Consider the following 201974-nt stretch of genomic DNA (forward strand, 5'->3'; position numbering starts at 1 on the left):
TTTAATTATTCATCAAGTAGGCTTGAAGCTGCAATGGAAACCACCTCAAAACCCTTTGGGGGAATAGGCAGGACATATGCATCAATTATATGAACAGACACAATTTCTGACCGGCTGAGCCAACTGGACAACAGTCAGTGCTAGATGGTTATGTTTTGAGCATCTTCTGTGTGACCAACACCGTGCTCCATGGTGTATAGAACAATGAACCCAAGTTAGTCCCAGTGTTAAATTATGTTAACTGCTGTAATAGAGAAATCCTGAAATTTCAGTGCTTAAATACAATGGAGGTTAGTTCACTGTGTGCTCCATTCAGTCAAGTGAGACCAGGCTGAGTGAGACCCAGGCTGACAACATTTGGTATGTGTGTCTTCCAAGGTCACTCTAGTATTGGCATCCAGATGATATCTGGATATCTCTATCCAGATGATAGAGGAAAAGTAGAGTTCTGAGAAAGCATACATATTTCTTGACTCGGATTTGGCCTGGGTATGGCCCGCATCGTCTCTGCCCACAACCCGTTGGTGAAAACTAGTTGCATACTTAATTATGTAAGGGGTGCTGGAAAATGTAGTCTGGGCTGCTTTTTTCTGAAACAACTCTATTCACGGAGAGTGAACATCTTTGGTGAACGGCTGACATTGTGCTAGTTCACAAGCAACTGAACATTTTTGAACCATCAATCCTTATAAAATGGCTAAGAATACCATGCCACATAGATTGTGGCCACGAGAAAGGAAACGGTCTTCCTTTATTTATAGGGAGAGCCAGGAGCAAAATGCAGTGTTTATATTTTGGACCAAACATATTTGTCCAACAGGAGAATGGGCTACTATGGGAGAGAGAGAATTCACCATGATAGAAGTATTCAAGCAGAGGCTGAATTTTCACTTGGTTGAAGGTTCGTTCTTCTTAGGAGTCAAGGTAGGTGCCTCCTCCCAGTCCTTCTGACTTTGAGCTTCTGTGCTGGGCTCCATAGTCATGTCTGAGCATCTACCTTGCGCCAGGTCTAGGTGGGGTTTTGGGGGGACCTAAAACAAATAAGGTTCTAGCCCTCAGGTTACTAGGCTGTAATGCATTAAAGCAGGACATCTGGGAAGCAGGACAGTGGAATGACCATTCTGAGCTCCAGAAACAGGAGACTGGAGTTTAATTTCTAACTCGGTAGCATTTGGCTGTGTGACATTGGAGAAGCCACTTGACCTCTCTGATTCTCAGTTTTCTCATTTCTAGAATAGGGCCCATGTTATCTTCCTAACTCCTGAGGACCTAATGGCACAATTACACTTAGAGCATTTGCAGGAGAGTGAAATGTAGAACGCGCTCTCATTCCTAGTAATGTGTTAACGATGACCTTGGGTAGGTCATTTCGATCTTGCAAGCCTCAGCTTTCTCGTCCGTGGGATGGAGCCAGCGCACTTGCACCGCGGGGTCCGCGCCTGCCATTTCGGCTCTGGGCTTCTTCCGCCCCCGGGTAAGTGGGTCACATCACACGCCGCGGGTCAGGGCTGGACGACCGTGGATGGCAGTCGGCACCTTCCGGCCAGAGGAGGAACCCGAGTTCACAAGGACGCGATTTCCTGGCTGCGCTCCCCGGGAAGGAGGTCTGAGCCGGGTCCCATCCCCCGGGCTCCCGCTCAGGAAACGTGGAGAGAAAGCCAGGAACCCGGCCTGCCAGGCCCGGGCCCCTCAGCGCCTTCCCTCCTCCCGGCCCGACCGCAGGAAGCCGGCTGGCGGGCACGCCCTGGCGGGGTGGGGACGGCCGCGAGCGCCCCGCGCTGCCCCCCGCAGGCTTCCCGGCCCGCGGCAGCCCCGAGCTGTCCCTGCGGCGGGCGCGCCGCCTCCCCGCTCCCGCTCCCGCTCCCGACCTCGCAGCCCGCCCCGCAGCCCGCAGCCCGCAGCCCGCCCCGCAGTCCTCCCGCAGCCCGCAGCCTGCACGCCTCGCAGCCCGCCCCGCACCCCGCACGCCCTGCCCCGCTCCCCGCCCCGCACCCCGCCCCGCACCCCGCACGCCCCGCCCCGCAGCCCACCCAGTAGCCCGCAGCCCGCCCCGCACGCCCCGCAGCCCACACGCCCCGCCGCCCCGCAGCCCCGCAGCCCCGCACGCCCTGCAGCCCGCCCCGCAGCCCGCCCCGCCCCGTAGCCCCACAGCCTCACTCCGCGGCCCCGCAGCCCCGCAGCCCGCCCCGCAGCCCCACAGCCTCGCTCCGCGGCCCCGCAGCCCCGCAGCCCCGCAGCCCGCACGCCCCGCAGCCCCACAGCCTCGCCCCGCAGCCCCGCAGCCCCGCAGCCCGCCCCGCAGCCCCACAGCCTCGCTCTGCAGCCCCGCAGCCCCACAGCCCCACAGCCTCGCCCCGCAGCCCCGCAGCCCCGCAGCCCCGCAGCCCCACAGCCTCGCCCCGCAGCCCCGCAGCCCCGCAGCCCGCCCCGCAGCCCCACAGCCTCGCTCTGCAGCCCCGCAGCCCCACAGCCCCACAGCCTCGCCCCGCAGCCCCGCAGCCCCGCAGCCCGCCCCGCAGCCCCACAGCCTCGCTCTGCAGCCCCGCAGCCCCACAGCCCCACAGCCTCGCCCCGCAGCCCCGCAGCCCCGCAGCCCCACAGCCTCGCCCCGCAGCCCCGCAGCCCCGCAGCCCGCCCCGCAGCCCCACAGCCTCGCTCTGCAGCCCCGCAGCCCCACAGCCCCACAGCCTCGCCCCGCAGCCCCGCAGCCCCGCAGCCCCACAGCCTCGCCCCGCAGCCCCGCAGCCCCGCAGCCCGCCCCGCAGCCCGCAGACTCCCCTTCCCCCCTGGGCGCCGCTGCACTGACGCTGAGTCCCGCCGCCCCGCCCCGCTCGCTCGGAGCCCCCGCCGCTGGGGCTGGGCTGGGGAGGAAAGGTCGCTGGGGCCGGAGGGTGTCGCAGGTGAGTGCGGGGTTCGGATTCGACCCCGCGGGGTCCGTTTGCCTCCGCAGCGCGCACCTTGAGTCTGCGGACCTGGTCCGGGTCCTTGAGGGGTTCAGGAGGTTCAGCTCAAGAACAGGAGGTCTGAATCCGGGGGCCCCCAGAAGTCTGTGCACCTCTTGATTCTACGTGTACCATGTATTGCATTTTTGCTCAGAGGTTTAAAGGTGTCAGTGACCCCAAAAGGGTTGAGAACCGTAGCTTTCCAAGGCTGATGGGTTCCTCAGTGCAGACTCCGGCCTTATGAGGATTTGACATTCCTTAACAGCCTGTAGGACCTTGAGAATATCTCTGCAGGATCTTTTCTCCTGGATCTTGGGAATCTTTCCATAGAGTTTCTGGGATCTGTCTGGGGTTTGAGGTCCCTGTGAAATCTTGGAGTCTCTTTTCAGAGGTTCTGAGATTCACTCTATGGTCCTACTGTGGCGTGAGTTCAAAACCTGGGCTTCCGGATGCCTTGAAATTGTAGGCAAGGTATCGTGGGCGTGTCATATCCATGTAATTCCTGGGAGAGGTTTCATAGATATCACCAGATTCTCAAAGGAGTGTCACATCCCCAAAGCTGGGACGGACATTGCTTTAGAGCATCCAGTGCTAACCAGACCTTACTCCCTTCTCACCAATAAGAACCAGAGAAGAATAAGATGAAGGAATTGAAAGGCAGTGTTCTCTAGAAGGCCACAGCTTGAGCTTTGGAGTCAGGTGTTCCTAGGTTAAAATTCCAGCTGTTGTGCTTAGCAGCTTTGTGGTCTTGAGCAAATTTCTTAGCCTCTCTGAGCCTCAAGGCCACCTCCTCTAGGAAGCCTTCCCTGTGTCCTGGATTCAGTTGGTTCCCACTCCACATTCCCCAAGCCTGATGCTCCGTGGTGCTTAATGTGATTGTTTTTAAGGAACTAATTGTGTTTAATGTTATTTCGTCTCTCTACCCCATCAGCCATGCTCCAAGAAGGCAGAGCCCTTTGCTGTCTTACAGTCTGTGCCGTGTCTGGTACATGTTAGGCTCTTGGCCATTTGTTGTGAAATAAATAAAAGAGGGAGAGAATGGAGGGCTGCAATGCCAGATGCTGCACTGGGGGCAGAAAGGGATCTTAAATGACTAAGTGTCATTTCTGTCCTGGAGGAGGTCCCAGGCTAGTGGGGGTAATGATGGAGTTCCTGCAAGGATCACTGTCCTAAATGCACTAATGGGGGATAAACGTTAATGGGGAGAGCACCAAGAGATCTAAAGATGAGTGAGCAGTCCCTCAAGAGTTGATGGAACCACTTCCCTTTGTAGTATGTGTTATAACTTACAAAGCACGTAACTTAGATAAATATCTGGGTAAACCCTTATCTTTCAGCCATGGCGATATTGCTGCTGAGAAGAGTTCAGTGACTCGGCCAAGGCCACCCATGCAATAATGGCTGCCCAAGGACATAAGTCATTTGCTTTGGAATTCAGCCCACATCCTTTAGGAAACAGGCTTTGAAGTTGTGAAGGTCTTGGTTTAGATCCCACTAGATGTGAGACTTTGGGCAAGTCATTCACCTCCCTTGAGCCTTGTTTTCCTCATCTGCAAGGTGGGAATAATGACCTCTCTAATCCACGTGCGATAGTATCTGTAAAGTGACTAGTATGATGCTTGGTTTACAGTAAAGGATCCATAAATGTTTGTTGAATGAATGCATGAAATACACGGATTGGTGGGTGGCCTGTGATGGGAAGGGACTAGAAATCATGCCATTGGGGGGAACGGCAGGAGAAACTGAGGATGATTTTATCCCTTCCTACTCTCACTTTCTATGATTCCTATGAAACTTAGCACCGGCCTCAACCACATTCGTCTGCTTTATTGTTTGTGACCAACAAAAGTGGACCAACCTCAGCTTGGTTAGCTTTCCTTTTATGCCTATCTTTATTGCATTTTTTGTGATGACCATGTAATGTATGCTCCTTGTAAAAAATTTAAATTGCAGAAAGATATGAGGAAAAACAAAAGTGCAAGTTTAGGCACAGTAGACAAAAGATGCTGACATATTGTTATTCTTTGGGAGGGGCACAGAACCGGCAGAAAAAAAAAAAAATTCTTCCTACTTTAAAGTCTTTCCTCCTGTCCTTGCCTTGGCTTCTGGAAGTTTTGTTAGGAGTCTTGCCTTTGGCCGTAGCATTGAAGTCTGAGTGTAGCTAAGGGCTGGAGAATGGGGAGAGGATGAGACTTGTCTGGGCAGGGGCTTTTCCCGGAATGAGATGGAAACTGTGGAACTTTCTATGGCAGTATACACAGCTGGTTCAGATGCCCACTGCTGATTACCATGACCTGTGTTTTCATCCTCTCTTTTCTCTATTAGAATCTAGTAGAGTCTTTTTGGAAGTTCCTGCTATATGCACACGCCCACAGAGAAAAGCAAATCAGAAAGAAAAAAGGGGAAAGCATCCTATTTCATTCTCTATATTCTCCACTTTAATGCTTGTACTGAGCATATAAGTTATAACCACGAGGTCCCACTATACCTGTAGTTCCATACCTTACTCTTTTTCATTTTTTAAAGTTTATTTATGTAAGTAATCTCTACCCCCAATGTGGGGCTTAAACTCAAGAGTCACATGCTCCTCCTACTGAGCCAGCCAGGTACCCCAGACTTTTTCTTTTTTCACTAAAATTTCTTCTTTCCTTAAAAGGGATGTCAGTCTCCAAACACTAGGATACATGTTTGTAACTGAGCTTTCTATTGCTCTGTGGAAGCCTTCTACTCTGTTGTCTGGTTTTGTCACATGTCCCTTGATAGCTGTTCCAATGTTCTCTGGGATATGTGGGTTCAAAACTCTGTGCCACTGTATAGACCATTATGAGGACTATGATCTGTATAATACAAAAAGAGGAGTACTAAGTGGAGAAATGGAGAAGTGGAGAAATGAAACCAAACCAGTTGGATGAAACCAAACTATCAAACTATCAAACTGTCAACTAGTTATTTTGATCTTTAATGGCAAAGTTGCCTGAGGGCCAATGGGTTATGTGGCAAAAATATTTGCAACAGAAATGCTTTGCAGTGAAAGTACCAAGAACCAAAAATCTACCCCATTCCTTTTACTGATGAGATTCTTGATGTGAGGACTCCCTGTTTGCCCTACTTCTGGCCCAGAGGCCAGCATAGGATAGGCCTTACTGGGAGGATGTGTTGAAGTAGTAGCAGCAGCCACTGTATCAGGGCGTGAAAAAGGTGTTAGGCTCTGAACAAAGCTATTCCATATGTTATTTCATTCAATCCTCACAGCCACTGTGTGAGATAGGTACTATTATTATTTTCTCTTTTTCAGATGAGAGGCTAAGGGGCAGAGACTTGAAAGCCCAAGGTTACATAAGTGGCAAGTGATGGAGCTGAGATTTGCATTCTGAGCTTTTCTGTGCCAAACCTTTTGCTGTGAATGAACGAAGATGTGATGGATGGGCTCATGGATCTTGGAGAGAATGCTCTGCCTTCAGAACCTCCGCTGTGCATCCTGGGTTCTCTCTGCCAATGGTTTGCAATGCTTGGAATTGGCGTCCCCACATAGGAGGAACTCAGTACAGGCCCATTCTTTGCCTGGAGCAATCCTGTGGCCATGCCTACTTTTCATGGGAAGTGGCATTTTTGAATCTCCTCTTCTAAAAATAAGCTGCAATTTGTTAGGGGCCCTTGAGAACCAGCCCAGGCATTTCAGGACAACCATTTGCCTGTCTGCAGCTCAGGAAATTAATCAGAACCCCAAAGCCCTTTCCCTCTTCCCACAGGCCAGCACTCTGGAAACGCCCAGTGCCTTGCTGCAGCTCTCCTCAGGGACTGCAGAGATGCCAAGGGCAGTTTAACACAGATCTATCTCTTTGTAAGGGAAGTGAGAGCAGAAAGGCATGAGGGAGAAATGGGTCAGCTCTGCCGCAAATAACTTGCCGAGAGAACTCAAAGCTGTCCCCCACTTGGACAGGTGCTGAGTGACAGAGACACCCTGGGGCGTCACATGTGACTCCGCAGAATCTCCCTGGGGTCTAGAAACTGTAGTGTTGGTTCACTCCCAAGGGCAGTGTTCTGCGGGGCCACTTTTAGTGGGCCTCTTCCTCTCTCGGGACCTCAGAGTCGAACTCTATGAAATGATTGGGTGAATTATCACGAGGGGTGGTGTGTGGTGTTAGGAGCTGGAAATAATATTGATGGTGATGATGAAAATAAGAATGACAACAACATCATTTCTGGAGCACTGTGCCTGGTGCTTTCCGCACAGTGTTCTATGTAATTTCAGAACAAACACTGCAAGGACTATATGAATATCCCCATTTTACACATGAGAAGAATGAGAGCTAGCATGGGCCAGAACATGGGTGTATAATCCCTGGGTTTTCTGGCACTACTAAACATTCGTGGTTTCTGACCTCAAGGAAGTGAGGAAGTGCTAAGAAACAGGAGGTCAATGCGATACTAGTTAAAATGTGTTCATGCGCACATGAGAGTTAAATACAGCACACAGGTATTGGATTATTGAGAACAGGGAGAGTCGGCTCCAGGTTGGGGGAATCTAGGAGGAGTTGTAAGTTGAGATGAGACAGCAGAGGAAGAGCATGAGCCATGGGGCAGATGTGGGAAAGCAGTGGGTGTGCAGGTGGAAGTCTGGATAAACTTTACAGTGTGTGTATGTCTGTGTGTGTGTATAAAGGTAGGGAGAGACCGGACCAGGCCAGGGTTTTGGCCCTTATTCCATAGGCAATAAGGAGTTTACACAAGAGATGTCTCAAGAGACCAGCTATGCTGCTATAGTCTGAGGGGTAGCCACTCTCAGCGCATCTGTGTCCTGGCTTGTGAATGCAGCTCTGTGCCAGGATGTGGGAGGGCATCCGTGGGGAGTGTGTCTGTGGCTGTGTCCTGTACCATACTGGCTGTGGGTTTTGGGGTCCCTTCAAAGGCCCCCCTCCCCACTTCTCTGGGCCGTTGGTACCTCGGGAACTGTGTCACAGAATTATTGGAGGGACTTTTGAGATCATCTGGTCATCCCTCCTTCCCATCTTAAAGAAGGTAAAAGCGAGAAACATAAAGGGGAAAAGACTTGTCTAAGGTCACACCATGAATTAATAGCAGAGCTGGGGACTGGAACCCAAGCCTCCACATTGAAGGCCTTTTCCACAATTGCTGAGTATTATAAATAGTATTCGTTGAGTGATTACTCAATACCAGGCTCTGGGCTAAACACCTTTACGTGGATTATCTCATTTAATCCTCCCCCCCCCACCCCTTTCCCCACCCCCCGCCAGGAGTGCCCCTTTTGAAAGCAGGACATCTTTCTTATCTGTCATTTCGATTTCACACCGCGCCTAGCACAGGACCCGGGCACTTAGGCAAGCAGTAGAAACTTGGCAAAATCCAAGTCCTGGGAAGGAGGAAAAGAACGGAGGGGGCGGGGCGGATCGGCAGCCCCGCCCCCACGACAGGCCCCGCCCCCAGGGCGCTGACGTCACCATCTGGCCCCGCCCCTCATTGTCAGTCCCGGGGAGCCCGAGGAGGCGCCGGCCGCCGGGAGCGGAGCGCTGGACCCCTCCGCGGGCGGGAGCGCGGGCCGGAGCCGCCGAGGTGAGGGGTCGGCGCGGAGGCGGCGGGCGCGCGGCGCGGGGGCTGGGGGGGCTGGGGCGGCCGGAGGGGGCGGCCGGAGGGGCGGCCCGCCCGGGCAAGGGGTCGGCGCACCCAGGGGCGCCAGGGCAGGACCGGCGGGCGCACCCCGGGGAGGGCTGGGGGGGGCGGGTATGGAGTTGAGGCGGGGGAGGGGGCGGCCTTGGAGAGGAATTTTGGAGAAAGGGCTCGGAAGGGGAGACCTTCTGGGGCGAGACCTTGAGAAATTTTTTGGAGTTGGAAATTCTTCTTTTGGAGGGGGAGGGAAGGATCTGCGAGAGTTCTGGTGGGAGTGAGGCTCCGGGAGGAGAAACGTTCGGGGCAGAGAGCCGAGGGGACGTTTTCGGGAGGGGGAGGGCGGAGGGGAGTTTCGGGTCGAGTTTGGGGTCCGGCGTGGGGGGGGCGGGGAGGGGGCTGCGCGGGGCCCGCGGGCACCCGGGGAGGAAGGAAGTGATCTTACAGGAAGAGCCCGGGAGCTCCCGAGGAGGAGGAGGAGGAGGAGGAGGAGGAGGAGGAGGAGGAGGGGGGGGGGTCGGCCGGGCTGCGGGAGCGGGCTGCGGGGGCGCGGGCCGGGGGAGGGGTCCCGCCGCCGCCGCAGCTGTCGGCCCGCCGCGCCGGCCCGCGTCCCGGCCGATGCTGGCCTCGCAGCCAGACCGCTGGGCCGGGAAGGAATTCGAGGCATTCGCTTTGTTTAAGTTGCCAGTAGACAGTCCTTAGGACTAATTAATGGTGGAATCTGCAGGGGGACGCGGGCGAGCCGGGCCGGGCCGCCCCTCGCCGCCCGCCCCCCGCCGCCGCGGTGAACTTTCCGCAGCGCGCGCCGCCCGCCGCCCGCCTCCCCGCGCACCCCCGCCCCTGCGCGCCGGGAAGGAGCCATGGCTGCCCCGAGCGCAGGAACGAAGTGCGGCCTCGGGGGCCGTGGCCTCTGGCTGCGGAGGCTGCCTGCTGCGGGGGAGCCGGCCTCCCGGGGCGGCCGGGCTGCGGGTTCGGAGCCCGCGTGGGAGCCCGCAGACGTGCCTGCGGTTTCTCTTGATGACCTTGGAGAGGAGGCTCTGCGAGCCGAGAAAGACCGTCTTGCTTTGGAGCATCTGTTTCTCCGTCGCGTCAGCCCCTTTCCTAACCCTGCAAGCTTGTTGTGGCTTGTTTCGGAAATGCCGAGACCAGTGCTCACACTTGAGGGTGGGAGAAGGGAAGAAGGGAAGAGACCGGGCGCCCCCCCCCGCTCCTCTTCCAACCCCCCCCCAGTCCCCCCATCCACAACCCAACAGAAAACCAACCCTGCAGTGTGATCTCCAGAAAGCCAGGGATTGCTTGCAGATTCTCCGTCGCACCTTCCTTCACTGACTCGAATGACCTTGGGAAAAGAATTGTGTGCTTCGGAGCTCCTGGTTGCCTTATCTGTTGATTGGGGAGAAAATATTCTCTGGACCTCCCTGCCTTTTGGGGACGTTTGCAGAGGTTTTTTTTTTTTGTTTTTTTTTTGTTTTTTTTTTTGTTCAGAGCATTTTAAGGACTGCTGCAGTTCTGGCCTGTAAGGAGCTGGACTCGTGTTGGGGGAACTCAGATCACCTAGTAAGATTTTATTAGATTAGGAAGGGAGGGAGAGGTTTGGATTTTAGGAGGATATTTCCCTTTGGAGAATCTGTACGGTATGTTCCAGATTGTTTTGTCACTTTGTGTGCAGCTTTGGTAGCATTCGTGTGGTTGAATTAAGTAACTCCCATAGAAAAATTCTTCTGTCAGAAATAATTATTTTTGCTCAGGATTCCCCTTGGGGCAGATTAAGGTTTTGCTCAATTTACTCAGAAGAATTTTCCAGGTTTCTAAAATTAAATCACTTTTCTAAACATAGTAACTAAAGTTTGAAAAACTGGAAATAGTGGGCTGGGGAAGGGAGTTGATTAGAGTATGAACAAGGCAGCAAGTACAGGTTCATTGTTGTACTGTCATTACTAACAGGGATTATGAATTAGCCTCGATTAATAGGCATTTTCTTACTCCTGAATAATTTAAGACCAAGAAGGGGAGCTTAATTTTGGTGAGTTGCCTACTCTGTGCCCAGTAATTGTGCTTGGTGGTATATATCTCATAGAGTTTTCACAACAATGCTGTAGGTCATAATTGGCATCCCCTGTTTCACATATGGGCAAACTGAAGGTCAGAAGGTAAAGTGACTGCCCCAGGTTTACACATACAGATGGTAAGAGGTGGAGCTGGAATTCAAACCCAGTCTGTGAGGTCCTTGGTTATCTCCCATTATGCACACTGCATTAATTTCTAGGCCTTTAACTCAGCCACTGGCTCACCTTGGACTGTAGAATAAGCCAATTAGGTCCTTTCCCCAGTAGTATTGCCTTCTTTTTCTTCCAGCAATGTTGTCAGTATGCTATTGAGATGTTTTTGTGCTAGTGGTGTGTCCTATATACTGTAGGTGTGTATATTGTGTGTGTGTATGTATATATTTATATATCTATATATCCCCCCCCCCCGGAAGCATTTGTGTTGAAATGCAGAGTACTTGGGTGATCATAGATTTCACTTATATAATGGAAAATTTGGATAGCTAATGGTCCTTCCACTGTAGAGGCCATAATTAGGGTGACATTCATAATCAGAAGCTGAACCATTTTTCATGTAATACTGGCTTTTTGGGATAGTGTCAGCTTATAAGTAAAGCACATTAGTTACAGGTAGGACACAGTCAAGCTGAAAGATTTGGTATAAACTTTGAAGCACATAATAGATGCTCAGTAAATACTTGCTGAAGAAACACTCTTTTTTATTATTTCTTATTATTGTTTTTTAAAAGATTTTATTTATTTATCCATGAGAGACACAGGCAGAGGGAGAAGCAGGCCCCATGCAGGGAGCCCGATGCTGGACTTGATCCTGGGTTTCCAGGATCACGCCCTGAGCCGAAGGCAGTGCTAAACCACTGAGCCACCCAGGCTGCCCTCACTTTTTTTTTAAATTCAGCTTTATTGAGGTCTAATTTACATACAATAAAATTCATCCATTTTAAGTGTGCAGTTTGATGAGCTTTGACAGATGTACACAGTTGTGTAATCACAACTGCCATCTTTTGTTTAAACTGTTTTTTTTTTTTTTTTTTTTTTTTAAGGTATTGGTTAGCAAAGTAATTCCTGGCAATGTTACGAAGTTTCTGTGTTCCCTAATTCAAACTATTGAGATCAGAGTGAGTTAGTATGCTAACTCTGTAGGAAATAGGGAAACCTTAGGTATTTATTGATGAGGTGCATGAGAAGAATAAGATTGGTAGAGATAGGGATATACTTGGCAGATCAGGGGAAAGAAATTCATGAGGAACCAGGTTTTCATTTTAGGACAGGGCTGTCGTTGGCGGAGGGTTGGGGGGGGGTTGCGGGGGTGGTGGTGGTGGAATTACCCAAAGATTTATTAAGGAGTTGAACTTTTATTTTTGTTTCCTTTTTGAAATGGTATCTCCTGAAATATAAAACTTAGCATCTTTGGCTGTCCCTGGAAGTGCTTTACCCAGTGTAGTTCAAATAATGCTAAAGGGTGGGGATGCTGTAAAATAACTAAAGGCCTTGCCCTTCCACCTGGGTCAGAATATCCTTAATGCTTATCTCTAACTTGTTTTAGCTAATATCCCACAAAGGCAATACATCAGGTAGAAATTGTCTCTTTCTCAGAAGACATAAGATTATTGTTTCCTTCTCATAATTTTTAAAAAAATTATTTATTTACTTATCTATCTATCTACCTATTTATTTATTTATTTATTTAGAATTATTTATTTGAGAGGGGGAGAGAGAGAGAGAGATTGGGGGTCGGTAAAGGGAGAAAAGCAAGACTCCGTGCTGAGCCCTACATGGGAGTAAATCTCACCACCCCGAGATCATGACCGGAGCCAAAATAGAGCCAGATGCTTAACCAACTGAGCCACCCAGGTGCCCCTCCTTCTCATAATTTCTTAGGTCACTGAACCTGTCCCAATCTGCTATAGCTCAAGTCTGTCTTTGAAAAAGTTTGAAAGCTCTGTTGCCACTTCTAGACCAGTCTTGTGTTATTTTTTTAAAGATTTTATTTAGAGAGCCAGTGAGTGTGAGTGGGGGTGAGAGGGCAGAGGGAAAGGGGGAGAGAGTCTCAGGCGGCTCCTCTGCTGGCTCCTCTCCTAGTCGTATGGCTTAATCTCAGGACCCCTGAGGTCTTGACCTGAGCCTAAATCAAGAGTTGGATGCCTAAAACCACTGAGCCACCCAAATGCCCCTGGAAGCAGCCCCATTTGTATCTCTTACTCTTCATTTCTCATTATACATTCTGTTTCTACATGTTGACTGTTTTATATGTCTTCTCTCTCACCTGTCAGTCTTGAGAATGGAAACTCATCAGCCATGGGCCTTTCATATATCATTAGGAAATAATAATTAAATTAAAATACTGGTCTACCAACTCAATATTTTGGGTGATGATAGGGAGAAAAATAATAACTCTGTGCAGTAGTTATTATCCTCTTTATACATGAGGAAGCTGAGCTCAGAGCAGTTACTGCCAGAGCCAAGTGAGGGGCAGAGACGGTTGATTTGAGCTCAGATGTGATTGGTGCTCAAGTTTGGGATCAGTTTCATCACACTCTCTGTGTATTAGGGTTGGGGGGAGCAAGGGAAGAGCTTGGAAATATCATATTAAAATATAAGCCAAAACCTAACAAGCATTACAAATCTTTTAGACTTCTTAATTTCTAGAGAATCATTTATAGTTCATTCTTTTTTTTAATTAATTAATTAGTTAGTTAATTAATTAATTAATTTATTTATTTATGATAGTCACGAGAGAGAGAGAGAGAGGCAGAGACATAGGCAGAGGGAGAAGCAGGCTCTATGCACCGGGAGCCTGATGTGGGATTCGATCCCGGGTCTCCAGGATCGCGCCCTGGGCCAAAGGCAGGCGCCAAACCGCTGCGCCACCGAGGGATCCCTATAGTTCATTCTTTATTGCAAAACTCCCTTCCTAGATTTTGCATTCTTTAGGAACATGGTACTTGGTATATTCACTGGCTATTTGACTTACCCCTTCCCCTATTTTCCATGTATCTAAAAGTTTCCATTAAGTTAATCTGTGAATTAGGACACGTTTGGGTGTGCTGTTCTATTTCCATTTTATCTGTACAAAGTAATCTTTTAAAAATGTTATTAAAAATTGAATTTTTAAAAATTACATCTTTTTATTGAAGTATTATATATAATATATTAAGAGTACAGTTTGATCATTTTTTTTTTCACAAACTGAATATATCTGTGGAACCAGTACGTAGATCAAGAAACAATATTACTCATACTCAGAAGCCCCCCACCAAGTTACTTTCCAGTTCCTGCCTCCCTTCCCCACCTCCCTGGGATGATTTCTAAAAGCAGGTGTTAATTTTTCTTGTTTTGTTTTTTTGTAAAAATGGAATCATACAGCAGATATTCTTTTGGGTCTGGTTCTGTTTATTCAACAGTATGTTTGTGAGTATGCAAAAACTTTTAAAGATTTTGTTTAGGGCTTGGAATAAAATCCAAATTCAAACTCTTTATCTTGGCCTATGATGTCTTCTAAAGCTTGGCCCCACCTACTTTCCAGCTTCACCTTATACCAAGCTTGTTGTCCATTATGCTTCAGTCATACCAGCTTCTTATTTATCCTTAAGAAGCTGTTTCCTACCACAGGGCCTTTTCACGTGTGGCTCGCTTCCTTGAATGCGCTTTCCCCTGTTCTTTGCCTGGCTGCCTCCTTCAAGCCTCAGCATGTGTATCAGAGATGCTTTCCCTCCTCATCTTATATTGCTGGTCCTTTTCCGTTATTCCCTGTCTCTGGCATCTGTTGCCTCCCTTCATAACACCTATTACAACTTGTAATGATATATCTGCTTGCATGATTATTATCTGCCTTCCCCACTAGACTTTACAAGAGTGGGGAACTCATCTGTTTTGTTTACCTAGTATCTGACACAATGACTGACATGTAGTAGGTATTTAATAAATATTTAATGACCACATTCCCAATTCAGCACCTTTGTTCCTGGTATCTTTTGTCTTTTTCTTCTCTTACACTGTTTAAACTTTTCCGTCTTCCAAGGCTCAGCTCAATTCCCCTCTATGAAGTCTGTGCTGACTTTGCAGTAGTAAATCTTTCTTCTCTAAAATTTTGACATTTATTGCTGATACTCCTCATGTTCTTGGCAAGTCACACTAGCATGTATCTTATCTACCTCGTTGGATCAAAAGCTTTTTTTTTTGCCAGCACCCCTTATATTCTTGGTTAATTACACTAGTTTATATCTTTACCTAATTTGATCAGAAGCCTCTTCATCAGAAGCTAAGTTGTTTTAGCTGATAACTCCCCTCAATCTCTTTCACTGAGCTTTGCACATAGTAGGCCGTTAGTAGAGTTTTTGATGATTAATCATAATGCTACTTATGTATAGGTAGCAATTTTAATTTTTTTTTAAAGATTTGTTTATTTATTTATGATAGACACAGAGAGAGAGAGAGAGAGAGAGAGAGGCAGAGACACAGGCAGAGGGAGAAGCAGGCTCCATGCCGGGAGCCCGATGTGGGACTCGATCTCGGGACTCCAGGATCGCGCCCTGGGCCAAAGGCAGGCACCAAACCGCTGAGCCACCCCGGGATCCCCGCAATTTTAATTTCTTAGGCTTATTAACATGGACTCTTTTTGTTAGAATTCTGCTTGGTGTTTTCTCTAATCCAAAGGTTGGGAGTGCCCCAGCTGCTTCAGGTGATACAACAATTATCAGGGTGTGAAGGTACAGGAGTCCAGTCCTGGTACCACAAAACAGATACTCCTTTGGAATTTGTCACTGGCAAAGAACTAACTATGCACAGTTCTTTCTTAGATGCTTATTCAGTGCTTGTCTAATGGTCTCAGATTGGAGTTATTAACTGAAATGAGAGACTAGGTGATACCTCATTTGAACTATTTTGTTGAATAACATTTTATTTTGATGTCAACAATGAAAATTCCAAGCCAATTAACACTACTTTCTCTGACTTGCCAGTGAGCTCTCTCAGTATTGATTCTTCCTTTTATTAAAGGCGGAAGAACATATGTACTAATATCGTATATATTTACTTTATATATTTAAGCCAATTTAAATGCAAATTTAAATTCGTTGTAACTGGGATGATTTAACTTAATATACATATGGCACAATTGAGTGATAAATGTAAAACCTTTTTTAAGAGGTGCCTGATATGTATTTTAAAACAATGATAATTTTGACTTTTTTTAAATTAAAAATAATTTTTTTAAGTAAACTGCACCTAACATGGGCCTCAAACTCATGACCAGGGCATCAAGAATTGCATGCTGTTGGGGGAATCCCTCGGTGGCTCAGCAGTTTAACACCTGCCTTTGGCCCAGGGCGCGATCCTGGAGTCCCGGGATCGAGTCCTATGTCGGGTTCCCTGCATGGAGCCTGCTTCTCCCTCTGCCTGTGTCTCTGCCTTTCTTTATGCTTTATGTCTGTTGTGAATAAATAAATAAAATCTTCAAAAAAAAAAAAAAAAGAGTTGCATGTTCTTGCATGACTGAGTCAGCCAGGTGCCCCATTTTTACTTTTCTGACGGAATTCTATCAGAAGATTGTTGGGTGATTTAGTAATTGTTTTTATGGAAATAAAGGAATTATACTTAAGGAAGTTTCCGAGAGACATTGGAGTAATTTTGTTCATAATTGCTCCTAATCTTTATTTTTCCTTTTAACAACTTTATGAAAGTAGCCTATTAGCTTTTTGCCCTTTTTACCTCAACTAGGTCAAAATAAAAAGTATAAATAGAATGCATTTATATTTATCCATACTTCAGACGAGCACTGGACTTCAATAATGAAATTTTCTTTTAAAATGTGAGACAAATGATAAACTATGGGGAATTCATTATAAAAAGTGACTTTCAGAATGGATTACAAAGTTATTAATATGTCCTCATCCCAGTCTCCTACATGTTACACATTCACAAAAGTATTGTTCATAACATGGGCTTCTAGGCATTGGGAGATCTTGAGAGTATGTTTCTGAATCACTCAGTTTTATTCAAGTAAACTTTTATTAAATGTGATTTATTATTCTGATTCTTTGACAATTGTTTATTTGTGTCATATTCTCATTCTTTGGCCAACTTGGTTAAATATCACTTTACCTTATAAGGTTGGTTAAAACTATACAGTTCCAGTTCTGTAGCCTCAATTTTTCCATCTTATTGATGGGAAGAGTGATTGTGAGGATTAAATGATTTACTGTACAGAAACATTTAGGTCATAATACTGGGTACATAGTAAATTCAGTCATTATTTCAGTTTTACATTTTTGTTTACCCAAAGAATAGAAGAAAAATTTCCTGTTTTTATTTTATGTGCTGCCGAAGTGAGCACCTGTTTTTATTTTAAAATTAATGCGATTTAGTCTAAAATCAGATAACGTCTTTGTATACTGGGCAGACTGGAAGAAACTCAAGAATTTTTGAAAGCTTAATTTTAACTTTATTGATTTCTGATGAAGCTAACTAAGTAAATTAGTCATTGACTAATTTCCTTTTCTTTTTAAAAATATTTTATTTATTTATTCATGAGAGATACAGAGAGAGAGGCAGAGACACAGGCAGAGGGAGAAGCAGGCTCTCTGCAGGGAGCCCGATGTGGGACTCGATCCCAGGACCCCAGAATCATGACCTGAGCCAAAGGCAGACGCTCAACCACTGAGCCACCCACAGGCCCCTATTAATTTCCTTTTCTTGAATGACTCATCCTTAGCTCATATGTTGGCTATGTGGTTGTAATTGGTACAAGGGAGAGAGAATTTTTGGATGTTCTAACCAGCTCTTCATCACTTAAAGAGAGACCCTACAACTGGAAATTGAGACTATTGGTAAAGTAATATGTGAGAATATTTCAAACCATTAAAATTTTTGAAATTTATTTATATGAAAATCTTTATTAAATCAATATTAAATATTAATATTAATCAATATTAAATCTGGTTATAGAATTTTGGGATAGTGATATTAATATTGTTAGCCATTTACTTTTGCTTATTCTAGGTAAAGACCTCAAGTGATTTTACATTTGTTATAATATTTGTCAGGTACTATTTTAAGCATTTTGTGTGCATTATTTCATTTACTCGCTCATTTAACAAATATTTATTGAGTGCCTGCCATGTGTCAAGCACATAATGTCATTTAATTGTCACCACACCCATGAAATAGATACATTGTTTATTATTTTAGTCCCATTTCACAGATTAAGAACTGGGGTATAGAGAAGCTGTGTATCTTGTCCAGTGCCACAAAGCTGTCAAGGGTTAGATTTGGAATTTTAAAAAAATTTGAATAACAGCTGCTGAAATCTTGGCATAAATTACTTCTGTGCCAGATTTTTTTTTTTAGGAGAAGGATGTTAACAAATTTTGAAGTATGTGCTAAATAGGTTACAGTGCAGGTACTTGGAGCAGGATGTGTTAGGTTTAGGTGAGCTAAGCTGGGATAATTTCCTGTCTTAGCCTAAATCCATCTCTTTAAGCAACCAACAAAAGAACAAAAGACAACTTGAAAGTTCCTTCTTTTGAAGAATTCCAGTTTACCCAAACCAGTGTGAATCAAATGTAAATTTTCAAGAAGAATGGATATAAATAACTGTATTAAACACTCTTCCTTCAGAGGCACGCGGGGAGCCAATGTTATGGAAGTACATTAGTTTAATTGTTCAAATTAAACAACTTCGGTTATTATCCACAGTATCATTTTGCTGCTTTTACATAGATCTGGTATGATATTTTAGACTTCCACTTTTGCTTAACTGTGGTTTTATGGTCATCTCTGAGGAGTATCTGTAGGGTAATGTGACTGCCTTTTTTTTTTTTTTTAATAAAGGTATTATTTATTTATTTGAGAGAGAGAGAACAGAAGGAGAAAGAGGGAGAAGCAGACTCCCCACTGAGCAGAGAGCCTGACATGGTGCTCCACCCCAGGACTCTGAGATCACGACCCCAGCCAAAGGCAGATGTTTAATCGGCTGAGCCACCCATGTGCCCCGTGACTGCTTTTTAATAACAAGTATCAGAAGTTTCCAAAATGGGAAATAATTATATATTTATTTTAATGAGATTTCCAAACTGTAGAATTTTTGCTGTACTTCTTTTGAATTTGCCTTTAGAGCATATTGCACATTCTTAATCCTGGTAAGTCTTCATTTTGGGGGAGTTATATTTAACTTTTGGAGATAAATCTGGTGAATGAATTGAGTAATCAGTATGGTTTTTGGTCACAAATGAGATAATTCTAAGGTGGAGACTAGGAATTTTGTGTGTAAGGCTCGTCTTTGGGAACCTACAAATAGAGTTTCAAAAAGTTTTTGAGGGAATCCCTGGGTGGCTCAGTGGTTTAGCGCCTGCCTTTGGCCCAGGGCGTGATCCTGGAGTCCCGGGATCGAGTCCCACATCAGGCTCCCTGCATGGAGCCTGCTTCTCCCTCTGCCTGTGTCTCTGCCTCTCTCTCTGTGTGTCTTTCATGAATAAATAAATAAATAAAAATCTTAAAAACAAAAAAAAACCCCAAAAAAACCCAAAAAGGTTTTGAGCCTTGGTGGCATCGCTAGAAGAGAGTTTTGCTTCTTGACTCGAATAACAACAGTTATTTTGAGCTTCTATAAATAAAAATCATTGCTTGAATATAACTTGTTTAACTTGTATTCTTGATGGAGTTGAAATTCTCTGTCATGGAAGTATTTTGTATTAATATCAATCTTATTTATAGCCTTTAAGAGACCATTTTTTAAAAAGGAAAAGAACATTTTTAATCTGGAGAGGCAAATATATATAGGAACAGATTTGAACTCATTATAATTAAAAGGTGAAATGTATTTTCCTGACCCACTTACCCAGGCATTATGCGTGTGGGCTTTCTGTGGAGGCCGAAGAGTTCAGATAGGAAAATGGTACCATCCACCTGGGTCTGACAGTATATCCTGTTTCTAAAAGTAAAGAAATCCCTGGTTTTATCCAGTTTCAAGTTAACTGGTTAAGTTAAATGCTAAGCAAGATAAATGTAGTTAATTTTTGGCTCTTTAAAACCCTGCAACAGCTTTATCACAAATGTGTGTCCTCATAATTACCTGAGGGTGTTTATCTTATTTAGGCTATCTTGGTGATTTATATATAGTATCCGTGAATAAGCAGAATTAGAATTGAAAATTTTCTACAGATTCTTAGTCATTGAGGACAAATAATAAAACCTAATGTTATTGACTATGTGCCAGCTGCTGTATTTCAGTTCTTTTTATATCTTTATTTAATCTTCCTCTCAGCAATCCCTTGGAGTAGATACTATTATTATCTCCATTAATAGAAGAAAAATCCTTAAGATAGGAGATCAGTATGCCTAAAGTCAACACTGCCAGTGAATGCCAAGCTAGGATTTGACTCCAGAGCTTGCTACTGAACATTACGATGAGCACATGATGATTTTATGAACTGTGTGCATTTAAGATCATTCTTCCCTAAGTAAGTGAGGTCAACACTGGCTTATGTTCCCTAGGGTAGGAAGAATGTCATTTTTAAATATTGATTTAATATGTATTAAAGATCTTTAAAATGGAAGACAACATGTTCCAGAATATACAAAAGCTGATTGAATATGATACATACTACAGAGGTGGTTTAGGCTGTTTGTGTAACATGTAGTGGTGGCTAGTAGGCTTTTATCAGGAATACCAGTTGGCTTTTTTTTTTTTTTTTTTAAGATTTAGTTATTTATTTGATTTATTTGGGGCGGGGGGGAGGCAGAGGGAGGGTATCTTTAAGCGGACTCCTCTTGGAGTGCACGGAACCTGAGGCAGGGCTTGATCCCAGGATCCCTGAGACCTTGATCTGAGCTGAAACCAAGAGTTGACTCTCAACTGACTGAGCCACCCAGACACCCCAGGAATACCAGTTTTTATGTTTTCTGCTACAGCTGTGCTGGCGTACAGTATGAGATATTCTTAATATAATTTGATAAAATTAGATACATTCCAACATATGCTTAATTTTTTTTTTTTTTGGTAGGAACTCAAGGACTGGTGATTATGTTAGACTTGTTTTAAAACTAGATCCCATGGTGATTTGAAAGAGACTTATCAGGATCATAAAGAAGTATGATAAAAAAACAGATGGCTTGGTAGTGAGGCAGTTAATGGAGCAGGGAGAAATAATAAGGCATTGGAGGGATAAAATTTCAGATCATAAAAGGCAAGAGGAATGGGATTAAGGCAGAAATAGAAGTAAGTGGCTGTTCATTAATTGGGTACAGTCAAGGAGAGAGCAGAGAATCTTTAGGGAGGAGAGGTGGAGAGGAACAAGGAACACTGGCTTCATTTGCGTATTTGGTCAGTTTCGCATCAAATTTGAAAGCCAATGATTTGGTCAATTCTATTCAATTTATATTATCTGTTCTATATTTTTTTTTATTTATTTATTTATTTATTTATTTATTTATTTATTTATTTATGATTTATTTATTTATGATAGACATAGAGAGAGAGGCAGAGACACAGGAGGAGGGAGAAGCAGGCTCCATGCCGGGAGCCCTATGTGGGACTGGATCCCGGGACTCCAGGATTGCGCCCTGGGCCGAAGGCAGGCGCTAAACCGCTGAGCCACCCAGGGATCCCCTCTGTTATATATTTAATCCAGGGTTAATTAATGTAGACAAAGCAAAAAGACAAAAGAAGTGCCATATTTAGCCCTTGTTCCAAGGAATTTAACATTCTGATGTACCTGGTTTTTGAAGTGGTTCCATGGCAATATTGGACAATATGTAAATGCCAAAAGGAGTGATACTGACTGGTGATTTCTGGAGCTTGGATTTGATAAACTATTCATATTTAAAAATAACTTTTTTTTTCTCAAGTAAGGACACACACACAAAAACCTTTTCATCTAATACCACTGTTTCAGAAAAGATGGAACATTTGATATGAAAGTGTATCATCTTAGATGAAGATCTTTATATTGAATAATGTAGCCTTATGGAAAATGCCACTGAATCTGTGGTACAGTGGTAATTACTCTAGGAGGTCTGTTATGCTACTAAATTATGTCAGATACTGATGTTAGTGTGGGCTGAAGTGATCTGTGAGATCTTCATGGAGGCAGGTAGACTAGAGTTTTACAATAATGAATGGATAGGATGTGAATAGACAGGAAGGAAGGGATGGTTTTCCAGGCCAGAGCAGCAAAAAGAACAAAGATACTGAGATTCGAATAAACTTGTATTATTGATTGGGCTTAAGAATACTTGTCTGCTCCACCCTTGAGGATCATTGTTGGAGCTTCCACGAGTTGGCAGCCTTGTCTTCCTGCCTCAGACATCTGTAGTTGCTGGGAGCCTCCACTTGGTCTATATACCAGGCATGCCGACCCCACAGCCAGACTAGGATCTGAAGTGGTAGCACCGTGCGTGGGGCCTCTGGCTCTCCTTGGATAGTGTCAGGCTCTCATGAGCTGATCCTGGCCTGTGTTGCCTCAAAAGTGGTTTGGCCCCCTGCCTGCCCCATAGGCAACACCTAACAAATAAACACACCTAAACAGGTAGTCATCTACCACAAAGATGCCTGTGAGTGAGTGGGGCCTCTCACCTCCTACTCTCCTACTAAACAACTACTCTGGTCCCAGGGGATATCACTGAGGAGGGGAGAGGGTATCCAAAAGTGGGGACTTCTGTTGTAGAAGGGGTGTTCGAGGCCACTTAACTCAAGGAGGATCACCATATTTTCCTGCCTCAATTAGCTTAGCAGCTCTATCCATCCACTGAGAGCTGTGTCTCCTGCATAGGGTCCCATGCAGGATTGTGAAGCATGGGGTGGTGAGGAGCCATGAGTCGGTGGTGAAGAAGGAGCGCTGCAGGCATCAGGGCAAGGAGATTAGACCTGATACTTAGTACTCCAGCCCCAAGTCCAAGCCCTGCTTCTGAGCAATTCGCTAGCTATATCTAATCGGACAGCTTATGCTCCACACGGTTGCAGGTGGGAAGTTTTCTGTGTTGAAGTGCCTACTTCGTCAACTGACAAAATAATGTTTAGAAAACTTTTCAAGTTCTAACAGTTTTTTACAAACGAGTTCTGAAAGCATCTTATTTTGTTCTAAGGAAAATAGAACTGTGGAACTGGCTGGTGGGGGGGAGGAATGCTCGTCTGCTCCAATAATAGAGTTTAGATTATGGACTAGGAGGAGATAAGATTAGTGAGGTAATGCTTGGATTATGAACAGTCTTGAACATTATGCTAAGGAATTTGGACTTGATCTTTCTATCATTTAGGAATCACTGAAGGTTTATAAAGGTAAGTCATGGCTAACTGTAGTATTGTAGACTGATTAATCAGGAGGTGTTATATAGATTACTGGAAAGCAGGCCAGTGAAGGGTTTTTGTAGGAGCTCAGGTGTGCATACTATTAGGATCTGAATTTAGGGAGTTTAAAAAAAAAAGGAATATATTAGAAGTTTTGAAGAAGGAAGAGATAGGAGTTGATGTGGAGAAAGGTAAATAAGATTATGAGATTGGTAAAATGGGGTTATTTGTGATACTAATTAATGGTAGTTGGAGAAGGGGATAGAGGAGATAGCCTTTTTGCCTCAATTCTCTCTGCTAAATATTACTCCATATCCACATACTTTTGATACCATTTACTAATTTAGTAAAGATTTTATTTTAGAGAGTGCGAGCAGAGAGAGGGAGAGAATCTCAAGCAGACTCTAAGCTGAGCTTGGAACCAGATGTGGGGCTCTATCTCATGACCCTGAGATCGTGGCCTGAGCCAAAACCAAGAATTGGGTGCTTAACTGAGCCACCCAGGCACCCCAAAACACCATTTACTTGAGATATGTTGAGAGTCTCTAAAATTGCCTTGGGATTGAAGTGGAAGTTAGAAGATTTCTTTTATTTTGGAAACACTAGTTTGGAAAAAATATACATGTAGTACATTTCAAACCATTATATATACATTGAATAAATTATTAGTTCTAGAAATTTTACCCTAATTAATATTGTTGGTTCGATGAACTATCAAGTGTGGAGGAATTTTTGGAATGCATTGGTTACTTTAGAATTTTTTCATTTAGTGGAATTTGTCCTGTATATATTAACAACACCGTGTGGTAATACGCTGGTTCACCTTGGATGGTTTGATTTATCATGATAGAGTTAAAATAGTCTTCCAGTTTTTGTCATTGCAGCATGCATGGTAGAACATATTATCTATCATTCCATTAGCGTTTACCATGTAGCAGGTACCTGATGTCTCCTAACTCTTTAATATTTAAAACTGGCTCATGATGTAGGTATTGTTACTCCTACTTTAGGGAGTAGGAGTAATGGGGAGACTGAAGCTCATGGGGAGGGTTCAAGAAATGTCCCTGGGGTGGGGGTGGGGAGCAGTAGAATTAGGGTTCTCTATCACCATGATACAAAGATGTTCTTTCTCCTACTCTATCCTTGGATTAGAGGTCATAAGAATAGGAATAAAGAGAGGGGAAGAGATAATTGCTTAGGTGGTAATTCAGATCAGTAAAGTGCTACCCATGTATTAACTGGTATCTAGCCTTTTCCATCCTGTCTGTTGTGTGCAGGAGTGGGGCGGAGGGCTTCAAAGACCAAATATGATCTAGTCCTAGTTCTAGTCAGGGACAGTCACTTATCTTTTGGATGATGTCCCTCACATCTTTTTGTAGAGCTCTCAACATATCCTTCATAAAAATAAATGTCCAATTCATAAAACAAACACACTGGTGACACACAGTTCAACAAATTGCTAGTCTGGCAAATGACATCTAAGGAAATTTTAGGGACTAGCTTCTGGGAAAGTGGGATTGAAGGTCATTGTGCTTGAAGGTGTAGTTGGTGCTGGACACTAGCTGACGTTGGTAACTGTCACTTATTTTTGGGCATGTGCCTTTCTTCATTCTCATCATTCACAACTTTAAAAGTTCTTAGCTTTTTGTCACGTGTGCTGTTGATAATTTCTTCAGTGTTCTTTCAGTATTATAAACCTCAGCCCTACCGCTCTCAGCCTCATTGCTCTTGTTCCTTTACCAGCTGCTTATATTGGGTCTGGTAGTACCTGTGCACAAATGTGAGCAAAGTCCTAGGTTCTTCATTTTTTTTCTCCCAACATTTCTTCCATCTCCTAATACACAACTGGAAACAAGTTTTTTTCCTCTAATGAATGCTGTTATATTTGTATTTTTGCTGGTTGAATACTTTGTTACTCTTTGGACAGGGGAGCAGTTAATATATTTCTAGGCCTACACTGTCCCTTTTAGACCATTTTTTGCCATTTTTGCATGGCTTCTGATTTTTCGGAGCCCCTACCATTTGCTTCTCTGTTTTCATTGTGTTTGGTGACTTTCAGGATCCTCATGGATCACTTTTCTTCACCATTCCATTCCCTAGTATGCACTTTGTCTAGTACCTCACACTTACTGATTCCTGTCTGTCCTGCATCTGTAGATTGCATCCCATGTACTCTTTATTGAGTCCTTCCTTTGAGATTAGGAATACACTGAGGTCTTTTCTATCCTAAATAAATGAAATCCCTCTGCCTTTCTATCAGAGTTATTGCCCTATATTTTTCTTTTATTCAGACATCTAAAAACAGCATTCTCTATGCAGGCTTTCCTTTCATACTCCTTATTCTTTAACACCCTTCCTGTCTTGTTTCTGACTCTTAACACTTGACTGTAAATGCCCTTTCAAAAGACCTAGTGTCCATATATTCAGTCATTTTCATAGCCTTTGTCTTCCTTAATCTCTTGTCAATATTTAAACTATTGATCATCTTCTTCCTTGAACTTCTGTTCTTTGGCTTGGAGTTAAAAATATGTGTGTTTGGCCCCATTGAGCCTAGTAAGGCCATTTTACCTGGAACTTGGCTGGTTGTTGGACTCTGGTGTTCGTCTTGGGGCCTGTACTGACTAGCAGAGAAGGGGTGGAGTAGGTTGGCACTGTGCATCTCATAGTGCTCTGTACCCTGTGGACTTTTAAGTAAATAATTGATTTGACTTGCTAGTCTTCCTGTTCTCTCTCTCTTCCTCTCTCCCTAATCCTGCTATGGCTTGTTTGTAAAATTGGATTGCCCACTTCTGCTCTTGACTCTGGTTAAATACTATACTACATAAAAGCAGACTTTTTTTTAGAGCAGACTTTTGGAAAGAGTGATATGAACTAAATCTTTGGGTAAATGCATGTAAGATTTGAAATGTTCCAGAAAATTTGGGAAAGTTTAATGAATGTTAGTTAAGTGTCCTTAACAAGAAAGTTTTCATGTCTTCTGTTTTATTTTAGTATTTTCACGGAAGGCTATTTCTGGGCGGGGGGGGGGGGGAACCACATCAGATTCTATCACAGCAAAAATAATTATACTGAGAATCTCAGTATAATAGATTTTCTAAGCCCCACTTATTTTCAGGAGTATTTGCTATAATAACACGGTACTGTGACAGTTCCCTGGAGTTTGTTGTTAGGATTTTGACCTGAATTTGCCAAGACAGTTTCAGAAAGTTGCTGAGATAGATGGGAAGTAGTGGCGTGAGCAAATGTGGGTTAGGCTAATACAGATATAGTAGTAGAGCAAAGTTTTGAGATGACAAGATTTTTTGAGAAGGAAACAGTATTGAGTAATGCTATTTTTGTTGTTGTTTGCTGTGTTAAATGGTCATGGAAGCCTTGTGTCCCGAGAAATTTTTTGTCCTTAGAGATTTGAGTCATTCTCTGTTCTCAGATGTTTATCACCTTCCTGTACAGGAAATGGAATTATTCAGCCCAGAGTGGTGATAAAGAGCTTTGGACTAAGTGAGTCTGGAGGTTCTGGTTCAGTTTTAGTCATTATTTAGCTACATGAGCAAGTCACTTTATTCTTTGGGCTTCAGATTTGTCAAATGAGGTGAAGTAAATTTCTGAGACGATACTACCATTTTAATTTGAGGTGTTTGATAAAAAGCCATTCACAGTGACTCTCAGTTTACCAATTAGTCAGAAATGTGATAATTTGTATTGAGGCAGGTTTGTGACAATTTATATTAAGAGATGAGAACTTGTAGTATGTTGTTTGACATGTAAGTAACACAGTGGAGTTGTATCTTCAAAATATAGAATAGGGCACCTGGGTGGTGCAGTCTGTTTAAGCATCTGCCTTTGGCTTGGGTCATGATCCTGGGGTCCTGGGATTGAGCCCCGCATTAGGCTCCTTGCTCAGCAGGGAGTCTGCTGCTTCCTCTGCCCCTGCCCGCTGCTTGTGCTCGCTTGCCCTCTCTCTCACACTCACTTTTTCTCTCAAATTAAAAAAAAAACAAAATGGTAGAAGCTTACATCCCCAGCCGTGTTACATGGATAGTAAATTTACTAGAAAATACTATTGAACAATGGAGATGCTGAAATGTGAAATCCAATACGTATGCCTATTTCAAATGTTGTGACAGCTTTGAAGCAGATTTTTTAAGTGTGCGTTTTTATGGAGAATAGGTAAAATGGCAGAGTGAAATATTAACAATAGTAGCTAATGACATTTGGTTAGCACTTCTGTATGCCAGCTACGATCCTCAGATGATTTTATTTTATTTTATTTTTTTTTTCTCAGATGATTTTATAACGCATTTAATCCTTCCTTAAATAATTCTGTGTGGCTGCTATTATCCCTGTTCTACCCTTGAGGACACTGAAACATCCTTAAGTAACTTGCCCATACTGCTATTAAGTAACATATTGTCACATGTATGACTAGGTCTGTGTGACTCCAAAGTCTGTCCCACACCACTTATCTGTTGCATGCTAACTTCAGAGTACATACAGATGAAGGTATATGGTGGTGAGGACAAAGTAGAATTAGATATTGAATGTTTAACTAGGTTATTGTGTTTGCTTCCTTAAGCTATGAGCTATAATATTCTAACATAATTTTCATTACCCATTACAATTATGTTAGTTTAGTAACATCACTTACATTTGCTGACTGACGTGTCTGGAGTTTGAATTCCAGCTCTACCATGTGATTTTTGGGTAAACTTGGGAAAGGAACTCTATCTCTTTGTGCCTCAGTTTACTTGTCTGAAAAATGGGGTTAATAGTATCTGCCTCCCAGTGTAGTGAGAAATAAATGAATTGATGCAAAGGACTTAGAATAACACGAACTAAACATATAATAAATGCTGGCTATTGTAATGCTTTTAACTATTCCAAGTACCTTAAATACCATTTTCTTCAAATAGCATTCCTATGCAAGAGGTAGGGTCTAGAATCTAGTATATTTAGTCCCATTTTACAAATAGGAAATCCATGAAGCAACTTGTCTTAAAGACAGGAGAGCAAAATTACATGGAATTAAATTTAAAAGGTTAGCTAACCCCAGTTTGAAAGAGGAAAAAAAACATGGTTTGGGATGAGTGTCATATAATAGTCACCTCTCCTATATAAGTAGGACAAGCCTGTGGTGTTTGGAACGGGAAGATCATTCCCAGCTACTCATTTCTTTTTCTAGTCCCTGATTCCCTTCCTGCTGTTAGAGGGGGATGTTGCTGTGTCATTCCTGTGTCCTGTTGTAGCCATCTAGCGAGCTGAGAAACAACATTCGAAGGGTATCGGATTCTCTGGGAACTGAGAAAACAGCTTACCTTTTCTATGTGGAAAAAAAAAGGTAAACCGAGTGGGAGGCGTGATCTACCAGTAGGAGCTGTGCTGTCATGTGAGTTGTTTTATGTATTTAACTCTTGAACTGCTTCAACTGAATCCCACTCTTTAGTCGTGTGTTGGTTTCCTGCAGTTAATGTTTAGAGGCATTTTTTAGGATTTAAGTGCTTCTAGTTTTTTAGTTGTTTTTTTTTTTTTTTTTTTTTTTTTTTAAACAGCTTCATGCGGCTTGATCTAGCTCAGCTGTCAGCACTTGATTTTGCTGCAGTATATACTGCATAATCTCTGCATTGCTGTAACCAGATCTTGGTAAGACTTGCCTTTCCATTCCTGATGAAAAGATTTCTTTGCATGTCTCCCTCGGGCTAGTCTGCTTTAGCATTGGAGGCTCTTCCCTACTCTTTGGAAAAACCTAAAAAGAGTTTTTCAGAAATGACCTTGTGTTGGGTTTTTTTCTTGGCTAGGATTTCTCCAGCTAACAGCGGTTGGCTTTCCCTTAGCTCTAACACATAGGAACAATGTCTTCAGCAAATGTATATTGTACCTGCTGTACAAGAGACGAGTTACTGGAAATGCAGAATATAAAAATTGAAGCATATTGAACTAGACTGAATGATGATTAATGATAGATGAAGTGATATATCAAGGGGACGAGATCATGCAGACCTGGATTTAATTCCCAGTTCTGCCTTTTATTCCCAGTGTGACTCTGGGCAAATTTAACTTTCATGAATTTCAGTTTTCTCCTCTATAGATGAGAAGTACCAATAATACCTAGTTCTTAGGCTTGTTTTAAGGATTGATGGAGAGAATAAATTGATGACAGTGAACAGAATGCATGATACAGTACTGTGAAATGTTACTAACCTTCCTGCAGTTGATTGAGTTCCTTGCTAAAATTGGGATATTAGTACTGAGCTCAGGTTTGTTGTAAAGATGAAATGAGAGGAGATAGATAGCTGGCACATAGATGTTACATATGCAGAAAAGAACTGGAGCAACTGAAATGCTGGAGGCAGTATTTCTTTGGAAGAGACAAATTAAAATAGTACCCAAGTCATACCAACTCCTGCAGCCAGTCAGTGCTGTTTCAGCAGTCTGTGTTACGCTTGCTGTGCTGAGCTAAATATGTGCGTTTCCAATTGTATTTTGCCCATGATTCAATACTGCCCCTTTTTTTAAACACATAATCATGTTCTTCTCATTCTGAGATTAACTTAAATTTTACCATGAAGCTCCACTTCAGAAAAAGGATTTGTCCCATTTCTTTTTTTCTTTATGATTAGAGACCCAGAGAGAGGCAGAGATACAGGCAGAGGTTAGAAGCAGGCTCCCTGCGGGGAGCCTGATGTGGGACTCGATTGCAGGACCCCTGGATCACAGGATTTGTCCCATCTCTAAAAGCCATTATGTTGCTTAGCATGGACCAATACATAGTAGTTTTGCTCCCATGATCTGCCTGGAGAGAGGTGCTGTTCTGTTCTGTTCTTTCTTAAGATCTCATGTAGATCTATGAAACTTTTCGTAATTCATTAAAAATTTGCTCCTTCTGTGCTTCTGTTCTTGTTGTAGTACATTTTCTGGAACACTTGTGTCCTTACCACATTGTTGTAATTATCTGCTTACTTTTGTTGGCTTATAATATGAATATCATAAGAACAGAGTAGTTTCTCTGTATTCTTTATAGCACATGCCTGGTTCGGTAAGTAATGAATCCAGACTTTGATGCATTGACTTTCTATTGGTATTTTTCTACCCAAAAAGGCATGAGTGAGAAGTTCACTTTGGTGTCTCTGTGTATGTGTGTGTTTTTTAAATTTTTATTTATTTATGATAGTCACACAGAGAGAGAGAGGCAGAGACACAGGCAGAGGGAGAAGGAGGCTCCATGCACCGGGAGCCCGATGTGGGATTCAATCCCGGGTCTCCAGGATCGCGCCCTGGGCCAAAGGCAGGCGCCAAACCTCTGCGCCACCCAGGGATCCCTGTGTGTGTTTTAAAATAAAACCAGCAGGGGCACCTGGGGGGCTCAGTTGGTTAAGCCACCAACTCTTGATTTCAGCTCAGATCATGATCTCAGGGTTGTAAGATTGAGCCTTGTGTGGGACTGTGTGCTCAGTGGCAGTCTGCTTGAGATTCTCTCTCCCTCTGTCCTCACCTCCCCCCCCCCCCCCACTTCCTGGCACTCTCTCTCTAAAATAAATAAATAAATCTTTAAAATAAAATGAATAAAAATATATATTGATATGATTTACATACCATAAAATTCACAAGCATCACCATTATTTAATTTCAGACCTTTTTTTTTGTTTGTTTGTTTGTTTACCCCAAACAAAACCTCCATACCATTAGCAGTGATTCTCCATTCTCTTTTACCTCTAGTTCCTAGCAACCATAATCCATTTTCTGTCTCTCTCTGTGGACTTGCCTATTCTGGACATTTTGTGTAAATGGAAATCATACAATATGTAGACTGTTGTGTCTGGCTTCTTTCACTTACCACAGTGTCTTCAAGGTTCATCTGTGTTGTAGCATGTATCACTACTTCATTTTTAGGGCTGAATAGTACCCCATTGTATGAATGTACCACATTTTGCTTATTCATCGGTTGAAAGACACTTGAGTTGTTTCCACTCTGGGGCTATTATGAATAAAGATTGCTGTACAAGTTTATGTCAAGTTTTCATTGCTTTCAGATATATTTTCAGATATTCCTAGAATAGAATTGCTGGGTTATATGATAACTTTAACTTTTTGAGTAACTACCAGATTTTTTTCACAGCATCTGTCTGCATCATTTTGCATTCCTACCAGCAATGTATGTGGGTTCCAATTTCTCCACATCCTCACAACCTTTGGTATTGTCCTTTTTTTTTAATTTAATTTAATTTTTTTTTTTGGTATTGTCCATTTTGATGATAGCCATACTAGTGGGTATGAAGTGGTATCACATGGTGGTTTTGATTTGCACTGCCCTAATGACTAAAGATGATGGAGCATCTTTTTGTGTGCTTATTGGCCATTGATATATATTTCTTTGGAGAAATTCCTATGCAAATCTTTTGCATTTATTTATATATTTATTCATTCATTCATTCATTCATTCATTCATTCATTCATTCATTCATAGAGAGAGGCAGAGTCACAGGCAGAGGGAGAAGCAGGCTCCATACAGGGAGCCTGACGTGGGACTCGATCCCGGGTCCCCAAGATCACACCCTAGGCTGCAGGCGGCGCTAAACCACTGTGCCACTGGGGCTGCCCTCCTTTGCCATTATTAAAATTGTTTATCTTTTTGTTGTTGAATTATAAGAGTTCTCTGTATATTTTGGATACTAGTTTCTTGTTAGATATATGATTTGCAGATATTTTCTCCAAATTTTTGGATCTTTTTTTGTCTAGAATCTGCATGATATTGTAGAACTAAAGGTCCTAAAAGAACATATGTTGATTAAAGGGATTGCCATGTTACAGGTAGCACCGAAGTTATACAGTTCTTGAGGCCTTGGGTTATAAGAAAGATAGTGAACATTCAACTGTCAACCAGGGAAATTTGGGTTTAGTCCTAGCATTGCCACAGCCAGATAGTATGACCTTGGGCATATAATGTAATTCTCAATTTTTTCCCCCATAAAGTGAACAGTTTAGGTAGTTTTTACGGTCACCACTAAAGCTGTTTGAGTTGATAAGGTCTTTGGGGACACATGTTATAGGTTAAGATTATACTGTGTCATTTGTTCTTAATATAAAACTTGTGTGCATGCTGTTACTTTTGCTAGAAAACTTATTTTTTTTGTCTTCAATCAAGAACCCTGTCTTTCTTTAAAACTAGTCATAGTAAATTCTGACCAACTCCAGTCATATGAATAAATCTGGGTTTTTATTAAAGAACTTATAGGTAAAAGAGACCTTTATAATTCTTTTAATCTAATGTTCTCTATTACAAGTGAGGAGTTAGAGGCATAAAAAAGTTAGGGTTATTGATTTAATGTTGCATTTGCTGGATGTCTGACTCAGGCCGTTTAACTAGTTTGTGGCAGAATTGATGAAAACTGAGATTGCCTGGACTTCGAGTTCACTATTTCTAGTAAAGCACTTTGCCATGAATTATTAAATTAGAATCTGGTTAAGAAGTAGTATCAGGAATTTGCCAGTGTTTCAGCTAAGGGATACAATAACTTGCCTCCAAATTCTGATTTTTAATTATGGCATTAAATGGGATTGACATATATTTGTTACATATTTTAGGTATAAGTTGGTGGTTAGTTTTAGATTTTAAATCTTTCTCTTGTTCATGGTCTGTTTTCAGCCTTAGGGAGTTATATGCAGCTCTAAGGTCTCCAGTTGACTGACTCCCTGTGATTTATTATAACAATTCCATTCCAGCACCATTGGTGTTAGAGTCTCCTAGCCCATGGTTTCTCTGGTCACTGACTGCTGATGAAAATGATTTATATTGGCACTCTGCCTATTCCTAACCACCTTTTCCTGTTAATGTGGTTTTTCCAATTTTTCAGTGGAATATGCAACTTCAGTAGAATCACAAATACAATTCTCTTGAAAATCTCAACCTAACCTCACCCCATAAATAGGTACTAGCATGGGCTGCTAGAATTTTTTGAGTAGGAGCATAGCGTATTCCCAAGGAGTACACAGTTGTTTATCTGTAATTTCAAAATGCAAAAGCACTTAAAAATGAAAAACATAGGGACGTCTGGGTGGCTCAGCAGTTGAGCATCTGCCTTCAGCTTACAGGATCCAGGATCGAGTCCCACATCGGGCTCCCTGTGGGAAGCCTGCTTCTCCCTCTCCCTGTGTCTCTGCCTTTTTCTGTGTCTCTTATGAATACATAAATAAATCTTTAAAAAAAAATGAAAAACATGGTATACTTCATTGCAAAATCTGAACTGAAGTGAGGCTATTTATGATGTTTATTTATCCTACTTAGTATGAGTATTCATATTTTATATATATTTAAGCTTTACCCCCAATATGGGGGCTGAAACTCATGACTCTGAGATCAAGAGTGTTATGCTCTGCTGACTGAGCCAGCCAGGCATCCCATGATTATTCATATATTTAAGTTGTGGAAATATTGATGTGTTTGCCTACAGGGTATTGTCCTAATCTCTATTATATTATCTTTCCAAAATCTAAGAAATTCTGAATTCCAAAATATATTTAGGCCAAAACAGGGACTCTTGATCTGTATTTGTTGTTGTTGTTGTTTTAAATATTTTATTTACTAATGAGACACACACATACAGAGAGGCAGAGACACAGGCAGAGGGAGAAGCAGGCTCCATGCAGGGAGTCTGCTGTGTGGGAGATCCTGGGTCTCCGGGATCATACCCTGGGCTGAAGGCGGCGCCAAACCTCTGGGCCATCAGGGCTGCCCTGTATTTCTTGTTGATAGTTTCTTTGTTACATGGATTCTTCTTGAAATAAACCCCAAGGGGTTGCCTTCCTTGGGCAGCTAATTTCCACTACTGTTCTTTGTTTTTCCAAAGAACATTGCTGTACCACCTGAATATTCATTAATATTGGGGAAGGAGTTTTCTCTTTTTAAAATAGAGTTGAGAATTTTTTATGGTTTCTTTTTTTTTTCCTCCTCAATGATTTTTTTTGAAAATTTCTAAACTTACTAAACAACTGAGTGAGTAGTATTATGAATACTCATGTACCTTTCCCTATATCAGTGGTTCTCAAGGGTTATTTACATATCTCTGGGGGTCCCCAAGACCCTTTAAGGGAATCTGCAAGGTCAGAACTATTTTCATAATAATACTAAGACGTCATTTGCCTTTTTCACTTTGGTGATACTTGTACTGACGATGTAAAAGTGATCAGTGGTGGATAAAGCTGTTAGTGCCTTAGCACAAATCAAGATAGTGGTATCAAATTGTAGTAGTAATAGTTCTGTTTGTGACATACTTGGAGTAAAACAACAAATGCCGGTTTCATTTAAGAATGTTTTTGTTGGGGGTGCCTGGGTGGCTCAGTTGGTTAAGTGTCTGCCCATTCGGCTCAGGTGTTGGGAAGCCTGCTTCTCCCTCTCCCTTTGCCATTCCACTTGATTGTGTTCTCTGGTTCTCTCTCTCTGGCAAATAAATAATCTTTTTTTTTTTTTTTTTTAAGAATGTTCTTGATGAAGCAGTAAAAATTATTAAATTTATTAAATTATTTTTTAGTACACATATACATCTTTTTAATATTCCATGTGTTGAAATGGGGTGAGATACCTCTGTATATCAGGGTCTAGTCTTTATTTGAAGAGTTGGTGGTTCGAGTTGCAAGCTAAACCTCTTCTTTCATTTTTCATTTCATTTCATGCATGTCATTTTTACTTTTTTTTTTTTTTTTTTCATTTTTACTTTAAAGAAGAGTGACAGGGAAGCCCGGGTGGCTCAGGGTTTAGCACCGCCTTCAGCCCAGGGCCTGATCCTGGAGACCCGGGATCAAGTCCCATGTCTGGCTCCCTGCATGGAGCCTGCTTCTCCCTCTCCCTCTGCCTGTGTCTCTGCCTCTCTCTCTCTCTCTCTCTCTCTCTCTGTCTGTCATGAATAAATAAATAAAATCTTAAAAAAAAAAGAATAAAGTGACAAACTGGTAACTCAGATTTGGGTATTTGGGATCCTTTTTTGGGAAATGAGTGAAATGAAATTTGTCACTTTAAAGAAAACAACTGAAAGTATCTATTGCCAATTATGTTTTTAAAAGATTTATTTATTTATGATAGACATAGAGAGGCAGAGACACAGGCAGAGGGAGAAGCAGGCTCCATGCCGGCAGCCTGACATGGGACTCAATCCCGGGACTCCAGGATCACGCCCTGGGCCAAAGGCAGGCGTGAAACCGTTGAGCCACCCAGGGATCGATCCCCCTCTATTGCCAATTATAAAATTCAGACTTTCAAGCAATGATTAGAATTTTGTATAACTTCTTTCTGTTACTATGAGCTTGTTAGCTTCCCAGTGCAGTCTTTTTTGACAGGATTGGTAGTATGTTAACACTAGTGATTTTTTGATACTGTACAATGTGTCAGCATTTAAGATCTGCATATCTGTCAACTTAGTGAGCCAGTATTTACCAAATGGTCAAAGCATGATTTTATTAAATCATACTTGGTAAAAGATCCATTTGAAGTGCAGGATAGACCAATGGATTTTAATGTGACAGAATATGAAAAGTTCTTATGTATATGGCTTCAGATTCTCTTTCTTTCTTTCTTCTTTCTTTTTCTTTCTTTCTTTCTTTCTTTCTTTCTTTCTTTCTTTCTTTCTTTCTTTCTTTCTTTCTTTCTTTCTTTCTTTCTTTCTTTTTCTTTTAAGATTTTACTTATTTATTCATGAGAGACAGAGGCAGAGACACAGAGGGAGAAGTAGGCTCTTTCTGGGGAGCCTGATGTGGACCTCAATCCTGGGACCCCCCGGGATCACAACCTGAACCAAAGGCAGACACTCAACCACTGAGCCACGCAGGTGCCCAGATTCTGTGTTTCAACTAACTTGTGAAAAACTACTACTTGTCAAGTTATGGTGTAGTATCATAGAAGAATCTCTAATCATCTTAAAAGGCTATCAAGGTGATCTTTTCAGGTATATAATGTGTGAAGTTTCTGTTTTCTTTGGATATATCAAACAAAATGCCATATTGTAAGCATGATGCAGAAGCAGATATGATATTGCAACTTTAAAGGGATTTGCAGAAGTGTAAAACTAATGCCACTCTTCTCATTAAATTTTTTTGGTTTGGAAAATTACTTTTTTTTTTTAAGATTTTATTTATTTGTTCATGAGAGACAGAGAGAGGCAGAGGCACAGGCAGAGGGAGAAGCAGGCTCTGTGCAGGGAGCCCGATGTGGGACTCGATCCCGGGACTCTAGGATCACTCCCTGGACCAAAGGCAGGCAGGCACCAAACCGCTGAGCCACCCAGGGATCCCTGGAAAATTACTTTTCATAAAAATGTTACTTTTGGTAACATATAATAAGCTTATTGTAATTTGAAAATTTTGTTTTGGGCAGCCCCGGTGGCGCAGCGGCTTAGCGCCGCCTGCAGCCCGGGGTGTGATCCTGGAGACCTGGGATCGAGTCCCAGGTCGGGCTTCCGGCATGGAGCCACCTTCTCCCTTTCTCTCTCTCTCTCTCTGAATAAATAAATAAATAAATCTTTAAAAAAAATTTTGTTTTAAAATTTTCTCTAATTTCTTATATGCAAAATCTAGATTCATATAAACAAAGGCTCATTGGCGTCGTCAGTAATTTTTAGGAGTGCAAAGGAGTTCTGAGATCAAAAGGTTTGAGAACTACTGATCTAGATTCACAATTGTTAATAGTCATATTTGCTTTTTCTGTTTGTCTAATTTTTTTTCTGAAACCTTTGGAAGCAAGTTGCATACATATAACCTATAACCACTAAATTCTGCATTCAACATTGATACAACATTATGTAATGTTAGTTCATATTCAGATATCCCAGGTGTTCCATAAATCTTATCATTTCCCCTCCACTTTAGAATCCACTTCAAGAAAAAAAAAAAAAAAAAGAATCCACTTCAAGGATTTCTTGTTACATTTGGTCTTCATGTCCTTTTTAATCTAGAGCAGGGATTGGCAAACTTTTTTTGTGAAGGACCAGATAGTACAGATAGTAAATATTTTGACCATACTATCTCTTGACGAGAAAAGCACCCATAGACTGTATGTAAATGAATGAGCATGTCTGAACTCCAATAAAACTTTAGTTTGAAGATGTGTGATCTAAAAAATCTCCACTCTTAACTTTTGTGTGTGTATCTTAACACTTTCTCTTTTGAAGAGTCTGCGCCAGTTATAATGTCCCATAAGTTGGATTTTTCTGATTGTTTTCTCATGCTGAGATGCAGGGTAAACACTTTTTGCTAAGAAATAGTACGTAGGCAGTGCTGTGAGGTTCCTTTTGTGTCATATTGGGAGGTACATAATGTTAGCTCCATTATTGTTGATGATAAATTTGACCTCTTCATTGAAAGGTACTTACTCCCCTTTGTAATCTATGGGGTGACTTTGGGACTTTGTGAATATCTTATTCTCCTACCAAATGGCTTTAGCTTCCACTGATGGTACTTTTCTGAATCAGTTATTACTTTGGTAGTTGTGATTATAGTTCTTAACATCTGCTTAAGTAACAACAGCAATAAAAAACAAATTGTATTTTCAGAATAGTACTTGTGAGCTTAGGGTAGAAAGCCCTATTAATATATATTACTGTGGTTTAGTTTCCCGTCATAGACTATCTCTCTGGGAGGGTGAGGCTGAAGGATTGGGTCTACATGTGTTGTACTGAACAGCTGCTTTCTAGAAGCAGGGTTCTAAAATATGGTATCATCTTCTAAACCCAAAGCTGCTGAAGAAGGATCTGGCCTTGGCTGGACTGGAAGTTGTCTTTGCCATCCCTAGTTTTTCCTCTTCCTTCTGTTAATATTTCACGTGTTTTAATGGTTCAGTTTGTGGATCCTATAGTACTTTCTTGATCGATTTTTGTCTAATTATATGTTAAAGCTTGTGCTGAAAACCAAGTAGTTACAACTTAGAAAAAAATATTTTTTTTTTAAATTTTTATTTATTTATGATAGTCACAGAGACAGAGAGAGAGAGAGAGAGAGAGGCAGAGACACAGGCAGAGGGAGAAGCAGGCTCCATGCACTGGGAGCCCGATGTGGGACTCGATCCGGGGTCTCCAGGATCGCGCCCTGGGCCAAAGGCAGGCGCCAAACCGCTGCGCCACCCAGGGATCCCAGAAAAAAATATTTTTAAGAGGAACATTTCCCCCCCACTACCTTATGAAACATTTTGAACTTAGAGAAAAAACTAATAGTCTAATAAATACTTAGATCTTTTAGCTGGATTAAATACTTATTAACTGTTTGCTTTATTCTACTTATGTAGTATATTTGTATATGTGTATCCACTGTTTCTTAACTATTTGATAACCTGCAGAGGTGTAACCTCGTAGAATAAGGATAGTCGACAACATAACCATTATACCGTTAATCACACCTGACAAAATTGTTTCTAATATATATCAGTTCATATTCAGATGTTTCCAGAGTTCTCAAGATTGTCTTTCATAGTTGTTTTTTTTTGAAAATATTCTATTGAACAGTAATTAATGAGAGATTGACATATAATTGAGCAGTGAAGTGCTCTATGTTCTCTGACAGAAAAATAACTACAAGTTTGTAGGGTGCCCTGCAGGTAGCTGCAATTAGTTGCATTTCTTTGGTCAATAAAATGAGGTCATCTTATTGCAGGGGATGAGGTTCAGGGCTTCGTTAGCTATTATGATCAACTGTTGGACCTTTCCGAATATCAATGAACATGATAAATTGAAAACATAAGAAATGAGAATGATGTCTAGCCTAGTGCCTGGCTCAGAGTAGGTATTTAATGAGTATTTGTTGACTTAATTAAAGGTGTAATTGGAAGCATGTGCCAGAGGACTATAATTGAGCATTTATTTCAGTGCATTTAGTTTCTGTTAGGTGTTTGTCAGATAAAGAAGTAGAAAAACGGTGTTCATGCTCTTTTTTTTTTTTTTTTTTTTTGTATTCATGCTCTTGTGGAGAACTACAGTATTAGATGAGAGGAAATATTCTTTTATTCCTTAAACAGATCTTTATTGAATAACTTATATTCATAACATTGTACTGGTGGGAATATAAAGGAATGACAAATCTCTACTAACCTTAAGGACTTTTGCGTAATAGTTGGAGTAATGTGATATAAACACATAAAAATGAGTGTACTGTGTAAGAGAATAATAGCTCCATCATGTAGTATATGCTTATGTGAAAATGGCATTAGGTGCTCAAGAAGGGAAGAATTAATGAGTAGTGGGTATGGAAGAGTTCCACTGAAGAGGACATGGCATTGAATTGTTTGTTTGTTTGTTTCTTATTTATTTATTTATTTATTTATTTATTTATTTATGAGAGTGACACACACAGAGAGAGAGAGAGAGGCAGAGACATAGGCAGAGGGAGAAGCAGGCTCCATGCAGGGAGCCCGACGTGGGATTCGATCCCAGGACTCCAGGATCGCGCCCTGGGCCAAAGGCAGGCGCCAAACCGCTGCGCCACCCAGGGATCCCTGAATTGTTCCTTGAATAGATTTGATGAAATGAAGGACATGATGGCTATTCTGGGCAGGGGAGATGTCCAGGCAAAGGGTATAAGATGAAGGAACTTGTCCTTAGGAAATAATGAGTAGATCAGTCTGTCCAGGGAAAGAGAAAGATAATGACTAGCATGCCAGGGTCTCTCGAGTGACAGACTAAGAATTTAGACTTCAGTTTGCAGTTGTAATGTAAATAAATCCTGTCTGTGCATTAGTATCTTGTATTCTGAACCAGTTGATCAAGTAATACTTATTGGTAAGATGTGCATTGTATTTTTTTAAATGATTTTATTTATTTATTCATGAGACACACACACACACACAGAGAAAGAGAGAGAGAGGCAGAGACACAGAGGGAGAAGCAGGCTCCTTGCAGGGAGCCCAATGTGGGACTTGATCCCGGGCCCCCAGGATCATGCCCTGGGCTGCAGGCGGCGCTAAACCACTGAGCTGCCCGGGCTGCCCGCGCATTGTATTCTTTAAAATTCTGACGGCCTGGATCACTTGCAGATGTGAAATTGTGATTCTGGCACAGGGTTTGTATGTAGATATAGAAACAGATGCAAAAAAACAAATGAACCAGGAGAAAAAAATTAAGTGATTCTTACTTCCTTGGGAAAGTTTGATGGGGTGGGGTTTGTGTCACCAGTGGTGCTGAGTAGTTGGGAGGATTTTATTGTTGAGAGATGGATTGGGGGAAATGTTGAAACTATAAGAAAGGCTATGCTGATGTTAAAACGTGTTGCAAGATTCCAAATCTCATTGTCATCTTTATAATTTAGATTTTGGTAAGGCAATGGTCACTTACGTTTGAGGGCTGAATAAGAGAATGTGAGCCTGATGGTGAGATTTTTATCTTGATCATTACTTAAAATCCAACCACGGGATGATTTCCTGGAGGGGGGGCGGTGCAGTTGCTTAAAACCAAGCTTCAGATTCTTGGTTTTGGCTCAGCTGGTGATCTCAGGGTTGTGAGATAGAGCTCTGCATTGGGTGTGGAGTCTGCTTGAGACTCTCCCTGTCACCCACCCCCACCTCTAAAATAAATAAATATACAACCACCTACACATACAATCCCAATAGCTCCTTAACTAATTAGCTAACTCACTCTGTCTCAACTAACTAAACCCCTTTGGCTTAAGAAGGATTTTATCATTTCTTACCAATCTCAGCCATGTCATTGTTAAATACATGTTATGACATTAACTAGGACTAATGCTATATAGTCTTTTATTTAAGATTATTGAGAATCTTTTCTGTATTCTGCTTATTTTCTCTTTAGCTTAAGGAGGGCTAAACCAGTATATAGGCTTATGCTGTGATAGTGTTTATTGGCTGTCCCTAAGAGTCATAGCTTTTATAAGCTGGAAGAAATCTTCTGGACTCTTGTTTTAATCACCCTGGTTTATAGATCTATCTGAATAAGTGCCTTAGCATGACAGGAAGGAATTTTCTGGATATAGAGGAACCCAGGCTCCCCTTCCCCGTCCCCTCTATTCATTGTGGTGAGATCATTCATGGTCCTTCTCAAGACAAAATAATATATTGTTTATATCTCACTTCTCTGCCATTGAAAGACTTAATGGTTGGAGAAATAGGACCTAAGACATACAAAGGGTAAGGCACTTTTTTTTTTTTTTTTTTTAACTGTATTCCCTATGCTACGCTTTTTATCCCCATGATTTATTTATTTTATAACTGGAAGTTTGTTTATTTTATAATTTCACCTATTTCTCCACCTCTGTCCCCTCTGGCAACCACTATTTTATTGCCTGTATTTATGAGTCTGTTTCTCTGTTCATTTGTTTTTTAGATTCTGTATGTATATAAGTGAAATCACATGGTATTTGTCTTTGACTTATTTCACTTACATAGTTCTCTCGAGGTCACATCCTTTCTTAAGGAAGGTTTAGGACTAGTTGGGAGTTTATAGGACATTTACCTCTTAAGTGCACTCAAATGTAGTGGAACTTTTAATAACGTTGGCCTTATTATAGGTTGAGTCTTCTATCAGATTTTTATTCTGCCTTCAAGGTTCAAGTCACACTAATAATTATCTCTGTATAATGCTTTACAGTTTATGAAGTGTTTTTATAAGCATTATCACATTTAAATTTTAGGACACCACTGTTGGTTGGGGAGGCAAGAGCATTTATCACTATTTTATAGCTGAAACTTGACCTCCCATTTTATTTCATGTCTGCCTCCTAACGTACTAAACAACACTGCTTTCGTGATTTCATTTGCCTTATATCCAGATTTCCATAGTAATGAATTATGATAGGTTCCATTTTGGAATAACCTCAGTATTTTTTTAAACTGAAAAAGCTGTGTTTTCCATGACTTATTATTCAAAGGGAGTTGAATGAACATGTTTCTTTATTTTTTAAACTAAAGTTGTCCTGAAGAATTTGATCTTAGGTAGATTCCTGAGCTTGAGGTAAAATATCCTGTTTAGCTCTCATGAATTCAACAAACATTTATTAAACGTGTTCCATGTGCCAGCCTTACTGCAGGAGACAGGAGATGGAGAGCCTTAGAAATGAAAGTGTTAAAACTGAAAAAAGCAAGATTTTAAAGTCAAGTAGACTTGAATTTAGAATTCAGCCTGCTACTTGTTTATTAGTTGTAAATTATTTACAAATTCCTAATCTATAAAATGGGGATACATAATACCTATTTTGTAGGATTGTTTTGAGGATTAGGGTGATGTATATGAAGCACTTGGTATCTGCCTTTTATAAAGTCGTTATTGCCCCTAAGCAAATGAATAGGCAAATGTGTGTGGTGAGAGTTAGCTAGGTCTTGACGGAAAGGGTTTGGCTGACCTAATGCAGAAGTCTCTTGGCTGCCAACATACTATGTTCTGCTTTTGTTGAAACTTGCAGCTCTCACCCTGGTGGTTGCCAACATTGCATTTGACTTCTCACATAGTAGAAGCCAAGTCATTCCTATGGAATATAAGTCATTTGGAAACATCTGTAGGCTGGACCTTTAAACCTCTATTGCAGTTCAGTTGGGAAAAATCTCACATTACCAGGGGGAGTGAAAGTCATGTGGCAGGGAGCCTTTCTGGGCTGGCACCCAGATTCATCTTCCTGAGTGATGTAGCCATCTAAAGGATGACGCTGCTGACAGTGCATGTGGCAGGCAAAGTGAATGGGATGAAAGACCAAGAACTTCGTTTGTTTTCTGCAGTGGTGTTTTTTTCATTGATAAACATTTATCGAGCATCTACTATATGTCAGATACCTTTCTGGGTGCTAGGAGTACAGTGGTAGTGGTAGGAAAGCCTCTTTACAAGAACTTACGTTCTAGCAAGGGAGAGTGTAAATAAATGTAAAATATAACGAATTTCAGGTATGCTAAGTACTATGAAAAGAAATCAAACAGGAGAAGCAGGACTAAGTTAAGCGAAGGGGGTGCTATTTTCAGAAAGAATCACATTCACTTCAGATAGGACAGAATGGAAGACTCTGAGAAGTAACGCACAGCCCAGCATGAAGCCAGTGAGTGACCATCCAAGAAAAGGACCCCAAATCGGTTGTTTCAGTAACCCTTTAGAAGGATCTTTGGTATGAGGAGTGGATGACTTTGGAAGTTGCTTTAGGAGATGGAAGTGAGGATTTCCTTTTTAAAGTGCTTAAAATCAGCCCATATTGATTCTCAGTATGGGAGGGAGCAGGTCTGGTACTGTTGAAAATCAGCCAGGCATCTTTGGAACACATCACGGAGGTTACACCACCTGGAAAATGTACATTTTGGTGTCCAGGAGTGCTAGTAATGTCCTTTTTCCTCACAGTATTATATAAAGCATAGCCTTTGGACCTTGTGTATCAGAATACTAGTGCAAATCTTTTTTTTTTTTTTAAGATTTTATTTATTCATGAGAGACACACACACACAGTGGCAGAGACACAGGTAGAGAGAGAAGCAGGCTCCATGCAGGGAGCCTGACGCGGGACTAGATCCCAGGTCTTTAGGATCAGGCCCTGGGCTGAAGGCGGCGTTAAACCGCTGAACCACCCAGGCTGCCCTACAAATGCAAATCTATGGGCGCCACAACAGATCCAATTAATGAGAATATCTGAGACTGGTGCCTGGGAATCTGCAGTTTTAACAAGTAATTCCATATCCATACTGAGGTCTGAAAATTACTGTTTGTAATCTTGTTGATAGAAATTGTCTTTATCCCAGGCTTAGTGGGTGGGCCGGCAAGTATTTGCTTATTTAAGATTCATTACTTTTCATAATTTACATCAGAGCTTGCATTTCCTTTTGCATTGATTCAGTTGTTGGCTTTAATCTCTGATATACTGTAGCTTCTGTATTAAGATGTGTTGTTGATGAGCCAGCAGAAAACCAAACTGGTCCTCTTTTGCTTACATTATTTGGTGTTTTCACCATCAGCCACACCCTTGGGAAGGAGCAGTGTCTGAAAGGAGAATGCTACATTCGTTGTGTGGACTTAGATGCTGTAGAAAAAAGCTTGCGTATGCTCAGTCGTTTTGTCTTGTTTTGTTTTCTGTTACTTGAAACTTCTAGTTACTTACTAAGATTTTTACTTTTTTTTCCATGGGTCTTTAACATGTAAAATGCTAAATCAAAGAGAAAATAGAGAATGAGAATATTGAGAAAGTATTTAATATATTTAGTGGTAGACAGTAAATACTTGGTTTGATTTCAGTGGAGAGGCTGGGAACAATCAGCTGTGGCAAATTTAAACTATCTCTAGGTGGTCCAACCAGATCCCTAAGGCGTCACAGCTAGCATTCTAGAGGGCACTCTGTTGAAGAAAGTATGCACTGTTTCCCCCATGTTGAATTTCAGTAGTACCATTGATGCTCATTGTCAGGTTGTGGGAAGGCTAGTAGCTCCAAAGCCTATCTGCCAGCACCCATCTCCAGGCTGGCGGCCCAGCTTAAGACTCTGTGCCTTCCCTCTTGGGTACGATTGTGGTTACTGTCTTTGGCAGGGCCCTCTTAGAAAGCGGTGGAGTCTTTTAGAACTTGAAAGGGCCTTCGAATGAATGAAAGTCTGTATTTCTTATTTTACTGTTAAACCAAGATTCAGAGAATTGAATCTTTCTCCAAGGCCTAGAATATGACTGGGTATTAGAATATGAAGTCTGGTAATGTAGTTTCCTTCAATAGGGTCATCCAGTTGAATCGTCTTTTTAAGATGTGCCCATTTTCCCAAGGGCTGTTCCGTTTCTGCTTCAGGATTCTTGTAGTCATTACATGTAGCACTTGGTTATTTTTGACTTTGCCTTGCCAGTGATTGGGGGGCCCAGGTAAGGTGTGGATAGGAATTTATATCTTGCTTCTTTTTTTTTTTTTTTTTTTTTAAGATTTTATTTACTTATTTGACAGAGAGAGAAAGTGAACACAGCAGGGGGAGAGGGAGAAGCAGGTTCTCTGCTGAGCAGGGAGCCCAAATACTATGCGAGGCTCTATCCCAGGACCCTAAGATCCTGGGCCCTAAGATCCAAGGACCCTAAGAACTTGAACCGAAGGCAGGCACTTAACCAACTGAGCCACCCAGGTGCCCCTATTTCTTGCTTCTTAGTAAAAATTGTGTAACGTTTAAGAGAAAACCTCTTGAAATTAAGATGAATGAAGGAGCAGACACTGGACCTGAGTCACACCACAAAGCAGCAGAAAAGGAGAGTTCACAGGGTTTTAGTCTCTTTGGAACCATACACTGACTTTCTTCCTGCTCCCTTCCTTAGCCACTTGACTCCCATAAACTCAGTCTTATGAGGAGGTGTGGTGTGGTATCAGGGGTTTGGGTTGGGATTCTTGACCCAGCTCTTAGGTCCAGGCCTCCCTTCTCCTCTCTTAGGACCTTATCTCCTCCGTCTTTATGATGGCAGGCTGGATGATTGATCCTCAAAGACCTTTTTAGCTCTGATATTCTTTGAAGGTTCTCTTGCTGTTTGATGAAGGGCCACTGCTTGCAGTGTGCTCAGACAGCATAGATTATGTATGGGAACCTTCTGCAGTTGTGCCCTGGGTGGTCTCAGGCTAATTGTTTTTTCAGTAGGAATGTTTCTGAGAATGTGGTTTTTATAGATAAGCCGGTTTTGGTTTTGTGTTTTAAAGAGAATGTAAAAGGTTAAAAATAAAAGCGAGAGAAGACTTCAAAGTTGCATCTGTGGGGAGTATATTAGTATATCCCAAGTAACTGTTCCAGAATAGCAGATGCTTTTTGTTCAGTCTATAAGATGTCATAGTATTGTGGCATCTCCTGATGCTGTTGCAAAGAACAGGGGGCTATAAGGAAGTTCAAAGTCCACAGTTAGTTTCCACCTTTGGATAATGCGTGCCAGCTTACAGGGCCCAGCGGGAGGGAGGGCCACTGAGGGACAGGATTTCTAGCTTCATCTGAACTCCCACTTCCTAGTGGAATGATTTGAGCCCCTCAGCTCTGTATAACTAGAAAATTTGCAGTTTAAGCTTGGCTTGTTTGGCTTAAATTATGGGAGTCTGTCCCTCCTGAAAATGTCACTTCAACCTGAGGACAGTTTACTGATTCTTGTAGGATACTCGAGTTTTTTTGGGGGGTGAGTCTGTTCCTAGAGCAGGCTTGATGTCTGTGCTGTCAGGACCTAAGGCCAGATACCGACTGGCTCCGTACTGGAAACCATTCACCCTCCTGCTTTCTTCTTCCCAGTGGGTGGAGTTCCCTCCATTCCTGCCTGAATGAAAAGCATTTAGCTAACTTCCTGATCATGTCCTGTCTTGTCCTTCGTTTTTTTTTTTTTTTTTTCTTAGCTTTTTCATTATTTGCTGCAGCTCAGCCCATCTAGCCTCTGAGCTTTATGAATGTTTGTAACTGGAAAGAAATTCTAAAGCTTGAGTAAGGGGAAAGGAGTTTAGGTCTCTTGTTACGTGTAAGGGATTAGGGGGAGGAGTGGGGAAGATGGAGAGGCAGGGAGACTGGGATCCAAGAAAACACGCTAGGTGAGGGATTTGAGGAATTGGAGCTTTGGGTTGCTGACAGGGCAAAAAAACCTGAGGAATGCTCCTGTTTGATAAATAAGTTATTTTTAGTTTGCAGAAAAAAAAAGTAGTTTCACCAGCATAGTGGAATCTGTTGAAGAATGCCAACCTGTTAATTTTTACTTTTAATTTTGGGAAAGACAGTTTATGTCAGTTATTAGGACAGAAAAACATGTTTAGTGGTCTGATTTTGAGTACTATATGCTTATTTAGAGGAGCTGGACTTTCCTAACTGGAAGGTGGGACCTTTGTCCTCGTGAGAATTCATAGTGGTGCAGAGAAAATGCTAACAATACAAGTTAGTGAAGAAAATACTGGAGCAAGTAGAGACGGAATCGGCTGTGCACCGCTGACAAATACCCTGGCCCTCTGGTCAGCAGGGTTTAGAGCTTCCTGTTGGAGCAAATTTTGCTCTTATTTCTTTAGCTTTATACACAGGGAAGTTAAGCCAGCAGCTTTTCAGTGTGGCCCTTTGTAGTCTTGGGATTTTTCTCACTGGGCTGGCCTTATTTTTTGCTTAAAACATGTAAGTAATCTGTAGAGGCGCCTGGGTGACTCAGTGAAGCATCAGACTCTGGATTTCTGCTCAGGTCATGATCTCAGGGTCGTGAGATCAAACCTCGTGTAGGGTTCCGCACTGGGCATGGAGCCTGTTTAAGATTCTCTCTCTCCCTCCTTAAGATTCTTGCCCCTCCCTCTCTCTTTAAAAAATAAAGTAAAAGTAATCTGTATAACTGTTTCTCATGAGGATAAAGAAAACTTAAGAGAGGTAGTTATCTCAATAAAGCAAAACAGCTAGTGGACTGACTGATCATGGCATGGATTTTTTGAGGGCTCTGGCAGGACATCTCTGGGCAGCCTTTCTGATGAATGTGGGCATCCTGGAATCTGGAGTTCCTTTAGTTGGTGTTAATAAAATAATATTACTTGGTGTTCTTACCCAGTGTTACTCATGGGAGATGAATTGTTCTTTTTTGTGTGAGTACACCTATATTTTTAAGAACATATATATAGGCACTCCTCATAGTGTTCAGCTATTTAGCTATTGAACTGTTACTATGTGCCAGGTTCTATGCATGTGCTTGGATTATTATAATCTTGGCCTTTTAAGAGCTCACAGTTTGGTGGGGGAGATAAACAAGTAGATAATTACAATACAGGATGGTAAGTGCTATCTATGTTAGAGGCAAAACTAGGGTCTTTCAAAGGGGCCTGTTCCTACTTGATTCCTCTACCTTCCTCTCCAGATTGTTTAAAAGCTGTGTGAGATCATAGGGAGGCCGTGAAGCTGTTTGCCGAAGGTCATACCCATAGCTAGTTGGTAGTGAAGCTGGAACTAAAATAGAGTTGTGATATTCGTTCTCTTACGGCTTTGTTCGTAGTTCCATTAGCAGTGACTTCAACTTTTCCTCCCTTGCCCTAGATTCCGACTTGTAACTCTCTCCCTCCTCTCTGCTCCACCATCTTTTCAAGCTTTGGTTCTTATTACCTTGCCTCACAATTCTATTGAAATGGAAGTAGGAAGGCTTGGGAGTCTTAAGTTTGAGCTCGCTGAGGTAGAAGAAAGATCCTTAGCATTGGTTGCACATTAGAATTGCTTACAGAGCTTTTATAAAATACCGATACCTAGGATTCTGATTTTTACTCCCATATTTGTTTGCACATTACTGAGATAACTTATTTTAGCTTAATATTCCACAAAGGGAGGATATCAGGTAGAAAATTGTCTCTTTCTCAGAAGACATAAGATTGTTTTCTTCTTCTCATAATTTCTCAGGTCACTGAACCTGTCCCAGTCAGCTCAAGCCTATCTTAGAAAAAGTTTGAAACCTCTGTTGTTAAGCTTCCAGAAGCAGCCCGATGTAAAACAATTTTGTTCTAAAGATTTTATTTATTTAGAGAGAGTGTGCATGAATAGGGGAAGGGGCAGAAGGAAAGAGAGAATCTTAAGCAGGCTCCACGCCCACCATGGAGCTAGACACAGCTCGATCTCAAGACCCTGAGATCATGATCTGAGCCAAAAGCAAGAGTCTGTTGCTTAACCAACTGAACCACCCAGGTGTCCCAGTGCTCAATTTTTATGTTCTCATGTAAAGACTATTCACATCAAGGTATGCATCAGGTCAAGAAAGAGAACATTTCCACAACTCCAGAAAGCTCCCTGTGCTTCTTCCACACCATCAGTACCGGCTGCCCAACTAACCGTTTATTTTGACTTCTATCTCAGTTTTTTGTGTTCTTTTGTGTTCTTGAGTTTCATGTAATAGAACATACACAGAATATAAACAGAATCAGACAGTATGCACTCTTTTGAGTCTGGCTGGTTTTGCTCAACATTGTGTCTGTATATTGGACATTCATCCGTGTTGTATGTAGGAGTACGTAATGTTTCATTGTTTGGATGGACCACAATTTTTTTTTTAAGATTTTATTTATTTATTCATGAGAGACACAGAGAGAGAGAGAGAGAGAGAGAGGCAGAGACACAGGCAGAGGGGGAAGCAAGCCTCCAGGCAGGGAGCCCAATGTGGGACTCGATCTCAGGACTCCAGGATCATGCCCTGGGTGGAAGGCAGGCGCTAAACTGCTGAGCCACCCAGGGATCCCCTGGATGTACCACAATTATTTATTCTACTGTTGATGGACATTTGGGATCTTATCAGTTTGGGCTGAATGATAAAGCTGCCATGGATATTTGTAGTCCTGTGTATGTCTTTTGGTGAATGTATGCACTCATTTTTCTTGGGTGTATATCTAGGAATATGATTCTGGGTCATATGTCAGCTCTGGTAGATATAGCTAAAGAGTTTGGTTGTATTAGGTGTTAGCATTCAATCTTTTTTTTTTTTTTTTTAATTAGCTTCCATGCTCGGTATGGAGCACAGTTTAGGACTTGAACTCACGACCCTGAGGTCAAGCTGTGAGCTGAGTGGCAGCTGAGTGGCTCAGTGGGTTAAATATCTGCCTTCAGTTCAGGTCATGGTCTCAGGGTCCTGGGATCAAGCCTCCCACTTCAGGCTCCTTGCTCAGCGGGGAGCCTGCTTCTCCCTCTCCTGTTCCCCCTGCTTGTGTGCTCTCTCTCTCTCTCTCTCTGTGTCAAATAAGTAAAATCTTAAAGACAAAACAAAACAAAGTTAAAAAAAAAAGGAGACCTGAGCTGAAATCAAGAGTTGAATGCTTAATTGACTGAGCCATGTTAGGTGACCCTTAAATGTTTTTTCATTATGAAATATTTCAAATGTTCACAAAAGGAGGGAGGCTAGTACAGTGAACCCACATATATCTATATTTAATAATTTTAAGATTGTGCTACATTTGGTTCATTTCTGTTCTTTTTATTTATTTTTATTTTATTATTTTTTAAAGATTTATTTATTTATTTATGATAGACACACACACAGAGAGAGAGAGAGAGAGAGAGAGGCAGAGGGAGAAGCAGGCTCCATGCCAGGAGCCTGACGCGGAACTCGATCCCGGGACTCCAGGATTGCGCCCTGGGCCAAAGGCGGGCGCCACACCACTGAGCCACCCAGGGATCCCCTATTTCTGTTCTTTTTAATGTGTTGAAGAATTTTAAAGCAAATCCCAAAAATCCTGTCATTTTACTTCTATACACATTTTTAAAGATTTTATGTACTTATTTGAGAGAGAATAAATGTGTTAGAAGGGGCAAAGGGGGAAGGAGAGGGACAAATGGACTCCGTGTGGAGCCAGACATGGGATCTGATCTCACAACAATCCTGATATCATGACTTGAGCTGAAGTCAAAAGTTGGATACTTAACCGACTGAGCCATCTAGGTGCCCCACCACTACACACTTTTATATGCATCTTTAAGTGTGGACATTTTCTCACATAACCATAATGCCATTATCAAATTTAATGAAATTAACAGATCTGTAATATCTAGATAAGATCATAATCAATGTCTCAAAAATGTCTTTGTAGTTAGTTAGGGTATCTGATCAGTCCACATAATACATTAAGTATAATGTTATGTTTCCTAAGTTTCTTTGTCTGTAAAGTCCTTCTAGCTCTGCTCCTCCTTTATCATATCATTGACTCATTATAGAAATTGAGTCAGTTACCAGATAGTAATGATATTTTTGAAAGCTCCTAGATTTTTCTAATAATTGGAAAACCCTCAGAGTGTAAATCTCAGGACTGTTCTTTTTAAAGAGAGGGTCAAGAGTAGGGGCTAGAATATAGTTATGAAGTTCTCATTTGTCCCAGTTTTACTTTGTTGTGTGAATCTTCTTGTCTGGTAGGAACTTCAAAGATTAATTCTCTAACCTAAGAATCAGAAACTCTGACAAGAAAAAGGGATACATTTTCTTCCCTGTTGAAGTTCTTTTCTTGTAAAACTGTTGATCATGAGGCTTTTTCTTTCTTTTTTTAAATTAGCTGAACACAATTGGAAATTGGAAAATAGGTCATTCACAGCAATTGAGATTCTCAAGGCTTAGTGAAAGAAAACTTTAAGGGATTAAAAAAGTAAGGCTATATATAGCACAGGGAGGAAATGTTAAAACACCCATGTAGGTGGGATGGTGGAGTGTCCCAAGCAGCCCCAGTAAAGCACAACAGAGGTTGGTTTCCCATACTGGGAAGACCCAGAGTGATTCCTGGGTTTGTGCCAAGCATCTTCTAGCAATTAGCCACCATATCACTCCATCCTCTTTACCTATATGGGCCAAAGTGTGCAGATAATCTTATTTTAAGTAATTCTTCAGATCTAGGTGCTCAACAGAGTTTTTGTGGGAAAGTTGGTAATGTTGGTTACTGACACGGACTGAAATGGTGTATCCAGTATAGGAAACCGATGGAATGTCAGAGTGGCTGTAGTATAAAGGCTTTCAGGTACTATGGAATTAGTAGCTTATCCTACATTGTCAGAACTGGAAGGGCTCTTGGGCTCTTGGATTCTACCTAAACCTTCTCCCCATTCTTAGGTTTTTTGTTAGAGAAAATTTTAAATTTATACAAAGGAAATTTCATAACGGGACTCCCATGTGCCCACACCCAGTTTCAACAGTTATGAACTTATGGCCAATCTTGTTTCATCTTTATCCTTATCTACTTAACCCCATTCTGTGTTATTTGAAGCAAGTTCCAGACATTATATCATCTCATCTGTAAGCATTTCATTATCTTTAAAAGTTAAGGGCTTCTTAAAATTAAAACACTACAATTTTAATAATCACATAAAAAACTTAAGAATTCTTTAATACCATCAGATATCCAGTCATTCAAATTTTTGTTTTTTCATCAGTGACTCTGTTTTGTTTTTTACAGTTAGTCTGAATCAGGACTCATTTAAGATCCATACACTGTGATTGGTCAAAATGTCTTTTTTAAAGAATCTTTTAATCCATAGGTTCTCTCTCCACGTCCCCTCCCTTTTTTGTTAAAAAAAAATCTTTTTTAAGATTTTAGTTAGTTATTTTAGAGACAGTGCAAGTGGGAAGAGGGGCAGAGGGAAAGGGAAAGAATCTCAGACAGACTCCATGCCCAGTGCAGAGCCCAATGCAGGACTTGATCTCAGGATCGTGAGACTTGATCCTGAGATCACGACCTGAGCTGAAGCCAAGAGTTGGGTGCTCAATCGACTGAGCCACCCAGGTGCTCCCCCCCACTTTTTTTTTTTTTTTAATATACAGGGTTTGTTATATATTGCCGCATAACAAAATTTAGCAGCATAAAACAATACACATTTTATTATAGTTTCTATGGGTTAGGAAGCTGGGCATGGCTTTAGCTGGATCCCCTGCTTCTAGGTCTCACACAGGCTATGCTCAAGATGTCAACCATCAAGGTATGACTGAAGAAGGGGCAGCTTCAAGTTCACTCAGAGGCTGTTGATAGGATTCAGGTCCTCATGAATAGTTGGACTGAGGGCCTTAATTTTTTGTTTGTTGGTAGATGGAGGCCGCCTTCCGCTCCTTGCCATATAGGCCTCTACAGCACGGCAGCTAACTTCATCAGAGAGATGGCAAAAGAGAGGAAGTGCCAGCAAGAAAGAATTCAGTCTTTTCTAACCTAATCTCAGAAATGACATCTCAGAGGGACACCTGGGTAGCTCAGCAGTTAAGCGTCTGCCTTCGGCTCAGGGTGTGATCACGAAGTCCCAGGATCAAGTCCCACATTGGGCTCCCCTCTAGCAACCTGCTTCTCCCTCTGCCTATGTCTCTGCCTCTCTCTCTGTGTGTCTCTCATGAATAAATAAATAAAACCTTGAAAAAATGATCTCTCATAATTCTTGCTGTATTCTCATTGTTAGAAGTAAGTCTTGAGGCCCAGAATAAACTCAAGGGGAGGAGTACATGTAGGACATGTACACTAGCAGGTGTTCATTGGGAGCTATTTTAGGAAACTTCACATCTTCTAGAGATAAACTCTAGAGTCCAGGTCCACCAGCAATCAATATATTTACCTTTTTGCCTTATTTTTGATGCCACTGGGGAGAAAAAGGCCCCTCAAAACCTGTACATTTCATTTGCCCAGTGCAGAGCTCTATATGTGTAATGATTATTACTCAGTTTCCTTCTGTGACACTCTGCTAAATGTCATATTTATAGTTGTCTGGAGCAAATTGTTAAAAAAATCATAGGTTGGATAGGTTGATACGGCTTTTTCACCTTGACCAAGAAATCAATCAGTCGGCAGTCTTTAAAAAACAGTATTGCCTGTGTTTCACAGTACACAGTACACAGGCCTGTGCCAGCCAGTAGAGGTACCAAAAAGGCATAAAAGAATAAGAGGGTAGTCTCTAATTATTGTGTGATATGGACAATAAGTGTAAAAAAATTAGAAATTAGCGTTGAGTCATCAGCCAATATTTTTGGAGCGCAAAGCTCTGTGTACAAAGATCCATTTTAAGTGCAGTGGGGAACATAAAACTCAGACAATCTTCTCTCTCCTTAGGAGATGATATAAAGCTACGACACAAAGTAGATTGGAAATTGTGCGAGTAGAGATACGGACAAGTACTTTGGGAACAAAGGATGGAGAGGCTTAGAATGTTAGAGCCACAGAGGATCCTTAGAGAGTATCAGGGCCAAGGGTCTTTACCATTCTGGGGATATGGAGCCATTTAGTCAGAGAAGTTGAAGAATCCTTGCTAAGAAAAGAGAATCAAGTGAAATTAGAAAGAATATAAGTTTTTCAGCTGCCAGGGATGAGAGGACTTGAGATGAAAACGGGTAGCCGTAGATCTTAGACTACTCCAGGACTGGGGACTTTCTTAGTAACACACCTAAATGGAGCAAAGGTAGACTCTGCAGCTGCCTTCTGACCTACAATATAACAATAACCATGTTTTATAGTGGCCAAAGTACTTTCACATATATTATTTCATTCAGTCCTTATGATCTTATAGTCCATATATATTTATCATTTCCGTTTTACAGATGAAGAAACTTCTACTCAGAGAATTATAATAATTCACAAGGGTCACACAACCAGTAAGCTGGAGAGACAGGACTGGGTCTCAGGATTTCATTGCCCTGTGCCCTGCCCAGTGCATGTCTGTTCCATGGTTTGTAATACTGAAGACACTGATTTGAGACTTGTTAGCAAGCATGATTTCCTAAGAGATAAAGAGACCCATCCAGGGCTGCAATAAGAAAAACTAGACAAGGGGTGGTGGTGGGGAGATGCAGAAGACCGGGCAGGGAGCCCGTTGAGGTCTTCTGACTAGGGCGGCCTCCCTGCCCTTTCATTTCAGATACTGCCTGGTGACACCTCAGGCCCCACCCACCTCTCTCAGTACTTTACAGTTATTTCTGCTGGAACCCAGCAAGTGAATTCCTCAAGGTTCCTTTCCCAAGGGCTTTGTGGTACACTTAGAAGGAAAGAGAAGCCAAATAAAAATGTGCAAGGGATGTAATGCTTTATCAGAATGGTGATAAGAAAATTGGATTAACATTAATAGAATACACTTTATGCCAGGCCTTATGTGTGTACACTTAATGTATATTTTCATATAATTCTGATATCAGCCCCGTAAAGTTTAGATATTATAATATCTGTGTGCACTTGAAGAACCTGGGATTGTGAAGGGGAATCACTGCTGTGATTATAGGGGGAACTGAGATTCCCTGGCTTCTGAGACCATGTGGGCTCCTTCCATTATAGTATGTTGTTTGGGCAGCAGTCAGGGTGGAGGAGGAGTGTGGAATAGAGACAAAGGGAAGTTCTCTAGAGGCTACAAAATGGAAAGAAGCTTCTTGCTGGGGGTAGAAATAATGATGACTCCCCCAATATGTGCCTTGAAATTAAAATGGCAGAACAGACCTTCTAAACCCAGGCCCTCTAGTATAAACAGCCACGTGTTCTGTTCCTGACGTACCAAGGGAAAGTGTAGAGAAGGGCATTTTATCTTCTGTTGTGGTGAAGAAGAGGAGATGTATGTATGGAAAAAGACTTCCAGATTGATACTCTGGACATTTGGGGATTAGTCCAAGGGGAGTGTCTGAGGAAAAAGGTTCAGACACTTGCTGCTCGTACATGAGGCTGTGCTAGGATAGTGTCCCCTTTAAACAGAAACAGATGAAACAGATTGTCCTCCCCCCTGCATCCTCTTGAATCCATCACCTTCACTTTGAAATAGCAAACTTTTCTGAACAGCTGTCTGTATTCACTGCCTCCCTCCACTTAGCCTGCCCCAGGCTGGCGTCTGCCCTTTCATTTCACCGTACACTCTCAGAAAGGTCACTTATGTCCTCCATGAAGCTGAATTCAGGGCAGCCTGGGTGGCTCAGCAGTTTAACGCCGCCTTCAGCCCAGGGCGTGATCCTGGAGACCCAGGATCGAGTCCCACGTCGGGCTCCCTGCATGGAGCCTGCTTCTCCCTCTGTGTCTCTGCCTCTCTCTCTTTCTCTCTCTTTGTCTCTCATGAATAAATAAAGTCTTTAAAAAAAAACTGATTTTTTTGGGTCATTTTCTCAGTGAAGTTGAGACTATTGACCACTCCTTCCTTCCAGAAACATTCTCTTATCTTGGCTCCAGTGATGTAACACGTCCTGTTCTTCCTCCTATTTCTCTGCTGTTTTTGCAGGCTTATCCTCCATTCTACAGCTATTAAATCTTCTACTCTCCCAGGCCCTCCTCTCTGCTCAGAGTAGACATTCTCCCTTGGTGATGCATCCACCCCATTGGCTTTAGTAACCACACCTCTATGGACATGACTCATAAATTTATATATGCAGCCTGGATTGCTCCCCTGTGCTACAGACCCATCTATTTATTGTCAGCCAGGCCCCGTTCTAGGATATAGAATACCCTGGGGATATAGTGATGAGGTAGACGGAGGTGGGGGTGTAGGGGTGGTGAGGAAGAGACAAATAATAAAGTAGTAAACAAAATATGCCAGATAGAGTTCAGTGCTCAGGTACGCATAAACCAGGGTGATGTGTTAGAGGTTGAGAGCTACCTTATATTGTCTGGTCAGGTCATTACAGAGGTGGTAAAATTTAAGCTGACCCTTCAGTGACCAAAAGAAGCCAGCTGTGCAGAGCAAAGAGGGAGTAGCTAGTGCAGAGGCCCCAAGGCCAGAATGAACACTGTGTAAGACATGGGATGTGGGGAGGGGACTTGTAGGAGATGAGGTCAGAGAGGTAGGGAAGGGCCAGATCACACAGGGCCTAGTAGACTCTGATGAGGACTTCAGATTATTCTAAGTGAAAGGAAAAGCTGTTAGAGGTGTTTTGTTATGGCATTTTTAAGCAGAATAGAGTCTTGATCTAATTAAATTTGTAGAAACTTAATTTGCTACTATCTGAAGAGCAGTATATATATGGGAGAGTTGGTAGCAGGGAGACTTAAGGAGGTTGTTGTAGTAGGTAGGGTGAGAGTCTAGTAGCTTGGACTAGGGTACCTAATAGGAGATGTAGAGAGCAGAAGGATAGGTTCGAGAAAATTCGGGAATGGAGTTGATAGGACTTGATGGATTTGCAGGTAGGGTGTGAGGGAAAGAGACACCCTGGACGAATGGTGGTATTGTGAATTAGGAGAAGATGTGAAGAGGAATGAATTTGGGGAAAGAAGGGTAGGAGGTAAATACTACCATCACGAATGAGATTTTATAATTACACATCCAGGTAGAGAAGTCAGGTAGGCTGTCGGATATGCTTCTGGAATTCAGGGAGGTCATTGCTGGAGATAAAAATTTGAAGGTCATTGATATTAAAAGTCATGGGACTGGTTGAGATAGCCCAAAGATGGGAGGGTTCAGATAAAGAAAAGAGGTCCCAGGACTGTCTTTGGTCAAGTAGAGGAGAAGGCAGAGCAGACTGAGAATGACCCGTGGCTAGGAAGATCAGGAAAGTGTGATATCCTGGGCCCAAGGAAGAAAGGGTTTCAGTAGAGAAAGAATGGTTGTTTGTGTTAAATGCCATTTGGAGGATAAGCAGTGTTGAGGCCTTTGGCCCTGATGAACAGTTTCTGTGGAGCGTTGAGCATGGAAGGTGATGGGCATAAACTGAGAACGAGGGCTACGGAAGTTAGAGTAGAGGCCACCCTGGGTTTTGCTGTGAGGAGAAGCAGAGATGCTGGGGCGGGACCAGCTGGAAGGAGGGATACGATCAAGGGTGAGTTGTTTCTGGTTTTTGTTTTGTTTTTTAAGATGAGAAATTCTAGAATCTTGCTTTCCAGATGTGGCCTCTGGATCAGTCTGGGAACCTTTTAGAAATACAGACTCTCAGGCCCCACCCCAGATCTACTGAGGCAGTGTCTGCACTCCAGGGAAATCCCCAGCTTGTTTGTGTGCACATTCACATATTTGCACCATTCTAGAGTGTGGCTTCTCAACTTATCAATGCTGCGGGACCAATTAATTTTTTCCAATCTGTCCAGGACCTACGTGTGGTACCACTATGTGCATTTTGTCTGTAACTCCCTCCACATGTGACTCACTGTGTGAGTTGATCAGCACTCTCCCTGGTTTAGACCCTGTTTGAGAAGCCCTCCTCAGATCCCATGCTCGGATGTTGTAGCAATGTCAGCTTCCTTCCCAGGTACCTGAGTGCCTCTTCTCAGTTCCTTTGCTTACACTGGTACGAGTTGGTGAGCCAGCGCTGGCCTGCGGACCGCATGCTCATTGAGTCCGTTCGGGGAGAAGAAGGATGATGTAAGAGCGGAGGTAATCGCATATGAGAGGGAGTAGGAAGTACATGAAACGTTGTACTTCATGAATCAGCAAAGCTTCATTGTAACAATAGGGAAAGCAGAATGCTGGTATATTGTTAGATTTGGAGTTAGGAGTTGATGGTTTGAGTGTTGCTTCTTGGGGACAAAGTCATTTAGCTGATGGGGGCTGGAGGTTTATTGAGAAAAAGGCGTAGGAGTCATTTTGGGGAGTCACAGAGTGAATCTAGCAAGGGAAATGTAGGATTGCTGGCAGCAATTTGAGGGATGTGTTTGAGATTTGTGGTGATGAATTTAAAATGTGGGCTCCTGGCTGGCTCAGTCAGTAGAGCATGTGGCTCTTGATCTCGGAGTTGTGGATTCAAGCCCCCAGGCTGGGCACGGAGCTTACTTAAAATTAAAAAAAAAAAAATGATGCCAGGCAGTAGGTGGCATTTTCTCTAGAGACACAGCTTATTTGAGAACTTAGCTGCTTTGGTGTAGGCCTGGAGAGGTTGTTAGATAGGTTTAGTGAGAATTGAAGTTTTACTAGTTGACTATGGGGCAGGGGTGGGGGTGGGAGGTGAAGGGTGAATTAAAGGTGTTTGCAAGGGACTGATTATGAGGAAAGTGAGCAAATGAAGGGGGCATGTATTACCATTAAATTACTTAACTTTTCTTTTCTAAGACGGGCATAATAGTATGTTTCCTAGACTCGTTGTAAGGATTCAGGTAATTCCTACAGAGTGCCCAGAACGGTGTCTGGGGCATGGTGGGGGCTGTGTATGCAGCCGGCGTTGTTAGCTTTTCCTGCTGTCCTGCCTCCTGCCTCCTGGCCCCCGGAGCTGGCCTCCTTCCCCATCCTGCGGTACCATTCTTCCCTCCCTCCATCTGCGGTCCATTCTGAAGCTGAAGCGGTCTTTTGGAAGTGTACACACCTTACCCCCTGCTCAACACTTACATGACTTTCTGGAACTCTTTGGATAAGGAGCCCCAATCCATAATGTGGTCTCCAAGGGCCTGTGTGCGGGGGCTGTCTTCATACCGCCCCATGGTCACGTCCTGTCCGCATCGGCTTGTTCTCCCGTCGTCATCTCGCGCACCCACCTAACCCCCAGCGTCACCGTGCTCCCTCTCCCACTCAAGAACGTCCTCACCCCTTGTGGCAGCCTGCTTACACCTCTCTGTGAATAGGTCGGCTTCTACTAATCTGCTAGTGATTCTTTATTCAGTGTTTTCCTGTTGCTTGTACAGTAAGTGAAGACCGTTCTGTCTTTGATCAGTGCTTACCTCAGAGCTTGATGCGTGGTAGCCAGTCAGTATTTGCATGAATATGTGATTGGATGAACGAATGCACGGGCTACCTACCCATCAGCCTCTTGTCAGTTCGTGATATTCGGGATGTGGATCAGGACAGGCTTTCTTGAGGTTTGGAGCTGAGGGAATTCCTTGGAGAGGTAGTATGATACAGAAGAGAAAGCAGATTGTGGGTTAGAAATACCTAGGGTGAGAATCCACTTAACAGCTGTGTGACTTTGACCCTTTGTTTCTTCCTCATTTATAAAATAACCCGTGATGGTATTTGCTGGAGGCGGTTACTGTTAAGATTAAATTAGGTAATAAAAGCACTTTTGGTTTCTTTCTCCTTAGGCTGGTTGTTGTGACTTGCTGTTTACGTTTGCCATTACCTGCCCTAATCCTGGTGGCCCCTTGATATCCTAATTAAAGACTCCTAGGGGTTAAAGGGAGCCAGCGTGTTCCCCTGATTCAGCCAACTTTCTAAAGCAGGTCTGAAACCAACAATTTTAGACATGTGGTTCTATTGCTAAACCTCACAAACATGGGCTAATTGCAAGGAAGCCTTGTCTCAATTATAGCCTACTTGTTAGAAAAGGAAACGGCGGACAGGTGGCAGTCCTTGAGGGCCTGCTTTTAAATAGATGCCCTAATCACAAGCTAGTCTTATCAATTGTTTATTAATAAGTGGTTCCAAAGTGTTTGAAAGTTCTTAAATCCTTTCTAATTCTAATCTCGTTTATACTCTTGGTTCTTTGTTAGGTAAAGTTTGTTTGGTTAGGTGGAAAAACCCCTGAAGCTCAGAGATGGGATTACTGGATTCTAGTCCTGTCTCTGTTATGAGTTTCCTTAAAGAGTCACAAGTCTTAATCTGTTTGCTCATCTGTCATACGGGGGATAAGAGTAACTGCCTTCTCATCCCAAGAGCTGCATGGATAAAAGAGTTCTCCTGGGAGATTCAGATACTATTATTATTAAAGGTTTTTTTCTTTTTTTTTTAATTTTTTTATTTATTTATGATAGTCACAGAGAGAGAGAGAGAGAGACAGAGACACAGGCAGAGGGAGAAGCAGGCTCCATGCACCGGGAGCCCGACGTGGGATTTGATCCCGAGTCTCCAGGATCGCGCCCTGGGCCAAAGGCAGGCGCCAAACCGCTGCGCCACCCAGGGATCCCTAAAGGTTTTTTTCTTTAGTGAGAGAGAGAGAGAATGAAAGAATGCATGAGTGGTGGAGAGGGGCAGAGGGAGATGGAGAGAGAAACTCAAGCAGGCTCTGTGTTGAGCGTAGAACCTGACACAGAGCTTGATCTCACAGCCCCGAGGTCCCGACCTGAGCCGAAACTAAGAGTTGGACACTTAACCGACCGGACCACCCAGGTGCCCCAGAATTGGACGGTGTTTTAGCGGCCCCCATTCATAGATAGGTATTGAAATCTGTTATTAACATAAAGCTCAAGAATTAATAACAAGATTATTAGTTTATTTTTTAAAAGCTTGAATAATTGCATAACCCTGAGGTATTCGAATAAATCACATGAATTGGCATGTCTCCATTTTTGCCTTTTGGAACCTACCTATTATTTATAGTTTTTTTATTTTTTATTTTATTTTATTTATTTTTTTAAAGATTTATTTATTTATTCATTCAGAGAGAGAGAGAGAGAGAAAGAGGCAGAGACACAGGCAGAGGGAGAAGCAGGCTCCATGCGGGGAGCCCGACGCGGGTCTCGATCCCGGGTTTCCAGGAGCACGCCCTAGGCTGCAGGTGGCACTAAACCGCTGTGCCACTGGGGCTGCCCCCCCCCTTTTTTTAAAGATCTAATATTTATTTGAGAGAGAGCATGCATGAGTGCAGACTGGACGGGGAGGGAGAAGCAGACTCCCAGCCCAGGATACTGGGATCATGACATGAGCCTAAGGCAGACACTTAACTGAGCCACCCAGGAGTCCTTATTTATAGTTCAAGGGCACATGGAGCCAGCATGTCAAGGGTTCATGTATGTTGTTATTGGAAAGGACCTTAAACATCATTTTGTCTGAGTTTTTTGTTTAGCTGATGAAATGGAGACCCAGAGAGTATAGAAGAGTGGTTGTGAACTGCCTGTCGAAGGTTCCTCACCCTAAGAGAGTATCTTTTCCCGTTTCCCACTTGCTCTGGATTCTCCTCCCTTGTGGGCAGGTGGGATGGGGTGGAGGGAGGATGAGGAAAAAAAGCAGGGCTTTTAGACATGTCTCCTGAAATGGGGGCTTGTTTTCCCCCTACATTTACCCGGATTGTCTTAAACTCTGGCATGAAGTAACTGGAGTGCGGGAGGCTGGTCAAGCATGGCATTCAGGTGAGCTGTTTTTATCAACCTCGGTGGTTCTAGATTGGCTCTCCCCAAGCTGCAGCCACTCTTCAGCCCCAGATCCATTGATTGTTCCTACTCCATCCTGCCATCAGCCTATTTAAAGGCTGGCTTTTTGGTGAAGAGATGGCAAAGGGCAGAAAAAAACGTAAAATCCCTCCTCTCTTTTCTCCTGAACACTACTGAGAATGCTCCCCCAGCAATTCTAGGGGATAGAATGATCGTTGCCTCGCTTCTCAGTAGACACAGCGGGGCACCAGATTGGACTCCTAGGACTTTGCATGTTACAGTTATGTCGGGTTTACATTTTTATCCTGCCCTCTCATTATCCACCTTCAGTTTGGTTCTTTGCTTGTATCTGGAAGGTCTCAAAAAGTTAATTAGTAGATATGGCCTGCTCCAGCAGAATCACAGGTTCATGGTATCTCCATGATCCTTAATTATTCTGGTTCTGTCTGGTAACAGAAAGTCAAGTTATCACTGTGTACGCTCAGGTGGAGGACCGAGAGTGGTTCTTCTAGAGACTGCAGATGACCCAGAGTTTTTGAGTTTGAATAATTTCTCTTGATCTGCATGTTTCATGGGCTCTTTTCTCTGTCCTCTCCATTCTGTTTTTAAGCCCACTCAGAGGATTTAGTGGTGGTTGTTTCAGATATTATGTTTCTGTTCTGAAATTTCCACTTTTCTTTTTTTAAACTTTTTTTTTTTAAGATTTTATTCATTTTATTCATGAGAGACACAGAGAGAGAGACAGAGAGAGGCAGAGACACAGGCAGAGGGAGAAGCAGGCTCCATGCAGGGAGTCCGACGCGGGACTCGATCCCGGGTCTCCAGGATCACACCCTGGGTCAAAGGCGGTGCTAAACCACTGAGCCACCCAGGCTGCCTGAAATTTCTACTTTTCAAAAAAAAGTTTTTTCACTTCCTCTGCTTACCCATAGTTGCTGCTTTAATGTCCTTGTCTGGTAAATCCAATATTTGGGTCATCTTGGCGTTGCCCTCTGCTAATTATCTTTTCCCTTGCAAATGAGTTTAGATTTTCTAGTTCTTCATGTAATTTGAGATTGTAGCCTGAACACGAATGCATGTGAACGTTAGGCTGTGGAGATACTGATTTCTGGTGATGTTTTTATGTTAGCAGGCTGTTAACTCAGACTCAGAATTGCAGAGTCTGTCTTCCCTGTGGGGAGGGGTGTGTGCAGTTCACACTCAGTCTTTCGGCCTTGGCCGAGGAGCTCGGGTTCTGTCCTGCGTGTGCGTGTCCAGGGCGCAGCTAGAGGTTGGGGCAGACTTCACACCCAGAGCCTGGGACTTGGCTTCTCTGGCCCTCTTCTTATCCTCATCGCTTGTGGCTGCTCTAGACTCTGTCCATGGTTCCTCCCGAGAGAAAGCCTGGGGTTTGTTTTTTGATTGGCACTGCAGCTGGACAGCCCTCGGGTGAAAGCTCCAGAAATGGGGAATTTGTCCCATCCCAGCCCCTTCTACCAGTTTTTGACTTCTTTCCAAATTCAGCCAGCCTTTGTGCACTGTAATTAGTTTTTTACATTTTGTCCAGAGCTTATTACTGTTACCTGTTGGAGGATCATACTGGAACCAGAATTACTTAATAGCATTTTTATCTATTATCAAAGTGTTTTGGGAACAAAAGTGATGCATATTTAAGAGACTTTCAGTCTTCAGCAATCAAATGAGGATGAACTGATGCATTTTTTTCTACATGGCTTATTACCTCAGCTGCGCTCAACCATGTTCATTTTAACTTGCTTTGCAACCTTGTGTACCCAAGTCTCTTCTCTGTGGGCTCCACTTTCTCCTCCAGCACATGAGGCAGTTGGACTCTCCATGATCTGTAACGTCCTTTCATCTCTGCTTCTAGACAGACAGACAGACATACACTACTCATATGCTTAATATACTATCCCCACTATCTCCACCAAAAAAGTTAACAATGAGAAGCAGCAGAAGGGGTGCCAGAGGGAAGCGGTATGTGTGGATCTGCCAGGGTGGAAAGCTCTTTGAAGGGGTGGCACTAAAGAGTCTGTGGGTGTTTACAGTCTTCCTCTTGTTCTGGGGACAGAAGGCCAGTACGCCAAGGATGCAAGAAGTCAGTGACCTTCAGAAGCAAAGGGAAGAAGTCATTTGTTGCTTGCTTCCATCCCTTAGAAATAAGGAGAATGTAGACAGTTGAAAATAAATCCAGATTATCAGGAGTTCCTGTTTGTTTGATTTTGGGCAGTGCATTCTATCCTGTTTTGAAGGGACTAGCCCCCTGGGCCTTAGTAATATGCCGGGAAATGTGGCAGGAGGTGGTGGGGGCAGTAGCTTTCAGCAGGGGTGCTTCTGTCATTGTCAGGGCAGAGTGGAGATAGACCAGATTTATGTGGCCATTTTTTGGAATTCAGAATTTTTATGTAGGAGAGGTTCTAGGCTGTGCAGAGGAAGGTATGTGTAAGGTGGGTAGAGAGGGAAAAAGAGACAAGGGCAGAAGATCTGTGGGTTTGTTCTGAAGCTGGTTAAATAGCAATTACACATGTGCTACTTAGACTGACTTTTTAAAAAGTGTGTGGTGGGGGTGGGGATGTGGGGAGAGCTAAAACCCTTCCCACATGCACTCAAGCCATCCTTCGGGTGCTGACCCTGGTATAGATCCTTTTTTCTACTTTTCTATTTTTATTACTTGTCACTAATTCTTTTCTGTTCTGGTTTTACTGGCTTGATTAATTAATAAATCAATCTCTTAAAGATTGATATTAGAGTGCACATGTGCAAGTGGGGTGGGGAGGGGCAGAGAGAGAGAGAGAATCTCAACTAGAGTCTGCGTGCAGTGTGGAGCCTGATGTGGGGCTTGATCTCACAACTCTGAGATCATGACTTCAGCCTAAACCAAGAGTCAGATAGATGCTCAACCAACTGAGCCACCCAGGCGGCCCCCTCATCTTTCTTTTAAAGCCATTTGAAAAAACTATCATTCAAGTATCTCTCCATTTTAAGTCTTCTAACTCTCTAGGAGCATAGAGGCAGGGGTGGACTCTGCCGTGTGTATGTTGTGGGGTTGGTAGTGGAGGGGTGGAAATCACACTAAAGGGATCAATAGCCTCAGAAGGAGGTCACAGGGTAGTTTGTGGGATGTGTAAGGAAGGGTTGGGCAGTTGTGATGAAAGAAAGGGGGTTAGTTTAAGACCAAGCATCGAAGCTTTCCTTCCAGTGTAGAAGGTATCTTTCCATTCTTTGGTGAGATGAAGGTAGATGGAAGTTTGCCTCAGATCTCCCACCTCCAGTAATTCTAAAGGTAACATTCAGTGAGTTAGTAGACCTTTGGGCCTCTGGTCAAATGCTCCTTAAACCAGAGGGAAATATGTAGACAGAGAAGCTCTACTTGGTTCTGATTGATACTGGGTGGTTCAAGGCCCTTTTGAGGACCACATCTATAAGGCGACCCAATGAGAGTCAGCCTGGTGAAGGGGCTCTTGTCAGATAGGCGAGGGTTTAAATCCTATCTGCCATGTATTAGCAAACTGCAAGACCTTGATCAAATCACTTGACCTCTCGGAATATAGATTCTTTATTAGGGGGCGATATTATTGTACCATTGTCTTGTATAAAATATAAAACATATTGCCTGGGGTGTGGTAGGTGCTCCACAGATGTTTGGGTTTTTTTCTTACCCATCTTCTAGAACGTCTTATTTTGGTAAAATCCTGGCTTTAGCCTGAAGCAGTTATGTATGTGACTCACCCTTTCCAAGTTTCAATTTCTTTCCTTAAATCGAGGGCATTTAACCAGTTGATTTCTGAGATCCCTCCCAAGCTGTAAGATGTCATGAGTTTTTAGACTATTGGGGAATGCAGAGGCATGTTAATTTAAGAAAGACGGTGTCCTCTGCCTTGAGACCAAATCATCTGAGAGGAAAAGGGCAGTCTCCTCTCCCTTCAGCTCAGTCTTGGTGCAATTCCCGCCTTACCTATCTCTTACTTTCTGTTTATATTCTGTCCAGGTCAAGAGGCAGCTGCCATTGAAAGATAGCGAGTGCCTGTTTCCAGGACAGCGAGCACCAGGGGAGCCACCAGAGGTGTTAAAGGAAAGCTTAAACTACCTAAATGGTAAGTATGCTGTACAGTGAAACCTAGCCATACTGATAGAATTGCGTAGTTTCTGAAGTCTGCAATCTTTGCACCATTGCAGGAGAGGGAGGAAAGTTAGTATTTGTCGATGAACCAAACACTGTGCTAAGTACTTAATGTTTTTTTTTTTTTTTTTTTAAGATTTATTTATTCGTGATAGACATAGAGAGAGAGGCAGAGACACAGGAGGAGGGATAAGCAGGCCCATGCTGGGAGCCCGACGTGGGACTCGATCCCGGGTCTCCAGGATCGCGCCCTGGGCCAAAGGCAGATGCGAAACCGCTGAGCCACCCAGGGATCCCCCCCCCCCCGCCCTTTTTTTTTTAAGCTTTTATTTATTCATTTGAGAAAGACAGAGCATGAGCAGGGGGAGGGGCAGAGGGAGAAGCAGACTTCCCACTGAGCAGGGAGCCTCAAGCGGGGCTCGATCCCGGGACCCTTAGATCATGACCCGAGCGGGACGTAGCCGCTTAACCGACTGAGCCACCCACGCGCCCATATATGTGTTTTCTAATGTAATCAGCCAATCAGCCAACCACACCAGGGTGAAAAATCCTTGCATTTAGTTAACTTTCAGGGATAGGTCCAGCCAGCATTTGCTAAATACTTACTTTTTGCCAGGCAGGTTCTGTTTGACATGCATTATCTCCCTTAGTCTTCACACTGACCCTAGGAGGTAAGTGCTGTTATTTTCTTTTGGAGGAAATGAGCCTGTAGACATTAAATAACTACTTCAAGTTCACACAGGGAGTGAAGGGGAGGACTGGATTTCAACTCTGGGTTATTTTCACTGTAGCATAATGTTTCTCTTTTGAGAAAGTTACTTTTTTTGGTTGAGACAGTGACTGACTTAATCTTTAAAAAGCAAAGCGGAATGAACAAATAAATGCCTTTTGGTTAACAGCCAGCTCCTTTTCCTAACTCCTTCTGGATTCTGTGCACCAGTTATTTTATTGATTATTGCTGACCGAGGTGGATTGTGCTGAGGAAATAGAGAAGCTCACACTTGTCAAGTTCTGGTGACACAAACTGACCGCTTACTACATGCCTAGCATAATTGTTGATGCTAAACAGCTTTAAACAAAAACAATAATACAGCACTGAGCAAAACAGGAAAAGCCCTTGCTATCAGGGTTTATATACTAAAGGGTAGAAACAAACAAACAAACAAACAAAAAAGGAGTAGACATAAACAAATAGGTAACTAGGTCAGTAATGTCCACTAGGTGATTTGTGCTCAGAAGAACAAAAACAGAGTCAGGTGGTCAAGTGACAGGGAGCCTGGGGGACTGCTCCTTTATGTAAGGAGTTCAAGGAAGGCCTCTGATGAGGTGATAATTTCAGCCAAGATCTGAAACAGGTGAGGGATCCAGATATCTGGGAGAAAAGCATCCCAGGCAGAGGGAACAAGAAGTGTAAAAAGCTCTGAGGTATGAGTGTACCTTGTCCTTGATGAGGAGGCCATTGTGGCTGGAGTGGAGTGGTAGGGAAAGAGTAGTAGGAGTAAGAGCGGGGGAGACAGTGCGATCCAGATCAAGTAGACACTCAGAGCCAGGGCATATGACCTTTGGAGTGCATTTTATTCTAAGTGAGATGGGGGAGGGGAGGTACTGGAGAATCAGAGCAGAGGAGTGAATGAGCTGAATTATGTTTTGAAAGGTTTCATCTGGTTGCTGTGGGAGACTAGACTGGAGGGTGGGGGAGGATAGGGCAAGGTGGGCAGTGTGAAATGAACCAGAGAGACCAGTTAGGAAGCTCTTGCAGTGATTGCAGTGATGAGTGTACAGTCTAGGGAAGGGATGATGGCCTAGACCCTATAGGGTGCATAGCCACAAAGTAATGGATTCTGGACATACTTTGAAGGTAAGGTCAAATTCTCATTCTCCCTGTAGAAATGTTTGATTTCTCTGGACTTTAGGTCACATGGGTTTGAGGGTATCATTGGAAACTTGACAGTGATCCCTGGTGTAATTCTAAAACCGACTGAGCAGTTCTAAAACTGGCTTTCCCTAGAAGCCACTTGTGTTCACTAAGTGAGTTGTGCTGACAACAATTCTTTGTTTTCCTTAAGCTCTGCCTTGCTTTTATTTAACCTAAAGCATCAGCACAAGTTTATTATAGAAATACAGAAAATAAAGATAAATGATAAGAGAAACACCATCCATTGATGATTACATAACATTTTGATGTATATCAGGACAGTTCATTTTCGCAAACATTCTTGGCTGGATGGTCTGGAATCTGCTACAAAGGTAATGTGGTGTGTTACAATTAGGTATTTAACATTTTCTCATGTGATCTCAAGACAAAGATGATTTTGGGCTGGCTTACAAGCATTGTATTACTAATATTAATAACAATATAAAATATTAATTATAAATATTAATAGTAAACATTATAATATCCAATATTAATGGATCAGTGTTTACCAAGAGGGGCTGTTTTTAGTGGCATTCTGGATGGCTGTTCTTTGTTATATTTTAACAGTTTGAACATAGGCATCAATGATGGTATAGAAAAGATGTGCCTATCATGTTTACAGCGAGTGTTTGCAAGCCAGAATGTGTAGAAAGAAGTATTTAGACAATTGAAATTATCTGTTGAAACTAACTTTCATGTTGTTGAAATGTGAAAAATAGTAAATAATTTAAAATTTATGTAGCACTTAAGATGGACCGGTACTTGTCTAAGCACTTCATGTATTAACTCATTTGCACTTACAGTAACCCTCAAAAGTAGGTATTGAAGCATAGAGAAGTCCTGTAACTTAGCCAAGATCACACAGCCAGCAAGTGGCAAAATCAGGATTTGATTTAAGGTGTTTAGCTCCAATGTCTGTAATGACAGTGTTAACCCTTGTACCACACTCCCTACAAAAGATATAAGAAATAAGCCCTATATTTAGGTTATTAAAATAGTAGCAGTTTATTTTTAAAAAATCAGTATGAACCTATAAACTGGTAATGCGGCTGCCAGATTAGCTCCTGCAAGTCTTAGGTTTATTATTAAAACTGGATTAACCAGGTCATCTTTCAGTTCCTCCCTCACCCCTTTACTCCATTGCTACTGTCTTAGTTCAGGTCCTATTCAGTCTCTTGCCTTGATTATTACAATAGCTCCCTAGTTTATCCTGTCAGAATGTCCTTCACAAATGCAGCTTTTTTTATTTTTTTTATTTTTAAAGATTGATTTATTGGGGCACCTGGGTGGTTTAGTGGTTGAGTGTCTGCCTTTGGCTCAGGGTGTGATCCTGGGGTCCTGGGATCGAATCCTGCATCGGGCTCCCCATAGGGAGCCTGCTTCTCCCTCTGCTTCTGTCCCTGCCTCCCTCTCTATCTCTCATGAATAAATAAGTAGAATCTTTTAAAAAAATTAGAGAGAGGGATCCCTAGGTGGCGCAGCGGTTTGGCGCCTGCCTTTGGCCCAGGGCACGATCCTGGAGACCCGGGATCGAATCCCACGTCGGGCTCCCGGTGCATGGAGCCTGCTTCTCTCTCTGCCTGTGTCTCTGCCTCATTCTCTCTCTCTCTCTGTGACTATCACAAATAAATAAATAAAAAATTAAAAAAAAAATTAGAGACAATGAGCACGTGGTATGGAGAAGGGCAGAGGCAGAGGGCCAGAGAAACAAGTGGACTTTTTGCTGAGTACGTGAAATCCCCACCTGAAACTGAGACTTGGGCACTTTAGGGACCGTGCCACCAGACGCCCCACAAACGTAGTTCTGATTGTGTGACTCTCTTTGTCCAAAGCAGGTTGCACCTTTGCTTCCCATGTTCACTTGTAGACATGTAGTATGTGTTGTGGAGGATTTGTACACTGGTGTTCTTTTTATTTCCCTTTTGAATGAGTTGGCCACATTCACGAGATTGATGTAAAAGTAGAACGTGATCTGCCCTTTTCACCTGCGTCCTCCCAGGCCCCTGTGACTCACAGACACTATTGGCCTGATCTCTTTGGCATTTGCATTTGCAGCCTTTGGCCTAAAGGCTAAGTATCTCTGCTTGAAGGTGGCACCCAGATCTGAAAACAGCCCCTCAAGATGTAGGCTGGGCTACAGGACACAGACTAACACCTTCCTTGACTTTCCAAGCATTTGTGAGTTTTCTTGCCCTACTCCGTCGTGGTATTCAGCGCCCATGGAGGGAAAATAAAGATGAGCTCAGAGCCCAGGAGAGGAACACAAACACTAGCGAGGAAGCAGTGTGGGTACAGCGGGGGAAGGCAGTACATTTGTGTTGCAGGGTGTGCGCTGTTTGAAGAGGCGAGGGGAGAGGGGACAGGTGCTGTGGTGACAGATGGTCTCCTGGAGCAGAGCGGGGACAGAGGAGGCCCGAAGGAAGAGGAGAGGGGGAAGCGCACTCGTTGGCTTGGTCCTCAGCCACAGCCACCGCGGCCCCTGTGCCTGCTGATGGATGGCAACGGTCTCTGCCCTGCACCTCTGTGCTCCAGCCTCACCAGTTACCTGCTCTCTCCTTCCCCTCACTCTTCTCTGCTTAGTCCTGAGGGAGGAAAGTTCCCCAGGTGCAGCCATGGATTTTCCCTCCCTCCTTCCCTGTTCCCCTCTTCTTTCCTGCCTCCTTCCTCCTGTCTTTCCTTCTTATGAACAGTTCTTTTATACCCTTTATATACCAGAGACAGCAGTAAAAAAACCAGCTACAGACGCAGAAAAAGCCTGTCTCTGGCGTCATGGATCTTACATTCTAGTAAAAAGAATTAGGTAGTATTCAAGTGGTTAAGAGTGCTTAAACAAGAAAAAAAAAAAAAAAGGAGCTGTCCAAAGATGGAATGAGTTGTCTTGGGAAGGAAGAAGAGTCCTGCTGGTTATTAGAAGTGTTTAAACAGTAGAGTGGCTACTTGCGAGGTGCCTTCTGCATGGGGTGGGAGGTTGGGTCACAGGTCTCTAAGTCTTTTCCCACCTGGGGAATCTTTCTGTGCTTGTTGGGCTACTAACTCCTGAGGTTTTGTATATCAAACACGTGAATTCGTGCTTCTGGGAAAAATAACTGAAGCCCAGGAATGACAGAGAAGCCCTTAGGAAGAAGTGGTGGTGGGATGTGGACGGCCTAGGGGCTGAAGACCGGTGCCTAGAAATGGTTGGGAGGAAGCTGCTTAAAAACAGGGGTTGGCAGACAGTGGTCCACAGGCCCACTGCCTGCTGTTGTAAATAAAGTTGGGTGGAAACACAATGATGTCATTCACGGACACATTGTGTATGGCTGGTCCATGCTATGGGGCCAGAATTGAGTACCCGGGACAGACCCCAACTCAGGTCTTACAAAGCCTGGACTATTTACTATTAAACTAAGTTGTACAAGTCTATGTATGCTCTCAGACTTTTCAAAACTGAAGTATAATTAACACACAGTGTTGTATTAGTTTCAGGCATACAACATCGATGCAGCATTTTTACTCCATGCTTTCCACGATGGATACTATTCAACCCTAAAGAAAAAGTTTGCCGACCCCCTGCTTTCAGTGACTTTTGGGAAGAGGAAGTGTGAATCATGGTAGCTGTGTTAGGGGGAAAGGGCAGGGCAGGGCAGGTTTGATTATGTTCTATTTCAGACCTTCCTGGTCCAGTAGGATGAGAAGAAGCCAACCTCCAAAGTGCTGGATCAGGCTGTTTGGAACTGGGTTCAAGAACTTGGGCAGGAAGGAGCCCCGAATGAGAGAGAATTGGTGCTGTATCCCTCTAGTGTGAAATGGAACCGAGCTAGACACTGGTGAGGGGGACAAGTTGGCATTAAAGTATAGGACCACCCTTCCCTCTCATCACTTTCCTGCGATTCCTGAGGTTTAATATCAATAATTTCCTTCCCAGAGTCCACCCTCAGGCACGATTAGTCACTTCTTCTGAGCTTCCAGTTGCAACATCTATCAGGTGGTAAGATGTGCTAAGTGAAAAAAGCATGGTAAGCAAAAGGATCGGCGCCGGATTGTAGAAGACGGTCAGGGAGGCCTCTTCGTTATTGTTTTCTGATTAGTTCTCTTGTGCTTTAAAGGCAAGGGATGGGTGTTGATAACCTGCCTGGCACTTGGCAAAATGCTGGGTGCGCATAGGGGTTCATAGATGTCTACTAAAGAAATGAATATTCCCTGGATAAACATACTTATTGGGGCATGTGGGGGGCACTGGGAGGAGAGGCATGTGCCCCTTCCCCTTCCTTTTTGGATGGTCTTGGAGGTAGCAAAGCATTTCTACCCTGGTTATGCTTAGGGCCAAAGATCAGAGAAAAGTGACACTCTGACCCCATTTTCGATCAGTTTTCTTGTTTTCCCTAATGGTAGAAAGCCTGGTTTTAGTGGGAGGCTGTTTCTAGGAGGATTTTGCCTGGTGAAACTTACCTCAGGTCTGCATGGGACTTTTCAGAGTTCTTTAGCTGACTGTTTTTTGTTTGCTTGTTTGTTTTTTTTTTTTTGTTTTGGCTGTGAGGTAAGTCAGGTTGGTATTTTATTTGCTCAGAGGAAGGTGCTGGGGCATAGAGAAGATCATTGATTTGGCCAACAGGGTAACATTCTCAAAAGAATATGGACTATGGAAGTAGTCTTGCGTTAGACACCTGGCTGTCATCCTTGCTGTGTGACCTTGAGAGTTCAAAGGTCCCTGTCCCATGACATTACTGGGAAGGCTCAGTGGAATACTGTAGTAGCTACTGTTACTTGTGACTTCTGCTAAACCCTTTACATCCCCGGGGATTACCCTACTCTATGGATGAGAAAGCCTCCGAGAGGTAATTTAAGAAAAAGTAAGTGGTAGATCTGGGATTCCTGGGGAAGGTGTGTATGGTAAGTACTTTCTATCTTGACTGCAGCACAGTAGTGCTCCACTGCTGGGTGTCCTCCGCATCTTTCCTCTTACTGGTCTGTGTATAGTCAGGACTCCTCACTTTGTAAAAATGCTTTAGAGTTTCCAGGAAGGGGGTTCTACACAATGGGAAGAATCCTGGATAGACAGGAGACTAAGGTCCTTACCTTTACTGCTGAGTTGCTAGAGAAACCACAGTGTTTACCTCTGAGTCTCCATTCCTTAATTTGTAAAATAAGGGGATTGGGCCAAATAGGTGGTTTTATTTTTAAAATAAAATCAGTGGAACTCCTTACAGTCATATGGGAGAAACCCAATGTGTTAAGAAGCTAATAGGTGTTGCTTTGGTTGATGAAGTGAATGAAGGAGCCTGAAGCTCTCAGCCTGCTCCAACCTTCTCCCCTGTTTTGCCCTGGGGACTCCTGAGGGGATTTGCTGAGCCCAGTTTGAAAACCAGTGGGCTAAATGATCTCTTAGCTATAAGAGATCTATGGCTCTGAAATCCCATTCTAAGGAGTGGAAAAGGATCCAGATTTTCTTTTTTCCCCTTCTTTCCCAACATGAGGTCCAATTACTAGAGCTAGACAGCCTATGAATAATGTGTTTTTTTGGTATTTATGCCCCATTTCCATGCATTGACCTGAAAGCCAGAAGGGGCAGAGTTCAAACAGGGAAAAGTACTGGGGCTGGGACCCTGCAGGTGGCACTGGGCTTGGGATGAGGTCATTCGGAGCCTCACCGCAGGACCTGATATATCTGTGCTGGCCATATCTGTTCCTGCCAATTGTTTTTGCCTTTGTAATCCACGAGTAGCTTGTTGACATCATTTTTATTACTTTGTGTTAATGGTTAGTGCCAAAGGGCTGATAAGTCATTTAATAATTGGGGGGCTCATTCAGCCATTCATTGATCAAATTTTAAGCATTGATTCTGTGCTAGGCTTCCGCCTGGGTACCGAGAATACAGTGGTGAATAAGAAACAAACTGGAGAGACAGAGTGCGTAGATACCACTGGAATACGGTGTGTTGTGTCCTGTGATGGGACCAGTACGCACACTCGTTGTAAGAGCAAGAAGGAAAGGCCCCATCTGGCCTGCGATTTTGAGAGGGAGGTGGTCCAGGAGCTTCCAGGAGGAGGTACTAAGGTGGGATTTGGAGCAGTGAGAAGGATTACCAACCAAGCCAGTAAAGGCCCGGAGGTGAGAGAGGGCAGGGTTTGTGGGCTGCAGGAGTGTGAGGTTTGAACAGGAGGCTGATGAGGCCGGCAGGGCCAGGCCTTTTGGGGCTTCACATGCCTCGTTGGGGACTTTGGTCTTTATCCTGAGAGCAGCAAGGACCTTGAAGGCATTTTGAAGAGTGGTAAGAGCTCCTTCTCTTCACATCTCCAGTAAGTGTATGCTGGATAGTTACTGGGCTCAGCTTTTTCAGTTGTGCTGTACTGGCTGGTTCATGTCAGAGTTTTGGACAGAACATGTAAAATTGGCACTAAAAGCCAAATGAATAAATGAGCAAAGGGATTTCTGGGTTCTACTAATTCAGAATTAGAATTTGTAGATGGGGCTATACTGAAGTTTAACATTTCTCTCTTCCAAAAAAGGAATTTATGAAAATGTAGTGTGAGAGTTGCTGAGGGGAATGTTTTAGTTTGGGATAATAAACATTTAAAAAAAAAAACAGCTTTATTGTGATCTAATTTATATATCAAAGTTGATCTCTTTAAAGTGTACAATCTAATGGCTTTCTAGCATACTTATAAGGATAAGCTGGTTCAAAGCACTTTGTAGAAACATCATATATCACTTGCTTTCTGCTAATTGTTATACCAATGTTGATCCTTTTAAAATCCCTTTATGACCCATATTCTGTTCAGCTCCCCATTTCCTTCACCCTGTGTATAGACTGGTCAGTATTGTGTTTTGTGTTTTTACTGTACCACTAGGCAAAAGGACAAAAACAGATGACACTCGAAGTAGGAAGAGTGGATGGGAATAAGAGAAAAGATTTTTTTCTTATATAAATATATAAATCAGGCAGCCTGGGTGGCTCAGCGGTTTGGCGCCGCCTTCAACCCAGGGCGTGATCCTTGAGACCCGGGATCGAGTACCGCATCGGGCTCCCTGCATGGAGCCTGCTTCTCCCTCTGCCTGTCTCTGCCTCTCTCTCTCTCTCTTTCTCTCTCATTAATAAATAAATAAATCACAAAAGAATCTTTGTTTCTTTTTCCCCTTCCATTTTTAAAAAGATTTTTATTTATTTATGATAGTCACACACACACACACACACAGAGGCAGAGACATAGGCAGAGGGAGAAGCAGGCTCCATGCACCGGGAGCCCGACGTGGGATTCGATCCCGGGTCTCCAGGATCGCACCCTGGGCCAAAGGCAGGCGCCAAATCGCTGCGCCACCCAGGGATCCCCCCACCTTCCATTTTTGAGAATGAGGAAGCATATAAACTGGAAAGAGAAAGAAGGGAGACCAAAAGAAGCAAAGAGAACAGAGAGAGAGAGATGGACCAGGGAAGCAGAGGGGCAGGCGGAGAGGGAGAACCAGCTTGGAAGAAGGCAGGGTCCTCGAGGCTGGGGGAGGCAGGCAGGCAGGCAGGCTCTGTAGCTCCAGCATCTCCAAGGCCTTGGTGTTTTAGGGCCGGTGCGTGGGCTCCATCTGCCGGCTGTAGGCTTCCAGTGCGACCTGGAGAACGGATCTCCGGGTTGGAGACAGTGGCTTCTGGCATTTCCTCAAATCTTTTTGCCCTGGGTTTTCTTGTTGGGATCATTATTGAATCAGTTCTTCTCTTCCGAATGGCGGTTATTTTTTTGTTATGGCTCAGACCATGTTTCCTCACTCCTTCCCCCTAATTTTAAATCTAATCATATCAGACTGTATCACCCTGCACCCTTGGTGCTGCTGTCGTCTCTCATGCCCCCAACCCCCCAGAGTGCCTCTAAGTTCTCAGTGACTTTAGCTTCTTATCTAATGTCACTCTTGCCATCTCTCGTCCTGTTAATAAGTGGTGCTTTCAAGGTATGATTCTGTGGTCCTTGCAGCACCTTTGCCTCCCATTCTCTCTCTCTATACCAGGGATCTTCCTCTTTCATCCCTGCTCCCAGCAGCCCCATGAACATGATCATCTGTGTAAAAAAAACTTCAGGATTTTTTTTTTTTTTTTTTTTTTAATGAGACCATCTTGGGGTCGCCTGGCTGGCTCATTTGGAGGAACATGCAATTCTTGATCTTGAGGTTGCAAGTTTGAGCCCCATGTGGGTGTAGAGATTACTTAAAAAAATATATTTTTAAAAAGGAAAAAGACGGGCAGCCCGGGTGGCTCAGCGGTTTAGTGCTGCCTTCAGCCCAGAGCGAGATCTTGGAGACCCAGGTTCGAGTCCCATGTTGGGCTCCCTGCATGGAGCCTGCTTCTCCCTCTGCCTGTGTCTCTGCCTCTCTCTGTGTCTCTCATGAATAAATAAATAAAATCTTAAAAAAAAATAAAAAGGAAAAAGACTATTTGAGAGAATCTTTCAGTTCATGGAATTGAGGGGAAGAGATTTCCCATATATTCCCTGCCCACCTGCCTTCCCCATTATCAGCATCCCTCACCAGAGGGGCACATACTGGCGAACCTACATTCACACGCTATAGTCGCCCAGGCTCTGTGTTCGTGTTATAGGTCACTCTTGCTGGTGTACATTCAGTGGGTTTGGATAAATGTATGATGACATACATCCGCCATTGCAGTGTCATATAGAGTAGTTTCACTGCCCTACACATCCTGTGCTCCACCTATTCATACCTTAGTTTTTGACATTCTCCAGTTCCTGGAGATAGGTCCCTCTGGAATTACCATCTCCTGTCTGGCAAGCTCACTCCTGCTGGTACCCTGACCCCAATGGCCCTTCTGTCCTTTGTTGGTCCCATCAGTTCATTTGGTCCTATTACATTTTCACTGTTCTTCACATGTTCTTGTCCATCTTTACTGAACAAGCTTAAGTTCCCTTGGCCGTGCCTGTGATTCCCGTGGCCTCTCTTGCTTTGTTCTAGTCCTAGAGCTCCATCCGGGTCATTCAGACCCTGTCTCCTCTGTGCCTTCATCTGGTCAGCTGAACAAGACTGGATAGAGAAATACGACCTTGCCGACTGGTTTCACTGTAAATCATGACCATGAAATTTAAGCGGGCCCTTAATGTTGCCTGTCTGCCCTCGCCTCGCTCACCAGATCTCAAACTGTTAATACTTGATCCCCTGTTGCCACTTTAAGATGGTGACCTTGCTTGCTATTTCAGTGAAGACACGAAACTGCCTGAAGAGAACTCCTACCACCGTACTTGCCTTCCCACCTGCCCATGCACCTGCATCCTCTGCCTGCCTGCCGGTCACCGTGCATCCACTGTTCTCCAGCGCAGCTGCTGACTTTATCCTGGATCCCCATTTTCTCTCTCTTATCCAAGAACATTGCTCTAGAATGTTTCTGCCTGTCTTTCATAACTTGTCAAATTTTCCCGTTTTTCCTGGAGCATACTCTTATCAATATGCCAACATACTTTTTCTTCCATCTTAGAAAAGAAATAGCTTGATTCCACTTTTTCTGTCAAGCCCCCCATTTGCTCTGTTTATTTATTTATATTTCACTCTATTTTTGTATTTTACTTAAATTTTATACATTTTGTATTTTCTGCTTTTTAACAGAATTGAAAAATCATTTAGTATTTGTTATCTCCCAATTCATCACCTTATTTTTTCTCTTAAACTCACCTGATAAAATTTTCACTTCCATCACTTAACAGTGCCGCTCTTCCCAGGGTGACTTCCACGTTGTGAAATATAATGGTCTGTTCTTAGCCTTCCTTTTACTTGAGCCATCAGCTTCCTGTGACAGGACTTAGCACCCTTTCTCCTTGAAAGGCTTTCTTGGCTGGGCTTCTAGGATACAATCTCCCAGTTTCCCTTTACCTTGCTGACTTTGTCTTTGTGTCCTTTGCTGCTTACTCTACATTTCCACTAGTAAAAAATATGGCCACCTTGGGGCTAAGACCTTTGACTTCTTGATTTTTCTGTACTCACACAGTTCATTGACAGTCTTACCCGAATCCTGGCTTTCTAAGCCATCCATTCATTATTGATTATAGCACAGATTTATACATTCAGCCCATTCTCTCCTGAAGTCCAGCTTTGTATATTCAGACAGCCTCTTGAATGTCTCTATTTGGATGACTAATTCATATTTCATAAATAATATGTCCCAAACTCAACTCCTGATCTTTCTTTTCAGACTGCTCCATCCAGTCATCCCTGTTTAAATTGATAACATCTCAATCCTTCTATAGATTCAGAGCAAAACCCCCAGAGTCATTTTTTTTAAAGAGCTCTTTAAGATTTGTTTATTTATTTTAGAAAACCAGTGGGAGGGGCAGAGGGAGAGGGAATAGACTCCTTGCTGAGCACAGAGCCTGATGTGGGGTTTGATCTCACAACCCTGAGATCATGACCTGAGCCGAAACCAAGAGTTGGATGTTCAGCTGACTGGGCCACCCAGGTGCCACCCCCCTGCCTCCACCTAACCCCCGGGAGCCATTCTTAATCCCTTTGTCACACCTCACAGGCAATCCAAGAGCAAATGCTGTGATTCTACTTTCAAGTGGCCAGAGTTGGACCACTTCTTACCATGTGTGGCCAGTGTCCTGGGCCGGACCATAACTGCCTTTGCCCGGATTACTGCTCTCACCCTTACCCTCTGTGGTCTGTTTTGAGCACAGCAGTCATGTTGATCTGTATCTTATTTCATAGGTTATCTATATTTTTTGTTAGTTATATAACATGTAGTGTACAAATCTTAAGTTATGTAGCTTGATGGCAGGAATCTGCCATCCATAGAACATCCCCAGGAGCCTCCTTCTGGTCATGGTCTCCCTAGAGGGTAGCCATGATCACCACGGATGAATTTTTGCCTGTTTCTCAACTATGTGTAAGTGAAACGATATAGTCCAGATTGATCCAAGTCAGAATGTGTTATTCCTTTGCTCAGAACCTTTGGATGGGTCTAGATAAGAAATCAGAGTCTTCCCTGGGGCCTCCAAGATGCTCCCACTTCATCTTCTGATTCCATCTCTCATTACTCTCCTTTTGTTCCCTCATGTCCAGCCATGCTGTCCAAAGTATGCTTTTTTAATAGTCTTTGTTTTCCGTCTTCTCTTTGCCTAGAATGTTCTCCTCTAAATATTCTTTGCTTCCTTCGAGTCTCTACTCAGGTGCTACCTTGAGGCCTACCCTGATTACCCTGTTTAAAATTGCAACCTCCTCTCAGCATCTCCCCCCACCCCTAGCCAGCTTGTTTGTCTGTTAAACTAAATTTTTTAAAAGAGCACTTTTAGATTTACAGCAAAATTAAGCAGAAGGTAGATTTCCCATATACCTCCTGCCTCCACACATGCACAGCTTGCCTTATTATTTATATACCTGACCAGAGGGGAACATTTGTTACAACTGGTGAACCCACATTGACATGTCATTATCACCAGAGTCCACAGTATACATTATGGTTCATTCTTGGTGTTATACAGTCTCTGAATCTGCACAAATTTATAATGAGATGTATTCACCATTATAGTATTATGCAGAGTAGCCTTCTTGCCCTAAAAATTCACTCTCTTTATCCCTCCCTCCTTTCTACCCCCTGATCTTTTTATTGTCTCCATAGTTTACATAATTCTGCCCTTTAAAGAACGTCATAGGACAGCCTGGGTGGCTCAGCAGTTTAGCTCCGTCTTCAGCCCAGGGCGTGATCCTGGGGTCCCGGGATCGAGTCCTGCATCGGGCTCCCTGCATGGAGCCTGCTTCTCCCTCTGCCTGTGTCTCTGCCTCTCTCTCTCTCTGTGTCTCTCATGAATAAGTAAATAAAATCTTAAAAAAAAAAAAGTCATATAGTTGGGGTCACATATCCTTTTCATATTGGGTTGTTTTACTTTTAAGCTTCCTCCTTGTCTTTTCATGGCTTGATAGCTCATTTCTTTTTAGCTAAGTAATACTCCATTATCTGTATATACCGCAGTTTGTTTATCCGTTCACCTACTGAAGGACATCTTGGTTGCTTTCAAGTGTTGGCATTTGTGAATAGAGCTGCTAGAAACCTTCGCATGCAGGTTTCATTCCTTTGGGTAAATACCAAGGAATGCTGTCGCTGCATTGTGTATGGTAAGAATGCATTTACTTGTAAGAAATCACCAAACTGTTTTCCAAAGTGAGCTGTATCATTTTGTATGTCCACTAGCAGTGGGCATTCCTTTTGTTCCACATCCTCACTAGCATTCGGTGTTGTCAGTGTTCCAGATTTTGGCCATTCTAATAGGTGTGTAGTGTATCTTCTTATTGCTTTGTGTTCCTCTGATGACATATGATGTGCAACATCTTTACATTTGCTTATTGGCATATGTATATTCCAATATACATATTCTCTGGTGAAATCTTTGTTAATGCCCATTTTTAAATCAGACTGTTTTCTTATTGTTGACTTTTTTTAAAAGATTTTATTTATTTGTTTATTTATTTATGAGACACACACAGAGGCAGAGACATAGGCAGAGGGGGAGAAGCAGGCTCCCTGCAGGGAATCTGAAATGGGACTTGATCCCAGGACCCCGGGGCCACACCCTTAGCTGAAGGCAGATGCTCAACCACTAAGCCACCCAGGCATCCAGAGTTTTAAGAGTTCTTGGCATTTTATGTTTACACTCCTTTTATCAAATGGGTCTTTTGTAGATATTTTTTCCCAGTGTGTAGTTTGTCTTTCATTCTTTTGACATTGTCTTTTAAAGAATAAAATTTTAGTGAAGTGTAGCTTACCAGTTATTTCTTTCATGGATCACACCTTTGGTGTTGTATCTAAAAAGTCATCATTATATCATACCTGAGGTCATCTGAATTTTCTCCTATGTTACCTTATTGGCATTTTATAAGTTTTATGTTTTATTTTTAGGTCTGTGATCCATTTTGAGTTAATATTTTTGAAGAGTGTAAGATCTGTGTCTAGATTCATTGATTTGCATGTGGATGTTCATTTTTCCAGCACCAGAAAAGACAAGGCTGTCTTTGCTTCATTGTTATTGCCTTTGGTTCTTTGTCAAAGTTCAACTGACTATGCTAATGTGGATCTATTTGTGGGCTCTGTTTTTTGTTCTGTTGCTTTGTGTGTTCTTTTACCAATACCACACTCTCTTGAATACTGGAGGATTATAGTAAGTCATGAGGTCAAGGAATGTCAGTCTTCCAACTTTGTTCTTCAGTATGATTTGGCTCTTTGGATCTTCCCAATCAGTGTGTTGATATCCACAAAATAATTTGCTGAGATTTTGATTGGGATTACATTGAACGTATATCTCAAATTGGAAAGAATTAACATTTGGACAATATTGAGTCTTCCTATTCATGAACATGGACTATCTCTTCATTGACTTAATACTTCTTTGATGCACCAGTTTTATAGTTTCCTTATATAGATCGTGTATATATTTTGTTACATTTATACTTAATGTAATTCTTTTTTGGGAGGTGCTAATGTAAATTGTGTGTGTGTGTGTGTTTGAAAATGATATTGTGTTTTTAACATCAAATTCCACTTGTTCATTGCTGGTATGTGGGAAAGTGACTGACTTGTAGGTTAACTTTGTATTTTGCAGCCTTACTATAATGCTTACTAGTTCCCGGAATTTTTTTTCGTTGATTAATTTCGATTTTCTAGTCATGTCGTATGCAGACAAAGACAGTTTTATTTCTTCTTTTCCTTTCTTATTTTCTTGTCTTATTGCATTAGCTAGGACTTCTAGTACAATTTTGAGACGCTGTGGTAAGAGGGGGACATCTTGCCTTGTTCTTGGTCATAGCAGGAAAGTTTTGAGTTTTCCACCAATTAAGTATGATGCTAACTGTAGATTTTTATCAAGTTGAGCAAGTTCCCTCTATTCCTAGTTTGCTGGGAGTTTTATCATGAATGGGTATTGGATTTTGTCAATACTTTGTAATTTTTAATAAGATTATGTGATTTTTCTTCTTTAGTCTGTTGATATTCTGGATTATATTAATTATTTTTGAATGTTGAGCCAGTTTTGTATATACTTGGGATAAATCCCATGTAGTCATGGTCTAAAATTCTATTTATACATTGTTTTTTTTTTTTTTTTAATTTTTTTTTTAATTTTTTTTTTTTAATTTTTATTTATTCATGATAGGCACACAGTGAGAGAGAGAGAGGCAGAGACACAGGCAGAGGGAGAAGCAGGCTCCATGCACCGGGAGCCTGACGTGGGATTCGATCCCGGATCTCCAGGATCGCGCCCTGGGCCAAAGGCAGGCGCCAAACCGCTGCGCCACCCAGGGATCCCTATTTATACATTGTTGGATTAGATCTGCTAACATTTTGTCGAAGATTTTTCATCTGTGTTCATGAGTGATTAGTCTGTAGTTTTCTTTTTCTTGTAAGATCTTTGTCTAGTTTTGGTGTTAGGGTAATGCTGGCCTCATAGAATGCTCTGGGCGGGGGGAGTATTCCCTCTGCTTCTAACTTCTGGAATTTTGTAGAAAATTGTATAATTGGTATAATTATTCTTAAGTGTGTTTTACAATTACCCATGAACCATTCAGGCCTGATGTGTTTACTGTTTTTGAAGGTTATTAATTATTAATTTCTTAAATATATACAGTCCTATTCAGATGATCTATTTCCTTCTTGTGTGCATTTTGGCAGATTGTATCTTTTAGGCAGTTTGTCCATTTCATCTAGGTTATCAAATTTGTGGGTATAGAATTTTTGATAATCCTATATTATGCTTTTAATGTCCATGGGATCTGTAGTGCCATCCTCTCTTTAACTGCTGGTATTATAATGTGTGTCTTCTTTTTTCTTCGTTAGCCTGGCTAGAGGCTTATTGATTCTGTCGATCATTTTTTTTTTTTTTTTAAGATTTTATTTATTTACCCGTGAGAGACATAGAGAGACGCAGAGATTTAGGCAAAGGGAAAAGCAGGCTCCATGCAGGGAGCCTGATGTGGGACTCGATCCGGGTTCATGCCCTGGGCCGAAGGCAGGTACTCAACCACTGAACCACCCAGGCATCCCTTATCGATCTTTTCTTTTTTTTTTTTTTTTTTTTTTTTTTTTTTTTTTTTAAATTTTTTTTTTATTTATTTATGATAGGCACACAGTGAGAGAGAGAGAGGCAGAGACACAGGCAGAGGGAGAAGCAGGCTCCATGCACCGGGAGCCCGATGTGGGATTCGATCCCGGGTCTCCAGGATCGCGCCCTGGGCCAAAGGCAGGCGCCAAACCGCTGCGCCACCCAGGGATCCCCCCCTTATCGATCTTTTCAAAGAACAACTTGATTACTACTTCAGTTTTTCTTTTCTTCAGTTTACTTTGGTTTTAATTTGCTTTTGTTTTTCTAGTTGCCTAAGATGGAAGCTTAGCTTATTGCTTGTAGATCTTTATTCTTCCTGATACATGCATTCAGTGCTATAAATGCCTCTAAACATTGCTTTTGGTACACCCCACAAATCTTGATAAAGTTGTATTTTCATTTTCTTTCAGTTCAAAATACTTAAAAAAATTTCGATTTCTTCTTCTTTGATCTATGTATTATTTAGAAGTGTGTTGTTTAATCTCCAGATATTTGAGTACTTTCCAGCTTTCTGGGATTGATTTCTAGTGTAATTCCTTTGTGGCCTGAGAGTAGATAGTATATGGTTTCTGTTCTGTTCAAGTTGTTAATTGTGTTTTCTGGCCCAGAATGTGGTCTCTCTTGGTGAATGTTCCATGTGAACTTAAGAATGCATATTCTGTTGTTGGATGTAGTACTTGATTGATTGTGTTGTTGACTTCAACTATGTTCTGATTTTCTGCCTGTTAGATCTGTCCATTTCTGACAGAGGGGTGCTGAAGTCTCCTAGCTATAATAGTGGATTCATCTATTTCTCTTTGCAATTCTGTAAGTTTGTGCCTCACAATTTTTTTTTTTTTTTTTGCCTCACATATTTTGATGCTCCATTGTTAGGTGCATATACATATTAAGGGTTGTTATATCTTCTTGGAAAATTGAGACTCCTATATCATTATGTAATGTCTGTCTTTTCCCCTCATAACTTCACTTGCTCTGAAATCCGCTGTCTGAAATTAATGTAGCTACTTCAACTTCCTTTTGCTGTGTGTATGTGTATTTTTTTTTCTTAAAGATTTTGAGAGAGAGACAGAGATAGCAAGAGAGAGGATGAGTGGGGAGGAGAAGGACAAGCAGGCTCCCCACTGAGCAGGCTCCATCCCAGACCCTGGGATCATGACCTGAGCCAAAGGCAGACACTTAACCAACTGAGCCATCCAGGCACCCCTCCAACTTCCTTTTGATTAGTTAGCATGACATATCTTTCTCTGTCCTTTAACTTTTAATCTTTTTTTTTTTTAAGATTTATTAATTTTAGAGAAAGGGCAAGGAAGGGGCAGAGGGAGAGAGAGAATCTCAAGCAGACTACCTCCTGAGCATGGAACCCAGTATGGGGCTTGATTTCATAACCCTGAGATCATGACCTGAATTGAAATCAAGAGTCAGACACTTAACCTACTGAGCAACCCAGGCGCCCCTAGTCATTATGTACTTTATTAAAATTTTAGAGTGGGTGCACTGAGTAATACATTGTATTGTTGAATCCCTATGTTGTACATCTGAGACTAATATAATGTTGTATGTTAATTATATTGGAATTAAATTTAAAGTTGGGTCCCCTGGGTGGCTCAGTTGGTGGAGGGCATGACTATTGATCTTGGGGTTGGGAGTTAGAGCCCGACCTTGGGTGTTGAGATTACTTAAAAATAAAATCTTAAAAAAATATTTTAAGTGGGTTTTTGTAAATGTATGTTTGGGTCTTAATTTTTTATCTACTCAGACCAGTCTCTCTCACTTGGTATATTTAGACTGTTGATATTTATTTATTTATTTATCTTAAAATATTAATTAATTAATTCATTCATTCATTCATTTATGATAGACAGAGAGGAGGGAGAAGCAGGCTCCATGCCGGGAGCCCGATACGGGACTCGATCCTGGGACTCCAGGATTGCACCCTGGGCCAAAGGCAGGCGCTAAACTGCTGAGCCACCCAGGGATCCCCTAGACTGTTGATATTTAAAGTGATTATATGCTCTTGTGTTTTTGTTCCTTTTTTTTTAAACATCTGTACTTTTATTTTATTTAAGATTTTATTTTTTTTTAATTCATGAGAGACACACAGAGAGAGAGAGAGAGGCAGAGACACAGGCAGAGGGAGAAGCAGGCTTCATGCAGGGAGTCCGACGTGGGACTCGATCCCTGGTCTCCAGGATCACACCCCGGGCTGCAGGCGGTGCTAAACCGCTGCGCCACCAGGGCTGCCCGTTTTGTTCCTTTTTGTCTTTTTTTCTGCCTTTTGTGGTTTTAACTGAGCATTTTATATGGATCCAGTTTCTGTCCTAAGCATATCAATTAAAACTTTTTTTTTTTTTTTTTTTTTTTTGTGTTTGACCTAGAGTTGCAGTGTAGATTTATAGGTAGTACATGTACCTTATAATAAAGTGTTTCTAGTTCTCATGTGTCCCTTGTACCATTGCGGTCATTAATTTTATTTATATTTAAGCTACAGCCATTGAATACATTGTTATTATTTTGAACAAACTATTATCTGTTAGATCAATTGAGAGTAATAAAAATGAAAAATGCCATTTTACTTTTACTTTAATGCTCTCCTTTTCTTTATGTAGTCTGAATTTTTTTTTTATTAAATATTTTATTTATTTATATTCATGAGATACACAGAGAGAGAGAGTGAGAGAGAGAGAGGCAGAGACACAGGCAGAGAGGGAGAAGCAGGCTCCATGTACAGAGCCTGACACAGGACTCCACATCCTGGGTGCAGGCGGCGCTAAACTGCTGCGCCACCAGGGCTGCCCTGTAGTCTGAATTTTTATATTATTTTTCTGCTCACTGATGAACTCTTTTAACATTTCTGGCAAGCTAGGTTTATTGGCAGTGGATCTCAGTTTCTATTTGTCTGAGAAAGTGTTTATTTTTCCTTTATTTCTCAAGTGGTATAGAAGTTTTTTCGTGTTTGCAGGGTACAGAATTGTAGATTGGTGGCTTCCCCCCCGACCTCCCTCCCAACATTTTAAATATTTCACTCCGCTGACTTCTGGCTTGCATAACTTCTGAGAAGACAGATGTAATTCTTGTCTTTGTTCCTCTATTGGTAAGGTTGTTTTTTCCCTGTGGGTCTTTCAAGATTTTTTCCATATCTTTGATTTTCTGCATTGTGAATTTGATATGTCTAGTGTTGGGTTTTTGTTTTTTCTTTTATCTTTTTGGCATTTATCCTGCTTGGTGTTATTTGGTATCTGACGCTAATTTTTGGAAATTCTCAGTCATTGCTTCAAATTTTTTTCTTCTTCCATGATTCCTGTTACATGTTATACCTTTTGTAGTTGTCTTTCTTTTTTTTAAAAGTTTCTTTACTTTTGAGGTTTGGAAGTTTCTATTGATGACATACCCTCCTCAAGCTCAGAGGTTTTTTTACCCAGCTCTGTTAGTCTATTAATGAGATAAAGGCATTATTTATTTGTTACAATGTTTCTGATTTTAACTTTTTTTTTATTCCTAGAATTTCCATTTCTGTTCTTGTATGATGTCTACTTTTTCCATTAGAGCCCTTAGCATATTAATCATAGTTTTAAATTTTTGGTAATTCCAACATCTCTGCCATATCTGAGTCTGGTTCTGATGCTTGCTCTGTTTCTTCAAACTTCCTTTTTTGCCTTTTAGTATGCCTGGTAATTTTTTGATGAAAGCAGGACATGATGTCCTGGATAGAAAGAACTGAGGTAAGTAGGCCTTTATTGATGGCCTTCTCCCCTTCTTCTCTCAGACTCTCATGCTCCCCCAAACTCCCATGCCCCTTAGGTGATACAGGATGGCTAAAGGGAGCTGGAGTTGGGTATTTCCCTTCTTGCAGGCTCGGTTTGAAAATGCTTGCTTTAACCCTCCCCCTGCTGGGTGCTCAAGGGAGTTTTCTCTCATCTTCACTGTGAGAACCTTGTACAGCTCTTGGAGGTAAAGTCCACAAAATGCAGTGCATCCCTCTAAGATTGAAACTGCCTCATGTTCTTAATCTGCAGAGTTGTCCACACTGGGCCTCTAGCAATTTGTCAATTGTAGTTATAGGTTTTCCTACCCTGGTGCCGATTCCCACAGATACTCGTGAGTTTCTGTTCTGTTAGATTATGATTCCCTGCATCCACTTGTCTAACTTTTTGAGAAGTGGATTTTGTGGCCTCATTTCTCTCATGGATTTTCAAACTGTTCAGCTTTTTATATGTTAAGACACAGTGATGACTTCCTGACGTGCTAGACCAGAAACTGGAAGTCAGCCCTACCTTCTGTATGCTTTTTACTTCTCTCCTGCCTTAAGATTTTTTTTATTGTGGTAAAAATGCATAACCTAAAATATATTCACATTGTTGTGCAAACCAATTTTTTATCTAGCATCACTGAAATTCCATACCCGTTAAACAACAGTTCCTACTTCCCCTCTCCAACCCTGTGGCATTTACCATTCTGCTGTTTCTATGGATTTGAATATTCTAGGTACTTCATATGAGTAAAATCATAAAGTATTTGTCTTTTGTGACTGGATTGTTTCACTTAGCACAGTGTCCTCAAGCTTCACCCGGGTTATACTGCATGTCAGAGTCTCCTTTTTAAAGACTAATATTTCACTTTAACATATACTACATTTTGTGTTTCCATTCATCCATTGATGGACACTTGGGTTGTTTCCACTTCTTGGTCGTTGCAAATAGCGCTGTTGTGAATATAGATAGGTATGCAAATATCTCTTCAAGATTGTTTTGAATTTTTGTTCTTATACCCAGGAGTGAGACTGCTGGGTCATATGGTAATTCTATCTTTAATTTTTTTGAGGAGCTGCCATACTGTTTTCCATAGCAGCTTTTCCATTTTATTTTCCCACCAACAATCATGAGCATTCCAGTTTCTCCATATTCTCACCAACACTTGTTTTTTTGATAGTAACCATCCTGATGTATATGAAGTGATCTCTCTCATTGTGATTTTGATTTGCATTTCCCCAATGATTAATGATATCAAGTATCTTTTCATATGCTTGTAGGCCACTTGGATATTATCTTTGGAGCAATGTCTGTTCAAGGCACTTGCCCTTTTTTATATTTTTTTAATTTATTTTTTATTTTTTTAAAGATTTTATTTATTTATTCATGAGAGTGTATACACACAGAGAGAAAAAAGCAGAGACACAGGCAGAGGGAGAAGCAGGCTCCTCACAGGGAGCCCGATGTGGGACTCGATCCCGGGTCCCCAGGGTCATGCCCTGGGCTGACGGTGGCACTAAACCGCTGAGCCACCCAGGCTGCCCCACTTGCCCATTTTTAAATCATGTTATTTGTTAAGTTGTAGGAGTTCTTTTATATATATTCTGCTTATTAATGTCTTATTAGATATATAATTAGCAGTTACTCTTAACAAGGTCTAAGGTTAGTTATAATTAACTCTGTCTTCTTCCCCCAAACTACAGCTTCTTAAGAACACTTGAATTCTGATTTCTTTATGACTTACATATTATTACCCAGCATTTAGGTTTATCCTGCCCTACCCCCTCCTGTCCCCAATTAACTTTTGTTTATTGTTTAACTGAACCAGTGCTTGTTTGGGTTAATTTCTTTGCTTTCCATTCCTTCTTGCATATCATGCCTGTCTTAAGTGAAAGATTTATTTTTCTGAGAGGGTGTGTGTGCATGAGTAGGGAAAGGGGTAGATGGAAAGGGAAAGCAGATTCCTTGTTGAGCGTGGTGCCCAAAATGAGGCTCGATCCCACAACCCTGAGATCATGTCCTGAGCCAAAATCAAGAGTCCAATATTCGACCGACTGGTCCACCCATGTGCCCCAGTTTCTATATTCTCAATTATCATAAATCCATAAATAGCTTTTTCAGTGAAGGTGTGTTACTAATGAATACTTAGGTTTTTATTTCCCTTTTTTTTGTTCTGAAAGAGTTTCTAATTGTACCTTCTTTCATAGTTTCACAGGGTATCTTCTTCTAGGTTATGATTATTTTCTCTTAGAACTTTAAAAGTCTTACCATGTCTTTTATTTGACACAAGTTTCTGAGAATCTACTTCATTTTTTACTTCATAGAGTACATATATATTTTTCCTTCTTGTTGCTTCTCTTAGTGGTATTCTCCTGTATCCTTACTATGTGTCTAGGTGCAGATTTAACTTTGTCCCTGCTTGGTTGGGACTTTGCTTCCTAAATATGAAGCTCCCTATCTTTCATCAACTCTTTTTTTTTTTTAATTTTTATTTATTTATGATAGTGACACAGAGAGAGAGAGAGAGAGAGAGAGAGAGAGAGAGAGAGAGGCAGAGACATAGGCAGAGAGAGAAGCAGGCTCCATGCACCGGGAGCCCGATGTGGGATTCGATCCCGGTTCTCCAGGATCGCGCCCTGGGCCAAAGGCAGGCGCCAAACCGCTGCGCCACCCAGGGATCCCTCTTTCATCAACTCTTGAAAATACTAGTAGCTCTTCAAATATTGCGTCCCCCCATTCTCTCTATTCCTTCCTTTTGTTAAATGTGTTAATTTTATTCCCCATCCATTAACCTTTCTTTCTTTGGAAGATTTTATTTATTTGAGAGAGATGGTGAAAGAGCATGAGCAGAGAAAGAGGGAGAAGTAGGCTTCCCCACTGAGCAGGGAGCCCCATGTGGGGCTCGATCCCACGACCCTGAGATCATGACCTGAGCCAAAGGCAGCCATTTAACCAACTGAGTCACCCAGCTGCCCCCTTGCCCCTTTTTAAAAGTAGGCCTAATGCCCTTTATGGGGCCCAGGGTGGGTCTTGAACTCATGACTCTGAGATCAAGACCTGAGCTGAAATCAACAGTTGGGGGCTTAACTGACTGAGCCACTAATTAGCTTTTCTTTCACAAAATCTTTTAAGTTTGTGCTGCCCTTTGTAATCTCCGTATATCTCTTCTCAGCCACTGTACTTTTCACTTGCATCTAATTTGCCATTTTTCTTTCCATTTCTAGTGAAGAAGTTTGGTTAATTTTAAAATCTTCTGATCTTTGTTGACACCATCTTTTTCTTGTCTCCTGGTTTGTCACCTTTAAACACTGGAATGCAGGGGATCCCTGGGTGGCGCAGCGGTTTGGCGCCTGCCTTTGGCCCAGGGCGTGATCCTGGAGACCCGGGATCGAATCTCACATCGGGCTCCCGGTGCATGGAGCCTGCTTCTCCCTCTGCCTATGTCTCTGCCTCTGTCTCTGTGACTATCATAAATAAATAAAAATTAAAAAAAAAAAAAACTGGAATGTGCTTAATTTCTGGTCTTTAATCTATCTTACAAACCTTGGTTCTTATTGATATAAATAGTAAAAGATTGGTCCTTATGTGTTTTGTAACTTAGAATAGTAAACCCAAGGTGCAGCAGGACTTTATCTGTGGGAACTCTCGTGTGACCTGGGTAGAGAGAGTGTCTCTCAGGAGTATTTTGTTGACCTCTGCTAGGTTTCCCAGGGATTTTGCCAGGCTGAGACCATTTTAGGTTAGATTCTCAGTGAGGACAAGTTGATACTATATCACTCAAGGCAGGGTAAATTTGAACTCAGAACTCGGATGAAGGCACACCCAAAATTATAGATTCTCTAGGGGTCTAACCCTTTCTTTCTCCTCTCATGGAGCCTAGGTCCTGTTATCTCCCTAATGTCAAGAGGTGATTTTTCTTAGAGTCTGCCATGAGAAATGAGGCATTCTTTTACGCCTTTTTGCCATGTGGCCGCTGGTGACATTCTTCATTAGGATAAAACTAGGTAATCACCTAAGTATCCACCTTAAAGCACCAGGGTGTTCCTGCAGGATTACTGAAATTCATTCATTTAACAAATTTGAGCGCCTGTGTTCCAGGCACAAGAATTACTACACCTGGGAGCTGAAGTACAGGTTTGAGATTTGCCCCCTGACATGCTTTCTGCTTTCCTTCTATAGACTGATAATGGTCTCCGGCTGCCCAAGAAGGTTGTGGATGCCAAGAGAAAGGTAACCATTTCTCATCTCCTCGAGTGGAACTGGATGTCTCTAGGAGCCCGTGCCGGCTGGCAGTAGACATGGCTGAGTTTACAAGCTACAAGGAGACCGCCTCCAGCCGCCACCTGCGGTTTAAGTTACAGAGTCTAAGCCGCCGCCTCGATGAGCTGGAGGAAGCCACAAAAAACCTCCAGAAAGCAGAGGATGAGCTCCTGGATCTCCAGGACAAGGTGATTCAGGCAGAAGGCAGCAACTCCAGCATGTTGGCAGAGATTGAAGTGCTGCGCCAGCGAGTGCTGAGAATTGAAGGCAAAGATGAGGAAATTAAGAGAGCAGAGGACCTGTGTCAACTGATGAAGGAGAAGCTGGAAGAGGAAGAAAACCTCACCCGGGAGCTGAAATCTGAGATCGAGCGGCTTCAGAAACGAATGGCTGAACTGGAGAAGCTGGAGGAGGCCTTTGGCAGGAGTAAGAATGACTGTACTCAACTGTGTCTGAGTCTGAATGAGGAGAGAAACCTGACAAAGAAGATCTCCTCTGAGCTGGAGATGCTCAGGGTCAAAGTGAAAGAACTGGAATCTTCTGAGGACCGCCTAGATAAAACTGAACAGAGTTTAGTGTCAGAGTTAGAAAAGCTGAAGTCGTTAACTCTGAGCTTTGTAAGTGAGAGAAAATACTTGAATGAAAAGGAGAAAGAAAATGAGAAACTGATAAAAGAGCTCACTCAGAAACTGGAGCAGAACAAAAAAATGAACCGAGATTATACAAGGAATGCTTCTAATCTTCTGGAAAGGAATGACCTACGGATTGAGGATGGGATCTCCTCCACACTGCCGTGCAAAGAATCAAGAAGGAAGGGCACGCTGGACTATCTAAAGCAGGTAGAGAATGAAACAAGAAACAAATCAGAAAATGAAAAGAACCGAAATCAGGAAGACAACAAAGTTAAAGATCTTAACCAAGAGATTGAGAAACTTAAGACACAAATCAAACATTTTGAATTTTTGGAAGAGGAGCTTAAGAAAATGAGGGCCAAAAATAATGATCTTCAGGATAATTACCTAAGTGAACAAAATAAAAACAAACTTCTAGCCAGCCAGCTGGAGGAGATCAAGCTACAAATCAAGAAGCAGAAAGAGTTAGAGAATGGGGAGGTAGAAGGAGACGAGGCTTTCCTGTCCAGCAAAGGGAGGCACGAGAGGACTAAGGTGAGAGGCCACGGGAGTGAGGCACCTGCATCCAAACACACGCCCCGGGAACTGTCCCCTCTGCATAAGCGGGAGAGGCATCGCAACAGGGAGTTCGCTCTCAACAATGAAAACTATTCTCTGGGCAACAGGCAGGTTTCCTCTCCCAGTTTCACCAATAGGAGGGCAGCCAAAGCTTCCAACATAGGGGCAGTAGCGGACAGTGGGACTCAGGAGACAAGGAGAACTGAGGATCGATTTGCACCTGGCTCTTCTCAGAGTGAAGGGAAGAAGTCCAGGGAACAGCCATCAGTGCTTAGCCGCTACCCGCCAGCTGCTCAGGAGCACAATAAAGTTTGGAAGGGTACTCCCAAGCCAGGTACTGACAGTGGGTTGAAGGGAAAAGTGGAGAAGACCACACGAACATTTAGTGACCATAGCACCCAGGGATCTGTTCCCAGTGACATACTGGGTAGAGCTGACAAGGCTTCTGACACCTCCACTGAGGCCCCCTTTTGCAAGAGGGGGCCGGTACCTGGCAATGGAAGTCCATTAACTCAGGCCTCAGACTGTGGCAGTCCTAAGGCAGTTGGAACTCTGGCCTCATCTCGAAGATCTTCCTCAGAAGGGCTCTGCAAGGGCAAAAAGGCTGCTAGTGGCCCAGAGGCTGATACCAGTTTCCCAAATTCCAAGCCTCCACTTTTATCAAAGTATCCTTATAGCTCCAGAAGCCAAGAGAACATCCTTCAGGGCTTTTCAACCCCAAATAAAGAAGGTGTTGACCAACCCGTAGCAGTTGTGATGGAAGACAGCAGTCAGCATGAGGCCCTTCGGTGCCGAGTCATCAAGTCCAGTGGCAGAGAGAAGCCAGACTCAGATGATGATGTGGATGTGACATCTCTTGTCACTGCCAAGCTGGTAAACACAACCATTACTCCAGAGCCAGAACCCAAACACCAATCCAACTCTAGGGAAAAAGCCAAATCCCGAGGAGGACTTAAAACCTCCCTCTTTGAGAATGATAAAGATGTTGGGACAGAAAATGAATCTATGAAAACTGTCAGAGCCTCCACCAATGCCACAGAGTTCCCAGATGCCAATGGTGCTGGGGTAAAAAGCCAACGGCCCTTCAGCCCCAGAGAGGCCTTGCGGTCTAGAGCCATCATCAAACCTGTCATCATTGATAAGGATGTGAAAAAAATCATGGGAGGATCTGGAACTGAGGCCACAACGGAGAAGCAGAAATCCACCTCCAAGCCAGGGCCAAACAAGGTGACAAGCAGCATAACTATCTACCCCTCTGACAGCAGCAACCCTAGATCCACCCCAGGTGAGGCCCCGCGGGAGAGGCACACATCCACCAGCAACATCCAGGTGGGGCCAGCAGAGCTCACGTCAGTTAGCAACCACGTCAGCTCCCCCTTTGAGCTATCCATTCACAAACATGACATCGCCCTACAGTTCACAGAAGCTGAAAGAATGGGAGATGGACCCCTGAAGAACAGGCCAGAAACAGTGGTCTCTCGGAGCAGCATTATCATCAAGCCATCAGATCCTGTGGAGAGAAATAGCCATGCACCCCCAGCGGAGACAATCAGGTGGAAAAGCCATAGTGCCCCTTCAGAAGTGGGCTCTTCAGATGCCAGACATGTTACTGTGCGGAACACCTGGAAGAGTAGGCGAGACTTGAACTCTTTAGAAGACCCCCCAACTCGAATAGGTAGAAATGTGGAAGCTACCAATGCTTACACCCAGAGGGCCGCCACAGACTGTTCAGACCTTGGACAGTCCAGGTTGCACCTTGGTGAGCAGGGCACTCAAAGGGCAGGAAATTCAGGGGATGCCCCCGAGCTCGCCTCCAGAAGGACCCAGAGTAGTCTCACCGTGTCTGAGGTGCTCACTCGTCGGAATCGGGTGGGAGACGCCGCCACGGCTGCAGCCTGGAACCACTCGACAGGCGCGGTGAGCCCCACTGCTCCCCCTCTCTCCCTGGGCCCATCCTCTCTCCCTCCTCTCCTCCCGCTGTCCCTTCCTCTGGCCGCTGTGGCCCAGGGCTGGGAAATACTGGGTAGAGCTGGGCTGCTCGGAGAACTGCTGAAAATAAGGTGGGGTTAGCCTTGAAGGATGAAGTACACTGAAGAAGGTATTTTGGTAGAGAAGCAGCAGGAGTTTCCAAAACCCTCTCTCCCAGTTTGTCTCTTTCATCTGTGAAGGCCACACAAAAGGAGGTCTGGCCTCTGTTCTCTGGGTTTGCCAGGGGAGCCAAAGGCACTCCCTCCCCTTGAAGCCCCACAGAGCAGCGCCTAGAAGCTCCAGGGAAGCTGCAGCCCCTGGGGAGCTCTGGGCGAGGGCAGCCCTGACCTTTCTGTGGTGCGTAGAGCTGAGAGCCAGGGAAGGGGTTCCCACAGCAGAGCTCTGCCAGCTGCTGGACGCGGGGGATGCAGGGAGCGAGGGCTCATTCGGGGCCTACTTTACATGCTTTGTGCCCACGTCACCTTCTTCTGCCCCAGACACCCGTCCAAGTCCTTCTATTCTCTGTCTGAGGGCAGGGCTGATACAGTGCGGCTCGTGACAGGAGAGAGCAATCCACGACCACCTCCTCATCTGAGGGTCAGAACAGCACCTGAAGGGGAAGCCTCTGGGAGGGTCTTAGATATGGAGCCTACGAGGATGTAAGACGTTTTGGACTTAGACATGGTTTCCTTCTTTTTGAAAAGCAGGTGATGGTGTATTAGCTTGAACCATTCTGTAAGTCCTTACAGGGTGCTCAGCCTCTGACCAAGCACTTGCACACCAGCTCAGTTTCCCAAGAGCCCTGCGGGCAGGTATTAGCCTCATTTCTTAGATACGGAAACTAAAGGTCAGAGACACCAAGTACCGAACCCAACACCGCCCAAGTGAATTACTGGAAGAGCTAAGATTTGAATCCAAGGTTCCTCCTAGTTTGGAATCCAGTGCTTTCTACCCTGCACCCTGACCCTCTCATTCATACTGTTCTACATTCTTTGATCTGCATTTGCTCAAAGGACCAGAGAGGACAGTGGAAAGGCAGAGTTCTGGTAGAAGAGGAGTGAAGACAGAGAGAGAGGTGTGTAGGTCTCTGAGGCTGTGGCTGTCAGAGAGCGAAGTGGGGGGGCTTAGGTATGGGACCTGAAGGGGAAGGCACCTGGCTTTTTGGTAGTTGGGAAGAAGGAAAAGCATGGTCTGGCTTCCTTTTTTTAGTATACTTCCTTGTTCCCCAAGCAGGGAGATGGCTCCCCCCAGGAAGCGTGCAGCCTGCACGTGCAGAGCTCAGGGACTGCCAGGCCCCGAGTCACGGGGCCAGCCGATGCCCCGTCCTACCCTACGAGCCCCAGCAGCTTCAGGGCGTCGTCTACCCTAGTTTCCAAGGAGTGTGTAAGTCAGCCTGTCCTCAGACCAAAACAAGTCTTTGTAGTTAGGGTATGGTCAGCCTACACTGTACTCCCTGCCAGGCTGGAGAGGACCCCTGGGGTAGGGAGCGAGCAGTCTTGTTACCCACTGCTGTCCTCCACAGCTCACTTCTGTCCTTTTTGGCACAGGAGGAGGGGGACGACTGCACACTCGGTGTCCACAGGCGACTGCACAACTCCCTGGAGCGATCTGAACTGCCTGCAAAGCAGGGGCCGCTGGAGCCTGGGCGAGCCCGGGCCGAGGAACGGTTACGGCCGGCCAGGCCCTGCGCTGAGGACAACTGAGCCGGCTGGGTGAGGTCTGCGGTCTCCTGTGCTCCTGCTTCTCTGCTCTCCTGCCTTCCTGCCCTATGAAGGATGCGAGGCCAGTTGACCAGGCTAGACTAGGCCGGGCCTTGGCTGGGAGACGCCGGCAGACCAGGCTATGGCTCGGGTCGTCTTGCCAGTTGGCCAGAGGGAATCAGAAACTACAAGCTGGACAAAGTCACCCAGGCCCAGCCTTCCCTGATGCATGAGTCCTCTCTCCTTGTTCTTGTCCCCAGGTCGGATGGGCCCCTCTGGCCCCCGGGTGGGGAAAGATACAGAAGCCCCTTGTATCCTCACCACCCAGCAGCAGCTGAAAGCTCCTCTCTGCTCCTCGGGGGGGTCGGAGGGCAGCCCCTTCAGTGTGGTTAGTTTCTTAGTCTCCTCACCGCATTGGTTCACTCCTTGTTTGCTCTAGGGGCCCAAGTACCCACGAGACTTAGCAGCCACCAGCTCCACCTGGGAGGCTTCCACTCCTTTCCCCTTTGGAGTTCCTCAGCCTGGGACAGCAGAAGAGGTCTGTGCTGCCTCTAAGAGACTATAGGACCAAGCTGTAGGCTGAAGCTTCTCTGACATAGCCCCCCGGCTGATGCTTTCCTGGGGGCAGAGCACACGGGTACCCACCTATTAGAATGATGTCCTATTCCCCTCGCCCCCGGCTCTCTGCTCACCTTCCAAAGGCACCTGGAAGCGCATAAGCCTCACGCATCTCCTTTCCTGGGCACCAGTAATGCTGCTGGCACTGCCCCGCTCCTCTCCTGTGGCGGGAGACTTCAGGCCAACTCCGTCATTTCCGCCATCAGAATACTCCTGGACTGAACTGGGCCTGACCCAGCGTACTCTGCCTTCTAGAAAGGGCCCAGCAAGGGGGAAAGTGGGCAGGAAGAAGTGTTTCCCGTCACTCCACAAAGCAATATTTCCATGAAAGGCATGGACTTTGTCCCTCTTCCTTCATCCCCTGTGGAGGAGGTCTCGCACTTTACCAAGCTGATGCATTCCTACAGAAGTGGGCCTTGGTTTCTGCAAACTGTCATTACGATGACTTCACTGGTGGAAAGGTAGTAAATGCCCACTGAGGGCCCCAGGTTTATACAGTGCATAGTGCAGCAAACCTTTCAGGAAGCCACATAAACAAAAATTAATTTCCTTATACCAGTCACGGCAGGGGTGGGGGTGGGGGGTTAAAAAGAAACATTTATTCTTGGCACTGCTTTTTGGCTACCACTCTCAGTTCAAAGAAGGGATCCCTCTTCAATGGCTAGATGCTGTTCCTTCGTAGTGAAAGAGCATTACTAGGAGTCAGGAAGGCTGTATGGCTCTGGGCAAGTCGCTGTCCCCTTGGGGCCTTAGTTTCCTTAGCTATAAAACAAATTCTTTGAAATGGTCTCTGAGGGTCCTAAATTTGGCATTCTGGGATTATTCTGTTTACACTGTCCTGTGGGTGGGGAGGTGGTGATTCTTTTAGAAGGTAGCATCCAGATGGGTTTGGGGAAGGTGTGCCCTCCCCCCCCTTTCCTGGGCCTTATTTTTTCCACATTTTAACATGAGGATGAACCAGGAGAAGCTCCCTTGGGCTTGTTCTTCTAGTCTGTAAGATAAGAGATTAGATGGCTTCTGTAGCCCTTTCGGCGCCAGCCTTGCCCACTTGCCACACAGTGTCCCCTGGCTTTCAGGACACAAGTTGGCCATCTCGTGTTGCTGTGCTTCATGAGCCATCTTCCCGGCCCACACTCCGTGTGGGAACCAGCTTTCACTCTGCCCGTGTCTGCCATCAGACCCAGGGCACACCTGGCTTCCTTTCAGGGATGGGAATGTTTTTGTGCCTACTTCCATTTTCTGGAGTTTTGCCAGTCTAAGAGCCTTGCCATGTAGCTGATCTTTTCTCCACAATGCTGCCTCAGATGCTCAGTTTAAGACGCTGTTTTCAAAATATCTTTCTGCTGCTTCTCCTGGATCACTGGCCAGAAACTCACTTGCCTAAGGCTGCAACCTCACGTGTAGCCTCCCCTGCCATTCTTCACTGGTTGGCAATCTTGAGAGTCCAAAGGAGATGGACCTTTGCAGGGGTCGTCTGAGGTTATAGGAAACCAAGTCTGTGGCTCTTCTCTACTGGTGGAAACAAAAGGGTGCCAAGCCATGCCTACAAAGATTTCGCCAATAATTCTTGTCTTTGGGCGTTGGAGCCCTGGATTCTGGTGCTGTAGCTCCTGGTGCCAAAGTCTGGATCTTTCTGTGTTGCAGCAGCACCAACACCTGCCACTACCCAAAATGCTCTGTGGAAGAGGGACAGCTGTGGAACCCTCTGGTCAGGGGCTGCTATCTTAAAATCTGAGTGCAATAGGGTTTGATTGTAACAATTATTTCAGGATAAATATTATGTTTCCTTAATCTGCATACTTTCTAGAACCATTGTAAAATAGATTTTATTTTTAAATGTCCTCAGCATTGCAGGAGATACCTTTTTAATAGCAAATGAAGGCTGGAGGCTTCGTTCCTCTGGGTTTCGAATGGCTGGCAAGGCTGGCTCTCAGATTCCAAAGTTGGAAGGCACCTTTCTGAAAAGCAACCTCTGTGTGACCATCTAGACCTCACTGTCAGGGGTCCTGGTGGAAATTTCCACATGAAGGGGAGACCTGGTAATCAAATAGCTGTCCACTCAACCAAGTACTCCCACTGTCCCTGCCAACAAACCTACTTTTCTGACAAACCTCTGCTGCAGTGTGGCTATAACTCCAGGTTTCACCTGCAGGTGGACAGTTGTGGGAGGGCTTCCTAATGAGCCCGTGGTTAGAGTAATTGAGGTGGCTGAATGCCAGAGGCCGGTCTCTCACCACTCTGGTATGAAAAACCACTAGAGAGAAAGCTGCAGGGATGGTAGGCAAAGAAGCCATGGCTGTTTTTGCATTGGAGTGGCAACGAAACAGCCTGGGTTGAAGGGATCTGCAGTAGAGGCGACGACTCCAACCTCAGCCACAGGCGAGTCTGCACAGAAATCCTGCGCCCCTCATGGGGTGTGGGGAGGCTCTGTTGATCTTGGACCTGTCATCCTGGGGAAGTTTTAGTGCTTTACATTTAGTGGGTTAGTGCCAAGTGCTACCACTTCCCAGTAAAAGTGCAGGGGCCAGCCTTGGGGTCCCTAGCCGCCTCTGTTGATGTGGGGTTTGTTGTGGTCACTCTGACAGGACTGCTTTGGAAGAGCTGCTTTTAGGGATTATCTCTTGACTACCCCGGGTGGGGCTCAGGGTTCTCCTCAAAGCCTCACAACCAAGATCATAGGAAAGGAGCCCTATTTTCCTGCTGCTTCACAGCTCAGAACATGTATTGAATGGAATGTATTTTTAAGAGAATAAAGTCTATTTTTTTGTATTTTAAAGATTGGGAGGGCTGGGGAAGTAGCCCTCAAAAAACTGTTAATGCATTACAGGCCCCTTTGCAGGGGGGCGTCAGTAGCTGTCAGTCCACATCTGCTTGTTCAGGCAGGTGCTCTGGTCTCACCCCTGCCCCCTTGGAGTCCAGGTGTGGCAGCTTCTACATTCCCACTCCAAGCATGGGACCGAGGAGGCCGGACCCTGTGGCTGGAAACCAGGGCGAAGCCATGAGCAGTGACTCGGGGCTCCTTGGGTGCATGTGTATAGTGGAAGCTGCCTGTCTGCATGTATCCTCTGGCTCGAATGCTGTCTGTTGGCTCCGCAGCACAATATGTAACCAATAAAGCTCCCTAGTTTCCATGGGCTGTGTGTGTGTGAGTCAGTGATGCCATTTTGTTGTCGTCATCTGAGTTCAGCTGCTGTCTGTGCACCGGTGCAGCTAGTATAGCTCACTGTGTTTTATTTAAAATAACTGGCTAATTAGTGATGCTGGAAGGACTGGAAACATGCTGGGGCTTGGGAAGGGATACGCCTAGCACCCACATGACTGGATTTAAACGTAGCAATGAAACAGTTGCTAGGATTCTTGGTTTTAGGCTTGTCTGCTGTCACACACGAAAACAGTGACCTGTCTCAAGGGGCCATTTATTTTAAAAACAAGGTTTTAAAGCACCTAACCCACCTGAGGCAACAATATTGATGGCAGAGCTGGGATTCAAATGCAGGTCACAGGCCAAAAGCCATGTACTTTCCACTGCGTGCTATTCTCAGCTCTATACCACTTGCCCTGATCCTGGTGTGCAGATTCCCCCCATTGCTGTTAGTCCAGGACTAAGGAAAGCCTTCTCCATTTTCATCATCTTATTGTTAGCCCACCGATGTAATGTTCCTTCAAATCTAAGTATAAACCTCATTTAGACTAATTATAGGGAAGAATTGACTAACACACCAGTAAAAGCCAGTTTTCAGAAACATGATGTACATGCATTTATGGTAACGTCTGTTAGGAGCCCTTGAGGAACAGTTAACTGTTCCCTTCTTATAAAAACATTTTCCCTTATATGGCAAAAGGGACTTTGCAGACATGAGTAAGGATTTTGAAATGGGAAGATGATCTGGGTGGACCTTAAATGAAATCACAAGTATCCTTGTACAAGGAAGACAGGAGTATAGAACAAGAGAAGCAGAGATTGGAGTAATGTGCTCTGAAGATGAAGGGCTCCAAGCCAAGAAATACAGCCACTAGAAGCTAAAAAGGCAAGGAAATGGAATCTTCCCTCAGAGCCTGCTGTGGTCATCTGTTAATAGCAGCAACAGGAAACTAAGTCACTCAAACCCTGGATCTTATCCTTTTGTGACACTTCCTAAAACTTTTATACCACTATGTTGGACAAAAGTGGAAAGTTAGCACATACCCATGGAGGGAGCCTGGGGAGTAAAGCCTGAATGGTCTGCCAGAGACCCACCCAAACTCTGTGCTTTATTTTACCTTAAAAATTCAGTCTCCTAATATCCATATGCTTGACCTATAGCTTCATACCCCTAGTGCAACCACCCCATAGTCCCAATGGGGAACTCTGGTTCCACTGGTCAAGCCCACTGCTTCTGTGGGGCCCCCCCTCAAGCTCATCTTCAGACCTCACCACTTTTCCCCCTTACATAAATATTTAAACATGGATAAAATTGGCATTTCCAAAGGCACAGCACCCCTATCTTATATATAAATCTAAGAGGGAAACAGAATAATTTTATATGAAGTTTTATTTTTAAAATATAAAAAACCACCACACACCAAAAGACTAACATGTCCTCTCACCACACTTGCTTACCTCAAGTCTTTAGGAAGAACACTGACTTCCACGCTAACGGACAACTGCCTCTCTAGCTCTAAGTCACTCAAAGGAGGCAACCTCCTTGGCCACCCGGCATCATGAGTTCAAGCAGCTGATCGGAGCCCAGATGCCAGAGTGAGTTTCTCAGTGGGATCCAGTATTGCTACGAGCTTTGCTTACACAGCAAAAGACACGCACATCGTCTGCTTCCCTCAGAACCCTTCAGTCTCACATGCTTGGGGACTGCTGTGCAGGGACGCCTGGCGTGGCCTGGCGAGGCAGAGTGTACATGGCACCCAGAAACTGGTCTGCAATCCTTCCTGCTTCTCGCAGCCCACTCAGCAGAGCACCATGGACAGTGGCTGGGTAGTTACGGATTGTATGTTCTCCAGCAAAGAAGAGTCGTGGAATTGGCTATTTCAGGGGGGAAAAATTTTGAGAGAAAAGATCAGTGGGTTGCAAATAATAACTTTTATTTTTGTTATGTTTGAAATGCCTACTGGCCTTTGAAGGCTGCCCCACCAATCACAGACCATCATTCTACCAAAAAAGGTCTCCCTCATCAGCAGGCATTCTAGAAATGACCAGAGTAGAAATGTGACAAAACTCAGCCGAGCCAGCCTTAGTCCTAGGGTGATGCATAACTGCATCTGTTCTTATTTATCATTTAATTTCCAATTCTAGAGCTTCCTTTGCCTCCTACAGCACCTACTTGGTCAGAGAGGTTCCTGACTACTCTGTACAACAGATAATCCAGCATTTATTCTTACCCAGGAACACCTTTGCTTCTCAGCTCCAGAGCAGGCTCACAGGGTCTTGAAGAACCCTTGCTACTCTGGAGCAGAGTGTGTATCATCTAGATAAGGACCCCCCCCCCCCACCCAGAGGCATATCCTGGAGACCCGTTAGTGATTGACACCCCCCAAAAATACTGTAAGTCATTACAAAATGGGGTGCAACTAAAAATGTTTTTCGTTTCTTAGGGGAAAAAAATCTGAATAAGGAAAAAGTAATTGGCTTATACTATGGGACTGCCTTGATTTACAGAGCCAGAATATGAGAAATCAGTGTTCCTCACTTCTCCTCTGCTCTTGATTATCAGAATGACTACAATCTAACAACAGCCCCCAAGACAGTGGCATCATGTTTGCCCTGAAATTTTGGGATACTGGCCTTTTCCCATATAAGCCCATGTAGTTTGCCAGTTTCTCACCTGTGGGGCACCTGGAATTGAGGGGCCAGGAGTGATTGGCTGAGCCATTAAATCATAGTCATTTCCAGATGATCCTGCAGCTACATATGAATAGGAGCCCCGGGCCCAGGGATCAGCACGCCAGCGAGATACCACAGTCTCCTTGGGCTAAAGGAAAAAGCACGGGCAGAAGTTACTACAGGACAGAGGACAAACCAGCCCTCTCGGAAAGGTGGAACAGCTGTGGCAGGTGGGGATACAACTGAGCAAGGAGGCAGGAGACACCAATTAGCCAAGTGATGAACTCCGTTGCTTTAAAACACAACACAAAGAGCTTCCAACCAAGATTCTACACTGCCTTGCCTGTGAAATCTACAGGTTTACCCAGGACTAGACCTTTATTCCCTCAATTCACAAAGCATTAATATGCCTTCTTTGAAAGGAATCATAAGGATCTAGTGTTTCAGAGAGAAAAAAGTACCAGGCAATTCTTTGAGTCTGACCACTTTGTCTAAAAGGCAGGAGTGGTATGACTGCACACACACATACAATGGATGAGACCAGCAGGGATATGCAGCAAATAGTCTTTTCAATCTCCCAGCCCATGTACTGGGGGGATTTCTTGAATCCCACACTTACATCATAGACTCCAAACATTGGCATTCACGGAAACCTAGCACACACAATTCTGGCTGAAACTGTGCTGACCAATGTAAAGAGACTATGTCAAACCTGGCTCTAGTGTGAACCTTGATCCCCACTTGTCCCCACAACTTACTTACCTGAGGCACTGCACTGCTACCAAAAATCCCTTTGAGGATGGCCAGGCATCGACCGACAATCACATCATCACTTATGTTTTCCATGATGCCAGCAGCTTCTCCTGCCACTAGTGCCAATAGTATTGGAGCTAGGGAAACAGAAAGGACAATTCTAGGGTTTTCCTACAGACTTTTCTCAAGAACCTCTTTATCAGGCCCCACGTTATTCTGGGCACTCTGAAATCTGATGACCAATAGACATGCAACTCTTGTGCTAGAGACAAGTTTTATTATTTTTTTTAAGTTTTATTTAAATTCAATTTGCCAACATATAACACCCAGTACTCCTCTCATCATGTGCCCTCCTTAATGCCTGTCACCCATTACCCTATCCCCCTACGCACTTCCCCTTTTGCAACCCTTTGTTTCCCAGAGTTAGGATGGAGACATGTTTCTGAAATTGCAACTCAAAAATCTATCCCTAGAAGGCAGCTGGCAAACTCTAGTGAGTAAAGTGTGACTCATGTACTTAACCACTTATAATTTTGCAGAATATAGAAATGTTGAAGATACAACTTTGGATCTTGCTAAGAAAACCAACAGGTATTCCTATATTTAGGCATAGAATCCTTAGCCCTGACCACCTTAGACAGCTTGCTCCATGGCAAGAGCTATATCCTTTTAACTATTCCAGGCCGCTCCAAACCCATCACCACCTTCACCCACCCATTTGGTGAATATTTATGCAACATACTTCTGTAATAGGCACAGTACAAGATGCTGGGATATAAAAGCTATAAACTATACAACTCTACAGATCAACAGGTAAGTATCACATAGCTATAATTATGAACTGGTAAAAGCAATGAAGAAAAACAGGATAGAAAGAAAATACAGGGACTTAATTCAGATTTGAGACAGTGGAAGGCCATCATGGGAAGGAAGAGAAGGAAAAAAAAAGCTCCTCAGGCCCAGACCACATAGTACATGCAGAGGCCTTGAACCAGAAGACAAGAAATAGAGATAACATTTATACGTGTATTCATAAAATATATAAATATTTTAAGCACCATACAGAAGAAAAGTCGAATTACAGAAGAAATTAAAACAGGAGGTAGGAGTTTGATACATACATTCTAAAGGAAGTGATCAAAGATTCAGGGGCCAGATACAAAAGTCTGAGAAGGAGGAATACAAGTTTCCCCTTATGGGAAGCTTCCCTGGTTCTGGGCTTCCTTGGCTGGGTTGACTTTACAGGCCTGTTCCTAGACTGTTCGCCTCCTTAGTGTATTTCCCACTAGGCTGTGAGCTCCTTGATGGCAGGTGTTTCTCCCACCCCACCCCCATATCCCCAAGCATCTAGCGGGAATTTCTGAAATTGCTAGTTGAGTTGATGAAAAATCAAGACATACGTATTTGAGAAAAACCAGAATATTCCTAATTCTCTGTTCCTATAAGGATATGAAAAAGATTAAAACCAGGAGCAGCTACCTTTATAGAGGTTCCAGAAGAGGAAGAGTTCACCCCTGCTGGCAGTTGTACTGCCGACATGCCCGAACAAATTGACACTTGGATCCCAGAACACACGGTCAAAACACAATACCACCTATTGTAAAAAAGGAGCACATGAACTGATGACAGGGCTCAGAGAACATGGCTTTAAGCATAGCTGTACCTCAAGAGGTAATACTTCTTCCTTAGATCTTATTAAAGTTTCTCCTAATCTACTCACAATTTAAGCCTAGAAATCCCTATTATGAATGTGTTACTTCAGACAATATTTAGAGCTTAGGTTTGCAAGGTGATCCCAGAATAAGTCCTCATGGATATTTTATATATATATGAAATTAGGCACTGAAATGAATGAACTGACAGGCCTCACCCTGATATCACAAAGCTGGGAGCACAGCAAAACGTACAAAAACAACACCCCCATCCTCTCTGACTGGAGAGCCCGAAGGCTGGTATTTGCACAATGGGTATGTGGAGAGGTGCCTAGGCAAGTTACCTTGTTAAGGTTGCCAAATCCCATCCTTTGGACTGCAGATGTTTTCCACTCAGGAAGAGGTGGCACAAACTGAACGGCTGGTGGCTGCTGCTTCAATACCCCCAAGGGAAGGGTACAGAGAACTGCATCACATTTATAAATAAAGGTTTGACTTGTGGACCGGGTATTCACAGCTATCACTTCACATCCTAGAGATGTCAGAGGGAAAAGACTTTAGTGGCGATAGGGATGGTATTATTGAACATTCAGTGCACTGTAGAATCTATACACTATCTCAGTTAATTCTTACCATAAGTTTGTAAAATCTGTTCTATTTATTTTTTAATAGAAGAAAACTGAGGTGGTAGTGAAGTAAGTTTAGACAAGGCCACACGGATACTAAGTGCCAGGTTTCAAATTCTAATAGTCAATTTCAGAGTCCTGAATCTTCAGCACGGTGCTTGTCTTACCTTTCTGATACACTAGTGATCTTCTGGACTAATTTAAAAACATTATTATTTACTAAGGATTAAGTAAATGTAGACCAAAGTGAAGAATAAATGTAACATTACAGGCAATGCCTCTACACCATGGTTAGGTGCCTACTGAGGATCAAGTGAAGAATGACACTGGGAAGACCGTGGTGCAGTTACATGATGCCACTGGAAGCGCAGAGCATGCTATTCTTGCAAATGCACTGTGATGCCTCGCTTGCCAGAGTCTGAATAAAGCTCAGAGCTGACCACAGAAAAAGCACTGAAAAGAGGTTAATGGTATTTTTCTTCATTTGTGTTTGATTTTTTTCTTCAATAAATACCTATTTATAGAATTTCAGAAAATATATAAGTAGCTCAAAATTTGTACAACAGCTCAGTTCATGCCTACTTTCTCACTGTTCTTCACCTGCCTGCAGATGGCTATTTAAAGGCTACAGGATTCACTATCAGCTAGAAGCTGCATATGAAGGGAAAATTAAATGGAAGGCTGCTTCAGGGGTTATAAAACAAAAACAAAAAACAGGGATCCCTGGGTGGTGCAGCGGTTTAGCGCCTGCCTTCGGCCCAGGGCGCGATCCTGGAGACCCGGGATCAAATCCCACATCGGGCTCTCGGTGCATGGAGCCTGCTTCTCCCTCTGCCTATGTCTCTGCCTCTCTCTCTCTGTGACTATCATAAATAAATAAAAATTTTAAAAAAACAAAAACAAAACTGTGGTAGTCTCCACAATTCTAGAAAAGTGACCATGAAGGGCAAGCAAGCAAGGTTGATGGCCACATCTTCACTTGTTATGAGGGCCCTGGGGGAGGGGACTGGGGCTGACTAGTTATCATCAAGTTCTGGACTACTATTTCCAAAAGTGGGTGGACAGCGAGTTCTCTGCACTCCACATTACATGTGGTCTGGAGTCAGCAACAGTGAGCACTGAGCCTTCTGCCCATGAGAATCAGGGCAATTCCATCTGTGAAGTCAAATTCTTAGCAGACTGCTCCTAGAATCAGAAACCAGCCTGAGCAGTTAAGTTAGCCCACCCTCAACAGGAGAGGCTAAATGGATCTAAACAGCAAGACAGAAATGGTAAAATACAAGAGTGGGTCCCACTGTGCCCAGAGGCCAGAATCCTGATATTTAAGAATACTGGATGCCTGGGTGGTTCAGTCAGTTAAGCATCTGCCTTTATCTCAGGGTCCTGGGATTGAGCCCTGCATCAGGCTCCCTGCTCAGTGGGGAGTCTGCTTCTGCTTCTCCCTCTCCCCCACTGCCCTCCCACCTGTGCTTTCTCTCTCAAATAATAAATGAATCTTTAAAAAAAAAAAAATTCAGCAAAATTAGATCCAAACTTACTGGTAGTTGTTACAACACCAAAGTAATACATGTAACAAACTGGAAACCCTACGACTTGCCTCAATTTCTTGGTTTTGGTTTGCACACTCATCAGATTAGAAAGCCCAAAGATATAGGCTCAATCCTTCTGTCAATGCAGATTTTTAAAATTAGAAGTCATAATTTATAGGGTTTTATGAGAAAATATACCTAGTATTTTTTTTTCCTGAGGTAAACTAAAGATCAGTACTGCGTTTCAGAGTAAGAGATTTATCTCACCAGTGAAGCAGTGACATACCTGAAGCTGTGTAGCGAACCTGCCGCACTGCTGTATTCAACTTAATGTCTAGGCCTTCTGCTAAAGCCACAGGCACACATGAGTAGCCATTCCTCACTGTCAGGTGGCTGCCAGTAAACTCAAAGTCGTCGTCCTAAAGAGAGAAAAGTATACCCAACACGCTCTTAATCTCTATCATACATACTGGGTTCTATAAGATTAACACTGAAAAACAAGTTTGTAGAAAACAGTCAATACTGTAAGGCAGAAATTAAAGAACCACCACTCAGTATTTAGTTACATCTGTCCCAGGAACTAGAGGGAAAAGAAAAAAATGTTTCACTGTCCCAAATGGCCATCTCTGGGCAGTGAGATGAGGCAGCGTCTTCTTCCCTAGATCAAGTTTTCTCCTCACAGGCCTACACTCGATCTCTCAGTCCAGGCTATCCAAAGGAGGTGGGCTCTCTCAGACAAAGATGATTCAATAAGTTCAGGTGTCGGTCTGGCCTCTGAATGCATTAAAGAGTGGGCAAAACCACCATCCTAATTACTTACATTTCTTTTACCTAGGAGCAAAATCAGTTTTTATTTCTTTAAGTTACAGTCTTGAAAGATAAGGAAGACTTCCAAAACTAAAATTAATCAAATTAGATAAAAACAATCTGGGATTATAAAAACTGGCCCAAGAGGATCTAGTAAAGGAGTCAACATTTGGCCTGGAAGGAATCCCAAAATGATCTAATTTCTTTGAATTTACTGAAAAATTTTGAAGGCTAGTCAGTATTTTCTAATCTCATGGAATTTCTAGGGGAAAGCAGGGCATGATTCTTTCAAGTTATATAATACTAGGTTAGGAGAACTCTCCCTACTTAAGTGAATGATTCATCTCCCCATACCCCAAATAAGATTATGAATGGACACATACTGAAACTTCAAATGATAAATCAGTGACTAGGAAGGGTCTAAATTTAGTATTTACATGAAAAAAACAACCAGGAATTCTGTTAAGATTTTTACCACTAACAGGTCCAATCCTCACTGTAAGTTAAATACTAAAGAATATGAAAGTATATAACCTAAAGATTAAGAATTCAAACTAATTAAAAAAAAAGAATTCAAACTAATTTTACTAGGAAAATGTAAAATAGAAATGAAAATATGTATGTGTATGTAAAAAAAAAAAAAAAGGAATATTTATTTCTGTAGTCTTAGGTCTGGCCAAAGTCTCAGATTTAGAGATCGATTCATTCAATATCTAAGAAGCACTGTGATTTCTCACCAGCTCAAGAGTAACTCACACTTAAAATACTTAAGAATAATTTGACAAAAGACATGTAAAACTTGTACACTGAAGAACTGTAAATTATGGCTGAAAAATATTAAAGAAAATCTAAATAAATGGAGAGATATACCATGTTCAAATCCCAATCAAAATCCCAGAAGGTCTTCTATAGAAATTTCTAAACTGATTCTAAAATTTTTATGGAAATATGTAAGACCTAAAGTAGCCAAAATGATTAAAAAAAAAAAAAAAGGTTGAAGAATTTATACTACCTAATTTCAAGACTTACCATAAAGCAATAGTAAACTAGACTATGATAGTGGCATGTGGACAAGTGAATTAACAGGAAGGAGTAACAAATAGTTTAACATATGGTCAAATGATTTTTCAACAAAGGTACCAAGACAAATGAAGAAAAAGGGTGGTGCTAGAATAATTAATGAGATAACCATGGAAAAATATGAACTCTATTCTCATCTCTCATTGTACACAAAAATTAAAATGAATCACAGACTTAACATTAGAGCTAAGTCTATGAAACTTTAGGAAGAAAACAGGAGAAAATTTAGTTACTGAAATTTAGACAAAGATTTTTCAAGATACAAAAAAGCACAAAGCTTTTAAAAGAGAGTTGAGAAATAGGAACTTCATAAAATTAAAAAGTTTTGCTCTTTGAAACATACTATTCAGAAAATGAAAAAGGAAGTTGTGGACTGGAAGAAAATATTTACAAAACAAAAATCTGACAAAGGAATTCTATCCAGAATCTAAGGAACATAATTAACTCTTACACAATTTAGTAAGAGGTTAACCAGATTTTTAAATAATGGGCAAAAGATCTGAACAGACTCTTCACCAAAGAACTGAAAAACCAATGGCAAGTAAATACATGAAAAGGTGCTTCACATCACCCATCATTCAGGAAATGCAAAAATTACCACCACAATGAAACAGGTACTATACACCTGTTACAAAGGCTAAATTTTTAAAAACTGGCAATACCAAGTGTTGGTAAGGATGTGGAACAACTAGAACTTTCAAACACTGCTGGGGGGAATGCAATTTGGAATAGTTTGGAGCTTCTTAGAAAGTTAAAAATCTACATAAGATCCAGCAATTTCACTCCAAAGTATATATCCAAAAGAAAGACATGAATATTCATGGCCCCAAAACTTGGAAATCCAAATATCCACCAATGTATCAGTGTATGGATAAACAATTTATGGCATATCCATACAACAGAATACCACTAAACAATGAAAACGAACAAACCACTGATACACACAACGACAAATATGAATCTCAACAATTTGCTAAGTGAAAGAAATCACACACAAAAGGCTATATTCTGTATGATCATATACCATACAGTTCAATTTATATGTAATTCTAGAAAAAGCAAACTATAGTGACAGAAAGGAAATCGGGGTCATCTTAGGTCAGGAGTAGGAGGGCTGGGGACTGACTGCAGAGAGGCAAGAGAACTTTCCAGGATGGAAATGTTCTGTATCTTGATTGTGCTGGTGATTCAGGACTACGTATGTCTGGCAAAACTTCAAGCTATTCGTTTAAAATAGGTAAATTGTACTGTATGCAAATTCTCTCTCTTACAGCTATTTAAACACACACACACACACACACACACACACACACACACACACACACATTAACAGTTGCTCCTAAGAGCCTTCCCCCCAAAGACATGTGCAACAAAATAAATGACAAAGCAACTTTACCTGATCCCAGTGTTTAAGGGAGAGTGTAGAGAGAGGTGTGGCATTAGCAAATTCAAGATTTGCAAAATGCCAATCAAGTATTTGTCTGTCTCTCGATGAGAGATATACGTCACTGCAAAATGAAAACAGAGAGGTGCAGGTTATTAAAGGAAGGACAGGACTACTGTGCTCAGTGGACTGATGCAGACAATCTCAATAACTGAGAGAACCTAAGCCTGGTACTGTGCCTTATACAAAGAAATGACAAGTCAAAAAACAGGACCTTATATGTCTTATTAACTCCTTTATTATTGGTGCCTAGAGCAGTGCCAACCTCTACTACATAAAGCAAATTACTATCAGGCTTCATTTGTCTAGGAGAAAAAAAAAAAAGACTTCTTCACATGGGTACCTGGCATTATAAAAGCTTATTTGTTGTATAAATAAAGCATGATTTTTTTTTTTTTAAAGCAAGAATGGGTAGCATTCCCAAATACAGAACAGAGTAGATATGTGGGGGCCAGATGCACCACGGAACACACACTATCAGCATACAAGTATTCACTGTCAAAAATCCAATGAAGTGTGACTTTCTTAGCCCTCAGAATTATGGGAATTTAAAGCAATATGACCTTCTATTCTACTCACAGAAGACAATATATTTCATTCAAATATTAGATCTTATGGAGAAAGGTTTTCGTTTCAAAAACATATTTTTTAAATATTTAGGGGATTACTACACATTAAAATTACAATCCATTCATTGAATAGTGCTCTGTAATTTTCCTTCTAAATATAACAGAACAGCAAAAGCTATCCCTCTGAACATTTGTGTTTTCCTCACCTTGGGGGATTGGCTTCCAATTCTTGAAGTTTTTCTTCTAGTTTTCCTTGTGTTTCCGCTAATTCATCATATTCCTGATAAAATTAAGAGAACTGGGTCGATCTTCATGGGGCAGAGACCAATCTAATTATTTATACCACAAAGTGTTAAGGCCTGGACCACCTCTCTGTCCATATCTGGGAGTATGCCTCAAGCTTAAGGCTGGATCAGGGCTCAGGGATGGTTGTTCTTAGAGACAAGTTACAATGTGAGCTTCAATGAACATGAGGGGGAGAAGGGATGCAGAGGGCATACAGGAGAAGAAAAAGGAAGAATAGCATACTGGGGTACTACAATTTTAGTATATGTGCTGCAGAAGCGAGCACAGATACTGGGGTGCTACAAAGCAAGAATGAAAAAGAACAGCAACTACTTCCTGTACCCTTACCATGTCCCTAGCATGGGCTAAAGCTTAGATCTCTTACAAAGGAAAAGTATTAACACTGTGTCACAGATGAGGTGAGTGAGGAATCTAAGATCTCATGGCTAAGAGATACTAAGTTAGGGATTTCAATCAATTTGATATCAAATGACTGAAGTTATGTTCATTATCATTATTCTAAGCTGACAGGGAGCTAACCTGAGATGTAAGTTAAAGTACAAGACTGTGAAAACAAAGTAGAAATTCTGCAGAAAAAGCAGATCTCAAAGCAAACTAATCCATTCAGTCCCTTTGGGTTCTGTGTTCTAAACCCTCTCTCTTCCTACTACATATACCTGTGATTGGTTAGTGGTTCTCCCTTTCCAAAGTTTCCCAGACCTATGGTCTTTCTCAGGATTCCAAGGAAAACCACCTGGGCATGTATGTGTACCACACCTTACATAGGGCGGTCAGATCCCTGTGTTTGCTTTTCACTAAGAACTCGGCAGTGATGTCTCTGGGTGGCTTGACCTCAGATGCTTCTTTGTACTGCTGATGGAGTTCTTTAATTTTCTCTTTCAAATTTACCATCTAAGAGAGAAAAATACAAATGTACCATTTCAGATAGTGATGTAATCCAGCTCCAAATCACATGCTTTGGTTCATCCCCTAAACTATTATACCCAAAAAGGTTACAGTGCAAAATCCTTGAAGTTCTGAAATACCTCTTCTACATCATGACATTTTAGAAGAGGAAAAAATCCTGTATGGCTCAACACAGACGTATCACATTATCACAGAAGTAAGATCATCTCTGTCTTCCAAAACAAATGAAGAACCAGGAGTGTTCCAATAATAATAATAATAATAATAATAATAATAATAATAATAATAAATCTCTCTATATCTATATATCTATCTCAAATTCCAGGAAAAAACAAACACCAATTTAGCTTACTGTTTTGGGGAACAAACTGTCATGATTTATTTCCTAAATTATGTAAAAGGCTAAATCACCACACAAAACCTCCCAGAGCCATTCCTAATGTTAGTTTCTCAGCTTTCTGATGGTACTGGACCCTAAGAATCTGTGCACAGACATCTTCTCATTTGACAGGATAAAGAAACAAGGCACAGTGAGAGAGAGTCAAGAGTCTGGTCACAAGATGCACTCAGATTTTGCATTAAAAAGCCCCCCACAGAGGATGTCTCACTTCATGTTTTCTCCCTAAGTTGGTATTATGTTTGCAGCTGGTAGGATCAGGAGAAAACAAATGGTTTCCCAGTCGAGAACCGGGCCTCTGGGAAGTGGTGGGACCTCTGGGAAGTGGGGGGAAAGAAGGGCACTCAGTAGACACAGCACTGAGGAATATTCCCATCCTGGCACCTCAAACGAAATAATTATGGCAGTGAATTGTGGTTCTGGCTGATTTGTTGTCCTCATCAGTGGCAACTTGACCCCAGCACAGCTCATTTCCATCTCATCACAGAATCCAGCAGAAGGCACTGGGCTAACTCTGCCAAAGGGAACCCAACACAGCAAAGATCTATTTCCCATGGCAACAACCTACCAGTAGTACTGTACTGAAAGACTGACAGATAAAACTACCCCTTTTGTTAGTCACTATTTTCTCAAGAATAATGAGCCCTAGCTGGCGGACCCTCTCTCCCCTGGAGGAAAAAAAAAAACACCTAAAATTTTTTAAAGCATCTCCCAACCAATGCATCTTCAGGTATAAAGAAAATCTAAAATTTCACCTTATTAAGAAGTTCTTTCAACTCCTCCTGAGTCTTTACTATCTTCTTCCAATGTTCAATTTGCTCATCTTTGACATGCTTTTCTTGTAACCTAAAAGAGACAAAATATATGCCTTGGCCACACTGCCAGCTTTGTAGCCCAAGACAGGAACCTATCAAAGGCATTCAAGGACACCAAGGCCCACTGAAATTTCTAATACTCTGGGACAAGAAAGGTGGCAAATTATTTTCTAGGCTATGTTAAATATAGTTTAGTACCTTATATAAAGCTGTGAGTTTTAGAATTGAGAGGGGCCTTCAAGGATCATTTATTTTAAATGGTTTTACTTTGGGATTTAATTAATTTGCATGAAAATAAGTTAAAAAATAGCTCAAATAAGACTTGCTGAAAAATTTAAAACACAAATAGCAAATCTCTAAGTGGAATTCACTGTACAATAAGCAGTTTCAAAATACTTACTGAATGACAACTTCCAATGCCTGGCCAAGGGACACAGGCTTATTATTGAGGACATTGAAGTCTAGCTGGTGACTAAGGTAAGACGTAGCTTCTAACAACCGGTTAAACTCTTGCTCTACCATTTCATCTTTCTCTTTAGGAACCTGCAAATCCGAAGTATAGCAGAGTTGGTCCTTATAATAAGACTAAACATAACCATCCATGAAAACACAAATGCTCTACAGTTTAAAAGGTCAAAATATGTACCTCAAAGGGGGAACCTTTGAGGACAATGATTCCATCTGTCAATTCCATTAAATGAGGTATGAAATGTTTTGGCCCTGATAGTTTCCTATTCTCCCAAGTTTGCCCTCTGAGCTGAGACTTCACCTCTATTAACAGCCACAGGATTCACACTTGGTCCTAATTGGTGCTAACTGAAGTTATGTGGAGCACAAGGTGTCCTGGAGCTGACATGCACTGAGATAAGCTGGGCCGACATGCAAATGCCACACTGGAAAAGTCTCAGAGAACAAAAACTATGTCAACACACCTGAGGACCTCCCAGAATAAGGGCAGGATGGAAAAATAAGAAGCCCAAGGCATTACCTTTCCCTCAAAGATGAGTTTCAGGTGGGAGTAGAGAAAGAGTGAAGTGAAATTCACAGCTATTAATAAGAACACAATCTCATCTTCATTCTTTCGCAGAGTAACAGTGTTTTATGGCACCGATTAAGTTCAGAGTTGAATGCCTAAAGCTCTTAGACTATGAGTGACTGAGGTACCAGGTCTGGCTCATTACTGTGTAGGAAGAGAGATCGCAAAACAGATCATCAAGCTGCAAGACCACATACCTAAACCCTGCTGTGCTCCTGCCTACTGACACCATCAGTTAGCAGACACAAATTCCTTTGCTATTGCTTAATTCAGTACTAACCTTAACTGCATCTGCAATTTTACTGCTGAATTCACAGTAGTAGCAAGAAGGAAAAAAGCATATCTATCTAAGGCAAGCATGTCTAAAGCAAGCATCTCTTGCCAGAATAAACTGGGCATTAACAAGTTAATGGGATTCAAAACATGGAATTTCACTTTACAGCCAACCTAAAATGGTAACAAGAAGACAGCATTAAAGAAAAGTTCTAATAAACACTAAGGCCAAGGAGGAGTGATGTTTTACAATCAGAGGTAACTTGTGGGCGAGATCATCACAATAAGACTCTACCTCTCATTTGAAATGCCTTAGTTTTTTTCCCTTTGCAACTGAATAGACAACTTTTAAAGCACTTGTCTCTGCCCCTTCACTGAGGAGTCACACAAGTAACTCTACTAGATGAGCCATGGTGTGGCAAAAGAATATGGCAAAAAGTACAATCTGCAATCAAAAGAAGAAAGGGAATGTACCACAACTCTCTTTTGGAACCATAAATATGACCCCATAAGTGACCGAATCAGAAATTCTAAAGCATCAAATTCCAAAAGGCCAAGAATGGGAGCCATCAGGAAATCTTTATGAATTAGAGAATCCCCTTTGGCCTAACAAATATAGATCTCTGAGAATCTTCTAGTTTATGCTGAGAAGTAAGGCAGAGAATCAGACTTTGGATGCTTGGTGCCCCTTATATAGATGAGTGGTACCTAAGACCTGGTGGATCAAACACATCTTACCTACACATTCAACTCCCTGGCCAAAAGAAGGAGCTCTTGGTGACACCCTACATTGTTCTGATTACACAGCTATCAGAGCTGATGGAAGAAACCCTCTTGTCAGGAATTTCATTTACCTTGTATCAGTTGCTCAAGGATGTGATGGCTCATATTCAGAGCAGCTCAAAGCAACGCTGAAATTTTGCTCAGCGTGATTCCTGCAATGATGTTACCAAAGACAGTTCTAGAAACTCTAAATTTGGTGCTTCTTTAAAAAAGGAAATAATTACATTTTTAACACAAAATCTGTATAGTTATGAGATCTTAACTGATCCCAGATGCAATGTGCATGACTAGTTTTCATGGAGTACAAAATAGTGATATTTCTATGTGTGGCTTCAAAAATGCCAAGCAAGAGGATGCTATAGAAGCAAGAGGGACCAGATCACATGTGCCTCTGCAATAGGGCAGAATGTGCCAATACGCAAGTGTGCAAATGGTACAGATTAAAGCTCTTCCAGTGTGAACTGGATGGCTTGCTTCAGACAAGCTTTAATCTCTTTAGCTAGGGTGACAGTCACATAGGGAAGTTCATTCTGGAAAAGTATGCAGCACTCAGGCTCAGTAACTGGGGTCCAGGGTGTGTGGTAGAGAAACATTTAAAGGGACACTGTCAAGGTTAGAGGGACCAAATTTGACCTTTTGTTTCTTCCCTCTGTTTGCTGAGCAGCCCGCTTGATTCATAACACTTTCCCCTTTAGTCCACCCACCCCACCCCACAAAAAACCTTTTTACATGCGCTTTCAATGACAAAAACTCAAATGGCACCAGCCCAACATATAGGCGCAACTCTACAACAACAAACCAGTGTGAATGTATGATGGAGAGGATCTTTGGAAGGGAAAGATCGAAGTTTCAAGCTTTTAATGGGTTATTGTAAACAGTGAAGAAAATGATTTGAAAAATTATATAAAAAAAATACCTTGACAGTGTCCTTTTAACCAGTGCAGCAGAGAGAGAAATAAACTGTAAATAACAGCCCAACAGCCACGTCAAGTTTAGTTTTGTATGACAGCAGTAAAATCAAGGCTTTAAACACACAGCATGACAGAAGCATTCTGTTAGCTCAGAAGCTGCAACCACCAGAGAAACAAGGAACAGACTGTATAGAGACCAAAATGGGAAAGTCAAGGCACAGAAATGGGCAAAAGAAAGGCAGTTTGGTGGGGTGGGGTGGGTGTGAGGGTGATAAAGGGAGATGGTGTCAGAAAGCAGTGAGGAATAAATCAAAATTCAATGAAAGAGAAAAGGAAAGACACAAAACAGTAAAACAAGAACAACAAAATCAAACAAACAAAAACCAAACCAAAAAGATGACTGTCTCATTTGATGGACAGCAGGATGACAGACTGCATCTCTGGTCCACTGACTGGGTCCACTGCTCTAACTGGAGACTCCACTTTCCAGAATACAAGAGACAGCACTTAGGCCCCATCCATTTTCCACCTAGTTTAGCAATTTTAGGACTGTTGCCAGAGAGACCAGGGATAGCTTTGAAAGCTGCATTTTCCCATTAACTTTAGGATTCCACTTTGAAATTAAAGAAATATTTGGAAAATAGCAAATACCTGTCCATTAGGAAACCAACACTGACTGGGAAAAAACCAAAATATATTTTTGATATATTTAAATCTTGACTCTATTTCTAAAATTAAGCTAAGTCAGATATGTTCCATTTCACATATTCAGACAATGAAAAGAACTTTAGCAACTGACTACCCCCTGAGCACCTCTTAAGTATTTGTTTTAGGTCACTGCTCTTGCCTTGGTGAGAACCCTTGAACTCTGTTAGGTCCACAAATTATGGAAAGGAGCTGAAATATTGGCAATCTTTAAACACAAGTCACAATAATTTTCAGGTTACCTGACCATTCTATTCAGCTTCTTAAACTGCATCCTGAGAAAGGAACTCAGCAAATGACTGCAAGGGGCTAAGCACCATACCATGTTTGATGGCAGCTGGATTTCTATGACAACATATCGAGAACATAACAGTAAACTAAGAAGGTAAAGTATCTTTGATAATTGTTCTCTAGCAAAGATTCAAACAAAATGGATATCACTTTGAAACAGACTTTTTTTGAAACACTTTTTTTGAAACAGCTTTTGATTACAATTTTGCAAACCCATTTACTTCTCTATGAAAGGCTCCAAACAGTTCCTTCAAACTAAGAATCTGGTGTGTCTCACTGCTTTAAATAGGTACAATCTTGACTGCTATGGTCCTGCAGAGATTATATGGAATATCCCTGAGCATGGCTTGAGGAAGAGCCGACTGAGTATCTAGCCTATGCAGAATAAATCTAGTGAGAGCCAAGTGGCTTTCTGGACAGGGTCCTAATCCTGCAAGAAGTCATCTCACGAAGGACAGCTCTCCTCAGTTCTACTTCTGGTTGCATTCTATCATCACAAACCCTTTAGATCTTCAAAACACTGTCCATTTCTCTTGCTTCCAGTATGCATAAGCTCTCTAGCAGGAGAGCAAGATGGAGTTAGGTACAGCTAGGTCCTGGGCATCCAAAGTTCAGAGATTTAGCCAGAGAAATCTTCAGGAAAGAATAACACAATGAAAAACGGCTGTAATGGCTAAACCTGGCCAACAGAGGCTACAGTAAATCTGTCTCTCCCATTCCCATGTACTTTTAAAATTATGATAAAATGAAAGATCTGGATTAGGACCTTCTGTAATACCTGGTAGAAAAATTTACATCTGGGGACATCTGGGTGGCTCAGCGGTTAAGTGCCTGCCTTTGGCCCAGGGCGTGATCCTGGGGTCCTGGGATCGAGTCCCACATTGGGATCCTTGCATGGAGCCTACTTCTCTATGTCTTCGCCTCTCTCTCTCTCACTATCTCTCATGAATAAATAAAATCTTAAAAAAAAAAAAAAAAAAGAGAAAGAAACTGTTTAAAAAAAAGAAAAAGAAAAAGAAAAATTAACATCTCCAAGTCACTATTCAGATTCCCAAATAGCTAAAAGAAATGAGGTATGGCCATTCTCCGTAAAGGACAACACGTATATTATCCTTAATACAAATAAAATTTATTTATTCTATAAATGGAGACAGTTGTCATAAGAAACTTTTAGGGGATGTAAATAATGGATTTCTCTAAAGCAGTAACTAAGCTGCGTGGAGAAGGCACACTAACATGTCTAAGGAGTTCACTTGTAGTTTCTAGCACACAGTAGAGGTGCTCTGTAAATTCTTATGTAATGAGTAAATAAGGTTTGGAAAAGCAAAGTCAGTATTATAAAACTATATTTGAAAGGAAAGTAACTATTTTGCAACTTTAGGAACATTAAAGGCAGGCACGAAATTTTTACATTTATAAAAAAACAGGATTAGAAGATTTTAAGAGGTAGAGAAAAACCACCTTTTAAAATAGCAATCTGGGGGTGCCTGGGGTGGCTCAGTAGGTTAAGTGTCTGCATTCAGCTTGTCATGATCTCAGGGTCCTGGGATCAAACCCCCAACCCCTCCCCAATGCATCAGGCTCCCTGCTCAGCAGGGACTCTACTTTTTCCCTCTGCCTGCCACCTCCCCACCCGCCCTGTCACTCACGTTTTCTCTCAAATAAAATAAAATAAAATAAAATAAAAACTAACGAAAACTGTTTCCACAAAGGAATAGGAAAACTAAAATGCCAACAGGCTTGTGTCAAATGTATAACTAACCTAAGCATCACTCTATATGAATGCAAGTGAAAACTTGCTGAATTGTGGTAGGTACAGAGAATAACCAAATTAATGGCCTTCATAAGAGACCTGGCAATCCTTATCTTTCAAGTGTATCTTTCTTCCTCACAACAGCTGAGTCATTCCAAAGAAGAAAATCAAGATCTGTTTCTCCAAGTAGTTACTGAGTCTTTGGGCCTCATCTGGTAAAAACAAAACACAACACCCAAATGCCTCCCCCCAATGGAAACCAGAGATTTTTTAATCCAAAATGCTTAGTAGTGAAGTAATTTGATTAAGATGCTGTTTCATTACTCAAGAAAGCCAAAACAAACTAGAATTTAAAGCTCTTGAATTACTAGTTGGTGTACAGGAGATACATAGAAAACATTCAGTTATATTTCCCGTTTCCCCACCAATCCATGTTTCAGTCTCCTCACTGGTGACTCCTGAAATATGAATTATGCTATTTCTCAACGATCTCCATGTTCTTTTAAAGCTGATTACAGCATAGTTCAGAGTATAACTCCATCATCAGTCAATCTGAGGGCAGCTGCTGTATTAGCTCTGTTTTTATGGGTTTGGAAGATACTTCTACTTATAGGGACATCCTATATTAGAATCAAAGAAGAAAGGCCTTGTTCTAGTCATCTGGAGCCATAAAATTAAGGCTTCTGTCAAAAACACAGAGGCTCAACATCCTAGCTGCCAATGCAAGACCAGAGAGAATAAAGAAGTGAACTCTTTCAGAGATTCTTGTGATTGTTATAATAACAATATAACAAATTAACAGAATAAAAACCACTTGCTATGTGATTTTTGTTGTATAGAAGCAAAATGATAGGTTTGGTGATAGGTCCTTAAGACAGTATTACAAATGATATTTGTCACTCTGAGTTAATTGCTTTGTGCAGGATTAGGGAATTAATTTCTAGATACTAACAACAGAACCATCAAATCATCCTCTTTTGCACTGAGACTGTCCACAAATAGAGAAGACAGTTCCATTTCATTCAAAAGTTTACTGAAGAAAAATCAATGGCTAAGTGAATGTCCACTGGGGGTGGGGTGGAGTGGAGTGGGGGCCTTGTTGCCTCCTTTAGAGTAACTATTAAAAGAAAGTTCCTGGAGATGGACACTCAGCTGATGCAATCACACTTATTCCAGTCCCCATCTTCCTTCAGGTATCAGCCAGACATAGCAGAACAAGTATAGGCATACCTCAGAGATACTGCAGGCTTGGTTCCAGACCACCGTAATAATAAAGTGAGTCAAATCAATTTTTCTGTTTCCCGGTGCATATAAAAGTTATGTTTACACTATACTGTAGTTAGCCTAAGTGTGCAATAGCATTATGTCTAAAAAACAATGTACATACCTTAAAGTAGAATACTTCATTGCTAAAACAAATGCTATCATTGAAGCTCTCAGTAAGTTGTAATCAATGATCACATATTACCATAATTTTGAAAAAGTCTTGAAATATTGTGAGAATTACAAAAATGCGACATGGAGACACAAAGTGAGCAAATGCTGTTGGAAAAATGGTGCCAACAGACTTGCTCTATGCAGGGTTGCCACAAATTTTCCATTTGTATGAAAGGGGGGGGGCAATATCTGGGAAATGCAATAAAGCAAAGCACAATATGCCTGTAAGGGAATTTGGTATGGAATACCAGGCAATATATCCTATGCTCTACAACTTATTGATTAGAACGACCCTAGGCAAATACCTTGTCTGAGCTTCAGATTCTTCCCCTGAAAAATGAAAGAATGAAAGCAACTGACCTACTTACTCCTTAGGTTTCTGAAGTCAAGAAATATATTTGTAATTAAAAACAAAATTAATGGAACTAAAAGCTCTTAGTTCTTTTCCTACAAGCCAAAAGCCAATCTACTGGTTAACAGTTGTCCATTTCTACTCTGAGGTAGATTATCAGCTACACCAAATACAAAAAACATTAACATGACTTCTTATGTTTGATTAACTTAAGGCAAGCAGAACTTAAAGCTGTAAACAATTTTCTCCTAAATTTGAGAGTGCTTGAAGAATCCTCCTTAACTACTTGGCTACTGCACCAAATACAAACAAAATGACTTAGAGAAATCCTTTTGTAAGATCAGAATTGTATGACAACTATAAATTTCCCTTGGAAAAATATTCCTGCATAAAAAATGCTGAAAACCACACACCAGTTTAACAGAGGTTTACTAAAATGCTACTCAAAGGGCTGATCCTAGTGAGATTAGGAGTTTATGCCAGATGGTAACTGAAGCACCACTTTTTTCATTGGGTAAGTCTTGCTACCACCCCTCACCCCTGCTTCCCCTAAATCATCATTTGAACAGTGTGTTAACGATGTAGTTTATTTTACATTCTGGCATAAGCTACATATTTATCTCATCCCATACTGGTAACCAACAGTTAGTTCATGAATTAGCAGCTGGTTGCAGGCCATACTTGAGGGGAATGCTGGGATACTATGTGGAAGCAAAGGTTTTAAAAAATGTGTTAAAGTTCCTCTAATACCAAGAAAGGAAGAGACAATTTCTTTGGATATTTCTACTAGAAAAAACTCCTTTTACTGTTAGAAAGACTAAATAAACCTGATCTAAATTCAGAGAAGTCTAAAGAAAAAAGCAGTGTCTCAATGATCAGTGATAATCTTTGGTCTGGATTCCATGACTTCTTGAGGACTAATGTAGTATCTATCTACCTAAAACACTGATCTGGTCACGTCACTTCTGCTTTCAACCCTCAGAAGTCCCAACCTACAAATCAGCCTAGTAAAACAACATCCTTCATCCTCATCTTCAGTTTTCTATTTTAGCCCTAATAATATAATTCCAGCCTCCTTCAAAGACTTCTTAGACTTAAACCTTCCTCCACAACCACATTAAGTCCTAAGCTATCTTCACAAATGCTTTCCCTCTAAATCTCTCCCTACTCTTGCCCCTCCCACTTTCAGAGACTTAGACTCTCACTCTCTTCCCCTCCCCACTGACTCTTCCATAGCAATTTATCCTTTTATCTAACCCCTGGCAAATCTGCCTTGTGTTACTGGTATATGTATGAGCAGTATGTTTGTGGTTGGCGTGTACTTGGGGGGCAAATGGGAGTGTCACAGATTTTAATATCTGATTTTAATTTTAATTCCTATAATTCCTGATGTTCTTGGGTTCGTAAGATAGCCAGAGTCCCTATAATTTAAGACCCTTGAGTGCAGGGAATACATACTCAATGTAGAGAACAATGCCTAGATTTTGGCAAATATTTAGTAAATATTTCCTGATTGTGATTTGCTTTAAAATACTCCAGACCAAAAAAAATCTATTGAATAGATGCAATAAGACTAGAATAAATGAAAGTCCATTATTATACTATTCTTTCTACTTTTGTATAGGTTTAAAATTTTCCATAATAAAAAGTTGGGAAAAAAATTATCTGTGTACAAACCCCACTAGACTGTGGGGTCTTATATAGCAGGGACTGTCTTATTCATCTCTATAGCCTTTAGAGATCTTTGCAGAGTAACAAGTTTATTGAATTGTTAAGAGCTCTACTTCCTCCTTTTTCTCTTGCTCATTCTAGTTTGTTTATCCTGCCAGAAAGTGGTCCTGCCCTCCACCCACCCCAAAATAAGCCCTGGAGGAATCTGAATCCAGAATGGTGAGGATGGGAGAGCCAAGCATTCCTTTATGTCTGTCTTCTTTTGATACAAACCAAACAAAGCCTCTTGAGTAAATTCAAGAGTTGGGATCTTACCACTTTGAGCAACAACAGCTGAACTGCCATTTATATAGTGAATCTTCCTCAAAATATAAAGATGATAACATGCTTATATCCTAAGAATGGTAAACTTCCTCATTCCTGATAGGGGAGGGCTGGTAAAATCTGAATATGAACTTTTGAATTTCACCCATCCCCCAAAATTAGAACTGACTTGCATGGTCTAAGCCTCTCAACATGGTTGTTGTTAAACTACTCTTACTCTCTCATAGCAAATATCACTTCCATGTTACTGCCTACTAAACATGGGGAAGCTCCTATGCCCCTGGTCAACAAATACTTTAATCTACCTAAACATCTGAGTTCAATATCACCATTTGGCCATTAGTTCATTAAAATCTTGAACCTACACACACAAAACTGAAGTCATAAAGAGCACACAGAGCTAAAGCACATGATGGGAGGCACAATACAAAGAAATGAATCAGGTGTCAATTTCACAGGTCTCTTAGAGTAGGTGGCCACAGCCAAATAAAAAAATTAACTGTCTAGCTAGCCTTCATTAAATGTCTAAGGATGAATGCCTGAATAGGCAATGTAAATTTGCATATATGCAATAATCATCCCATCCTATATTATAGCTCACAATTAAGGAACAAACAGAATGTCACATAATTTCTACCTTCAGTTCATACTGACATGTGGGTATATTCATCCACACATTTACCCCAAATTGTTGTTTCAACTGACCCAGAGAAATTTTGAAAAGTTCTGTTTGTCCTCAACTTACAGCTTGTCCATTGGCTTCATAAAGTGGACACTTTTGCTTGATCTTGGCCAGTTCCATATTTACTTGTTTGCTGACCACAGCCATGGGATTCCCTCCTAAAAAAAAACTCAAACTATTAAATTCAACATATCTATGAAAAGAGAAAACATCAAAGCAAAAATATTTTTACTCAAAATTTAAAATACTCCAAGTTTAGGATATGTGAATTATAGATCAAAAAACTGCCCAAACTAAAATAATAAGTAATATACAAAATATGTAAGATAAGCATAAAGAGCCAAAAAATTACCTATAACCAAACCCCATGTGTTAGTTAACATTTTGTTACAGTTCCTTCTAGATTTCATGTGCATAAAATCATAGATCATACACATACACACGCACAGAGATCACAATGCATATATTCTTGTGTAATCTTTTTTCAACTTAGCAATAAACTGGCCATAATTTCATGTTAGTATAAAGCTACAAAATATTTAGGGGCTATATAGTTCTCCTTGTATAACAATTTAATCTCCAGAACCATGGGTTCTAACATTTTGCTATGCCATATTTCAAAAGCTGCAGGGGCATCTAGGTGGCTCAGTTGGTTAAGTGTCAGAACCTTGGTTTTGGCTCAGGTCATGATCTCCAGGTCGAGATCAAGCCTCACGGGCAGCCCTGGTGACTCAGAGGTTTAGCACCGCCTTCAGCCCAGGGTGTGATCCTAGAGACCCAGGTCCCACATCAGGCTCCCTGCATGGAGACTGCTTCTCCCTCTGCCTGTCTCTGCCTCTCTCTCTCTCTCTCTGCGTCTCTATGAATAAAGAAATAAAATATTTAAAAAAAAAAAAAGAGAGAGAGAGATCAAGCCCTGCAACGGGCTCTGTGCTCAGCGCAGAGTCGGCTTGATATTCTCTCCCTCCTTTCTGTCCCTCCTCCTTGCATGTGTATGTGTGCTCATTCACATACTCTCTCAAATAGACAAAAAAATGTTTAAACAAGCAAAAACTAAATAAATTAAAAAGAAAAAAAAAAGCTCCAAACAACATGGTCCACTTGTCTATTACGATAATTTCCTAGAACTGAATGTGCTAGGTCAAAACATATGTACCATTTAAATTTTGCACATACTAATGTATCTTTCCAGGAAGACTATCTGTCAATTCACCTATTGCTAACAGTAAGAACAGTATCTTAAACCAAAATGTTTTAAAACCACATTTATGGGTTTTTAAACAAAAAGCTTTAAAACATAAGCTTAATCATGAATCTCAGACCTTGTATAACAGCATAAAACTAAGGACTACTGGGGAATCCCTGGGTGGCTCAGTGGTTTAGAGCCTGTCTTCAGCCCAGTGCATGATTCTGGAGTCCCGGGATCGAGTCCCGCATCAGGCTCCTTGTATGGAGCCTGCTTCTCCCTCTGCCTCTTGCTCTCTCTGTGTCATTCATAAATAATAAATAAGTAAGTAAGTAAGTAAATAAATAAATAAATAAAATCTTTAAAAACAAAAAACAAAAACAAACTAAGGACTACTTACCAAGACCTGTCACTACCATAGCACCAAGATCAGCTACATAGTTTCCTTTGCGAAATGTAGCAACTCGTCCACCAACTCGATCCTGTTTTTCAGAAATTAAATGGTTGAAATCATCAATTCTATTTTAACCATAAGAACCCGGCATGGTATACCATCCTAGGCCTCTGTCTCTTATAATTGAAAAAAACAAAACAAAATAAAACAAACATATAGTTGAGTATACATGGCTTGCAGCATGGGCACTATTTGAATGAGTGGTAGGTAAGGAATGATAGGATATGAAACAATTTGACAGCCAGAGACATATTCAGCCATTGGTACTATTACCTCTCTACCCAGCTGTCTCTAATACCATTTACTGTTTAGGCTGAGCAAGGGCCACTCACACAGAAAATATCTGTTCACAAACTGCAACACTAAATGCCACCTTTCTACTACCAGTTCTGACTCTTGGCCCCCAACCCCAAAGTCCATTGTGATGACCGAGGACTTCTCAGACCAATGGTTTACTAGTGCAGCCCTACGTCCTGGCGCAGAATGTCTACTGAACATAAACTTCTGACAATCTCTCTCATTCCTCAATAGACCCAAGTTTATCTCTGCTGACTAGGGATTTTCAAGTATGGGGGGAAAATTACTGAGCTGTAGTGACACTTTAATCATGGATATTATGAGAATACTCTGTAACCTGAAATTAAACAAAAGCAAAACAAAGCAAAACAAATTCTTGTATACTAGATTAAAACTCTGCACGGGTAGGGATCATAATGATCCCATTATTCATTACTATATTGCCAGTACACAGGACAAGAGGGCACACAAATGTTTCCTAAATTATCTATAAAACATCATTTTTACAAGACTATATTAAAAATTATTTTGATTTTTCCATACTTTATTTTAAAAGAATATTTTTTAAAATTAACAATTTATAAAAAGTAACTTAGATATACTACACAAAACATTTTGAAAGCTTCTATAAAATTTTAGATCGTTTAGGTAACCTGAGAAGTGTTTTTTTGTTTTTTAGATGGTATGAGTCCACAGAGGCCTGTAAGCCACTGGAAGATAACTGTCAAAAATCACTCAAGAGGGAATCCCTGGGTGGCTCAGTGGTTAAGTGCCTGCCTTCGGCCCAGGGCGTGATCCTGGAGACCCGGGATCAAGTCCCACATCAGGCTCCCTGCATTGAGCCTGCTTCTCCCTCTGCCTGTGTCTCTGCCTCTCTCTCTCTCTCTCTCTCATGAATAAATAAAATCTTTAAAAAAATCACTCACGAAAATAATTTGAATAGTAGCATCTTAACATGATGTTCTTTTCCCCCCTACTCTGTGCCATCATCCCTTTCCTCCTTCAACTTCCATTTCTCTTTCTAGGACTGACGATAAGGGAACCAACATATCTTGGCTACATCAGACACAGAGTCGGCTGCTGCCTGAGATGCTCTCCTTTTCTTTTACTATCAAGTAAGGAATACAATCCACTCTGCTCCACCACTAAAAATAACTGCCACCTGCAAGTATGTCGATGAAAGTCCAAAATTTGAAAAGTTAACTATAAGAAACAATGACCCAAAAATATCCATCAAAAGGCTATATAGATCATTTGCATACTCTAAATACTCACTGAGCACCTTTCAAAGCTTCACTGTCAAAATTGCTTTATCCAATATAAATAGCATAATCTAAAATACTCTGAGTAGTATACAAATCTGTTTGGTTTAGTTCAAGTTGTAGGATTCATTAATTTGCAAGATAATTTCTTACTGTATTGATAAATATCTATTTCCATTAGGTGAGGCTTTCTGAATGCAAAATAAAATTCTTACCCTGGCTTCCAGTAGTGTGACATCCATTCCGAAACTTTGTAATTGACGAGCTGCTGCCAAGCCTGAGACCCCAGAGCCTATAATAATAACCTTCCCTGTCTTTTTAGCTAAAAAGAAAAAAAATGAATAAAAATTACAAAATTTTGTTGCAGATATAAGAGTCTGTTTTACCATTTTCTAAATCATGAAAACCTCTAGGTTCTCAACATGTCACAATGTCTTACAAGGTAAACAGTTCACTCATTTTCAAAATAGAGAAACTATCTGAATACAAATTAGCAAGTACCTGAAATTTACAGACTTTAATTCAGTGTTAAAAATTTATAAATGAAATCCTTTAAGATCTACTTTCTCATTATACTGCAGTCATGTGACAGGTTAACTTATTATGAATAGCATTTACCTCACAATTATACTAGGACAATATGACAGCCAAATTATTCTTAAAGTCATCTTTAAGCTCTACTTCTGGAGTCTTTACTATTCCTTTTTGAAGACTTATTAAAGCATCAAAGATAAATTAATTAAAACAAACAAATGTGTTAATTCTCAAAATATCCCTGACTCCTAGGTTCTTGGCAGTATAAAGAACAGGCCACTGAAAGAAAACCTCAAATCTGCTTTCATAATGGACTTCTTTCCTTTTTAACAAATTTTGTTTTCTGATTTTTCTTATACTGGAAATTCAATATCTTTTACTAAAGTACACTTATCAAACCAGCAATTACAGGCAATGCATATTTATGAAGAGATTTTACTTTAAACTTGACCTATAATAAACTTGGGAATATCTGACTCCAAATTTAGACTTAGGAATCAAAATAAAATGCTAAAATCTCCTGGAAATAAAAGAGAGTCTAGAACTGTAACTTAAAACCATAAAGTCTATTGGTCAGGTCCTTACTTGGTAGGGGTTTTATCCTCTTATAGATGCCAAAGTTGATCAGACCATGACGCTCTAAATAACTGTGAACTCGGTGGACTAGCACAGTATCACCTACAGGATAAATGAATTTTAAAACATGTTCATATTTTTAGCAGTTTAAACAGAAAGCTCTTTAACTCTTCTATTTATCCATCATAAAGTTATTCTATACATATTTTCCATAAGCTACAAGATCATGTGACTCCTTTAGAAAAGTGATTCCTGGGATGCCTGGGTGGCTCAATGGTTGAGTGTCTGCCTTCAGCCCAGGATGTGATCCCGGAATCCCAGGATCGAGTCCCACATTGGGATTCTTGCATAGAGCCTGCTTCTCCCTCTGCCTATGTCTTTGTCTCTGTTATCTCTCATCAATCAATCAATCAATCTATATCTATCTATCTTAAAAAAAAAAAAAAAGAAAAAAGAAAAGTGATTCCTAGAACTATTGGTCTGTGGTGTAATCCAAAATGCATATCACATAATTTGGAATTTTTAATAATGACATGCTGTTATAGAAGACATAAAGGATAAAACTAACCCTTTTTGGGCAGCTCAGCGGTTTAGCGCTGCCTCAGCGCAGGGCCTGATCCTGGAGACCTGGGATTCAGTCCCACGTCAGGAGCCCTGCATGGAGCCTGCTTCTCCCTCTGCCTATCCTCTGCCTCTCTCCCTCTCTCTGTGTCTCTATGAATAAATAAATAAAAATCTTAAAAAAAAAAAAAAAAACTAAACTAACCCCTTTTAAAAGTAGTATTATACTCAGTTACTTTGGAAAAAACTTTTCAAGACTTTGTGGGTGGTAAATGGAAAATGAGAAAGCCAGCCAGCCAATCAAATGTCAACAAAGTACTCTAAGGATTAAAGTTGGAACATAGTCCTGGTGAAATGATTAGCAATCTCTTAAACTCACAATTTAAAAACCAAGAAAATAATAGACACATAATAGTTTTCTACAAGGCTTATTTTTGCATAACACAAGGTAAAATAAGATGGAAATATGAATTGAAAAAATTCATTATCAATGAACCATGAACCAAAATTAATCCCACTGATAACACTACTTACTGTTGTAAGGTGCCTCTAATTGTTGGAGAGTGGCCTCAAAGGTCAGCTGAATCTTTGGATTATCCAACCACAACTGCAACTGTATTTAAATGGAAATTTTATTATACGAGTAGACATAGACCACTTGACCACTTTAAAATATCTTTTCAACTCTAAGGCCTCAAATATAGGCTTTCCTTTCATTGAGACAGAGGGTTATATTCTTGACAAACTGATGAAACACAAAACGATGTCAAATGAGTAAATTACTGAAGAAGCTGGAAGATATTTAGCCTAAAAACAAAAAAACAAAAAACCTAGTAACTTGCGAGTATCATACAGCTGGTAGGGACCAATTAGGATTTAAACTGGGTTACATGACTCCAGAGATACAGACTAGATAAAATCCACAGAATCAAATGATCAAATTAGATATGTAGATGTGGTAGGGGAGGGCAGAGGTGCCAAGGATAACTCCAGTTTTTGTCTTGCACAACTAAATGAGTTGGTATGCTAGTCCCTAAATGAGGGTCAATGAAAGAAGAGGTGAGTTTAGTTTCAAGACAACCAAGAAAAGATACAAGATTGGCATCTAGATACAGAGCTAAGGGTCTGAGGAGAGTTAAGGTCTGCAGCCATTTGCCTATGGGTGATAACTGAAGCCAATGTGCAGAAGAGGCCTTCTAGGGGGGAAAAGACAGTATGGGGAGGGAGAGACTGTAAGGAGTCTTAAGGAACTCCAGTCAGTTCACATAATGGCCTGTTTTTTTATTTTTATTTTTTTTATAATGGCCTATTTTTAAAGCTAAGCATACAAAGCAATCAGAGAAGACAAAGACCAGGGAGACAGGAGAAAAACCAGAATACTGTGTTAAGCTAAGGGAGTTCTATGTTTAAGAAGAAAATAATAGTTAATTATTTCAAATACTGATGAAAAAGCAGTAAGATAAGGAATGAAAAATATTATGGTACAATCAATAAGCTCAAACACAAATGCTCTTTAAATGGAACAGGCAGGGGGATCCCTGGGTGGCTCAGCAGTTTAACGCCTGCCTTGGCCCAGGGCGGGATCCTGGAGTCCCAGGATCAAGTCCCGCGTCAGGCTCCTGGCATGGAGCCTGCTTCTCCCTCTGCCTGTGTGTGTCTCTGCCTCTCTCCCTCTTTATGTCTATCATGAATGAATGAATGAATGAATGAATGAATGAATAAATAAATAAATAAATAAATGGAACGACCAACTACCACCATATTTAAGTCTTAGCTGAAAATTAATTGCTCCAAAGACAAGTTTCAACAAAGAAATGTGGCGATGTGTAAATAAACCCAATTACAAAGAGACATAGCCAAATTCATAACCATCCTCTACTTTTCTTGCTGGTCACTGATAAGGCAAAATGCACTTCCTCAAGTATACACTGGGCCCAAGCTCCTCACCCCTCAACACAAGCCTTCTTCCTCTATCCATCCTATTAAAAAAAAAAAAAAAAAAAAAAGGCTTGGGTCACAGTTTTTAAGCTCAATAATCCTAAAGTTGTTGTGGTTTCAAAATCTGTAAACAAAGGAACTGATACAACTCTTGTAAGAGAACGCTTTATGTTCAGTTACACAGTCAGAAGCGCAGAACTCTAACCTGGGCCAGTCCTTCCTTCCCCAAATCACAGAATAGAAATCACAGGAAGAGATCACTGTAAAGAGTGAAATTCAAGTAAAGAGTGAAAACTTCCCTCAGATGAAATAAAAAAATGATGACCTTATCTTAAAAAAGAATCCATTTTAAAAATGAATTAAGGGCAGCCCCAGTGGCTCAGCAGTTTAGTGCTGCCTTCGGCCCAGGGTGTGATCCTGCAGTCCCGGGATCAAGTCCCACGCTTCTCCCTCTGCCTCTATCTTTCTCTCTCTCTCTCTCATGAATAAATAAAATCTTAAAAAAAAAAAAGAATTAATTTTAAGTGATCTCTACGTCAAATGTTGGGCTTTGAACTCAAGATCCTGAGATCAAGAGTCATATGCTCTACTGACTAAGCCAGCCAGATGTCCCCTAAAAACTCCATTTAAATCAAATGTTGCATGCTACACACAGAAGTTGATTTTAAGACAAGTGTCAGAAATCCACATTAAGAATTTTCTATTTACAGGATGCCTGGGTGGCTCAGAGGTTGAGCCTCTCTCTGCCTTCGGCTCAGGGCATGATCCTGGAGTTCCAGGATGAAGTCCTGCATCAAGCTCCCTGCATGGAGCCTGCTTCTCCCTCTCCCTGTGTGTCTGCCTCTCCCTCTGTGTGTCTCTCATGAATAAATAAATAAAATCTTAAAAAAAAAAAAAAAAGAAATACAAACATTATAAAAAAATGTTCCATTTACTTTTTAAAAACTTACCCTGATTTTTTCTTCATATGCTCAAAAATCCCTTTATTCTGTACTATGAAAACCCAGTATAATCCACCAATCACTCTAGCTAAATAACATTTAACTAAATTCAGCAGAGGTTTTGCAATCTAACAGCCAAAATAAAGAAGTTAGTGGTAGCTAAAAAAGCAGACATGCTAAAATGACATTTCTGAGCTATATTCAAAGCAGCTGAAATTACAACATAAATTTCTTTTACTTTGTATCACCCTAGAGCACAAGGAATATGTTCTGAAGAGTACCTTGCCCTCCTCTATGGCTAAAAAATTTCTGATGAGGGGATCAGAAAGGCTCAGCAGGTTAGTGCCTGCCTTTGGCCCAGGGCGTGATCCTGGAGTCCTAGGATTGAGTCCCATATTGGGCTCCCTGCATGGAGCCTGCTTCTCCCTCTCGAATAAATAAATAAAATCTTTAAAAAAATGAATAAATAAAAAATGTCTGATGAATAAAGGCCATGAAAGAAAAATTCACAGAAGAAAAAAATAAATAAATAAAAGAAAAATTCACAAAAGAAATACAAATGACTAATAAATGTGAAAAAAAGTCAGTCTAAGTAAGAAATGTTAAAGAAATGAAAAACTCTTAGTCTAAATAGCAGTACAGATTATCATTGTTTTAATAACCAAAGCAGGAGCAGAGAAATAGAGTTGCTGACTGATTCAGTCTCTCTGAGAAGCCATCTGACTATATATATGTAACAAAACCCCAAAACTGTTCCTATTTTTTGACAAGGTAATTCTCCTTCTAGAACGCTGTTATAAGGAAATAACAACCAGAGATAGAGTCAAGAATGTATACAGCTGGGCAGCCCAGGTGGCTCAGCGGTTTAGCACCGCCTTCGGTCCAGGCCGTGATCCTGGAGACCCAAGATCGAGTGCCACGTCAGCCTCCCTGCATGGACCCTGCTTTTCCCTCTGCCTATGTCTCTACCCCTCTCTCTCTGTGTCTCTCATGAATAAATAAATAAAATCTTAAAAAAAAAAAGTATAAAGCTGTTCACAGCTTAATAAAGCACAAATGGACATTTAAATGCCTAATTTACAGTATGACCCAACCAACAGACAAAATATTATGCAGACATCAAAATCAAGCATTTAGCCAGAGGAGGAGGTTGAAGCAGACAAGTAGAACAGAATAAGAGTTCCTCTTATCCTGGGATCAAAGGACAAAATTATTATTTAAAAATTTTAAGGGCAGCCCTGGTGGTGCAGCGGTTTGGTGCCGCCTGCAGCCTGGGTTGTGATCCTGGAGACCCGGGATCAGGTCCCACATCGGGCTCCCTGCATGGAGCTTGCTTCCCCCTCTTCCTGTGTCTCTGCCTTTCTCTCTCTCTGTGTCTATGAATAAATAAATAAAATCTTAAAAAAAATAAAATAAAATAAATAAAAATTTTAAAAAGGGGAGGGGGCCTGGCTGGCTCAGTCGAGTGCCCCAATTCTTGGTCTGGGCTTAGGTCATGATCTCAGGGTTGTAGGATTTAGTCCAGTAACAGGTTCCACCCTCAGCACCTAGTTGGCTTGACATTCTTTCCCCCTGCCTCTCCTCTGCTCCTCCTCCAGTTCATGTTCTCTCTCTAGAATAATAAAATCTTTTTTAAAAAGGGATGGTTGGGGAGACACCTGAGTGACTCAGTCAGTTAAGCATCTGACTCTTGACTTCTGCTCAGGTCATAATCTCACAGTTGTGAGACTGAGCCCTGTGATCAGCTCTGAGCTGGGTGTGGAGCCTGCTTAAGATTCTCCTTCCCCTTCTGCACTCCCCCCCCCACCCCCCACCCCCGGCCAAAGAGGTTTCCAGGCACCTGGCTCAGTCAGTAGAGCACACAACTCTTGATCTCAGGGTAGGGAGTTTGTGCCCCACATAAGTTTACTTAAAATAAAAAATTTTTAAAAAAAGTTTAAATGAAGATCCATGTTTACGAGGTTATGAAGAATGAAAAGATAGGACACCTGGGTGGCTCAGCAGTTGAGTGTCTGCCTTTGGCTCAGGGCATGATCCCAGTCTTGGGATTGAGTCCCACATCAGGCTCCTTGCGAGGAGCCTGCTTCTCCCTCTGCCTGCGTGTCTCTGCCTCTGTGTATCTCTCATGGATAAATAAATAAAATCTTAAAAAAACAAACAAAAAAAAAAAAGAGAATGAAAATAATCCAAAGAATATATGGAAATAGCATTTCAAATTTAAAAACAAAAATTAAATATACATTTTTAAAAAATGACCAAAGGGAAAAAAAAACTAATTTTTAACATATTACCTCTGGTTAATGGTACATGTTATAGGTAATTTTGTAATTCTTCCTCTCTCTTTTCTGATATTCTCCATAAAAGCAATATGCATTTTTTATAATCCAAACAGAAAAAAAGCTGACATGGAAACTTACTGTGCGGTTTCTAATGAACAGAAACACTTTCTGGGTCTGCTGTGGTCCACTAATGATATCTGGAAAACAGGCTGCTTCTTGAGAAGTCATCCGGTCATGAGGAAGTCTACTCTGGAAAGCTGCACCCTCCACACCTAGCAAAGAAAGCAAAGGACTTCTGGGAAAAGTGCAAGTGAATACAAAATCAGGGATAATGAAACTCCTTTTCCGCCTGAAGAACCTCTATAAAGCTCTGCCTGTTCACAGAACACTGACCATCTCCTTTCAAAAAAACAAAAAACAAAACTTTCATTTTACTCAAAAGCTGGAACATCTTTAGAATTTACTTACTCTGTTGAGCTTAATATTCCCAAAATTACAGCTTACTAATGAATGAAACAATCTACCTCAGAAAACATAACAAAGCATGCAACATATTTTCTTTATCCACAAAATAACTTTATAATACTGGAAGATACTCTAATTAAAATTAGCATCACTGAGAGTGTACACGAAATCTTAAACTAAAGAACCAGAATAAAGGAAAACACACTAATAGGAAAGGAAAAGAAACTACAGAGTGAAAAACACAACCACATGCCTTCTTTTAAGATTACAGCAGGGAACATAACCAACAGTAACAAAGTAAGATTATCTCGTCAGTGGTACCATCCATTAGTCCCCATAATGCAATGCTGGCAAACAGATAAGTTAGGCAGACTACAATGAAGACACAGAAGAAAGCAAAGAATTTACCTTTCCCAGCAAAAACATAAAAATGCTTTATACTACACTACACAAGTATGTTAACTGCATATACTATACACTACAAATACATGCAATGTACAAGTAAAATATATATTACTTTGAAACTTTTAAAATTGGGTATTAAACCGATTATTTTTACAAGCTGATAGTTAAGTACGTCTTTACAGAATGTCCTTAGAAATACACTTATGTGTATTTTACCTGTATTTCTAAGATCACCTTATAAAAGATATATTTAACCACCAGCTTATGAAAAAAAAAGTTTCAAAATTCAATACCTTTGAAGTAATTCTATGTAAGTAACGAAACAGGCACCAGATATCCATATTTAATCATTTAAAGCACATAAAACAAGTAGTTAGAAACACTGATAATGGAAATAAAATTAAGAAAAGGCATAGTAAGATTAAGAAAATAAAAAGAACAATGTAGGTAAGGATGTAACTTAGAAAATGACAACTAAGCTATTAAAGTGCTGTTTCCACAGACATTTAAAGATACTAACTAGGACAAAATGGTTAACACGAGGTCAAGGAAAAATGCCTAATGCTAATATGGGTGGCACATTAAGAAACAATATTCTTGGGAAAGAGGGGGGAAAAGCTATCTACTCACAACAGATAATGAGGGCCCATGTACTATATTCACATTACTAAGTCAACAATTCTCTCATTTAATAAATATCAACCTAAAATTAAAGACTTTCAGGATAATTAATTATTCCATAAGGAAAAAAATAATGAGCCATACTGTTGAGAGGAGAACATGAAATTAAGGCAAGAAGAGAAGAAATGCTGGCAACAGAGGTATAGGTTATTTCAGTAACGTGAAATTCTCTAAAGGTACACACAGCTTTGATGTCCCTATTCTCTATGCCCCAATTGAATAAACAAAAAATAAAACTAAGAACAAAAACATGTCACATTATATTGAGTATTATCTACACAATAACCAGAACAAAGATCTCTTAAAACAGATTACCTTCATAAGTGTACACTACTACTAACATGAAAGCCAATGAACTCTATAAACTCCCCACTGCCCCAAAACTGGGTAGTTTTTTTTAGCTATACCTTCTCTACATGTTTATTAAGTCATCATTGAACATCAATCCTACTACAAAATACTACTGTCAACGACAGTAAAAAAAAAAAAAAACACATAGGGAAAACACTAAATTTTTTATTTGGCTCCTTGTTCCAAGTGCTCTTATTAAAAAAAAAAAAAAAAAATCACTCTAAAATACCTGGCTAACTTTGGTAATCCTGAGACTATGTAACAATTAAATGTTATTTACATAAGTCATGTTAAATTTAAAAAAACCCCTTAAATCAAACACCAAATGATTAACAAAATGAATTAAGCCAAAAGTTGTGACACTAATGTATGTGTGGAATAATATTCTTGTCCATTCTATCTTCTACATAACATCCAAAAACACCTAGTTACTCTTAAACACTTTGTCAATTTTTAAAAATGAAAACAGTTTCTAAAAACTCAGTAATTATTTTCTTCCTTTCGGCTTTTAGGGATGAAGACTTATTTCAAGGAAGGAAGATCATTATCAATATAAAAATCGTGTAAGATTAAAAAAAAAAACACACACACACACACACACAACTAACCTTTTATCAAAGAAACCAAAAATGTTAACTTGGAACCCAAGCTATTCAGAATAGAAATCAAAGCACTCTTTCCAAAATGAACTAATAGACCATTCTGGACAATATTACTTGTAAGTATTTCCTTTAGAGGGAAAAATCTTAAAAAATACAATTGACTCTAATAATACCTTTATTAAAAGGAAGTACTAGTAGTACATTTAATTCAAAAGTAATTTACACTTAGTGTTTGTGTGCACTTAACACAGTCTGGTATTCTGGAAATTGAGAATGTTTCAAAGATGCTACCTTAATTTTTTTAAAAGCCCCAGGGCTGCCTGCATATCTATCTTGCCCCTTAGTTCAATTCCTTTTTCCCCCATGCTTGACACAGGAAATGCCAATGCCACCTGTCAAAATGCAGTCATGCTGAAGTAGAAATACCCTTTCTAATGGTCTGACTGGCTCACACTTACTCTGAAAACACAGTAAAAGTTGTAAAATATTTAAGGGAATATGAAGGCTTCTTTCAATAGATTAGAGACGCAGAAAAGTGTTAGGGGAAGGTGAAGATATAAATTCTCTACTCCATGAAACCACTTCCTCCCTGATTCTGATGATACAGGTATTATCCTGAGGAGAGTGAGGTAACAGATATAAAAATTAACAGAAAAGAAGACCTCCATGAAAGTTAACTGCCTTTTTTTCATGAAGTAGATAAATTAACTAGAATAGCTACATTTCTAGTTGAAGAGTGAAAACAAAAGCCTGACAAGAATCTACATATAAAAGACACTTAAAATTAGTAAACTACAGATGCACCATATCCAGTCCTACAATAGCATAAAAACAAAAAGAATAAAGAATAGAGGGAAAGGAGAGGAAAAGAAAAAAAAAAGGAGAATCATGATTTCTTATGCTTTATATCTTTTATTTTTTAGGGGAAACGTACACTTTAAGTGATTCTATGAGGGAGGGTACAAGGACTAGTCTATGCATGAGAAAGAAGACCTCTGGGTTCTCACTCCTCCAGCTGCTGGTGTATCTTTGGTCATATCATTTAATTATATTTCAAGTCCTAATCCATAAAACAGAGGTGGATACAATAGTCTGTTTGAAAGCAGGAAACTAGTGAAAATGACCTTAAGTTCCCTTCTAACTTTTAAGATTTAGGATGAATACACCAGACTGATGTGGATTTATAGAAGTTAAGATATGATCCTGGTCCCAAGATACCCATGAGGGTCATTTGCCTTTATTAAAAAAAGAATGTTGATCACTTACAAGCATATGCTTCTAACTGATCATCTCACAAATGCATGCTTCTGAGCATGACAAAGATCTGAAGAGAGGTCTTGAAGGGTTCAGAATAGTCCCCACTATTCTGGGAAACACTTTAAAAAACTCATGTTCTACTAAACAGTAAGTCAGAAGCACCACAATTTTATATGAAAGTCTGTTTTTACTTTCAGCAATACAATGTACTGTTTACTAAAGCAAAAGAGTAAATTTATCCACGTTAAAACAAAAAGCAAGAAAACTCAATTACTTTCAAGATTAAAGCTCTAAAGGCTATCCCTGATCCTCAACAGTTCCATGGAAGATCCAATTATGCATCATTTGATGAACAGCATTCTTGAAGGTTTATCTGCCACAGACTCTGAATGAGGATTTTAACTCCTCTCAGATAACCATGAGCTGATTATCAACCTCCGATCCTTGGGAGAACATTTAAACAAGTTTACTTCTAACATTCTGGATCCCCTATGTACTAATTTCTGCATTAACAGTGAACTTTGACCCAAGAGTAAAATACAAGTATTTCCTAGACCTGCTGTACAGAACTGCAAAAGACAAATAATTTTAAAGTAAACTTAACAGTTGAAAAGTAACAAACTCCAAAAGTGAAGTAATACCTATTCCATTTCTATCAAAATGTACGTTATCAGTCAGCTTTGAGCACTGAACCACACAAAAACATCCAAGGCAAAGGATGAAATCCAGACATACTACTTTGGATTCTTGAAACAAACTTTAATGGCTCCAGATGGGCCCTATAAATCACTTAATCCTTTACCTTTTCCTAGAAGTAAAAATCTCAACAGTTTGATCTGAAAAGAAAGCATTTCGAGTAGACTTTTAAAAAACGATGAATTTTCACGTGACAAAATGTTTAAACTACAAAATTAACTATGTAATGTTAATTGAAAAATATGTACCCAACACCATCTAACAACCACTTCTGAGGAATCCCCTGCCTGTATAATTCCTCTAACTCCTAGAATGCCTTTCTGTCCTATTTTTATTTTTTTTGAAGGCTTTCAGCCTGTGGCTTCTCCTCTCTGTGTTTATAGCTTTACTTTTTAAAGGTCCCATGATTCTTAAATATGTTTTATATGTTTACTGCTACTATAAAAGCTGCTGGGGAGAAAAGTACCCGCCATCTCCTCAAGAACATGAAGAGCGGAGGGCTGAGATCGGCCTGAGGACTTCAAAATGTTTTGCTTGCCTTTGTTCTGGCTACACCTTCTCCTATTCCACTACCCTGTCCTGCGGGTTAAATTTCCCCTGCGCTTCTGGCTAAAATGTGGATACCATAGCCAAAAACACTTGCAAGCATCAATCCCTGACTTGGCGGCTCTTGCTACTAAGTGGCAAGCATCTAATGCCACCCTCACCTGATGCTTGGCCGTCTCCATACCCTCCAGAACTGTCGTCTTGAAGTCCTCCTGCTTGCCCTGTGGAAGGAAAGAGGAGAACTCAGGGACCTTACTCCATAAATTAAGATAATATCTGGACATAAAGGCCTAATAGTTGGTGACTCACAAATTCACCACCAACTAGTAAACCCATATTCAGAGAGCTCCTTCTTGAATCAGGCCCAGGGAATCACATCATAGTCTTCCAAATTCTGGTCAGAAAATTTCAACTTTACACACTGATTCTTGTTGAAAGGTAGCAGAGCAAAGTACACAGTATTTCTAATCACTAAATCCTTGCTGTCAGTCTTATTTAATCAAGGCTGGATGGGGGAAAAACGAATTCCAAAGGTCTTTTACTACTTGTTGCTAGACTGAGAGATCAGTGTAACGTGCTCTAGGTCTAGAGCTGCAACAATCTCCCTTTATCTTTACCTTTCTATCCACAAGGAGTATACTTAATGAACAAGCAAAAGACAGTTTTAATGAAAAATTCTCCCTCTGACTTCAAAGCAGGCATTGTAAAGATTCAGCTCCAAAACAAGTTTCATTTACTATGCATGCCAGACAGCACTAGATCTGAATACACCAGTGCTTCCTTAGTAAAACTTTCAAACACACCACAAGACACCCTGCAGTCATATGCCAAGTAATGTGGATAGACACACATGGTTGGAGTCGGGGGAGGCTAGATATGATGGAGCTTCTAACTCAAGCTACACAACAAGCCAGGTTAGAGATTTTCCTAATTGACTAAAAAGTAGAAATATAACTTCAAGAAAAGTATCACAGCTTGAAAGTTCAATCAGACAAAGTCAGGACAGATCATCTTCTAGACTCTTTCAAAATCTATCACCAAGACAGATGCTATCAATCTCCTTAAGCTTCTAGCAACCTGGTACACTACAGGAAAACTACAGCATGATCCTTGAAAGATATGAAAACTCTCTCCAATGACCTAAACTAGACACGCTTCACTGAACAGTTTATTTTAAAAGAATCTCAATGAAAAAGCAGACTGACTACCATGTGAATTTTAAGGGAGCAGGAAAGCGAAAATGACATTTCTACCCTCATATATATGAAGGTGTTTAGAAAGAATTGATGTTTGACATTAGAATGGGTTACTAGAAGATAGGATAGAATCTCATTCTAAAATTATTTAATGGGGGATCCCTGGGTGGCTCAGGGCATGATCCTGGAGTCCCGGGATGGAACACCGCATCAGGCTCCCCGTATGGAGCCTGCTTCTCCCTCTGCCTGTGTCTCTGCCTCCCTCCCTCTCTCTCTCTATCATGAATAAATAAAATCTTTAAAAAAAAATAAAAATAAAATTATTTCATGGGGAGCCTGAGTGGCTCAAGGGTTGAACATCTGCCTTCCCCTCAGGGTGTGATCCCAAGATCAGTCCCACTTGGGGCTCCCTATAGGGGAGCCTGCTTCATCCTCTGCCTCTCTCTCATGAATAAATTTTTATTTTTTTTTAATTTTTTTTAATTTTTTTTTAAAAATTATTTCACTATGCTTCTGTCTGAAGGACCCTTGAGGTTCTTCTATAGAAGGGTATGGTTCTCAGACAAGGCTCAAGATGTATAATTTGTTTACAGCCTTTAGAAAAGGGCATATAATTTCAAAGAGATGACTCCTTACAAAATTCAGTCTGCAAACATCTTGAAAATGCAGGCCCTATGTTTTAATTTTTACTTTTAAAGTTTAAATAAAAAAAATTTTCATTCTTGGAGTACCTGAGTGGCTCAGTAATTGAGCGTCTGCCTTGGGCTCGGGTCATGATCCCAGGGTCCTGGGATAGAGTCCCACATCAGGCTCCCCTTGGGGAGCCTGCTTCTCCCTCTGTCTGTGTCTCTGCCTTTCTCTTTGTGTCTCTCATGAATAAATAAATCTTTAAAAAAAAGTTCATTCTCAATAACTTCTAGATTTATTCATAAAAAAACTTTTAGTTTTTTTTTTTTTAAAGAAGTTGTTATTGTTCTGTTTGGTTCCAAATAGAACCACACTAAATCAAAAGATTGAATCAATTTTTAAAAGGGGGGAGAGGGCTCAGAACAATGAAATAAATAGTTTCCAAGAATAACATTTAAGCACTAGGAATAATATAACTACTCTCTCTCAAATTATGTACCCTGCTATACCAAGAATGAAAGCTACAGTCTCCTGTCACGAAGGCATTTTACCACTTTAAAAAATAATAATAATAAAGCCTACTTTTAAGCTAGCCATTAAGTCTGAATTATTTTACCCTTCCTATTTCTATCATTTATTTGCTTTCTCCCCTTACTACACTACATGTCATACAGTACGCTAAATTAATTTATTTTAACCTCCAGGTAGCTCTTGGCTGATTGTTTTCTGTCAATGGTCTTTAATGGAAATATAGATTTCTTAAGCCTGATTTATGCACTCAAAAGCTTAACAAGGTCGTTCTTTTACAAGGTAGGGAGGTCTTTTTCACCTTCTGCTTTTGAAAAAAGGAACAAAACTCATATACTATTCTTTAATAAAATATGTAGGAGTAATATGAAAAATATTCAAAACCCTGTGATGATTTAAGGGATACCTCTTAACAGTATAAAGTCAAAGGGAGATAGAGAGAAACTCCAAAGTACTGCATAAGCAGAGAAATAGGAGAAAACCAAATATGTGATATAAACGCTTAAGAAGGGATCCCTGGGTGGCGCAGCGGTTTAGCGCCTGCCTTTGGCCCAGGGCGCGATCCTGGAGACCCGGGATCGAATCCCACGTCGGGCTCCCAGCGCATGGAGCCTGCTTCTCCCTCTGCCTATGTCTCTGCCTCTCTCTCTCTCTATCACAAATAAATAAAAATTAAAAAAAAAAAATAAACGCTTAAGAAATGATGAGAAGCGAAACAAAAAGTGCTTAAATTAAGTAAGGGAACAATGTGTCTCTTGACTTGATGAATGTTTAAAGATGAGGTTGCTACTTTCTCTCTAATCATAACACACTGAGTATTTGGAGAGTGCCTACTTCTCCAAAGACAGGTAACAGCATCATCTTTATTAGTGATATTCTAGAGCAATTCTTTCACCATTTTCTTAAAAACAACACACATATAAATGTTTACAGCTAATTTTCTATCCAGGAGTGTCTCTGATTAGAACATATAAAATGCCATATTCACTTATTTCTTGAATTCTTCTGGCCTAGGACTCTGTTTCTGACAGTAGCACAAAGACATGGAACAGCAGTCAAGTACAGTTGTTATCCTCCATGAGCTCAAATTCAAAATGGAAAATGAAAATATACAAAAGCAACTTTTTCATATCACCTTGATTTTGGCACCACTGCACTGCGCAGGAGACTTCCTTCTGTTTTCATTCCCACCACACACACACACACGCACACACACACACTCCTCAAGTCTGAAGCAGAGATCCTTAGTACCTGTATTTGCACATCTCTTCTACAAGTCAAAAATAAAATCTTTGGTTTATCTTACATAGCAGCCTTTCAGTTGCCTTCTAATAAACCTTTCACAGACCTGTTAGGTTATTATCAAAGAACAGTGAAGTATTTTAGTTTCAGTCACTAGAGGATGATTTCTCATCTTGACTCAAATTCTCAAGAGATCACTCTTCCAACATCTTAAAAGGAAATCTATGATGTCTTTCAAATATTTTTATCTGACAAGCATGGAAGGCAGGATCACTGATGTGTTGTTCCAGGAACATACTGAACAGCTGATTCACATTTTGACTTTAGTTTGTTGAAATCACATTCAAATTAGTAACTTTGTAGACAATTTGAGAAACTTCTAAGTCTTCTGAGAAGCAATGATTTTTAAATAAAAAATCAACTTTACAAAATGTAATAAAAATTTTACCAAAGCTATAGAATGAAAGTGACTGCCAAGCTACTGGGTTCAAGCAAATCTGACAAATTAGCAGAGGAAAAAAACAAAACCTTAAAAGTTTAAATCATCTTTGAACACACGAGTTTCCACTCTATTAACACCTCAGTTTAGTTTATATTTTAAATAATCTCACTAATAAAATGTTTACTGAATACCTATTCCAAAATTGCCAAGCACGAGTAGAAAGTTGAACACGGTAAGTACCTATTTTCAAAAGGCTTACCATCTAATTGGGGAAAAGATGAAAAATATCCAGAAAGAAACTCCCCCCCCTTTTTTTAAGGGAAAAAAGAAGCTAACACAGACTTAAGGAATCAGGGAAGGTTTTCTGAACAAATCCGGAGATTTGGCAGGTCAAACCACCAGCATGGTCCAGAACACTTATAAAAAGCAAGAAAAGCACAGAGCTGGTATGTATGGAGAACCACAGAGTACTTGCAGATGTGGGAGAGCAGGATAGGTAAAATGGGCCTCTTTCAGTGTCAAAACCTAAACTCGATCTTAATAGTTATGGGAGTAGAACTGTATGATCTGTCACAGAAAAGCAGCAAAACAAGTGATATTTTAATTAATCTAATCTGGCCACTTTGTACCAGACAGATCAAAGGGAGAATGTGATCTAGATAAAGGAGATCCAAATGAAAGATTGCTTAAATAATTTAGATATGAAGTAAAATTCACTAGAATAAAAAGGTAACAATGAAAATGGATAAGGCATAACAAGTCAAAGAAGCTGTGCACAGAAGATACATGACTTTAAAACACTTGATCAAAGGGCTAAGGGATGTTCAGGATTGACTCCCAGGTTTTAAGTTCAGAAATGGTAATGCAATGGACACAATGGGAAATTTAGGAAAAATTTATGTGAATTAAATTAAATGGAAATGCTCTTTACTTAATTACTTATTCTTTAATTAAAGACTAGAATTCCAGGGGCACGTGGGTGGTAGAGTCAGTTATGCAGCTGACTCTTGATTTCTGCTCAGGTCATGATCTCAGGGTTCTGGGATAGAGCCCAGTGTCAGGATCAGTGCTCAGTATGAAATCAGCTTCAGGATTTTCTCCCTCCCTCTGCAACCCACCACCCCACAAAATAAATTTAAAAAAAAAAGGGCCAGAACTTCAAAGTTAGAATGGGACCAAAACTTTAAAATAACATGGAGGTAATAATAGGCTCAGAGAGTTTGAAGCAGTTGTAAATGTAGGACTATAATCTCATAAGGAAAGTCACAGTTTCAAAGAGGAATTGGTCACCATAAACAAATGACCAAAAAAGTTTAATTTTTTTTATTTTTATTTTTTTTATTTATGATAGAGAGAGAGAGAGAGAGAGGCAGAGACACAGGCAGAGGGAGAAGCAGGCTCCATGCACCGGGAGCCCGATGTGGGGTTTGATCCCGGGTCTCCAGGATCGTGCCCTGGGTCAAAGGCAGGCGCCAAACCACTGCGCCACCCAGGGATCCCCAAAAAAGTTTAAATAACTGAAAGGTAGTGAGTTATGAGGGCTATCACCACTTTGTGCTGCCTTCCAGTCCTCTCTATAGTGATAGATAGCTTTAACATCCTCAAGTATACTGCTCTTGATGTATCTCTTTTCTAACTTTTTGACTATGATTCTGGACAGAATAAAAAATGATCTACAACAGTTCAAAATGCAAAGGGAAGTAAATTTAGATCACAGAGACAGATAAAACTAGCCTGAAGGAAAGCCTCAGGCATTCCTTTGAAGCACATCAGAGCTATTTAAACACAAGCTAACCTTGGGATCCCTGGGTGGCGCAGCGGTTTAGTGCCTGCCTTTGGGCCCAGGGCGCGATCCTGGAGACCCGGGATCGAATCCCACGTCGGGCTCCCGGTGCATGGAGCCTGTTTCTCCCTCTGCCTGTGTCTCTGCCTCTCTCGCTCTCTCTGTGTGACTATCATAAATAAATAAAAATTAAAAAAAAAAAAAAAACACAGGCTAACCTGACCAATTCTCTTCAACAAAATTATCCAGAACGAAATCTGTGGATTCCAATTAGAATTCCAACCCTAGTTTACAGTGTCAATAAGGTCTAGAATGTAGGAAAACGGCGCTGCTTAATGTAGGAGCCTACCTAGAATTTCCTCACTTTGACTGGAGGAGCTGGAACACTGCTGATTTGCACCTGAAGACAACACTGGGGCAGAAGTGAGAAACTCGTAACAGAAATCCTATACAAAGTAAAAGCCCTATAAACTAAAGAAGAAAAACAAAGCTTTTAGAAGCCAAAGGGAAGAATTAACTTTTTAACATGCTATTTCCTTCCACATTCCATAGTAGACATTTTCCTCACCTATTTTGTTGTAAAATCTTGGTTTGTAGTTCACTCTTCAAAATGTTCAGGAGAAAGTCTACAATTTATATGTTGTCATGTTGCTCAACTACCAAGCTTAAAGCTACCAAGCTTGAGTTGTTAATATAAAGCTTACTTTTCCAGTTTATTCACCTGTTTTTTTAAAGTTAGTTTACATATGTATGCATTTATGTATGTAATCTCCACACCCAACATGGGCTCGAATTCACAAAGAAAACAAGTCTCATGCTCTTCTGACCAAGCCAGCCAGGCACCCCTCACCTGTTTCTAAAAAGGCCAATACTGAACATTACCCTGAACCTATTAAAAAGAACCATAATAACTTTTCACAACTGATAACCATGAGAGAATTTCAATAAGAGAATCCCTTTTTTCTGCTCAAGCGAGTTTCTCAGAATGCTGGCCATCTACATCTTCTCAGACCATGATTAGAGGCTCTTCCCATCCTCAGTATGATTTGAGTACAAGGAAGGAAGGAGATACAGCTTCTTAGGCATTAATCACATATGATCTTCTATCTTCACATATCAGAAGATGCAAAAAGATAACAAAAACAAAAACATAACTCTATCTTCAAATGTTTAAGACCTGTGTGATCAGCAAATACTGCAAAATGTTAACATTTGTTATATCTCAATAGTTGATACACAGATTTTGATTAGGTTATTCTAGAAGAGAGAATCTAACATTAAAAAAGTACCAACATTTGCCATTCCTAGGATTTAATGCACAAAAACTTAAATGATTTTGCAAATGACATGCTACTAAAAATGGGCTACCACAAATACTTCCCACTTTCCAAAAGTGATGAGTATGTATGTCAACCAACAACTTACTCTCATTTTTTCCTGATAAAATGTCAATCCACCCTATTGCTAGATCAACTCTATGTTTAATACATATAAGATGTTTGTACATGAGGGTGGAATTCCTATTTTCTCATTTGATCCCATACCAAGCCCCATTCTGCAGATGAGAAAATCCTCATAGCCCAAGTATCCTGTTCTTCTATTATACCAAGACCACACCAAATAAAGGATGGTAGCAAAAAGAATTCAAGGAAACTATACAAATAAAATTCCTCCACTAACCAAACAACCACTTTGTCTTAATAAAAAAACAAAACAATCAGTGAAATGGAATCATCAAAAGCAGCTCAATCTGTCAAAGACCGAACATGAAACTGGTAGCATCTGATTCAATGGTTATCAGCCCAAAGCAGTAACCAGTTAAAAATCAAGGATATTACTGCTTTCAAAAAAGCCTAATTTAATTCCTTCATGTTTTAATGTAAAACCTCCAAAACCCAATTTTTGGAAAAACATATAAAAACAACTTGTGGATTCTCACCATACTTTGAATATACTTTTATTGTACTGTTTCTTCACTATAGACAATTATTAAATCTGTAACCCTAAAGTGGACTATGAATTCTCTGCAGTAAGACCTAGTCTTCAGCTCCGAACCCACAGAATCCAGCAACATGTCTGGAACAAAGCATTGTAACTTTAGAAGTAACGTGTGGAATAAAGTCCATGAAGAACTGCCAAATTTGGGGCAATGTTACTTTGTATAGAAAATGTCTCTAGGGCAGCCTGGGTGGTTCAGCAATTTAGCACCACCTTCAGCCCAGGGCGTAATCCTAGACACCTGGAATCGAGTCCTACATCCGGCTCCCTGCATGGAGCCTGCTTCTCCCTCTGCCTCTGCCTCTGCCTGTGTCTCTGCCTCTCCCTGTCTCTCTCTATGAATAAGTGAAGTAAAGAAAAAGAAAGGAAAGGAAAGGAAAAAGAAAAAAGAAAAAAAAGAAAAGGATAGATGTCTCTATTTCTTTTTTTTTTTTAATTTCCCTTCCCAGTACATGGCTCAGTCGGTTGGGGCATGTGACTTGAAACTCGGTCGGTGGGGCATGTGACTCAAAGCTATGAGTTCAAGCCCCACGTTGGGTATACAGATTGCTTAAAAATAAAATCTTAAAAGAAAGGCGGGGGGGGGCACCTGGATGGCTCAGTGGTTGAGCATCTGCCTTTGGCTCAGGTTGTGATCCTGGGGTCCTGGGATCAAGCCCTGCCTCAGGTTCCCCACAGGGAGCCTACTTCTCCCTCTGCCTATGTCTCTGCCTCTCTCTCTCTCTCTGTGTCTCTCATGAATAAATAAAATAAATTAAATTTAAAAAAATTTCTTCCATACAACCTTTTTAAAAATCCTTCCAGTAAACCAAGGATTTAAGATCTACTTCCGGGCAGCCCGGGTGGCTCAGCGGTTTAGTGCCACCTTCAGCCCAGGGTGTGATCCTGGAGACCCAGGATCAAGTCCCACATCAGGCTCCCTGCATGGAGCCTGCTTCTCCCTCTGCCTGTGTCTGTGCCTCCCTCCCTCTCTCTCTCTCTCTCTCTCTGTGTCCCTCGTGAATAAATAAAATCTTTAAAAGAAAAAAAAATAAGATCTACTTCCCTCCTACTCTTCCTGCCTCTCTCTCCAAATTTTTATTCTAAAATGTGTTATCTAAGAGTTATTTCACCTTCTATTGGATTTATATACACATTTATATCTCATACTAGGCCATAAATTATGAGTGCGGGGACCATGTACTTTATAGTGATACATATCTTGGCCCATTTTTAGTTACCACTCAAAATACAAAAATTGTGAATTAACCTAGATTACCTTTCCAGCCTGTGACTTTTTTATCCTTAGCCCTCCAGGAAATTATTCTGGGGCACAGTGGCAAATCAAAATACTGAAATGATGCTATACAAAAAAGAGGGGGGCTAGGTCTGCATTCTAAATGTTACACATCATACTTCATTCAATGAGAACTCAAATGATTTCAGGCACTTATTTGATAATAGGCCAAAATGGCAACATAAACAACTCTGTTAGGAATGAATTTCCCAGCAACCTCTAGTAAATCTACAAAAGAGGGCCTCCTGCTGGGTATGCAGGGTGTAATAGAAAATTCTATAATCCTCCCAGTGGAGGTAATGGAGTCCATTCTCATGAAATCTAAAAGCTACTCCTGTTATATGATTGTTCTTGAAGGCAAGCAAAAGAAATCAGAGAGAAGAGCCTGGGATAAGCTACTTGAAAATAGTTATGGCACAGTAAACAAAATTATTCACTGAACTCTGACCATAACTATCCATGCTGCTAAACCTAGGACTTTTACTGACCACAATCAGTATGACTGCCTCACACAGGACCCTAAAGAACAAGGAACTAAAAAAATATAAAGCCCATTATACAAGTATTAGGACCACTGATTCTTTTTTCTTTTAATGTAAGGAAACTCATCTTAAACTCTTCTCTGGTCAAATTCTAGTATACTAAGTTCTAAAGGACAGTCCAAAAGATTCTGCCTTTTAGATTTTTGCCGTACTGAATAAGCAATTCATAAAATATTAAGTCATCAATCTTTTGTCATAAATATTTTCATTATAACAGTATTTGTGATCAAATTTCATTGCATTTTAAACTAAGTTCTTCTTCCTATATACACATATTTTGTGTTATTTTCTAGAATTTAGTAACTTTTACTAATTCATGTTGCATCTCCTTTCATGTGATTTTTTAAAGTATTCTTTCAACCTACAGTATGACTATTACATGAACAGTGCCCCCCAAATTATTAAAAACTACTTTTTGTCATGCCAATCTTTCACATCACTACTGTAATCTGTTCAACAGCTTATATCTCTTTCAAACACACATACCACACACACACACACACACACACACACACCCAAAATTACCATGCACAACAGAGAGCAAGTAGGTTCCCTTGTTTACATTCTTATAAGTTTTTATATGCTCTTAAAAAAATATAAACAGGGAGACAAAGTGATTCTTCCTATAGGCATTCAATAAAACAGATAATGCAGAACTGTCATCAATCAACTAATCATATCTAACAAAATTACCCAATGATTTGAAGAGCTTCATTAGTGTAACAGCACATCACTGAGGCTGGAAAAATGGTAGATACACATACATATGTATGTGTATATATATATATATATAGATACACATACATATGCATTTTTAAACATACTTCTGATATCTCTTTTGAGAAATTCATTAACCTGAAGAAAGCTTAAGAAAGGCATCCTAATAGCCCATTTCACAATTCATTTTACTATTTTAAAGCAAGTTTTTTAGTCTTAAGCTTACACAACTAAGCTACTTCTAACCCCAAATATCTGCCTAAACCCAAGTTCCTAAACAGCTATCCAACACAAAATTTAAATTCAGAAACTACTAGTAAGATTTTTCTGAAAATTTTCAACTGTTGTAAGGCAGTGGAGGGAGAAAAAATAATGTTTTTGCATGAAAATAAAAAGCTAAGCACTAGCAAATCAGCTAATATAGTATAAAACCTCTTTGAGGAATAATCAAAGGCATAAAAAGTTAACAACTGAACCAAGAAAGGAAAAAAAAAGCAACTCTCTAACAGAAGGTTATTTAACAGGGGTGTTATTCTAAACCAGTAAAATCCAACTGAGAATTTTTACTCTATTTTACAGATGCTCCACTATTATGTGATACCACTCACTAATAACCACTCAATTCCAAAGACTTTTCAAGGTTCAGTTGGCATGACTTTAAAAAACACTTTTATCTTGTTAGAAGAGGCACTAGGAAACCAAATAAATCCATCATTTGTTAAATACATTCAGAAGTGCACAGTAAATGTAAAATACACAAAAACATTTAGGAAAACAAATCATTTTAATTTTAAATATAAGCAGCAATATTTAGTATGAAAAATACATTATTTACTCATGTGACTACTACAGGACAAGCTACATTCAGTTATCTAAAGCAGGCAAATCGAAAAATAATTAAGCCACACAGAACTTCTTCCCAATTACATAAATCCAAACAAAAAATCCAAACATCTGGTTACCATAAAAATTCAACTTTAATATTGAGAATAGTTTTCCAATGACCAAAATTCACTAAACTCGATTATCAAAACAACCTAAATCATCTCTCCAAGCCAGTCTCTTTTACTCCTTTAGTTCACTCTTATAGAGCATATCAAATTGATCTTTACAAAAAATATATTTTGGTAAAATGCCTCTCACTCAAAATACCTCAGTGCTACCCTGGCAATTCCTCCCAGTGTTTAAAGGACAAGAAATTCAAATTCCTTAGCCTGGTAACAAAGACTCCAACCTTCTTTTCTGGCCTCCTCCCAGAATTCTCCTAGAGGAATCTTCTCCAATAATACCCTCTGACCCAACAGACTTCAGAATACCTTGTGCTAACAAAATATTCTTAAGAATAACATGGTGGAAAGCCAAGCAAAATTTTCTAAACAAACTTAAAGGATGGTAAAAATAAAATATATTCAAACCTTACTTACATATTTTAAGAGAGTAAGTTAACCTCTTGTTATTACCTAAAATGATTAAGATAAAGATTTGGCAAAGAACAAGTCCCACATCTTCTCTCAAAGATTTTAAGATACCTATATGACAATGATTCTATTCAATTTTTTAATAAAAACTCAAAAGAGCTGGTTCTGGTAAGACAAGAGATTTGGAAACCCTGGACAGTTTTCAAACAAACTCACTTGACAATATTTTATGATTCAGTATTAGGGCCCAATCTATTTCTAAATTACACAGGTCAGTGTGTTGCCACTACTTTCCTGGGGCAAATACTTCCCCAATTCACGCTGGAAAACTTTTTTTAAATTTCAAGTTGTTTTAAAGGAAAAATAACTTTATTTACATAATCACAAATAATATATTGCAAGTTTTGGCTGCTTTCAACACATCTCTGAGCATTGAAGATAGTCTAAACTATCCCCCCAAATACTAAGATAACTTATTTAAACCACTGGATAAAAATTTAACTACAACATAATAGCATAAAGACAGTTCCCCAAATCCTACATCTCTTTGTTAAGATACTTACTTCTTGGGGCAACAGTGTCTGACATTAATGGAAAAACAAACAAAAAAATCTCTTTCATGAAAAAGAAAATACCAGTACCAGGTTTAAAATGTTCAGAGGACAAAGAAAATGTGTATCAACTTGGTACCAACTTCAGACAGCTGTCTACCAGAAACACAACTACACACACAAAAAGAAGGTGAAGCAGCATCTAAACTATCAGATCACCTACTGAAGAATACTCAGAGCCCTTGAAACAAGAAATCAACAGCCTCTTGAATTATGACGGATATCAAGATTTATCCCCATGTACCTCATTTAGCAAGTCTACAACAAAGGCAGAAGAAAAGAAAGGCAAGAATCACAGAAGAATACAGATGAAAAGGAATAGAGAGAATCAAGGGAGAAGTTGGAGGGAAGGACAGAAAGGGATGACAGCTAAATGTAAAAGACTAGAAAGAAAAAAATGTATCCACAAAAAGAAATGGGGTGTTTTAAGGTATGGAGAAGGCAACATTTGTCTCAGGGACATTAGTCCCAGAGGTAATAATAGATCACTGCCAATAACTGCCCAAGAAGTCATTTTAATAAATTTTTAAACATACTTCTGGTATCTCTACTGAGAGAGAAAACCATTCTTAGAAAACCCCATATTCCTGAGATAAATTGAACCCAGAATCTAATCCTTTTAAGATGTTCTCAAACTGTGTTTTTATTAAACTTTATTATAATTACTGAAATTATAAATTTTAATTTTTGAGAGTTTTGGCCAGAATCTCTAGCCAGAATTAATCTCTTTGTTAAGTTCTAAATCTAAATTTAAATTAACACCTGACCTGTAATTCTCTCAAGTAATACATCAGTAATAATCTTTAAAAAACAAACATCTGGGATCCCTTGGTGGCGCAGCGGTTTGGCGCCTGCCTTTGGCCCAGGGCGCGATCCTGGAGACCCAGGATCGAATCCCACATCGGGCTCCCTGCATGGCGCCTGCTTCTCCCTCTGCATATGTCTCTGCCTCTCTCTCTCTCTGTGTGACTATCATGAATAAATAAATAAAATCTTTAAAAAAAAAAAATAAAAAAAAAAATAAAAAACAAACATCTAGTGATTTATATAACATCACAGGGGAGAACTCCCCCCAACCCTCCTCCCAACACCACCACCCAAAAGACTGAAACAAAAGATAAACCTCTCAAATATGTCAGTATCTGGGTACCTATGAAAGTCATGCAAGATATTAAAAGATGGGATCTGAAACAAAAAATTTTGTTTTTAAAAGATGCAGGACTAAAAGAATACAGAGGTAAGTGGACCTGGAGCTATCAGAAATATAAAAAGTATTTTAAAGAGAAGAACTTAGTAGAAATTCAAAGTTGAGAAGAGTTCATGAAATACCATCAAGAACAGATGATATGCAAAATTAATTAACATTCTACTTTTGTTTGGTTTCTTCAAAGGAGAAGGGTACTCCTAGGCTGGGTCTCTCAACAGGACTTAGTCTGAGGGAATATTAGTGAGAATTCTTCAAAGATGTCTGAAGCTCTGAAATCAAGACTATATAGTCTCCAATCTTTCCACTGCCATAGGAAGACTGTGTAAGTTTAGAATTTCTTCATAGCCCTTTCTCCTACCATTCCTTTGATTGGAGGACTCAATATTAAACAATAACAGGCATTAAACCTTTTCTTTTTGACCTCGTAATCTTCCATTTGTTCACTACGAAATTGTTCTCAAAACTGATCTCACTCTGAAGGTTTTATCAGAAATTATCTATGTGGTAAATGCATAATTTAACCAGAATAATTTCTGAACCATTCTATCTACAAATTCTGAATCAGAGATAAATCTGAGGGGTTTGGTTTTTAGATTTGGCTTTCTGTATGTTTTAATTATTTCTCTAACTTTCCAAGTGCCTTAGAAGGCTACTATCCTTCCATTACCATCTTTTACTTTCCTTCTATATCCATACAGACACACACAAAATATCAGTACCACCGTAATATGGATGCATGTATGCGTGTGTATATGTATACATATATATATACACTACAGACATACGACCAATATCAGAGTATAAACCAAAGATGAAGACATAAATAACACTGTGAAATAGGAATTAATCCATTTATTATTTCCAAGATAAAGTAAAATTGGTTGATTACTATAACTCACCAGATGGTTCTTCAGGCTCGCTTTCATTTTCTTCCTCAGGTGGGGCTTGAGGGGGTGGTGGGGGAAGCTTCTTTTCTTTCTCTGCTTTAGCATTTCTCTCTTCTTCTGAGTAATACTCATCTTCTGAGAGGTTGGCCAAGCTTTCATCCATCTCTCTGTACTCTACCTATATGGAGATTATACCAGGGAAAGCTAAATACAGTGAACATCTAAAACCAGGGACTCAATTTGGAACCATCAGTGAATGTGAACTACCTTTAAGCTTCAAATTGTAAGGGATATAAGCAAATAACAAGGAACAAGCTCATTCATAAAAGGCAGCTATTAAAGACCAAATCTTGGGGCATCTGGCTGGCTCAAAGAGCATATGACTCCTGATCTCAGGATAATGAGTTCAAGTGTGGCCCATGTTGGATACAGAGATTACTTAAACAAACTTAAAAAACAGAACAAAAAAACCCTAAAATCCCTCATGTAACAGTCTGGAATCAGTTCAGCTTTAGCCCAATCTATCAATTTTACATCACAATACCGACATCTAGATCAACGAATCTGAGGCTCTCTACAACTCCTAAGAACTCTTTTAAAATATGCACATGTGTATATATGTAGGTTTGTATATGCATATGTATTCATATGTATGTATACATCATGTTTACACACTGAAAGTTTCAACAAAGACTAAAATAGCCATGAGAGGGGCACTCGGGCGGCTCAGCAGTTTGGTGCCGCCTTTGGCCTGGGGTGTGATCCTGGAGACCCGGGAACGGGTCCCACATCGGGCTCCCTGCATGGAGCTTGCTTCTCCCTCTGCCTGTGTCTCTGCCTGCCTCTCTGTCTCTCTCATGAATAAATAAAATCCTTAGAAAATAAAATAAAATAACCCTGAGATAAAAATATAGTCGACTAGAAAAACAAGTCTGTCTAATACCAAGCCTGTACTTCTACTATTCCATCGAAAAAACAACAAAATCCCAGAAACCAAATGGGGAGCAATGGCAGGTAATAAAAACTGCAAATGGCAGCATTCACACTGAAACTATGAGAAAGTACATTTGCTTAAAAAATAACCAATAACCTAAGACAGTTGAATGATGAAAGAAAAGAATCCTTAATACAACAAATTACATGAAACAGAAATGGAGACTACAGGCCTTACTTAATAATTAATTCACATAAAGGAATTATAAGGAGAGAATAAGGTAATAAAGGTTATAAAGGAGAGAATCAGGTAATAAGATTATAGAGGAAGCAATCTTGGTGAATGTCCTACTGGGTGTAAAGCAACTTATAGGGAAGATTAATGTGGACCTGTTTGCCAAAATGTGTAATACAGTATTACAAATAGTCACCAACCTTAGAACACTAGCAAACTATCACTGTGGTTCCCACCCTAAAAAAAAATTCCAGGAAGCCATAGCAACAACAGCTCTCTACTTCAGAGTCAATGAAAAGATAAAATGAATGAAATAAAAATTTGTTAGATATGGAGACAGAGCAAGGACAACATGGTTTCCATATGTAACACACCTAATTTGTTAGGTTTCTGGAATTAATAGTCCTGTGGATTACAGCAAATGTAATCTACCTTAATTTTTGAAATGCCTTGGAAATAGCTCCATTTGGCTGGCTGCTTTTATATTTGGCCTTTATTGTTTTTAAATGACATGAACACAGGTAAAAAAGATTGTCAGAAAATGGAAACAAAAATTAAAGATAAATTAAACAGTTCTGACCCACGCTCTCAAATTCTTATTTAAGAAATGAATGATACTATTCATCTATCAAATACGGAACACTGATTACATGGTCACAATGAAGAAAACAATTATGAATGAGAGTCTCCCTGCCCTTAAAAACTGAAATTCTAGCTGCAAACTAATGGTCCTTATTAGGTAAATCATCTCATAGAAGGACTTTACAATAAAACTTCCAGAAATCTAGATACTAAACTTTGCCCTATTTGACTGAGATAAACTGTAGGAACAGACCTCAGGACAATGCGCAAAAAAGCAGCAAGGAGGGAAAAGTTTCAAAGAGCTGGATACAGGGGCCAGAAAATATAATAAATGTTTAGAGTATGCAGTTTCCTTTCTTCTTTTGGCTCTCAACAGTGCTTGACCCCTCCCTACCCAAAGATTCAGCCCTTTAATCCTGTTCATCAATCTCATCCATTTAAATCAATAATCACTTAAGTGCCTACCATGGAACTGGGTCATGTGCAAATTCTGAAACAATAATGTAAGATCCTTTTGGATCTTTCCAAAGGATGTTCCACAAGACCAATACCCTTTGAAGGCAAAAGGAATCCATGATCAAGTCTCGGAAACACTACATTTTTTGCAGGCTCCTTCTAGGACAATCACAATGCACATTAAAATTACTGAGAACTTTTGAAGCAAAACCAATCTTTTAAACATCGTTTAAGCCAGTCTTTTGATGTAGTAGCTACTAAGAAGGAATAGAGTTCTTGGTTTTCAAGGGAAAAAAGAGATTAGAAAGATACCTAGAAGTAGGAGCAAAAATATCTAAATAGTTAAAAAACATTGATAACCAGAAAAAAAAATGTGTTTCACAGAATCCTAAGATTCTTCAGAATTTCATTTAAATATACATTTATATGTGTTAAACCAAACAATAATCCTTTGGAGACCAACAACACATGAACTTGTACTGCTTGGATACTAAATATGGGTTAGACCTAAGAATGCAATTTCTTCTGCAATCTGTTCAACCAAGAGTGTCCTGAGATGACAAGACAAGCTAAAAAAACAACCATCTGCACTACTTATCAATAGCTGGATCTAATCAAGCATTGGGTCTTCACAATACTTCATAAAACAAATAAAATTGGATTCTGAGACTGAAATAAGACTGTAACTATTAAGCTTAATCTCCATTCTCAAATGTGGTTCTATTAAAAAAAGCCTCATTTTCTCAAAGACTGACAACTAAAATAAAGGTTATGGGGTGCCTGGGTGGCTCAGTCAGTTGATGGTCTGCCTTTGGCTCAGATCGTGATCCTGCTGTCCTGGGATCAGCCCGCAGGCATCCCAGGCATCAGGCTGCCTGCTCAGTGGGGAGCCTGTTTTCCCTCTCCCTCTGCCCCTGCCCCTACCTGTGCGCGCTCGCTCTCTCAAATAAATAAATAAAATCTTTAAAATAAAGATTTTAAGTTTAAATTTAATATAAAACAGGCAAATACGGGCAAGCCTCGGTGGCTCAGCGGTTTAGCACCGCCTTCAGCCCAGGGCCTGATCCTGGAGACCAGGGATGGAGTCCCACATCAGGCTCCCTGCATGGAGCCTGCTTCTCCCTCTGCCTGTGTCTCTGCCTCTCTCTCTGTGTCTCTCATAACAAATAAATAAATAAAAATCTTGAAAAACAAAAACAGCCAATACTACTTTATTTTGAGATTTTTGCATAGTTTTATTTTGTAGGGATCCCTGGGTGGCGCAGCGGTTTGGCGCCTGCCTTTGGCCCAGGGCGTGATCCTGGAGACCCGGGATCGAATCCCACATCAGGCTCCCAGTGCATGGAGCCTGCTTCTCCCTCTGCCTGTGTCTCTGCCTCTCTCTCTCTCTCTCTCCCTCTGTGACTATCATAAATAAATAAATAAAAATTAAAAAAAAAAATTAAAAAAAATAGTTTCTCTGCTAAATAAAAAGTTAAACCATCTGAAAGTATACAAAAACTCTAAAAAATAAAAGAATAAAAAACTATTCCTCTGAGAAAAGGAATGGATACTCTGAACACAAAGTAGTGAGAACCTCTCACCTCTAAGTAAAATCCTCAAAGACTTTGAAGGTTCTACAACTACTACAACCAAAAATGTCCAATAGGCAGCTATAAATCAGTAGGGTAATTATTCTTACCTTTACACAGATGACTCTGAAATTTACACCTCTAGTCTCTCCCTTCTCTTCCTCACCCTTGCTACAATGATTGAATCACTTTCCAATCACCTTAAAGCTCCAGTCTTTTTGTTTTAAGCTTTCTTCCTTTTAATTCACCTAGGGCACAACTGCCAGACTGATTTTCCAAATATGTGATGTTTTCAGATAGTTTACAGGAGAATACCAAATTTTTCAAACCAGCATATAAACTTTCTGGCTCTAATGAGTCAGACTTACCTTTAGCCGTTTTCCAACACACTAGTCAAAAAGTCCTCAATGTTCTAGGGATCCCTAAACTCCCTAAAAACGATTCCCACCATTTTTTTCTATTATTCCAATACCTAAAATTCAAGGCTCACCTCCTCTGCAAATTTCCTAACTACTCTAACCTTCCAAATATATCTTTCCTTCCTAGCACTTAAGGTCTGTACTTAATAGTCTCGTGCAGTACTGTCTGATGCCATTTTCTGTAATAATGGCAATGTTTTGCATTTGTGCTACCAATATGGCAGCAGTAGTCACCCGGGCTATTTAAATTTAAAAGTAGGGGCACCTGGGTGGCTCAATGATTGAGCGTCTGCCTTTGGCTCAGGTGATGATCCCAGGGAGTCCTGCGATAGAGTCCCACATCAGGCTCTGGGCAGGGAGCCTACTTCTCCCTCTGCCTATATCTCTGCCACTCTCTGTCTCTCATGAGTAAGTAAATAAAAGTCTTAATTTTTTTTTTAAATGTAAAAACTCAGTTTCCTCAGTCATACTAGTAACATGGGCTTAGTGACTACCATACTGAATAGCACAGATCTAGTGTTTGGCTCTCTATAATCCGGACAAGACTCTACAACCCAAACACTACTGATCCTTGCAATTTATCTTGCTCCTAGAAAAAACGTTATTTCCAATTAAACTCATCTGTCATCTGCCAATTGTTCCCAATGTTCAATTGTCCACTCCGGACTCCCTACAGCTTCTCAAAACACCCTGCATAATCTGTCAAGCATGTTTCATTTCTTCCCTCCACTGGTCCTACTTAATTACTGGGCACTTTATTCTAAGCCAGACACTGCAATAAGTGTTTTGTTTACATTGTACCTAAACCTAAAAATCTTACAAGACAGGTTTTATTTTCCTGAGGAAAAGGAATCATAGGGAGAAAAATTAACTCCTCTTCCAGAATATTTTTCTAAATTCTGTGCTTTTTCAAGGCCCAGTTGAAGGCCACCATTCCTGAAGCTGTTTGGTGTGTTCCTAAAGTCCCAATCCAACTTAATTCCAAACTTGGGGATCCCTGAGTGGCTCAGTGGTTTGGTGCCTGCCTTCAGCCCGGGGCATGATCCTGGAATCTCGGGATCGAATCCCACGTCGGGCTCCTTGCATGGGGCCTGCTTCTCCCTCTGCCTGTGTCTCTGCCCCTCTCTCTCTCTGTGTCTCCCATGAATAAATAAATAGGATCTTTAAAAAAAAAATTCCAAACTTTAAATATTTTGCTATTATGTTAGCATACACAGAGGTGATTTTCTTCTGAAGCTTAAGCTTTAGGGACCTCCCAATTGTATGGACCCTTTCCAATATCCTGAACCTTGTTTTAGTTATATAATTATATATAACACCTGTATCCAAGTCCCCTATAGAATCTGTATCTATAGATACAGATATACCCCTCTGCATATACCTCAGAACTCTTGAAACAAGGCCACTCTATACTAGTCTCAGCTTGCTTTTTCTTCCTTTAACGGCTACTCTATCCCTTGAGGTTTGTTTCCCCCTGGCTCCTAAGACTAGCCAGGGACAGGTTAATTTCCCCAGTTCTTTACTTTCTAGTTGCTTCCCCAAAGAAACAGGTAATCTACTTTTCTTTTTTGGAGTTTCAGACCTAATCACCATGGAAAAACAGTATAACAGGAATTAAATCTGTATAGGATAATTGCAAAGACAAATCTTACGGTATGTCCCAAATTGATCTACAGATTCAAGGCAATCCCAATCAGATTGGGATTACCTTTTTTTGTAGAAACTGATAAACTGATTCTAAAATTCATATGGAAATAGAAGGGTCACAGAATATCCAAAACAATCTAGAAAAAGAAGAGCAAAATTGAGAATTCAAACTTCCTGATTTCAAAACTTATTACACAAAGTGACAGTAATCAGGACAGTGTGGTACTGGCTTTGGAACAAAAGTATAGACCAATGGGACAGAATTGACGATCCAGAAATAAATCTTTATGTTTCTGGCCAACCAACAAGGGCACCAACCATTCAAAGGGAGAAAGAATAGTCTTTAATAAATTGTGCTGACAAGTGGATATCCACATGAAAAAGAATGAAGTTGAACTCCTACTTCATACCATATACAAAAATTAACTCCAAAATGATCACAGATCCAAACGCAAGAGCTAAAACTATAAAACTCTTAGGAGAAAACACAGAAGTAAATCTTCGTGATATTGGATTAAGCAATGGTTTCTTGGATACAACATCAGAAGCAAAAGGAACAAAAGAAAAATAGATAAATCAGACATTAAAATAAAAAAACTTTTGTTGGGCAGCCCGCTGCCGCAGCAGTTTAGCACCACCTGCAGCCCAGGGTGTGATCCTGGAGACGCAGGATCGAGTCCCACATAGGGCTCCCTGCATGGAGCCTGCTTCTCCCTCTGCCTGTGTCTCTGTCTTTGTGTGTCTCTCATGAATAAATAAATAAAATCTAAAAAAAAAAAAAAACCTTTTGTTTTATTTTGTTTTGTCACTATATATAAGGAAATCTAACTATTCAACAATAAAAAGACAACCCAATTTAAAAATGAGCCAAGGACTTGAACATTTTATCAAAGAAGATATACAACGAATAACCAATAAGCATAAGATGTTCCATATCATCAGTCATTAGAAAAACATATCAAAACCATAATGAGACACCATTTCACATCCACTAGGATGACTATAATAAAAAGCATCAAGACAAGAATATGGAGAAATTGGAAACCTTATATACTGCCAATGTAAATGTAAAATGTCGTAGCTAACGTGGGAAAGCGTTTGGCAATTCCGCAAAATTTAAAACACTAAGGCTCCTGAGTGGCTCAGTCAGTTAAGCATCTGCCTGAGGCTCAGGTCTTGATCCCAGGCTCCTGAGATGTGTTTCTACCTTGTGTCAGGCTCCCTGCTCAGCAGGGAGTCTGCTTATCCCTCTCCCTCTGCACCCCCGCACCCGCTCATGGTCTCTCAAATGAAACCTAAAAAAAGGGCAGGGAATGGGGTAATCAGGTGATGGGCATTAAAGGGGACACATGATGTAATGAGCTTTGGGTGTTAATATGCAACTGATGCATTACTGAACTCTACATCTACAACCAATGATACACTATATATTAACTGAATTTAAAGAAGTTAAAAAAAAAAAAAGACACAAAAAAACCACTGAGATACCATATGACCTAGTGATTTCTACTTCTAGTATATACCCAAGAGAACTGAAAACCTATGTTCACACAAAAACAATACACAAATATTCATAGCATTATTAACACCCAATAAGAGGAAACCCAAATGTCCACCAAATGATGAATGGATAGGGACGCCTGGGTGGCTCAATGGTTGAGCATCTGCCTTTGGCTCAGAGTCCTGGGATTGAGTCCCGCATCAAGCTTCCCACAGGGAGCCTGCTTCTCCCTTTGCCTGTGTCTCTGCCTCTCTGTCTCTCATGAATAAATTAAAAAAAAAAAATGGATCAACAAAATGTGGTATATCCATACAATGAGACATTATTATGCCACAGAGTTGTCAAGTACCAAATGGAAATACAACATAGATGAACCTTGAAAACATACTAAAGCAAGACACAAAGGCCACCTATTCTGATTCCATTTATATAAAACGTCCAGAAAAAGCAAATTCATACAGACAGAAAGTAAACTAGTGGTTGCCAAGGGTGGGGCTACGGGAGAAGGGGAATGACTGCCAATGGTACAGGTGTCTTTTGGGAGTGGTGAAAATGTCCCCAAATTAGAACTGACTGTGGTGGTGGTGGCAAAACTTGTAAATACATGCTAAAAACCATTCAACTGCAAAACTTAAAAATCGTAAATTTTATCACATGATTTATCCCAACAAACCTGTTTTTAAGAAACATCGCATGGTTTCTGGCCATTCTTTATTGTATTAAAACAGTAAAACAGGGATCCCTGGGTGGCGCAGCGGTTTGGCGCCTGCCTTTGGCCCAGGGCGCGATCCTGGAGACCCGGGATCGAATCCCACGTCGGGCTCCCGGTGCAAGAAGCCTGCTTCTCCTTCTGCCTATGTCTCTGCCTCTCTCTCTCTCTCTCTCTCTCTCTCTCTGTGACTATCATAAATAAATAAAAATTAAAAAAATAAATAAATAAAAATAAAACAGTAAAACAAAAACCCGGGCAGAGGGCTTGTGCCCTCTGTTTCATTTCGGAGAGTTGGGAGTCTCCAACCTGCGTCTTTTCTAACCTAGGCTCTGGTTAAAGCCCCCAAAAGCCCTTCCTCCTTTTAGCGCGGGGTTTTTATTCTTAGAGAGCGATCTCTCCAGTGGGCAGTTGAATCTGAGGGTTCAGTCTGGGTGATGCTCATCTCAAGAAGTTCTCCATACACCCCGACTTGGCGTATCCATTTAAAAAACCATATACAGACAGGAGACTTATTATATGCATAAATTACACGAATCGCACGATTTTAAATATTTTAAAAGCCTTAAATCTCCAGAAAAACAAAACAAAACAAAACAAAACAAAACAAAAACCCCAAATCTACAAAGTCTGTGCCCGAGTACTGCCTTAGTGCCCTGCACAGTTGGTGTCCCATGTGGTCCTTTGTCTGAGGCGGAGGACACCTCATCACAACAGAAGCGTTAGATTCCAGTTGCACCACTGGACTTAAGTTGTGGGACTTTGGGCAAGCTGCTTCAACCGCGCGCCTCAGCTGACTGATGTCCTAAAACAGGGTCAACGACACCTGCCCATCGCGTGTTCGGCAAAAAAAAAAAAAAAAAAAAAAAAAAAAAAAAAAAAAAAAAAAAAACCACCGGTCAGTGACGCCCTGGGCACGGCATCTGGGCACCCAGAGACGCGAGGCAGCCGCCGTCGGTAGATACTGCTCCGTGACGAGTCTTTTTTTTTCTTTTTTCTTTTTCCCCTTCCCGCGTACCTGCGCTTTGACTAATTGATATTAAGCCCCTTTTCGCCAGTTTCCTCATCTGTGAAAAACCTACGTCAAAAAAGATCGTTGAGAGAGAATAATAGGGGAGGGGGAAAAAAAAAAAAGAGGAAAACTAGCAAAGAGCGGGCCCTTAAAGCAACGACAATAACAACAACAACAAACGTTCCTTTCCGTCAGCCCCACGCGCGTGCAGCTCGGACGCCCGCAACACCGCCCGGGGCCTCCGGCCGTGCCCGTCTCCAACGACGCCAGCCCGACCCCACGTCAGGGAGCCATGTTTCCCAGGCCAGAGAAGAAAAGGGGTACAGACGTTAAGGGCTCAGCCGCCCCTCCGGACGGCCGGGTCCGCGCACAAAGACGGCATTCAACGCGGCGGAGCCCTTCCCCTCCCTCACCTCACGCCGGACCGCCGAGGTGGGGGCGGCCGGGGGCTGACCGCCTGGACGGCCCGCGCGGTGCGGCGGGGGCGGGCGCCCGTGTGTGTGTGTGGGGGGGGGGGGGTCGCGCCTCACCTTCGCTCGCTTGCGCCGGCTGGTGCGTCGCCCCTCCGGAGTCTCGGCGATTCCCGTTTCCATGGGGGTCGCTGATCCAGGCACGACGGTAGGCCCGGCTTGAGGCCCCGCGGACCCCGGCGGCTCGGCCAGGCCCCCGGGGGGCGACGCCCGCGGAGGCTCCTTCTTGCGCGGGGTGCGCTCGCCGGCCACCCCCGGCCCGGCTTCGGCGGGGCCCGACAGGCCTGCGGGCGGCGCGGCCACCTCGGAGCCGTTCTCCGCGCCGCCCGCGGCCCCGGGGCCGGCCTCCGTCCCGGCGGCCGCCGCCGCTGCCGCCGCCGCCGCCGCCGCCGCGGCCTTCTTCCCAGACAACATCTCTGGCCGCCTGGCCGCCGACGGCCGAAGGGGCCGCTCGGTCTGTCGGTCCGTGAGTCCGGAGCCGCCCCGCCGCACCTCGCTTCACGAAGGCAGCTCGCTGCCAACCGCGGCCGCGTACGCACGCGCTGAGCGCGCTCCCGCCGCGTCCGGACAAAAAGGCCCGGAACGCCCACCGCCCCGCCTTCCCCCGCTGCCATAGAGCGGCGTCCTCGCGGCTAGAGCGGCAGCGCCGCACGGAGCACCGCACTCCCCTAGAGCGTCGCCTTGGCCTTTGGAGTCGGCCTCGGCACCTTCCCGGCCCTAGGCCTTCTGGGCCAGACTGCACCTCCGAGGGCGACCATCCCCTCTAGAGGCGCGCCTGCATCCCCCCCCCGTAAATACGGTTTCATTCATTCATGCATGCGCGCATTCATTCATTCGTGTACTCATGCGTCAGTTCCACCAAAATGTATTAATGCTTACGACGTGACGAGGGTTTAATTATGAAGTTTTTTGTTTGGTTGGTTGGTTTTTTGTTTTGTTTTGTTTTGTTTGGGTTTTTTTTTTTTTTTGCCTTCAAAGAGCTTACAGTCTAGTGAGGGGAAAACATTGAACCATTAACTGGTAAATCATCTTGTTGCAGAACTGTCCTGCTTGAACTGGGGAAATCTTGGACAGCAAATGTGTTTCGTGGCAATAAAATGGATAGAAATTAGGAAATCCAGGTTTGAGCCCAAAAAGCCCAAGTTTGGATTGCTGTTTCATTCAGGGCGGTGTTCATGCTCTCCCTTGTGTCTGGACCCCCTTCCCATTAGTTCTCCCTCACTCACACCTCCTCCCACTCCCTGGGTCTTCCATACATAACAGCCCTTTCTACTCCAGGTTAGTTCACTCTAATGCTGCAGGTGGCGGTGGTGGTTTGTTTGTTTATTTATTTATTTATTTATTTTATTTTTTTATTCCTCCAGGACTCCTTTAGTGACCCAATACTGGAACAGCTTGTGTTCTTCAAGCTTGTTTCTACTCATTACACATAACTATAATCGTTTTACACGTCTCTTCAAACTATAATTTTTTTTCTTTTTTTTTTTTAAGTTTTTTTTGTTGTTGCTGTTGTTTTGTTTTTTGCTTTTTTTTTAGTAATCTCTACACTCAACGTGGGGTGGAACTCATGACCCCAAGATCAAGAGTCGCATGCTCTCCTGATTGAGCCACCCAGGCACCCCTTGAAACTGTAAAAAGCAGGAGGGAATTTGCTGGGGTTGGTGGAAATGTTTTTTATCTTGATTGGGTGGTGTACACCTTAGTCAAAACTCATTGTACTATACATGTAAAATATTTTCATATTTTACTTTTTGTCAATCGTACTTCAATGAAGTTGAACTTTTTCTTTTTTTAACTAAGCAAACAGGAAAAAGGAGACAAGTCCAGGAAATTTAGAAGCTGTGCAAGAAGAAAAGTGCAATCATAGTACAACATATGGCTCAGCTATGAACTGCACTGACATGGCCATAATAATATAAGCAATAGGGGCAGCCCGGGTGGCTCAGCGGTTTAGTGCCACCTTCAGCCCAGGGTGTGATTCTGGACACCTGGGATCGAGTCCTACCTCGTCGGGCTCCCTACATGGAGCCCATTTCTCCCTCTGCCTCTGTCTCTGTGTCTCTCATGAATGGATAAATAGTCTTTAAAAAATAATTTAAGCAATGAATATTGTTTTAACCAATGGGATAGAATTATATTGAGAGAATGGAGGAAAGAGAAAATGTATGGAGGAGAGGGATGAGAGGGGTTTACAGAAGCAGCGATGAAATGGGAATGGGGGAGTTTCTACATGGGAGCTAAATCCTCATCTTCCATCATAAAAAGATAATATATAAGGAATATATATATACACGTATTTATCTGCCCCTCTCTCTGTCTCTCATGAATAAATAAATAAAATCTTAAAAAAAAAGATAATATATAATGTCAACACTGAAAAATCAAGAAATAACAGTATAAGCATACAGTTTAGATTTATCGAGATAAATGCTAGAAGATACAGCTAAAAAGTTGGAATGAGTTGTCATATAACTTGAGGATGGAAAGAGGTGAGATAGATCAAAGATAGTTTTAAACCCTGTAGTTCTGTCTGACTTGTTTGCACATTTAATAATTTCATAAAACTTAAAATTAGATTTTTAAAATATGCATATCCTTTAATCCAGCAAGTCCACTTTCCAGAAGACATTCTAGGAAAATATTTAACTATATGTACAAAGATTTAACTTTAATACTGTTTGCCTCAGAGATGCCTGGGTGGCTCAGCGGTTTAGCGCCTGCCTTCGGCCCAGGGTATGACCCCGGGGTCCTGGGATTGAGTCCTGCATTGGACTCCCTGCAGGGAGCCTGCTTCTCCCTCTACCTGTGTCCCTGCCTCTCTCTCTCTGTCTGTCTCTCAGGAATAAATAAGTAAAATCTTAAAAAGAAAAAAAAAACTGCATCAGATTGTATAAATAGCAATAAAGAAGAATTAACCTGAAGGCCCAATAAATAGCCACTAACTGAATATATTAGAATATCATAGCCATTAAAGTTAAAGCTTGAACATGAAGAACTAAAATAGTGAGCAAAATACATACAAAATAGTGAGCATATATCAAAGATTTATTTAACTCATTACTGAGAGAATCAGCAAGATGACAACACTGGTTCAAAGGAAAACATGAAAAACTGATATATAGTCACTAGTCAGAATGCTGGGGGCACCTGGGTGAGTCAGTCTGTTAAGCATCTGCCTTGGGCTCAGGTCATGATCCTGGGATCAAGCCCCGCTTCCAGCTCCCTGCTCCACGGGGGGCTTGCTTCTTGCTCTCCCTCTGTTTGCTGCTCCCCGTACTTATGATCTCCTTCTGTCAAATAAATAAATAAAATCTTAAAAAAAAATAGAAAGAAAGAAAACAGAACGCTGGAATAAAATTGCAAAGTTAAATAAGAAAAAAAAAAATGGTTTTGAAGTCTTCCAAAGCCATAAAGCTATAGACTTTGAGGTTTTCTTTTCTATCAGATACAACTCAATGGCTTCTATTTGGGGGAAAAGAAACAAATAACATTTGTAACTTACCCATTTTCCCCCTGGAAATAACAAATTTATTTAATTGTTAAAAATTGTGGTAAAATACACATAACACAAAATTTATCATCTGAACCATTTTTAAGTGTACAGTTCACTAGTGTTAGTTATATTCACATTCACATACCTGTACAACCTCCAGAACTCTCTTCATCTTGTAAAATTCTGTGCCCATTAAACCACAATTCATTTCTCCCTTCCTCCTCACTCCTGGCAAAAACCGTTCTACTTTTTGTCTCTATAAACTACTCTAGGTATTTTACATAAGTAGAATCAGATGACTTTTGTGTTTTTGTGACTGGTTTCTTTCACTTCATCACTTAAAATTCACCCATGTTTTTTAGCATGTGTTGAAATTTCCTTCCTTCCTTTTTTTTTTTTTAATGTTAGCTGAAGGGCACTCCTGGCCAAGGTGAGACTGATTTTGCCCTTCTCATCCACCTTATAGTATTGCAGGGTGGCTAGCTGAACCTTCTTTCTCTTATGCTTATTCTTCTTGGGAGTGGCATAAGGCTTCTGCTTTTCTTAGCACCACCATGAAGTCTCAGCACAAAACGAAGGACACTGTAGTCAGACAAAGAACGTCCACTTTCAGTTCCTTGCAAGTGAAGATGGGTCTCTGCTCATCAAGAGGAATTCCTTCCTTATCCTGGATCGTGGCCTTTACATTTTCTATTGTATTTGAGGGTTCAACCTCAAGATATCTTTGCCATTAAGGTTTTCATGAAAATCTGCATCTTGGCAGCGATTCCACCGCAGATGATGGATGGGAAAGGAGAACGTGGCAACAACCCATGGGGTTTTCCAAATTTCCTTCTTCTTTTAAGGCTGAATAATTCCATTGTAGGTATATATATAGCATTTTATTTAACTATTCATCTGTTGTTGGATTTTAGGGCTATTGTGAATAATGCTGCTCTGAACACGGGCATAAAATTATGCCCATAAAATTATGGTCTTTCAGACCCAGCTTTCGGGACACCTGGGTGGCTCAGTGGTTGAGCATCTGCCTTCCCATCAGGGTGTGATCCCGGAGTGCCAGGATGGAGTCCCACATCGGGCTCCACGCGTGGAGCCTGCTTCTCCTTCTGCCTATGTCTCTGTCTCTCTGTGTCTCTCATGAAATAAATAAAACCTTTTTAAAAAGAAAAGGACCCAGCTTTCAATTATTTTGGATATATTTCCAGAAGTATAATTGCTGAAGCAACTTATCCAACTTTTATTTTATTTTTTTTAAGATTTTATTTATTTGACAGAGAGAGAGAGAGTGAGTGCCCAATCAGGGGGAGCTGCACAGGGAGCGCCCCGCCGAGCAAGAAGCACAACATGGGGCTCCATCCCAGGACCCTGGGATCATGACCTGACCTGAAGGCAGACACTTAACCGACTGAGCCACCCAGGCACCCCTTATCCAACGTTTAAAAAGTTTAACATCTACTTTACAGAGTCAAGATCCTAATCAATAATTAAACAGTATGTCGAACAAAGTTACCTTCCCCTAAAGCATCAGATGACCAACAGGTGGACCAGCTGGACAATATTCTAATATGACCGTAAATAAGCTCAAAGTAATCTCTTTGCTTTATTTCCAGATCTTGGATAATTTTTCTTTGCAGTCTCCCTTGCTAAGAGGGTAGGGACACTGTGCTGCTGACCATTTTATTCCCAGTGGCTAGGCCCAGTAGTACTGTTGAATAAATGAGGTGTCACTAAGACCTACATCACCTGGCTGTTGTGAGGACGTCATGAGATGTTGCTTACAAACTGCCTGTCAAAGTCTGTCACATAGTGGCTGTTTAAGACATAGGAGTAGTTAATAGTATTGTTATGCGGTAGCTGGGAAGGGTGGCTAGTTATGACTCAGAGCAGGGGGCAGCCATGGCTCCTGTCATGGAGGGTAACTGTCCTAGAAGGGTCACCAAGTCAGGGTCTTGGGGCCTGGGTGCCTCCAAGCCATAATGCTGGGGGAACTAATAACTCTTTTCGGGTATCTCCATGGGATACTTGCTTCTTCAGGCACCATAGGAGCAGTGGTGGCTTGGCTGATCAGCTATAAGCCAGCCTTGTTTGGGTTCCTATTCCTTCTGCTGTTGCTTAGCAACTGGCTGGTCAAGCATGAACTCAAGCCCACCCCCTCAGAGCCCCCACAGGTGAGCAAGAGGGGCCTTAGCTTCAGCTAAGGATGATGGGATATGTACAGCTAGACTGGGGGTTTGGGGGACAGGGAAAATGTCAGGATAATGGGGCAAGACCGAAAAATCCACAGCTCTGATCTCAGCCCCCTCTCTGCAACTCCCACTTGGGTGATGGAGGACAAAGATTTCCTTTACAAGGTTTCAATTGCCTGGGCTGTAAAATAGGGACCAACTCTAGACAAAACAAAAACAAACAAACAAACAAAAAAAACCTGAAATGAAACAAAACAAAAAACCTACAATAAAAAACTCTTAAAATACAGAGAACAAGCTGGTGGTTCCCAGAGAGGAGGTAGGTGGGGAAGGGGTGAAATAGATAAAGGGGGTGCCTGGGTGGCCCAGTAGTTGAGTGTCTGCCTTCGACTCAGGTCGTGATCCCAAGGTCCTGGGATCGAGTCCCACATCGGGCTCCCCGCTGAGCACCTGCTTCTCCCTCTGCCTGTGTCCCTCTGCCTCTCTGTGTCTCTCATGAATAAATAAATAAAATCTTTAAAAAAAAAAAAAACAAAAAGAAATAGATAAAGGGGATTAAGAGTACATTTATCTTGATAAGCACTGAAAAATATATACTATCAAAGAATCACTATATTGTATACTTGAGACTAATATAACACTATTAGTTACACTTCAATAAAAAGAAAAGAAAGAGAAAAAACTTGTTTTAAAAAAAATAGGGACCATCCCAGACTCTCCTACTTCATGTTTGATATCAACATGGTTTGGCAACAGTAACAACTACTTTATAAAGTGGAAATTTTTTAAATTAATGAACTAAAGATACCTGTAGAACATAGACACATCTCCAGGACAGCATAATAAAGATAGTAGAAATGTACCCAGATTATGACATCTTTTATGTCAAGTTAAAAGAACATGTGAGGGATCCCTGGGTGGCGCAGTGGTTTGGCGCCTGCCTTTGGCCCAGGGTGCAATCCTGGAAACCTGGGATCAAATCCCACGTCGGGGTCCCGTTGCATGGAGCCTGCTTCTCCCTCTGCCTATGTCTCTTACCCTCTCTCTCTCTCTGTGTGTGACTATCATAAATAAATAAAACATTTAAAAAGTATATATATTTAAAAGAACATGTGAAACAATATCCTGCCTTGTTTTATGGATGCCTACGTATAGCAAAAATATGTTTAAGGTTGGGTCTCTCAACCTCTGAACAATTGATGTTTTGAGTTGGATAATTCTACATTGTGAGGGCCTGTCCTGTGCGCTGTTGGATGTTTAGCAGAATCCTTTGCTTCTACCCACAGGTGCCAATAGCACTTTTCACTCCTCTTTTGTGACAACCAATGTCTCCAGACATTTGCTAAATGTCCTGCGGGGAAGGCAAAATAGCCTGCCATTGAGAACCGCTGGTATCAAGAAATGTATGAAAAAGATAAATCTGGAATTCAGGATTGCAGTTGAGATGAGGTTCAGGGAGGGAGGGAACTCAATGGGAGGGACCCACAGGGGATTTCAGTTACATTTGTCATATTTTATTTCTCAAGCTGGTAGGGAACATGGATATTTGCTGTAACATTCACTTTTTTTTTTTGACATATCTGGAATATTTAAAATGTCTTTTTTTTAATATTTTATTTATTTATTCATGAGAGACAGAGAGAGAGAGAGGCAGAGACACAGGCAGAGGGAGAAGCAGGCTCCATGCAGGGATCCTGGGTCTCCAGGATCACGCCCTGGGCTGAAGGTAGGCACTAAACCACTGAGCCACCCAGGGATCCCCTAAAATGGTTTTAAAGATGAGGAATTTGTAGCTGAGCCCAAAAAGAAAAAAAAAAACATTTATTAACTGTGTAGGGATAGATGAGGATCATAGTGATTAGAGGCATGTCGTGAGACCATGGGAAGCTCGGCAGGTGGTGATTTTATGAGGCCTGATGACAGTCTCAGAGAGGCACACTGGGAGAAACACAAGCTCCGGAGATCGATATATGTGGGTTAAATGCTTTATTTCCCCTGCTAATGCAGATGAGCAGGCCATTTCGTTTATGCCTATGGAGCAAAGACAAGGACAGGTCCTAGGAGTTTGGGGGCTTCCAAGCTGAGAAGAGGACCTTTCCTCACTGGACCCCAAATCTCTCACCCACAAGGTGTGGCAAAGATGCTCTCCTTGCAGGCTGGTTGTGAGGACTGATTAATGGGGTATTTAAATAACACTATTAACCAACATTTCCTTTTTTGTGGTGGGGGGAGTCTAGGAAGAGGCAGAGAAACCAAAGCCTCCTGAAGCCAAACCCAAAAGCTGCGTCTTGAACACAAAAGAAGTCGAGAGACTGCATGCCTGCTTCGCCCTCCAGGACAAAGTCCTTGAACGGCTTATGTTCAGTGAAATGAAGCTGAAGGTCTTAGAAAATCAGATGTTCATTGTATGGAATAGAATGAATCACTGCAAGAGGTCAAACCGGCAGCGGACTTTTCCCGCGAGGAAGCACAGAATAAGGAGACAGGACTCAATTTTCTCCATCAACTCTGACTGTACTTCTAACTCCCCCTAATGAGGTCAGAGAGACTGGGGTGGGCTGGCCTGTTTGGATGTTACCTTTACTCAGTAAAACCCAGTCAGAGACTATTGAATTTTCTCAGTAAATCACACTGGAGAGCAGGATTGGAGCCTGAAAAGCCAATCACCTTTGGAAAAGAAATCAGTACTCACTAGGTCAGCCACACAGCACTCTAAGATACAACCTGAGGGGGCTCCAGAATCCGGCTCCTCCTCTCTTTCAGTTGACCACCTTAACCCTAGTCCAGGGCCCTATACCTGTTCACCTGGAGTCTTACAATGGCCTCCCCAGGGCTGCCCCAGCTCCCAGTCTTCCCATTCCCCTTTGCTCAGAGGCCAGAGCCGAGCTCTGCCAAGTGCGGCTTCGGACAAGTTCACTGCCTGTTCTCAAGCCTACACCTCGCTGTGGTTGACAGAATAAAGGCCTCCTTACCATGGTGTTTAGACCCTCCATGATCTGACCCCCTTTCCAGGCCGATTTTCCCTCTTCCTCTCCCTCGTGTGCTTTATACCTTGTGCCAGAGAGTATCCTAAACATCAGTCACTGGAGTAGCCCCTTTGTGATTTTTGCCAGAGCCACGAGCCACCTGAATGTTTGACTCAATACTGTCTCTTTAAATGGACTTTTTTTCCTTAAATAAACTTGTCTGTGAAGGAAAGTCATAATAAAAATAATGATCTGTACATTAAAAAGCAGTATCATTGGGCTGAAATAGAACATGACTGTCAAAAAGTAAAAGACAATGAAGACAGAACAATGTTACGAAAATTCCAACCAGAGCTTGGTTTCCCACTGAAGGGTCTGAGCCTGGGAATTTGGGGTTAAAAAGCGAGATTAGCAAGTATTAGCATTTGAGAGAGGGACTAGCACCAAAATAAGGAGAACTAGAGGGAAATCACCACCTCGCTGTGGGATCAGGTGTGGCTTAATGCCTTGTCGGTGCCCCACCTAAAACCATCTCTAATCAAACCAGATGGCTGGTCATCCCCCAAAAGCATCCACGTCTTCTCTCACTTGACGTCTTCCCCTGGAATCCCTTTTCCTCCCCTTTCTACTATTACAATTCTTCAGTCTTTCTCAAACTACACCTCCAGAAAGCTTCCCTAAACCAACCGGGAAGAGTCTCCTTCCTTGGTGCGCTCCCAGCATTTTATCTACAGTTCGACACTAGGATGTGTCACAATCCGCTGGGATTTGATTTGTACACCTTTCTATATTCCCTCCCCATCCTCCAACTAGATTATAAACTCTCTGAGGGCAAGCGCTGCCTCTTGTTCATCTGTATATTGCTTCCCACAGTGCCCAACAGTGTGGCTAGCATATAGTCAGTGCTTAATAAATAGCATCTCTGATTGTTGATCACAGTCTTGTGTCCAGACATGTTCTCAGTGTTCTCCTTTTATGATGACTCTTCTATATCTTGATTTCTTTTCTTTTCTTTTTTTTTTTTAAGCAGGATCTCTGGAGCCCAATTGCCTGACTTTAAATCCCACCTCTATCAATTCCCCGCTGTGTGATCTTAGACAATTCTGAGTTGTTTATTCTTGCTGTGAATCAGTCTGCTCAACTGTGAAATGGGGAGAGTAGTACTCCCAACCTCATTGCATGTTGTAAGGATTAGGTGAGCTACTACACCCCCTCAGGTCTTTCTTCCCATGACCTCTCTGCTTAACTCACAACCCTCCCTTGTGGATCAGGTCTCTTGATGCCTCTCCAAGTCCACTCTCCATTCTGGGGTTGCCTCAGGTTGGTTTAGGGCTGGCTGGGTTCCTTCACAGAGGGTCACTCCTCTCAGGAAGGCTCTTTCTACAGGACCTTCTTCCAGGTTCCCTTTGGAGCTGGGGGTGGTAAGCATTCTCCATTTTCCAGTCCTGGGGTATACTACATTATCTTTGTGGGGTCCCTATATGCTGCTGTAAAAATCTTTAAAAAAAAAAGATTTATTTATTTATTTATTTATTTATTTATTTATTTATTTATTTATGAGAGACACAGAGAGTGAAGCAGAGACATAGGCAGAGGGAGAAGCAGGCTTCCTACAGGGAGTCCAATGTGGGACTTTATCCCAGGACCCCGGGATCACACCCTGAGCCAAAGGCAGATGCTCAACCTCTGAGCCACCCAGGTGTCCCTGCTTACACCTTTGTAACAGTCCCTTTCACAAAGCTTCACGGGCTACTGCTAATGGTCTTGCTATATGGCCAGGCCATTGGACCACCCAGAATTGGACTATTAGAATATCCATATGGAAACCTCTGCTGTGGAAACAGATAAAGCAATTCAGCCCCAAACTCCAAATGTATGTGATATATAACAAGCTCACAATAAGGCACTGCATCTTAACAGAGCCTCTGGACAGAAAATCTGATCAGAGCTGTTTGGCTATCATATCCAATTGGTGCCCTAGATCATGCCTGCACCTACCACAATAACAAAACCATCATGGAGGTCTGAGGTGGCCCAGTGAGGATCCACTTGACCTATGACATCGCTGGTACTCACAGAGGATGTCTTGCTTGCTAGAAATGTTGGCCTGTGGCTCAAGGTATAGCACAACAACTTGGGGGATTTGACAAATTCAGAAGAGGCAAATTGGGTGCAATGGATTCTGACCACTGTAGACTTGATTTAGGATATGGGGGTGGCTATTCTCTTCATTAAGCTAGACTCCTAAGGTTCTGATGAGCCCCTTTGCCATGTGCTAAAATTTCTCAAAATGGCACAGTCTGACAACGAAACTCTGTTTACAGTCGCTGCCTCCCAGTTGTGGGCTTTACGTCACTATGGAATTCACTTGCTCTTCCACACTTGCCACCTGCAAGATGGTTGGTACAACAGAGCTTTGCAATGGCTCCTTCAAGGTGCCATTACACCAGCACTTTGTCATCACCCTCTGTGGGCACCTAGGAAAGAGAAGGGTATCCCTGACTTGTCAGGTAGAATGCTGACTCCTGGGCTCCTATGGTGACAATGCTCTGGGAAAGGACAAATCACTTGGCTCACCCGGGCGCATGACACCTCACGGGTGATCTAGCAAGAACACATGCAAGCAATCTCAGGAAACAGACCAGGGTGGAGGGCTAAGTAAACTTGCCTTCTCTTCCAGATTTGGACGGGCAATGCTGAACAGCTTCTAGCAGCTGCCCAGACCAGGGCCCATGGCACGAACCTATCACAGTACTCAACCTACCATCACCCTTATCCCCGCCCACCATACCCAGCTGCAGGAGACTTATCAGTGACTCACCCTCTGACAATGGCAAAGACATTGCTCCTAGCTGGCCACAGCCACCAACAGCTATGTCTTGGGCCTCCACAACCATGTTCCTGTCCCTTGCTCAGATGGTGTTGAAGCCCACTGGCAGAGTATTGAGCAGCACCCTTCATATCCTAGGACTGTTTTGTGCTCTGGTTATAGGTTCCTGCATCTGGTAAGGACTCCATGGCCAGATGGCTCAGGCCTCTACCATGGGCTTTTTACTGATCACTCCAGGCTTCTCTCCTTTTGGGGAGTCTCACCCAGTATTGCCAACAACAGCCGGAAATCCCTTTACCAGCCCAGCTGATTTCTACCCCTGTTGTTTATTACACTCTTCTTGATCTCCATCCCTGGTGGGCAGGCCTATGTTCAATGAGCCCTAGGTCGGGAGATGGACCTTGGAAAAACAATCTCTACTGGAAGACCCTAAGAGCTCACTCCAGGTTCTAGCAATGAGATGACAGCAGGTGGACTCTAGAGCAGACTCCCTTCCCAGATGCAGAAATGATTCCAGAAGGTCTCCACTCCCCTTAGGGTCTTCAGGTGCCTTCAGTATGCAAGCAATTTTGCTGGTGCCTGAGCTCAGACCAGTTTTTCTTTACTTTTGAGGCTGACCTCATGCTGGCTAGACAACAATAGAGTAGTGGGGCGGGGGGATCAAGGGGTCTTCTGGGGCACACTCCAGGATGTTTCCAGCCATGACCTAACCCTCGAACCTCTCTCCATATGATGATGAGAGAGTGCACAATGCACCAGCACCTCATTTTTTTTTTTTTTATTTATGATAGTCACACACAGAGAGAGAGAGAGAGAGAGAGAGAGAGAGAGGCAGAGACATAGGCAGAGGGAGAAGCAGGCCCCATGCACCGGGAGCCTGACGTGGGATTCAATCCCGGGTCTCCAGGATCGAGCCCTGGGCTAAAGGCAGGTGCTAAACCGCTGCGCCACCCAGCACCTCATTAACCGCTGACCTGTCACTTCTAGTTTCCTGAGTGAAACCCGATTTGCACTTGCGCTGCATGACTTTGTGGCATCTGCCTTCATCCAGCGCTCACATCTCCTGGACCTCGGGGCTCAGTGTTCAGATCCCTCCTTCACTTCATTCCACTCCATGGTGATGGTTTTAAATATCATCTCCTATTTTCTAATGCTAATGATTTTCTAAATTATATCTTTGATACAGACCTCTACCTTCCAGATTCGAATGGCCAGTTGCCTACTTCCATACTTTCACTCAGACATCTCAGAATTAACGAGTCCTGAACTCTGCCCCTCTGCTCCAAACCTCTCCCACCTGCAGGCTTCTCCCTTCCAGTGGCTTAGGCCAAAAACTTTAGAGCTGGTCCTGAGTCTTCTCTTTCTCTCTCGTGTTTAGCTCTAACTTATGAGCAAGTCCTGCTGGCTCCACCTTCAAAGCATGGCCAGAGTCTGGGACTCCAGCTGCCTCCACTATTGCTCCAGACCACCACCATCTCTGACCTGGGATAAGCCCCTGATCTCCCCACCCCCCAACTCTGGCCCTCTAAGCAGCCCTCAACACAAAAGCCCGAGTGGTCTTTTAAAAACGTGAGTCATGTCATGCTGCTCCTCTGCTCCAAGCCCTGCAAAGGGCTCCCATGTCACTCAGAATGAGAACCAAAGTCCTTCTTTCAGCCTATGAGGTTCTCCATGACCCCTCTTTACCTTGCTGACCTGGCCTACTGGCCTGCCCCTCACTTAGTCTGCTCCAGCCACCAGTCTCCTTGCTTTTCCCTTGGCACACTGGGCACACTCTCGACCTCTAAGAGGCCTTTGCAGTAGATGTCCCCCCTACTAGGGACTCTTCCACTGCTGGCCACATACCTAACTCCCTTATTCCTCTAGGTGATTTGCTAAATGTTTCTATCTCAGTGAGGCCATCCTGACCTCCCAATTTAACACTATAACCTCCACCCCAGCTCTACTTATTCTCCATAGTCTGTGACACTTCCTCACATGCCACTTCACTTACTTATTGTGCTGCCTCCGCTAGGACATATGCTCTACAGGGTCAGGGATCTGTCTTGTTCATGGAGATAAATTCAAGCGGCTAGAGCAGTGTCCAACACTTAGTAGGTACTCAACAAATATGTGCTGGGGTGCCTGGCTGGTTCATTGGGAAGAGCCTGTGATTCTTGATCTTGGGTCATGAGTTTGAGCCCCACGGGGGATTAAATATATAAGCTTAAAAAAATATACATTGTGTTGACAATGAGTATTTGTTGCTATGTCTGCCTTGCCCTATGTCCTCCCCCAGACCCGAGTATAAGACCTGATGAATAGTAGATCCTCAATAAGTGTCTGTTGGGTGATTCAATGGATAAGTTAGCCAACAGATGAATCAATTAATCAATCCAAGCATGACTGGGGGAAAAATGCTAAATATCTTCACAGATCCTTTGGGAGAGAGACTTTTCTTTTTCAAGTTTAATTTGTCCTTGAGATCTTTTTGGCCACGTTCTTCATTCTAAACAATTCTGATGCTGAGGGTAGGGACAGTCATTTTCTCTCTCTGGGGATGTTCTGGAGTGGATTTGGGGACAAGAGAGTGACCTCAAAATTATCTAGGGAGCAAGCCACATGGAGAGGTCGACTTCAGGAGAGAGTTTTAGAACATGGGGAAAAAGAGGAGGCCAGCAGGAGTTTCTGAAACCCACAGTCCACTGGAACTCAGGAGCCTCCTACCCCTCTGTGGAACAAGACCTGCTCCTAGTTCTACAAACCTGAGCATGGTCCACAGAGAACAGATATCAGAAAACACCTCCAGGAAATGTTGGGACAACTGGAATGAGTTCTGAAACTGGAGGGAGAAAGATGGAAAGAAGAGAAGGGAAGTGAGAAGAGGAGGCAAAAGGGATAGGAAGGGGTGGCGGGGAGATGGGGAAAGTAGGGGTAAGTGGGCAAAAAGGGGGATGAAGAAAGGGGAAGAGACCAGCGGGGGCATGAATGGGAACGTTGGGAGGAGACAGAATGGGACCCATGGTCGTCATGGTGGCTCATGTGTGTTGAGCACTTAGCTGTGTGCCAGCTGCAGAACTGTGTGCTTAGCTAATGGCACCCTCACTCCCATCCCAAGGCGGTAGGCTCTGTTTTATTATTCTTGTTACTAGATGAGCATATTGAGGTCCAAGAGGAGCCAAGAAGCCCAACCAAAGTCACAGAAGTAGTAAGTAGTGGAGCTGAGATCTGAACCCCAGTGGACTGACTCAAGGGTCCAATTTTGATCTTTCCAAGGGCAGTGGGCAGCCATCGAAGGTTTTTAAGCAAAGGACTAATATGATCTCTCATGTATAAAGTGGATGAATAACTCCTCCCTCATGGGGCTGTTGTGGGGATTATCTTTGTTCATGCATGGAAAGCCCTTGGACAAATGCCTGGAGGAAGGGAAGTGCTCAATGAATAAAATTATCCTTCAGAGGAGGCTCAGGCGGGCCTAAGAGTTTACACATGGGCCTCTACTGTCGCCATGTGGCCACATTGTTGTATGACATGCTGCAGATTCCTACCCACTAACTTCAGAAGGGGCAAGACTGGACTGGGTTGGTGACAAGTGGCAGCTTTGGGGAGGGAGGAGCTCAGAAAGTAGTCTGTGTCCTGGGAATGAGGGTCTTTGTCAGCTGAGGTGCAGAACTCTGGAGTGGTCTGTTTTGCATATTCGGCCTTGGGTTGGAGACCAACTAGAGTGAGACGTGGTTCTCGCCCTAGAGGACCTCTTGGTCCGATGGGGAGTCAACATAGTTGGCTGTATTTGGGACAAGGTGAAGCCTCTTGGGTCCAAATCCCAGTCTTGCCACTTCATGGGCAGAACAGAACGTGCCTCGTGGGACTATTTTGAAGACCAAAGGAGGTAACATGGAAAGCACTGAGTACTATCGGCACTCCAGCTGTGACCCGGTGGCACGCTGCCCAGCAAAGACTGACCAAGCGGCCAGGTCCAGAAGACACAGGTTCCAGCCCCACTATAGCAGCTGTTACTAAGCTTGCTATGGGACCCTGGGAAGTCACCTCCTCTCTCAGAGCCTGTTTCACCAGCCATACGGTGTGGAGTTTAGGCAAAATCACTCAGCTCTCTTCTTGCTCTAACTTAGTAAGCATTCTTTTCTAGACCAGTCCAGATTTCTAACCACCAGAGATGCAAACTAAGATCCAGAAGACCTGCCTCCACCCATTCACATACTTGACCTTAATCATCAGCAAAGTGGAGAGAATCGCTCAAGTCCCTTCAAAAACGGGGTGGCTGGGAGGTAGCTCCGGGGCCCTATGGAGATAATGATATGGGAGATTGTGTGACCAATGAATTGCAGAGGATTCTTGCTCCTCAAAATGTGGTCCATGGACCAGCATCGACATCACCTGGGAGCTGGTTAGAGATGTAGAATCTCAGGTCCTGCTCTGACCCACTGACTCAGAACCTGCAGTTTGACTTGACCTCAGGCTGTTCCGATACCTATGTATGTATGTATGTATGTATGTATGTATGTATGTATGTGTTTATTTATTTATTATTTTTATGTATTTATTCATGAGAGACACACACACACAGGCAGAGGGAGAAGCAGGCTCTACGCAGGGAGCCTGATGTGGGACTCGATCCCAGGACTCCAGGATCATGCCCTGGGCCTAAGGCAGACGCTAAACCACTGAACCACCCAGGGATCCCCTCCTATACACATTTAAGGTGAGTTGGAGACATGCTGGTCTGGGGCAGCGGTTCCTAACCTAACCTTGACCACATAGTAGAATCACCAAAGCCATGTCCCTGAGCATCTCTAGGTATGGAACCCAGGCACCAGTGGTTTTTCAAAGCTCTCCAGGTAATTCCAATGTGTAGCCACATCTAGTGCCAGGAAGGTGAATGAATAATTTTTTTTTTTGTCAATTAAACTCAATGGATAGTAACTTTCTAGCACGTTCACCGAGAAAGATCTGATGTCTGACACAGGGGTAGAGTTTTGGGCACAAAGCTAAGTTATCACAAGAAGCTGGTCTTTATAGAGTCTTTACTCAGGGCCAGGTCCTAGGCTATCTGTTCACCAGCACGCTGTAATTTAATCCTCATGGTAACCAAGATATTATTTTCCCCTTTTATAGAGGAAGAAACAAAGAGGGCATGCCTTACCCAAGGCTACGCAGGCAGCAACAGAACTGGTTATCTGAATGTTTAACGATTGGGTTGACCCCTAGTGGTCTTCAAACTGTGTTCCTTGGAATCCTGGTTCCACAGAGGCAGCTGAGGAGCTGGTGTGGGGCATGGACAGGTCTGGGAGGCCTGTGGGTCATCTCTGGCACACCGGGCTTGGCAGACACTCCTTCTGGAGACAGCATTCCTTTGTCCGCCAGCCCGGAGCATTTTGGATCACGTGGTGCTGCCCAGGCCCTGACAGATGTTCCCCACTCCCTGCCGCCCAGGGACCCCAGGAACTAATCCTAATGGCGGAGGGCTCGTGGAGGGATTAGTGCTGGGGTAATCGGCACTACATCTGCCAGCCACTGGAGAACTGCACCTCAGAAGCCCAGGAAGCCATTCCCGTCCCCTGGCACATGGGGACTCCTGGAGACACTGGCCAGCCATGGTTGGGCCTGAATTGCCCTGTCCTTCCTGAGCCTTCCAGAAGAGGGTGAGTGGGGTTAAGAGTCTGGAGGGCCGGTGTCTGACAGGGTTGTTTCTAAGGCTGGAAGGGGAGGCAGTGGCCAGGAGAACGACCAACTGTCCTGATTTCCCCAGGCCTGAGGGATCTGGAACTTTCAGTGCTAAAATCATGACAGACCTGGGCAGATCTGGACAGTTGGTCGAGCTTGCAGGGTTTCTGAGCTCAGTTCCCCTTGCCTTTGAGGTGGAGCTTCATGAAGTGAAGCTTTGTCCCCTCCCCTCCTCATTCCCCCTCCTCATCTTCTAGCATTTCTGTCCCCTCCTCCTTTCCAGATTCCAGGATCCCTGTTGTTCTTTACTCCTCTGACTCAATTTTCCATTCATAGGGTCTCCTGAGCTGTAGACCCAAATCTTCAAGGAGCTGGAATCTTCCACACCTTGGAAAGAATGAAGACCCAGGTAAGGCATAGCCCCATGAAGTCTAGATCATTCCACATTACCTTCATTATCACCACTAACATTTCTAGAGTTTGGACTGTAGGCCAGGAACAGTTTCAAGTATTTTGCATATACTAAATTCTCGAAACCAGCCAGAAAGTACTCCCCTTCCTTCTCATATCCCCAGGCCTTTGGCTGGAGTGCCCTTGATTCATCCCCACTACCTGTTCAATGAATCTTTCCTCCCCCTCCCACCCAGAGGCTGAGCTCATGGGTCCCCCTGAGACCCAAAAGCTGTCTGCACATGCTCTGTTTACATTTCCTTCCCAGAGAAATGACTACACTAGCACCAGTTAGGCAATAGCTTTCTAGGGGCTTTGCATGCATTATCTCGTTTACCCTTACCTAATTTCTATGAGGTATAGGAAGGATGGTCACTTCCATTACACAGATAAATGGAGACTCAAAGAGGTGAAGTCATTCGTCCAAGGCCAGTAAGGGCAAAGTCGGCATCAAGTCTTGCTTTCCCTGACCCCAGAGCCCTTGAGTATGGTCACTCCACCATCTTGCTGGCTCTATGGGGGACAGATGTTGGCCAAAGGTCCTGTACCCTAAGGGCATAGGACTGTGCCCAACACACAGCTGACCCTTGGAAACTGTATTCTGGATGACTGACTGGACAAGGAGGGTTGCACCAGAGTGGGCAGGAGAAGGAGAATGGAAGTGAGTGTCTTGGGACTGTAGACCACCTGGGGAAAGAATGGGGGAGGCATAGAGTTTGGGAGAGTCGGGCTCTTCTGGAACCCTTCCCTTGCCAGCATTTTCCAGAGGGGAGAGAGTCTTAGTGGCTACTGCAAGTCAAAATGTGAGCAGCTGGTGAGCAGCTTAGACATTAAACACTGACCCCAAATTTGGGTCTATTGGTGTAAATCCTGAGATTGGAGATGGGCATGAGAGGCGGCTGGGCCTCAGAGGAGGATGATGAATTGGGGGTGCAGAGATCACAGTCATGTGGTGAGGTGGGGTGGAGAGATGCAGAGCACAGAGCTAGAATCCCAGGTCCGTCATGTGCTGTCCATGACTTCGGCAAGTCATTCAAAGTCTCTGAATTTCGTTCTGCACTTGAAAATGAGATGTTGGGCAGCCCCAGTGGCGCAGCGGTTTAGCGCCGCCTGCAGCCTGGGGCGTGATCCTGGAGACGCAGGATCGAGTCCCACATCGGGCTCCCTGCATGGGGCCTGCTTCTCCCTCTGCCTGTGTCTCTGCCTCTCTCTCTCGCTCTGTGTCTCTCATGAATAAATAAAAAATAAAATCTTAAAAAAATAGCTTTCTAAAAAAAAAAAAAAAAGAGAAAATGAGATGCCCACATCCTGGCCATGTCATGGATGTGTGTTAAGGGAGATTAGGTTGCCCTCCCACTGGGGCTCCCTCCCTGGCCCTGCCCCAGTGGCCCTTTGCTCATGCTCTGAGGGAAGCACCTTCTGACTTCCCTCTCACACAAACAATGCCAGAGAGCACCCCCTCCACTCCTTTTGGCTGAAGCGCAGTCTTGTGTCTGATGTCACTCCTGTGACACCTCGGTGGAGTCATCCTTATGCTCTTGGGCTCTTTAGCGGCTTAGTTAAAAAAAAAAAAAAAAAAAGGAGGAAGTGTGTACATGCATTAAAAGGCACTTTTTTTGGTGTTCAGTTCTATGAGTTTTGACAAATGCACACAGTCCTGAAACCATTGTCAAGATACAGGACTGTTCTATCATCTTCCGAAGTCCTTTCTGCTCCTCCATCCTCTACCCCATCCCTACGCCCCAGGCAGCCACTGAGTGGTTTTCTGTCCCTACAGCTCTGCTTTTTACAGAATGTTATGAAAATTGAATCACATAGACTGCAGCTTTTAAGTCTGGCTTCTTTCATTTAGCATAACGCATCTGAGATTCATTCACATGACTGCATCTATTTGTTTCTTTACATTGCTGATAAGTATTCCGTTGTGGGGATATAGTGGAGTTTGTCTCGACTATATCCAGTTGAGGGACTTTTGGTTTGTTCCCAATCTTTGGAAATTATGAATAAAGAATGGCTTCAATGGGAACCCCAGATTTAGAGCTGGAGATTTCCGGATGTAAATATAAACTCTTTACAAATAGTCCATCCTGCTCCAACAGCTGAAGACACGGAGGCCCATACAGGGGAAGGGACTTGTCCATAGTTAACACCCGACTCAGGAAATGGGGCTGAGATTTGAACCCAAGACCTTCATCTTGCAGGACAATGTAAAGTTCAAAACATATTTCCTGAGGATCTGCCAGTGCCAGGTGGAGTGCCAAGTGTTGCAGGCGTAAAGGCCAAAAAGGAACGATCCTGGTGTGGGAGGCACCTGCCACCGAGTAGGGACCCAGACAAAGATGCCAGTAGCAGCCAGTGTGGATTACTATTACAATGCAGTAAGGGGTGTGCATACAGCAGAGAGGAGAGGCCCTCAGTTCTACCTTGCAGAGAATGAGAAGGCTCTACGAATACCCATGGGTTTTAAGGGAAAAAGACAAGTTTGTCAGGTGGAAATGGATAGAAAGGGCCTCACAGAGGGGAATCACAAGTACAATGTCATGGAGAGGGGGATGAGGCATAAAGATGCAAGGGGGAAGAGAAGGAGGAGGAGGAGGAGAGGCAGGAAATGGGCCCATGGAGTCAGTTGGGGTCAGATTATAGCAAGCCTCTCTGGCCAGACTGGTTCCTGAAGGACAGTGCTCAACATGTGAGTGTGTGGGATTGGACAGAGGGACAGGGAATTGAAACTCAGTGAGACCCTAATGGAACAGAGCCTATAGAGCAGGTGTTGGTATGTACAGATGCTGGGTATGTTTCAGAGATGGCATACAGGTCAGTGGGGGACAGGATTAGAGTATTTGATAAATGGTTCTGAGATGACTGATTATCCACATGAAAAAATAAAATTATTTTCCTTCTTTTTAAAAAATACTTATTTATCTATTCATGAGAGACAGAGAGAGAGAGAGAGAGAGAGAGACAGAGAGAGGCAGAGACACAGGCAGAGGGAGAAGCAGGCTCCTGCAGGGAGCCCGACGTGGGACTCGATCCTGGGCCTCCAGGATCACACCCTGGGCTGAAGGCAGCACTAAACCTCTGAGCCACCCGGGCTGCCCTATTTTCCTTCTTTATACCATGACCAAAAATATATTTTTGTGTGTGTGAAAGTATAGAAATCTACATCTATAACCTCTGTATAAAGGCTTTTCTGAGTAGATAGCACGCACACACACACACACACACACACACACACAGCAAACAAAAGAGACAATATTGATGAATTTGATTGGCACAACCAAAACCAAAACGAAGAACCCTCTATTCAACAATAATAGCTAACAGAGCTTACAATGGGACAAACAGAATGCACTTTATATATATTAACTCACTAAATCCTTACTAATTTACGAGGCAAGCACTGTTATCACTTCCTTTTTACACGTGCAGAAACAGAGGCACAGAGAGGGTGACTTTCTTAAGGTCACGCAGCCAGGAAGTGGCTGAACTGAGATTCACAATTTGGCAATCTGGCCACAGATTCACCACTACACTATTCTGGCCCCGCAACAAGGTATCATAAACGCAATGTGAAAAGACAAAAAACATGAGCAAGAGTATCCAGAACTTACAAAGAACTCTAATAGTAATACAGAAAATTGAATAGGAAAAAACAGGCAAAGGATAGGAACAGTCTATTCGTAGAAAAGCAAACCCAAATATACACAGTAAACACAGGAAAAAGGGTTCAGCCCTATTAATTAAAAATAGAAATGAGAATCACAGGTCGTGGGAGTGTTACCTGGAGCAACAACTTTGGAGAGCAACTGGATAGTATCTAGTTCAGCTGAAAAAGGCCACACTTGACCGCCCAGATATTTCATTGCCCGTCACAGTGCTCTCAATTCAAATGCATAAAATAGGCACTTAAAAAAAGATTTTAGGGGGCAGCCCGGGTGGCTCAGCAGTTTAGCGCCGCCTTCAGCCCAGGGCCTGATCCTGGAGCCCTGGGATTGAGTCCCACATTGGGCTCCCTGCATGGAGCCTGCTTCTCCCTCTGCCTGTGTCTCCGTCTCTCTCTCTCTCTCTGTCTCTCTCATGAATAAATAAAATCTTAAAAAAAAGATTTTAGGGGTGTCTGGGTGGCTCAGTTGGTTTGGCGGCAGCCTTTGACTCGGGTCGGGATCCTGGGGTCTTGGGATTGAGCCCCAGGTCAGGTTCCCTGCTCAGTGGGGAGTCTGTTTCTCCCTCTCCCTGTGACCCTTCCCTCTGCTTGTATTCTCTCGCTTTCTCTCTCTCTCAAATAAATAAAAAAAAAAAACTTTTTTTTTTTTTTTATTTAAAGAGAGAAAATGAGGGGGCGAGGGACAGAAGGGATGGAGATGGGAATCTGCAGGTGGTGCAAAGAGGACATTACCTCCACCTAGAATGTCTTATTTTCCCCTAGCCATGCATTTGTCAATTATTTTTTTTTTAATTTTTATTTATTTATGATAGTCACAGAGAGAGAGAGAGAAAGGCAGAGACACAGGCAGAGGGAGAAGCAGGCTCCATGCACCGGGAGCCTGACGTGGGATTCGATCCCGGGTCTCCAGGATCGCGCCCTGGGCCAAAGGCAGGCGCTAAACCACTGCGCCACCCAGGGATCCCGCATTTGTCAATTATTTATTAGGGTCTGCTATGCTCCAGGGACTGTTCTAGGCACTTGGGGCACTTGGGGCACCACAGTGAGCAAACACGAACCCCTGCTCTCTATGGGATGAGATGGACCAACCAGAAACTAAATGAGTGACTGACATGGTATTTTTTTTTTAAATGTAAAGAATATCTTTACGATATGGTAAAATGTTAAGATCTAAGAAATTTGAGTGGTAGGTGCCCCGTCCTTGGAGAACTCACACTCCCCTAAGTACATCAGCTACTAGCAGTCAGACAGCTACTGCCTTAGGGAGTTGGTCTTGTACCACAATGGACACTTGGACAAAGTGCCGTGGAAGGGACCTGGATGAGGAGAGTTGGGGAAAGCTTCTCGGAGGAGGTGGCACCTCAGCTGGCCTTGGAGATTTCACTAAGTACACAGGAGAGAAATGGCACATACAGCAGAGGAAACAGGCTGTGCAAAGGCCCAGAGGTGCGGAGGTACACGTGTGGCACGGCGTTGAAGGGGTCATCCTGGAAAGAACCTTGGTTTTCCAGGCGTGATTTTTCCCCCACGCCCTGGGCTCTCCTGATGTCTGGGTGAACCTAAGGTATAGTAGGGGGTCCCTCTCTCTCCTCCCTCTGGCTGACTGCCGTGGGGGCTGCGCCCTGTGTCCTTCCCCTTCCAGGTGGGCCGGCAGCCCCGCCTGCTGAAAGTGAAAAAGAAGTGGCTCTTCCCAGCTTCCTGCAGCTTCTTCTTCCTGTTATCTGTGGTTATGACCGGCTGCTTCCTATGGCAGTACCACCTCCCCAAGCTGAAGACCAGTGAGTGCACAAGCATCCTTGAGTTTCTCCCCCACCCGCGGGTCCTGTGGGCCGTAAGCTGATCTGAAGGTGTAGGGGTAAGAAGACCCCAAGATTTAGACTCAGAAACTCTGGCCTTCATTCTGACTCCAACCCTCACTGGCTGTGTAGCTTTGGGCCAGTCACATGATCTTTCTGTGTCTTGATGCTCTAATGTCTAAAATGAGGACCCCAGTGCCACGGGGGTTTCCCTAAACTACCCGGTCTGGCTGTAAAACTCAGGGTCCCCCAATAAGGGCAAATGGAGTTTTTCTTGCCTGGTCCTCTGCCCTCATGATAGGATCTTCAGGCCCTACCCCCCTTTAAAGGTCCTCCCCCAGCTATATCTAAGACCCTGGGAGGAACAATGAGGTGTCCTTGGACAGACGCTGCCATTGCTTGGAGCCTCTCCATCTGGGGGCTGGTCAAGGCTTGGCAAATGAGCCACCACTGCTGGGCATATCCATCAGGCCCTCTGTTGCTATAGCAACCCCTATGCCCTCCAACCTGTCGAGATCCTGAATCATCCAGAATCCCAGCTCTCTGCTGAAGCTGGGGTGAATGCCTCTCTCCAGTCCTCTTGTGTTACAGATGCCCAAGGCTCAACACGGTGGCCTGGGCTCCCAAAGTCCCACAGAGATACTTTGCAGAAATGGCTCCTTTTATTTTCTTGCTGGCCTTTTCTTCTCCCACCCAACCCATTCTTTCTAGGGTAAATTCCTTTACCAGGGTTTTCTTAGACTCTAAAGCCAACAGTCCCCAAGTAGGTGGGTCAGCTTGTCCTCTAGGGCCATGCTTCTCAAACTGTCAACCTACCAACCTAAAGCAGACCAGTACTGCTGTAATGCGGTACATACAAATGAAATTAAATGAAAAAAAAAAAGAGAGATTAAATGAAAAAAAGATTATAAATGCCCAAGTTTTAAGATTCAACACATAATTACTCCATCAAATTGCTATAGAAGTTTCTAAATGCATGTTTTCAAATTTTCTCCTTAATTTGTCACAAATGGGAACCAAACAGGTCATGGACCTGCTCGTGTGGGCACCACCTGAGAGGCTGTTAAAAATGAGGATGCCCTGGGTCCACCCCTTATCTACTGAATCAAATCTGCATTTTTAAAAATAGGGTCCATACCCAGTGTGGAGCCCAGCATGGGGCTTGAACTCATAACCCTGAGATCAAGACCTGAGCTGAGATCATGAGCTGGATGCTTAACTGAGTGACCCACCCAGGTGCCCCTCAAATCTGCATTTTAAGATTCCTGGGTGACCTTTTGTACAGGTGCAAATTACTGCAGGGCCGTGGGCTTGAGCCCTACCTGAGTCCCAGGCGAAACAAACTGGCTGAGACCTCCCTACTCCAATGATTAAACCTATGTCAGGGATTTGTTGAGAGATCTTCCCCAAGGTTTGTAATTTTTCTGTTTGGGACCATATCGGTTATCTAATGCTGAGTAATAAACCACCCCCAAACCTACTGGCTTGGAACAAAGTGATTTATACTTCTCGTGATTCTGTGGGCCTGCTGACAGTTCTGCTGCTGGTCTAACCTGGGCTCTTTTCAATTCAGGAGACAAGTCACCTGGGTAAGTCTCTCTATGTGCACACCTGCTCCCATGGCCGCTATTCCAGGCTTATCCACGAGGGGGCAGTGTTCCCAGGGAGCAAACTGATCAAGGCCTAGTTTTGGAAGGCACCCAGACAATTCATCCTGACAAAGTCACAAAGTCAGGCAGATTCAAAAGGTGGGAGGAGTTGGATGAACTTATGGCCATGGTGAGCCTCCCACAGACTGGCTGCTCTCAGTTCTGTGTCGTCTCGGGACATAGTGGGGGGACGCCTTCACGAAGGGTGCGGCTCCTAGGGGCCCTTACACCCTCCCCGCTCCTCACTGTTCTTCGAGGACCCGGGGAGGTCTGGGGCGGCTGCAATGATCTGTCAGCCTGAACCCCGTCCTGCCAGGGCCCACATCTCCCCTGAGGTTCCCGGGAAGCCATACTCCTGGACCAAAGCAGAATGGGACTGAAACCTGCTATTTTGGCCCCACAGCTCTGGTGACAGAAGGCACTGTCCCTTATGGTTTAGGCCTGAAGCCCTAAGTGGAGCCCAAGTGCACTTCTCCACCCAAATATATGATCAGAATCGGGGAAGCAGAGACAGACAGACAGGTAGACAGACATGGCTGAGCCAGCCCCAAGGAGCCAGAATTTTTCTAAGGCAGCTGACTACATGGAAGGGGGATGCCAGTCATGTAAGAGAGAAGGGCTGCCAACCAGGAACCGTGGCCTAATTGGTATTTTGAAGGCCAAGCATCACATGTGGGCATGGACTGTCCCTTCTCTTCCCAGGCTGACTCTGCCTTTTGCCCCTTGCTGCTCATAGCAGGTCGTTGTGCCCTGCTATCTCCCGGGGAGGCTGCTGCCAGCTGGGACGGCTGGCCCCAAGGCACGGCTCTGCCCTTTGCTGCCACCGTCCCATCTCTTCTAGGATGACCCCTAGACTCCTATCCTGATCTTTGTCCCCCACTCACCATGTGATGTTCCCTCCAGGTTCCTTGGGACCAGAGGTGACCTCTGCCCCTGTGAGAATGTGTCCCCGGCACCCTGAGCCTGTGCCCCTGGCCCACCCTCTCCCTGTGTTGAAGGAGGCCCTGGAAAAGGTCAGTGATGACCCAAGAGGGGACTGGGTGTGTGGGCTCGGCCTGGGTGATGAAGGGGAGGGCATAACCTGTGCGCTAGCAGTGGTATTCATGCATTCATTCAACATACAGTTCTTGAGCACCTACTCTGTGCTAGGCACCAGGGCTATAGCAGGAAGATAGTGTCCTGCTCTAAAGAAGCTACTAGTCTAGAAGTGACAGAGTAGTCAACACAAATAACATCGACAACATGGGAAAGAGTGAGGATAGGGGACATTTGGGGAATGCAGGGATACAAAGAATTGGCTTTGGGGTCAGGCTAGGCTTCTGGAGCGAGTGGTGTCTAAGCTGAGACGTGAACAAGTAGGAGATACCTAGAGGATAGATTCACGTGACATTCATGTGACAAGGGAGCTTGGAGGAGTGACACGCATGCTCTGGGCAGAGGGGCCAGCATGTGCATAGGCCCAGAGGCAGCAGAGTGAAGGCAAGGGACACACAGAGAACTACAGGGAACTTCAGGCTGGCGGGGCCAGAGGTGGGCCGAGGAGGACAGAGCCCCTATCCCAGAGGCCAGCACAATACGATTAACTGCCCCCACCCCCCATGATGCCTTTTAGCACCACATGATGGCTTAACACTAGAGGGGGCTGCCAGCCAGCCCCAGCCTGTGCCACTCAGACCCCACCCCCTGGGCCACTCACATCAGGAGACCGACAAATGGACAAATGATACATGACCAGAAGTACAGGAGCCAGCAGCATGGCACAGGGACGGGACAGGCGTCCAGGACAGTTGAAGGGACAGGGGGTGATGTGTGTCCACGTGGGAGAAGGTGTGAGCCAATGCAGGGAGACACCATCACTGTCTGCAAATACAGGACAAAGTTAGCAGAGGAGAGGGAGCAGAAGGGTGCTGGGAAGCTCCAGGGTCATAGTAATGAAAACAGAGCAGCAACGATAACCACGGCTGCCCTCTGGGGAGCGCCTAGTGCATGGTGGCTTCTTTCTAGGAATGCTTGGGAGGCCCCGTCTACAGAGGAAGACACTGAGGCACACAGGGGCAAAGCTAGCACCGGCCTGGGAACCACAGGTGGACGGAGCTCTGGGTTCCAGATCTGTGTAATCACCTGGCAGGCCGGTCCAGCAGTAAGTTAGGAGCTAGGGCTGGCCTTCACGTGGGCTTCTAACCCTGACTCCATGAACCTTCAGCTGCTTAGGGCAAGTCACTTTGTATCTCATGGATTTAATCTTCTCATCTGTAAGACATGGAGGAATGAGCACTGAACTTGTTATGAGACTTAAATGAAACGATGCGTGAAAATCACTTTATATGACACCCGGCACATTCCAAAAGTCCAACAAACCTAGGAGTTCTCACCATCACTGCATTTCATTATTGAAAACAATGTCTTTTCAATAAATGTTCAAAGAAGGCCTAGGGGCCCTCCTATAGTGACTTCTCTAACATTAGGAGGTGAGACTAGGCCTCCTGGGGGTTTTCTAGGGCTTCAGAGGGGGGTTCAACTAGATGAGTAGTTTAACCCCTCCCTCTTTTTACATTTCGCCAAGGAAATGTTTCTTTAAACAAAAATCTTCATGAGGAAGCCCTACATAGAAAACACATGTGGAGCTGCACTGGTTGTAACTGGATGGGGGTCCCGTCCCAGGGGGTATGAGAACCTGAGGTCTGGGGGCTCCAGTGACAGTGGGGAGAGAATAGAGGGGGTCAGGCCAGGGCTGCTGTGTGCAGGGTGTGGTGTGGGAGTGCACAGGGCATGAAGAATGAGTGGAGTGTGTCTCTCTGTGCCTGTACTTGAGCCTCCTGCTCCTTTCCTCCAAGGTGGACAGGATCCTGCGTCAGGCGCTGTCTGCCCCAGGCCTGGCTGCCGTGTCTGCAGTTGTCATCCACAATGACACTGTGCTCTGGACTGGGAACTTTGGGAAGAAGAATGGCTCAGATCCGGCCTCTGGGCCCCCCAACGAGTACACCATGTACCGGTCAGCCGGGTGACCTCCAGGGTCCTGTGGAGCAGGGCAAGAGATGGGAGGACAGGGGAGACCTAGGAGATCGGGGGACTCAAGAGAACCATGGCTAGGGTTCACACTGCCAGGGGCCTTTATGAAGTCCTGACGATTTTATAGATGAGGAGACTGAGGTCCAGAGTGGACCAGAGGGTGCCCAACATCACACCATGGTGGTGGAGGTCAGGAAGAAATTCCTTCTGGAGAGTTCTGAGGAGCTCAAAACCTCCCTAACCAGAAAAGTTTCCCTGTGTCCCACCCCCAGCCCCTTCTATCTGCCACAAAGGGACTATAACCAGTTCCTGGGCCCTTGCCCCTGATCCCTGTCAGTTGGCAGCAGTGGTCCAGGTGGAAGAAATGTGGGACCCTCTGCTGCACATCCAGAGTCTCCCTGCCTAGGTGCTGCCTGTGGGATCCCTAAAGCTGCCCATGCAAAGTGAACATACTCACACCCAGAGATACTGTAAGGACTACAGAGGTTCCAGTCACACTGCACCTGCTGTGTGCCAGGCATGGGGCCAACAATTCTATTTGCTGTCACCGCTGAACACTTACTACCTACCTGCCTGGTTTGTTGCCCAATCTCATTCAATCTCTCCTACCACCTATGAATGGACAATGAAACTGAATCTCAGAAAGATCTAATACTTGCCCAAGACCACTTGGCCAACCCACATCTGTTCCAGAATGGGAAGGGCCTGGGTTATGGCCTGGAATGGGGTGGGTGCTCAAGAGTGTCCACCCACCACTGTGGTACGTTCTCAAACATCCCAAAGGCAGTTCTACAGAGGCTGGTGGATTTCTGTCTGAGGGCCTGGGTAAGGGTGGGCTCAGTGCTTTCCTAGAACACTACAGAGTTGGGGTGTGGAGGTGCAGGGTGGATGTGGGTGGTGGGGCCAACCGCATTCCTCTGCACCCTCGTGCCCTAACACTGTCCAGGATCTCCAGCCTCTCCAAGATCTTTCCGGTCCTCATGCTATACCGGCTTTGGGAGGAGGGCATTGTGGCCTCCCTAGATGACCCTCTGGAGCGCTACGTCAGCACCTTCACCATCAACAACCCGCTGGGCATGGCGTCAGCCCCTGGACAACAGAGCCTGATGGACGGGCTGGAGGAGGTGGGCCCAGCCCCAAGGCCTTCACCGGTCACCCTCCGAAGGATGGCCAGCCAGCTCTCAGGTGAGCAGCTCTGAACTTTCCCAGCTCAACCCAAACTATTTCAGGTGAGTTCTCACCCAGCCAGGCTGGCCATACCACCCTCTCACCTGCCCTGGATGGTGGGCCAGGGGTAGATAGATCTGGCAAGGTAAAAGCTGAGGTGAAATCTGGGAGTTTAGGGGCAGCCCAGGTGGCTCAGTGGTTTAGCGCCACCTTCAGCCCAGGGCGTGATCCTGGAGACCCGGGATCGAATCCCACTCGGGCTCCCTGCATGGAGCCTGCTTCTTTCTCCCTTTGCCTGTGTCTCTGCCTCTCTCTCTCCTCTGTGTGTTTCTCATGAATAAATAAATAAAATCTTAAAAAAAAGTCTATCTGCAAAGAAAATTTCTGTAAAAAAAAAAAAAAGAAATCTGAGAGTTTAGATCAAAGGGACAAATCAAGATCAGGTGGCAGGTTGAAAGGCAAGATCTGATTATTAGGTCAAGGACAAGCCAATTATTTGTACTCAGTTCTACACTGAAGACCTAATTTCCCTCAATATACAAAGATTGCCTACAAATCAATACCAAGACCAACAACCCAACAGAAAAATGGCTGAAGAACAGGAACAGAATAGACAGCTCACAGAAAAGTACAAATGGCCCTTACGACTACTAAAATGATGATCAACCTCATTCATAACAAAATGTATGTAAATTAAAACCACTGAACAAAACACCCCCCCCACCACCACCACCATCAGGCTGGCAAAGGCCAAAATGGTGAGTGTACTAAGTTGGTGAGGTTAATGGTGAAATAGGCCCTCTTATCCATCCGTGGTGGGAACTTAAATTGGTGCAACCTGTATGGGGGACAATTGATAACATTTATCACAATTTAAAATGTATATATCCTTTGACTCAGCAATTACCCTTGTAGGAAATTCTACAGAAGCATTCACACGTGAGTGTTACGAGGTAGGCACACATTCATTACAGCCCTGTTTGTAATAGTGAAAAGTGGAAACACTTAAAGATAGGAGAGGGGTATACAATCAAGATGTAGCCCCAGAAAAAAGGGTAACAATGCTATGTACTGAGATGGAATAAGACATAATGTTAATTTAAGTAAGGAAAAAGCTCAAACAGTATATATTATATGCTACCATATGATAAAATATGGATAAAATAATACACACATTTAGTGCATACCTGTGCATGAATGTATATATGTAAGAACGTATAATGTACATATTATATAACACACTTATGTAAACCTAATGAATATACACATACCTGCCATTCTATCATCTCGAAAGGCCTGAGGTCTCAGTCAATGGACATGCCTGGTTATCTCTTCTGAGCCCAGATGGTGTCCCCAAGGCTCAGCGAGAGGATGGAGCCTCCCAAATTAATTCAGGCAGGACAGGATCAGTCATCGTTGTCGTCTTCTTCTTTAAAGATTTTATTTATTTATTCATTAGAGACACAGAGAGAGGCAGAGACAGAGGCAGAGGGAGGAGCAGGCTCCCTGCAGGAAGCCCGATATGGGACTCGATCCCGGGACTCCAGGATCACGCCCTGAGCCAAAGGCAGACACTGAACTGCTGAGCCATCCCAGGTGTCCCTTCCTCATTTTTTTTTTTTAAGATCTATTTATTTATTTGAGAGAGAGAGTGAGCAGGGGGAGGGGCAGAGGGAGAGAGAAAAGCAGACTCCCCGCTGAGTAGGGAGCGCAATGCAGGGCTCAATCCCAGGACCCCAGGATCATGACCTGAGCTGAAGGCAGATGCTCAACCGACTGAGCCACCCTGGCGCCCCAGCATCAGTCTTCTGGAGGGAAGGCGGCCCAGTGGTTAAGGGCACAAGCACTGAAATTCCAGCTCTGCCCTTCCCAGCTGTGTGATCTTTGGCAAGTCATTTAACTTCTCTGAGCTCTATGTTTCTCTTCCATTTGCATAATTAGTGGGGATTAAATGAGCTAATGAGTATAAAACACTTAGCAGAGCACCTGGCACACAGCAAGCACTTGTCAGGGTAGCTTTGGTTATTCTATAGCCAGGGTTAGACCCAGGTTCAGTGGGGTCTGATGTGGATGTAATTCTGGGGGTCCTTTTTAAGGGTACATCATTAAAAATTCAAAATTAGATACAGGCCTTGGAAGGGGCCATGCAGGTGAGGAACGTTGAAGCTTAGGCTCCTCCAGTCTCCTGTTAAATCCACCCCGGTTGTAACTCTGACTCTAGCGCTCCCTCTAGGGGTGTGTTGTGGATTCTTCTTTAATCCATACCCAGGGACCCAAGTACCAAGTGCTTGGTTAGTTTTAAAACATTCTACACATCTTCTCCTACAGTCTCAGGGGCCCAGCTGAGCCAGTGGCTGCCTGAACAACTCTGTTCTAGGCTCTCAAAGTCTTTCGTGATGGACTCACACTATAATCTATAAACTCTCTCCCATTCCTGGAGCTTTTCATCCATTCTCCAGGTTAAGCCTTCCAAACCTCACAGGGAAACCACTGCAGGTGCTTAAGCCCATTTAAAGATGGGCAAGTAGAGGCTCAGAGAGGTAAAGTACACGGTTCTAGGTCGCACAGCAAGAAGTGCCAGAGTCAGGGAGTGCCTGGGTGGCTCAGTCAGTTAAGCATCTGATTCTCGATTTCAGCTCAGGTCATGATCTCAGAGTTGTGGGATTGAGCTCCATATTGGGCTCTGTGCTGGGCGTGGAGCCTGCTTGATTCTCTCTCTCCACCTCTGCCCCTCCCCTTTCCAATAAAAAAAAAAGAAGAAAAGAAAAGAAAAAAAAATTAGAATTACCAGAGTTAGAGTCAGAACTTAAACTCAGGACTCCAGACTTCATCTCCCAGTTGCTTGAGCCAAAAAGCTCTGAGTCACCCCTGATATCTCCAATCCCCACACCCTCCAAATCTCCTCCAATAGTAAATTCTGTTGGGTCCCCGCTCAAAATATATCCAGAATCCAACCACTCCTCACCATCTCCACTGCTAGCACCCAAGTCTAAGCCACCATCAATTAAACATGGATTCTCAAGTCTTCTTACAGACTTCCTTGCTTCTGCCCCTCAAAAGTCTGTTTTTAAATAGCAACTAGAGCAACCTGATAAAATATAGGTCAGTGCTCTGCTTAAAACCCCTGCAGTGGTCACATCCCACTCAGAGAAAAAGCTAAGTCCTTCTAGCACTCTCTAGCACCCCATGGCATATCCCTGTATCTCTCAGCTCCAAAGTCTCCCTCTTCTCACTCTTCTTCAGCCACTTTGGCTGTTCCACACTGGTCCCCAAACATGCCAAGGCACTGTTGACTCAGGGCCTCTGCATTAGCTGTTCCTTCTGTGGGAGACACTCTTCCCTCACACTGCTGCGTGGCTCTCCCCCTCACCTCCTCCAGCTTTCACCTCTCAAGGGTCACCTTCTCTGTGAGGACTTCCTCTGGTCACCTTGGATAAATAACAATCCCTCCCTTCTTACATGCAATTATTTTTCCCCACAGCATGAGTATTTATTTATTATCTTCCCCTTCACTTGAATAGAAACTCCTTGTGGGCAGGGACTTTATCTTGCTCACTACAGAACCTCCAGGTCCCAGAACAATCCTTGAAACAAAAGGGATGCTTGAAACCCATTGAGTGGAAGGATGGAAAGAAGCCCAGTCTTGTGATCCTTCTAAGACTGGTTGCATTCAATAAACAGTAAATTCCAAGTGGGCAAAGGAGTCAGTTCCACAAAACCTGTTTGAGTACTGACCTCAAGAATTTTGTGGAATCAGACCTCTATGGTTGATGACAATTATTTTTGAAAGTTACTGCGACCAGACCCCATGCTAAGCATTTAAAAATTTTGAGAGAGAGAGAGAGAGAGAGAATGAGAGAGCGAGCGAGCACAAGAATGGGGGAAGGGGCAGAGGGAGAAGCCGACTCCCACTGAGCAGGGAGCCCAACGCACTGCTCAATCCCAGGACCCTGGTATCATGACCTGAGCCGAAGACAGGTCTGAGCCACCTGTGCTAAGCCAGGTCTTAGTCACCCTATGCTAAGTATTTTATTTCAACTAATCCTCAAATGAGCCCTATGATATAGGAAATTATTTCCCTCGTGTTACAGATGAGGGGACTGGAGCTCAGAGAGTTAAGTGACTTGCCCAGGAAAACACAGCTGGGATTAGAGTCCATGCTAGACGACTCCTTCTGCTTCTTCTTCTTTAAAGATTTTGCTTATTTATTGATGAGAGAGAGAGAGAGAGAGAGAGAGAGAGAGAGAGAATGGGGCAGAGACACAGGCAGAGGGAGCAGCAGGCTCCATGAAGGGAGTCTGATGTGGGACTTGATCCTGGGACTCCAGGATCATGCCCTGGGCTGAAGGCAGGCACTAAACCGCTGAGCCACCCAGGGATCCCCTTCTTCTTCTTCTTTTTTTATTTTTATTTTTTTAAAGATTTTTAATTTATTTACCAGAGATACAGAGAGAGAGAGAGAGAGAGAGAGAGAGAGAGAAGCAGGCTCCATGAAGGGAGTCTGATGTGGGACTTGATCCCGGGACTCCAGGATCACACCCTGGGCTGAAGGCGGCGCTAAACCGCTGAGCCACCGGGTCTACTCTCTTCTTTTTTTAAAGTGGTTCTGTGGTCCTTATCTTTCAATTCATGGAAGGTGGGGGAGGGAGTGCACCCAGGGACCCACTTCCAGCTGGCCCAGCAGGTCTGATCACTGCTCTTCCCCAGGGCTGCCTAGAAGGCTCCGGTCCACTTCACTGCTGTGGAGGGGCAGCACCCAGGAGGCCCTGAGCCTGCTCAAGGATGATGTGCTGGTGGCAGACCCGGGAACCAGGTGAGGAGTGTGTCTGATGCCCCGACAACATTAGGAACCTCCCGAGGCGACATACCCCTCCTAGGAGAGAGCCTGTGTCACCTCATCGTAGAGAGCTGGAGCCAGGGGAGACCTCAGGGATCCCTGAACGCATCCCCTGTTCCACAGCTGGGAAGACAGGCCCAGACAGGCGGCACAAGGCAAGGGGGAGGCTGGGCCCATATCCAGTTCTGTGTGAACCTTGTATTCTGTTAATACATCAACTCAACTTTTTTTGAGCATCTACTCAACTGAGATATAGCACCTAGCTTTATTTTTATTATTATTATTAGATTTTGCTTATTTATTTGACAGAGAGCACAAGCAGGAGGAGCAGCAGGCAGAGGAGAGGGAGAAGCATGCTCCCTGCTGAGCAGGGAAACCGATATGGGGCTCCATCCCAGGACCTCGGGATCATGACCTGAGCCAAAGGCAGACACTTAACCCACTAAGCCACCACCCAGGCACCCCCAGCACCTAGCTGTTGAGGTACAGCGGGGAACAAATGTAAAGCAGGCTGCTCCTCATGTAGTGTGCATTCTTCTGAGTGAACAGAGGATATTTTTATCAGTGAACAGATAAACAAGAGAAATACAGATTTTGCCAAGTGCCATAATGGAAATAAATGGGACGCTGATGAGACGAGGAGTGGATGCAGTAGGGCTTGGGAGAAGGGAGGGGGTCCAGTCCTGCCTCCTATTTGTTTGTTACCCTTGAACTCCTGGCTGCCTGTCATTTTCACCCCACAACAGTCCGCGACTCTAGTTTTCCATTTGATGAAAATAAATCATACTAAAGTGTAAGGAACCAATAAGACTTGTTTACCACTAAAAAAAAAAAAAAAAAGACTTGTTTACCACCTTTCCCAGGTGCATTGCTGAGTCCAAGCTGCTGTGTGCCCCTGGGCAACTCTCTGCCCCCCTCTCTGGCTTTTAGTCTTTCCAGGGGTAGGATAGTGACTTGTGTGCAGTGACCTGTGGAGTGTCTGCTGGGTCTGACCACGTGGGATGCAGCGAGGCAGGCTCCTCCTCAGCCGCACCCAGTCCACATTTCACACAGTCTGGGTGGGTGGCTCGGGGCTCCTGAGGGCCACGCATCCCAGTTTCCACCGTTCGTTCCTCTTGCAGGTGCCACTACAGCACGCTGGCCTTCTCGCTCCTGGCCCACGTCCTGGCAGCGCACACGGCTCAGGGTGACTACCAGCGCTGGGTGTCGGAGAACGTGCTGGAGCCGCTGGGGATGGAGGACACGGGCTTCGACCTCACGCCGCGCGTGCGCGCCCGCCTGGCGGCCGGCTTCTACGGCAGCGGGCGGCCCGCGCCGCTCTACGACCTGGGCTGGTACCGGCCGTCGGGGCAGATGTACTCCACGCCCGCCGACCTGGCCAAGCTGGCCATCGCGCTCCTGGGCGGCGCGCCCCAGCGGCTGCTGCGGCCCGACGCGGCCAAGGCCCTGCTGGCGCCGCTGCTGGCCTGCCCGGGCGCCTACTTCGCCGACGAGACGGGCACCCCGTGGGAGTTCCACGCGCAGCGGGGCTACCGCGTGGCGCGCAAGGACGGCGACCTGGACGGCTACGCGGCCTCCCTCTCGCTCGTGCCGCCGCTGCGCCTGGGCCTCGTGCTGCTCCTGGCCGGGCCGCGGCCCCCCGGGCGCGACCTGGTGGCGCGGGCCTACGACGCGCTGCTGCCCGCCCTGGAGCGGGCCCTTCGCGAGGCCGAGCCCCGGCCCGCCCCGCCGCCCAGCGCGCGCCCCTTCGCCGGCTACTTCACCTTCGCCAACCTGACCTTCTACGAGGTGCGCCCCGGGCCGGCGGGCGAGCTGCGCCTGCGCCAGTTCGGGCCCCGCGTGGAGGCGCTCGTGCCGCCCGCCTTCCGCACCCTGGCGCTGCGCCACCTGCGCGGCCGCGTCTTCCAGCTGCACGTGGCGCGCGAGTTCCCGTGCGCGCTGCCCCTCGGGGCCGGGGCCGGGGCCGGGGCCGGGGCCGGGGCCGCCTGGCTCTCCCTCGAGGCGCAGCACGGCCAGCTCGTCCGCTTCTACCCCCCCGACCGCCACGGGCTGTCCCCCGGCTTCGACGTGCCGGGCCTCAACACCTACCGGGTGCTGCGGCTGCAGCGCAAGCCCGCGCTCCAGGCCCCGTGACGCGCGGCGCGGCCCGGCCTTCCCCGGCCTCCCTCGCCTCCTCGGTCCCGCGGGACTGGGAAGGGGGGGCGGGGCGGGGCGGCGGTTAGAGACCCCCTGCGGCCGGCGGAGCGCGGCTCTGCTCAGGGCTGTGGCCTGCGGACCGCGGACCGCGCCGGGGTTGAGCTGTTCGTTCTCCATGGGGGGGAGGAGTTAAGCGCAGACACTGCGAGGAAGCATCTCGAAGCCGGCCTAGCAAGGGGGCGTCCCTGGGTGGCTCGGCGGTTTGGCGCCTGCCTTTGGCCCCGGGGCGAGATCCTGGGGTCCTGGGATCGAGTCCCGCATCGGGCTCCCAGCATGGAGCCTGCTTCTCCCTCTGCCTGTGTCTCTGCCTCTCTCTCTCCCTCTATCATGAATAAATAAATAAAATCTTAAAAAAAAGAAAAAAAAAAGAAACTGTCCTAGCAAGTTGACAGAGTACCTTCTTCTTCCATCTTCTTCCTCCTCCTCATCCTTCTTCCTTCTTTTTTATTCTTCCTTCCCTCCTCCTCCTCCTCCTCCTCCTCCTCCTCCTCCTCCTCCTCCTCCTCCTCCTCCTTCTTCTTCTTCTTCTTCTTCTTCTTCTTCTTCTTCTTCTTCTTCTTCTTCTTCTTCCTCCTCCTCCTTCTTCCTTTTTTATTCTTCCTTCCTCCTCCTCCTTCTTTTCTTTCTTTCTTTCTTTCTTTCTTTCTTTCTTTCTTTCTTTCTTTCTTTCTTTCTTTTTTCTTCTTCTTCTTCTTCCTTCTTCTTTCTTCTTTCTTCTTCCTTATTTTTCCTTCTCCTTCCTTCTCCTCCTCCTCCTTCTTCCTCCTTCTTCTTCCTTCTTCTTTCTTCTTCATTTTATCTATGTATTCATGACAGACACACAGAGAGGGGCAGAGACACAGGCAGAGGGAGAAGCAGGCTCCACGCAGGGATCCCGATGCGGGACTCGATTTCAGGACCCCGGGACCATGCCCTGAGCCAAAGGCAGATGCCCAACCACTGAGTCACCCAGGTGCCCCCGAAAGCGTACTTATAAAAAAAGATTTTATTTATTTATTGGAGAGAGCACGTGTGAGCAGGGGGAGGGGCAGAAGGCGAGGGAGAAACTCAAGCAGACTCTAAGCTAAGCCCGAGTCTCACCACCTGCCCTGGAACCAAGAGTGGGTTGCTTAAGGGGCTGAGTTACCCAGGTGTCCAGAGTATGTTTGTGTCTGTTGAATATAAGACAAAATATGAGTTTGCATTTTGTCTTTTAGAAATAGGCCCTACTGAGTTTTAATTTGTATAAAACGAAATGCACACCTTATCAGAGTTGACAAATATTTATGCCCACTACAATCAAGATATAGAAAATTTCCATTATCCCCTAAACTTCTTTTGCTGTCAGTCTCCTCCCCTGCACCCAGCCCTAGGCAACCACTGATCTATTTTTGTCACTATGGATTAGTTTTGCCTGTTTTAGAATTTAATATAAATGGAATTATACAGTGTAGTCTTTTGTGTATGTCCTCCCCCCCCCCAGCATGATGTTTTTGAGGTTAATCCATGTCTTTACGGGTTATCAATAGTTTGTTTCTTTTTAAAGCTTTCTTTTTTTTTTTTTAAGATTTTATTTAGTTATTCATGAGAGACAGAGAGAAAGAAAGGGCCAGAGACACAGACAGAGGGAGAAGCAGTCTCCATGCAGGGAGCCCGATGTGGGACTCGATCCCAGGACTCCAGGATCACAGCCCCGGTGGAAGGCAGGTGCTAAACCGCTGAGCCACCCAGGGATCCCCAGTTTGTTTCTTTTTATTGCTAAGTAGCATTCCATTGTATGGGTACCACATTTGCTTATTCATTCACCTGTTGATGGACATTTGGGTTGTTTCCAGATTTGGGCTATAAGGAAAAAGCATTCCTGTATAAGTCTTTTTGTGAATACATGCTTTCATTTCTCTTGGTAAATAGATAAGTCGTGCAGTTTTCCAAAGCACTTGCATTATCTGGATGTCCAGCAGCAAAATGTGACACTTAAAAGTCGTTGCTCCACAGCTTTTAAAAACTTAGCATTGTCAGTCTTTTCAACTTTAGGCATGCTGGAGGTTGTGAAGTCCTAGCTCACTGCGGTTTCGATGGCATTGTAGTCCTCATATTGTAAAAGTTCTCTATATGCTCTGGGCGCAAGTGCTTTGTCAGATCAGGTATTGCAAATATATTCCCTCGGTCTTTGGTTTGCCTTTCCAGTTTCTCTCCTAATGATGTCTTTTGGTGAAGAACAGAAGTTGTAACATTTGGATGAATTTTATACCTGTTGGATCCAATACAAAACTTAGGCTTGTCTTTTGCATGTCCTTTAAAAAAAATTAACCTTTTTACTTTGAGGTAATTGTAGATTCACATGCAGCTCTAAGAAATAACTCATGTACCTTTTACTCAGTTTCCTCCAATGAAAGCATCTTGCGAAACTATAGTTACAATAGCATAAGCAATAATTGACATTGATAGAGTGAGGATACAGAACATTTTCATCAGGACAAGAATCCCTCATGGTGCCCTTTTCTGGCTGTGCCCACTTGCTTACCAACCCCACCTCCTCCTTAACTCCTAGCAGCCACCAATCTGGTTTCCATTTCTGTAATTTTGCCATTTTAAGAATACTATATGTATGGAGCCATACAGTATATGATTTTGGGGGATTTTTTTTTTCACTCAGCGTAATTCTCTGGAGATTTATTCAAGTTGTTGCAAGTATCAACAGCTTTTGTCTTTTTGTTATAGAGTAATGGTTGCATGGTATGGATGGGCCACAGTTTATTTAGCTATTCATTTGATGAAAGACACCTGGCTTATTTCCAGTGTTAGGCTATTACAAATAAAGCTGCTATTAACCTTTGTTTACAGGTATCTGTGTGAACATAAGTTTTTATTTCTCTGGGATGAATGCCCAGGAGTGCAACCGATGAGTTGAATGGTAGTCATTTGCTTTTGTTTTGTCTTGTTTTGTTTTGTGTTTAAGAAACTTGTCAAACTGTTTTTCAGAGTGACTGTACCATTTTGTATTCCAATCAGCAATATATGAGTGATCTGGTTTCCTTCATTTTTCTTTTTTTTTTTTTTTTAGCTTCCCCACATTTGTGCCATCTTTTGGTATTGTCATTATCATTATTTTCGTAACTGTAATCTCTTTCTTCTTTCTTTCTTTCTTTCTTTCTTTCTTTCTTTCTTTCTTTCTTTCTTTTTCTTTTTTTTTTGTAATTCTAATTTCTTGATAATGAATGAGTTTTTTTAAAGATTTATTTATTTATTTATTTATTTATTTATTTATTTATTTATTTATGATAGACATAGAGAGAGAGAGAGAGAGGCAGAGACACAGGCAGAGGGAGAAGCAGGCTCCATGCAGGAAGCCCGACGTGGGACTCGATCCCGGGACTCCAGGATCGTGCCCTGGGCCACAGGCAGGCGCCAAACCGCTGAACCACCCAGGGATCCCTGATAATGAATGAGATTGAATTGAATTTCTTTTCATGTGTTTTTTTTTCCCCTACCAATCCATATATCCTCTCCAGTGAAATGTCTCTTATGTCTTTTGCCCATTTCCTGACTGGACATTTTAAGAAATTGTAGTTTTGGGAGTTCTTTGCATATTCTAGATACTGGTCCCTAGTTTGCAAATATGTTCTAGTCTGCGGCTTGTCTTTTCATCCTCTTAACAGGTGTGTGGTGGTATCTCGTTGTCTGCACAACTTTGGCACACAGGTCATTGTCATTGTGTCTTTGTCCTTTTCTGGCTTTATCATACTTCCTTGGCCAAACCCCTTCACTCCCTAATTTGTATCTCTACCCCAACTACTCCCCTGACTCCAGACTCATGTGTCCAACTGCCTACTTGGTGTTTAGGAGGCATTTCTACCTAATGTCCCAAAGGGAACCTCAGTCTCACCTCCAGACCAGTTCCTCTTGTAGTCTGTCCAACTCAGGTAGTGGCAGCTCTGTCTTTGCTGTTGCTCGGGGCAGACTCCTGGATCCCCACTTTCTCTCACATCCATTCCACCCACAAGTCATGTTGGCTTACCTTTACTGTGTCCAGAATCCAATCTCTTCTCATCACTTCTGCTCTTCTCGCCATTTCCAAGCCATCATCTTCTCCCTCCAGGTTTATTATAGCAATTCCCTGTCTCCCCACTTCCACCCGCCCACCCCCCCACCCCTGTGGTGGTTAGTTTTCTGTGTCAACGTGACGAGGGTAAATACTCAATTATTCAAGCACTCATCTGGATGTTGCCATGAAGGTATTTTGCAGATGCGGTTAACATCTGCAGTCAGTGGACTTTAGGTAGAGGAGATTACTGTCAAAAATCTGGGTGGGCCTCATCCAATCAGTGCAAGTCCTGAAGAGCAAAACTGTGGTTCCCAAGGAGGAGGGAATCTGCCTCTGGATGTGGCATCGGC

General features: G+C 42.7%; 4 protein-coding genes and 1 long non-coding RNA gene across 18 annotated transcripts; 3 read left to right on the forward strand and 2 right to left on the reverse strand.

Annotated features, from left to right (window-relative positions):
- Positions 1–8398: 8398 nt before the first annotated feature.
- Positions 8399–98873, forward strand: LUZP1 (leucine zipper protein 1). 12 transcript variants are annotated; one of them, XM_072827884.1, is made up of 6 exons: positions 8430–8513; positions 28457–28547; positions 65164–65269; positions 65912–65966; positions 90183–93370; positions 94969–98873. In XM_072827884.1, the coding sequence occupies exons 5-6, from the start codon at positions 90302–90304 to the stop codon at positions 95122–95124; spliced, it is 3225 nt and encodes a 1074-aa protein (XP_072683985.1). In that variant the 5' UTR covers positions 8430–8513; positions 28457–28547; positions 65164–65269; positions 65912–65966; positions 90183–90301; the 3' UTR covers positions 95125–98873. The 12 variants fall into 12 exon arrangements, with proteins under 12 accessions (XP_072683978.1, XP_072683979.1, XP_072683989.1 ...); XM_072827885.1 differs by having other exon boundaries at positions 65916–65966; XM_072827877.1 differs by lacking the exon at positions 28457–28547 and having other exon boundaries at positions 8399–8513.
- Positions 98874–100253: 1380 nt separating this feature from the next.
- Positions 100254–162216, reverse strand: KDM1A (lysine demethylase 1A). Of its 3 annotated transcripts, XM_072827889.1 has the most exons (20): positions 161757–162213; positions 152174–152339; positions 137849–137908; positions 132823–132956; positions 128061–128139; positions 126975–127067; positions 126071–126177; positions 124243–124324; positions 122720–122814; positions 112839–112981; positions 112379–112469; positions 111077–111211; positions 110221–110294; positions 109398–109509; positions 106401–106533; positions 104304–104491; positions 103787–103901; positions 102317–102444; positions 101556–101702; positions 100254–100756 (listed from the first exon to the last, which is right to left on the reverse strand). In XM_072827889.1, exons 1-20 carry the CDS (start codon positions 162108–162110, stop codon positions 100571–100573), a joined length of 2622 nt encoding a protein of 873 aa, XP_072683990.1. In that variant the 5' UTR covers positions 162111–162213; the 3' UTR covers positions 100254–100570. The 3 variants fall into 3 exon arrangements, with proteins under 3 accessions (XP_072683990.1, XP_072683991.1, XP_072683992.1); XM_072827890.1 differs by lacking the exon at positions 137849–137908 and having other exon boundaries at positions 161757–162212; XM_072827891.1 differs by lacking the exons at positions 112379–112469; positions 112839–112981 and having other exon boundaries at positions 161757–162216.
- A 2507-nt stretch (positions 162217–164723) lies between these two features.
- LOC140634229 (uncharacterized) lies at positions 164724–167323 on the reverse strand. Its single transcript, XR_012031745.1, has 2 exons — positions 165335–167323; positions 164724–164986 (listed from the first exon to the last, which is right to left on the reverse strand). It is a non-coding gene; the product is annotated as an uncharacterized lncRNA (long non-coding RNA).
- TEX46 (testis expressed 46) lies at positions 167070–169983 on the forward strand. Its single transcript, XM_072827892.1, has 2 exons — positions 167070–167357; positions 169613–169983. The coding sequence occupies exons 1-2, from the start codon at positions 167166–167168 to the stop codon at positions 169907–169909; spliced, it is 489 nt and encodes a 162-aa protein (XP_072683993.1). The 5' UTR covers positions 167070–167165; the 3' UTR covers positions 169910–169983.
- Positions 169984–179167: 9184 nt separating this feature from the next.
- LACTBL1 (lactamase beta like 1) lies at positions 179168–197537 on the forward strand. Its single transcript, XM_072828452.1, has 7 exons — positions 179168–179241; positions 184589–184724; positions 187295–187404; positions 189226–189383; positions 190347–190585; positions 195275–195380; positions 196526–197537. Exons 1-7 carry the CDS (start codon positions 179230–179232, stop codon positions 197535–197537), a joined length of 1773 nt encoding a protein of 590 aa, XP_072684553.1. The 5' UTR covers positions 179168–179229.
- The last annotated feature ends 4437 nt before the right edge of the window (positions 197538–201974 follow it).

The sequence above is a fragment of the Canis lupus genome, chromosome 5, assembly GCF_048164855.1.
Source record: "Canis lupus baileyi chromosome 5, mCanLup2.hap1, whole genome shotgun sequence".
NCBI classification, from domain to species: domain Eukaryota; kingdom Metazoa; phylum Chordata; class Mammalia; order Carnivora; family Canidae; genus Canis; species Canis lupus.

Excerpts from the sequence above, each read along its gene's own strand:
- LUZP1 (XM_072827877.1), top strand. The coding sequence starts at position 90,302 with ATGGCTGAGTTTACAAGCTACAAGGAGACCGCCTCCAGCCGCCACCTG. Across the intron at positions 93,371-94,968 it reads GGAACCACTCGACAGGCGCG|GAGGAGGGGGACGACTGCAC; the intron begins GTGAGCCCCACT and ends TTTTTGGCACAG.
- KDM1A (XM_072827889.1), bottom strand. The coding sequence starts at position 162,110 with ATGTTGTCTGGGAAGAAGGCCGCGGCGGCGGCGGCGGCGGCGGCAGCG. Across the intron at positions 103,902-104,303 it reads GATTTGGCAACCTTAACAAG|GTGGTATTGTGTTTTGACCG; the intron begins GTAACTTGCCTA and ends TTTTTACAATAG. Across the intron at positions 102,445-103,786 it reads CTTCTGGAACCTCTATAAAG|CTCCAATACTATTGGCACTA; the intron begins GTAGCTGCTCCT and ends CTGTTTCCCTAG.
- TEX46 (XM_072827892.1), top strand. The coding sequence starts at position 167,166 with ATGCTGGGGGAACTAATAACTCTTTTCGGGTATCTCCATGGGATACTT. Across the intron at positions 167,358-169,612 it reads CCCCCTCAGAGCCCCCACAG|GAAGAGGCAGAGAAACCAAA; the intron begins GTGAGCAAGAGG and ends GGGGGAGTCTAG.
- LACTBL1 (XM_072828452.1), top strand. Across the intron at positions 187,405-189,225 it reads TGAAGGAGGCCCTGGAAAAG|GTGGACAGGATCCTGCGTCA; the intron begins GTCAGTGATGAC and ends CTTTCCTCCAAG. Across the intron at positions 195,381-196,525 it reads GTGGCAGACCCGGGAACCAG|GTGCCACTACAGCACGCTGG; the intron begins GTGAGGAGTGTG and ends TTCCTCTTGCAG.